The sequence below is a fragment of the Strigops habroptila genome, chromosome 1, assembly GCF_004027225.2.
Source record: "Strigops habroptila isolate Jane chromosome 1, bStrHab1.2.pri, whole genome shotgun sequence".
Lineage (NCBI taxonomy): Eukaryota > Metazoa > Chordata > Aves > Psittaciformes > Psittacidae > Strigops > Strigops habroptila.
This window is the reverse complement of record NC_044277.2, coordinates 110,933,694-111,222,051: the sequence shown is the minus strand read 5'-3', so window position 1 is coordinate 111,222,051 and position 288,358 is coordinate 110,933,694. Positions and strand designations below refer to the sequence as shown.

The 288,358-nt window shown below is 39.6% G+C and overlaps 4 protein-coding genes and 1 long non-coding RNA gene across 29 annotated transcripts; 4 read left to right on the top strand and 1 right to left on the bottom strand.

Annotated features, from left to right (window-relative positions):
* Positions 1 to 7,839: 7,839 nt before the first annotated feature.
* Positions 7,840 to 51,536, top strand: CREM (cAMP responsive element modulator). Of its 19 annotated transcripts, XM_030475920.1 has the most exons (10): positions 7,867 to 8,016; positions 12,908 to 13,020; positions 13,654 to 13,777; positions 21,431 to 21,577; positions 25,533 to 25,624; positions 25,746 to 25,888; positions 31,291 to 31,479; positions 39,912 to 40,068; positions 43,868 to 43,980; positions 44,191 to 51,536. In XM_030475920.1, the coding sequence occupies exons 2-10, from the start codon at positions 12,980 to 12,982 to the stop codon at positions 44,229 to 44,231; spliced, it is 1,047 nt and encodes a 348-aa protein (XP_030331780.1). In that variant the 5' UTR covers positions 7,867 to 8,016; positions 12,908 to 12,979; the 3' UTR covers positions 44,232 to 51,536. The 19 variants fall into 19 exon arrangements, with proteins under 19 accessions (XP_030331809.1, XP_030331891.1, XP_030331780.1 ...); XM_030475949.1 differs by lacking the exon at positions 12,908 to 13,020 and having other exon boundaries at positions 7,840 to 8,016; XM_030475958.1 differs by lacking the exon at positions 12,908 to 13,020 and having other exon boundaries at positions 13,658 to 13,777.
* Positions 51,537 to 69,394: 17,858 nt separating this feature from the next.
* Positions 69,395 to 194,631, top strand: CCNY (cyclin Y). 7 transcript variants are annotated; one of them, XM_030488549.1, is made up of 11 exons: positions 69,395 to 69,990; positions 144,781 to 144,855; positions 149,472 to 149,480; positions 150,621 to 150,655; positions 161,560 to 161,660; positions 165,188 to 165,223; positions 169,012 to 169,069; positions 169,166 to 169,285; positions 180,917 to 181,083; positions 185,570 to 185,732; positions 191,581 to 194,631. In XM_030488549.1, the coding sequence occupies exons 1-11, from the start codon at positions 69,837 to 69,839 to the stop codon at positions 191,695 to 191,697; spliced, it is 1,035 nt and encodes a 344-aa protein (XP_030344409.1). In that variant the 5' UTR covers positions 69,395 to 69,836; the 3' UTR covers positions 191,698 to 194,631. The 7 variants fall into 7 exon arrangements, with proteins under 7 accessions (XP_030344409.1, XP_030344416.1, XP_030344432.1 ...); XM_030488556.1 differs by lacking the exon at positions 149,472 to 149,480; XM_030488572.1 differs by lacking the exon at positions 185,570 to 185,732.
* A 13,317-nt stretch (positions 194,632 to 207,948) lies between these two features.
* GJD4 (gap junction protein delta 4) lies at positions 207,949 to 212,335 on the top strand. Its single transcript, XM_030506997.1, has 2 exons — positions 207,949 to 208,012; positions 211,149 to 212,335. Exons 1-2 carry the CDS (start codon positions 207,949 to 207,951, stop codon positions 212,333 to 212,335), a joined length of 1,251 nt encoding a protein of 416 aa, XP_030362857.1.
* Positions 212,336 to 228,559: 16,224 nt separating this feature from the next.
* On the bottom strand, positions 228,560 to 231,846 carry FZD8 (frizzled class receptor 8). The gene has a single exon (XM_030498332.2). The coding sequence runs from the start codon at positions 231,212 to 231,214 to the stop codon at positions 229,196 to 229,198; it is 2,019 nt and encodes a 672-aa protein (XP_030354192.1). The 5' UTR covers positions 231,215 to 231,846; the 3' UTR covers positions 228,560 to 229,195.
* Positions 231,847 to 239,400: 7,554 nt separating this feature from the next.
* LOC115613188 lies at positions 239,401 to 242,289 on the top strand. Its single transcript, XR_003993300.1, has 2 exons — positions 239,401 to 239,645; positions 242,190 to 242,289. It is a non-coding gene; the product is annotated as an uncharacterized LOC115613188 (long non-coding RNA).
* The last annotated feature ends 46,069 nt before the right edge of the window (positions 242,290 to 288,358 follow it).

The following is a 288,358-nucleotide window of genomic DNA, read 5'->3' as shown; positions in this document are numbered from 1 at the left end:
CGAAAATCACTAGTGTCATTTTTTCCTTCATTATGAAAAAGAGGCACCAACTTATTTTCATGTCCTTGTAGCTAGGTATAGTTAAATTACCTGTATATATGAGCAAACCTAGATAATTTTCTTTTCCTACATTTTTGCCCCCAAAAATCTTGCTAAAAAACCCTGTTCTGTAACATTATCGACAATTAAAATTGTGTATTTAGAACTTGTATTTGAAGATCAATGACTTGTAAAACTTTTACAATGCAGTACCTGAATCTAAATGATTCTACTTAGAGGACTTTTCAGATCTAAAACAGCTTTATATTTGAGGTGTCAAAATAGTAAAAGCTTTGGAGCTTTCCTTTGTTGCATTATAATGTTGGATATCCTTCCTGTTCAGTTACTGTATCAAGTGCAGAGAGTTCAGGTTGTTACGGGCTGGTGGAATTAGGTGTAATAATTTACTAACGAACAAGTAATCAGGCATTTAAAAGGTTTCAGCGTTCCTATTTATCACATTGCTAATCTAAGCAACCTTGGAAAAAGAATAAAAGAAGCTCTTCAATGAAGCTCTTACGTGATTTTTTGCTTGACTTGCTGAAAATGGAGGAGTCCTGGCTGGGTCATTACCTGGCTGGGTTTGGATTAATTCTTGGGGTTTTGCTTTCAGGGTTTTCATTTGAATATGAAACTACTCCTGAAACTTACTACAGTACATAAACTATTGGTTTTAGTTTTTCATGCTTTAGCTTATATGCATAAAATGCCAAAGATACTGTGTGTTACAAAAGTGTGGTAACAGAGTTGAGTACACAGAACTGTTAAAATATTATCTATTAATCATCTCTGTCTGCTGCATTAAGAAATGAAAGAGCCACGCGAGGGCACTGTATGCAGAGGAAGGAGAGTCAGTAAGTTCCATAGTAAGTTATTTTACCTCTACCTATTCATGACTAAGAAATACATTTGTTTACACTATCAGCAGTGAACCAAACAAAACACTACAACCAATATTATTCTAAACTCCTAAAACACTAGCAAATATTATTATAAACTCATCTCCTTCCCCTTTAATTCAGAAATTGTGTAATTGCCTTCAGAAAGTCATTCAACACTCTTTTTTAGCAGTATGACCACTTCTTATATAAGATTCATAAATCATGTGCACCATAGCAAAATTTTATTAAAAATCATATTAAAATAGTCCTCACAAGGAGATGCTGTAACACAATGGAAAAGTATTGCTCAACAGATGCTGTGAGAGGAAAACAGATGCTGTGAGAGGAAGAAGTCTGCTTCTGTTTGCTAGGCACAGTGGTTTGGATAAAATAGTCACTGCAATAAATCTTGAGTGGTTCTTCCATCGTACTGAAAATGTAAACCTCAGCATAGTGCTCTTTGACATCTGTGTGTGGGGTATGTATAAATACACACAGATGGAAGAAAAACATTTCTACTCGGTGATTGCACAGACATTAGCGGCAATGAATCTTAGACAATACAACTTAGCTTTGAGACAAGGTTGAATTTGCAGAGCTATTGTTTTTAGGCAAAGGAAAAAAAAAAAAAGGAAAAAGAGCAAGTAATATCCGCCTTCACTAAAGTATGATAAATAGGAAACATCTACTGCCCATTTCTAAAACATTTTCCAAATTAAAATGGACATCATTCCACTGAAAGTTCCCTCAGGTTTGTTATTTTGGTTTTTTATTTGAGAAATGATTTTATAAATATTTGTCTCTCAAATAGTTCAGTAAAACACATTTGTCATACTCACCGGAGACTGAAACCTCCTGTAAAGTGCAAAAGTGGTAGATAAATAGAATGAGAAAAAACAGTACATAAGTAAGCCATCTGGCAAAATAGCATCATCAAGGAGATGGATCGGTTGAGCTAGCATTTGATGGAAGAGATTTCCTCTTCAGGAAAAATATGTTGCTTTAGCCACTTAGCTGTATTATTGGTAGATTAAGAACTAACAGCTCTTGACATGAAAAAAATACAAAAAGCTCTGTCACAGACATTGTCAATAGCCTAATAATCTCCTGTTACACCGAATACAATTCCATTTAATTATTTTTCACTTGTATCTCTTCCTTCTCTTTATAGCTCCCAGACACCCCTACTTTGCGTCTAGTATGCTCCATTTCATAAAATGGCTTGGGTTGGAAAGGACCTTAAGATCATCCAGTTCCCACACCCCTGTCACGGGCAGGGACACCTTCCACTAGACCAGGTTGCTCAAAGCCCCATCCAACCTGGCCTTGAACGCTTCCAGGGAAATAAAACAGCTGTTTGGAAAGTGAGATCAGTTAATATTCATAACTACAAAATAAAGTTTTATACAAACCTTATACTTTTCACCAAAGAATTTCAAACATCTCTATAAACAGTAATAAACTGTAAGCAGCTAAGAATACTGTTAAGTACATATTAAGTTCATGTTACAAAAAAACCTGTTATACAGCAGAGGAAATGAGAAATTTCATGCAATAGATCTCAGTCGCCATTCTCTTTTCCTGCTGCAGCAGAAATACCATCATGAATATATCTTGAACTCAGCAGTCAATTCTTTAAACATTTCAGCCACTTCACACTGTTACCTAGTCAGAATATGATTTTTCCACTATAATAATTTCTCTCATCAAATAAGTGAGCAACAAATGAGTACACAGCAATTCAGAGAATGTCAAGTTATTTGCCAAACTATGGGTTTCCCCATGGTTTTCTTTGTTCTGGCTCCAGTGTGCAAGCGGACAACAGTGCTGGAGACCTGATATAGGAATGGTAGATGAGAAAACTGACACTGTTAATTGTGTCAATCTCTTTCTCATAAAGCTTTTCTTACAAATACCACACCAAATATCTAACTACACATTCACAAATCATTTTAGTTGTCTGTGGTGTTGTTCCAGTAGTGGCCACAGTTTAGCTACTAGTGCACTCTGGTTTACTTTGATATGTTTCAGTACATCAGTAAGTACCCCTCCTTTCAAACTACAGGACATACCAGATAGTAGCATATCACTTGGGATTCCTGTTTAGTATTTATAAAATTAGATTTCTGATTACAAAACCTAAAAAAATTAAATTAATTCCCCCTCCCAACAGACCATATGGAAAGTTGTATTTTAGACTGTACGTCTGTGCTTTGGGGTGAAACTGCTGTAGCATTACTGTAAGTTATTATCCAAAATCAAATCATTACAAACCAAAGAAAACCCAAATAATGATATTTTAAAAAATTGAACTACATTAGTATTTGGTATTCCCTTCAACAATAATAACCTTCAAGCCTTCGAAATAAAGATACCCTGCTATTTACATGACACGAGGCAGTGTCAAGCTAGCAGAGGTGCTGCAAAGCCTCACAGCTGTTAGGCCAGACTTCTTACTAAGCTGTACCTGGAACTCCTCAAAACTATTCCTTCCTGGGCCTCTCGCTTCCTCAACCCACAAAAGTCAAGATGGTACTTTAAGCACAACGCTCATTTACTCAGTATCGATTTTCAGAGGTTCCAGTGATGGGCAGTAGCAAAAACTAAGAGGATCAGTAATTTGCTCATACTCCTACAGTCACTCGGTCTTACTTCCATCTTAGTTTAGGAAATGAAACAACTAAATACTTATAATCCTACAGATGTGTGATCCTACAGATCCTACCTTTTTAAAAAACCTATATATATTTGGAAAAAAAAATCCAAAACTATTTACAAAGCTTTTACCTTTTACAATATAATTCAGTATTTACCTTTTTAAGGGTATTCCTATTTGTAAGACAACAGAAATGCATATTTTTCTGGCATTGCTAGCAGTTTATAAAAAAAAAAGGTAAAATAAATTATCATTCATATCTTTTAAATTCATTACAGAATGTTATAGTTTATCCTCACTACAGTGTGCTTCTTGCTTAGTCTGTTCTGTGTTTCAGACAGATCAGGATTCTGTTGCAGCATGAAGGTATCGGTTACTTCTGACTTTCATCACACTTACAAGATAAGTTATGAAAACCGTGGCTGTGTGTTGACTGCACTTTCCTGTGACTGCTCTAGAAGGTTCTGCACTTGCCCTTCTATTCTTTTAGAGGCAACGAAAAGATAAAGGTAGGGTTATTTAATGACCAGCTAAAGCTTGAGTGGTCCATAAAGAGATCTGTGGGGCAATTATTTTATTGTAATTCAGTCTCTTCTACGATCATATACTCAGTAATGAATTAATTTATAACATATAACAACAATTACAAACATTCAATCTTTAAGGAGACAAAGATGTGGACATCCAATACTAAATTGCTTAAGTGCAGAAAACCATAACACTCTTAGAAAAGCCCAACGCATTCATTAAGCATTATGTTAGACTACATTTACTGGAAATATTTTAGCTAAGCATTCAGTGGGAATTATTTCTGGCATAATAAACTACCTATAAGTTATCATTTTCTTCATATAAATAACATTTAGGGCATTACGGACATAATTTGGATAAAGGTTTTTCTTTAACCTAAGTTAGATTTCATCCTTCCTAAATGTTCAGGATGTGTAGGTGTGGAATGAATGAAGAGTTATATGTAACACACCAAATGGCTCTGGGATGAAAAAGAATCAGAACAAACATTTCAATGTCAGTCAAGATGGCAATGCTAGGATCATTGCTACAATACATAATCAAAGCAAAAATAGTAACTGCCAGCATTACTTCAAATAGAATGCCAGTCTATTTTTCTGTCAGTCTAACCTATATTACTTTCAAATGTCTCAAGTCTAATTGAAAAGAGATTAACGAACAATATAAGTAGCATATCCCTTTTTCTGTTTGCTTATGCCATGACAATTTATTTTTTTACAAGAAAACTACATAGGTGTTTCTTCAGATTACAACTGAAATGCACCAAGTTCTTTTAACCCTATTCCTTAAAAAAATCTATTTAAGATAGCTGTGAAGACCCAATGTGTAAATCAGTTGTTTGAAGATGCCATAGATGGCATTCATATTGAAGTAATATGCATAGGTGAAGTATTTATGTTCTCTGTGAAGAGCATCCTATTTCTTTTGGTGTTGGTGCCAACTGGCGTTGGTCCAACTCCCTGCTTATATATTACACCCCCCCCCCTCAGTTGAGGTATTACTTCTCTCAGTGTGATGGTGCACTGGATATGACCTCAGAATTGATCCAGGTTGAAAGAAACTTTCTTTCTTGATATATGGTATCTAAGCGGAATTACTTCCCTGGGCAGGGTTCTGGCCCAAGCAGTGGTGCCAATGCAACTGAGCATCTGGGAATGAGGTGCCAGAGGCAAATGGGGGCTGCATAAATTGGCATCGCTCTTTCAGTTTCACTTTTAACTTTTCTTTACAGAACTTCTGACTTTGCTCATCAAAGCAAAAAACCCCAAACCAATTAAAAAGTAACTGCTACTGAACCATTAGATACTGCCTTGAACTTGCAGGACATATCAACAGGTTGGACATTTCAGTTTAGAAAGAAAAGATGACCCTGGGTGGTCATTCTGATGGCAGCAAAGTGCCTGGATTTCAAGCCTCTGTTCAGAACTATCTTATGTAAATCATGGCAATCATAAAGAATCCTGACCTGTGCGGTCATCTTACAGATCGCGTTTGGTCTTAGTGTTTGAAATTAAATTGGTTCGTATCAGGGACTGATACCAATTTAATTAGAACCCATTTTAGGTAAAGTGATGCACTTTTATAGCAAAGTCATTTTGGCCTCAGCTAATAAATATAGAACCACAACTCTGCCACAGCCAGAATGCAACACTTCCGCTTCATTGCCTTCCTCTTCCAGCGCACCATCTTCACAAAGCTGTATTAAGAGCTGAAGCTGGTCAGTTGTCTTTATACCATCCAGCACTAAATCCCTTTGCAGTTCACTCACTCCTCTGACACACTTCATTAAATTATCAGAGAAAAGAGGAGTAAACAGTAATACATTCTTAGTTAAACATTTCAAAGCTGCTTATGATTTACTTTAAAACTAATAGAAAAGAACTACTTTTCCAAATCCACACTATAAGAGTTCAGTGGAAATTCTCAGCTTGTTTATAAACAATTCGCTCCAGGGGTTTCCATTATTTAACCTACTCATTCAAAATTTCATCCTGTTTGTAATCAGACTTCTACACTTACAACATTTTTGAGGTGCTACCAGTATCACAACCACTAGTTTTGGCTTTTTGAGCATACTAAGCAAAGACAGAATTTCTTCCAGAGGCTTCAGCAGTTATTCTCAGTAGTTTTGGACTTGCCTGCTCATTTGATTATCTTATTATCCAATATTTTCTAAGTGACCAGAGGTTTTGTAGAAAAGCACATCTTTCGATGAATGGGCATATTGTACCTCATGGGTTAGCTGTCAAACCAGAAGGTTATTAATCATGGAAGAGAAACTCCTATTTAAACCCCTGAAAAAACACATAAAGTGTATGCAACAAACAAAAGGAGGGAAGCAGAACTCAAAACAGGAAGGGGGTGTTGTTCAATATTTCAACAAAGGAAATGTAGGATGAAAACTGAAAACTTGTAAAAGTATAGGGACATGAAAAAATTTGTATTCTTTGCACTAGATTCAGATTTTGTGTTAAATAACTTCTGTGAGTCAAATCAACAAACTTGAATGCTTAAAGGCAAAAACCTTTACAAAATAAATATATCTATATTTATGAAGTCAGAGAGAAGAGTTATTTGGCTTTTTTTTTTTTTTTTTTTTTAAATACAGGAAATCAATACCCAGGTTCTCTTCATTCCACGGATAAGACCTGCACAGACATATTACCAATCCTGACACACACATCTTCCAATTCTTCAATCACAATGAGTCATGTGAAATTAACTTTGTTTTTTCATTCTTATTTAGCACACTATTGAATGGCATCTCACAGAAAAAGAAAAAAAAAAAGAAAAAATGGGTAAATAGGTAACTTCAGAATGTGAGTGGAACAATGTATAGACACACAATTTAAAATACACGGTTGTATAATTCCTTCTGACATTGCTTTGTAGAATTCTGAACAGCAGTAGAATATGTGATGTTAAAACACGGCTTTTAAGAGAGTCTAGGGCACAAGCATTCATGGCTTTTAGTATTATTAAAACTGAGAATATGGGCCTTACACTTCCTGGAACGAGAAACGCTCAAACATGTAGTACGAACCAAACGTGACTCATGACATTTGAACGTATCCGGCGGCAGCCAGTGGGGAAATAACGCGCGCAGTTCCCGTTGGTTATCCCTTGACAATTTCCGATTTATTTAGCCGAATAAACACAAAATACAGTGTCAATACGCAGCATTCGGAACGACTGCTGCATGGGACGTGCTTTCAGTAAACAGAAGTTATAAACGAGCTGTGGGCACTGGCTCCGCGGACGGCTGTCCCACCGCCCGGCTGCCGGCCGCTCCATCAGCCTTGTACCTCACGACTCCGGCAGCGCCAAGGGGCCACCAGCGGCCTGCGCGGCGCCTCCTTCCCCCGGGTCAGCTCGGGGAAAGCGCCAGCCTCACCTCGGATGGGCCCTACGGGGAGGCCGCCCGCCCCTATCGGGACAGAGAACGGCTGGCACCGCGCCTCTTATACCGCACACCTTGAGCGCGAACCCCGCCTGTGGAGCGGGGCCACCGAGGGCACACAGGCCGTCCCGAGCCGCTGCCGCCACACGGCTCTGCACAACCTGCGCAAGGTGCCCACCAGGCTGCGCCCCCCGCCAGCCCGCCCTCCCCCCACACCACAAGGCTCGTCCCGCCCCCCAGCCAATGAGAGGCGCTGCCAGCAGCCCCGCGGCGACGGTTGGCCAGCGCGCCGGCCGTTGGGCGCCCCGCAGCCAATCGCCAACGCCGCCTAAGCCCCGGCCCCTCCTCCTTCCGCGGCCGCTGGGACTGGGAGTCACCGCAGACGCCATTTCCTCAGCGCCCCCGCGGCGGCGCGGCTGCATCAGCGCTGACGTGAGACCGACGTGCGGCTCCGCCCGGCCCAATCCCCCCCACCCCCTGTGACGGGGGCACCACGTACAGGGCGGCGGGTGAGTGCGGGAGGGGGCGGGGACACGTGTGCGCGCAGCCCGACCCCCCGCGGGCCGGGAGTGGGGGAGCGCGGCGGGCAGCGGGCGGCCCCGGCAGCGCGGAGGGCAGTGCAGGGCAAGGGCGGGTAGGGGGGCGCTGTGCCGTGCCGCTCGGCTCAGCCCCTGCCGCCGGGAGCGCGCAGGACGGGGCGGAGGCGCGTCCCCGCCGGCGGCCGGGAGCGCGCCGCGTTCGGGGAGGGCCGCGCAGGGCCCGCCTGCTTCGCTCGCTCGGCTCGGCTCTGTGTGGCGGCCCCGAGACGTGAGGAGCTCGGGAAGGGGACGTGCGGAGCGCCCTGCTCCGTTACAGCCCGGGAGCCGGCAGGCTGCGGCTCCGGCCCTTCCTCCGGAGCGAGGCTTGGGAGGGAGAGCGGTTCGGTTCGCCTGTTGGTGGTCCGGCGAGGTTAGGGGAAGGGGCAGCGTGCTTTCCCGCTGTGGTCAGACGGCCCCGGGCTCACAGGTCCAGGGGCGCTGCCCCGGCGGAGGGGAGAGTACTGGCCGGTGCGGGATGAGCCATGGTGCCTGGGGGCGTTCTCTTAACTCATTAGGCCTCTTTACGTCCTTGGCCGTAGGGTTTCCCGAGCTGGGACAGGAAAACGGGTGGGAGAGGGTCACAGCGCGCTTCGTGAGACCTAGGTCCTGCTAAAGGTTTGAGGGTTTTCTCTAAATCCACCATTGTCATGTCAGCGTCTTCCTTGGTGGGGAGTGGAGCCGCATGTTAAAAAAGATTCCACAGGTACTGATGCTTCAATCATCCTCTTACCTATTTAGGGACTGGTTGGACTCTTCTAAACGAGGGCCATTCATCCTCTTCACAGCAGACTCAGCACTGCCTTGTCTGTATTGAGGCGGCAGATGCAGAGTGAGGTAGCATGCTTGTGCTTACAGTAATGGCAGGCTGGGGTTTAAATTTTTTTCGAGGGTTAAGATAGTTTAGGAAGAAAATGAGGAAACACGTTAGAGGAAACACACAAGAAACTTCATGTTCTGCTGCTACTGAAAACTTAACAGAAAGATTACACTCTAAACATTAGGTCTGTTGCGCTGTTCCTCATTTTAACCTGGCTGAATGCTGTGACCACCTTACCAGCCAGTGTGCTTCTCAAAGCAGTGTAGTAAAATGTAACAGACTTCGTACTTGAAAACACAATGCTCTTCTGAAAGTAGTGCGTTCTCAGAGTTTCCATGCTCACCCTTGGGTCATCAATCAATGCAAAATAGGTGTTTGTAAATCCACATCCTTGCTTTCTAGTAACTTCGCTGTGAATAAAAGCTTATAAAGAGACTTGGAGAAGGGGCTGAAATGTATTCCTTAGCCCCTTGCAATGTCCTTTGTAATAAGCCACCTTTGTAAACAGTCTCTGATGTATAAAGTGTTGTTGAAATAAAGAAGTTGTCTTTAAAATGTCTCTGGGTATTTAATTAGACAGTCACACATCTTTAGTTTTGCAAAATACTATACCAGTTTGCTTATGTAGTGCGATTTCACCAGTAGACATTACTTGCATTAAGATTCAGTGATGTAATTGTAAAACAAAGAGCAGTATTGGGGGGGGAGCAAAGGGATATTTTGTGTTCTTTATTGCACAAGAACATACCTTGATAAGGATGCTATTCTTCAGCTTTTATCTATGGACAGAAGTATAAAAGGTTTACACCTTTAACTGTAGGTCACTTTCCATTTTCTAGGTCACTTGGGCAATGTTTTTCTCTAGCTGATGCTGTCTGTCAGTATTGTCCTGTCAGGGGTGCTGCTGCTATCAGCTGAAGAAGCTTTCGATGTGCACTATATATATCTCTGTAATCGGTGTTTACCTGCTACTGACCTACTGTACCTTAGTCTTGGTGACTGTAGTAAACACGTGCTAATACGTATTGGAATGTTGCTAGCTGGTTAACAGTTAAACCTTCTGCCTGATCCTGAAGGTTTGTTACTTTTTAGGAAGAAGTAGGTGTCTTTGCATTAATTCTGGAAAGCCATTCCTTTCTCCCCCCTTTATGGAAGGGGAGAGACACAACTCATTAAATAAAAAATCCTGACTAATACTTAAAATTGCTGTGCAATCAAGGTGCAAAATGTAAGAAATGAATGTGTTAATACTGAATGTAAGACTAAAGCTTGTATATAATTAATCATACAGTGAAGAAAAACATGTATTTTTAAATAGGTTCTAACAGCATATACTTTATAACTGTTTGCTTGGTTTTCCTTTAAAATAAGAGGAACGTAACATAAAATTTAAAGCATGATGTGCTTTTATAAAATACTGTAAGTGATTGGCAAAATATTATTTTTTTTTTTTACTTTGAAACTTGAAAGCAATAAATGTTACAATTCAGTTGCAGTGTAGACTTTGAGTGTGATACATACAGAAACTGTTTATGTTGGTACTTCCTGAATTAGATCAATAACTGTTTCTTACCACAGTCCGTATTACTGATATTTTAGGAAAAAATCCCATAGTTATAATCTTGCTCTGTATTTTTCTGTATGCTTATTAGAAACAGTTTGATATATTTGTGGTAAAATTATGTATGAGATAATGCATGAAATGCAAAACCTGTACAACTTAGGTTACAGGAAGCTGGGAGTTTATGAGGGTGCAGTAAACATGGTGATAACCTGGACCGTGCAACTCAGGAGTTTCTTAGGATGCATATATGCATCTTGAGCTATGCACAGGCCCATGTGAGGTGACACGGCCTTGTGTGGCTGTACTGCTTCCAGCCCTGTGGGCTCAAATGACGGCGGCTGGCCTTCACCTCCAAAGGCAGTAATCCCCTATGTTATGTCTACTGAAGAGTTGTGCTACATTTCGCCTGTAGTCATCTTTCTCAGTTAACTTGTGTAACAAGATAACTGTTTTAAAGTTACTTATGCCCTTTGTTATTTTTGTTTTGGTTTTATAGCCTATAGTTAGGTCTTCATGTTTGGACAACATTTTCAGTCAAGTCTCTGTTTACAAGCATACTAGACTTACCACATTGTCAAAAAGATGTGTATTTTAGCTTGTCTGGAAAGAGTATTTTGCTGTGTTCTAGGGCAACAGTTGCATTTTCTGGCAGCAAAAAGAAAAAGCACTAAAAAAACAGTATACAGATTTTCAGAATTTACTCCACTTTGCTTAAGATTTAAAACAGGGAATTATTTAAGAGTGAGAAATAACAAAATTATAAATGGAAAATCTATTTAAATTCTTGAGTTTTTCATGTATGTCGTAAGTCCTAATTGTATTTGTTGTTTCACTGGCATGTATAACCCTTACTGTTGTTTTTCTAATTTAATATAGATGCTCTAAAAAATACAGTCCTTTCTCTGCACTGTATTTTTTAGCATACTAGGAATAACTTTTTATTTCTGTTGCACTGATGCTCTTTTCATAGCTATTTGATAAGTCAGTTATTGATCACAGCAGATGAAAAGACCTGGAGAGGAATATCCTGATAATCAATGTAGTAAAAATAAATATTTTTTAAAATAATGTTAGGCAATCAGTGAGGAATTAAGCTAAAATTTAGAAACTAAACCCTTTTTTTTTTTTTTTTTTGTAATTATTATTTTTAGAACATGAAGAGGGGCTCTTTCTAGGTAAAATTTTTATGCAATGCATTCAGTGGGAATAAAAGTACTTGTGGTGTTTTGTTTTTCCCTAGCAGTAGGTTATCTGTGACAGATGGTTAAGAAAATACTTCAGGGCCTGTATAAAGCGAATTAATTCTGACTGTGGTCTCATCTTTAGGAAGAGAGATTTTGCAATTAATATGTTGCCAATACCTATGCATTATTTAATCTTCCTTGGTGTGTGAGATGATGTGAAGCTTATGGAGGCATTTGTACATGAATGAGGTGGAGCTTTCATGTTTGAGACTCTGGGTGGTCCTAGCTTACTAAGAAGGAACATTTTTTTTCTACTTTTTTATTATTATTGTTGTATTGAATGCATATATAAAACTGGAATGATTTAATAAGATAAACATCTTGTTATGGAAAATTATGATGGAAAGCTTGGTGAAAACATCCTCCCCAGAGTTGTTCAACTTTGGTGAATTTCAGTAGATCTTTAATTAGATTGTATCTAAAGAAAAAGGTAATCAGTGGTAACTAGCAAGACAGGAATGTAGAAAGATTTTAGGTGTAAAATGTCTCCTGAATCTAATCTGAATTGGTACTGGCTTAGAGTATGTAACTTCTTTTGGCAGAAACACTAATGTTAACCCGTAAAATCCTGAATGTGTACAGCTTGGCTGCCACTCGCTGTAGTACTGTTAAGTCTGGTCAGTAGAATACATTGGAGGAATATACGCTTGAAATAAGCTTCCTGGCATCTTTTGGCTGGATTCCTTTTCGTATTTTCATGCCTTTATTCTATGCAAAAAGGGAGATGTAAAAATAGTTATTCTCCTCAAAGATTGTGGAATAGTCTGTAAAATAGTGCCGCAAAAGGGGTTGGGTTTACATTTAACTGGATTTAATGTAGTTAACTTTTAACATGTGAGGCTCGGAGTCAGGCACATACCAGACATCCTTCCCCATCCCTTCCATCTCTTGGTGTAAGACCTGAGCAGAAATTGCAGTAACTGTCAGCCAGTTAAAATAATTGAACTTTGAGTTCAGATGGGCTTGCCATCCCCGAGTTACAGTAACCAACAGAGAGGAAGCAAGATTTGTTGCCTCTTAAATCCCACAACTATATGATCTTCCTTTTGTGGTCTCGATTGCTTGTGTAAGTAGGTGTAGGTGGGAGCATGCTGCAGGGTTCTCTGCCTGACCCTGTCCTGTCTCTGTTCTGTTTGTAAGCTGACCTGTTGCTGTGGCAATGTTTGTGACATCACCTGTTCAATGTTGCACCTTCAGTGCAGGCTTTGGTAGGAGAGAGAGGGAGCAGAAGAGAACCAAGCTCTTGTTTTAAAACTCGCAACTTCCGTTATGACTAAAAATGCCAAGAAATACAGAAAAGCAACTGCCAGGTAATTGCATTTTTATATAGCAGATATATATGGAAGCTTTCTCTGTGGCATTTAAACTCATAGTTTAAATTGAGGGTCAAGGAGTTGCTTACTCTTCTATGCAATTTACCCTTCTAAAGCTGCAAAATGAGAAGAATCTTCGTCTGTCTTAAACTGTGAGTAGTTACAGGCAATTCAAGTGTAGATCCCAGCTGGGGTTTGGTATCTTGGAAGGTCTGAGAGGGCTGTAGAAGCACATGGCTGCTGGACAACTTGAGCCTTGCCCAGTGGGAGACGTGAGGCACAAGGGACCTGCTGTGAGCAGTGCTGTGGGCTGCTCCGGAGCACTGCATGGGAGCCCAGGCCTCTATGCTTGTCCCTCCCCTGAGAACCATTTCCAGTACTGCCTCTCCTTGCAGCTTTCCAAAGTTCTTGTTTTAGAGCTCCTGGCTATATGAATGAATATTTTAATACGGGGGAACAGGAAGAAAGGACTTCAGTTATTCTAGAGTTTTGAAAGAAATCTGTATTTTCTGTTAAGTTGTTAGTTGTCTGCTCCAAATATAAAGTGATCTGGAATTGCTTTTTTTTCCCTATGTGCCTGATATACCTCCCTGTACTGCATTATTTAGATGTGCATGTGCTTACTTTTAGACAGATGACCATGGAAATGGTTGAATCACGACAGGATGACAGTGCAGGGGATTGTATGCCAGAGAGAGATGCTGTTCGTCTTCAGAATCAGCCAGGCCGAAGTCAGACTTCTCAAGGGTCTGAGGTAAGTTGAAATGTAGAAAAATGAGAAGAATCAATAAAGTGATATTCAGAATAGCTATGATTTTTAAATGATTCGTTTATATGGAGTTCTCATGTTCTGTAAGTCTTGTTATTAAACAGGAAAAATACAGCAAAGGTATATGGAAAACTGTGCCTGTGATATTTAACAAAGAGCTAGTATAACATGAGGTCTGTTATGAAGCAGCACTTTTAGGAGACCAGGATTTTCAGAATGAATGGTAGGCACTTTTTTTTCTTTTTTGCTTTTCCAAGATGATTGTTATGGAGATGAGAATAGGGTCTTAAAGAGTTAAGGTGGCTACAAGATCAAACATAGTTAAAACATCTGTATATTGAAGAAGCGTTGTGTAACAAAAATGAAAAATGAATAAAAAATAACCATTGGTTCTTCCCTAGTGCTAATTTTTGTACAGAATGTGTTTCATTCTTTTGGAAGTATGTTTTTAATGTATGCTTGTCTTGTTTCATCCCCGTGCATCCAAATGACAGTGTCTGGAGTTCTGAAAATATACATGTTCTGTATGGTAGTCATACCTGGATTCTTCTTTGCTAGTTAATGGATGAAAGATGACATAGTAATAATCCTTAAACATTAAAAACATGTACTGAAAGGTTCAGTGCTTAAGAGAGATAGTATTCTTGCCAGTTCTAAGATTTATAACTTCAGGAAGCTGTATAGACCCCTTAGAAGGATCTTCAAAAACACTTCATGAAATAAAGGAACTGATTTAAAAGACATCTTACAGAATTTCCTCATCGTTGGAAGTTAGAAGTTACTCGGTAAGATTTGATGCGTGTATTGGTGTGTTAGATTCTTGATCTGCATTTTCAAGATGGAATGCAGCTGCTTTTTGTGGGTTCTTTCAGACACAAAGCAGACTGCAAAATATGAATACTTCTTTGTTAGCTTTGTAACCTGTGGCATTTGTTCTGGTTTTGATACGTGCAGCATTGGGAATACTGTGGGGTTTTTGGAGGGAGGGGAAGAGGGGTTGGTTGTTTTCCTTTAAGAATGGAGCATGAAACCAAGAAGTTTGTTAGGTTTGCTCTGTGGATGCCATCCTCTCATTTCTTGTTTGGTAGTTCAGTTCAAATTTTGTGCCCTAACTTCACAGAATGATTTATATGTAAAATCTATTGGCATGTGCAATAGTCTCTGAAGAAAATACCTGTGAATTCTGTCACTTGGGATTTTTCATGTTGATCTAGACACAAAGCTGTCACTAGTGCTGTAGGAGGGCTTCTGATGGGTCCCCAGGGAAAACATTTTTTATGTTTATCTGCATTTAATGCTTGAGTACCTGGGAGGCCACACTGCAGTAGGCCTCAAGCATTTCAGTTAAAACTAGTAATTGAAGTACTGATGGATTTCAGTCCATCAGCACTAAAATGAAACACATGCCCTTCAGTTTGAAGGCTCAGGATAACAGTCAGGAGTTTACATCTGGGAGTCCCTCTTTTCGGCCAGATGGCCTAGAGAGCCAGCACTGCTCTGCACTCATAGCTGGAGTCGGTGTCCCTCCCCTGGGCTATGCAGAAAACTGGCGTTGGTGGTTGGTGCCGTTGTGCCGCTCTAACCAACAGTGAAGCAGGGGGCCCCCAGGGGACAGGCCTGCCTCCTCAGCTGCACTGCCCCAGGCCCAGCTGGCCGCCCCCTCGCTGCAGCTCCCCGGGCCGGGGCCTGCAGGCCGCACCTCGGGGTCCCGGCCTCCCCTTAGTGCCTTGAGGCTGAACTGCCACAGCATTTCCTTTGGTAAAACGGGCAGAAAGCTTATTGCTGAAAGGCTTTGTTGTGACATTTCTTTCGTTTAAGATGAGAAGAACTTTCTTAGCTTATGTTCCTACCTGGCAAGCTCAGAAGGTGAGATGCTTTGTCATGGTGAGGGGTGGAGGCAGATGTCAGGAGGTTAAGCCCTGCTCAAGGCAGGGAGCTCGTGTGGGACATCTTCTGTCATGGGATGGGAAGATTAGGATGTTTGTGAGGAATTCGTGACTGTGCTGCTGGTCGAGCGTCTGTGTATTTTGACTGTTACAGAAGGGTGCAGGTAGTTCCTTGTCCCTCTTTGGCCTCTGGAGCAGTGCAGTTAAGAGAAAACAACCACTGAAAGTGACTGAAATGTACTTTGGACTAGCTTCCAATCATCTCCCTTACTAATTTCTTGCGGATGTGCAGAAATGTGAGAAAAGAATGACTGGGTTCTTACCTAAAGGTAAAATCATAGTCATAGAATAGTTTGGGCTGCAAGGGACCTTCAAAGATCATCTAGTCCAACCCCCTGCAGTGAGCAGGGACATCTTCAACTAGATCAGGTTGCTCAGAACCACATCCAGACTGGCCTTCAATGTCTCCAAGGATGGTGCATCCACCACCTCTGGGGAACCTGTGCCAGTGTTTCACCACCCTCATTGTAAAGAATTTTCCTCATGTCCAGCCTGAATCTCCCCTCTTTTAGTTTAAAACCATTACCCCTCATCCTGTTGCAACAGGCTCTGCTAAAAAGTCTCTCCCCATCTCTCTTACAGGCCCCTTTATAAGTACTGAAAGGCCACAATAAGGTCTCCCCTGAGCCTTCTCTTCTCTAGGCTGAACAACCCCAGCTCTCTCAGCCTTTCCTCGTAGGAGAGGTGTTCCATCCCTGGTCACTGAAACTAACAAACATCTCTGGGGTTTTCTTGTTTGGTTTTTTTTAACCAAACATTTGTTCAACCTTGGTTTTGTTAAGTCAGAAGCATTTTAAAGCATTTTAATACATTGTCTTTAAATACTGAATTTGTAGTTTTCTGTGTATTGTAAGAATCACAGAATAGTTGAGGTTGGCAGGGACCTCTTGAGATCGTTTGGTCCAATCCCCCTGTGCAAGCAGGGTCAGCCAGCGCAGGTTGCCCAGGACTGTGTCCAGTTGGGTTGTGAACATCTCCAAGGATGGAGTTTCTACAACCTCTCCAGGCACCTATGCCAGTGGTTGACTGTCCTCACAGTAAAAAAAAAAGAGGTGTGATTTTTATGTTCAGATGGAATTTTATGTGTTCTAATTTGTTACATTATTAGTAAAGGTAAAGGTAGCCCCCCCCCCCCCCCCAGCTGGTGTAATAGATGTTGCTAATGCATTTTTGGTGATGAAAGTAAAATTACTTCTTCTGCAAAAGCAAAAGTGAGTGAATTGGGAAGCATAAAAAATGAGACGCATCTTTCATCCATTGTGGCAAAATTGTCGTTTTTCTGTCTTGAAAGGGTTATTTTTAAAAATAAGTAGTGTGAAATAATTTATAGTTGAGTTTCTTGCATCACTCACTTTCAGCCAGTTGATGCATTGACATGGTATTGTTTTAAATATATTTTCAATGTCATTCAGCCACCGAAAGAATTGGGTAAGAAAATAATAATTTGTAAAAATTTTGGTGGTTGTCTTTAGAAGCTGTTGTACATGTACAGAAAACCTGTAGAGAAGCTTGATGCCTTTTTTCAGTGAAGAACAAAGGTGCAAGATGGAAAATTTCTCCACCTGTTTTGAAATGGGCTCCATGAGTTCTAGCTCACATGCACAAATGTGAGTCTTACATTAATACATATAGGGCTGTTCTTAAAAGGAAGTTAATTTGGATTGGAATATTCTGATAACACTGATGATAGCCAAACTTGTTTCTTGGAGCAGTTATATCTACGTTGGCATTCACAGAGAAATTAGATGTTCCTTTTGCAGCATTTCTAGAGGCCATGTTGCATTCTGTGTTGTCCTGTGCCCAGCTACACTAAATCTAACTGTAAAAATGTAAGATCAATGTACTTGACCTTTTTAAGATTTGACAAAAATACTTTCAGTTGTGTTTTTTTTCTTTTTCTGTAATCCTGCATCTTTGTTTGGTTCTTCTTTGAATTAGTTTTTGTGAACTTTGTCTTGTTGTCTGTCAGTAGAGCTGTCTGCTGCCTTGGTCTGAAATACCATCTGTTGACCTTTCCATGCTGGCCCTGGACTAGACATGGATAGAGGTTTACAATGTGAGAACTGCTGTCAGAGCGGAGGGAGTTTTCCGTAGCGTGGAGTGCATAGCCATTGCAGGTTGGGACTGCTCAGTTTTAGCACCTAAGGGGTATTATCCTTGTGGCCTCTTGGCATCAAACCTTGTGTTAAATCTTGCTCCCAACAGATTGAGCCCTGCAGAAGTTTGCCAGGCTGTTGTAATTACGTCTATAAAACCAGCCTGCCAAGTGCAAGTCCAGGATATTTAGCTAAGCTGATGTTAGAGGATTATAAACCTGCAGCCTTGTCACCATTTTATGATTACTCAAGGTTACGCTGTCACCAAATGGCTGAAATCAGCCTAACCTTGTCTTCCTTAAAACCATCTGCTGGTTTTTTGGCATTAACTTTGGAATTGACCAAAACTTCCCTGTCTTCAGCCTCTGCTCATAGAGGCTACTCAGTGCCTGAGTGCAGCGAGTGCTTTGCTCTTTCATTAGGTGAATCCAGGATGGGTTTGCCTTGTCTTTTCCTTTCCCACAAGTACTTTTCACTTCACTTCTGGAGTCCTTGTAGTGTTTAGATTCTACAGCAGGGACAGTAATCAGATGGAGCTCTGTGCTGTGTCCTTCATATCAGCAATGTTTAAGGTATGAGGAGTTGAGTGTGGATGCAACCTCTGTAGTACACTGTAGGGAGACATTATCTGACCTTGGGCCATGACAGTGCGTATATCCACAGTATGACTGTTCAGATGGACAGTGCATCTTGAAAGCAGATAATGATGAGTAACCTCTTTATGAAGGTTATGAACCTCAGCATGAAGATAGTTCATGATCTTCTTTTGCTGACAGAATGCATGGTTGATATTTGTTGAAGCTGTTAGACTTAACTGTTGCATACATAAGCGGAAAGAACCCAAAAGGACGTTACAAGATCTGGTCTCTTTGCCATTGCCAGGGACGTAACCCTTACACTGTTTAACCAGATGCTTAATATGTTACGCTTCCCCTTCCCCTTTGTGTTCCTGAGTTGCTTCTGTGGATTGTTTTCAGTCTTTGTGCCAGACAGCCCTTGAAGTAATGATGTTAAAGGTTGCATTGCTCATCACTGATGTCAGAAAGAAATTTTTTTGCCAAGTCTGTTTCATTTGTGTATGACAGCGTCAAAAGGTACTGGTATTTTAGTTAACACAGGAATATTCAATTTGAAAACAATGCAAAGGGAAATGTGAATCAAAATTGTTTTAATGATTTTTAACATTTATAAAAGATGCAGAATATGAAGTTGGAAATATTTTATTTCAGTCTTAGTCATAGAAAACAAACCTAATACAGAAGAGTTGCAGACATTTTAAAGAAAAGTGTGTAGGTTACACATTATGTAACCTTTGGATATTTGTGGAAACTCAGCAAAAACCAATTAAATAAAATTGAGCTGTTTAAAATAGATATAAATGTAAATGAACAACCAAATTGCTTTTGGTTTGATCCAGTTTTAAAATGCTACTGTCTTCTCTTCCCTCAGCCCTACTCCCCATTTAATCTCTTGTCTGAATTATTGGGAACAAAACCATTTCTTCTGTGATGTTGTAGACTTCAGTCTAAAAGAGTATTAGCTTAGTGTGGTTTTCTCTTTTTTCTTGTGTGTTTATACTGAATAAGGGGCTTTTAAATTAATGTAGTGTTTCTTAATCTTGAGTACTGGATTACTTCCTGATTATATGTGCCCGACCCATTGTGTACTGAAAAGAAACTCATAAACTGTTCACCTTGTACTTTTTTGTGCGTGTTGTACTTAAAAAGTTCCTTCTGATACACAGAGTATTGTATCAGATCTCAGCTCTCACAAAGATAACAATAAGTGGAAAGGTTTGATGAAATTGCCTTTGTAATGTTTTGAAAAGTTAGCACACTTTGTAAACATTTAGCCTGATCTGTCTTTCCTTGAAGCTTGGGTTTAGGATGATGTCAGCTTTGACACAAAATAGATCATATTCTTCAGATTCTGGAGACTTTCTAGATCTCAATCTCAAATACCTATTTCTGATAATAATATTAGTATTTGTTTTTTAGATTGGGAAGAAGCTTCGTATGTCCTATTTACATGTTGCCATTTAATGCCATTTAAAGCCATTTAAAGAATAATTGTTTCCATTTCAGGGTTAGAAGTGCCCTCAATTGTTCTATTTCCTGAAAAGTGGTTCAGTTTTCCATGACAATTGAACAATCACATAGTGAATGTTGACGCGATCCTGTCTCTGTTTCCTAGAAACATTGTTTCTTGAAGATAATTTGAGCCAACATCTGGTCTTTTTGATAGCAGTGCATCTTAATAGGAGTTAAAAACTTTCTCTAAAGAAAGGAATGTTTCCCAGACAAGCAATCATTCAGGAATAGAAGCTTCTTTAATATTTGGTGTTTAAAAATCCCTTCAGTGTGAACACGGAAAAATACAAAACTTTCTTTAACTTTTATAATATTCAGCATTCATCATGTTTTGCTTTTCATTGTCATCTCTTCTTACCTTTACTGTTCATACCAGATATCTTTTGTGTCTGAGAACAAAGCTAGGAAGGGAATAATACCAGAATTTTAGATACGAGTCTGGGTCTATTCCTGTACATGCGGAACACAGAAATAAGGTTTTTCATTGCAGTTTGTCTTGAAAAACACAATATCTGTTACTATCGTATGATTTATGTTCATCATTCTCTTCTGAGTTTAGAGGTGTTTCATCACACAGAACTTGACATCATAGTATTTTCCCTTTGCTTCAGGATTTGTTTCTGTTAATAGACTTAACAGGAACAGCATAAACGTTGAACTATTTCTTAGCCTGTAGATGTTTAACTATTTCTTAACCCATTAATCCTCGTTACCGATGGTTGAGAACCAAGGGCTGGGGAAAGCTGTGTGTGCTCTAATATGTCATCAGGAAAAGGGATCAGACTATTCCTAGGCAGAAGACTTTCTTCAGCTGTGCCAAGCTTAAAGAAGATTCAGCTGATCTTTAGCTTTTGTTGTCATATTGAAACATTGATACACTCCAACTCTGCTTTTCTTGATATCTAGATATATATAATTTATTAAGCTAAATCAATTTAGAAATCCATGTATTGCTTTATTTAACATTTATTTTATTTGCTATCTTAATAGTTCTCGTGTCTCTTGAGACATCTATCTAAAAAGCCTACCTTCTTGCCTAACAAAGCAAGCAAAACCAAAACAGTTCTGGCTTCTTTTTTTAAATTTATTTTTTTTCCTGACTAAGACATTCTGCCCTGTATGTTGTTGCAGTGACATACCAGTTCAGCAAATACTGATATAATTGTTACATTTCTTCCTAACCTTCATGCTAGCAACAGCAAATTCAGTGTGTGATAGCTTAGGGTTGTTTCTACTTAAAAAGAAAACATGAAGTCTCGGGGCAAAAAAGAAAAGAAGAAGGATTTGCGGTTTGGTAGGCAACAGATTTAAGCTTTCCATACCATTTAGAAAGATACCCATCAAACTTTTACTAATAAAACTAGTTTCTTTCTGTGTGTGATAACTACACACATCTAAGCTATTTTAGATACAGCATCAAAACAAGTTTGTTTAGTATCACTTCTAAGAGCATCTGCTGAAGTCTTAAGGCATGTTACTTAAACATGATGGTTGTAATTTTTGCAGGTTTCTGTAGCTGCATCAAGTGCTGGAAGAGGATCTCCAGCTCTAACTCTAGTGCAGTTGCCTTCTGGTCAAACTGTTCATGCCCAGGGTGTCATTCAAGCCACACAGCCCTCAGTCATTCAGTCACCACACATGCAAGCTGTTCAGGTTAGCTCTTTTATTGTTACATTTTCATGAATATTTGGTAACTGATAACTCTTCCCCCCAACTCCATTTCCAGTTTCTCTTCATTCCTACCAGTGCTGTAAGATTTACTCATAAGGTGCAGGAAACGGTGGGGGGAGGTGGCAAACTGCCAACCAGTAGCAGCTCTACAAGCACTGTGTAGTGATTCCTTAATGCTTCCTGTTTACCTGGTAAGAAATTGTGTCTTGGAACCCTGAACTTATGAAACAACAAATTTGTGTAATAATGTGGCCTTATATTAGGGTACCTTGCAGTTTTTCTGTCTGGTTTTTTTCCTTTAACTCTATGAGCATCATGTTTCTAATGAGACTATGAACTCATAAATTTGCAAGTATCTCATACTGTATTTTTGGAGACGATCTAGGTGCAATGGAAGTAAATGTATTGTAGTGAAGTGATTCCCTGTTGGTTTTAGCAGGCCCTTTTAGAGCATCTGGTGTTGCTTTTTGTGGGCATGGATACGTAAAGACCAAAAATAAGGGCAGCCTCAAAGTAAGCATTTATTTGGTAAATTTTCACATGTCTAAAGTTGCTGATGTTAGAAAACAGGGACCAGTGCAAAACGCTTAAGAGATTTTTGAGCTTTTAAATAGGAAAAAGACTAGAGAAAACTGACTTGCAGTCTTTCGAAAATGACTTGGCCTCCCATTGGTGTTTTTCTTGTAGCTTTGCTCTAGTTTTCTTAGAATCTGAAATGTCAACTGAATTGCTTTTTGCAAATAGAATTGGTATCTCTGGTAAGAAAGGCTATATATGCCTGTTATGTGTGAACTGTTTGACCTGCATTCATTGCAACATCTTAAGGAAAAGACATGCATTGTCAGTCGTCTGGAGAAGCCACCTTTAATGTTTTAGACTTACTAGCTTTCAAGTGCAATGAATTAAAAGGCATATGTAAGTGTGATTTATTTTAGAGATTAGAGAAAAAGAATAAAACCTTGGCAAGATACTCAATATTTTATTGTAAGCAGTAGGTGTAGATGGTGGGATTTGCAAGGTTTTGAATTTCTAGCTCACTATTGCAACAGGTGCAGTAGATGTCAAGAGACTTGGGTTTGGTCAAACTTGAAGTCAAAGCAGAGTATTCAAAATAAGTATTTTTTTTAAATGGAATTCTTTCTAACTGTGATTTACCAGAGCAAACTTCATCAGGTAAGCATATTGCAGTCATTCCCAGTTTCTGTCACTGCTTTTCTTCAAGTAAGTGTAGTCAGGATGCATATTGCTCCAAAGCTCAGAAGGAGGAATTTCTCTGGAAGCTCTTGCCAGCTGCTGTGTTGTCTTAGGGGAGTGAAAGTTGACTATTTGTTGTATTGAGTGAACTCTGGCTGTTTTCCCTTTCTGAAAGGAGTAGAGACAGGAAAGCTGTGCCTTGATTAATACTGGCTAGTTAGTTCCAGGGGTTTGCTCTGGTTCCATTTGAGCAGTTCCAGGGTTTTGCTCTGGTTCCATTTGAGCATGGTAATGTAAAATAAAGTGACTCTACAAGAAGGGCTTGAAGATGCTGTTACTACTACAGACTCTTACTACAGAGGTTGTTTAGCCCCTCTGTGGTCCTCTTAAGTACTTTATCCTGCCACCTGTCATTTCCTCCGGATCATTTGGCTTTAACTTGATATCTTATCTCTGCCAGAAAGTAGGGAACTTGAGAAATGATATCAGTTTACTTTACAAGAAAAAAAGTATGCTGAAAGTTGGTGTTAAAGCTTTGCATGACCTCTCCCTCAAACACCTGCAGCTGTAAACCGGAAAGTGTTCAACCTTTTTTGTTGTAATGCTGTTGGGTTTCGGATTAAGGAAAGGCATATCTATATCATGTTCCTTACTGTTTTGTTTATGTTGTTTTACTTGTTGGAAAGTTTGAAGTTGAGATTATTATTTGACTTTTCTACTTGCTCCCCTCTGTAGTGCATCAGGTATTGGCAGACTAAGTTAAGTTCGTTCAAAACACACAGTGGTGTGGTAACAGTGAGGTCTGAATGATGTCCAGGAAAAAATGACATTGTTTTCCACTGGTTAGCGTTGCAAATGTGGTTGCTTGCTATTAGAACAAACTGAAACATTAAATTTATTTGTTTTGATGAAAGTTAGAACTTTTGACATTTCTTGCACAAAATATCCTCTTCCACATTAAAATGCTTAAATTGCCTTTTGATTTCCTTACCTTCTTCCCAAAGTACGAGTGTTCCTGGCTTCTTTGGCCATCTTCACAAACTAAAGGTGGCTATAAGTAACCCTTAGTGGGATGGGAAGGTTTAAAGGCACTAGAGACTTTTTTTCTTGTTGTTTGTCCTGGAGCAATTAGATACATTTATTTATTATTATTTTTTTATCTCCCTCTCCCCTGGAAGAATGAGAGCTCTGTTTTGAGATAGGATGCCCAGGCTCTTGCCTATGTAATACTGTCTTAGTTTTGAAGTTTTGTGCCAGAGGCTTGAAGGTCAATCCACAGGCAGATTGCTGTAGGGCACTGGAGAGAGATTACTTTCAGAAGATCTCTTTGCTGGTCAGTATTGGTCCATCCTGCAAAAGGATGAATACAAAATTCCTGAAGCTCTCGTATCTCTGCCAGTCAGCTCTGAAGTCTGGTTTGGAGCTATACATCTGTAGACAGGCAGAAGTACATACCTCCCATTATTTCTGGATGGTCTTTTATTAGACAGGTTTAGAGTTTTAATGAAGTTTCCTACATACTACCCAGGAAAATGAGGCTACATTAAATATTTTTACACAGAACTGGAATGTAATAAAATTAACCAGTGAGGAGAATTTCATTCTGCAATAACCTGTAGTTTTTTCAAGGTGTAGTTTTACAGAGTCAAGTTGTTGTGACCCAAGCCTATAAATTTCCAGAACCTTCCAGACAGTCATTTTCTGTTGAGGTTAAGCAGGTGTTATTTCTAGCACCAAGCATCCAGGTCTGGCAGCTGCAGTAATTCTGGAGCTCTTCTTTGTCTTCCCTGTGCTGCCTGGAAGCCTCCAATGATTCCAGATCAAACACTTGAGCCTTCTAGTCACTTAACTCATGTTTGTTCAGTGTTAGCTTAACACAGTGCTTAGTCTGAAACTGCAGTCTGGTGTGTCTTTATGTGAAAAGGTCATTTTCCATACTAGCTTTTACTGCACTGTTTCAGTTTGGAAATCTTAAACACCAGTAGTTCTGAGTAGTAAAATCAAGAAAATAGGGTGTTTTCCTTGTACACTAGTCACTTTCAGTTCTTTGTAAGATAGTTGCTGGTAAAGAGTGTGATTCAGCTCGAGGCCATGATGTTGTCTCAGGTAGTTTTAAGAGAAAAAGAATTTGTGAAAATACTACTAATAAAGGTCTGAGAAAATGAGACATTGTGAACTTGTTAGAGGGTTCCTAAAACTTGTCAGAGGGTTCTAAAACTTGCAAAGTGTTACTAAGCAGTGTATTTGTATTTATGAATATGTGTTGGTAAGTGTAATAAATGTATAAATAAACCGATTTTCTAAATAGCTTTGGTGTGGCTGTGAAGAGGCTTTTGTATTTTATACTGTTCTTTAAGGTGCATCAGTGCAATGTTCAGTATTTTAAATGTTTAATTTCACTTTAAAAGCTAATTAAAATGTGTGCTATATTTAAAGAAATCTATCTTCAGTACTTTTTCTAGGTGTCATGTACCAAAAAGTAACCTGGATTATTTTGATTTTTTTTTTTTTCTTTCAAATAGAAGATGTCATCTAAATGACTGTGTGTTGCTAACATCATCATTTATGATTTGCTTTGGTAAAAGAAGTCCAAGATCACCCAGTTAGTGATTAAATAAATGCACAAGCTTCATGTATGCAAGCATGGAAGGAATTTTTCTAAATAATCTTTTACTCTGTTGCTATATCTTCTTTTTTTTTTTTTTTTATGAAGTTATGAATTTCAGAAACTTTGCTATTACAGGCAGCATCGATTGCAGATGAATCTGCAGAATCAGAAGGGATAACTGATTCTCAAAAACGTAGGGAAATACTTTCAAGAAGGCCTTCGTACCGGTAAGGACTTTTTATTTTGGTTTTTAAAGGCAGCTTATGTATTACAGCAAAACTGTCTGATAAAAGCCTTATTTTTCTCATGGAGATGGAATTTCAAATATATAAAATTATCTTTTTTTAGAAAAATTTTGAATGAACTCTCATCAGATGCTCCTGCAATACCGAAGATTGAAGAAGAAAAGTCAGATGATGAAGGGGTACCTTCTGGAATTCCTGCAATGGCCATGCCAGCCGGCCTGTATCATTCTAACACAGGGCAATACAGTATGTTTCCAAAGATACTATGTGATGTTGCAGAACATATGTAGGAACAACTTTGTTTCTAAGAGTTCCATAATGAAGTGCAAATGTTGGATTTTGGTGAAGAAAAATGGAGCTTCTGTATTTCTAAATAATTTCGATTTTTGTATTTTTTCTAACATGGGTATTATAAACTTCTAGTCTGTTCCTTGTAAAGTTTGTTGGTTGCTAGATTTTGTCCTTCTAGAACTCCTATGCATTAAAAATATGGAGATGAGGCTCAGGTGAAATGAAAAATGTTGACGCTTTTATGTGAATATTCAGTGTTATAAATCATTGTGGTTTCCAATGACTGTAATTTGCTTTGTATTAGTGCTATTCATTACATGAAATGACAATTAGTGAGTTAAACTATTTTTAAGTCTAAGGTTGGAGTATGAAATTATTTCTTAACTTTGAATTTTCTTTCTTAAAAGAACTATGTCTCTTCCTCTCCAGCTGTCAAGTATGAACACTTTAACTGCAGAATTAACCTAAACGATGATCTCCAACATTTAACACTTCGTCCAAATGCAAGTTGAAAGTTAGATTCACAGTTCTGTTGTATAGATTTGTTGGGGTTTTTTTGATTCTCATATTTATGTTCAAAATGTTGGATAACTCTCCCCACAGCTTCTTTGGGCTTCATCACGTATTATACAAGGGATAACTTGCTAATACCTCATTTTTTCAATTACGCATTGGACAAAGCTTCATTCCTGCAGGGTTTTTGTTGTTGGTTGCTTTTGGGTTGGTTGGTTGGTTTTTATTTTTTTTTTTTTTTTTGGTTTGGTTTGGTTGGTTTGTTGGGGTTTTTTTTCCTGAAACAAGAGAACAGAGGAAGAGTGTTAAAACATTGCAGTAGTATATAAAAGAGGCTAGAATGGCTCATCACCCCTATAATTCCTCAGTTATTTAATTCATGCAACTAAAGTAATTATCAACTCTAAGCAAGCAGAATTTCCCTATCTACTCCTTCAGCATAGAAAGCATTTTGCTTGGATTCCTAAGCTGCTTTTCTTACCTTTTCTGTAATGTATAGATCTAAATAGATGTCTGCTTCATGCTGTCCAGCATCTGAAGTGCTCTTTTCAGCATACTTGTGGTCATGCTAAATTACAGTTATCTGGTACAGAATGTAGCAGGTATTCTTGACCTAATTATTTTCTTCAAGTTTTGAATTATATTTTTGGTTTGGCCTAGGTTTAGTTAAAAATATATTTGCAGTTTCAAGGCTTAAAAAGAAATGCTGTAGTGTCTGTACTATGTTCTAGTGAGCCTTCAAACCTGAGGGATTTCTAAGAAATTAGAGTTTAGGGTTTTTAATTGTAGATTCCTCTAGGAAACAAGAGTTGTACTTATACTAGCAATGTCTTGCAGGAAGTGATTCTTAATTAAGGATGTTTTAATTTGAACATAACTATAAACATAGTGACAGGGAAGTGTATAAAAGAATAATAAAATGTATAGGTTTTGCTTTTTTCTTCAATCAAACATTAACTTCTGAAAAATCAAGTAACAGAGAACATGATCAACGTGTTTAAATTAACAGAGTCCACAAAAAACTAATTAAATGTCATTTATCTTAATTTAAACTTGGCTTTTGCATGAACCAAGCATAGATTCCTGGTTTATGCTGCTTTTCCTTGGAATAAGTTATAGACATAGCCTAAAACGTGCTGTATATTTAAGGTAATTTAACTTGTTAAATAGGTTCTCAGCTATCATGAGGCATCGCTTCAGGATGCAGCTTCCATAGACTCTCCTAATGCTGGCTCAAAACTTTTGAGAGCTCTGTCTTTATGGAAATGGGTTTTTTTACCCAATTTATTGGGTTTTTTTTTTTTTTGTTTTGTTTTGGGTTTTTTTTTGTTTGTTTTTTTGAGGTTAAAATCTCGCACATCTTTTCCTTCAGTGAAGCGTGTGTACTCTCTAATTCTGGTTAAGAAAAACTGTTTCCAAGTGGTAGCTAGGATGGTCATCCCCTTTTAGTGGAGGGGGTCTTAATTTGGAATTTACCGAAGAGACCTTGACTGTTCACTTCTGGTCCTTACATGTATAAGGCACAGATCTGCAGCATTTCTGAGCAGCTGTCCTGTAATCCTCAGGAACTGCTGTTAGCTAAAACTGGAAACACTGTGTGGGAATGCAGCATTGCCCGTGTTGATTTCAGTCTGGATATGATTCAAGTGGTCACTACATGCATCTGTGTTATCTTTATGTCTCCTGTCAATATCTCTTTACTTTTGCTTTTAATTATTGTATGAGTACTCCTCTCTTCTTGACCAGCATTAGTTGCACGGATTCTCTCGTACAGGCATCCAGCAGTTTATGCATTAAGCTTGTAAAGTGTCAATGGCAATGAAGAATTGGAGAATTGGTCTTGCAGTGTCACTACAGCCATCTGTCCTGTGCCCTGCTTTAACTCGTACCTTATGCTACTCTATTTGCTCATTCCTTATTTTCTCTACTGTTGTCTCTGTTTCTGCATAGGAAAGGCAGTTTAGTTGAAAGGATAATTGTGACTGTATGTTGGTGTTTGGATGTCTATTTTTGGAAGAAGTTGATAAGTAAATTTTTCTGAAAAACAAATACATTTTTCCTGTTAGCGGCAGCGATGGCTGTACTTTGCTTACTTTTTGCCAGCCAAAACAGTGTGTTGCCATGGTTTCCAGATATCTTTTTCCTCAGAGCTTCTTGGTTTTAGCTTATGGAAGCAGACAGACTGACAGGCATGACCATCTAGATAAAATGTGTCTCTGTTACCTTCATTAACATATGTGTTATCTTTCTTTTAGGGAAATGGGTAGTTTTGCATGAGGTGGTGTCTTGTGTATGAGCCTCGTAGCCTGATCTGACTAGAAACCTATTGTGTTTGCTGTAGTTCTGTCGTGTTGGTTATTGAATACTGTAAAAAAAAAAAGGTTTTGCCTCACCTATGGTGGTGGTCTAACCATGCAAAATATGTTGGAGCCTGCATGCAGCACTTCCTATATTGCATATTCCCTATTATGAGGGTAGGACTGGAGGTCCTTGCTGAACCCTTTTCCACTGTTGCAAATGAGGCTCTGTGCTTGCTCCACCATGAGAGGAATTCCCCATTTTCTCCAAAAAGAAGTTAATTTAGCTGCTGGGATGTGGCAATTTAGGTAGATTGCTATGCTCTCAAAATACTAGCTGAGCCTCTGATAGTTAATATTGTCTAATTTACTAATAAGAGTTTACTAATCAACTTAGTATCTCAAGTGCTCTTTGAAGTGTTATTATCTGATGTTTCACTTTCAAGATAACTTAGTATTGTTAAGACAGATCATTTGAAATTAACTATCTCCAAAACCCACATGGGTGTGTAATGAATCATGTATTCAGATAACCAAAGCTGAACCTTCAAGAATGTTATCCAATATTGCGAATCTGAAAGTGAAATCAGGAGCTGGCAATCCTGAATCTGTACTTACATATGACGTTTGTACTATCTCAGACCTCTTTAAGTACAATGACAATGACTGTAGTTCGAAAATACCTTTTTGGGGGAGAAAGGAGTTTGATACTTCTTGAGAATTGGGTTCTCATCTAAAAGTTCCAGGAATATTTTAATTAACATAAGAGACATGGATTTGACAGGTGGACGGCTTGGATAAGGAATTGGCTGGATGGTCGCACTCAAAGAGTTGCGGTCAACGGCTCGATGTCTGTGTGGAGACCAGTGATGAGTGGTGTTCCTCAGAGGTCTGTTCTGGGACCAGTATCAACATCTTTGTTGGGGACGTGTGTAGGGATTGAGTGCACCCTCAGCAGGTTTTCTGGTGACACCAAGCTATGTGGTGCGGTCGACATGCTGGAGGGAAGGGATGCCATACAGAGTTGCCTTCAGAGGTGGGCCTGTGCAAACCTCATGAAGTTCAGCAAGGCCAAATGCGAGGTCCTGCACCTGGGTCAGGGCAATCCCAAACATGGATAGAGGCTGGGTGATAAAAGGATTGAGAGCAGCCCTAAGGAGAAGGACTTCATGATACTAGTGGATAAAAAATTAAATATGAGCTGGCAATACATGCTTGAAGCCCAGACAAACCAGTTGCATCCTGGGCTGCATCAAAAGAAGTGTGACCGGCAGGTCTAGGGAGGTGATTCTCCCCTTCTACTCGGCTCTCAAGTGACCCCACCTGGAGTACTGCATTCAGCTCTGGGGCCCCCACTGTAAGACAGACATGAACCTGCATGATTGGGTCTGGAGGAGGGCCATGATTAGAGGCCTGGAACATCTCCCTTATGAGCCTTATGAGGCTGGGAGAGTTGATGTTTTTTAGCTTGAAGAAGAGAAGGCTTTGTGGAGACCGTATATCATTCTTCCAGTACTTAAAGGGAGCATACAAGAAAGATGGGGAGGGACTCTTTTAGCAGGGAGTGTAGTGATAGCATGAGGGATAATGGCTTTAAGCTGAAAGAGAGTAGATTTAGATTAGATATTAGGAAGAAATACTTTATTGTGAGGGTGGTGAGGCACTGGCACAGGTTGCCCAGAGAAGCTGTAGGTGCCCCATCCCTGGCAGTGTTCAAGGCCAGGTTGGATGGGGCTTTGAGCAACGTGGTCTAGTGGAAGGTGTCCCTGCCCATGGCAGAAGGGTTTAAACTAGATGATCTTAAGGTTCCTTCCAACCCAAACCATTCTATGATATTTCTGCTATTAACAAGGACAATGCCAATTTCAATTGTATATACAATTAATAACATCTGTAGGGAATTTGATTTTTGTCTTAAATAATTATGATGAGCAACAAAGTATGATTTTTTTTTTTTAATGGGGAAAGTGTAATTGTATCTTTCATATTGCTGATTATATGGGGGAAAAATCACAGACTTTGTTCTGTTTCTCTTTTTATATAAAAAAACTCTTTGCAGCTTGGAAAAACATTGTCGGGCTAGAGTTTCTCTCACACTAAGCAAAGGATTGTGAAGCTCTTTCTATGTCTAGATGCTCTTCCTTTGTTCTGGGTTTTGTTTTGTGGGTGTTGATAAACATAGTTGGGTTTTTTCTTTCTTCTTTTACTTTTTTAGTTTAGCGTTTGTATGCCTATAAGGTACTATTTTTATTTTTTCTTGTATTAAAACTGTTTTAGGAGAGTTAATATTTCTGAAAGCATAGAGGTAAAATGTGTGGAACACTGCTTTTTATCTGTTACACACATGGCATGTACTACATGACAGGCTTTATATTTGTGGAAATCAGTATTAACATTATGCAAGTTGTATTGTGCAATTGATCTTTAAGCAAGGTGAGGACCAGGTGTCCTGTCAGGCAGTGTTTATTTCAAAAAGGGAGATGTGCTTTTTGATGTGTGTTGTATCTCTTTCTATTGCCTAACTTTTCTTTTTCTTTTTGTCTTTAGTTACTATAACTCAAGGTGGTGCAATCCAGATTTCTAATCCAGCCTCTGATGGTGTCCATGGACTACAGACATTAGGAATGACAAATTCAGGAGCTCCTCAGCCAGGTGCTACCATTGTGCAATATGCAGGACAATCACCTCATAGCACACAGCAGTATTTTGTTCCTGGAAGCCAAGTTGTTGTTCAAGGTATGTTTCATTAGGCTACTGCATTTTAGTTTTTTCATACAAAACAATTTTTCTTAAAAGGCTTTTGATTTTGTGTTGGTATTATACCTGTGTAACAAAATGAAAGGCAGTCTTAGGAGGAGACTCAGTTTCTCTTTTCAGTAAAGCAGCTACTTCTTTTGATTAAAAAAGTTATGAGGAGGAAATAACAGTATAAAATAACTTTCTGCTTTGAGTTCTCATGTCCAGACTTGGAGAGATATGTTTAATTGCAGTAAAGGCACTGTTACAGATTGAAATGAGATGCTGAGAATGCATCTTTTTTGATACATGAAACTAATTTAGGGTTTGCTTTTTCAGCATTTAGTCAATCTGAAGTTCTGAAGTTCTTTGGATATGTTTAAGGCAGAATTTCCTTGCAATTTATGACTCTTGTAGTTACCAGAAAGGAGATCTTTTACTGAAGCCAGTTTTCTCACAGCAGAACACTTTGTAGGTACTATAACACGCACATGTGCAAAATGAACTGTGAATAGTGAATTCTAGAACCTTCCTGTTCCCAACCTTTTGGAAATGCTGAGAGAGATTGAGAACCAAACGTATCTTGGGTTCTTACCAATACCAGCACAAGTAGGGTTGGTGTTTGGGTTATGCTGAGGAAAACCTTTGAAAATGGGGAAGAGATTTCTGTACAGAGACACTAAATGGATGGCTTCCATGGAGGATACAGGGAATTTATTTTCCTTATTTTTTTTTTAAATTGGCACAGAGAAGTGGGAAGGGCTGTAGGAATGCTTTCTTAAGCCAGAACAGCTATCTGAAATAAACCGTGAAAAGAGCTAGGAAAACTTTAAATATGTTCATGGAGCTGATGAGAGTCATTGCCTAAATGTAGACACAGGTATCTGAGATAGTTGGTGAAATCCAGGTTGAGGTGCCATTTTTGCCCTAACATGGATATTTGAAATAAATTCTGTCTTAAAGTGTCTGTTTCTCTCCCTTTGCTGTAAAGGAAGTCCAGGATGTAAATAAAGCTAATAGCTTGTAAATATCTGAACTTGTTGAGGCAGTGCTAAATGATGATACAAATTAGAATTCTTCCATTGCCTCTGGTTAATTCTTCACTGAAATACACTGTCTTCCCAAAACTTTGCAGAAGCATTTCAAGGTCGTTCTAGGACTGTAATATGAAAAAAAGCCTTAGCCAAAATGTTAGCTTTCAACATGCAGAGAGTACTGTATATCTTCCTTAAATATTATTATGAATACATATTTAGCAAAGCCTTAAGATCCAAATTTGGCTGTCCCCCAAACAAATTTCCCACTTTAGTAGTTAATGTTTTCTGAGTACGAGTCTAACATGTTTTCTATATGTGCATAAACATCCCTTAAATCGGAGGACTTCTCTGTCTCTCCAGGTTGACTGTAGTGTTTTGTATATACTGCTTTGATTCTTCAGAGCTTCAGGGGTGGAGTGTGGGTGGGGCAGAATGAGCAGCTCCTCAGTTGTTTCCTAAAATCTCCCCAGTCTGTGAAGAAGCACAGAACTTAAGGATTTTATCCGGCAGCTCTTCAGTTCTTGAGAATTTCATTTATGAGACTCGCCTTCCTTTACAGGCTGCTGCAGGGTTGTCCTTAGGCAGGGCTGTCCTCTACCCTCTCTATTAAAGTCTCAGTGATGGGCTCAACTCCTTGATGGCATAGCCCATTAAGTGTGTTGCCTGTGATGAAAACTTCCAGAATGGATTCAGAGACAGTTACTGAATAGCTGCTATATCTTGCTTCTGGAAGCTTCTAGATGCTTTTAACTAAATTGATATGTTCTCTGTCCATGCTCAGAGAAGCTGACTTGCTGGAATTCTGTGTTCCTTTGGCCCAAGAGAAGTCCAGTGCTTTAGTGATGCTAATAGCTATTGACACAGAAGAAAAATGGTGTTTAACATATAAAGGGAAAAATATAAAGGGAATTGTAAGTAAGCATGAACTCGAGGATGTGAGAAGGTAAAAGGTTTCAACTTAGTATATACACTGTTGATACTAGAAAATCTTTTAAAAAATATTTTTAATTAAAAAAGTACGTAAAAAGAGTATGAAAGCACCTGAGGATGTTTATGGTAATACAGATCTCTTTATGATAATGTCGTCAACAAACCTGAGTTATTTAGGATGGGGTGAGACAATGGAATTAATTTGGTTTACAAGTCTCTAATATGTCCTTATCTTGCCCATGCTAGAAAGTCTGTAGTCTGTTTGTAGTTGACTGTTTACCCGATACTATGGTATTAGGGGATTATAATGGGAAAAGATTATAATAGGAAAGCAACATTCTGCTTGGTAATCTTCCCACTTATGTATATTGTTATAATGATTCTGGATATATAAATTTTAATTGCCATGGAAGTAAAACCCTAAACAAATAAAAACCAAACAACCAAAACAAACTGCTCCAAAAAACAAGCAACAACAACAAAAAAACCCAAACAAAACCAATGACAACAAAGCCACACAAACCCCCAAACGACCCCCTCCTCCCAGTATCCTAGGCAAAATGCCCGAATATCCTAGGGCAGAAAAGATCTGTTTCAGATAATGTATGTATTTATATTTTTTCTAAAATATTTATTGATGAATTTCATGTAATAATGTGTAATAATCACATAAACCCTGTGCTTGATATTTTTTTGTAACCTCTGATGGGGAAAAAGAATTAGTATAAAAAGCACTAAAGGTGTTGATCCACTGAGTGATACTCCATTTGCTCCAAGTTTACACTTGCAGGCAACATCAGAGGCAGTTCTGATGTCCTAACAGTTTCCTATTACAGTTTAAGGTATTTTTTTTTCCAGCTGAAGCAAAAGAGTTTAATTATTAGTGAGAATGTGCGTAAAAAAGTTGTATCAAAAATCATTCTGTTGGGATCTATGTGTGTTTTCATAATGTGGTCAGCGATATGCACAGTGGTATTTGTCATCTGAGGCTTATATTTCTTGTGTGCTTCAGTTCTGATCTTCTATTTATCTGATCCTGAAGTGGTCCTGTAGTCACAGGGCACTCCTTTTTTTGCGCTGATGCTTCCTTCCATTATTGCTGTCCTTGGCATAGGTTCACAGCTGATGAATTACCGCTCTGAATTTATTTCAGACAAAGGCCTTAGAAGTTTGCTATGCCCTACATACAGACCAGTGCCTGGACTGTTGGTCTGAAACTAATTTCATTTAAATTGGTGTAAATAAAGAGTAACTCTGTTAGAGCTGAGTTTTTGGGTTTGTATTTTTATTAATTAAAAAAACCCTAAGTCAACCAGATCTCCTGGACTTCATTCGAAAAGGAGGGAATGGGGGAGAGGTAGCCCTTACCCACAATTACTGTTACAGCATCTGGAATCACTAGCTTTAGGTTGACTGACTTTGTTGGAGCTTTTTTTCGATCTTTTCTGAAGCTTTTAACTTAAATGAGTGGGTTGTGGGTTCTCGCCCTCCCCCCAAAGTGAGGAGTTTTAGCCTTTCATTTAGCTATTGTTACATCTTATTAAGCTTTCCTGTCTTTCATGTCTCTCTGACAGAGGTCTCTGCCTTTTAGTAGAACTGCTTCAATCAAAACAATTGCATGTCTTTTTAAAATTTCCCTGTTTTCCATCTGATCATGACTTTAATTTCGATTAATTTGTGAATGCTAGAGCTGTGTTTTAACTTCTGTCAGTCAGTGCCGTGAATTTTCAGGTCTTGCTTTATAGGCAGCTTTGTGGTGAGTGCTTTCTCTAGCTTTATGAATAATTCAGGGACAAAGAACAAAGCTAGGCTTATAGAAATATGGAAGAAGGAAAAAAAAAAAAGCTTACTGGAAAGGGAGTTCTTTGGGCTGTAGTTTCAGTGAGCTGTTCCAGTGACAGAGCATATTAATGACAGCGGTAAGCAAGTGAGGTCACTGTGATGTCAGTGCTCTTGCTTGTAATCCTGCACATGCTTGCTAGTTTGGAACACTTCATGCTGAGCTCTGGTAGAGGAACGGGAGAATCGTGTGTGCAGACGCTCAGCATGGCTGTAACAGGAGATGAAACAGGTAAAAATTTTGTTAGTCTTTTCCATTATGTTTTTGGCTGTCTAAGCAGTGCTTAGTTGGTATTTGTGACATTTTCTTTTGAACCTGTTGCTGTAACTCTTTCATCTTTCAAACTGTACAAATAGCTTCTGATTATATCTAGTTAGTGCAGGATTTCAGGGCAATTTTAACAGTTTCGTTTGGGGGGGTGCATGAGTTCTTGCACAGATTGATTCAGACAACTAATCTTTACTATTTGATGCAGGATTTTGCTGAGAAATCCACCACTCTTAAATTAATCTTATTGTGGAGATGGTCATATATGTTACTATGTTTATAATTGGTTTTTATTTTGTAAAAATGACAGTGCTTTTTTGTTTAGCAATAAACTCTAAAGCCTGTTTCAGCTCTAAAATCTTAAGCAGAGCTGAGAGAGAAAAGGTGTGCAGTTTCAGTACTGTGAATAAACCCCGTGCTTTCATTATTAAAGAAAATGCTGAATGCAAAGGAATTTGAGAGTGGTAGATTTTGAGTATTGTAGCGCCTGCTTGTTTTCTCCTCCACTGTTAAAATGGTCTGTTCCTCAGCTAATTGAGTTCAAAAGGCTGACGTCATTAGATTTCCTGGAATCGTGTTGCAGTAGGGAACTGGAAAAGTTAAACTCCAAACAAGATACACATTGACGTCAGCTCCAAGTCACGCTGCGATTTAGTCAGTTCCTTTCTGCTTCGTCAATTGCCTCCGGCAGATCTGTAATGTTAACCGGTTCGCAGCCGGGACCTACGTGCTGCTGCGCATTGCTGCTACCTACTGTTTCATTAATCCAAGATAAGTATCTTCTCTAAATCGACGTTTTGGCTTTTTATGCTCAAAGGGGTGATGATTCATGCCTTGTTTAGCCAGTTTAGTGGTGAAGTTGAAAACCCTTTGATAATCTAATTCCATCATTATGACTTGCAGAAGAATAGACGCACTAATACATAGCATGCATCGGGCTTTTTTTCTCCTGGATAGTCACTGAAAGAACTCAAGTGCTGGGATGCTCTCTAGTGTTCAGTAAGTTACTTTTTTCAAGGACCTGCTGATACAAGGTAGTTGATCTTTAAAAAAATTTATTTTATTTTCTGTTGATTTCTCAGAGCTGTATTTACACACTCTTTCAAATGGGGTTTGGTTTTTTGTTTGTTTGTTCTTTTGTCTTCCTGTTAATAATTTCCTTTATGAAAGTCTCAACTCAAAGCTCCAGGTTTTCACCTACTTCTTACTCCCTTGCAATTTTAAGGAGGGGAAAAAAAATTAAAAATTACCTGGAGCAATGTGTTAGGGAATATGGCATCTCCAGGTTTGTTGCTTTGCTAACAGTCTCAGTCCCATGTGTGGTATATCAGGAATTACTTTACATCTCCATGGATCTTTGTTGGAAACAGCCACAGAGGTTTGTCAGTCTGGATCAGGGTGTGTGGGATTTTTGTCTCAAATGCTGAAGTGGAAGGTACCCTTCTCTGTAATATGCAGATACATTACTAGACATAAACCGTGATTTTATCTTTTTTTCTTCAAGGGTATCTTACACCACCACCACCACATCCCCTCATCTCCTGCATAAAGCCTGTTCCAACTTTCCCAATGACTTTTCTGGAGGAAACAGTATTTTATTGTAACTTTTGGAGTTATTATACAGAAAAATTTGCAGACTTTGAAATAATTGATTTGCAATAATGTCTGGGTTTACAAGGTCTATACACCAAAAAGGTTATTTATCTCTGTTACCACATTGTTAGATTCATAAATGAGTCAACTGTTAGGTAGGCACAGACACTACTGGAACCTGCTGAAACTATTCATGCAATATGTTGCTTAGTGGTGTTTGCTGATCCCAGCTGAGATAGGGACTCACTTTTGTTAAGTCTTGTTGCAGGTACATGATCACAGAGTCCTCTCAGGACCGAGTGCAACAGCAGCAGTAAGTCCTATTAGCTAATATCTGACTGTAAATCAAAGACAAAAAAGTAGTTGGACTTGCCAGGCTGAGGTGACCTGGGTTATGGGCCTTTCCCCATGACTTGATCTACAAAATGCTTCACCTGGATTTCTAATTCATTGTAGCTAGTGCAAACCAAGATAACATCTCTTTTTTTTTTACCTAGGGATGATAGAAAAAGTTAGTTCTTACCATAGAGTCTATAAAATGTATGTAATACGGCCAGCATAAAGGTGAGCCTGAAGGGTTTATAAAATTCCATAATAAAATTCCATAGTGCTAAGAGATGTGGAGAACTTAGAGAAAGGGTTAATTAATTTTCTTCTAGATGTACAAGGCCACCAAGCCCTGTGTTCAGAGTGGCTGCCTGTTTAGCGCTCACAGGGCTGTCCTGGGCTGATTTCTCTCTCCCTCCCCCATCCCCAGGGGATTATCTGTAACCCAGGCCAGTTCACTGGTCCAGTTCATCTTGTAATTCCACAAACACTTTTACCAGCAGGATGGAGAGAAGGGGGAGGTGTAAAGTGTTTAAGCTGATAATGATTTCAGGACATGGCTATGGAATTGTAGTCTAAACACAGCTTGATCCTATTTATTGTATTTAATTAGTGAAGCACCTGCATTAACTTAATAAGAATAATTGTAAATTTTTATTTGGTTTAGGTTTCTTCCCCTCCCTGTAGTTGACTGATGTCTCTTTACTGCTGTACCTGTCGGCCTCCCCAAGGTGTTTTTGTCTACATTTTTTTCCAAGTTGTCCTGGTTTTGACTGGGATAGAGTTAATTTTCTTCATAGCAGCTGATACAGTGCTGTGTTTTGGATTTAGGATGAGAATAATGTTGATAACACACTGATGTTTTATTTGTTGCTGAGCAGTGCTTACACTAAGTCAAGGACTTTTCAGCTTCTAATGCTGCTCTGCCAGTGAGGAGGCTGGGGGGGTGCACAAGAAGCTGGGAGAGGACACAGCTGGGACAGCTGACCCCAACTGGCCAAAGGAATGTTCCATATGGCATCATGCTCTGCATATAAAGTGGAGGGGAAAGCTGGCCAAGGGCTGCTGCTCAGGAACTGGCTGGATATCAGTCAATTGGTTGTGAGGAATTGTTATTCATTTCCCTCACTTGTTTGCCTTGTGTTTTATTTCTTTTTGTTATGTTCCTTTTCATTACAATTCTTTTTCTTATCATTATTCTTATTATTATATTTCAATTATTAGACTGTTTTCATCTCAACCTACGTTTTCTTACTTTTACCCTTCTGATTCTATCCCTCATCCCCTGAGAAGGAGGGGAAGTAAGCAGGCGGCTGTGTGGTGCTTAGTTGCAGGCTGGTATTAAACCATGACACCAGTTTGAATGTTGCTTTAAAGAATTAAAGTATAAATTAATTATAATGTAAAAGCCTCTGAAATTTAATGTATTATGTTCAGTTGCTTTAATGACAAAATTTGGAGTTTGGTGTGTGATAATATAAAATATTTCTGGAAAGGAATAGGTAAATACTTGCTTATAATTTGAAGAGAGATACTTTTTTTTTTTTTTCCCCCCTCCCTGTGTCAGACAAGACACAGTATTTGGGACTTTAACAGTATTTTAAAGTTGGGGTATATCACGTAGGAATGAAGTACCTCAGAAATACAGAAATGAGGGAGACTATCAGGAAGGTATTGGTTCCAAATAACATGTCGGATTTCAGGTCTGTATTTGGCTTGGGGAGGGCTCAAAAGTTGTAGTAGGCTCAGGAGCTGAATATGAACTTTTGCACTCTGGTTTACTGTGTAACTATACCCCTTCCTGTGAAACAGCCACTACGTTCTCTTGCCTGCTAATGCTTCAGCATCCCATTTGTGGTCCTTTTGCTTAAGGAACATACCCTTCTTCACTGTGAGCACTTCTCTGTTTGTTTTCATTCTGGCAACAGCAGCTCTCACTGGTTTTCCAAGGGTTGCCGAGCTGCTGCTCTAAAGGGAGGAAAGGCTGGTGCTGTTGCTATCAAAGGGAAAGAGGAGAAAGTTGACTTCTGAAGCCTCTGTTGGAGGACAGGGGGTAGCATATATATAAACTTCAGTGGCTGCAACAGCAGGACCATCTTTTTGCAGGATTGTGCAAACAGGAAATAAGTGTGGATGCTCTGTCAGTGTTTTTCAAACAGCTTTCCCTATGTTGTCTGAAAAGAGCCATGTGGAAGCTTTCACAGGCTTCAGTCTGGCTGGCTAGTGGGACCACGTGCTAGAGCAATTTAGATAACTTATTTTACAGCATGGAAATAAACGCTAGAAAGATAACAAATGTAGTTGTGACATGACAGGCCTATGAAATGTTTTATGTAGCAGGGATCCTGGATACTCCTCAAAAGAAATCTGTTATTCTCAGACTTTTGCATAGTTCTTTTTTTTTGCCGTAAATCTTAAAATATGATTCTTTTATACAGCTGCCACTGGAGACATGCCAGCTTACCAGATTCGAACTCCCACTACTACCTTACCTCAGGGAGTGGTAATGGCAGCCTCACCGGGGACTTTGCATAGCCCTCAGCAACTGGCAGAAGAGGCAACTCGCAAGAGAGAGCTGAGACTTATGAAAAATAGGTAAGACTATATCACAATTAATAGCCAGTGTTGCAAAAAAAAAAAACCCCAACCCCAAAACATTCGAATGAAGCTTTCTTCTTAAGGTCATGAGTACTGCCTGTGAGTGATGAAGGGAAGGCAAGAAACTTGTCAGTCATCCCACGTCCTTATAGCATTGTGTATTGGCTGTTAACTCTGGAAAACCAGAGTTGACCTTATCACCATGGATTTTTAGTTTGAAAATATTATGGAAATTCAGAAATCAGTATTAGTGTTGTCCCTTTCTGGTAATTTTTATGATGATCTGGAGGTGTACTTGGTGTTGAATTCCCCCCTGCCCCACCAACAGTAAAATGACCAGTGTGGGTTTGTTCATCTTGAAACATCCCAGCAAAGAATTGGTTAGGAAAATATCTGAGGATCTCATTAGCAGCTGTCCATTAATGATGCTGTGAAGAGGACTTATTCTAGGGTGGAATGATAATTATAGGCTTTCCTAAATAATTGGCTACTGGGATAAGTTACTGTGCAGTGCCCCTGTCATTTTGTGAGGCATATTGTGTGAGGTGGCTGTATTTTTTCTAATTAGTTGGCATGGCCTTGACTGTGTGCTGTAACTGCCAGTCTTTCTCTGTGCATTCTTCTTGCTGTTCTTGGGGGACTCTCCTTTTTTTAAATCCGTAGCTACTGCAATCAGTGGCAGTTAGACTAATGGAAGAAGTAGTCTGCTATGCAGATCTCTAATGCATTGAATAGCCACTTGCTTTATGATTAAATTAATGGTATTGCTTTGCTCTCATGCCTGTCCTTTATTTTAAATTACTCATGAAGATCGCTGCATTGTTGTGCTTCCTTTTGTTTCTCCTCTCTCCAGTTCTAATACTAGCATCTACGCTCTCTCTCGTATAACTTGCTGGAAAGTTACTCTCACAATTTGACACTTCATCATGTTCCAAGATCTTAAAGGAGTGAACTCCCAGTACTTCTAAAATTTATTCTGGAATTGAATGCCTGTTCAGTCACATGCTTCTGAAAATACTACCTAAAGCGGTTTAGCTTCAATATAAGAGAATGCTGAGCAGAGCTATGAGAATGGCTCCATGCTGCCATTCGCCAGCAGCAAAAAGTAAAACCCAGATGCATGTGGTTGAAATGTGCCCGGGTAGACAGCTCTAAAATGCTAGTAGATTGTATTTGTTTGGACTTAAATTTTGCTGTAGATGGTTACATTAAAGTAAAGAAATGACAACAGGTTGTAAGCTTGGCATGTAGCTTTTTGTCTGAAGAGAGTAGTGTTATGCTTGTATTTTCTGAAAGTAAATTCTTTCGTTTAATTTTAAGATTTTGATTGCAGAAGATAATACTGATAAGCACACAAAATGGAATGTGACTGGAAGAAGAAACGCTGTTTTCAGTCTTCATTGTTAGTACAATTCAAGTCAATACGTTATCATTTACTCACTGTTTTTCTTAGTTCCTCTGTGTATCAATTCCATCTTTGTATTTGTTGATGAATTTGTTTCAAGTTCTAGTTCCTTTGAATTGTATTTTAACTGTTATTGCTTATGGCTGTTACCTGCTGTTCTGTTTGTGCAATCCAACAGTTGGTGGTGGTGGTGTTTGTTGTTGTTGTTGTGGAACTGCAGGGATTGCAGGTAATTTCATTTATCCAGTCTTTGCCATATTGTGGCTGTTCCTGTAGTCATTTGCCTTGTATTGGTTCCAGGGAAGCTGCCAGAGAATGTCGCAGAAAGAAGAAAGAATATGTCAAATGTCTTGAAAATCGTGTGGCTGTGCTTGAAAACCAAAACAAGACTCTCATTGAGGAACTCAAGGCCCTCAAAGATCTTTATTGTCATAAAGCAGAATAACTGTCTTTCATTTGGACCTCGTTTATTATGAACTTAAATCAAGGCATGAGAGGAAGCAATTCTACAGATTGCCATATGAACTTGAGAAAGAGACACTTGAGGCCCTTGTGGAACCCAGTTTTGCTTAGTGTTTTCAGACTGATTTGGGAGATATTCCAAAATTTGGAGTTCTGTCATAGTCTCCATACTCTGCTGAGCTTTCTAATGGCATGCAAATGGCTTTTTTGTTTGCACTTTTTACTTCTGCTTTTTGCAGGGAAGCTGCTAAAGAATGTCGACGTCGGAAGAAAGAATACATAAAATGTCTGGAGAGTCGTGTTGCAGTGCTAGAAGTTCAGAACAAGAAACTTATAGAGGAGCTTGAAACCCTAAAAGACATTTGCTCTTCCAAAACAGATTAGTAAAAATATTTATTATACTGTGAACTGACTAAAATATGACCAGTTGCTTTATAAGACAATACATAGCCAACATGAATTATGGCTTTCTTTTTTGTGTCATTTATATTATATTCCAACTCCTAACATTCCTGAATGCTTTCCTGCTTTTTGTCAATTCATAGCTCTAATTTCAGGTTTTTCATGCTCCTCCCTTCCATCTCCCAAGGAGCCAAATGTTAAAGAAATGCAACAAAGTAAAAAAGCGCATACTTTTTAAGAGCTGTTTCTTTGCCATATATTTACATACTACTTTTTACATGTTAACTCAGTGTCCTGCACATAGAAAATATTTTACAATTATTTTAGATGATTTGTGAAGATAACGCATCCAGTGATACAAAGAAAATCAAACAACCCACGGTATCTCAGGAAAGAGTTTATAAAAGAATGTTATGATTACATATATGTACTAGCATACTAGTCTACAGATGATTTTATGGCATATTTTTATATTAGTTGCTTTGTGGAAAAAGTATTGTATTGCTGTCACTGAGTGCCATGGTTAAAGATAGTTTTTAATAGAACCATGTTGTTTAACCTGTGTAGTGTCTGATTTCCTTTAAACACCGGGTTATTGGAGATACTTTAAAACCCATGAGTATCTGGAAGAGGACAAAAGAAAAGAGTATACCTGATCTCGTGACATGATGTAAAGTATATTGTAAATACCTGAAAGAAGCTGACTGTTGTAGGGCTGCTATTTACTTAAATTTCTTTTAGTAGTAGGCTATTTGATTTGTTAGAGGTCTGTATATCAAAGTTCAATATTGAATCCTAAATACTTTATGTTCTAGATTCTGGCCAGTTGTAGACAGTTGCCTATAGCGAAGGCTGATGATATAGTTCTTTTTATGCTTTCTGCAAAATACTGAGAAGGAAGTAAAGATGACTTAAAGAGGGTGGCTTTCTAATAAACAGTAACTATCTGCTGATTCACAAGGTTCTGGAATAGCCTGTAGGTGAGAGCTGAAGATCTTTAAAATAAACCCTTGCTTAAACCAAATTACAGTTCTGGTGAATGAAGTACATGCCAACTTTCCATTGTGCTTTGAAAGAAAATAGTGCTTATGCAGAATTGCTTCTGGGTACTTCTTTAATTCAGGAATGATCTAATTGTTTGTTGGCCAGTACAGTCTATGAGCAGGGTATTTGGGAGCTTTGCTGGAACTTAGCAGCATCATTGCCTTACTTATGTGGTAGGAAGAAAGGCTTAGTTCCTACTTAATTGGCTTTTCGGGGGGGAAGTATGTGTGTATGGAGTGGGGGGAGGGATGGGATCATGCCATCACTGAAGTCACTGAGACTTCTTCACTTAATTTGAACTGAATTCACGTTTAACCCAATCTTTACTCTGACGCTGGTGGGGTCGGGGGGGTGTGTGTATATATATTTTTTTATCTTTTTTTTTTTTTTTAATTTTATTTAATCTGTTTGTTTGTTTTGCTTTCCCAAATTACTTGAAGTACTTGGAATAACTTTCTCAAATCTTTCTGAAAATCCCACTAGGTACCTACATGAGACCATTTGCAAGAAGAGGTGTTATCTCTCACTTCCCACAGCCCCATCAGTTGATTTAAAAGGAAACGGGCTGCCTTTTGGGCTCACAGGCTCTGCTGCAGGTCTGGAACAAAAGTAAAGTCAACTTTGAAATATCTGCATCACTGAAAATACATCTTAAGTGCTAAAGTCAGCAGAAGTCAAAGTTTCTGTTAGAAGTTGGACGAGTAGTCTGCACGTCCATGTTGCAGCCTCTAGACAGCAGCAAGTGTCCAGCAAATTGTTTGTTGTGGCTCTGTCACCAGGATCTGTTTTTTTTTTTTTTGTTACAGGTAGGCATTGCTCCAGACTCTCAAGGGATTTGGAAACTTAAGAGGAAGAAACTTGGGCATGTAGTAGATGTCTCCGCAGTAAAAGCTTTTCTTTATCTTCCCAATACTATCTGGTACTAACTGTAGTTGGCAATTTTATAGGAGAAGTCCTTGTCTATTCCACATCTGTGTAGTCAACAGTCATTCCTTTGCTAATACTTTTAAAGCATTTGATTAATGTTTATTTTTTATTTAAATAATTACTTGAGTGTGGGTGGTGCTTTGTTAATAATGGGAGCTAAATGCTCTTGGTGTGGGTTTGGTCATTCTGGAAAACTCCCATTTGATCTGTCTATCTACACCAGGGAAAAGTATCCTGCTTCAGAAAAGTCAACTGCACAGAACTTGGCTCATTTAGACTGAGACTAGGGAAAAAAGTAAAGTTTATGATGTATATAATTCTTTCATGCTTGGTAATTCAGTTTGGTATAGTATTAATTTGACAGAATTAGCAACACACATTTCTGTATATTAAAGTGAGAATGAGTTTGTTGATGAATAAGAACATTTAAGATTAAAGTCAGTAAATTAGAACCAAGATGTGTCTTGTGAAGGAAATAACTTATTTGAAAATGAGCAAAGGCAGGCCTGCACATATGCCAAGAATCTGTTGTCAAATTGCTACTGCAGAAATGACTACTTAAAACAATAAATCCAGTAGTGAATTGGTTTAACAGATGTACATTGAAAACTTTGTGAGAGAATTCCCTGAGAGTAAACAAAGATTTGAAGGAAAAGTCAGCGTACTAGTGGGGTTTGTCAGAGAAATAATACCAGAATACTTACGTGAGACGGGACTGCAGGAGCCTGGGTCTCTGTATATCGGTATATCAGAAGATTAAAGCAATAGATAGGACATATGCTAGGATACACAAATTAATTTAGATTATAAAGGAAAATAAATCATACTAAGTCTTCCTTCAGCTTAAGTTTCCTCTTTAAAGGGTCATGATAGCCCTCAAGTTTTAGATTGGTGTGGGACTCATTTTATTTGACATCAGTGTCATGTTTCTGAAGGTATGGCAGCACTGGAATCCAGAGTAGGTGCACATGTGCTGTGAATGAGAAGAGAACTTTTGAATTCCTGTCCACCAAGCTTGCATTTGTGCATGTAAGTCCTGTGCTTGCTAGTGCTCCTCTGTAAGGGCAGAAAAGGTGAAATTGTTACTTCTTCCTCTTCGTGAAAGAAACTGAAATTTGACTGGGGTCTGAATCTGTAACTGCTAAAGTTCTTGGGAGATGACTATGATGCATTTTTTGAGCTGTGCTGCCTAACAGTCTGGGCAAAACTGGTTATGTTTGTATAATGGCACCCACTTTCTGGATACCAGGCCAAGAAAAGGTCAGTTTATAATGACTGTATTGAACTTCTTAGGGTAAATCTTAATCAAAATCAGTTACTGTTCTTTTTACTGAGGATATATTTTGATGGGAGAAACTGCTTTGTGCACTTTATCGGTATCTTCGCTTTCTGACCAGTTTTGGTTTATCAAAAGGCCAAACAATCTTGTTGCAGAGAATTACCAAGTGGATCAGACACTGAGCTCAAAGTATTTTCTTCAGTGACAAGAACTGGAAAAGCTGTCCCTTTGACTTTATTCATGTCTCATTCTTTGTGATATAGGTATGATAGACCCATCCTTCTTCCTATAAGTATAATCATCTAAAATCGTACAGTGCAAGCATGCAAACTGTTATTTTTTGTGAAAGGGTTTGGCTATCAATCACATACCCAAGGAAACACAGTATCAGTGGCTGTTGTGGTTTATGTGTGTACTGTGACTTGCCCTCTGTCCTCATTTTGCTACTTCAGTTCCCAGTTGAACTAGGCTTTGGGTTCAGTATTCTTTCCAAAGAACTCAGCCACAAGATCAAAACACACCTTCTGCCTTGTTGCATGTATGTGGTGTTCTAATGCCTTTTCCCACATTTGGTGCTGTTTCTGCTCTCAGAGGTTGCTAAGAATCTGCAAATAGCAACTGAAGAGGTGTTCAGTCTTAATTATCTTACTCAATCACAGTCTCATTTGACAAGGCTGGGAAGCACCTACTTCTCTATTAAAAACATAGCTCTGAGCTCTGGATACCAATATAATTTCCAAAGGAATCTGATTCGAGTTCAGGTTTGTGAAGCAGAGTGCCTAGTGTGGTGTAGGAAAAAGGCCTTTTGAACATGGTATTAGTACAGAAACATTAAATGAATCCGAGTTTGTTTATTACGAAAGAATCTGAGCACTGCCCAAGCTTTGATTTATCAGAGCCAGGAATTTTGTTTTTTTAGTACCAGGAAAAAAAAGACTTAAATTCTTGTGATCTTCATTCCATAAGAAAACTGCATCCCTTCGGTACAAAACTCTTGCTGAAGCCATGCAGCTGTTTGCAGATTTCTTTGCAACAGATAGCTGGAGGGTCTGCTTTTACTTTACGGGAAGCTGTATCCAAGACTGCATGGATGTTATTTTGTTTTTCAAATAGAATTTCACATAGCTCAGGGGAAATGGTCTCTTGAAAAATGTCTTCAGCGTCCTAGAGTTGTGGGTGATGAGGAATGTAATAGTCAGCTTCCTCTTAAGGTACAGCTTTGAGTCATAGCTGTTTTCTTCCCCATCTAAATGGAGCAGGGAGCAGAGTTACAAAGAGAAATCTCTAGGTTATCTGGGCAGAGCTGTCTCTTGACTGTGTTAAACAGCCTCAGCTGTTGTGACCTGGAAAAAAGGGATTAAAATAAGTATATTTTGTGAGTAGGTGTGGGTTTGGGTTCTTTGGGGTTTTTTTTTTTTTCTGTTTGGTTTGATTGTTGGGTTTTTTTGGGGAGTGGGAGGTGTGATTGTCACTTCTCATGGATTTTTCTGTTTGCAAGAATAATTGTAGAATTTTCTGTCTGCACTGATACAGTCCTAAGGAATGCAAGCTCTGTTGTCTCTCACTTGGTTCTCCAGGGTTTTCCTTTCCTTATCAAACATAATTGCTTATCTGGTACCATTATCCCGTTGACATCAGTGTAATAGCTAAATCCAGTGTGATCTTTTTCTGAATGAAGTATCACTTCAAAGAAAACAAAGGGGTCTGCTCAGCTTCTGGTTTGGATTGACTCATTTTGCCCACTTTTCTTCTGCTTAAAATCCACTTGGTGTTCATGTATGTGGGGGTGTACATGACAGGAATGTATTGACTGCTGAGCTGTTCAGCAGCTGATAAAAGTAGCTGCATTTTGATTGTTAGCATTCCTGTATAAAGCATTGTCTTATGGGGAGGGAGTTTAATTTGGTTGGGGATTTTTTTTAAGGCACTATGAGGCTCTTCTGGATGAGCGATAAGAATAATTTTATTATTTCAGCAAAAATTATGTTAGTTCTAATATTTGCTTTATTTAAAAATTTGAGGAAAATGAGATAGTTTATTTCTAGGGCAATTTGATAGTATCTCATGTAGACTGGCAATGGCAGGTAGGAAAAAATCAGTTAATTCTTTTTCTGTCTCTAATAAATCTTATCCAGTTCATTTTCTCAGGTTTCTGGTTTTTTCCTACTTCAGAGATAGAGCTTTCTTCTTGCAACTTGCTTGGTAGACATAGTTATGAAGCAGAAGCTGTGTATATGCACAAAGTCTCAAAGAGAAAGAGGGTAGTATGGCAGTTGAATGCAGTGTGTAGACTAAGGAAAAAAAATAACTTCATTGTATTCTGTTTGACTTGAATGGAAAAAACAGCGAAGGAAGTGTCTTTGTTATGGTAACTGCTGAGGTTTTTCCTCTCCTTTAATAGCCATATCAGTGGAATCGGGTGTGATTAATACATCTCGTGAATGGAATTATAACTATAAAAATGTCACAAATCAGAAATCTGGTTACCTAGCCAAGCCATTGTTTTAGTTTTGTAGTTTCAAAAATACAATTTCCAAATGGCCTCGAATGAGGTTTTTAATGGTCTCATTTTCATGATTCCTACACACACTCTCTCCTCCTCCCTCCTCCCCCCTCCCCCCCACCCCCTCCCCCAAGTGGTTGTGCTCACACCAGGTAAAAGCTGCTGTGGAGTTGTTTAACAAAACCAGTTGGGACCATAGTGTCTGCTTCTTCCAAAGTAGTTCTCTAAAGATTTAATTTATTTATTTGTTTGTTTTCAGCAAGGTATTTATCATGTTTCCAGCTTTCATTCATTCTTACAGAAGCGAGAGAACTCCAAACACATTTTTACATTTTATGCATACTGAGGTGTTTGCTTGATGAAATCAGTTTTGGAGAACTAAATTCTCAAAGGTCCTGGTTGTATGAACTAAAAGCTTTCAGAAGTTTGTCAGCTGCCGTACAAACAAGAAAATGCTTAAATCCTTACACACCTGCCTCTTTACCATTGAAGTTGTCACTTGCTTTGTATTAATCTTGTTTCCTATGAAATGACAGGCACTCATCTGTGTCTGATTTCTTCTAGTATGTTTTGAACCTGATGGTCGATTTCAGTTAAAGTTGATAGATATGTCAAAGATCCCTCAAACTCATGAAAATTGGTAGTTACCAAAGAGGACATGGACTTACAGAATGAAAAGCTACATTGTAAGCTTTGTTAGGTATAAGAAAACCTACTTGGAATTCTCTTCTGTTAGATTTCAGAGAATTAATTCACTGATTGCAAGTGAATTGAGGTTTCCTTAGTTTTATTGCTGACAACTATTTGTTTTGGGCGGGGGCTCAACATAATTTCCATGGAATACACTGTATTTATTTAAAAGGATAATCTGTTTCTAGAGAAAGTGTATTGTATTAAAAAGCTTAAATACCTTGCAGACCTAAGCTGTTGGGTCTGAAGTTGGTTTCTGCCTATTCGCTAAGCCAACAGTAGTTAACTAAAGGACAGTGGAATGTACCCAGATAAAACACTTGCTGGATGCTGTCTCAGATTTGAACAGTTACTGACAATACTGCACACTTCAGCTAGGCAAATATGTTAAAAGTAGTCTGGCTTTGAAATACACTATTTACAATAAAAAATACTCACTGCCTTTACTGTTGCATTGTAATAGCTTTAAGTAGAGAATCTGGTGGTAGTTTACTCGGTTAAATTTGAAATGCTGGTAATTTCTGACCTTTTGGGTTAAATTCAAAGCAAAAAGATGTTTTTTCCAGCTGTTTTAGAGTGACACCTTGTGGAGTATAAGTGTCTACACTTTATTTCCAAACTGATTAAGCAGACGAGTGATATTACAGAAGCAAAGTATTTCTTGTATCCTATGATACAAGGGCAGGGTGATGGGAAGTGGGGTGTTCTGTGGCTATTGAGAACAAAACCTAATTTTTCCTGCTGCTCCTGTATCAATGTGTAGCTAGTAATAAGTGATTTATAATTTGATAGCCTTCTAACAGGAAAAAAAATCATATTGACAAATTTTCAATATCTTTTGAAATTTAGTGAAGGAAAATCAAATAATGCAATTTTAATTCAGGCATATGGAAATACCATTTTGGAAATAGAAAGCGGGGATACAAAGTGGGAATACAGAAACCAGGAAAAGATAAAGGCACAGTGGTGAAGGAAGTCCATTCTTCAGGCTGGATAGATTTCACTTTTCTAATTGCTCACTTTTGCATTACAACCATGAATATGTGTATTCCACCTCATAGTCTCATCTGCAAGCGGTTGGCTGTACGCACAGGTTATACACAGGACTGTGTAGTGTTCTGTCATAGCTCCTGTGAAGCCAGTACTGAGCACCTAAACTGATTTTTCTTTTCCTCATTCAAGAGAATTAGCCAAATACATGAGATGTGATCTCGAGATCTAGAACAATAAATGAATTTCCATATGGTAAGTTAATGGGCCTGTTCTATGAAAAATGAAAAGATATGTGGTTTCAGAATTAATATTATTGTGAGATTCATGTAAATATTTATATAATCTAATTAACAGTTAAATTAGTTACTAATACCATGCAATTTCCAGTCATAAATGTAATATTAACTTGGTCACAGTTTAAAGCTGTTTTTAAAGTTCATGTTGCAACTGAGACACTCCTGAGAGGGTCAGTATCCACTCGCATTGTAGCGCATGACTGCAAAGCTTATAAAGCAGATTTGCTGTCCCAGCTTTTCCAGTGCAGCTGGTTTGGCCCATGTTAGACCTGGTTGTATATCCCTTCCCCAGGCTGGTGCATTCCTGAGGTTAGAAATGTTATGTTCAAACAACATTTAACATCAGCTCTTGCTGTTCGAGTAGATCAGTTGGTTTCACAGACAAAGCCCTTCTGTTTCCAGTATGCCTCCCCTTCTCCCCACTTCCTGGAATAAAAGAAGTAAGTGCTACATTTCTTTAGCCAATATTTTAGCCCTGCAAATGCTGAAGTCTTCTGCTTGGTCTCCGGTATCTGCCATTAGCGCCCTGGGGATCTGAAATGGATTTTCCCACAGTTGAGCTCTTTTCTTTTACTAACAGCAGAGGTCTCACTGTCTGACTTGAAAACATAGGAGGGGAGAGGAGAAAGAACTCGGGCGAATACGCACCGCATTATCTGCAGGCTTCAGTTCAGAGCCAACTCATAGGTGCACTTATACCAGATATCCTTAATAAATGACTGACAACAGAACCTCTGCTCTCTACTGGACATTCGCCCAAAACTTGATATAAGGGAACTTAAACAAGTTATTCTTGTTTCTGCAAGCATCACTTTCTGTCAACTCCTTTTAGTTTGTTTTGTTTTGCCTTTTTTTTTTTTCCCTTCAAAGTCATCTCTGGGACTGATGGCTTTTGTAGCAGAGTTTGACCCAGCTGCCTAGGTAACAATGTTCAAGTTTGAATTTTTCTCTAGAAAGGTTGCCAGCTTCCACCTTTGGAAATGGAACTCGTTACTCTTCTTTGTTCATACTTCATGCTAAGGGAATGGCTACAGGGATTTCAAAGAGCTTTTTCAAGTGTACTAAGGTAAAATAAAGGCATATGCTCAAATGTGAAGGTAGGAGAAGCTTCCCCCCAGCAAAAAGGGCACCCCGGTAATAAAATCACCAAAGCTGTGCTCTAAAGCTTTGTAACAGACCTTAAATCTGGTCAAAGCTTTTCCTTGTGCACTGCTCTGCCCCCTGCAAAGGTTTTGAAAATACAAAATTTCAACTGTACAGCCAGTCTAAAGTGTCTGCAAGAATCACTTTACAGCAGGTTATGTGAAAAGTCTGATTCCAGAATGCTGAAACTCTAAGAAAATAAACCTAGTGCATACATGGCTTTATTATGCGCTGCAGAAAGATTAGATTTAGGAGAGAGGAAAACATGAGTAACAGTGTCAACATCAACTTAATTTTTGGTTAGGGTATAGGGCAATTTCATTTGTCTGAATTACTCCTGGAAAAATCTTTCATATACAGAAAAAAATAGACTAATTTATAAGGATTTATGCAGTTGCACAAGATAAACTGTGTGTAGATCAAACAGAAAATTAGAGTCTAAAATTAGTGTCCCTTATGAACAGGCACAATGGTCAAGTATGTAGGTCACATTTTAGAGATTAGTTATCTGGGATCTTGGATGGATGCCCAGTAAAGTGAAACACATTTAATGGAATTGCTGATATAAAAATAATCCTATTAAAATAAAACATTAACTTCACAGTAATATAGAAAAGTGGTGTAAGAACAGCAGCTCGGTTTTAAAATACATACTTGATAGGTTAATTTCCTTATCGAATGAAGAAAATCTCTTCATAAGTACAACGATTAAATACATTTTAAATGTGATTAAAGATTATATTCCTGATGAATTCATCTGCTTTGAATCTTCAGCAATGTAATGCAAAGTAAAAAGTATTAAAAAATACAGGGAATGCAGCTGGTACATGACCAGGTGATACTTGGTATGTGACATTTAGCCCAAATCAGCAGGTTTTGTTTGCTCATGTCAGTTAATAACTGTAGCAGAAAGCCTGGGCCTGGCAGCAGCTTTTCCATGAGAACCAACAGATGCTATGTTAAAGTTATTGTCACCTATTTTTAGTTTTTTTAAGTTATTTACCTAAGAAGAACCAACAACCAACCAACTAAACAACAAACACAAAAAAAAAACCACCCAACCAACCATGCCTTCCCCAACAACAGAAAAACCCAACCCCACTAGGTACCTGAGGAAAAATTAAAGACGTTTACTGAATAAATGGGATGGAAAAAATAGTAGTGCCTACTGTAGGCAGTAGGAATGGTACAAGGTCTGGTTCTCCTTCAGTGCTCATGAAGCAGACTGTGTCCAATGATGAGAGAAGCAGAGCTGCCTGAAGAACAGAGGGCTTCACATCTGAAACTTGATCTGTGGGCTGGCTTGTGCCTCATCACCGCAGAGGCTCTAGAGGGGATGAAACCTTAAAAAGCATCCCATGTTGATGGTACCCAGTAGAACTACAATGGGAAATAGTATTACCTTAAGAGCCAGACATTAGGTCATTCAGTAAATTGTTGCACATCTAGATATCTGGTTCTGGGTATGGTAACTGGATCTCTCAATCTGCATAGGCTCTGTACACAATACATGACTACTTACATCAAAATTTGGGAATGTTTATAGGAGTAGACATGGAGAGTCCAAGACTTCTTTCTCTGGACTCCTTGGCAAGTTTGTCAATTGCTTGAAGTAATATTTGTTTTATCTGACAATGGAAATCTAAAATCTAGGTGTTCCTCTGTAGTCTAATTCTTTATTTCAGTGGGATAGCAGCCAGTGTTTCCACAGTGCAGTCCACAGCTCTCTGAGGATGGAATTATTTGCCCTTGATGAAGTTCCCTTCCTTCCATTGAATATACAAGCAGCTCAGAGAAGAGCTAGGAAGAGAGGGCTGACTTTACAGTAGCTAAAGTTAGTCAAGATACACCCAACACCAAGATAATAAATTCGTGACGTTTCTCAAGAGAGATCAGCTTGCATCGTGAAGTAAAAAAGTGTGAGAGGAACAACTATGGTAAAGAAGTGGAGATTGTGTTGTTGGAACTATGGCGTACAGACGGCACACCGTGACTACTGTACTTAAAGACTCTTCCCAGGAGAGCTAAGGTTGAATGTTCTTGGGCAGAGGAGGAATTGAATGCAGGTCCTACACATCTGGGAGGATGGTCCTCATTCTGTGCCACAGAAGATGCACCATAAACATCCCAGGCATGGATTATGTCATTTAAAGAGTAGTAGTAGCTTTGCTGGCTTAATATGCCAAGTTTGATCTGAAAGCATGAGGTAGGTTTTGCAACTTTGAATCTAGTTGAAACCCCTAATGGTATTAAGGCTGTGCTCTGGATTCTGGTTAGGTTGAGCGTAAGCAGCCCTTTGGAGACTGAAATAATTGTAGCTGTTTACAGGGGCAAAACTGTAGTCCTGTCAGGAGCTCCTAATCTGAAAACCTGAGATATCCAAGTTCATTCATATCCAATTTTAGATCTGACCTTGTTGCAGCATGATCAGTCAAATATCTCATCATGTTCTCATTAATTTTTCTACCTTGGTGAATGTGAATATAAATACTTTCATAAGTCTGAAGTGCAAATGTATCTGTGACTATTAAATATGAGAAAATTGTTATTTTATTTCTCTTTAATCTTCTTTACCAGCTAGCATATTTTACCTCATTTGGCATAACCTATGGTTTAGTAAAAACGTAATTATTTGAGTAGTTCTTAGTCTTTTGAATGCGTTCCAGAAATACTTTATGAATATTTACAGAGTTGAACAGTTTTATAAGAACACAAACAGGGCTTAAACCAGTGTATAGCTCTGGCTCTTGGGAATGAGTCAAATGTTCATTTGGAATTGAAGATGCACAACCTCAGAAGATTCTAAAGTGTTGACAAGCTATTTCATTAAAATGTGTTGGATTTTGGACAATAATTCATTGTCAGCAATGGTATGTAAATGAGAATCCAGTGTTACCTATGAAACAGTTTCACAATAAAAACCCAAAAGTCTTCACAAGATATTTTTTGTTGTTAGGGAGGAAGGTTTAAAATTGAACATTGTACAAATTGTATATCACAATGAAGTTCCCCAACCCATATATCTAGTCTAACCTAGATAGCTATTTAGTTTATTTGGATTCCAGATGTCAACTTCAAAAGTTATGTTATTCAGGTGAACAACATAAATTAATAATCAGTGCAGATCTGAAAATGTGTGAAGTTATTTTTGTCTTCATTTGCAGTACCACTTGTCACTGATGCTGGCAGCTTTAGGACACGTGTGATTACTTCTCTGTGCAGATGGAAACCTATTTATTATCCTGTATTTAAGCGTATGCATTCAGTCTTCCTAGTACCTCACAAAAGAAATCTTGATTTAGAGTTATGGATCTTGCTTCTACAATTCTGCATCCCCGTGAACTGTTCTGTCCCATCTGGAATCCAGTGTTTGTCTTATGCTCTTGCAATTTCTATGTGTTATGCTCTGCACCTCATTGTTCTGTTTAATTGAATTGATTTGCATTAGTAGGTAGGATAGCAAAGGTTTTTAATTGATGATGCTCAATGCATATGGATGCAGAAATATAGATCAGCTTGAAATAAGACTGTTCCAGAAGTTTTCCCTAGAAGTGGGTGTCAACTGGGTGTCATTTTGGTTCATATAGTTAAATTATATACATAATAGGGTTCCAACATGAGCAGTAACCATAGGACTCCAGGATACTCAGTAAGATGAAGGTGGAAGTAACCATGGTATAAAGAGTTATAAAACTGAGCTCCTTAGTTGCCAAAGAAAGATGGTTCGTACATTCCTCCCTCAGAAAATCTCACAGGCACTGAGTTAGTCTCTATTGGCACACCATCAGCACCTCAATACTTCGGCAGTTTTTCCCTTTCTTATGTAGAGGAAATTGTTAGTGATGAAGGCAGCTGCCTCCTGCTATGGCTGGCTAAAAATACTCGGTTTGTGGTGGAATAATGTTTCATTCCTTTTCTTTTAACAAAACCCAAAGTCAAAACAAACAAATGAACAAACAAACAAAAACATATAAGAAGCCCCAAACTGAGCATACACTGCTAGTGAAGGCTTCTGACATGATAGCCCAGGAGTGTGAAACCCCGGAATGAACTTCCCTGTGACATCTTCCATTGGCCTCTTTTGACCTGAAGAGACCAGTGGATGTGATGAAGGTGCCATCTGGCTTATGGCTTTTCATAAAAATGAACTCTGGAAAGTATAAAATAAGGTGAAAAGGGTACCCTTGTGCTGGAAACCAGCTTGATACCGTGAATGCCATTTAACTCACATGCACAATGCCCACAATGCAGGAAGTGAAGGGGGGTGGTTACAATGCCTGCTCTGTTATGACAATTCCTATTTTCTCCTTGGATATAAGATGAAAGAATAGGGCTGTGCAATTAAGATGCATTTCAAAATAAGGGATTGAGCAGAACAGAGTATCTTGTGTGCCCTTCTCTGTGCTACATTTGTTAAATGCTGGGAATTGAAGCAAAAGCTTGGCATAAACATGTATTTGATAATGCTTAGTTAATGGCATATGGGCATCTCCCATTGTGATGTTTACTTCAGTGATTTCAGAATCTTAAATCTGTGAACCTGTAACCTAATTCCTGTTTTTGCTACATTCAACGAGTTCTTGGATGTATCACGAGTAAGCTCTATATGCTACACCACTAGTGAAATCCTGGTACCCGAGTTTGTTGCATAAGGTTCCTGTACCATGCTTGCAGACAGTAGTCTGGCAAAGAAAATTCTGTAAATCCCCTTGGAGTTTTTCTGAGTTCAGTGGCTAGTGAAGACAGCACATCCTTATGTGCAGAAGTTTGAGCTGAAAACAGTGTTAGTCCCACCAGTGGGTAGGCTGGGGGCGCACAAGGAGCTGGGAAGGGACACAGCTGGGACAACTGACCCCAACTGACTCAAGGAATATCCCATACCATATGCTGTCATGCTCAGCATATAAAGTGGTAAAGAAGGAGGAAGGTGGAGGGCCATTTGGAGTGATGGCACTTGTGTTCCCAAGTAACCAACCATTACATGTGGTGGAGCCCTGATGTCCTGGAGATGGCTGAACACCTGCCTGCCAATGGGAAGTGGTGAATGGATTCCTTGTTTTGCTTTGCTTGTGCAGGCAGCTTTTGCTTTACTTGTTAAACTGTTTTTATCTCGACCCATGTGTTTTCCCACTTTATCCTTCTGATTCTCTTCCCCCATCCTGACACAGTGGGGGTGAGTGAGTGGCTGGATGGTGCTTAGTTGCCAGCTGGGCTTAAACCACAACAGTCCTTTTTGGTATCCAATATGAGACTCAAAGAGTTCAAGATAATGACTGGTTTGGCTGGAATATGCTAGATTGAATTTATAGCTGTTACTGCTGTTTAGATACCAGTTCTCAGGCTCCTGTGCTTGCCATGGGGCTTGCTTGACTCACCGTATTAGAGTATAGTGCTCTTTAGGGGCTGCTTTTTGCTTTCGCTGCTTGCTGTAGTGCTGTACTGCTGATCATCTTACTCTGCTGTGCATGGGAACATTCTGATAACAGCAATGGTGATGTTCTTGGGCTGAGAGATGGCCGGGGCACCGCTGATGTTTCCGTGCTGCTATACTGGACAGACTGCAACTCCAGTGTGAACTTGAGGCAAAGGGACTGCGACCTGTGGATGAGTCTAAGTGGCAGCAGGACACCACAAAGTGTCTGTGGCCATGGATAAGGCCATACCAAAGCACGTATATCTCAAAGCATCTGTGTCTGTGGTTATGTCTCTGCTGCAGCAGGTGTACCTCTGAAGGGGTTGTGGCACAAGGATAAGACCACACTGGAGAACGTACACCTTGAAGTATCTGTGGCTGTGGATAGGTCCATTCTGCAGCAGCCCTGAAGCATCAGTGGCTATCCATGAGGTCATGCTGGAGCACCTGAAAGCATGTGGCCATAGATAAGTCCACAACAGAGCAGGTACACCCTAAGGAACTGCAGTGCGTGGGTAAGGCTGAGCTGGTCCAGGGGAAACGGGAGGAGTTCACTGCAACGTTAAACCCTATAACCTGGCCCAGCGAGACCAGGGGTGGAGGTTGCAATGGAAATAGCTTTAGATGGTGGTAACCCAGGATTTGAGTTGCATGTTATAGGAATTACTACAGCAGGAACCACATGAACCAGTGAAGACAAACCTTACAGAAGCAGTGGAAGTGCAGCGGTGACCTGACCTGAGCTGGTTTTGGTGCCCAGTAACTCCATGCAACACACAACCTCTCCTGTCCTAAATGACCATCACAACAGGTGGAGCCCCAAGTCATGGACTAAATGAACTCAATGGACATTTTACAGACATTTTACAGGGCTGATACATAGACTAAGGGAATGATACCTGTGTATTACATCAAAGGATGGGAAGGGGAACAGTTATTAATGAAGATGTATTGGATAGCATAGGTCCTGAGCATGATGTAAATGGTATGGAATAAGGGGTAGAGAATGTGCTGGTTTTGGTTGGGATAGAGTTAATTTTCTCCATAGGAGCTAGTATGGGGCTATGTTTAGGATTTGTCCTGAAAACAGTGTTAATAATACTGAGATGTTTTCGTTACTGCTGAACAGCAATTACACAGCATCAAGGCCTTTTCTGCCTCTCACAGCACCCCACCAGTGTGCAGGCTGGGGGTGCACAAGAAGCTGGAGGGGACACAGCTGGGACAGCTGACCCCACCTGACCCAAGGGATATTCCAGACATATTTTGTCATGGTCAGTATATAAAACTGGGGGGAGAACAAGAAAGGGGGGGGCATTCTCTTCTTTCAGGTGGAATTCAGGAAACTTGGAGACAACTATAAGGAAGCTAAGCTTTAATTCTTCCAGGCTTTTCTTGTTCTACAGGTGTACGAAAGTTATTCTTCTAGGACTCTCATGCCAATGGTTCTTATAAAAGTAATACTGCATGATCTCAAAGGTGTTAGTAAGAACTGAGAGAGCTTTGCCTTTGTAGGTCCTTCCTCAAAGGGTAAATCACCTCAAATTGATTGTAATTGGTTACTGTCTGATGTACTATGTTTTTGTTAGGTTTTGTGTAGGGAGCAGCCAAATAATATCCTTCTTAACTATCTCTATTGCATCACCTCCTTCAGCACTGAAGTAGATGGCTGGAATAGCATGGATAGCATGACATCACAACTTGAGAAGTAGAATCCCATAGCTTGCAACTTGTGCATGTCTAAGCAATAGTATGCTGGAGTGAGTGGGTGATTGTGCAGTAGCTGTTAGGATTTTCTTCCCGAGAAGTGGCATCAGAAAAGGTTAAGTTTCACTTGGTTACACAAGCCTCTCATTTCCAGCTGAACTTTTTTATCTTGTCGAAAATATGTAACACCTTCTCTGACAGAACATTATGATTCTAATTTTCCTTCCTTTCCAAAATGACACAAGCAGAGATCCAGCAGCTCTGCTTGTGAAATGAGATAATTCAGAATTATGATTTCCATCATGATAGATAGAGATAATAGGATTAATAATAAGCCAGAGCCTGTTTCAATATCCATATTGCATATTTCTGATTCTTAGTCTGTGCTCAGCAGTGCTGTCTGCTGTTCCATGTTCTTGAAGTGGAAGCAAATGATATAACCAATATAGAGAGAACAGCACAGTGGAAGATTTCCAATAAACTGCTGAAGCTACAGTTGTCTGGCAGTAGTCAAATTCACTTGATTAAAAATACGTTCTACTTTTATTTCAGCATCTTTTACTTAGAAAAAAAAGTTGAAATGTCCTGCAAAAGGAAGAGGCAGTGTAGAAGTAGTAATAAAGAGAGAGGATTGTTAAGAATATATGTACTCTCACAATTGATTCCCAAGTTTAGGCTGCTGTCTCAGTCACTTAAGTCCCTCTAGTGAGACCATGACCCAGAAAAACAGTCCTATCTTTCCCCAGTCACATGGTTCCACTGCTTACCTTCAGCTAGTAATAACATCAGCACAACTACATGGTAAGCTGGGCTAGAAACTGGCTGAAAACTTTTTTGGCTTATTTAGCTTCAATCAGAACAGGTTCCTGATGTAGCTTCCTACACAGTCACACAAATAATGACGTTGGCAGAGGGGAACTGACGTGATGATGCATACAGGAGATCAGGACAGCTGGATTTGGAACAGTGAACGCTTATGATTAGACTGAGTTTCAGGTAGCTTTTCAGGCTTTTGGGGGATATGAGTACAAAAGTTAAGAAACTGCAGCTGTTGGGACTCCCCCTATAACCGACCCTACCATTCAGTTTTTAGTGATGCATTATCCTACAGGGGCCCCTAGCATTTACTGCTCCAATGGCATCTGCAGATTTGTACAGTAAGCTTAAGCATGTATAGAAGCAGGATATTTGGGGGAGTGAGCATTTGCAGCGCGACACTTAACTCGGTGGTTGCGTTGCTGTTCCTTCCCTTGCAGTTGCTTCTGGGGAGTTTTGTTCTGCAGAGCTGGTTTTGGGTTTTTTCTCCACCACCACCCCCCCCCCCCCCGCCTATTTTTTTTAAACTCTTGTCACTGGGATTGTGCATGATTAAGGGGTTAGCTCAAACTCAGGGTCTGGGAGCCCTAACAGTCCAGATGAATGATAGTAAATGCAATTTGCATTACTTTCATGTGTAATTTTTTTCTCCTTTTCTTGGCTATGCTGTGGCCAGCAGCATGATTTATCCTGAACCTGAACACTGTCAACACATATTAGCTACCACCAGGACAGATATTTTAGCTATGCAGGCAGGCCCACACCAGCTGGGAGTTCTTAACGTATCTCAGCCGGAACAACTGGGAAAATTATGAAACCGGTTAACAGACTTGGAGAAAATGCTGTATCATCACTATGGATAAACTACCATATTTACACAGTGAAATGTATCATTAGCAATCTTACTGTGGACAAAGACAATGAAGGTTGAGGTTAGAGACTCCGTATAACTTGAATACATAAATAAAGTCCAAAGGCTGGATTTCACTGGCTTTAAAGCTTTAAGGGACAACTACAGACATCTAACCTGACTTGCCTAAGCATTCCAAAGAATGACTTTTGCTTTGTAATCTGGAACCAAATTTTGCAATTCATGTAATTCACCCAGTATTCAAAATCATTTTAATTCAGAGATTGCAGAAGCAAAAACAAAGTTGTGGGGTTTTTATTGTGGTTTTTTTGGTTTTGGGTTTTTTGGTTTTTATTTTTGTTTTTTGTTTCTTTTATTATGCTTTTGCTAATTATTTTAAAGACCTTTTACTGGTATTTAAATTTTTTTTTTATAATAAAAGTTGAAGAAAATGTGCATATGCCTATTGACAAATATTCTGTCCTGTATTATACAAGATACCTTTCTGGTTTTAAAAATTAATTTGAAGAGGCCAGTCTTCTCAGTTTGGAACCATGCATACCCAGGAGGGCTACAATTTATAGTCATATGTGGTAATGTGCTTTTATGTTGTTTCTTAGAACTTTATTGTCTAAATATGTGACAGTTCCAAGTTCCTGGAATGTAAAAATCTGGTGTCTAAATCCTTTCCAGTTAAGCAACTTTAACATAAAGGGACACTCATCACCAAATTAGTCAGTGTTTTTAAAGTGTCACCCTCATGAGCACAACAAAATTATGCTACAGTAAACCTGGTGATGCAGTGAATTTGGCCTAAGAAAATACCTGTTTTAATGCACAGATCTTTATTTCCTTTTTGTGGTTTAACCCCAGCTGGCAGCTGCTTGCTCACCACCCGTCCTCCCCTGTGGGATGGGAAGAACTGGAGAAATAGTAAAACCTGTAGGTTGAGATAAGAACAGTTTAAGAAGTGGGGAGAAAAAAAAAAAAAATAAAAATTAATATTGTAATGGAAAGGGACAACAAAAAGAGACAGAAAAATATAAAAACCCAATAAACACAAGTGATGCCCAATACAATTGCTCACCACCCACCAACTGATACCCAGCCCGACCCGAGCAGTGATCTGGGCCTTCCAGGTGACTCCCCCCAGTTTATATACTGGGCATGACGTGCTGTGGTATGGAATACCCCTTTGGCCAGTTTGGGTCAGGTGTCCTATCTCTGCTTCCTCCCGGCTTCCCCTCCTTCCTGGCAGAGCATGAGACTGAGAAAGTCCTTGGTCAGTGTAAACATTACTTAGCAACAACTAAACCATCGGTGTGTTATTAGCATTGTTCTCAGACTGAAGCCAAAACACAGCACTGCACCAGCTGCTAGGAAGAAAACTAACTCTATCCCAGCCAAAACCAGGACATTCTTGTAACATTCCCTACAGGATATTTCATGACTGACAGAGGTCTATCTAAAAGTTTGGTAACCATTAGCTGAAGAGTTCCAGCAGTGAAGGGCAACATTAACTAGTAAGAAAAAACTGCAAGCTAGATCCTATTTTGAGATAGAAATGTCTTCATTAATTATATTCTCTTTAATTTGACATATAATTTAAATTGACTAGATTCTTTCCAATGTTAGTCAGCAGTTTTCTACAGAAGTTGCTGTGCTGAGCTCGCTGTGTAACCACACATCACTAGATGCAATGGCAGATCACAAGGTCGCCTGGCTGGCCAGCTGGTAAAATTCGAGGCCTGCCACCAGGACTACAGAACAGTTAAAATATATAATAATTTCCTCATTGAGAGTTTAAAAACTATTCCCTGATTTTTATTTTTATTAAAAAGTAGCCTTAAATGGGCCTTTCTGCCTTTTGATTATCTAGAATAATCGCACAATAGTATTAATGTATTTTTATTACTTGTACTTCTTGGTTTTATTTTCATGTTTGCTAGGACACTGTGGTTTTTATTTTACCATATGGTCCTGTTTCTTTATCTGCTTTAGTTCTTGTGACTTTTAACTGTGTGAAATGGATTCACAGACATCCAGTGGGAAGTGTTTGTAGGTCAGTGACTAATTTTCCCAGGCTCATTTTGCAGACGCTGGTGATTTATACCAACTCTATTTATAGAGGAAAGATGACTTTTTTAACCTATGAACTTCCTATCCTCACGTTGGCATTTCTTCTATCATCAACTGATGTATCTGCTTGTTGAGTGATGATGACAGAGAAGTTAATAAGCTACACAAATGGCAAAATGCATTATAACATACAAGAATTTGTTTCACATTTAATGACAGGCACTGTCTGCATGGAACAATGTTAGTATGTGCCTCAGAAGTACCACAACAGCATAGTGTATCTACGATTGCAGAGTATTTTATTTATTTAGTCCCCTTTCCTGTAACAGCTTGCTGTTTTAAGGGTTTTAGTCTTAAAAATACCCTTTGATATAGAGATGATGATATTCCCATTTCACCGAAAGGTGTCTGAGAAACAGGGGTGAAGGGGTTTTCAGAAGTCTGGCACAGTCTGCGGTGGAGCAGAAAACTGAATCTGGGTTCCTGACTCTGTGCAAATCAGTGGGTGGTTGTTCTCAAAAATAAAGCAAGCAGCACCACTATTTCTGGGATTACTGAGTTTGAAACATAGTAAATGAATGAGCAGTAAGAGCTTAAGCCTTCCTGTCAGATCACTTACAGTGTGTCTCACTGAAGACTTGCTGATAGCAACTGAAGTAAAAAAAGGGAGCTTCACCAGGTTGAAGGAGAAAGCCTTCTTTTCCCTTTTTTCCCCAAAGTAATGGAAACTGATTCTAATGATTATGCCAGCTTTACCTGTATTTGAGGGGAGTTTTTTAGATGTTCATATGGGAGCCTGAATTTAATTCTGTGGGTATGCTTATGCCCTGGGTACTTTTTCCATTGAGAGGGAAAGGACTTTGGAAATCATCCAAAGAGGTTAATGTTTTTATTACTTCTGCAAGCCAGCCCTTCTGCTCAAAGGACACTGATACCGATGCCCATTGACAGTGGGCAGAATTCAAATAGAAAACTAAGAACAACTTTTGGCCCATTTAGGTGCATAGTTTTCAATCTTGCATTGTTTTTCAAAGGAAAGGGTACTGCCTAACACCATATAGGACCTGAGGAAGTGCAACAAAATCTTTAAGTATGCACTCAAAATTACACTGAATCACAATTACTTTTTGGTTCTTTACCTCTAAGATCCGTATTTCCATTTTCTGTATTTTCCAGGCATATATACAGGGGATTTGTCTTGAAAAGGGTGATTTTGGCCTCTCTGCAATTCTAAAGGAGTTCCTGCAGGTATTTACAATCATGGTACCTTGCTAAAAATCAACAAGGTTCATGCCTGGACACTTTTCTGTTGAAAACTTAAGACACTTCAAGAGCTTTAATTTTCATGCTGAGAATTTCCTCACTTTTTCATTTCACCTTTTGATTTGAAATTTAACTGAGAAAAGTCTATTTTTGCTCAAAATAGATGTTACTCCATAGCAGAACTTCACTCATTTTGAGAGTGCATTTCACAGGAACAGTTCTTGAGATGAATCTGTACAGTTCCCCATCTCTGAAACCTTTAACTTTTCTTCAAATCTGTTCTTCAAAGAAAGCCCTCTATTATTTTAGTTAGAAAGGCTGGTCTTTTAGGGACCTGTAGGCTAAAGTAATAAACTTCCCTGATGCTCTTCCTCATATGGATGGCTCAGCCTCAGCAAATGAATTTTGCTCAGACACATGCTTTTCTGGTGAGCTGTGTTTCTGAATACTTGAATCCCTTGCACATTAACCTGTATTAGCTCATATTACAGGACTTATGAGTTCATGCTGCACATATATGTTTCAAACTGTGAGCTGCCTTGAGTGATACTCAAAATTGCTAGGTATTGAGAGGTGGCTAAAAGTGTGTGTGGGGTTATTTTCTTGTGATGAATTTGCGAAAACACAGTTGAACATGACATCCCAAATTGCTGGTCCTGGTTCAGATCTCATTCTTAAGTGTAAATCAGGAGCAGCTTCATTGAAACTATAGAAGTTATATTTGCCTAGACTTGTATGAAATCAGAACAGATTAGCAGTTATCTCTTTACAGAATGGGGTCTTTCACAAGCAGAAACGACTAAAACACAGTAGGCTCTTATTCATATTCCATATAGACTCTCTAGCTAGCAAAGTGCTTTATGGCAGCACTATCTGTTCGTATGCATTATTTTGCTTTGTTTAGTTAGGCTTTGCTCTACAAGGGGTTTTATTGTTCAAGAGGGGTCTCTCCCACCCCTGCTTGTAGTCATCAAGCCATAGGATTGGGTAATTATTGCTCTTTATGTGCCAAGATCTCAGACCAAGAAAAGGCAGCCAATCCTGATATAGGAAGACACACACTGGCACAAAAAAACTAACTAGGGAGACAATAAAGAGAGAAAAACACAGAGAGAGACTGTATGGGATTGTGCTCTATCTGCTTACAACAGTAGCATCAGGGGCAATGTTGTTTTTTCCCAGTAGCTTTCCAATATAGTTACTCCATTCAGTGATGAATTAAGAGTATGTGAAACTGTGCCAAAGCTAATCCAATCAAATTCCACCCAGCTGGTTAAATCCAATTGCCTGTGCTTTCCTCCACAATGCAAGAGCATCTATGGGACAATTTGCTAAACTGACTCCTCTCCTCCCAGTTCTCATTGCAGATTTGTGCTGTATGGGTCATCTTCCCTCAAATCTATAATATCCAGTGGCTGCTTCTGAGGCCAGATCTTATCTTGTTCCATCCCTGAAGAAATAATAATTAAAAAAAAAGAACAGATTTTTATGTATGTTTTAATATTCCAGCATAGTTGTTCTTGAAGTGCGTCACCTAAAACAATGAACAATTTTTCCCTAGTTGAGGGGAAACTGCCTCTTTCTGCAGTGATTTCAAGCTGGTATAATATGGCAATAGTAACAGTTATAATACTATAATATACACTTATCTGGACTATGTATGTTTAGGGAAGTATTCTAACACCTGCTCTGGGATAGGATCCTCTAGTTGCCAGGCACTTTAGAGCAGGACCTTGACTTTGTGCTCTGAATGACTGCCTAGAATAGTATCTCTTCATCGGCTAGCACGAGATTGATATCCTAATTTATGCACTACAGTTAATTACGTGAACTGGGTAGCCCAAATTTCTTCCTTTATCTTCAGAAAAAATCTTGATTTACTGTTTCCATGTTTCTTTCTGATTCAAATAAGATATTTGATTTCTGAGAAGCAAGAGTGCCATTCACCAGAGGACTAACTTCACTGATACCATTTGAGTATTTTTTAAGCTGGGTAACACTAGGCAGTAACTGCCTTGTCTTACATACTTCCTGTTAAATCTTGATGCCTTTCCTTTGAAGAGTAGCTTCAGCTATCAATCAAGTACCATAGAAACCTCCAAATACCTCTGATGACAGTACGAGGGTTGGGACAGGCACAGAAAGGGCTTCAGGCTACTTGTGGCAAGGCTGAAAGGATGTTTTTTGGCCAGCACTGGATTTCTCCCTCCAAGAAAGAAGAGACTGCTTTAATCCTAGAAGAATCAGAACCTTAAGCAAAGATGAAATCTGCCACAGAAGCAGTCCATTCAACTCCATAAGGGGCAGGAATCTAAGACACGATCCAGGAATGCATTCTCTTGAGGAGCACAGTGAAAGGCTTTGCCACATGGGTTGGGTCAGGATGAAGTATGATGCATTCTGAACTTGCCGTGAGGAATAAAGTCTTTCACTGCTCCTGAATTCAGGCTTGTAACAATAAACATAAGTAATAACAAATATAATTACCAGGGGGATAATAATAAACATTCCTCAGGTGCGTTCATCACTGCAGTTTTAGTTGATTTGGAATATTACGGTCAAAAGAAATATAGCTATTACAATCAACATAGTGTAGGTCATGATTCAGTTGACCAGCCAGATCACTTCTGACATAGGAATGTTCATTTTAAGCTTTTGCTTAAATGCCATACGACGATTAGCTCCGTGATAAATTTGACAGTATGGCAATTTAGAGTGAATGCATGCCCAAGTCGCTAGTAGGACTCTTCCGAAACATTAGGTGGCGGTGTGGGGAAGGTAGTGTGTGACACACGTCTCAGCCTGAATTTGAAAGAAGAGCAAAATCAAAAGACCTGGTTGTCACCATTTATCTTAAGGATTAAAACCCCCCCCCAAAACCTACCAAAACAAACCCCTGTGCTTCCCATATCACTTGGTTTGCAAACAGAAAGTAGTTTTGGATTAAAGAAGATTTACCATTTTTATCTACTCCAAATAGATACAAATTTTATCTAAGCAAAACAGTGACCTGGTTTGAAACACATTCCGACAATGTTCCAGGAAGATTTCAAGTACAAAATTTAATGGGTCACATCATTAATATTTAATCTATGAACACTCATTGTCTTCTATATAGTGGAGATGCTTCACATTTAAAACTATCTTTGTGCAAGAATAAGTCTGTTCTAAACAGAGGTACCTCAGCACTGACCAATCTTGAAACCCTTGGCCTTAGTTTAAGGAACTCTGTGGTGTTCCTCAGCTGATGCATGAAGTTGCTCAGGAAGGCAAACTCATTAAAATACATGATCTTAGATTTCAAGAGCAGAATGGTCTGTAATCAAAGACATGCACGACATCTAAGCATGTCGGTAAGGTAGAGCAAACTGTTTTTGCTTTACTGGGCTAATACTTACCCAATAATACAATTACATTTGCATCATGCACTTGATACAGCTGAAATAATCATATTTGAAAACCAAATATACTTTCCTGACGTATGTTTCACCTATGTACTTTTCTCAGCTCTTAGATACCAGCAGGAGACCATTACCCTAGGGCAGTGTTCCTTTTCTTTGACTTTATGTTTAAATTTGTATTGTAGTACCTTTGTCATTCTAATGTACTTCAGCAAGGCTGAAAGGAGGAGGAATAAAGGTGTATGAAAAATTCAGAACAAAAGACTGCAAGTAAGAAAATAGGTAGCTACGTAGTGATTATATGGTCACAACTGGTGATCACAAGTTTTAAACACTTTATATTTAAAAACTCTTTAAATGTTTTAATTGAAAATGAAATTTGCTTTTAGAATTAGTTTTAAATATAGACTGAATTTTAAATAACTCCCTTTTAATACAGAAAACATCTCTTTTTAAGCTCTTTACTCTCTTCTTTACTTGGAGAAGCAGACTTTGGAATTAACCATCTCCATCATTTTGTTGTTGCCTGTTCTGTTTCAAAGCTTATGAAAATTGTAGAATAAGTATAAATTGTGAGGTTTACTAAGGATCTGCTACAATAGGTTTAGAGCTGTTAAAAATTTTCTAAATAATTGGGAGCTAAGATATATTTGCCATATGCCCCAAAACTATAATAGGATTGGTACAGCAGGGCAAGGCAACACATAAGGTTACCCAAGCATGTACTTAAAAGACAATGGCATTGGCACCATAGGAGCAGTCATGCTGGGGGAGGTACAGGTCAGAAAGGCCATAAATGGGTAAGTGTTCCTAATTCCTACGGTAAGGCAGGATTTAACAGGGCAGGTCACGGAGCCATGGCAGGCAAGCAAACAGGTAATTCTTCCAGAGAGGTCTCTGTAGATCTGTTGAGGTCCTCCTGTGAGATGTGATAAGCTAGGCGTGTCAGTACCATTTTATTATTCTATTGCATATATACTAAGATGATTTGATTCTTACAAAATTGTGTTTGAAACGTTCTGAGAGCTGCTTATGCCCATCTGAGATTTAATCAGCCCTGCTGACAAGAGCACAGTTGATGCCCAGAGCCAGTCTGAGCAGAAGAGTGGGCTGCGAGCAGGCTGTGCTCGAGGGGATGAGCCTGAGGTACCCTTCAGCAAGCAATGACCTCCATGGTGGGGGAAAGCACTAGTTAGCGTGACATCCTACAAGATAACATTGCTAAACCAGAGCACCAGCAAATACTTAATTTCCTTTGGTTTGGATGGAAACTACTGAAAACATTAATACATAAAAGATCCTAAATCTATTCTTACCTTGAGTTACTCAAACACAAAGGGACAATGTAACTCAAACTGCTGCCCATCTGTGCTTGGGTGGGGTCCGTATTGCAAAATTAGGTACAGAAGACAGAATCACAGACTGGTTTTGGTTGGAAGAGACCTTAAAGACCATCTAGTTCCAACCCCCTGCCACAGGCAGAGACTCCTTCCAGTGGACCAGGTTGCTCAAAGCCCCGTCCAACCTGGCCTTGAACACTGCCAGGGACAGGGCAGCCACAGCTTCTCTGGGCAACCTGTGCCAGTGCCTCACCACCCTCAAAATAGTTTAAAAAAACCCCAACATTCTTTTTATTTCTTGTGTCTTTGCACTCTGGCACTAGAGTACATTTGCATCAAATAAAGACACAAAGATATTTGAAAATTAAAAATTAATTTTTCTCTGCAATGTGTGATCTGAAAGAAATGTAGGATGAAAACTTGGAAGACTTTCATGTGATCATCTGACTTGAGCAGATCTTATGAAAACATCTGATATCATGAGATGTCTGGTCGAATAACAAGTAATGGTTCCCTGGACACGGGGCTGTAAGTCAAAGCATTTTTTATAGACACAGAAGCGTGGTTTTCTGTTATCAAGTTATCAGTGTAACCATTCAACTACCATGACTCAGACCTCCAGCAGTCATGAGATTTGCTTAGAGATTTTTAAAACGAAAAAAAACCCCAAAACCCTGATGAAAAAATGGCACAATCCCAATCTCTAGCACTACACCGATACTGACAAAGGGGTTTATTTTTGACTGGGAAAGCTCTGAACACAGGGAAAGCATGTACATAGGGGCATGTTACACACCCTCCCTCCTCTTGGGCCAGTTGTTTTTGACACCAGCAGCCTAGAACTTCACAAGTTCTCAAAGAATTCGTACATTCTGTAAAAGGCTCAGGAACACGGGTGAAAACTCCCCTCCGGCAGCGCCAGCGCAGGCTCTGCCGCCGCGGGCTGCTGTGGTGCCTGTCCGGGCTCTGGCCCTGTGCTCTTTGGGCCTGGATCGGGGGGAACCCCCCCTCAGCGCCCAGCGCGCCTGGCGGTTAGACGATGTCCACACAAGAGGTGTGTGTGTGCCATGACCGGGGACGCCCGGCGCAGCGGGGCTGGCTTCCCGCCGCCTGCAGCACGCCCGCAGCCCCTCAGCGCTGAGGCGGCCCAAGGGGCAGCGCGCTCGGGGCCCCGCTGAGGGCGGGCTCCACCAACACCGCCGCTCGGCCCCTCCGGCCAGCCGAGCCGGGCGCCGCCGTCCCCCGGGCGCAGCCCCGGCAACCCGCTCTCGCAGCCCGCCCGGCGGGAGGCGTTACCGCCCGCTTGAACCGGAACCGGTTAGCGGGGGCCGCCCGGGGCGGCTGCTGCTGCTGCCGCCGCTGTTGCTGTCTGCGGTTGCGGCGGAGGCTGCGGCGCTGCCGCCTGGGTGCGTGCGCGGAGCGGGCCCGGCGGCTGCGCGGGGCGGGGGAGGAGCGCGGCGGCCCCGCCGCCGGCGATGGGGCTGTGCTTCGGCGGGCCCTGCGCTGCCAGCCCGCGCAGGAGGGCTTAGCTGCCGCAGCCCACGCCGGCGGGCCGCGCTGCGGGGCTGCCTCCGCGGATGAACGGCCGCGGGGACTCGCCGGCCAGTGCAGCCGCAGGGCGCCGCAGCCGCCGCCTCTTCCCCCGCCGCTCCTCCTCGTCTCCGGCGCTGCCCATGGCTTCCCGCCGCCCCTGCTGACCGGCCGCCCCTCGCCTCCTCCCGAGCCGGGCCGGGCCGGGGCCGGGCAGAGAAGATGGGGAACACCACCTCTTGCTGCGTCTCCTCTAGCCCCAAGCTGCGCAGGAATGCCCACTCCCGCCTGGAGTCCTACCGCCCCGAGGCCGAGCTGAGCCGGGAGGACACGGGCTGCAACCTGCAGCACATCAGCGACCGAGAGAACATCGACGGTGAGGGCGGGCGGGCGGGCGGGCTGGGGACCTCCTGCTTCTCTTCCCCTTCTTTCCCTTCTCGCCGCGGTGGGGCCACTGCTCTATCCCGGGCGGCTCCCCCCGCGGGTGGGGCCGGACCGGTCGGTCCCGCCGCTGCCCCGGCACCGCGCCCCTCAGTGCCGCGGCGGCCCGGTCGTGGTCCCCATGCCCGCCCCTGCGGGGCTCCCGGGGGTGTCGGTACGTCTGCGCGGGATGCAGCCTCCGGAGCGGCTCCCTTCCCCAGGGAGAGCTGTGTGGGACCCTTCCTGCGAGGGCTGGGCAGCACACACGCCACCCCGCCGCATCCGCTGGCAAGGTGCAGTGTTTGGTCCCGGGTCTGCGCTGCCAAGACCCGTTTCCCTTCAGGGAGGCGTGAGGTGGCATTATAGGCTCTATGGGCACTCGTCCGCTCCGCGGAGGCCCGGCTGACCCAGAGGCAAACCGGAGGGTCCGCTCTTGGCTCTGCGCTGTTGGCAGGGCTGGGAGCGCATCCCGCCGACGCGCTCGGGGAACCGTACCGAGCCGGCGTCCCCTTTGGGTATGTCACCTGCCAGGCCTCTGCAGGGTGACGGTGTAAAGGACAAACCCAGCCACCAGTTAAAGTGGGAGAAATGTTACCCATGACAACCTTCTTTTCCAGTGACTTTGTCTTCCCCCGTTACTGTCGTGATGAGGCACTGCTCTATGAAATCACGAATACCTCCTCTCCCTCTCCTTCTCTGCAGTGATACACAGAAAAGCCGTATTCCCATTGCTTTAGTAGTGACTAAATGTGCTGCTGTTGTGGCTAGCCAGGATACAGCTTAATTTTAAAGATGTGGGTTAATGTATACATGTCATTTAGTTTTTTATTAGCTGAAGTATTTAGTCCTAAAACTTTGGGTTGGTAAAAGGTCAGCTGTCTCATGGATTAGTTTACATGAACTGCTTCTGGTAGAAAGCCGGAAAAAGGGACTTTGGTGCACTTCAATTTGCCTTCCACATTTTTTTCATAGCTTATTGGATTGTGATTTTATTACAGAGTTTTATATTAAGTCAGTTCTTGACACTGGCAAAGTTATGGAGCCCATAGAAACAGATAGGTTCCCTCCCTGGTTAAGATTATTTCTTTTAATGAGATACATTCGAGAAATATGAATGTTTTTAGCTGTCTTTGCTATGTGCAACTGAAAAATTGGAGTGTAACAGGATCAGTAAGTGGAAAAAAATACATAATGGTCTGGTCTGAGAAAGCCAGGGAGGTGAAAGAACCAATTGTTGATCTGTGAATGATGAATTCTTCTAAGACCAGTGTTGTCTCTCTCTGATGGTACGGATTTCTCCATCTATACCAACGCAGTCTGCAGTAAAGTTTCTGGTCAGAGACGTGGGGTTTGTGCTGTCTTCTTTTTTTTCTCTGTGTGGAAATAGTAAGTGCCTGTGTGCTTGTTGAAGCGTGCATATAATGCAGATAAGTTCCTGCATCTTAGCGTTTATTTGCAAAAAGAAATCTCAGTGGTTGTTTTTTTCATTTGTTGGATCACGGCACTGTGTGTTCTGTCTCTCTTCTCCTTTAAACTGCAGCTTAGAACACAGAAAATACCTTTGTGTTTTTATTTTTACATCTTGTTGGCATTGATCTGGGATAATTGTCAGTGTGATGTTGCATGTTTGAATAGGCAAGATGTCCTTAATTCTGAAAAAGAGCAAACGATTTTGGGTTTCTTTTCTGTGCCTCACTCTAATTTTGTCTCTCTTTATGGATAGAGTCTGAGAAATAATTTTTCACTGGGGAGACTGATGGATGATGTCTGTACACCTAAAACAACTGGACATACTTTGGCTAAACCAGCTGTTTGAAGTGTGCTTTGTTGCACATGGGAGTCATATTCTCTGAAGGTCTCTTGGTCAAAGATGATAGACTGATTACTGCATGTAATAAAGTGATCCTGTGTTTCTGATATTTTATTTCCTATTAGACTAGCTATTATGCTTTTGTTGTTAGATTGTTTGAAGTTGGATGGCATACAGATGTTTGCAGATGAGACACTGGGGTGGGAAAACCCCTTCCATCAGTAGAGAATTCTAATGATGTTTTTATCATTTTACAATTATGTTCTTCACAATGAGAGAACAATAGTCTGGTTATCTGTGTCATCAAGAGAAAATGCTGGATGTTGATTCCTTGTTGCCACAAGTCATAAAGTATTTCCCAAGAGTTTCTCAAAAAGTTTCTTGTTTTTATTTTTTAAATAAGTGATGACAAAGACTGATGCACTGAAATGAGACTTCTTTTGACACTTCAAATTTAGGTTTTTCACTGTTCTTCAAATGAGAGCCCTTCCACCCAGCCCGGTACGTGTGGCAGTGGCAATCAGGCTCTCAAAGGGCAAGTTCATGTCCCCAGCAAGCATATACCTTGTGAGTGGTACCTTTGGGGATGACTGTAACAAATCATGACATGCAGTGTCTGAGTTAAATCTGTTTCATGTGGAAGTTGTTTTCATGCTCGTATTCATGGAAATTAATGAAATGTTTAATTTTTTTTTTGGAGTGAGTAAAGCTGAATAAAACAAGAACATTAAGAACCTTTAAATCAGAAATTTAAATAAAATTTAAACCTTTAAATGTGGGCTGTTTCAGCTTTTACAAGAGATGTGTGGTTTGCACAGCTGCAGGCCCTGTTTCTGGCGCTATGAGAGGGAGAAGGGAATAGAGGGAGGGATGTCAACTTTTAAGGGTGACTTAACTGGAGGTTTTAGTACTAGTGAGACTGTCTGATGTTTGCCAGTCTTATATATTTCATAAGGAAGAACTCATCAAATTCGCTTTAAGATCATGCCTTTGAATTGTCTCCTGTAATTCAAACACAATACCAAATCCAGTAGTGCTTTTTTAAAGAACGGTTAGAGGAATTCTACTTCAGTAGGAGTGGATTTTTCCTCTCCATCACTGGTACCGTGTAAGAAAATCTCAATTTCCGTAATATTTCATGTGTGCTTATGAAGGGGTCTGCGAAGGAGATTTGATTGAGAGGAATTTATCAAATTACTCATTCTGGAGAATTATAATAGTGAATTTCTCTTTCTTCCTTTTCCCCCTCAAAAAATTCCAAGAAAGTAACAGACTTCCATAAATACATACAGATGTGCAAAACCTAAAAGATTTTTGCTTCTGGGTTTTGCTTTTTGGTTTTGGATTTTTTTTTTTTTTTTTTTTTTTTTTGAGAAGAGCAAGAGGATGATTGTAACAAACAGAGTTTGCCATCCGGTTTTGATGATCTGTTTCTAAGGGGGAGCTTCAACATTTTTCAGTGCTTCACATCCTGAACTTTAAGAAAATGATGGCATTGAATTCAGAACTTGAGGATTTCCAGCTCTATCTGATTGCAGTCAAGACATTTTTTTACCGTGGTGTTAATGACAACAATAAGTAAAAATAGTGGAAGTCTTGATGTATCGGATTCTGTATCATATTTGCATATAAACTTTTGTCTGTGCATGCCATGTAAGCATCGTGGTGTATGCACTGTTTAAATCCTGGCCAGCTGGACTGACCCTAGTCTAGGCTCCATTTAGACTTTACATCTGCAGGTCACACAGTCAGACCCACAAGTTGACAGTTTAACTTGTGAAAAAGCAGAGTGTGCTGATGTGTTCAAAAGGGATTTCTCTGTTTGAAACATGATTTCTGTAGTAAGCTTTTCAAGTATGGAGCTGTAGGGAGGGGGCAAAGGGAATGTCTTACCACAAACATGATGACATGAAGCAAAGCTGATGCCTTATAATTGGTCAAAAGGCTGTTCTTGAAACAGAGGCTAGATGGAGAGTTCCCAGGCTGTTTGAAGGAAAGAGTTCTTAATGTCACGTCCTCCCCCCCTCAAAAAATCAGATATTTTTTTTTTCCCCTCGTTGTAAACTCGTGCTAATGTCACAAGGTCATTTTTCATTGCTAGCTCAGATAATGCCATCCTGTGCAGCTGTACATCACTGATAAACCTCTTCAGCCCTTTTCACGGTGGGCCAATCATGTTAATTTTTTTTGCTGTGTAATGCACAGGCTCCTGAGAGTGGACTGCTGTTTAAAAAAGCCATTTCTTTGTTTATTTATATATTTTTTCCTCTACCTTTTTGAAACCGGCATATGGGGGTCTTTGAAATCAGTATTTGTTTATCTCTGTCTACTGGGTTTTATAAGAATTGTGAGATTTTAGCAAAATACAGGGAAGTTTTAAAATGTCTGCCCCCTATACCCAGTGAAATTTTGCTGAAAGAGAATACCGGTGTTTTCAAGAGCAAGGGCATGATGGGTTGCATGTTGTGAAGGATCTGACCTACATTCACAAAAGTCAAGCTATAAGCACTTCAGAAGCAAATTGAAGATCTAGTATGTTTCACACAGACATGCCTGCTGACACCTGAGTTGTAAAAGGATAACCCTTAAAAAAAAAAACAAACCTAAAAATGGTCTCTTTGGTTTACAGAAAAGTCTCTTTCAAAAAAATTTCTTGTTCTTTTAGCCAGAATTCCTGCACAGAAGTGATCCATATGCTTTTCAGTACTGTTGTTTGCATCACCTACCTAAGTGTGTCAGAGATCATGCATCAAGGTACCACTTGCAGTCTTGTGCATCAAAACATTAAAAATAGAGCCTGCAGTGGCCTACGTGTCTGAACTTACTCCTATACTGCATGTTGTTAGTGATGCATACCTCTCAGCTTGCTTTTTGCCTTCTGCTATCAGTTTCATCTGTTTATTCTGTGCTGTGCTCTGCTTCTCCCAAGAGACACCACCATGTTGTACAAAGCCTTCCCAGAACCTCACTTCCACATTGTTCACATCAAATCACTAAATTTACACCTTTTATGAAGTCAGTATTTCCATGTTTAGCTGTAGAAGCTTTTAGAGACACACATACTAAGGCTAATCATATTTGAACTTACTTCTGATGAATTTTATTAGTGTACTGCCATTTGATTAAGGTTTTCTTTGCAAGTGAGTTACACAAGATCAACAGTACTGGCTGGGTAAATTGGTACTTGAATCAGAATGACAAGACTTAGAATTATAGGTCTCTGAAAATGGAAGGGCTACTGGATTTTGAGGTAGCTTGTTTCTCTTTGGATTTTACATGTAATAAGAGTAACGTATTTAAAAGAAATGAAAACTTCTCAGCTGTGTGGTCATAGCTGTTTGACCTCATTTTCTGTGCTTACTGAAGGTTTTCCAGACTTCCACCATATGTTTACTTCATCTTAGGCCTCGTTCAAGGTCAGATAGTACAAAAAGCACCCACATGGTGTGACACCATTTTCTGAAACATGCGAGATGCTGTTTGCTGTGCATATCTAACAACTTACTGACACCGTGAATGCCTTTTTCTGGCTGCTCTCTCTCTAACATGCCATGAGCTTGGAAGGGGAATAATTGAGCAGTGCCTAGCGCTACCCAATGCCTGTTCTTGTCTTGCCAGCCAGCTGCAGATCAGGCGTAGTGTAAATATCTTCCTTGTGCAGCATCTTTGCAAGAATATGAAATACACTTTACAAACTGAAAACATACACAACATATAGCATTTCTTTGAGCCTTCTGTGTAGAATTGAATTGACATTACTTTTGCTTATTTTTCCTTTGAACTTGGATAACTAGAGCTTTTAAAAACTATTAATTTTCTGTGTGCGTTCTGACATATGGAGTGATATTTTTACTTCATCCTGCAGCATATTTAATGTATGTTGCATACATCTCTTAAATGTATGTGAAGAGCTAGTAAGTGTTAATAAACTTTTTAAATTTAGCAATTTGTTATTTAGATAGAATACTGCCAACAGTCTGCTAAGGTAGTACCTTCACTGGAGTAGTTGCCACTTCCTCCATATCTTCTGTGACAGTTTTGTCTCCTTACAATCCAACTTTAAAAACAAATATTCCAGAATTGCTGAAATGGAACTGTTGGGATTTTCATGTTTCCCAAGCTGAAACCTTTTTCAGATATTTGACCATAATTCAGAGGTGGGTTTAATGTGTAGACCCTATATGTCATCACAGCCCGTTCCTCCGACCAGTTCAGTTTGAGCATCAGCAGCTCTTCAGCTTCTTCTGTGAGGACTTGCTTAAATTTAGAGTGCTCATTAGCCTCAACTGGATGGAGAAAGGACTTAAAACCAGCAGCACTCTCCTGAAGACTAATCCTTACTAGTACAGACTGGTCAAGGAGTTGTAATAGGTGTTAATGGGAAATTGCTAGTGAAATCTGGTTGGAGTATTTACATGAAAACCTTCTTTTTCCCCTTTTGTTTTTGTTTGTTTCCGTTCTCATCACTCTTGTAACATTTTGGGCCTGCAAGCTGCAAAGGATTTATTAGACCCACTGTCATCCGGCTAAGTAAAGTTTGTCGGATCAGCAAGAATGTACGTTATCCACTAACTGATGTAACTTACTCCTCTCTTCATTTCTTTGCAAAATAATTCTCTTTCTCTGAAGTCAAACTAATGCTGAAGCCATTTTACTGAAAAACCTTTGCTAGCCACCGTAGGTGTAGCTTGCACTGCAAAAGTTATGCTCTTGTCTTACAGCTTATGATGCTTGAGCAAAATATATTGATAAAACCAATGTTTTTGTTGCTATTCGTGGCACTTTATTACGACCTTTGTTTGTGTAAAAATGTTGCAGAAAGCTGTAATGTCTGAATGCTAAGACATGTTTATGGAGTAGAGTTAATCCTAAGATTAAAAATGTATTGTCACCCACCTCACATAACGTCTCCTACACTCCCCTCCACTGAGGGGAAGAGTGCACTGGTATCTCTGTGATACTCTTCTCTCTTTGCAAGAAGAGTCAGCCTTCAATGACTCATTAGGGCAACAAAACTGGTGAAGAGTCTGGAGCACAAGTCTCATGAGAAGCGGCTGAGGGAACTGGGGGTGTTTAGTCTGGAGAAGAAAAGGCTGAGGGGGGGCCTTAGCACTCTCTACAACTACCTGAAAGGAAGATGGAGATGGCTGGTCTCTTTTCCCAAGTAACAAGTGATAGGACAAGAAGAAATGGCCTCAAGCCATGCCTGGGGAGGTTTAGATTGGATATTAGGAAAAATTTCTTCACTGAAAGGGTGGTCAGGCATTGGAACAGGCTGCTCAGGGCAGTGGTGGAATCACCGTCCCTGCAAATGTTAAAAAAACTTGTAGATGAGGCCCTTAGTGACATGGTTCAGTGGTGGTCTGGGCAGTCCTGGGGTAATGGTTGAACTTGGTGATCTTGAAGGTCTTTTCCAACCCAGTTGATTCTATGGTTCATAATTTTCTTTTAAAAAGACCCCACCCAACTTCAGTTAGAAAAAAATGTACCTCAGGCTTTGCTTGCTTGTTTCTTTGTGTGCGAAGTGATTCTTCTTTGCCTGTGGCTGAGATCCAGGAGATATCAGATGGGAAGTGAAAAAATTTACTTTCAGCAGTATTGAAACTAGTATGAGACTGTGTTGAAATTTTAAAAGCTTATTTTCTTTGCTGTATTGGTATTTCATTAAAAGTGGGAATTGATGTTATTCCTGAATCCAAAAGGTGGATTGTAAGGCGAAAAAACTGTTCCAGAAGATACAGAGGAAGTGGTAACTGTCATGATGAGGTGCATTGTTACTCAGTGAAGATGCAAGACTGGTAGTACAGGGATCGTTTCCTAGATTTGGAACAACTTTAGTAGACTTGGCATGCCTAAAATTGTTTCTGGTATGCAGTTTATCCCTGCACATTAGTATTCTGGTACCTTTTTGTTGCTGTTTGTTATTTATGAATGCTTATTTATTAGTGAATGCTTTCAGTGGATGAAGAAACTTATTACCGTCTTTGTTCCTGGAAAGAATTCATTGATTTAAGATATTGAAAGTAATACTGTAGGAGAAAGAAGGTATACTTGATCAGCAAGGATGTTTTGAAATACTATCCTTCACTTTCTCGCGAACTCTCTAAGGAGGTGATAATTCAGGAATTGTGAGTTTATGTGAGGTTATGTATGTGAAACGACTGGTTGTAGTTGCGCTTCTGTGCTTGTACTTGGTAGGGTTTTTTTAGTATTCATCAGTAGTTCTATTTTACACATAAATATGCTGTGGTTTCTTTATCCTCTGTTGTGACCTTCCTAGGGAAGGAGATTGCATTGGTTGAAGATCCAAAGTTTGGGAATTATAACTGTTCTCAACAAGGCAGGACATGCTTCCTTGCTTTGGCTAAAAGAAACTTTCAGGCTGCGGTCAGTGAGCTTTACAAGCAGTAATTACATCTCTCAAGTGCTTTGTGAGCTATGTTATTCTGTAAAACGATGCAAGTGATGTAAAGACCTTGAAAAAAGTCTTTCAACGCTTGAAATTAATTAGACCTCTTGATTCCTAGGCTGGTGTTCAGAGTTTTTGATCTCAGCTGTTCTTCTAGCTTGAACAAAAGTTGTCTGTATGTTATATCATATATACAGTTTACATTCAGTAAGCTGTAGTCTCTACTCATTTTGTGTGTTTTCCCCCTACTTTCTCCTCCTAAAAGAATGCTATTAAAATAACCAATGTTAAATATTAGTTAGAAAAAGTTATGATCAAGAACATGTAGACAATCCTAATAGGAATTTTTATCTCTAGGCAGATGGTTGGTTTGCTTGTAAAAGGATTAAAGTCTCCTGTGTGTCCGTTATGTAGTATCATAACTGTTATGAATCAAGATCTTTATAATCTGTTCTGGTACCCGTTTGTTTTATTTTCTTTTCATTTTGGAGGACTTCAAAGGACTCATTTTGGTTTTATTAATTAAGTTTATGAAACTATAACTGAAATCAGCAGAGATATAATTTGTAATGATGAGTCCAGTTATTGCAGAATGTTTGGCCTAACCATTCAGTGCATTATTCTGCTGTGTTTGTACTTAGGAAAACCACACAATTTGACATCTTATCAGAAAGAGTTTTATTTCTAGTTGATAACACAGTTTCAACTAGAGCTATAGCAAAGAGCTTAGATTTATTGGATCCCCAAATCCAGTAACGACTGTTGATGATGATCTTTAATTTGAAATTCTCTGCCCCATTCAAACCCCTATTAAAATAGGGAATGTAGTTAACCTCCTAACATAGTTCATATATATGGTTTGAAATTCTAGTGTTTTGACTATTAAATAGTAGTCAATTTTAGAGTCATTTGCATTTGGAGTTCCTAAAAAGGGATTCTGAAATGGAGATATGTGAGCTTTCTTCTGATTGGTATGTGTAGTAGATTTGAAGTTCAGATGTTAAAGTAAACATAAAGATAAAATCCACCTTCACAAGTGAATAACAAGATCTTTTACATGTGCCTCTACTATAAGCTGTATGTCAAACCCATCTGATGCTCTCTATGAATGCATAGTTCTTGGTGGCCTTTCATGCTTGAAGCTTTGTGTTGTGACTATCCCTACCTGGCAGAAATCCATGTGCATTTTATTCAGTCAGTCAGTGGAGGTGGAAAGGGTGTGAAGAGTTTGGAAATGCAGTTGTATTTTAAGCTTTGAAATCATGCTTCCTGCAGCTAAATGTCCTCCTTCCTTTTAGGATAATTCATTTGGGATGACAAGTGTCTAGTAAACTGCATTGACAATATACAGTTATCCTCTCTGTCAGACATAGAAAGAAATGGGAATTGAAGTTTTGCGGAGGTGTATGCATACTTTTTTGAGGGTTTAAGTGGAAGAAGGATTCCTGTAACTGAGATGGTCCTAGAGATCCAGTCTGTGATAAAAATAACATTCAGTAGGAGAGATTTAACTGGTTGCTTTGTGGAGGAAGCAAAGCAATACTGCCTTTGAGAGCTAAAGCAAACAACAACAACAAAAATTATTTAAAATTCCGTATATAAGCAGTGATGTAAATTCTATATCTAGGAACTTGTTTCCCCTTGGCAAAATGGATATTTAAGTGAAATGGACATTGCCAAGTTAAATTTAACTGGAAGTGAATGTTTTGTGAAAAATAAGCTCTTGATGTTAAGTCATATTTCTTTAAAAAATATTATAGTAAGGAGTTATTTTTATAACAAGTATTTGAATCACAGTTTATGCAATACAAACACTGAAGCTTTATGTTACTACCTGAGAACCTGAACTTAAAATGAACAGTGTGAACTCTTATATTTTCACACATCTGGTTGTGTGGTTTTGGTTATTTTATTTTTCCCTTTTTTTTTTCTCCTCTGCATGCTTTCATTTTTTAATATAAATTTGCAGTTCAACACCAATGAATTTATGTATGGTTGCGGATAGAAAAGGAGAAGAGAACTTAAGGGAGCCAATTCTTCTGTCTCTGATTTTGCGTGGGTTATCTCAAAATGGCTTCACATAGATATCGATGTATTTGTTACTCTAGGCGGAAAAAAGTGTACTAATACTGGTTTATACACAGTGACTACTGAAGTGAAGTGTGATACTTTCTGAGACTGTGACTTCTGTCAAGCACTCTGTGCTAAAGAGAGTTGCTCGCTGTGGGTAAGCCACTGTGTGATGGAACTGGCATGTGCAGAAGGGTCCTGTGCACGCTGCTGATGTCTTAATTTCCTTCAGTTCCTGGTGGCTGAGATAAGCTGAGGGCCTCATCTGTTACTGGGTGGCTGGATAACTGTTTGATGTAAACCCAGCATGGCATTTGTCCTTGGGATATTTGTGAGCTTCAGGAAGCTCCAGGACTGAAGGCCAGACCTCCTGGCTTTGTTGGAATACAGACTAGAGTTAGGCAGCAGACTCCTCTACCCGCCCCCCGATTTTTTTTTTCTTTTTAAATGTATGTATGCTTGAATGAAATCTTTGTACCTAAGTTTTTTTTATTTAGCAAATATTTTGGACAACAGAATTTTTGAAGTAAAATTTTTAAAATGTTGTGGTTTTTTTCTTTTTTTTTTTTTTTTGGTCATGTTGCTTGTATAATGTTAAAACTAGCTTTGAGCTGAAGATATATTCCTTTTCATCATTGCCCTCCTCCATCCCTGTAGCTTTACTTGGGCTGTCTGATCTTTCTCTCCTTTCCCTTTCCCCTTTTTTTGTACATCTCTGTCATGGGTGCCTTACTTGTCTCCTGGCTGCACTTCTCAGGCCAACCTTTTTCTACCCACATACAGAAACATACAGAAGTCCTGTCTCTGATTTCATCTTCTCTTATTTGACTCCTTCTGTTTTGCTGTAATTTTGGAGTGATGAGAAGTACACAATACATACAGAGTATTCTAGAGCAGAGTCTGTGTAATGATTCCAGGATGGCATCAAACTTTCAATGTTGATTTCAAAACCCTGATTTAGATTATATCATGTTTGCATTTCAACATTTGCTGCACGTTCCTAGTTTCCTACCTCTCCTGCATGTTTTACAGTTGAGCAAATAAAATAATCTTTGTTCTTTCAGATCTGTGTGATGGTTATCCACGTATTGGTAAGATTTCTATATTTTCCCACTATATCTTAGGACTTTTAAGTAGTATTGAATCATTGAATGTGTTTTTTTATCTGTATAATTTTCTTCATGATTTTTGGAAATGTGCGCTTTATGGTGAATTTATGCACTGAATTACAGATTGGGATTACAAATAAACGGTGGTGCATGAGTTATAATTCTTAAAATAGGTTCTGAGGCTGTGTAGGCTCTTTCTTTTTGAAGAGCATGGAATGCACATACACTGTTTTCTTCCAAATAAAAATCTGAAAAGAGATTTAGTTAATAGCAATATTAAGATTTGCAATTCATGGAAAAAAATTCTTGGTAATTACCATCTTTGTAGTTGATACTCTGCCCTGCTTCAATGTGTCCAGCTGTATGTAAATCTTCTCTAACGACCTATTTTTGCATTTCTTTCCTCATGTAAATGAGGAATCTCCTTGGTTTGTATCTGGGGATTCAAAGCTGAGTGATTTGGCATCGCCTAATTGAAAGGCAGGATCTGTTGCTGCAAAAGGTTTTTCCTTCTATTGTGAGGGAGTGGGAATGTGCGACTTCTGAGCTCAGAGGCAGTCAGTGGGACTGGTGATGGGCCTGTTCTGGCCAGCGTTACCTGGCAAGCCAAGTGGCACCTTGAGGCTTAGCAGAGCAAGAAGGGCTGCTGTCCTGTCACTGTTGGGTTGCTGGGGTCCAGCTGCACATGCAGCCCAGTCCTGTCCTGCTGGGGAATGGTGGGACCAAGGGGGAGTTTTCATCTCAGTGTCTGGTATTCTTCCTTCCCTTGGTTTGGTTGGTCTGTGGCTCTTGTCCATGTGAAGGTTTTAGTTTGTGTCTCTGTAGGTCAGAAATGCTCTCCAGCTGTGTTGTCTACTTCTTCTCTTTAAAAGTGCTTGGCAGAAATTTTCTGAAATAGTCACGAGTGCTTCCTGTGCTCTACTTGCTGGCCATGCCATCGTCTCCACACGCAGCTCCTTCAGTCTAATCATGCTATGCTAATCAAACCTGTAGGGAATGTCACATGTTAAGTCAGCAGACTGCTAAATGTTGCTGTAGCTGTATGACTTGATTTCTCTCATTTATGTGACAAAAATTAGTGGAGGCACCTAGATCTCAAGTGAATGTGCTGACTTGCTTGAGCCATTGTCAGTTCTTACATGGGGATTTTAATCCTGTTTTTCATCAAGGCAAAATAGTTTTGATTCAGATAACCTTCCAGTATCTGAAGGGGGCCTACAAGGATGCTGGAGAAGAACTCATCATCAGGGACTGTAGTGATAGGAGAAGGGGTAATAGGTTTAAATTTAAACAGGGAAAGTTCAGGTAGGAAGAAATTCTTTACAGTGAGGGTGGTGAAGCACGGGAGTGGGTTGCCCAAGGAAGTTGTGAGTGTTCCATCCCTGGCAGTGTTCAAGGCCAGGTTGGGCAGAGCCTTGGGAGACATGGTTTAGCGTGTGGTGTCCCTGCACATGGCAGTGAGGTTGGAACTAGATGGTCTTAAGGTCCTTTCCAACCCTAACTATTCTATGATTCTATTAAATAAGGGGTATGGTGGGTGGGGAAGAAGATAACTCTGGATGTAACAACTGCTTTGGCAGGAGTGCGGTACTGTATGATTCAGTACTGTGAAGCTTCAGTAAGTGCATGTAAACTGTATACTCAAGTCCATTGCTAGCTGTAAAGCACTTATATTTGCAGTGATGTTAAAGCATCTGAGCTTGTTGTAGTCTTGCCCTTAAGTCCTATGGTAAATTTGCTAAACAGGGCCTGTGTGAGAATAATGCTTGTTAAAATAATTCAGAACACGGAGCGTGCTCTTGCAAGATGCTTCACATTCAGTTGTGTATTCAAAGCACTTGTTGCGAAGGTATATTGCATCTGATTTGTAAATAGTCCTGTTGACTTCCTACTGCTTGCTTCAGTTCTCTTTCCTCAAGTAACTCGGGTACTTCTTTTCTTTATATCTGTTAGAAAATAATAGGGAAAGTATGTGCTGATAAAGCTTTGTTGTTGATGTCTTCTGGTAATACCTAGCTGTAATCTGGAAAATATTTGGCCCAGGAGCCTGTTTGCTTCTCTGGAAAGATCTCTGCAGCATTTTTCAATAGGGGTCTGACAATATTTACTTATTGGAGAGAAACCCATGACTTAGTTCAAGAAAGAAGTTCTGTGTCACTGCTAAATGGCATTACCTCTGTCTGTCTTACTGTCTGGGTGTGGTTTCTTTGTTCACCCACTATATTTTCATTGCATTCTTCTCTACTCTTTTGTCTTCTGTTTATCCGTTTTTGGCAGGGTTTATTTGTTTTGCAACAAGTAAGCTTTCTTACCCTAGCAGGCTGAAGTTATTATCTGGGACTGGGTCATGCTAGCATTTTTTGATCCCATAAATAAACTTGTGGTTAGTGTATTTTCTTAATGGAGCTTAAAACGGATGGGAGGAAAAAGTCACAGTTTCCTTATGATAATATATAGGTGTTAGCCCCAGGCGCGTGCCTATGTGTCTTAAATAGTTAATACATTGGTAGTTACCATTAATTATTTCCATTAGCTTCATTCCTTTGATTAAAAAGGATCATTATCATCTCCATGGTGGTACATTGACCTAGTAAACAAAGGAGAATCAGACATTACTTGCAAATGAAGGTTGTTGTGATGAACAACACTCTTTATATATTCATGCTTGTGCTTATTAATATTGTATATTAATAGTGGGTGACTTACTCTGTTTTCAAGCTTAGACATCAGCAAAGAAATGTTCTCAGCTCTCTGTTTACCAGAATGATGGAATTAAACAAAAAGGATTGATGAGATTCAGAAAAGAGAAAGCTGAAAGCAACTTGGATATTAAATAATCTTGCAAATACTGTGCCTGATTCTTGGGAACAGAATTTATTTTTAAGTTAATATATGTCCTCTACTGCTTACTGGAAAATCTTTTATTTTCCCCTTATAAAAGATTTTTATTTTTTAAAGACAGTATCTTGATGCCTCAAGCTAGCATTAAAACTAACAGCAGGCATCTTTCAAGCAAAGCAATCTCCATGTCACCAAATAATATTTGTGAGAATTAAAAGCCCTTGAAACACATCAGAAGACATATGGTGAATGGGTAGGGAAATACTGTTTTATTCATTGATACGACAGACTGAAGTAGTAATTTCAGTGTTCCAAATTGCTTACTTAAATACCCTTTTCTCAGCTCTAAAACTCACATAGGTTTAAATACTAATCTGTTGTAAATAAGCTTAACTGGAATCAGTGGAACTACATTTAAGAAAATGTAGCTATTTATTTTCCAAGGTGATGTATCGAGGCAGCTCTTGAAGTCACATCCAACTTTTGGGAGTTCCTTTAGGCTCAGTCAGTTTTCTGAGGACTGTAAGAAAAGAAATAGAGAGGTTCTCTGCCTGTTTAGACCAAGTAGAAAGTTAATCTAATTCTTGTAGTAAAATTGCTTCTTTGAAAATAAAATAATGCTGTAAGGTTTATGGAATAGATTGGTTTTAGTTGTGTGTGGGGGTTGTTGATTGCTTTTTTTTTTGGTTGTTTTTTTCTTTTTTTGGTGTGTGTATATAAATATTTGTATATGTATATATAAGAAGACCCTGCAACTAAAACCTTTCTGTAAAGAAAATCAGGGGTTCTGTCTGAATGTAGAAGCCATTCCACATAGGTTTCTGCCAGGAATGTGTAAACCAAATAGAGCTGGTAACAGCCAAAGACTCATTTTGCTAATTTCTTTACTTGTTTGTATACTGTACAATAGGTCTTTTTGACTTTGATTGATTGTTCTCAGGAAAAAAAAAAGGGTGAAAAATAACCTTCCTGTTTGCAATCAGAAACTGGGTATCCTTCTGGCTTTTGATACTTAGTTCATGGCTGACATACATAGGAGTGTTTCACTACTCTTGGCTGAAAACTCTTTTCTCCTGTGCTTACTGTTAAGGTGTGAAGGACATATACTGAGAAGTGCCTTGTGGATCTGCAAGGTGAACAGCATGCGGTATGCTTCTTAAGGTAGTTGGTTGGCACATACGCAAGACAAGATCAACAACTTTGGGCTCCTGTTGAAAATGAACTTAGCATTAAATGATACATTTGGCTTGCTGCTTGCTTTCTGAGTGAAATTCAGGAGTGCTTCTGCCTACAGCTTAATGTATACTTGCTTTGATAGTAGTTACAATCTTGAGCTGTGGGAATCCTTTCTGACATTTTCAGCACCCTGTGGGTTTTAGCAAATGACAGATTTTTTTTTTTTTTTTCCCCGTCTCAAATATTTTTCTCTGTGAAACTGTATTTAAAAGGTAGCCGACCAACTGCTTTTCTCCCTCCTCCCTCCTTCCTTCAGACTAAGGGTCTACTATTGCCTGCGTTATTTTCTGATGAGTGTTTGCTATGTATGTAGTATGCTAAGATACTCGCTATATGACTGACTTTCAGAAAGGCGAACCACTTGATTACTCAGTAACGTTAAAAAACAAAAGCAAAATAGGCCTTTACATAATTTTGCCTCCTTCCAAAAAGTGCTTTACATACTTATCTTCAAGTGTTGTATTGGCATGTAGCAGAGAATTTGAGAAATCCCACAGTTGGTCAAGCCAGTGTCTCTGACAGTAGTGGCTGCTCAGAGAATGTGCATAGAAACATCTGCATTGGGCTGTATCAGATGAGCCTTAGAGAACTGAATACCTGTAAGTGTACAAAAGGCAGAGTCAAGAAACAGAACTCTTTGGATGTGACCTTACTTTTAAAGGAAAGATACTACTAGCCTTAAAAGAATAAATAAATTTGCATTCCTTGTTTGTAAAGGAATTCCTCTGCGTTAGATTTGGATTGCATCTCGTACAGGAAAGTAAGTTTGTCTGGATTTTTTTAGAGTATGCTCCTGTATTTCCCAGGCAGGAGGGCACATGCCAGAGTCCTACAGAAGTATGGTGGTATGTGAGCAGCAGATATCCTTAGGTATTTGATACTTTAATTTTGCTGGGCCTAGACTACACTGAAGGTCTATGAGCACACCGTGACAAATTTTCAGGCAACTAGAATGTTGAAAATACTTCTTTTTTTTTTCTTTTTTTTCTTTATAAAACCACGTAATTTTGAAAAACAGTTGCCACAGACCAATACGTTTTACAAGGACATGCAAATCAAGTTAGATTTTCAATGTGAAATACAGCTTTAGTGTTTAGCAGTACAATGGCATGCCCTTACAGACTGACATTTGCTTTTGGCTTTAAAGGGAAGAGCAAGGGGTTGACTTTCTCAGGGTCGTTTACAAAAATGGCGTAGGCTTTCCAAACCGAAGTTACTAGTTTACTTCAGTTCTGGCCTCCTAATTTCTGAAGGAGCTGTAGTCAGCCTTAAGGTGTCTGTAGTTCTCAACTTTTAGTTCGAGTAGTGCGCTGGGGGTGATTTGGGTATTACATGGGCTATAAATACTGTTTGGTGGGAATGCAGTGAAGCCGTCAGCTGTGCTTCATAGTCTGGGTTTTCCTTGCCTAATAGCACTGTGCAAAGGGGAAAAGGAACTGGAAACATGAAACTTCTGTTAACAGTTAAATTTTTGCTGCTCTGAGTGTTGGAAAGTGTTGTTAGCACACTGAAAAAAAATTAGATTTATATCAGGAAATATATTACTACTGGATAAGAGGAAGCTTTTTCTTCTAGGAAAGGTGTCTTCCAGAATATACTGCACTTGATTATGTAGGCAGATTTAGTAATTGCAAAAATTGCGTACTTGAGAAGTAAAATTCAGAGGTTAAACCAAAGTTGAGGGCTAGCTACATGGTGAAAGTTGATGTGCATATCAAATCACATATATTGGGGGGAGGGGGAAATTTGTAATATTCCCCTCTGCTCTCCCCATTCTGTACTGTACTTATTCGCAAGATAGATGCTGAAGGAGGAATCAATATTGCAATTTGAGACCACAGTCAAGTGCTCGAGCATTACTGTTTTGGTTCCCTTACATTTTCAGTGAATAAAAGAACCTTTTAAAAGATTACATTTCGCAAAAGATTAGTGTTCAGAATACTTAGTTTCTGATAGTCAACAGGTGACATTCTAGAAAATAATTTTAATGTACTTTATCTAAAGCTTATCCAGAACACTGATTAAGAAAACACTTTTACTTTCACCTTTTACTTCAGCAATTTTGGGCTAGTTGAAAAAAGGAAAGATTTAATTTTTGTAAGTGTCTGTTTGCCTATCTTGATTTGAAGTCTGATGAGAAATGTGGCAGATAAAACCTACAAAATGTTACACTGTCAATATTTTTGAAACTGTCCCTTATGCAGGTCAAATTCTGAGATTTGAAATCTTGGCCATTTTTAATATAACTTCTCTCATTGTTTTAGAGCCATCCGCAGTCATTTCTGAAATTGCAATAAAGTCTCCATGTTGTCTGATGCTACTTTGCAAACATTGGATATGAAAGTAAATAGACAGAAGGTGATATTATTCTGCCATCTCTCTGTTATTGCCCGCTGTTACCTACTTCTAGCCACTCTCTGCGTTTTTACTGATCTTTCATATGCTCATCTCTGTTTCCTGAAAGTAAAAGTTTTATACGCATGTAATAAACAGCCCTTTGGCGTTCTGCAGTTTCTTGTATCTGAAGATAAAAGAAAACCAGCTGATAAATATCTCCAGTGCAAGTGTACGGTGTTTTATGGAATATTATATGCAAAATGTGCATTTTAGCAGAGTATCCCCTGCCTGGTGGTGGTGTCTCAGTTGCATTCTGTGCCTTACATTCATTAGATGTGTTCAGCAGCAGTAGCTGTGTCAGGGACAAGGTTCAGCAAACAGATGTCATGTTTCTGCTCAGAGGTGGTTGTATTTAATTGGTGGATGAACAGTCAGAGTCCACTATCAGCATTAATCCTGCTATTGTTTTTAAACTGGATTTTGTGCAGTGATGGGCACTGAAACTACAGCTAGGCGATGGAAAGACAGCAGAGGCTTTGAAAGCCTTTGCTTTGGCATTTACCATCACAGTTTTTTCTTGTGTTTTAACTTTGTCTTTAGGGAGTGGAAAAATATGTTTCTAATTAAGGAAAAATAATTGCAAGTGGGTGTTAATATCGTTAATTCTAGTTCATGTTTATCCTTTCAGCTGTATCTGCTAACCAAGATATATAAGCATTTTCTCTGTGAGGGTGCTCTTCTGTCATGTTGAAAAGATTAAGTTAGCTGTAAGAATATTAGTAAGCAATTCCTGGCTTATTTGTATTGCCATTGAAATATTCTTTGTCATTCATTACTGATTTTCATGCTTAAGAGAAAATTGTTATTCACAAACATTGCTTATTTTCTGATTTAGTTGGACTTCCTCACCTCCTGCTGATTGATGCGTAGAAATTCCTATAGACTAGTGAAGGATTGTCTGCTTTCTAGATGACTGTTGTTGTTTTTCCCTTGTTCTGGTTTTGCAATGAATATATTTTCAGAAGCTTCTTGTTACAATTTAAATCCTACCAATTTAATTCCAATGTTTTCCATTTCAAGTGATCCTTGCTAGTCCTCTCGGCTGTTTATTTTCTTCTCTTTTCTCTGTTGCTATGTGAAAAATGTCCTTTGCATGGCATAAATTTACAGTTGGCTGATAGGCTCATAGGTATGTCATAATATGCTCGTTCTTAATTTTTTAAAGTTTGAATAATCCTTTTAGCAACAATGGCAATTCCCACATACCTATTTGCGTATATATATACTAAAGGCAGGGAGAATGGTTTGGGACTTCTGATTGCTTATACACTGCCAGATATTGGGAACTGTAGGATACGTGCAAAACACAGCGAAGTGGGTACAGAAGCCAAAAATACTGTTGTTGAAATTCTAAGCAAATACAGCGTCTCTGTCCCTCCCTCTCTTCCCCTCCCTCTCTATGTATTACTCATTGCTTATTAAATGTTTGCTGTAGAAACCTAACATGGATCATCATTTACAAAAGATGCATCAACTTGTAGTGTAAGTGTGCTAGAAAGAGATGAACAATGATGTTTAAATGTCATATCAAGAAACTTACCAGAACTAAAAAATATATATTTTTAATTTTGATTAAAGACTTGATGTCTAATCATGCAAGTTAACTTTATAATTGTGTATCAGCTATTTTCATGATCATAATTTTCGTGTGATTAGTTATCCGAAATGAAAACTTTTGAAAATAGTTAATTATATTACCAGCTTTGAATGGGGACTTCTGACACAGTTAGAAAAGGCCAGGTACATGTGCCATTTGTAACAAGTGCTAAATCAAAGTAATGGGAGTCTCCTTTTTTCAAATAGAGTTTTCTCATTTTCCTCTGTTGTGTTTCTTAGTTCATGAAGTAGACATCCACAAACAGAGGAATCAGAATCTCCCTGTCAGGAGTGACACTCAGTATAGCATCAAGAGCTGTACAAGTCTGTATTATTCTCAGAAGTCAGAGAGGACCTGCTGTCTTAAGAGGCATGCTTATTGTTCAGTTTAAGTAACTTGCTGGGATGGCACTGTGAAATTAAGATACAGGAACTGAATCTTTAAAACCTCTGTTTTAGCATTTAAGTTTGTGAAAGATTTGACTGGGCTATTTTCCTGTCCCCTCTGAAGAAAGCAAATGATTCAGTAGTGTAACTGAATGGCCTTTTTTTCCCAGAGAATTTCAGATACATTATTTTTAGGGAAATGCTAAATCACATATGTATGCCTTAGCATTTAGGTGTTTACAGCATTAGTTTTGTATTGATTAACAAAATTGCTGGAAAGTATTTTTTCTCTTTTTTTCTTTAAGGCTACTCTAGCCTTCTGCTTGATGCTGTAATGCACCATTGTTCATTTCCTAGAAAAACTGAAGGCAGAACAGAATTGCAAGTGTGCTTCAGGGTTAACCCTGGTGTCTGTGGGCACATTGATCTCTTGAAAGGAGTATCTTTGTGTGTTTTGTCTAGCTCTAATCTTTGCTTCTGTGATGGAGAAACCCTGAGTATAACAGATTGTTTTCCCTCACTTAAGTAATTTATTTACAGACTTTTAAACATTTTAAATTCTTGGAAGTCTCAAATTCTGATGCTGATTCCAGATAAACTGGTGACACCTGTGCTCATTTATCTCAACACTGTAATCCCTTTTAAGGGCTTGAATTTTCCTTTTTTATCTGCAGGCTCATGTCACAGTGTCTCCTTTCAAAGCCACTCATGTGTGCACTGAAGTTGATTGCTGATATCATCTGAAGCCGGCAGGCAGGAGCCTGATGAGTTTTATGTCTCTGCCATAATGTGCCTGTAGTAGGCAAAATTTCTGGTATAATAGTTTTATCTTTTTATTTTTAAAGTAAGTATTGTATCGGTCATTTATTTTATGTGGAACCAATACAAGGAACTAATAAGTAACCAATATGAAAGTGAAATTTTAAAATAATGTTTCTGTGCAGTTGGTACAAAGCTCCCATGTAAATATTTTCCAAAAAAATGAAAAAGAAGAAATGTATGAAAGACTTTGAACTTTATAATATTTGTGAAATGACTGTGCTGTTTTATCAAGCAGTGTTACTGTGGGGCATAAAATGTACAGCATGTATTGGTTTTGCTCTGGGAGAGTGCTTATAGATTCAGGTTGTGTATTTTTTCCCAGAGCTTTACGAGGCAAATGAGATGATGGGCTTGGAGTCTGCTCCATGGAGAATTCCCTGCCCCTGGTGGGATAGAAATACTGCATATTTGCATCCTCTGTGTGTGTGTTGGTCCTGCTCGTTGGAGGTAAAACGGTCTTTCAGTCCCCGGAAGTATTAGCGGTCTGAGCTGGCCTTAAGATCTTGGCAAAATGGAAAGGGGACTCTGGCATGCTCTAAGAGAGAAACTGGATTGTGTTTCCTTACTTTGTAGTTGAAGGCTCCTTTACATTTGTCTGTGAAGTCACTGTGGTGGTGTTGTGGGAAAGGAATTATTTTACCTTTTTCTTGCCACTATGAATGTTGAATGACTGCTGCTGCTTTTTGGGGAATCAGCTGGGGGTGGACTTTAAGTGGAGACACTGTGAAGGTCCACCTTTAGTGTTCCCCGTATCTGAATCTTTATCAGAAGGGAACTATATAAGTTCTAAAGTTCATGTGAAACAAGAACAAATCCTAAACCAGTTATGCCTTTTCAGAAAGGTGAATGGATAACTAGTAGAGGCTGTATTTTATGTTGTAAAGCAACACGCTTGTCTAACAGAGGGTGAATAAATCATTTCTGACAGCTATATAGCTTTCAGATAGAGAGGAATTGCAATAACCTGCTTAGGGGCAAAAGTAGATAACAGCCATTAAAATATATGGCAGATACGATAACCAAAGTGGTTTTGGTGTTCTGTTCCCTCCCCCACAGGGTTGCTTTATTGTTTTATTTTGGACATTGTAAAAACAAACTGAGGGATCCCAAAACCTTAGTATGTAACAGCCCTTTGAATGAGCAGTAGCGTGTGCCTTAAGAGATCTGTTTTGCATTTTGTCTTTTATGTTTGTTTTCTGTGTGTTAGAGAGGAATATTTTCAGAGGCCTTTTATAGACCTATATAACACCTGTAATTTTTTCTGCAGTGATGTTAGGAAAAAGCAGCAAACTTGAATTTGGAGTTCCTGTAATCTCCAGTCTGACTTGTGGAGTTAGCTTCTTTAATGCCAGAACTTGTTTAATTCTGGGATACTTCAGGAATAGGACCCCATTAACCTTTCAGTTTCAACATCAGTGAAATTTTTAATGGTTTGATTGATCATGCATCCGTTGTGGCATGTTGCACGCAGAGGGGGCTGAAAGCTGCCATCAGAGGCTTGACTACGAGAAGGAGGTGTTTTGAAGTAATCCTTGTTATAGCTGAGACTGCTGTAAAATAGACCTGAGCGTAGCTGGCACTAAATGGAAATGTTGGAGCCCTGTAACAATTGGTTTTACAGCTCTGCAAGTGAGCATGAGCAACTACTGAAGAAGAGGTAAGAAAACTGGAAATCGCAAACTTCGTGCACAAGTGTATGTCTTACCTGATAGTAATGAATTTACTGTTGCTTTTACTTAACTTTCCTAAAACTTATCTTCTGATTTCAGGGGTTTAACTCATTTCTGTATCTTGGTCACTTGTGGATATCAGAGGTGTATAACTTGCACCTGTCAAGTTACATCTGGCCCGATGGGACAGGTTATGTTAAGACTTGGTTTTCCTTTGGCTGCCCTCTTTTCTGAGGACTTTGCAAAGTCCCTGCCAGATTTTGATTTTGACCTGTTTGAATACGTAGTGGTTAAGGCCACATGGGTTGTGTGTGCTGTTGAGTTCCTCAGGGTGTTCCTATATATAGGAACATTGTGCTGCACTTGTGTAGAGTAATAGGAAATACTGCATGTGTCCTCAGTGATTTGAAACTGAGACTTTGTTACATATCTGATGCTTAAAATCAAATTACATAGTTCTAACGTATTTACTCACTGAGTTGTACTGTAAATTAAGAGCAGTTAATATTTTCTGAACTGATTTGGTTGACGAGAGTTCTATCTCCCTTTTTTCCTTTGATATAAAGGAGGAAGTAACTGAAGTAAAAAACTTTCCCTGATTCTTTTGCTGTTGCATTGAAATGTAATCAATGCAGTGGAAATACCTTTAAATTCTGATTCTGAATCACATATTTGTTGTCGTATGTTACTGTATTTTCCCCCAGTCATTCTGTCTTCTGGAAACAGAAGCGCTATATAATTGGACTTCAGGGGTCATCCAGCAGAGAACTCTGCATAGCTTATTCTTTATATATCTTACATGTTTATGTCACTGGGGAAGAATAATTTAGAATTATATTCTGGTTGCAGAAATGCTTATCTACTTTACGTAAAATAGTTTACCATTTTACCAGGTGACTTTGAACAGGCTTCCTCCTCCTTTTCCCTATCCTCAAATAACCCCTCTTCTAAATACGGTGCATTTTAACCTCATTTTTATTATCAAGGTTTGTAAGAAATAATATTCATTTCAATGCTACAGTGACAGTACTGATACATTTTTACTTACTGCTCATGTTTCCCTTGACTGAGCACTTTGTGACAGGAAAGAAAACCTTCATGTTTGTGCCTGGCTGATCAAGCATGCTTAACCAAAGTGGACCCGTAGTCTGAGCAAGCCATATTCTCCTGTTTTTTAGGGATGTGCTCAGTGCTGATGCAAATCTTGGAGGCTGCTGTTATGAGCTAACTTCTGGTAACGTCATAAAGATATATTGGATGCCCAGCGGTATGTTACATACACTTGGAAGGTTGTAAATATATTGTGCTTTCATGGGGGAAAGTGTCTTGTAAGTGGGAAGATGTTTGCCAGAAGGAAGTTGCCTGGAGAGCTCCCCTGCTCCAGCAAGTTTTTTCAGATGTCTGACCTTTTTTGCCTGCAAATGGTCACCCTTCCCACTGTTTGCTCTTCCCTGTGTTAAAGTTTTTCTTTTGGGTTGAAATAAAGCCAAGTGTTGATTTGGCTCTGGCTGTCTTTTTATTACAAGATTTTTTTGAGTTTGTCCTCTCCTGGTTTTTGTATACAATTTTAGGTGGTGTGTCGTTGTAGGAAAAAGAGAAAAAACATTTCTTGCTTGGATTCCTGCATCTGAAACACTCATCCCTCCTTGGCCTTCTCTTTTATGTCCTTTGGTTCTCTGGTTAAACACACTGTTGACAATGGATGAAGAACTTTTTCATTCTTTATCAGGATAGCTTGACAAAATAGAGGAACTGAACTGCTAAAGCGGTCTTTGGGATGATTTTGATTCAAGCATGGTCCCATTGAATGCAGATGTTCTCCTGTGGGCTAACTACTTTTTATTTCTTCTGGATAAACCACAAGGTATGTGGTAAACTGGACTATTCTCTTGGTCTCTTACTTAGGGAAATATACTGTGAATATTTTACTGCCTAAAAAGTAGCTTGCAAATTAAGAGATGTGTTGGCTCCCCAAACCCTTCCTGTTCCCTGAGAACAGCCTAAAATGGGAAGTATTGTGTATGGTTGTGTTTAAATACTGTCTAGAAAATAATGATTTGTATAAATCCCTGCAAATGTGAACGTCTCCTGCCCCATCTCAACTGGGAGAAATGAACAAACTTGAAGTCTTGTTTGTTGTGCTGTCGGAGATTGAATGAAAACTATTAAGAGCAAGTCAAAGCCTAGTAACTATAGTCACAGAGATGATGACAAGTATTCGTAGCTTGTTGCAATAATTTTACTTTTGACAGGAGTTTTGGTATTTACTCTTAATTTCTGCTGCTTTCCTGTAAACTGAAATGGCATCAATTATGACGTTAGATAATAAACATCCTGGAGGCAATGAGGTGGTTGTTCTCTATTCCTTAAACCAAAGCAGACGGAAACCTCTGTGGCCATAGCTGTGCTGTAAAGTTGTTGGTGCTTTGTTTTTCCTACCACCAGTCTTGTTCAGAGCAACACAATTTGATCTCATGTGTCCTACCAGGAAGTCAGCTGCTCCAGATTAAATGAAATGAGTTTTAGCAGTGTGTGGAGGGACTTGGGCTGAGACCACCATGATCACTCTATTTAAGACATCAAAGTAGATTCAAAGCAGTGAAATATCTTTCAACTCACATGGCTCCCACCATATAGATCAGTAACAGTGGGCTTTTTTTGGTTGTTGAGTTAATCCAGAGGAGCTAGTTCCAATTATTTTTCTCTTTCAAATGTCTGACCGCTGTGCTTCTCTACTCAAGTTTGCAAAGTTTGCAAGTTTGCAAACTCTTGTGTTGTAGGCTGTGCTTCATGCTTGAAGGTGCTTTTCTAACATTTACTTCTGTACACTTAGAATTTTGGGGTTAGTAATTCAATGTTACATAAGGTGGGTAGATGCTCTTAGCAAATACGATGAATACAGGGTGTTAGTGTCCTACAGAAAAATAGAAAACCTCTTGTATGTTTTAAAATCTGCCATGAGTGACATAAATGTAATGAATGGTTTAATTTTTTTATTTCATTTTTTTTTGTAGCAAGTCTTCCATCTCCTCCTGTTCTCATTCCTCCTTCTCCACAAGCGTTTGTTGTTGTTAGATCCTGTATTTGTTTTTAGTGTTGCTTCCACTTGTGTGTGAGAGAAGCCAGTTTGGAATCTTGTCATATAAATTGAGATTCATGCTTTCAAGGCCTGGTGCTTGAAATTAATCTTCTATTTGAAAGAAGCCCAGTTATTAACAGTGTGCTGAGTGTACGTTATTTCTGTGGAAGCTGTATATGACAAGCAAGTTATCCCTCTTTGATTTAGGATACTAATCTTAAGAAAGTATTCAACTTTGAAGCAGCTTGTTATCTTTATATTTTAATGATACTGAATGGCAAACATACTTTTGTTCTCGTTTTTAAAATGCGTAAATACTATAAAGGCTATGCTTTTAAGTCATTTAAAACTCTCTTTATGATGAGACCTTTAATCATTTCCTTTACTTTTACCTAGATTTGATAATGAGTCTCTGGGTTGTTTGGTGCAGTCTTCTTAAATGTTAACGTGCAGCAGGAGTAATATATGTAAACTTTTACAAATAATAATTTGTAGGCTAAGTCAGGGAAGCATAGATCTGCTTCTGCTGAATGGGACCAGGATGTCACCTTTTGTTCTTAGTCTGCTGTTTCTTTGTGTCAGGTGGCTGGTAATGTCTTTCGTAAGTGGTCTGCCCTCAAGATTGCAACATAAATAACTCCATTAAGACAAAAGGAGGAATAGAATTACAGCATCTTCCGTCTATTCACAGTAACATAATTTGGCTGTTACAGTTCTTTCTTAATGTACAGTCAGCTAGGAAAATCTCCTAATGCCCTCTGCAGCCTGGGAATTTTATTGCCTGTCCTTTCTCATGATAGATTAATGGAAATGGGCTTTCCAAGAGCTGTGAAACAGATGTCAAAAATGCAGCAAAGAACGGTGACAAGCTCTGCCTTCTGTGTTTCTTGTTATCGTTGGATCTTAGCACAGTTTCAAATCAGGATGAAGGAAACCATGTCAATATAACAATTTCTTTTGCTTGTGGTGGATGTTTATTGTAAGTGTTGCCTTCAGAATATTTTTGGTATGTTCAGAAATACATCTGTTAGAACAGCAGGAGAAAGCGAGAGTGGGTGCATAGCTGCAGTGTGCTGAGAAGTCTCTTGCCTTACAATCACATGGTAGTGTATAAGAAAGCAAAATGTTGCTTGCAGTTCTCCAGCCTTCCTTTCTCCTTGACTCTGGAAATGAAAAATGTTTTGGGATTTTTTAAAAAGAAATTAGTTCTAAATTAACTTACTTTAAATGTTTGTTAAAAGATGTTATATACAAAAACCTGAAGGTAAAGCTCAGCTCTTAAGGGATTCGTTAGTGTGGGAGTTGGCAGTTTGGAAAACTTACTCAAAGTTAGAAAAGTACATGGCAAGTTTGTCTCACCGTTAGAGGATACTTTTTCTTTACAGCCTCTTCAGTCTAGTCTGTTCTTTACATGTTATTCTGAAGTTAATGTTTTTAGGGCTTGGGGAAGGGGAAAATAAATGTCACTATACAAAGACTGTGAAAAAGCCCCAACCTTACAAAGTATTCATAAAGTGTGTTGGATTGTGAATAGCTTAAATTTGTACAGTACCCTGATTTGTGTAACATTCGAACATGTGTTGCAGTTACGGACTAGATCATTGAAAGGTATTTTTAGCCTTAGAATCAATATTCAGTGGCTTGTTTCTCTTAATACTATTAGAATGGGTAAGTTGTTACACTGAAGTGTATCTAAATAGAGATTCCCTCTAGTTGCTCAGTCATTTTATTATGTTCCAGCTAAAAGCAGCTCCATTATAATTTCATTTCTTGCTACGACTCTGCTCTCATTTACATTTTTTTTCTTTATTTTTAATTAAGATGCAAGATTTTCTGAGCCTATGCAGTTTGAGTGGAATTTTTCCCATCTGTATCTGTCTGAGCAGACACAGGCCTTAAAGTAGTGTTATGTTTGATGGAGAATAGATTGATGTTAATTTACCCAGAAGAAAAAAAGTGCTGCAGAATTTACCACCCATGCTGTCTTTCTATAGCCTTTAACTGAAACATAACCATGCGACTATAGGTTTGCAGAGATTTTCAGAGAACCTGCAGATAAACATTGGGTTATTAAGCAGGTTGTTATTTGTGTCATGGAAGTCAGTGGCTGTAGTCCTATATTTGCGCTAAGGGATGTGCCCTCTTTCTCCAAATATAATAAAACATCAATTTGAGTTTATAGCATAAATGATTTTTTATATCCATTACTTGATTTTTTTTTTCCTTTCCAAAATTAGTTTCTAAATTCCTGTCTTAATAACCAAGGTTTTGAACCCTTGTGGCACAGTGAAACGTGTCAGCAGCAAGTACATGGGAAGGAACCTCCTGAAAGTGTCTACTGACTGTCTTGCTGTTGTGTTTCCAAAATCTTGAAGCCTGGCTATAAGACCCACCCCTGTTTGGTCTTTCCTGTCAGATATTTGACATAGAGATGACTCGCTGCAAATCATTTAACGATTCACTGTTGCTATGCAGATAGCTCAGGTATTTTGAAGTGCATTTTCTTCAGGCATCCCATACCATGTGGCAGGCTCAGATATGGCAGTATAGGAAACCCCTCCATCAGCTGAGAGGTCAGAAATACCTATGTTGTCCCCAGGTATACTTCTCCAAGTTTCCATTATTTGATAGAGAAATATTTTGTGGAAACACTGCATTCAGGTGAGTTCAGAGCAAGAATCTTGCTCATATAAAGTGATTTATTCTTTTATTATGCACATCCAAGCATGTTTCCTTATATAGTCTCTTTTTCCTTTGTTGTAGCAAACCAAAACTGAAGAAAGTGTTTACGCTTAAAATGTATTTAGAGACATTCAGCTTTAATTTGAACACTTAGAAGAATCACTGCATCAATAAATACGTTGTTAAAGGTTAATTACTCTCACAGTTAAATATAAGTTTTATCTTAATGTATTTATCGCTACTTCCAGCTATTAGGTTTTACTATGGTTTTAATAATACATTATATTACATCTACTATGTACTTACGTGCCCCTGCAATTTCTACTTTTTTTTTTTTTTTCCTTAAGAATTTAGTGCTCATTAAAATACTGCTGTCAGTGGTTCTTGGGCGCTGTGCTTTCTCACATACCAGCTCTGACTGGTAAGTGTAATCATTACCAGAGTGATAAATTATATTTTTATTTCCTAGGCTTTTATTCCATTAAGTAATCAGTCATCGGTTTGAAACACAATCAGTAGCCTTCCCCATCCAGCCCATTTTTTCCACTGCTGTTTTTCCTTACTCTTCCAGAAGGATCTGGCTGTATTCTGCTCTTTCTCTCCTGTTTGTGTGTTGCTCTGAGGATAATAGAGGGGCAGTTGTTTGTCCTGTAGCCCTTGGGACATAACTTAGTCACAGTAATGCTTGTCTGTACTGTAGATTGAGCCTGGACTTCATGTTGGTGCATTATAGAATCATAGAATAGTTTGGGTTGAAGGGACCTTCAAAGCTCATCTAGTCCAACTCCAGACAATAAGCAGGGACATCTTCAACTAGATCAGATTGCCCAGAACCACATCCAACCTAGCCTTCAGTGTCTCCAGGAATGGTGCATCCACCACCTCTCTGGAGAACCTGTACCAGTGTTTCACCACCCTCATTGTAAAGAATCTTTTCCTCACATCCAGCCTGAATCTCCCCTCTTTTAGTTTAAAACCATTACCCCTCATCCTGTCACAACAGGCTCTGCTAAGAAGTCTCTCCCCATCTTTCTTGCAGGCCCCTTTGTAAGTACTGAAAGGCCGCAATAAGGTCTCCCCTGAGCCTTCTCTTCTCTAGGCTGAACAACCCCAGCTCTCTCAGCCTTTCCTCATAGGAGAGGTGTTCCATCCCTCTGATCATTTTTGTGGCCCTCCTCTGGACCCTTTCCAACATGTCCGTATCTTTCCTGTACTGACTCTAGAGCATGCCTACTAGGTATGCCATAAACCAACAAAACCTGTGAGAGCCTTGATGGCAAGAAACCAGTCCAATTTATTACTTTGTAATTCTCAAAGGAAGCTGTAGATGGGTTTCTAGAGGACTGCTTGTAAATGGCTTCGGAGGGATTGCAGAGACACCCTGGAAGTCGTGCGTCTGGCACGGGTGTGAGCAGGCAGTGGGAGGGTGCAGATGGTGTGCTGCTGGCACGGCTGCCACCCGCACAGCTGGAAGGGCTGGTGCTGTGAGGGTTTCTGCTGATGTTGGACTCCTGTCATGCAAAGAACTCTTGCCTGCTGGGAAAAATGCCTGATCACGGGTGTTACGGGCATGCATGTCTCTCTCCATATCTGGTGAGCCTTCAGCAGCAGGGTTCTGGGCAACCATACCTGGGGTGCAGTCAGGGAGAAAAGAGCTGCGCCTCTCTGTGCCTTGGGGAGCTGTTGGCTCAGTTCAAGCAGTAAACACCGACAATTCGAATGACTTGGTAAGGCAAGCTGCCAGAGACAAGACAGGGTCAGTCATACCTCTCAAGAATGCCTCAAGCCGTCCACAGTCTTTCCCCGTTACCCTGACTGCAGCTGAAACAGAGCATTGAGGCGTGGATGGATGCTGCACGGCACGTTTCATCTGCGATTTTGAGTATGCCAGTGCTCCATAGTCCTGAGACGGGAATACAGAGGCAGTGGGCTCTTCCTCTGCTGCTAGGTATTCACACAGTTGGGAAGAAATCCAGACGTTTGGATCTGTTCTCTGGCAAATTGCCCAGCAGGGAAGTTTGGTGTTTTAACAGTGTTTCTGCCTTGTTCTGGAGGGAGGTTGTATTTTTAACTGCACTTCTGATCAGGTGGGAATTATTGCACCATTAAATGCAGCAATGTTGAGATTACACAGCTTTTTAAAAAAGGAATAAAAAAATTGAAGACATATGCAATGCTAATTTGACCTTATTTTTTATTTTTCTTGGGCCTGGGTTTTTTTCCTTGTTATTGGTTTGAGATGCTTTCATTTTATTTTCTTTTCTAATGAACTGTGGTATATGAAGAGTATGTAGCACAGACAAGCGCAAAGCTTCTTGCTTTTCCTAACCCTATACCAGTTTATATTAAGCTTTGATAGAGCTTTGGGATTAATTAGTTTTCTTCAGGAGAAAATTAGTTATGCTTATTACACCAGGTTTGAGTTTTGCACTGAGGTTTCATTTTAATAAGGTGACTGAGGTGTAGGAGGAAAAGATCTCTGACGTCTGTCCCTGCTATGTTTTCTGTAAATATACTTTTTACAGGGCTGAGCTATAGATCAAGGCAATATGCAAGCTGGATCTGCTATATCAGCTATATCTTTTTCATGTAAAAAAGAATTTAAATAAAAGCTATGTTTTTCTTGAAAGTTAAGGCATACTTCTGCATTCTGAACATGCTTTTATTTTTCTGTTTAATATTTTTTTTGAATGTCTTGGTTGTGTATTTTTGAAGAGCATGATACATAAATACTTTGCTGTTCTGAGATTCTGTGATCTCTCTAATATAATGCAAATTTGTGACCCATGATGATGCTGTTTTTAAGATGTACGTTAACTGCAAATGGTGGTTTGTAATTGTGGTTTCCATTACTTTCCCTGTAAAAGTCACCTGAATTGGGGTCCTTTCTTACAGTTTCTTAGGGTCACTGCTTGTTGCACTGCAGATGAGAAGGGCGAGGAACACTGTCCCGCCCATGCTGAGAACTTCTGTCCTGCTTTGTTGAGCATGCCTGAGACTAAGGAAGTACCTAATTTATGAAAAATACTTGACTCTTCTTCTGAAGATGTTAGACCCTGATACATCATGTAGCAGCAGTTGCTTTTCTGGTAAAAAGATAGATAAAACGGGCAGTGGTTCCTGAGAAGGACAAAAGCTGTCATAAATTCCATTTAGTTCTGAACAAAGGCTTCTAAGTATCCTTGGAAATCAAGAAAAAAAGAATCCCCCATTGCTTACCATATGGCATTGTTTTAGATCTTGCTGGGAGGTCCTGACTGTTTTATGTCAATGATTGCATAAGCCCTCATTTCAGAAGCTTGCTCACATTAATAGTTGACTAAGGGAAGGATGGACCTTTGTCTTCTTTAGGATGTATAGACTTCAGATTTTAGCTTCAATGGGATTCACAGCAAGAATTCAAAATAGCTTTCCTTCTCAGCTTTGTTGCTGGAAGCAGGGGGATTCTTCATCTGAGTAAGCAATAATCAAGTTCTTTCCCTCCTCCCCGTCCTTCTCCCTAATAAACTGTGGATGGGCTTGAGAGAAAAAGTCAGGGTCTGAGATTTCAGAGGGGTTTTTTGGTTTGTTTTGGTTTTTTTTAGTCAGATGACTTACATGGAGAATACTTGTCATCAGGAATGGCTAACAACCTCTGGTGGTTGAAGCTTATCTAAAAGGATGAGTGATCAAAATTAGGTTTTGTAGAATTATTACCTGCTAATTGTCTACTTTGCATGGGTTTAGATGCAAAGTGATATATATGATAGACTAATATTGGCTTGTTTACAAGAACTTCTAATAAAGGTGGTTTTGGTGGTGTTTTTAAAGTCCCTTCCAACCCAAACCATTCTATGATTAAATAGTGTTAAGAGTTGCCCTCAATATTTCTTTGGGGCTCAGTGTAGGAGAAAATGGACTCCTGCAAATTACTAGATACCTGTATGCCTTTAATGGCACAGGAGACATTGCAGGATGTGATTTCGAAGTCTGAGAAGACAGTATACCAATTACTGTTTTCCTTTTTTGCTTTTACGTTGACTGGTCCTGTGAAATGCAGACAAGGTGATTGGGGGTGTGGGGTCATGTGTCTGTGTGTGCGTGTGATTTGTTCTTAGATGACTTTCAGTATCTTTTTTGTTCAGGAAAGGAGTCTTTGCTTTCGTAACACAGATGCACGTCAAAGCAGCATTTTCAATAGAAGTGAACTTACTTTATTCTTGGTTCACTGCATTTTATTTTTTTCTTTGTTGGCTTATTTTTTTTTAATAAAATATTTAGCAGTGTAGATACATAATACATTTTTACTTTGCAAGGTTGATAAATCCGACACTCGCTGTTGTTGAATAATTCGCTTTCTCAATATGTGTAACATTTTTACTAGTTTATACAGTTTATTTGGTAGAAATACTTGCACAATAAGGTACTTTCTAACATGATTAAACTTGCAAAAAATAAATCCAGTGGCATATTAGATGCACTCTTTATTATATAGAGAAAATAATTCTTACAGTTCTTCCTCTATCTCATCTGCTTTTATTATTGTAATCTATCAACTTCTGTAATGCAGTTTCATGATTAAAATTGTTACAGAATTACACCCTATGTCAGTAGTGATCTCTTCACCTCAGTCACTGCCAGCTACTGCAAGCCTTTTCTCAGGTGACAGATACTAGCCATTGCAGGAGCACCAATAATGAAACAGTTTAAAAATTTGAGTGGGTGTTCCAAGGGCTTCTGAAGTTGCATGACTGGAATTTTGGAGCCCAATGCTAAATCTATGCTTCTGTTTATGTCTAGTAACAAATTATATTGTAATCCTTATTGGTCACCATCTCAGACCTAGGTTTATTGCAGAAGCTTCTGTAGGTGGAGGCTTGATGTTGAAAATTAATTGGGCTTGTTCACTATAAAATGAGACCAAGTAAACAGCATATTACTTGCTTATGTCTTGGGACTAAAATCCATTATTTACTTCCCTAGCAAGCTTCATGCTTCCTGCTTCTTCAGGCTTGGATTATTTGAGCTCCTAGTATGTACAGCATTAATGTGTCTGCTTTTGTATTTATGTCTCAAGAAGCTACTTGCCGACACCAAAATATTGGCTTGTGGTCTAATTGATTTCTTTTAGTAGAGGTTCCACTTACCATGTTGTGTTTCCTAATGCTTTGGGGTTTATGCTGTTTATAGTTAGTGACCAAAGAGAATGACAGAGATTACAGTTAGTGCAAGTCTTTCTGATGTAATAATACACACCAGTGGTGTTATATGAATCCTGTCTTGGTGCCCTGTGTGCTCTGTAAAAGTCATAGCTTTTTATAGCAGCTTTGTGTTGGACCTTGACATCTGCTAATCAAGTCTCAATCTGTGAATAGTGCCATCGTATTTGTCTTAGGCCTCCGAGAATAATAAGTCACCTGAGAGCTCCTGGTGTGGAGATTTTATCTATTTTAGCTGGATTACAGAAATCTTGAGTAAGTTTTCATCCTAAGGAAGCTGGTTTTGTTTTCAAATACCGAATTGTGGAGAAAAATCAACCTGAGGCAACAAAATATGCCAGCAACCCATCTCATGGGATCATCTCAGCAGGACGTTTCTTCAAAACATTCAACATTCTTTAAATTTCCGTATGCCTTTAATAGGATCTTTAAACAGTCTTTAAAAATGATGAGGTTTTGTGGCTTCTTGTCCTTCAGAATAAAGTGCAAGTAAGTATATAAGCATTATATTTATTTTTGTAGACAAACCTTAGTTCTGTATTCTACAATCTGCTTATTTACCCCTTCTGTAAGGGTTATTCGGGTAACTAATCTTCCTTTCCTTCTCCATCCTCCAAAATTGATCTAATGCTGGGTGAAATGGACTGTGTAACGGGCTGCCTATGCATCTTGGGACATTACTTAAACTCACTTTTTTAATTTGGTAGTTACTATTATTACAATTTTGAAGGAAAATGTAGAATTGGAGGATTGGAAACATATACTTACTTGGTTATGGAATCTACTACTCTAAAGAAAATTGTCTTAATGGCAAGATAATTATATTAAATCCTTGATATTTAGAAATAATAATTTATAGTGGAAACAGCCAGAATAATTATTCCCCATCTTTTTTTCTGTTGCACTTTTTTTTTGACAGTTCAAAGTCGTTAATTTGTTCGTATTTATATTCTAATTAAATGTTTCTAATTATTTCGTCATCAGTTTCTTTCTGACTAAATCACTTTGTGAAGTATTGCTTTCCCCCAAATAAGTGTGATTTTTACCTGCCATCCATAAATAGATATTTTATCCAGTAATTATGGGCTTGAGTAGATTGGTTCCATTGGCTTTTGTGTGTATTCGTGGCAGGTCAGCAATGGTGTTGCTGGTTAGCCTCAGCACACTGCCGAGGGACAAAGTGGACCTGGTGGGGTCCTGAACTTGTCTGAACTTGGTTTGGTGCTTGGGTTTTTTTTTTTTGGTCTCCAGGTCACCTCTGGAGATAGGTGTGGCTGTTGTGGGTTTCCAGCAACTATTTCCTATAAATACCTGAAAATGTTGTGTGCAACCAGTGCCCTTTTTATAGCTGGTCTTCATTCTTTAGCCATGACAAAAACATGCTTATCCGTTTTGGCTTTTTTTGGTTATTTGTCTCCATATATTCGGAGCCTCCTTGAAAAATTAAGTGGTGTTGATAGAATTGGATAGTCTATGCCTTGGAGGTTATGGGTTTGGGGTGATTTCCATGTTTCTCTTCAGCCTGGTTTCCTTGTGGAAGAAGTGTGCTTTTGTCTAGGGAGATGTCCTCCTGCAGAGGCTGTGCTTGGGCACTGCTTCAGAGAAAAGCTACACAATTCGATAACCAACTGTGCTGATAGAATGAGACAAAACACTCGGGTTTCCTCTTGGTGCCAGTTATTACTTGAAAATTTTTCAACTGAAACAAGCCTCACCTAAAACCCAAACCACCCGCAAGTGGTTTTGCCATGGTTGTTCTGAAGTCTTGGAGTGAATTTATCTCCTCTTCCACCAGCAGATAACCACAGACGGACACATTCCTGCAGGGCAGCACAAAGCCTCTGAAACATCAGTCTCCTGTTGCCTTTCTGTGCTCACAGCTCCCAGCAGTTTCAGAAGGGGTGTCAGTGATCTGACACCCTCCCTCTCCCAACTTCTCTTCCATTATGCCTGTATGTAGGGACGGTTCTTTCTGTCTCACATTCTCCTTTCTTTTTTTCACTGGTGCTCCCTACTCTGTGGAATGAGGCTCTGCAGAGCTGGCTGGGGAGAACCATGAGGGTGTTGGTTCTCTGCAGCTCATTGCCACAAATACTTTTTGAAATGTTTGCTTTCTGCTGCATTATGGGTTTGCTTCCCTTGGGCATTTTTCCGTTATTAGAATGTTAATGGGAAACAGTACCTGTCCTCTCCTGGTGAAGTTGGTATATCTGGAAGCTATACATGTCTTTCCTTCTTCAGGTTTTAATAATAAAAGGTTTAAACACTCTTATACTGTGCTGCTCCACAGAATTTTCTGTGCTGCCTTTCTCTGTTTTTCCTTAGATTTCCCTTTGCTACCATTTGCTCCTTCGTTTTGGTAATGCAGCTCCATTTTAGTCAGAAAGTGATGTCTCCTACCAGTAGTACCAGATGTTTTTATCTACTTTTTTTTTTCTGCTTGAGAAACACATCTTTAATTTTGCATGAAGATTATTCCAAAATAAACACCACATTTCTGCTGAATTCTGATGAATTTGTTTGATTTCTCACTATTAGTAGTAATTCTATTTGCATAAGATGTGAAATGGCAAATTGTAGTGTTGTTTTTGTATTTTGTTATATTCTATAATTTCAGTTGTGCAAGGCTCAGTATTTTACTTTAAGAAACCTATCAAGAAAATGTTGCTTATTTCATGTCATCTTATTATGTTCAGAGATGCTTTTCTTGTTATTCAGAGTCTTAAGTAGTCCTTTGAGTGTACCTTGTTGTGCCTGTTTGCTTTATGCAAGCTGTAGTGTCCTATTGACTGGGCCGTGATTCTTGCTAGGTGGGAGAGACCTATAGAGGTTCAGTGATACTTAAGACGAAATATATACATATTTTAAAAAATGCTTCTGCTCATAAAAGGAAAATGATAGAACTAAACCAAGAGGAATTGCTGGTGGGGTAATGTATCTTTTTCCTCAGTTGGCCTCATTGAAGCAAGGGCTTGTCCTGGGAGTTTGTGCCTGCTGTATGAAGTGCATGTTAGATATACGTTAGGTCTGGTTTGCTTTTTGCCTTCTATTTGGTCAGTATAGCTTGAACCAAAGTAAATGCATCTTGCTGAAGTAGTGCAGAGAGACAAACCGCGTCTGTTTAATAATTTTAAATTTGTGGTCTCCATCTTTGCATCTGGTATGGACTGTTTCCTTCCTATCTTTTAAAATCAGTATCTGATTTGTGTGTATTCCACTTTCAGCTGAAAAACTTTCCTTTTGACATCATGAAACAACTGAGCTAATTAAATTTGTTTTCTCTCAACTTTAGAGGCACTCTTAGCTCATTAGAGATACTTCTCAGTGGTTTAACATAGTGGCTCGTTTGCTCTTTTACTCTGTTTTAAGCAGCCAGCATACAGTGTGTGCATTTGGAATAGCATTGGTTCTTGACTTCGTAGAAGAGCATATTTTGTGGTTCAATAGTTAGTGTCCAAAAAATAACAAATTTGCCATTTCAAGTAGAAGTGAAGCTTGGTATAAGGACTAAGTTAAAAGAGTAGATTAAATGGCTTGTTTGTTTGTTTGTTTAATGCAGCAATGGAAATGATTAAAAAAAACCAAAACCAAACCTTCAAAAAGGACTTGTCTGAGCTTAAGTACACTCAAGGCTTGAGTGTCCAAAGATGAGCTCTCTGAAGCAGTAAATTTGTCCCCCCGTCCATGGTTTTCACTACTTGGTGAACGCTGAGAGCAGGCAGCCTGGCTTTTGTAAGGAAAACTGAGATTAAAACAATTAGTGACATGTGCAAAGTGGTAACAGAAGATGGATAGAATTAAGTCAAAGCACTACAAAACAAAAATAGTAATAGAAACTCTTTTTACTATGATCTGCAAAATGCCTGCGCTCAAGGCTTCTGTTTTTCTGGTTCAGGATTGTGTTTATTGTAATTAACTTCTTGAAGTGTTTTTTGAGGTGAACTTTTTAGATCTGTTTATGGGACACAGCTGCCATTAAAGTGTTTTGTCAGCCATAGCAGAGAGGTAACATTATTCAGTCTTAGTATGTTGAAGTGCTGCTCTGGAACATAAGAAGTTGAATCAAAATTGCTGAAAAATGTATTTGATGCTCCAAAATAGTATTCTGTGTCAGGTGGAAATCCTTGTAGAACTAGGTAATGTTTTGATCAATGTATTAAATGGGCATTGTTCAAAGCATACTATAACATTAACCTAGCTTATTACAGTAGTGGATACTAGCTTACAGCATTGCATTTTTATTTTCTTAAAATCACAGAATGGTTTGGGTTGGAAGGGACCTCTGGAGATCATCTAGTCCAACCCCCCTGCCAAGGCAGAGCCACCTAGGCCAGGTTACGCTTGGAGTAGGCTACTGCTTTTATCCTATTTGCTCTCCTATTCTGACCTCCATCTGCCCTTAGAGGGGTCTTCCTTGCTTTTTTCCCCCTCCACTCACAGCTGCGCTAGTTCCAGAAGTGGATATGCATCCCTGCGTGCCCATCTGCAGTGTGCAGGTGGTGGAGGGGTGTTGGTGGGGAGTCCTTACTTGTTCTTCATGGTTTGTGTACAGGCTGTGTTAGTAATCCAGTTGGCAGACTGAGCCGAGTACCAGTTTCTGATTCATAGCGCATATATATATATATATGCTGTATGGGCATATTTTTCCTTTTCTAAACAAAAGTTGGGTTTGACTTCACCATGTGGGCACCAGGGTGTCCTCCTGTGGTTGGCAGTAGGAGGTGTTGGTGCCCATTGCTGCTTGGGGACCAGCCCCAGCACCTGAGTAGCACAGCTGTGTCTGCAGTGACATTAGTCTTCTGCTGAGCTTCCTTGCTGTTGGAGGGAGTATTTATTGCAGGCCAAGTCTTTGTGTGTATTGCCTCCTACGTAAATGAAAATGCAATTTGAAATTTCATTAAATCATTTTGCTGGATTATAACTCCCTCCAGAAGTAGAGAGTAGGAGTGGCTTATGGGAAGGTCTCCTGCACGCAGTGCTGTTGAAAAGAACAGTTAAAACTACATGGCTAGGCACAGGGAAAGGGACTGGGACATTTCCTTTCCCTTGTTTGGCCATGACAACCTGTTAATGTATTTAATTTGTCTGTCAACAAGCTGTTATACAGTGACATTTCTAGGTTCCTTTATTTCCTGAGTGATATGTGTTCTGGAAAAACTTGGGTCTGGGTCCAGGTTTATGGTGCCTTAAACTTCTGTGGGATATTTTATTCCAAGGTTTCCAACCAGTGTTTTCTTTCTGCAGTTTTCCCCTACTGATGCTGTCCAGGTGAGGTCCAGTAGTGAAAACTGTATGGGAAGGCATCACGTGTGCTGACATGTGTGCCTGTCTGGGGCAGTTATGTAAAATCCCTAAATGAGCAGGCATGACTTCTGACGTAGCCTTTTGCAGCCCAGGAGGAAGAATGAAGAATAAAGGCTGATCTTAGGCTTGTGGATGTACATTACATCTTGTCAGCCTATTGCAATGGCCATAAATGAGCCTCTAGCAGATAGAAAAAAAAGCAGAGGGACTCTGGAGCTGTCAGCTCTTTGTCAGTCTCAGGGTCACTTAGGGCTTGCTCTGAGTTTTTCCCACTGGCCCATGATGGATTCCACGTCAGAAATACCTGCAGGGCAGCACTGTCACTCACTCACCACCTCTGTATATGACCTCTGGTAAGAGGGGTGGCAGTTCAGAGTAGCCATTCTGTGATGTGAATGTTCTGTCTGTCCAGAACTGGCCTGAGATGGAGAGCTAATTTCATGGCTACTTCTTCCTTTTGGTAGGGATATGTTGTAGTTCCCTGTGCCACTCCATTTTAACCCTTCGGTTCAGTAAACAGGCTCCTTTTCAGTGTATATGGCATAGCAGTGGTCCTTCTAGTGTTAATGCTCTAATTTCATTGAACCTGCTGACCAGCCTCAACAGAGCTAATAATTGGGATTGAATGTGAATGAAAGCCAGATCTTTATTTCCCTAATAAATGGGTAAGAAAATAAAATTGAGAAACAAAACAAACAAACCAACCACACCACCACAACCACCATCACCTCCACCCTCTCCCCTCCCCCCCCCCCAAAAAAAACGAAAAGCACTTTAATTTTTAGAAGAAAATCTGTAAAGGTATGGTTTATTTTGTGGTTTTTGCTTGTTTGTTTTCTTTATCCAGCTTTGCCCTATTTTGTGCAAAAATGCAGTTGACATTTATGTGCTTGTACATATTGTTTTAAAACTTATTACTTCGAAACCAGTGGCAGGTAGCTCTCCAGCTTTTATGCCTGTGTTGTGCACCATAATGCAAAACTTCCCCATTCCGTGGGCAGCAACAAGAGAGATTCATAGGATAAAAGTGGCTTAGAACAGCTCTTACAGGCCTGAAGCTTACCTCTTTTTATATGGTGTTGAACGTTGTTTTAGCTGCCCTTCTATATACAGAAGACAATCATTATATTGCATTGAGTTCAAAATTTATATAACTGTCTCTTAAAAATAAGTTGTGGAAAATATCCTTGCAAGAGAGCATCAGGCCTGAATTAATCCCACTTAATGAGGTTGCACAGGTGCCTCTGTCATCCCTAGCGTTATTAATTTTAAATGCACATCTGTCTTGTTCAGAGAATTTTTCTCCCTTTATAAAGGTAAGCAAACATTTCAGTCTGTAGAACCTTTGCTGTTTTTATCAGTATCAAAGAATTATGTAGCATCTATATATATCTCTTAAAAATTTAACTACTAATTTAATAACAAATGTTGCCTTATGAAGATGTGTACCTTTTCTAATAAAGATATTGTGACCCAATTTTAGTCATTTAGAGCAGTGTCAGTGTAGTCTTAAAGAGAAAATAAAATTTGAAGTCTCTATTTAGGTGCTGCAGTGGTTATTTCATCAGGGATAGGAGGGTCTGTCCCCAGAAGAGCTTTAAATCTCACTACGGTGTTTCTTCTTCTGTCTTTATAGTCATGCTTAATGAGCTTCTGTAAATACATTTTTTTCACTAGCAAACCCATGTACAGAGTAGTTGTGAATTCATAGGCGGCACGTGTGATGCTTATTTCCCTTGTGCTCAGCATGGATGATGCACGTGTTAGCATGCAGAGGAGATGGCAAAAGACTCATCCCCAAGACTTGTGTTTCTTAATTTGTTTTTATGATTGAAGGTTTTGGCATTATAATATACAGCTGAAATATTCTGCCCAAGCATAAGTTTTAATTCTGCATATGTTTTGTGGTGCAGAACAGGAGAAAGTTTCTGGAGCTTTGTAATAAACATCTGCCCAGAATTACGACAGGCGTAGTGTTACTGGCCCTACAATTACTTTAGAATCCTTGTAGGTGTAACCCTCGGTACTGTTTTCTTTCCCAAAGCAATTAGTTGTTGAGTACATGCATTTTCAAATGTGCCCCTGATGAGTTCACAAGCTGTCTGCTGTGTGCGTGTGATTCTCTCTTGTTTGTACCAGTCATTTGTGCACAAAGCAGAGGAGAAATCAGTAACATAATATGGGACTTGCAAGATTTTTCTACGCCTGCATTTATGTGGCAATTTTTTTTTTTTCCACCGTCTGTTCAGAGTGTTCCAGCATTGAAAAAGAAAGTCTTTGGAGACTTAAATAGAACAAAGCCTTTTTGTCTGGAGATCCTTCAGTGATGGATGCCTTAGAAATGTTGGATAGGTATTCTGCAAAAGTACCTGTCGCTCAGAAAACCACTTAGTTCTGCATTCAGTGGTGTATAAACACCCTTAATTTAGCCTGATGTTTAGGCTTGCATCTTGAATATAGAATACCAGGAAAATACTATTGCTTCGGCTTAGTGCTAAGAAAACCAGGAGGGTTCTGATAAGATGACAAAATAGCAGTGAGTTGCAAACCTGACAAAGTTTTAGACAGGAAAAAGATTTAGTACTTTGCTCTTTGCCATCATTCGTAACTTGAGTGATGTCTGTGAAGGGAGAACCTACATCTGCCTACTCTTTTATTTATTTGTTCTGTCTTTTGGCTGCCTCTTTTTTCACTTTCGCCTGAAATTTTTAATACTAGTGTCTGAGATAAAAGTGGGAAGTGTATCTGATGGTGTATAGAGGCTTTCATCAATAGACTCAGATATGTTAGGAGGGAAAAAGCGCCTGGAATGTTTCCTGAACCATTTGTGTGAAGTTTCTACCAAGACAGGAGACCCATCATAAAATTTATATTATCGGGTTATAGTCATTCTGGTGCCTGGCTCCATTTGTGTGAGATCTATGAATTATATAAATTATATATGCATAATATACGCATTATTAAATCAGATATACGTGTCTCTTTCTTTCTCATATATATTTTGATTTTTTGAATGTACTCATGCACTTTTGTTTGAGTTAAGGCACAGAACATGTGAAAGAGATACGTGTGTTTGGTGGGTGCATTCTCCTAAATTGTCAGGTATCCATGGTAAGAGTGCAGGCAGTGTGGGAACACTGGGAGCTTGCTAGAGAAATCGGAGACGGGGAGGAGGCAAGGATCAGTCAGATCTGCTGGGAAGAAAAGCGAAGATGTTGCCAGCTGTCTAGGAGGAATTAAACCGTTTGAAGGGCAGTGAGCGTGGGGAGATCAGAGAAGCTGCAGACCATGTCTGAGAGAGAACAATATGCTTAGGTTGAGAGCAAATCCCATTTCCAGCACCACACTATTTCAGTTTTAAACACATTTTTAAAAATCTCCTTGTCATCTTTTTGCTGTTCTCCAAACACACTAGAAAAATGTAGTGGTTTAATCGCATGTCAATGGGAGGAAAGGGGGAAAGGGAGGTTTGTGTTGGTTTGGATTTTTTGAGGTAATTCTTCTCCAAATGAAGTTAGTTTCTGTTTTGTATCTCCGTGTTGAAATGTTCACAGAATAACACATAAGCATTAGATTCATCTCTGTCAGCTGTGCCTGGAGGCTGAGGTGATTAGCCCATAATTTAGGCTTTATTTAGCAAGATGGGTTGAGAGTGAGCCTAGCAAAGGAATTTTGTTCTTTTTTTGGGAAAACTAGTGATATGTAAGTGCAATTTAGTATTATAGTGTGTTTTCTGTTCTCATGCAGGTTTTTACTGTTCTCATGCAAACCCCTTTAATTCTTCTTTTTTCTAGGCCACAGCCCTCCTTTGACCTGCTTTATGCTTTAGCACACTTCCCCTACATAGCAATCTTCTATTTTAGCAACTGCATTTCTTATTTTGAAAACATAAATTTAGTGTGGCCTTTCCTTGTGAAAGAATTGATAAAGCTTTCCTTGTGCCACCCAGCTTTGGCGTCTATCTGACTCTCCAAAGTTACAAATGCTCCTGTCATTTTCTGAGTCAGTCATGGTGTTCTGGGTCATCTCTTTCATACTATGACTGTTCCTGCTGTTCTTCTCGATGTTGAATCCCTTGAGTGAGCCCTGCCAGTTTATTTCAGACTCTGATTTTGGTGCTGGAATAATGGAGATCCAGGTAGCTCAGGTGTTGCAGAGTGGGCCGCCACTGAGGCAGCCATTTGTTCAGTGCTACATGTATTTCTGGATAGATAGAAGTTCATAAAGAAAACATAGGAAGTTAAGTGAACCTAGTAAAGAAATAACTAATGAGTGCTTGTCGTGGTTTGAGCCCAGCCGGTAACTCAGAACCACACAGCCGCTCGCTCACTCCCCCCCCCACTTCTTCCTCCCCCCGCTCCCGGAGGGATGGGGAGGAGAATGGGAAGAATGCAACTCCCACGGGTTGAGATAAGAGCAGTCCCGCAACTAAGGTATAACACAAAACCACTACTGCTACCACCAATGATAATAACGATTAGTGAAATAACAAGGGGAGAGGATACAATTGCTCACCACCCGCCGACCGATACCCAGCCCGACCCGAGCAGTGATCTGGGCCTTCCGGGTAACTCCCCCCGGTTTATATACTGGGCATGACGTGCTGTGGTATGGAATACCCCTTTGGCTAGTTTGGGTCAGGTGTCCTGTCTCTGCTTCCGCCCGGCTTCCCCTCCTCCCTGGCAAAGCATGAGACTGAGAAAGTCCTTGGTTGGAATAAACATTACTTAGCAACAACTGAAAACATCGGTGTTATCAGCGTTGTTCCCAGGCTGAAAGTTAAAAAACACAGCACTGCACCAGCTACTAAGCAGGAGAAAAATGACTGCTATAGCTGAACCCAGGACAGTATCCACCCCTTATTCCATACCATTCACGTCATGCTCAGATCCCACATCTCTCAGCACACCATCACTCCTGTCCCATATATACACATATATATACACCCACACCCACACACAGAGAAAGATATCGTTCCCTAGTCCATGGACCAATCCCTGTAAAATTGCTGAACTCATCCAGTCCATGATGTCAGGTTCCATCTCTTGTAATAGTCTTTCAGGGCAGGAGGGACGGTACATGGTGTTGGGTTGTTGCCTGCTGATGATACCGCCAAACTCATCTGGTCACTGCTGAGCTCATCTGGTTTCCTCAAAATTCATTCTTTGTTGAGGTGATGATCGGAGGGAAGTCAGGGTCAATGGCTGGTGACCTGAAGATATCTAGCTGGTGGGCTATAAAAGTGTTATAGAGCAGGCAACAGCGTACAATTGAGTTCATTGGCTGTTTTCCCCCAAAATCAAATCCCCTTGAGGTACACATCGGACTTCCCCATCTTCCCGCATTACCCACCAAGTATATCCAGGTCCCTGAGCAAAAGCAACCCCACGAGTGGGTTTGCCTTTACCTGAAGCAGGAATAACCCAGACTGTCTTCCCCAACAAATTCTTTATGTGCACCACAGGAACTTTATCCCCCTCTACAGTACGTAAAAGTTCTGATTGGGCTGGGCCAGCCCTGTTGGCAGATCCCCTACTGTTGACCAACCAGGTGGCTTTTGGTAAATGTGTATCCCAGTGTTTGAAAGTCCCACCACCCATTGCTCTCAGTGTAGTTTTTAACAGCCCATTGTACCGTTCGATTTTCCCAGAGGCTGGTGCATGGTAGGGGATGTGGTATACCCACTCAATGCCATGCTCTTTGGCCCAAGTGTCTATGAGGTTGTTCCGGAAATGAGTCCCATTGTCTGACTCAATTCTCTCTGGGGTGCCGTGTCGCCACAAGACTTGTTTCTCAAGGCCCAGGATAGTGTTCCGGGCAGTGGCATGGGACACAGCATATGTTTCCAGCCAGCCGGTGGTTGCTTCCACCATGGTAAGCACATAGCGCTTGCCCTGGCGGGTTGGTGGGAGTGTGATATAGTCAATCTGCCAGGCCTCCCCATATTTGTACTTCAGCCATCGTCCTCCATACCAGAGAGGCTTTAACCGCTTGGCTTGCTTAATTGCAGCACATGTTTCACATTCGTGAATAACCTGGGCAATAGTGTCCATCGTTAAGTCCACCCCTCGATCACGAGCCCATCTATATGTTGCATCTCTGCCTTGATGGCCTGAGGTGTCATGGGCCCACCGGGCTAAAAATAATTCACCCTTATGTTGCCAATCCAAGTCCATCTGAGCCACTTTAATCTTAGCAGCTTTATCCACTTGCTGGTTATTCTGGTGTTCCTCAGTGGCCCGACTCTTGGGTACATGAGCATCTACGTGGCGTACCTTCACCACCAGGTTCTGCACCCGAGCAGCGATATCTTGCCACAATGCAGCAGCCCAGATGGGAGCGGGGGGTGAAAGAGAATGCTTTCTTCGTAAGTTTACCCCCCGAGGAGAAAAAAAAAGATATGCAATTGCTAAAATATTTCATTATATACCTCCCAATGTATAGTGGTGATGGCCACGCTGGAAGCACAAACCAGACCAGTTTCATGATCAATGAGTCTATTGTATTACAAGTCATTACCATGAAGTACAGTGAAACAAGAACCTTAGCCCAGGCCCCCCAGCCGATAAACGCTAAAACAGCAAATAGTGGCTGTAAGTAAGGTACAACATGCTGAAACTCTGAGATCAAGCGCAACACGTCTGAGAGCCAAATAATCACCATTGTGACGAGTAGTAACAATGAATGCTTATCACAAATATGATTAAACACACTCTGGTCAGATCTGTCGTTATCTCAACCTTTCGTGCCCCACGTTGGGCGCCAAAAAGAACTGTCGTGGTTTGAGCCCAGCCGGTAACTCAGAACCACACAGCCGCTCGCTCACTCCCCCCCCCACTTCTTCCTCCCCCCGCTCCCGGAGGGATGGGGAGGAGAATGGGAAGAATGCAACTCCCACGGGTTGAGATAAGAGCAGTCCCGCAACTAAGGTATAACACAAAACCACTACTGCTACCACCAATGATAATAACGATTAGTGAAATAACAAGGGGAGAGGATACAATTGCTCACCACCCGCCGACCGATACCCAGCCCGACCCGAGCAGTGATCTGGGCCTTCCGGGTAACTCCCCCCGGTTTATATACTGGGCATGACGTGCTGTGGTATGGAATACCCCTTTGGCTAGTTTGGGTCAGGTGTCCTGTCTCTGCTTCCGCCCGGCTTCCCCTCCTCCCTGGCAAAGCATGAGACTGAGAAAGTCCTTGGTTGGAATAAACATTACTTAGCAACAACTAAAAACATCAGTGTTATCAGCGTTGTTCCCAGGCTGAAAGTTAAAAAACACAGCACTGCACCAGCTACTAAGCAGGAGAAAAATGACTGCTATAGCTGAACCCAGGACAGTGCTCAATGTTGATAGTAGAGGAGTAGAGAGAAGTGAAGTTGTCACCAGTTTCTCTTCTGCTAAGGAAGAAGAAAGAGTGAAAATGTAGTAAACATAAAAACAAAGCCCTGGAGCAAGATAAATAAATACAAAAAAGGGAAAAGATAAATAATGTAACTTTGAAAAAAAGTATATCTGGAGGGGAAAAAATTGAACTCTGTAACTACAGGACAGGAAACCTAAACTCAGGAAAAGAGATGTATGAATAGATAGTGGTGTATGTTTCTGTAACATGGGAGTTTGTTGTGGAAGAAAATACAACATCTGGAAAGTGAAAGAAAGTTAGCACTAGGAACAGGTTAATGGGAGTAGACACATGATAGTGTGAATTCATGGTTGATGATAGAAAAATAATTTATGTTGGTTAGCAGCTGTAAGGCCACCAAAACAGAGGAAACCCAGATGCCATTAGTTAAGTCTTCCCGTCTTTGCTTCTCATTGCATCTGCTGATTTTGTTAAGACAGATCACCTTTATGTCCTTGTTCCTACAGGATATGAGAATAAGCATGTAGTTGCTGTTCAGAATGAACGTTTGTATTAAATAGCCTAATGCAATTTACCTCAATTTTTTTTTAATTCAATCTGAACAAAATTTAGCTTTCATCATAAAATTATTAGTGCCAAGGGACATATTTTAAAGATTGTGAGGACCACTTAGGATCATTTTAATCAGGGATGGATAAGTTCCATTAAAGAATTGAGCTAATCTTCCTGCCAAGACAGAGCACAGCATGCTATATACAGATGTATGTATGGTGTTTCATGAGCAGCAAGTCTTACGAAGTCTCTTTTCTTTTTTTCCCTTTTTTTTTTCTTTCATTTTCTTAATAGGTGCATATTATTTGTACCCTGTGCTGCTGTGCCCCATCTTCCTGCCATTTTCCTATCTCTGCCTGCCACTGCCCTTCGGAGTGAACCATCACTCCCTATTGCCTTTTAATGAGGTCTTTTAATATACTGCTTTTCCTGCACGTGCCTGCCAGCTTTCCCAAAATGTGCAGGCAGTGTGTACTTTTGAGATATTTAGCCTTTTACCAAAATCTGTTGAAGCTGGTTGTGGGTTCAAAAAATACTACAGGAGAGGGCTGCATGTTAGCACAGTTGCATACGCCCGATTTCCTTGGGAAGTTAGCTAAAAATAGTATGATGCTTTAATATTTATCTACAAGCCAAGAAGCTGACCTCATCTATTGTCTGTGAGCCCTGTTTGCAGACAACAAAAATAAGCAAGTATGGCATTTCTGTATGTGTCAGTTTAGAAAAGAGAGAGCTAAAATTTCCTAACCTAGACAGTAAGATTCTCAGTACTTTTGTACTTTGCTTTTTACCCAAATATATCCTGTATTTTCTCCCCCGTTCCCTTTCTTCTTTTTCCTGCTCTTTACCAATGTAATAATAGTGTTTTGTGATTTGAAGTGTGATTCCACCTTGGAATCTGCAGAAATATAGCACCTGTTTTCTCAGAAGAACCACTTAGTTGTTTATTTGGTCCCTCTTGTGATGTCAATCTTACGTATTCTAGCTGCTGTTAATAATACTTAACTGTAAGCATAGGGCACATCAGTTTTAGCCCCATTACAGGTAACAGATTTCCAGTTGATTAGAAATATTTGCCATAAGAACTGGAAGACATGCAGAAAGCCTTGTGTGTTGCTGTTCAATCTGGCACTCACCACAAAGATGCAAAACAGAATAGTGATGATCTTGGTAGGCTTACAGATGTTTTATATGGTATAATGTTAGCAGCATAGCAGGCTCTGCTGCGCTCTGAGCGGATGGAATGCTAACATAGTCATAAGGTCCCTGGAGATGAGGTTCAGCAATCTTGCACCTGCAGAAAATATTCTATGTAGGTAAGCAAAATTTTCAGTAGACCAGCACTCACAGGGAAATGACTGCTGCTTGATATTTAATGAAGAACTGGGGATTAATGACACCAGCAGCTTAGCTACTTTATTTACTTGGTAAACACACAGTAGTGTAAGAGGGCACACATTAAAGGGTATGAAAACGCAGCATTGAAAACTGTTCTGACAGCTTCATGGTTTTTATTCTTTGTTGCACACCAAATGACATTGGGCGAACATTTTCCTATCTCAGTTGATGCTAAGACTTGATTTACATAGTGTTTATTCAGAATAAGGATGTTTGTAGCTACTTACTAGCATAGTATGCTTTATCATTTGCAGACAAGTAGTTCACAGACGTTTTAAAGGACTGTGTCATTTATTGCATGCCTGGGAAGCTGACAGCTAAATAGCTTTTGTTGTGATGTTCTCCCCCTGAATTCTAGAGCTGGAACCATTCATTCTCTTGAACATGTTATTGCACCTGACAATAAAAAAAAATATTTATCTCTTAAATCTTGACTTCTGGAGACAATAAATAGATAATCCAGAATTAAATCAAGTTTAGAAACTTCTTTCAGGGTTGCACTGAAGGTTAAAGAAAGATCTCAAATTTGCTGTAACTGTTAGAAAAGTTATTTAAATTATTTGTTAGTAGTATAGGCTCAATTTTTTCCATAATGCAGAGGGGAATTAGTTGTTTATTTTCATTCTGGACTAAGAGTTTTTTATTTCAGGTGCATACTTTAGTAGATGAGTTGCTCAGCTGGAAAACCAAAAGAGAAGAACCTGCTTTTAAAATCGTATAGTGGTCAGCTATGAAGCACAGTTCCTGTTCCTCTAAATTTTTTGGTATAAAGCAAATACAGTATAACATTTCTTGAACATGTTATGAAGCAGATGGGCAGTGGGCATTCTCTGTATGAATTGTGTTATAAATGGTGCATTCAAAAAATATTAAGATCCAAAAATTGAACACTTGAAAAATAGGAAATGTCAGGAATTAAAGCTTCCTCTCAAACTTAATTAATCTTGCTATTTCCCCCTTACTATGCTAATTCCAGAACCACAGACTCTTTCCTACCTTATTCAGTAGCATAGGTCACATAATGAACAGCTTTTCTGCATCTTTCACTGTGGGCCCGGGTCTTCTGCTATTCAAATCTTGTTCCAAGGTAAATAGTGCTTGTGAACACAAGTGGTTTTCCTAGTCTTCAGGAGCTTTGTTAGGTTTATCCTCAACACTGCAGATGGTGGTTTGATATACAGAGTAATTTTGGAAAGGCCTGCTAATTTAGTGCTCATTTTTAAGTGCTGAGGAACTCATTTTTCCAGGTACTAAGAGTTATGTAGTGGTTCATGTAGTTACCAAAACTGCTAAATTGCTGTTTGAAGGTTGCAACTCTAGAGTATTCTGGCAACTTTTTAATCAGGCCTTAGGAGGAGTTGGACATGCAGAATATGAGGAACTTGCAGCCAGGGGTTCGCCTCTAAGTTTGGGTTTTGCCTAGCAGCAAACAGGCACTGTCTGGAGGCAGAGGAACTGTTTTTTTCTGCCATCATGAGAGACTGGTTTCTCTTTTTGTAGTCTTTTTACACCTTTTTTTGTGTGATGAGAGGAAAAGGTCCTTCTAATAACTGTTATCTTCATTCGGTGCTGCAGATTTGTTCCTACAGGTGGTGTATTTTGTGCATTGTGTCTAGTGCGCCTGTAATCACTTGGGGAGAGGGAAGTTTGCACTTGGGATGAGTAAAAACTGTCAAAATGAAGGAGGCCTGATTAAAGATGCACATGGACCAAACTGCTTCGGTTGACATTCCCAAAGTCTGAGAACTGTGCTGAAAGCTTTCTGGTCACTTAAAGTTTTCCAAAGTTTTGAGTAGTAGGTCAGAGTCTGCATGTTGAAAACATAAGCTGACCAGCTGAGAGGGTTGGAGAGGCTATTGGTCTAGGCAAATACACATTTTTCAGAATACAGTATATTAAAAAAAAACATACGTAAACCAATACGTTGTGTATTGATTTCAGTTGTGAGGCTTTACCTTCACTTGAATGAGTGGTGAAAGTTTCCTTAGTCCAACAAATGGGGGCTACCAGGATATCTCAGGATATTTAGGGTAATCATTTAGAATATAAGTATAATGATTCAGGATATTTCAGGATAATAGAAATTAACTGGGAGCTCATGCTGTGTAGTTTACACCTTTCACTTGTAGTGTTATATGCCAATTATTTCTAATCCTATTACTGTACATTTTCTTGGCTCCCTTCGGAGAAAGGAGCCTGTTGTACTTTGTGCCCTGATTTACAGACGCACAGGTGAACCTTTTGAGGACAGCCTCAGAGAGGTAGTTCATTAAATCCCCCTTGTCTGTGGCGTGGGAGTTACGCCTGAATTCTTGAGAATCGCGTAAGTTGAGTTGTGCATTACCATCTGTACTCCAAATGCCTTTCTTGATCTGTGTCATAACTGGCTACAGGTAAACTGACCATTCATTCTGTAGTCACAGAATGAAAGAATTTGGCTCTTTTGGACCTTCCTCTGTCCAGTTTCGAGACTGCTTCTCTTAATATTTCACGTGAAGAAAATAGTAATTTCAGTAAGGGAATACAGGAAAGTATGATAGGAAGTAGGTAAAAAAATTCTGAAGGGAAAGCAGAATGGAAAGGAGCATTTATGATGTTTGGTTATCCCTCTACTGCAGAACCTGGTTTTAGTAACAAAAGCATTCATATGAAAGTTACACTCAGTAGTATAATATTCATTCTTGATAGCCTCTGTATTGCGGAACAGAAATCTTGACTGGGGTGGTGTGGACCTCTGAATGATAACCTTTCAGACTTCAGTAGCATATCATTGGCGCCCTGACTGGCATATTTGAGATCAAAATCTGCTGTATCATGTCATACCATCAGTCTGCCAGCTTGGGCACCTTTCTTCCACAGCATCCGCTTAGTACTTCAGGGTTCAAAGTGAGATGAATAAATGGTCTTCTCGCTAGAATATCTGATAAGTCAAGGGGAACACTCTCCTGAATTTATGTCCTGTAGCGTGATGCTTATGTTTCCAGCATAGCATTCATAACTGTAAATGTTATTAGCCTTCAGAGTATTCCATCTGTCTGAGCTGTGCTGCATTTATTTAGTTTAAATAGAAAATATATCTGTGCAGTGATTATGTCATGCATTAGGAGGATAAATTGTGTTTGAAATTTTGTTACAGTAGCAGATATTAAATGTGATTGTGAAATTATCCTTATGGGCTATGTAAAATTACAAGCTAACTTTTTTTTTGACCAGTGAAATTGATATTGGTAGTAGCAAACTAATACTTAGAGTGAACACAGAATATATATGGAGAAATCTCTGAAAATACTGGAGGTGTTTCAGCTTCTCTGTAAACTGGTGGGGAAAAAAATAAAGAATAAAATGCATAATTTCCCTTAGTCTATCAACTATATCTCTCGTTTTAGAACAGAACATTGTATTGTATTACACTTTTTTGGACGAATGTATGTGGTTTGGCTGAGTCTGATGTGTTCTACCAGTAGCGTTTATTTACTTTATTGTACAAAACCCCCCAGACAGTTTGCCCTACTTCATGCAAAGCATCATAAGATATAAAAAATATTCTTAATATTCATTACTAGTTTATGTTGCCTTAAAATATTTTAGCAATACTGAGCAAAGAAAAATTTTGTGTTGTTATTAAAAATACGTTGTAAGACAAGCTGTTAAATCTTAACTCTCTTAACGGAGATAAAAATTACAGAGAGAATAGTGACATATTGTGTACCTGTGTAATCTACAAAGTTGTTTGAGCCTGTTTATTTAAGGAGTATTTTCCTGGTGTGGCATGAAGGAGAAAGTGTTGCTGTGTGCCTTACAGTTGCAAGTAGAAGGGTAGCAGCTAGAAGAAACAAAGAACCAAGCTACTTTTAAAGCAGCCAAACCAGCTGACTGACTTTTTATTAATTATTCATGAAGAATACATTCATGTGAAGTCCTTCATTGTCTGAAATGTCAGACTTCCTGCTATTTCAAAATGAAATATAATAAACCTTTCGGTGAAAAGCTTCTATTTATACACCTTCAAGCTCCAGAAAGAATGATTGTGGTAAATAAGACCCAGTATCTTTCTGAATGCCTGATTTGTTATTTTTCTGAAATCTGCTTTGTAATTATTTTCACCGTTAGACTTCTAGTTTTCTGATCTTCCAACTAATCAACCAAATCTGTATAAATCTGGAACGACTGTGCTGAGATTGTTATTTAGTATAAAATTTTTCTCTGGTGGCTAAAGGGTTTTGGGTTTTTTTCTTCTTTATTTTTCTTAAAAACAAGCAATCCCGCTACAAGAAAGTGAAATAGCCTTGTGGTTTTTTGTGTTACGTAAAAAATATTATATCCCTTCCAATGGTAATTTCTAGGGTTTTTTTTTCCTCTCATTTTTGTCATACCTTATTTCTTTATTAGCATATTCAACATCTGTACTTCTTTTAATATTGAAAATAGTTAGATTAATTCATCTTTCTTATATTTGTCTATCACCATATCGTATCAAAAAAGGTCAGGGAAGAAAGTAAATAAGGAAGAGGGGGAATGTTGATGCACCTCCAGTCACTTTCCTCAGTGACTGACTGTCCTAATTGCTAAGTTACCTGTAAATTCTACTGTCTTGGTCCTCTGATATTTTTTTCTGTGGTGCCGCATTTGCTGTTTTCAACTGTCTGAAATGGGGGGCTGAGATTTGGTAAATGTTGGTTTATTTGCATTTGCATTCCAGATTCCAAGGTTGCATTTTCTTAGAAGCAGAGCTGCAGGGTGCAAGATTTTCTCAACCTTCATGAAAAAAAGAGAACGTTTTAATTTCATGGCACTGAGAAGACGTATGGCAATCTTTATATGTAGTGAGACCTGTACTGAGAGTCATTGGCAGAACTGAGAGGATGATGCAGGAGTAGTGCAGTGCTCTGTCCGCTGGGGAATCGTCTTTGCATTGCTGTTCAACCTAGTAGAGAGTGGACCAAGAGCAAAGCTTTTCATTACACCAGGAGAACAAGCAATTTGCATTTTCATTTCATTTCATTTGCATTTTCAGTCACTGCAGCCTACTGCCAGCTATCAGGATTATGCTAAAAATCAATTATTAGAGAAATGCTTGATGAGAAGTACAAATGAATGTCTTTTATTTCTTTTTTTCCTCCTTTTCCTTCACATCCTCCAGTCAGTCCCTGCTCCTTGTTGATTTTGTTCTTCCTGCTGTTTCTGTATGTTGCAGGCTCTTGTTGTCATAATTTTCCTCTTGAGCTGTCTTTGCATGCTCCTTGTGAAAAATAAAGCAGAATGGAGAAAGCCCTCTCCATGCTTGCTTGCTTGTTATTTTGTTTATTTTTAATGTAATATACTGTTGTTCCTCAGAGCTAATAGACTTGTGGGAATTCAAGCAAGATGAAAAAGAGAACAACCTAACAGACGACTATCATTTTTAGTTGAAAAATCTTCCTGAACGAACTCCAAGATCTAATGATAGTTCTGTTAAAACCAAATAAACAAGGATTATTGGACATCTTTCACCAACACCTGATGGTTCTAAAACATCTTGTCAAGGAAAAAAAATTAAAACAGAGCAAGGTATCAAAGCTAGAAAGTGAGAGAGCCATATATTCCTATCCACTTTCACTAATGATTGGTGACATCTCGCTATGAAATAATAAGGCCACAACATGTGTTTTTGTGATTTAAAAATAGAACTATTTGCCAGTCTGCTGACATAGTCATTCATGCTATTGATCATTGTCGTTTAAAAACAATAGCCTGTTCTCTAGCCAGCATTGTAGTATGGCAGAGTGATAGTAGAATGCCAGTTCATCTGATGCAAATTAAAATTAATAGGGAATTTACCTGTATAGCGCTACTTGTAATGCACGATAAATTTCAAAGGTGCAGTAGAAGTGATGTTCTAAATCTTTACTTTATATTTTCAGCTATTTATTAATAGAAACTTGATTTTGGAGAAGTTTTGTATCAATATGTCTTTTCCAGTAGCAACTGTAGATAGTGGTGTAAACGGTTGAATATGCTTTCCTGTGGTAGTTCTGAAGAGGAGTGTTGTGGTCATTGCAGCTATGTAGCAATAAACTTCTTCAAAGCTCGAACAAAGTCTAGAAAGAAGTAATAAAAAATTGGATGCTATTTTGAGTAAGGCTGTATATTAATCCTTATTCAAATAAGGAAATTGGAAACTTGGGTTTAGATTCATGTTTACATATTCAGTTTTCTCAATGAGAATAGCTTGAATATGGTAATAGTTTTTCTTGGCCAGAGAAGAAAGATCTACAGGTTAGATAAGCAACTCTATAGTTTAATCTTTAATTGATTACAGAGATTATTCTTTATAGTTGTTAAAAGATGCTAAATGATCTTTTTTTATTTACAAGAAAATAAGGTTCCCCAAATATATGTGTCACTAACAATATGCAGACTGCTTCAGAATGATAAGCTGTCTGATATGTAGCAAGGATGACTACTAGTGACATTTCATGCTGTCTTCCAAGGTACCAGCAGGGATAGTTGTGCTTGATAAATATAAAATATATATACTTGAAACATTGTGCTAACACACAACTCACTTTTAAATGTGGTATATGTCAGGTTCTATTTTCAAGGGATTTAGGATTTAAAAGAAATGTATAAAACCAGTTAAAAATATCTTACTGGATAAAGTAACCCATATACTAAGAATGGCAAGAAAGGGGAAGTATTCATGTATTTCTTAAACTAACTTCTTAAGGAGGAAGATAGAGCAGCTATTGTGGTGTTTCTAGAGCCTTTCTCCATATGAATTTCAGAACTAATAGTTTTATCTCTGCTGGTTTTATCTATAGAGTAAGTTAGCTTTCCTGTTTCAAATCAAATTTGACTTCTTTACTCAGTTATGTTAATGAAAATAGCTTCTGCACTTACAGAAGAAGCCATTAGTTGACACAAACCGGTTTAATGTTTGGCCAGCAGCTTGTATTAATTGAACGTTTTTAAAGCATTGGTTGAAAATGTAAGGGAAAACTTAAGCAAGCACCCTGAGGCCTTAGCCTAGGACAGACAAAAACTCTCAAGTTATTTAATGGTTAGTTTTTAAAAAAGGGAAAATTTTAATTTAAATACCTTCCTTTGACCCTTACTTCCCTTCCATTCAGCTTGCATAGATTTCTACCCAAGTTTTGACTGTGAACAGCAATGCAGGATTTTACTGTGGAACATACCTTTGCCAGTCAGAGGACACCGAAGGATAATATTATTCCCAGACTCTTGGAAATGGAAGTATGAAATTTGTTCTCACCAAGAACTAGTCCATGGATTTAGAGCTGTATTAACAGCTGTGTTTCTAGAGTTCTGTCTAGCACTGGACAGGAGCAGGTTTTGTTTGGCTTAGACTTTTTTCCTTTCTGTTACTCTCCCTTCTGTTCTCATTTGCACCTCACACTGAATTTGTAGTAGGATCATCTGCTGTTGTTGGGCACCCTCTGACCATCTTGAAAATGTGTTTTCTACCAACTTACAACTGTTTACTGGTTTATTTTTCTCAGGTTTTTCCCCTATACAGTTATGTCTGAAGTTGAGGCATGGGGACTTGCAAAGTGCACATATTACACTTTTTAATACAGAGAATGGAATCTTCTGGCCAAGATTTTCTGGTCTGTTGTGGTCTAGACAGTATTTAGAGAGGCATTCTCCAAATGTTTTATTAGCTAGTAAGATGCGATCAGAAAAAACATTCAAAGCTGGGCAGCTTTGAGTGCGTACTAGAAAACATGCTTGGATGGAATGGGACATGTGAAAGGGGGGAGAATGGTAGAATAAGTGTTTGGAAGAAGCAGCAGGGTAGCAAGTGATGGATGATCACAGGCTGCTACTAATTAGACAAACTTAGTTGTAATTGGACATGGGGTAATTACCATATTGGTTGCAGAAGGGGATACTTTTGAAGACTTGGATAAGATCATCCTTTTTCAATTTTTTGTTTGCTTTACTGAAGACCAAGTAATAATGAAGTCCTGTTTGAAGGGTAACTTATCCAAAATATGTCACAATGTTCAATTTTACACGACCGAAAGCAGAAGAGTTGTTTTTTCAGCAGTATGATAATATTTCTACTTCCTAAAATAATGTGTGTATACAAATGTCTTAATTAAAAGACTAATAATCTCCTCAAGAGAACAGAGCAGACCCTTAACTAGCAGCTGTGGGGACACCAAACTGCACCAGGAGTGTTGAGAATGAAAGTATTTGCAGAGATGTTGGAGTGAACTAGGAAGAGGGTATTCCATAGCAAGAAATTTCTTCAAGCTCTGCTTTTGGCCTGAGTAGAAACCAAACAATAATGGCATTTTAGGCTCCTCTTTTAATTTAGATTTAATCAAGGGCATTTACCAATGAACTGTATGAACCTTCGTCTGCCTACAGATAATGAGGGCTTCAGGTAACTGACTGTGGTAGAATTCAGTTCTCCCTGCCAGAGGCCTGTCATTTAGTTCATCATTACTGTTGAGTTCTTTATGAATAGAAGACAATCGAAGCTTGGAGTTGCCAGTGTTGAAATGAGAAAGTCAGAAATGAAGTAAATAGGAAATGGGTCTAGATTTTGTGAGTACAGTGAAGACTAATGCTGCCTGGATTACTGCTAAGTGTCATTTACGTGAAACGACAGTATTAGCTGTCTTAAGGCTTCTGCACTTCATTTGTTGATGTGTTCATTTGTAATTTTTTAAACGTCCTTAGAGAGTTTTGTTTGACAGAAAAGCATACGTCTTAAGGAAAATTAATATGCAATCAATCATCTGTCTGTAAATTGTGAAATTTATAGTGCTACAGAGGTTATACATAGCTGGCAGAAACTTGCATTCACATCCTTTTTTCATTCCAGGAAATACGAAGTTGGCTTTAAAAATGCTGTTGGTGGTGTTGATTCTTTTTTCCTTGGAGAAATCCAATAAGAAAAATTCATCTTAGTAAAAGAAAGGGAGGTAAATAAAGATACTTTGCAAGCTCGTGTTCTGTGCTAATAATGCCTTTATTTTTTCTATTGCTTATTGCTTTCTGTGGTGGATTGAAGGGAACAATTTTCCACTTGATTATATATGCGTTACTGTATGACAGTTGGAGACGTCCTAATTTATTACAGAATGGATATGAAATTTTTCTAGTGATGAGAAGTGGGAGGGAGAGCATAGAGAAAGATTTTCTTATGACAGTTAAAAATAATGAGAAAAAATTGCTTGGGGAAAAAAACCCCCAAGATTTCAGCAGAACTTTCTGACACCAATTTACTTGAACACTCCTCAGTCTGCTCTCAGTCTCAGGGTCTCGGCAGTGCTAGGACATCTGCTGTGCTTCCTGTGTCTCAGGAGGCCATGGTATTGTTTCTTTCTTGGCACATCAGAAAGATTTCCTGGTTCTAGGCTTATTGTTACCCTGTCACAAAATGGAGCTTTACATCTCGACTGCCAAGACTCTCAGATCTGTGCTAACTTTCAGGGTAGTTGCGGCTTAAACACTAGAGTGTCCCAAATGTCCGCCCATATTGGCTTTCTGGGGCATCCACTGCATGTGTAGGTGTGTGTTATGTGTGACCCTATGAAGAATTTTAGGACATCAATGCTAGTTACTTAGTAGTGTAAAATACTCACAGATTAGGTAAAAGCATATGCCCTCTGCTCTGTTTCCTCTTCTGGAACAGTTTGGACTGAAGAGCAAGATCCAGAATTCTTTTGCAAGAGCACCCATGTTCATCTCTTCTCCCTGCCAAATGTGCCCAAAGCCTGCCTGTGTCAGCTCTGTCCTCTTGCCTCCTTTGGTATCTTCCAGTCCCCAAACTCATTTTCTTAGCTGAAAAAGTAGCTTTTTCAGCCACTCTCATTAGTCTTTCAAATACTTGGTTTAAGTACAGATGTCTTAATTTGGTGAGTACCTGCTAGGGTCCTCTTCAGGAAGGATAGACTAAGGCACTCCAAGGTATGGCAGCTTTCTTAGTAGCAGGTTCTTAAAATCTGAAAGTTTTCATAAGCTCTGTGTAAACTCTTCTCCTGAATCACACATGGCTATTGATTTGAAATTCATTTGTGTTGCTTTAGTGCAGACAGTCTTTGACAGACTGCTGTATGAGCCTTGAGGTGCTACGTGGCATAGTTAAAGCAACAAATAATCATCCTTCCAAAAGGTTTAAAAGTGTGAGTGAGTCAATACACTAAGGTTAAGAATCCAGGAGAATGATTCATGCAATTCCACAATAAGTTTGTGGCGGTCAAATGCTTATCCTGAATCTCAGGAGTCCCAGCCTTTTGCCTCAACTGTAATGCCAACCTTCTCCTTATCGTGCTTAAGAGAAGACAACGCCAGAAATACCAGTAGCTCATGGCGCACGGGTGCCAGGGAATGCAACATATGTACCGAAAGCTAAGGCATGAGGCCCGTGGCAAACCTTTGAGATGGGTATCTCAAAAATTGTTTCTGTTTCTTCAGTCATCCTGGTATTTTGAAGAAAAGGAGTACTGTGAATTTGCAGAATATATTTCCATATTTGGTTGATATAAAAAATTGATATAAAAGTTGATATATAAAATAATTTAGGGCATCTCTTGTCAGCATTGGTAAAAAGTGACTAAGATCTTAAAAAGGCTCCAGGAATAGATTAGCTGTTTTCCACTTACTTATATGGGAGCAAATTAATGTCCATTTGTGGAAGTTTCATCTGCATTTCTCAAAGAAGAAATGTAAGATAAACCCATCAGAATTAAAAACACTCATAAACTGATTTTCAGTGTACAGATATAATTGTATTGAGGACAAATAATTTACTGCTTTTGAGGTCAGACAGATTGGAGACATCATCAAGTTTTAAAGGTAGAAAAAGAGAAAACAAAAATGATGCTAATGATTTTTCAAAGGCTGATACCTTTCAGCTATCTTCACCTTGCTAGTACTTGTGCTGTAAAAATATATCTAGTTAAACCTTGTCTGCCTTCTGTACCTTTTTCCAGTTCTGTAAGGCTTCAAATAGAATAATTGGAACTTTCCTTAACATTGCAAAGTGAATTTTAAAACTTGTCTGTGGTATTTTTGAAAATCTTAGCCTATTTCTGGTAATGAAGACAGAGTGACTTCATTGATACCTGGAAGACTTCAGCTGCCTTAAGACCAAGGCACATTGAAAAGTGATAGATAAAAGGAGTGGGAAGTAACACTGCTGTCGCTGGAACTGCTGATGTGTTACGTGCCTGAGTGTTTATTGAGAAAAGGCTAGGGTTCAGCTGGTCCACAGGTTCTCAGAAAAAGCTGCCAACAGCAGTGACGTCAATGTCAATTCTGGTGGCTGTATTTTACAGTGACTGATCTGCTGGTATTTGGACTGAAACCACTGAAGTTATCTGGTAGTACAAATGGGTGTAAATTCGTTAATTTCTTTGGAGCTTTTCTCATTTACAACAGGACAAAGCCCAAGTTATTGAACAGATGTCCTGTCTGCTTTTATGTATTTATTTATTTATTTATTTTATTAAATTTACCTTCTTGCCTGTGTGACTTTTGGGTTTTTGGTAATGATTTTTATGACATAAGAGTGGAGGAACTCAGTTGAGATTTCAGCTACATGGATGTGTACTTTGGAAAAACATGTTACTGAGCTTTTGAACGTGTAAGAAGTGTCAGGTTTTCAGGCAAGCCTCCAAATCCCTCCCACATATCTGCAGATTATATAATCAAATCCTCTGTGTGTTCCATATCGCTAGGACAAAGTACAAACAGCAAAGTGAAATTAATTCTTCCCCTTATATAAAAGGAGGCTACGAGCTGCCAAATTCTGCAGCATTATTACAGCAGAAGTATCAGGGAGTTTGTGCAGGGGGTGGTGAGGATGAAGTGCAGATTGGCTTCAAACTGAATACTAGCAGTAGGTGAAACTGGTCAGTCAAGTGATTTTTTTCTGCACAACTGGGATGTGAATGAGGTTCAGGCGAAGAAACTCTTCCCTTTATGCAGGTCATCAGAGGCCAGTTGGGTCTTCAAATCATGAAACAATATTGTACCTTCACACATTTGTGAAGATCTATAAGGCAATGAGGGAACATTTAAACATCAGTGTTTAAGAGGATTTTTTTCTTTATTTGTTTTGTTATGTTCCATTTGTGATTCATCTGTCTAGCTGGCAATGGTCATGATTTATAAAGTGTGTGTCGGAATGAAAACGCTACAGTTGAACATTTCTCTGCATCCAAAACCTGTTAATTTTTAGAAATGTGAACTTGTGGTATCTTGAAAAATACTGACAAAAAATAATTCCACCAAAGTCTCGGGGTGTATAAAAAGCAGTGGCAGTTTTGATCTACATTTACTGAAGTGTTGTAAGTTTCTCTGGCTCTCCCTGAGCAGTGGTGTGCTTCAAGTGTGGCAGGCAGCCTGGTGTAGGCACTTTGGTGGAGTCAGGATCCAGTCCCTTCTTACAGCCAGAGCTTTTTCAAAACCTGGAGTTGTTGTATAAATGTGTTACCAGCTGTGTGTTGAATAACGTGTTTAATAAGCATCAGTCAGAAGTGTTCACCAAAAACTATTAGATGTTAACTCATGAGCCATTTCTTTGCCATCCCACGGTCTGGTTGTCTCCCCTGCCTGTTTCTGAGTATGCTTTAGCATTTTAGATATTTAGATATAGTCGTTGCTGCAGCTTTTCTTTTCCCTGTTCATGATACAGTATTGCCTGTCATTTTCTTCCCATTTCTGCTTTTATGTTTATCTTCTTTGGTTTATTTCATACTCTTTTTCTGTTTCTTATGCTGTTCCACATACCTGAAGCAGATGCCCACTGCAAAATGTGGGGACTGTAGTAAGCAAAGCAACCCAGATGAAAGCTAAACTCCCTCTTGTGATCCTTTCACAGATAGCAAAGGTCTACAAAATCTGTATTTAATTCATTTCCAGAGAGGCATGTGGAAGGCAACAACTCAAAACACCAAGCCCAAAACCTAAAGGCTCTGTTCCTCTCTACCCAAAAATACTGTAAATTTTTCCTGCAGAACTGGCAACTCTAGTTATTGTTTTACAAATCAGAAAGGTATGGGGTTTAATGTATGGCTTTAGTCTAGCTATATACCAGTACGAAAAAGAAGGTTAATGACCAATTCTTCCTAGACTGGTCCAGATCCTTAAGCAATTTGCAGTGGACCGACATGTATATAGTGTTAGATAGGACTTGACCGTTATTTCAACTAGAAAAACTGCAACATGGCAATCCCCTGACCTGAAAGTTAACTGGTGTGGTAGCATGGCCAGTAGGAGATGAATAATTGGGCCCTTACTGAAAATTTGGTTTGGACTTGTTTCACTTCTGACTCATCTGTACTTTGGTTTCTGTGGTCAATGCACAAGGCATGCAGTACCTTCCTTTCCTACTGCTTGCCAGAACATCATGTACCACAAAGACAGATGCATGTCTGGTCAGTGCTCTCTGAGGATGAAAGTCCATATGCTGCAATAAATCTGATGCTAGAAAGTTGACAAAACTAGAGCAGGGGAGAAGAGTTAGTTAATGTTAAACTACTAGGCAATGACAGCTTTTCTCCTTGCTTAGAAAGCATGCTTTGGGTTTAGTTAATTCAGATATTGCAGTAGGCCTCAAAGACAAAGGATTTATTTAGTTTAATTTAAACTGTTTATTTCGCTAGTTTATCAGATCACAATGTAACAGGATTTTAATGTGAGTAGTGTTGGTTATACCAGAGTTCTGCTGAGCCATCTCTCCTGTCTCCTGCAGGAGCTGATGCCGGAATATGAAACAGAGAAACATAACAATATTTCTTCAGAATACGTAGTTGCCCTACAGTTGCACCCTGGGAACTTCCTGAGCTGTTATTATGTACTTTGCAATTCTTAATGAATTTGTCTTCTGGGAACCTGTCTAATCTCTTTTGAACTCTTTGAAACTGTAGCTACTTCAGTGTTGGGTAAAAAGTAGTTCCACGGTGTTAATGTTGCTGAAGGGCCACCTCCTTTTGTGTGGTTTGAATCTGTCTGTACTAGTTGCATTTGTTCCCAGTTTCTACAACATATTTCCTGAGTAGGAATATTTGAAGATCATAATTTTGAAGATGAATTTAGAATTTTTTTCCTAGGTGCCCCAGTTTTTTGCATTTATCTACATCTGTCATTTTGTTGACCAGAAGCTAAGACATTCTTCATAGCTGATGCTAGTTTGCTATGTTATGTCCTGTCATCTGCAGACTTTGCCATCTTATTAAATTGACTTTATGGTTTTGAATGTGTTGAAAACCAATAGAGAACAGTTGTTGAAAAGTCATAATTTCATCCTGTGCTTCATTACCCATATTTTAAGCAGTTTGTGTCTGGCCTTTCTGACCACTGAATGTCCACTTAGTTTCAGAAGCAGGTGAAAGGCTTGTTAAAGCCTTTTGGAAGGCCAAGTAGGTTGTATCTTCCAGGTCCCTCTTATGCAAATGTTTATTATTCCTTTAAGGAACTTTAGGCTGAGAGAGTTGGAGATCTTCATCCTGGAGAAAAGAAGGCTCTGGGAAGACCTTGCAGCAGACTTCCCATACCTGAAGGTGGCCTACAAGAAATCTGGAGAGGGAGTTTTTAGAAGGGCATGTAGTGATAGGACAAGGGGGATGGCTTTAAACTGGAAGAGGAGAGATTAAGATCAGGCATAAGGAAGAAGTTCTTCCGTGTGAGGGTGGTGAGGCACTGGCACAGGTTGCCCAGAGAAGTTGTGGATGCCCCATCCCTGGCAGTGTTCAAGGCCAGGTTGGATGGGGCTTTGAGCAACCTGGTCTAACGGAAGGTGTCCCTGCCCATGATGGGGAGTTGGAACCAGATGATCTTAAGGTCCTTTCCAACCCAAACCATTCTACGATTTATGATTCTATGATTCAGAAAGTCTGAGAGACATAATGTCCCATTACAGATAGCCTGCTCAACTTTCCCCCTGTGTATGTATTTACTTTAAATATCACTATTGTTAAAAATAGGTTGTTCGTAAGAGTAGGACCTTCAGGTGGATATCACATGTTCATTCTATGTGATGATTCCTGAATGTATGAAATTGTTTGGTTTTGGGTGGGGTTTTTTTTCTGCTTTGAAAGGGCAGTCAGGTTTTGATTGGGTGTCTGCTTCTATACCTATTAGCACTTGTCAGTAAAACCTCTGCTGTGATGTCAACTGCCTGTTGTGTTTTAATGAAAAAACCTCTGGTGAGATTTGAAGTGAGGAGATGCGGTCCTGAGTGAAATGACTCACTGTATTTAATTCTTTTTATTAGCAGATTTGACCTAGGCCTTCAGATTGGAAAATTTCACGTCTGCTTAGCAATTGCTTAAACATTTAATCTATGGTGTGACTAAATGCGTTGCTGACAAGAGTACAAATTGCTTGTGATGTGGTTATTCTTCCCTGTCAGTAGATTCCCTCAGTAGATTGTCTTGAAGGAGACTGGATGAAATCATCCTGATTAGTATGCTGCATTAGATATTATCTTTTCTGGTTTAATATATTGCTTTTTCTGATTCTCTTTTGTCATAGCAATTCTGAAAACAGTATTGTGTTATTTAACACAAAAAAAAAGCTCAAAGAATTGAACGTGGTGAGTTAAATTAGCATTTTCCTGCCAGGCAATGATAGGAAGTGTTTGTCCAAAAATGTTACGTTACACATGGTCTGACATTTGCATGTATATTTACAGTAGCCTTGGAACATGGAACAACTCCCATAATCTGGAAACAAGATACTGCTGCTTAATAAATAAGCAGCACATAGTGTCAGCGTGACCCCTATGTGCTCTTCTTTTTCTGACTGTGTAGATTGAGGCTTGGAGTCTGATCTGGAGAGCTGTGCAAAATGGCACTATAATCTTTATAATGCCTTGACTTTATTCCTTTGCCTCAGTTCCTCATCTGTAATGGAATTACCAGCACCCCCTTTAACTTTTTTGTCTGTACTGTGCATTATTTAACCTTGCATGCCTTTGGACCTTCCCTCTTCTTACCAGTAGCACAAGGTATCCTTGTTCTGGGTTTGATCTGATGAAGTTTCATCTGCCTGGATTTACAATGGCTGCCTTACTTGTGGCTGATCAGGTCAGCCTCAAGACTTGAGTATTATATGCAGTGGCTGTGGACACATGATTGGGAAAACAAATAGGAAGTTGTTTTTATCCCTTTTTTTAGCTCGTATTAAGAGCTAGAGGGTTGGAAGATACTGGATCTGAAACTAATTACTGCTCTGGGACTGAATGTTACTTGTCCTGGGTGCTGAGCCAATGTAATTTTGGGAATAAGTCCATGTTTGGGATGAGTTTGTGTATGATTTTGATTTAAAAGTAAATTTAAGACTTTTTTGTGGCTGTTTAGAGCTATTCACATATTCAGATTAATACAGTAAATCACAATGAAGATGGATGGCAGTATTTTAAATCATTATAAATTCACAGCAAATAACAAGATGATACCAACATACTGCTTTTTATCACTCTGGAAATGCTACCTCCTATAGTGATAATTTTGCAACATACTCAAATGTTACAAGGTGTTTCTTCAAGATCAGCACTTAATGAGTCTGAGCTGACTCTGAGAACAAGTGTCGATTAACGAACTCAATCAGAGACTGAGAATAAATGTCAGTTAAAGATCTGCAATTGTTTTCTTCAAAGTTTAACGTATCCTTTTTCCCCTTATTGCTCCTTTTTCTTTGCTTGGTGTATAGGACATGTGAGTGTGAATTAAGGGGTTGTTGAGGACAGACAAAAGACTTGCAAGATCATGGTGTTTTAGAAGCTATGCTGTCTGGAGTCTGGGCAAGAATTACATGGCTCCATCCGAAGTGGGTATTTGTTGAGCTAGCTATTGAATGTGTTATGCCATACGACTTTAAGGAGACAGCCTCCTGGGCCTGGGGACAGCTCTACAACTCAGTAGTGGAAGTGCTCAGTGGCTCAGATATGTGTATGTACATGCACATGCACTTTAGCTGTATGTGTTTGTGGGCTTTTGCATACATTCACAAATGTGAGAGTGCAGTGATGAGAGAGGTTTTTAATTTAATGTCAGTTGCTTTTCAATTTTAGGTGGCAAACTGCATTTAGTACTGATTTAACACTGTGTCTTGGTAGCATGGTAATTTGGTTGCCATGTGAATACAAATCTGCAGGGGAAAAATTGAAAGCCTGTTATTGTAGTTTACCAAGTATCCTGTGGTGTTCCTCAGAAAAGATTGCAAATTACATTTTTATATATTAAAAAAGCCCTTGAAGTCACAGATGTAGCCTTACAAGTGTTCTATAATACACTTGCACTAAATTTTCTGAGAAAGCAGGATAAGGTTTTTTTCTGTTCGTATTTCGTGGATTACCTACCTACTTTAGGTCACATGGCTCTCTGAGGAAGCAAAAGGAAAAAGAAGAGATCCTGGAAAAATGCCATTTTCACTGGCATTTGTTAAAGTCATTTCTGTAAGGGAATGAGGAAGGGTAAGCCTGTCCTGCTCTACTGTGCTGATATAAGGGCTCCTCAGAACTTCAGTCACTATTATGAAATTACTTTTTTCTAGATGAGGAATTGAGCTACAGCTCAAGCTCTTGTGCTCTGCTTTGCCAGAACGTAACACATCCTTAAGGTCATTCCAGTTCTTACTGATCCACATGGCAATAATGCCTGTGTTTTGAGGAATGGTGAAATGCATACACCTTGGTGCAAAGCTGCAGATAATGCTTCCATTGAAGATTCAAATTTATAATGTCAACTCAGCTGTGAAATGATGATGATTATGCTGCTGACTTGGTTTTGATCTGTAATTTCAAGTAAAATTGGTTAACTTTGCTGTAGGTTAACCCAACACTTCTGCTGACTAGTGTGTGTTTGACTTGGTGACAAATAATTCCCTGCCAGCTGCTAACCTCTGGGTTAAATTTGTGACGTGTGCCTGGGATCACAGCAAGCGTCACTTGGGGCATTGATGGCTTGATGCCTCTGTGGTGGAGAGTATAGTAGTACTGTTTGAATGTTTTGAAGTGACAAGTAAAATAATGCGGTATGGCAACAGCTGGTGTCATTTGTTTAGGTCTGTAATGGTACTGTGTTTATATATCTGTAAAAGATGTTACATGCATCATGTTAAATGATTATCATAATGAGTTGTAAGTGAATCAGTGTATTTTTTCTGATACTTTTGTGGGAAGAAAAATAAGATTTAGTTTTTAATAATTTTATTTTAAACTCTTTTACAGCTCTTTATATTCTATTGTATCTACCTTTTGATCTAATAGGGCAGAGTAAATTAATTTGAAAGTGGTGTATATGTGAAGTAAGAATGCATTAGGGAAAAAGCATTTGTGGTGCTCAGTGTCACTGGGGCATTAGAGAAATGCAGAATTTCGTTTTGAGGTTAATAGGACAGTGGCTTTGTTCCTTTTGTTGCTACACATTTCTTAAGTGGGGCACATTAACAAAATCAGGCAGTAGTTACAGAGTGTTCGGAAAACCCACTGGAAACAGGTGATGAAGCAGTCCAGGGGGTGACACTCTGCTGCCTTATGTAGAAATGCACTTGCAATGGAGAGGTGTTTCTGAAGGGATGCATGCTGATACGATCACAGCTAGTGTCACTGAATGGAGGAAGGCTATTAGGAGAGAAAGTGCAACTGGGAAACTTGAGTACTGTGTGCTCAAGTGCCAAAGAGTGGTGTTTAGTAACAAAATGGAAAGGTCAGCGGTGAGAAAATGAGCAGTGATGGGGAATGCACAGCAAAGTGCAGAAGTGCAAAGCAAGATACACTCTTTTTTTGAGTGTGCACTGTAGTTCCTCTCTTCATCTTGCATTTCTTGAGGGCAGCCACATCACATATGGTTACTGAAAAAAACGTTTTGTGGGAATAATGTTTTCATATTATTGTTTTTATTACTTACAATACTCAGAGCAGACCATGCTTCTGAAAAAATGATGGCAAGCCTTACCCCATCTTTGTACTCCAACAGCAGAGCTGAAACATCATGTGTATTTCCTTGCCTTGACTTCAGCTTTGTTTCCCTGACACTGTTCATCCAGACGAGCCTCCCCTCTGAGGGAGGCTGCAGTGTCTGCTTGGTCTTGCTGCCTGAATCTGCTGGGCTGAAACCTGCTTCCTACTTCATGCCAAGGAGTCAGAAATGATGTGGTGGTGTGGGTGGATATGTGATTGCATTTTTTGTTTTCTTATCATCTATTGTCTTAGGTATCACTAAAACTTTTAAACTTCATTTTGGTTGCAGTTAAAGCAAAAACTAATATATGCAGTACTGGAATATCTGAAAGACACTTGTGAGATGTACTTGAGATGGAAAAGATTTATTAATTGGTATCTTTTCTAAACATAAGGAGACGTTAAAGAGGCTTACATGTCACGTAATGTCAAATGATTTAATTTGCTCTGGAGATGTGTCTAGTTAGTTGGGAAAGACTCTTGTGAAAGGGAATACGAATCCTGAAAAATGATACAGAACTAAAAATCCTGGATACAAACCTTGTTCAGCCTTGTTCTGTGAAAAGTTATATATGTGATTTTCCTTCTAGAAGAGAAAATAAATACAGCTGTGTCCATGAGAACTGCTCTGCGTTGTAACTTGGCTGACTGGTCAGGAATAACTGTACAGAAACAAGCATTATTTGCCACAGAGGGCTCCTTTTATTGATGAACTATCTGTCTCCCTCAAAGACCATGATCAGAGCAGAGCCTGGAACAGAGTCACCATGTAATTGGAGCTTGCTGAGAAATGTCATGCCCGTCGTTTGCTTGGAATGGTACGCAGAGAATACTGTAGCTCCAGGATAGCAAAGATCACATCCAAGTTTTTCCAGTGACCTAGCCAAACCTGAAGGAGTTTACCCTTCCAGCCAATTGCCTCTTGAAAGTCTTCCAATTTCCAACTTTCGTTTCTTTTCATAATCACTGTTAAAGTTTACTGGAACATTATCATAAACATTTGTTCTTACAAGAATACAGCAGGCACTGACACTGAGAGACATTTTCGTTTGGGGTAGGTTAGCTGCTGCTTGCACTAGACATGAAGTACTGTAAAAAGGCACAGATCCATCTTGTGGTCTGACACTGATAAATCTTCATGTTGTGATTGTGTGATGTTTGAATGGCATAATCTGAAGCTTCTGGTAGTGGATCTCACATCTTGGAAGCTTTAGTGTAAAAGCAGATGCAGTTATTGTTATTACCCAGTGGAATCATCCTATACAATTCAGTCTTTATTTTGACTTGAAAGCTATAAAAACTTCTGAACAGAAAGCATCCCAGTGCTTTATTTATTCATCCCAGTGAATTATTTTAGTCCCAGTGCTTGGCACATCCCATGTTTTAGAGACGTTAATGTACAGAAGTCTCAAATGGAAACTTTAGTACTAGATTTAGTGCTATGATTTTCCAAATTTAAGATTGTATCGTGGCTCCTTTGCATAAATTATGGTCATTTAAAATAAAGTCTAAGAAAATGGATAATAATTGTGAGAGGTTGCTTTCTTCAGTCTTCTTTCTTTGCTCTCTGTTCTTTTTTTAGTCTTTGTTTTTTTTCTTCATTTGGCTAGAGACATATGAGGGGGATTCTCCTAGCTGAGGTGTCCATTTAACTCTTACCAGCTCCTGAGGGAATTACAATAACATAATAGTGTTTAAGGGAAAATTTTTGTTACTGTACATTGAAATGACTAATTGCTGTTAACAGAGGGGAGCAACCCACCAGAGTAAAAGACAAGCAGAAAGGCGTAAGGCGTAATGAGACTTTTGAAATTTATTTCATCATTTTCTTCTAGGTTCAATGTTGGGGAAGCTTACCTCCTGGCCTGTGCCTGGAGAATACTGTTTCTGTTTCTCTTCCCACAGATGGCATCACCTCCTTCGTGTGGCTGGTACACTGGGAGCTGGAGCAATAACTTCAGTCTGTCAGCAGGAGAAATAACATTTCAGGTCCTGCTGGTACCGTGGAGGTGGCCTAGGCAAAGGAGGCACAGCTGTGCTATTCTGCAGCCGCATCAGGGCACAGTCAAAGCCCTGCTCTTGCCATCTCCCTGAAAGCCGTTCCCTTCCCTTTGGTCGCCTGTGCTTCCCTTTCCCTCTGCTTTCCTGGGGATTGTTTTCTCTTACCTTTCAACATGCTTCCTGGAAGGCTGTAAGGCTTAAACACTGCTTGTTGCTTGAGTTCTTTTAATTCCTTGATAAGCACCTTTGCGGTGTTTTTGTTGTCTTACACCCACCAGGCCATACCAGGCAGTTGCTCTGTAGTGTCAGGCTGTGGGTGAAGAAAAGATGACAAAGCAGTCAAGTGATTTGTGTAGTGCCTGATCAGCTGCAGTTTCCCCTGTGGCATGCCCCGAACAAGTCTGTTCTTTTCTTATCTGAATTCCCTTTAAATAACTAGAAAAGCATGTGATTCCTCATTAAACTAATCACAGAATTGTAGAACACCAGGTTGGAAGGGACCTCAAGGATCATCTGGTCCAACCTTTCTAGGCAAAGCATGACCTAGACTAGATGTCCCAGCACCCTCTCCAGCCGAATCTTAAGTGTCAAACATTGGGGAATCCACCACTTCCCCGAAATTATTCCAATGGCTGATTGTTCTCAGTATAAACAATTTTCTTCTTGTGTCCAATCGGAATCTCCCCAGGAGTAACTTTTACCTGTTGCCCCTTGTCTTTTCCATGTGACTCCTTGTAAAAAGGGAGTCTCCATCTTCTTTGTAGCCACCCTTTAAATAATGAAACATAAGTGACGCTATCTCTTTCCTTAATGATAGTGGTGGTTACGCAGTGGCAGTGATAGATAGCCTGTGGTCCCAGGGGTGAAGGGAAGGAAGGAAAGTAATTCCACCGGGTTATTTCAGAACTGTCTAAAGTGTTTTACTCAGCTCAGACTTTAGTCCCTTATTGAATCAGCATCAGAGCTTTGGCAGTGCAAACTTACCTGACTTTCATTGTTCAAAAGGAAGGAAATAACATCTTATTTTTCTGATAGAATAAGCACATTTTCAGACCTGCTCCCTGTGCTGCAGCCCACGTGCGCTGTTAGAAAAGCAGCGACTGTGTTGGTTTTTCCTGTTTGTGTCACAGCAGAAGCTTTGATGCGTGTTTCTCAGAAGTTAGTTGCTACAGCACCCATCCTTCATCCTCTCATGGTGTCTGTTTCTATTGCAATAAACTTGTGAGTTGAAGAAACAATTATTTTTTTCTGTTAAAATTTTGCCATGAAAGATCTAGACTCATCCTTTCTGGTTTTATTCTGCATAATGTATTCCAACCACAAGTCTGAAAATACAGCTCTTTCTGAAGAATTGCAGCAGAGTTTGGTGCAGTTTTAGAAAGTTTACAGATGTGCCACTGGGATTTGCTGAGGTTTTTTGCTTAATAATTTAAATATTGCTATTTCTGAAGATTTTATAGAACTTAGGCTAGAGCCCGCTGGGATCATCTGGTCTGACCTGCGTATGAATCATAAGCCAGTAACTTGCATGTAGTTATTATTAAATTGAGCCTAAATACTCATACTGGACTAAAGCCTAAAGATGTTTGGCTGAAGCAGTCTTCTAGAAGGGGAAGACATCAAAATAAGTTGAGTGCATGTTTCTTGGGTGTGGAGCTTCAGTGCCTAATTATCCTCCCCCTTTTTTTTCCCCCCAAGGTCATAATTAAGATGTTTCTGCTTTCATTTTCCACTGGTTTTGTTATGTCGTGTGCTAGATTAGAGAGAGCTTTTAGTACTTACTCTTCCCCTGTGAAGGAACAAGTGAACTGCTGACACCTCCTAGTTTTCCCTTTTCATAGCTAAACAGTTTGAACTCAGACTCTCATTTGAAGGCATTTTCTGCAGTCCTCCAGTCATTCTTGTAGTTCTCTTCTACACTCATCTGAACTTTGTTCTTATCCTATTAAAAAATCCAAACTGAAGCTGTATTCAGTGTTTTTGGTTTCAGTAATGCTTTTTAAGATACTGTTTTGGGATTTAAAATCTTGCCTGAGTTTTGCCCCAGATCTGAAACTGAATTGTTTTACTGTTCACTTCTTTTTATGTCTCTATTTGAATGTAGCTGCTGTGGCTTTAGGAACTAAGTTTCTCATGGTGAATCTCATTGTGGTCTTCTGGTGGTTGTCTTAAACTTCTTAAGCTTCAGCACAGTTATGTACCAAATTAAGTTATATGCAAAATCTACTTCTGACTTTGCTTTGGCTAACCAAAATTTAGGTTTGATTTAAATATTTATCTATATAGATACATGCATGTGTGTGTATGTATGTATTTATAGACACACACCTTTGGTTTGTAATCCTGAGAAAGCAAAACCTCTGAAATTTTCAAGGGGGATCACAGTGTTTAGGTGTTTAAGGGATGGGAGTTACATTTTGCAAAGTTAACAGTCCTTCAGCAATGAAAAAAGAAAATGTCATCTTTGAACTATGAAAATATGTAGGAAAACATTCCACATTTGTGTAACTGAAAGGAACATTTGCAGTGAAAGATTTTTGATTTGGACTGTCTGTGAGACAGTGACTTTTTCTTAAAAGCTGATTTTGGAGTGCAGGGTAGCTGTTGGAAGAAGTAGCCACTTTAGACCTTTCCTTTGTAACACTATGATGAGTCATAGAGCAGACTGCTAGCAATGGAGAAAATTTTTGTGCAGATTTCAGTAATTGTAATTCTGGGTCTCATTTTCCTCTCTCTTGAATAGTAGATGTTGCTTTTGTGAGTTTAAATCTCTTTTTCTCTTTGAATATTCCATTCCCAGATTGGTAAAACTTTCATATTATGGCTGGTTTTCACGATACTTCTAAAATGCTAGAAGGAACTACTGGTAACACTAAAGCAGTATGAATATATTATTTTCTTTAGGATGGAGGTTACCTTTTGATGGATAATGCCCTTTGGTAATGAGTTAATAGTTTCAGGTATTTGTGATCTCTTAGTTCTGTAACATGGTTTCTAGAGACAGATTTGTAGAATTTGTTGCCATATTCAAAAAGGCATTTGTCTTCAACTTGTACAATAAATTAAGACATCTGAGATCAACCAGAGACAGAAACCTTAATTGCATGTTGTGTAATTTCATCTGTTCTAATGCTTCTGTATGCCAGCAGTGGTGGCCTGGAGTGATATGGTCCCACAGGTGGCCTGTGGGATGCTTGGATTTGCCTAATTATTTTAGCTGGAGGAGCTGGGAGTGGTTGAGTTGCAGGTAGACACCGACCAGTCAGTGCTTCCTTCTGCCTGCAAGCCCATGAGACCTATGCTGTTCCTCAAAGGGAGGCGGGGAGCCAGCCTCTCTCAGCAGCACTTTTCTTCTACTGGCCACCTTGTGCTGGGTAACCTGCCCTAGTGGGCTTTGCCGCTCCCTATAACCTCTGATTTGCGTGCAGGCAATTTGAGAAAGACAGATGGTTCTGTTTGATGGCTGCTGTTGCTGGGGAGGATGTGAGAAGGGATGTGAAGAGGACACGTGGTGCTTTTTGGGGTTCAGCAAGGGGAAGGAGCCATGGTCACTCCTGTCAGTGGGTAGCTGCCTCTCCCAGGATGGTTCGAAATCCCTGGTCTGGCCTCTGCAGCTGCCGAGATTGGATTTTGCTGGCCTTCTTTCAGCTCCTGTCAGAAGAATAACAGCTTATGCAAGAGACAGCGCTTTTTGGTAGTTCTTGCTGGTTTTTTTTCCACAAGGACTTTAAGTCCTCTGTTGGTTTACTGCTTTTGCATAATAGCCTTTTATAACACAGGAATCTTAAATAGTTACAACTTGACTGCAAGATAGGGAAATTGCTTTTCTTTTCAGCCTTGCAAGCAGACTGTAAGCCTGTACCAGGTTGTTATTACTCCCTGAGCAGACAGTTTTCTAGGCCTGAAGGAAAGGAATGATGCTCTGTTTTAGGGGTGGTGTTTTGTAAGTTGAGTTCAGTTTCGTGTTGCTGGTCCTGTTTTGATGACTGAATTTGCATTGCTGTACTTCAAAAGATTTGTAGAAAAATCTGTAGTGGTTTAGAAAAGAAAAAAAAAGGCATTTTTTGTTTATGGTAATGTATTGTGCTGTTGGATAAAAGATAAAGAGGATGATAAAAGACAACGTATTTTGCCATTTAAAAATGCTGATTACTCTGTACTTAATGAATTGCATCTTGAATTCAGCTTAATGGAAAAATTATCTTGAAATGGAAAATGATGTTTACCAGCACTATCCATCTCAAGGGATTTTTTTTTTTTTTTTTTTTCTTCCCTATAACTAAATAAGATGCAGAAAGTGTCAGGAGAACATTCTTTCTTATTCACAGAATAAGAACTAGTCAGAACTAGTAGTAAAATGACATTCCTAGAATCTTCTCCAAACTTGGCTGCAAACTGTGGTTTCTGGGAGGATCAAAATTACTTTTCCTTGAAATTCCTAGATTTGTTTTCCTTTGTGGCTTTGATAAGAGTAATAATAAGCTCCCTTTCCAACTGAGAAACTGCTCTTTTGTGTTTCTGGTTTGTTCTTTGTAAGAAAGATCTTGTTTATTCTGGAAGTTACATCCAGGTAGTAGCAGCATGTGAGGCTGCTCATCTCATGGGCTGCAGAATGCAGGCAGATGAAAAGGAAACCAAGAAAGCATAAAGGGGAAAAACACAAATAGAAAGTGTGTTTGTAGAGAGGTATTTGATCAGGAGAAAAAAGCAGAGAAGTGGAAGACCTCATAAATCGGTAAATAAAAGGGAAAAGGAGAAGAGAGTATGGTGATGGATGGTGAAGGAACAGGGAAAGCTGTAGACAGAAGAACTTGGCCCCTGGGCAAAAAGACTTACTTTTGTTTTCATAAGACCTGAGGCTTAATTTACAGTTTTGCTGAGCTTTTACAGAGATACGAAAGGGAAGTGAGAGAAATGTAGAAAGACTGGGATAATCACAGAAGATAAACATATTGGTGCTCATATGTAGTCTCACATAAATGCCTGCATCAAATGCAAGAGAATTTATATCTAGAGATCAAGAGAATGTAAGAGAACTAAGGTTGAGCTGGCCACACTAGGAGAGCAAGAAAATGCTAAAATGATGTGCTGTTTTTAGTAGTAGGCTTTCAAGTGGATGCAGGCATAGAAGTTTTGACAAATTGGTAGTGGCGTGGAATTTAGGGACAAGTAGATTCAGTGATTTTAACCTCAATAGGGAAAATATTCATAGCAGTTTGTATAAAGTGTGATAGATTTGAATCTTTAACCTGGTAAATGTTTCTTAGAACTGGTTTGGTTTGTTGGTTTTGGGGTTTTTTGGGGTTTTTGTGAAGTTGTCACAGCAAGGAGTATGTTCATCTGTGAACTATCAGGAAAGTTCCAAATTTTTGTAATCTTGACCATTTAAAACACTCTGGCCTAGACTTTTTTTTTACATGCAGCTGCAATAACTACTTATTTTAATCACATCTAATCTTAGAAACCCATATATCTACAGTGGGTTGCATATTTGTTTTGTAATACTTAATTCTCCTATAATTACATATAACAAGCTGTGTTCCTGTGCTTAGCAATGGCTTTGGGGCATGGTGGGAAGAAACTGACAGTAAATGGATAATTCCTGACTTCTTGTGTACAAATTTCTCAAGCTGCTTTATCTGTTTTAATCCAAAAGCAGCCCTTAGAACTGAAGTCTAATCCCAAAGCTGTGTTGATGCAAATGATTTGCATGCCAAAAAGAACCACGTGTGTGACGAAGGATAAAAAAGTGGGCCTTAAGATGGATTTTGTTTTACAACAGCTGCCTAAGTATGTAAACTTGGTCTTATTAAAAAGAATGAGAAAATCTGTGTATGCCATTAGAAATCATAAATGGTTTTGTGTTTTTCTTTCTTTCTTTCTTTCCAGATTTGAACATGGAATTCAATCCATCAGATCATCCACGAGCCAGTACGATATTTCTCAGTAAATCACAAACAGATGGTAGGTTACTGAATTTATTACAATATTTGCTGTTGCAGTTATATCTAACCCCTTTGTTTGAATGCATGTGATTGATTGTCTTTTAATATATAATTCCCCTCCCCAAAAAGGAGGCTTTTAGAGGCATCATGTTAAGAGTGTAAAGAAGTCACACCTTCAGTTATTTATTTTGTCAGACCAGTAGTAGAAGGTGCAGGTTTGAGTCCTGTTGTGTGCAGAAATTGTAAGTTCCTAGTAGTTATTGTATCAGAACTACAAATATGGATAAAGCTTAATATAACTATATTTTTAAGATGTTTTCCCTGAATCCAGATTTTTCTGTGTAACTGTTGTGTTTTTTAAAACTCTGAACATTAGGACAAGCTTCTGGGAAATGTGTGGAAAGTATTTTCTGGAGAAAATGCCAGTTTACATTAACTAAGAAGACAGTCCAGAGTTTCCTCTGATATAGCTGATACTGTAAATGAGCTCAGTATTAGATTTTAATAACAGAACAACTCCCATTCCACCTAAACTTTCTCTCTTCTTCTTTCGTTATGGATTTGATACAATCATATATCTGCCTGGAGATTTTTCTTTCACTTTTAGACAAAATGATCTCTCTGGAGTTCTATCTTCTAAGCAAGCCTCTTGATAGTAGAATAGAAGCCATTTATTCTGGTTTTTTCATTCCCTGTTGGACATGTATGAATTGTTTTAGAAGTAGATGAATAATCAATACAAAACACATTATTTTCTACCATGACTTTCAAAGCAGTTCCTACATTGTAATTCTGATTGTTCAGTATGAATTCTTTGTCCTTCTTTTGCTGCCTATAAATGCCGTTTTGATTTACATAGTAAATTGCAGTGTCAAATTTGATTTATAAAGAATGTAATTTTCACTTACTGTATTTTTTTGGTAATTTTTGCTCATGACTAGAACACAGAGGATATACATTTAAGTCCTAATTGAAGAGTTGATTATGTTGGTACCTCTGTTGCCCTTCAGATTGTACTTCTGAATTCAGCCCTGGTTCTGTCAGTGCCATATTGTGTGGTTTTGTATATTATTCTAACCATTCTAATATGGTTTGGTAGTCTGTAAATTAATGATAATTTTTCCATAGTACACTGTATTATGAATATTGATGTCTAGATAGTGTTTTGAGACTCTATAATCCCATATGGATGCTATCTGTTTCTTGTTACAGCTTGTTAAAAAGGACAAAAAAAATCCCCAATTTTGACCAGACTTGATGATTATTCTTACTTGTAGTAATAATAATGGTTAATTTATTACAGTATGGAGTTAACCATAAGCATTTTTTTAAATGACAGTTTACAGCCATGCAAGAGTTTGTCTGTGAAGCTTTGTTCTAGCTTAAGAACAAAGAACAACTTATTTTTGAACAAGAACAGTGAAATTAGGGAAACAATATAGAAACTTTATCAACAGGAGTGTTAAGATCTGTTCAGCTATCCTTGATCATAGTGGAAAAAATCCAAAGGCTATTTTGCTTGTACAAAAGAAAAAAGATTCTGCTGACATTTATCTACTGATATATTGCCAAAGAAAAATCCCATTCTGCTGAGACAACTCAAAGTGGTAAGCATTTTGCTTGGCTGTTCTTTGGGCCCCTTGTGGAACCAGGTGAGCTGTAGGAGTTATCACATTATTCACAGAGGTTGCCTGGCACCAAACTGTAATAACATGCTTGTTAAGGGGAAAATATAAGGGTTGTTTAAGGTGTGTAGGGTTGTATTCTGACAGCCAGCTGGAGTCTAAGAGCCCCCCACAACTTCTTAAGACAATGTAGAAGGGAAGAGGTGAGCTGCCAATGTTGAGAACACCTAATAGGCATGTAACTACCACTCTCCATCTTGTATAGCACTGGCCTGGCAAACCTTCCTGTTGACTATGAGTGAAAATATTTCTATAGATAAGACTGGCAGACATTTGAAGTACAGATAATGGATAGTTGAGGGGCTTCAAGACTCAAAAGTTTTATCCAGGATCTGGCTGTGACTCTTGGGTATCTATCTCATGTTTTTACAGTGGAAAACGGCCAAGTCCATTGCTACATGCTAGAGTGACTTGGCAACATTACATTCAGGCAGTTCCACGTATGGCTTTCTAGTAGCCCTGTACTCTTTCAGCCTCTCTGGTAATGTAGTGTCCTGGCATAGGAGCTGTGCTGGAGCTGCTTGTGATCAACATGTGAGTCAAAAGCAACAAGCAGACTACCCCAAATATGAGACGGGACATGGCATCTCTGGATATTACATGGTCTGAATTTCCCATTGTTCTGTGAAGCTTGGGTGCCATGCTAAGCATTTTAATCTGTCCTGTCTGTTTTGTAGTCTGCATCCTTAATTACTTGAGAGTTGAGTGAATCTGTAGAAAACTTGAAGAGACAATAAATACTAATTTTACTGCTAACTGAAGTAGTTTTTCTAAATGTTTCCAGCTTTTTGTGGGAATTTTCTAGGTGCTGAATCTTCATGAGTTATTCTATGGGTTTAGGGAGCTAGTAAATATCACCTTTTATGTCTTTAACTTCTATGAGTGCTTTATGCAAGTTTTCCCTTGTTTGCTGACTTTGGCCTGTAAATGGGATGGTCTTGGGTACTGAAAAGCTGTGCACTATTTATATAGTGTGTGGTTGTGGTTAAGCCAGGGTTTCCAAACCTTAGCACTCCAATAATGTAACATCCTGTCCTTTTAATAGCAAGAAGGCAACGGTTGCTACTTCAGGGTTCTGGTAATGGTCTTTCCTGAAAGTGAGTTACAGCCGTCCACCTCTCCTAACTTCCATTAGGCTTTACACATTCAATTTACTGGCTAAATTTTTCAGTATTGGTGCAACAATGGGCTTCAGGCAAGGAGAATTTTGAAACTGTATTTATATATGGGTAGAGGTGAATTAAGCTGCATTTACTCTTTCATGTTGACTGGGACCAGTCTCCTGTCTTGGATAAAACAAAAAAGTGTTTTAAAACTCCCAAAATGCAAGACATTTTGATTGATGTAATTCTCAAGGATTTTGTCTTTGATCCTGATATGGGTAGCATTAAGATGGTGTATAGAAATTGCACAGAGTTTCTATTACAGCTCGATGAAAAACACATACATACATAAATACACACACACGTACATATATGTGTATATGTGTGTGTATTTTCTCACTCCCTTTTATTTCAGGATAATACATTTTCCTACTACTGCAAAAGTTCACTAGTAACAGTTGAAAGTGCCTGCAGAACAGGAACAGGTCATTGACCTTAAAATGGGGAAAACTAAGACAATTTGGCTGCATCTTGGTCTCCACTTGAAGCATTTCAAAACTTCCAAGTTTTAAAATGTTAGTAAGAAAGTAGAAGTTTAATTGTTTAAACTGACTCTAAATCTGTTCAGCTTCATTTTGTCAAAACCCTGTGCTTGAAAGCCAAAAGCTTGGAGTTGCAGTTAGGAGTTTATATTACAAAATGATGGTTAGTTATAACACTACGGTCCTGTCTGCTGAAGACCTCACTGCGCTGTGTGAGCTGTGCAAAGCATTTTTAAACTGACTGAAGCCAAGTGATGGAATTACCCCTTTACAGTCATTTTAGCTTGGCAAAAGTGGCCTTTTGCCTTGTGCAATAATTGTCTTTCCCTTGTTTAAAGACAGTTATTAAAGGGAGGGTTGGGGTCACAAAAGAGAGTGATTGTGACAAAATGGGTTTCTGCTATGTCCAATTCCCCATCGGCATATGTTCTGGAAAGAGTTGAGCCTTACACTATGGCAGAGTGGGCCAGAAGTGCAAAACCACAGCTGCCACCTTTTAGTGCCTTACCTGAGAATCCAGGCTAACTGAATTTCTGTTATATGGGGAAAATAAGGGAAAGGAGGTCAGTGTGTTGCTTGGAATAATATGCAGCACAAGCAATGCTTGAGTGGGGAGAAGTGAGGGGTGTGTATAAATACATTACTATAGGCATCTGGAGATTGGAAATAGCAAATGGGTATGAGCTATGAGTGATATTCTTGCTTTTGTAAATACATGATTCTACTTTCATGGGGAATTGAATAATGTATACAAAGGAAAATACAGAAAAGAAAAACTAAGATAGGGAAAAAAGGTGATTAAAATGGAATTCGGAGTGTATGTGTAACCTGTCTTTATAGGATTTTGTCCATAAGAACTTTGTATGTGGTATAATTGTGATTAAAATACTGTTAAATACTTAACTGTGTTCAAAATTTCACAGTTAATAGGTGCTAATTTTCAGTTAATGTACTCTTATTAGGTTTACGCACAGCTTATCAGAATTGTTTGCTGCCTGTATATTGCAACATGCAATGCTAGACAAATACTTTGGCTATTCTTAGAAATTAATATCTACCATCGTTTTGGTGTATCCCTTTCAATTACTTCTGACCCTTTCTGGTGATAAATGCAGTGAGGGGAACTAAAGCGTAGTTTTAGCAGGACTTAAAACAGTTTAACTATTTACTAGACAATCAGAATTTTCCTGCTGTTCCTGTTTAATTCTGTTTCTTATATAATGTCCGTAATTGTGGATCTGAGCATGTACTAAGTGACATGGCTAACATCTGTCATGTGTGATTCTCCTTTCTGCTCCCTGGGAGGAAAATTATGTAAGGATTTTTAAAAGTTTTTTCATATTTTCTTTTTGTTTTATGTCTGCATTAAACACAATTATTTCACAGTATTCACACATACAGCCTTGTTTATGTGAGATTGCTTGCTTATAGTAAATCACAAATAACGGCTTCTCATCCAACAGGGAATGGACAGGCTATCCCACCATTATGAACACTCTTATTTTGCTAAGTGCATTGGGTTGCATAGCTTTCAAATCATGATGCACCAAAGTGCATTTAGTCACCTACAGCATGAAACCATTTTAATCCTGCAGTTTGATTTGTGTTAGTTGCCTCCAGACTTGTATCTTAAATGCTGTGGTATTTTCACTGGAACAGAGCTCCACAGGCTCTTTATGGGGTGAGTTAATGGGAAAATGCTTTAAAAAAATTAAATAGTATATTTAATCAGCTGTAATAAGCATTTGCCTGACAATTAAGACTTTATACATCTATCTCCCTTTTGTTGCTGTTTGCTTTCTGAATATTTTGGCTAATTGTGGCTTTGACTTGCAACCCTTGCTTGTGGTGACTGGTTCATACTCACCAAAGTAATATATTTTCATGGTTATGTCTGACATCAGTAATAGTTTCAGGCTTGCACCTGATCATTATAGGAGGCAGTGGTGTAATGCATATGGTTTCAAGGCTCCTCTATGGGAGTTAGTGCACAGTAAGCTATGATGAGAATTTGCTAACTCCATGGTGTAGCTGTTTAGGTGCTTTCATGCCTGCAAGGTAGTGTAGGCCACTTTGCAGCAAAGTACCTTACACGAAGGCACTGGTGTCTCAGGAGTACATACACAGAGAACTGGTGAAGGATGCCTAATCCATTGCTAACTTGGGACTGTAGCTTACTGCATATTAACTTTCCCATGCAGACCAATGCCTGGTGAAGTACCCAAATGGATGAGAATTTTAATTCATCACCACACTAGTGAGCGTTAATGCCTTTATGCGTACAAATACGTGTTCCTTCTGTGTTTGATATATAAATATACTTGGTTAGTGCAAAAGCAGTTGTAATGTTGCACATAGAGAGCCTCCTGTTCTTTTTATTATAAATGGTATATAAGAAACTTAATCGGGAAAAATAGTCATGTAATATTTCTATCATATTTTGTGTTTTTGCAGTGAGAGAAAAACGCAAGAGTCTCTATATAAACCACGTAAGTGAAAATGCCTTGCTATGCAGCTTTCTCCTTGTTGTCTATATTATACAGTAAATAAGAGTTATCACACGTGATTTCCATATTGGTGAGAGGGTGCTGATGCTTCAAATGTCTGTTCTGCATCAGGATCCAGAACCATAGGTCTCGGCAATTGAGTTAGTGGAATGAATGTCTTGATTTGAAGACAGTATCATGCTCACAACCAGTGTACATAGGTAACTGGTACCTGGGATAAAGAGCTGCACACATTAGTGTAATTTTTAAAATTATTACAAAAACTCTCAAAACTTTAAATTACATTTGTGTGCAAGTTTGGTTTGGCAGAGAGCTCCAACATTTCATATTTACACAGAAGTTCTGAAGTGCCTGACCAGTGTTGATGCAATGAAAATGTGGATTGACATGTGGTACATGCTGAGTATGAAGATGGGGTTTGTTATGCTTGTGTACCCCAGGCATTTTTCAGTTCAGTTCTCTTCTGCTTGAATCCAATTTGTGGTGAAGCTGAGAGCAGCTCCCCTGTAGCCTGCTTTGGACCAAGCTCTTTGCCCCAGTTAGTATTGTTCGTACAATTGAAGCACCTGGAACCAATGCAGTGCTCAGTATGTTAAACCTTGTGCTGAAATATCTGGAGTTACGCCTCAGTAAAATTGAGAAGGGAAAGAGCCAGTTGTCTCCCAGTGGAATTTGCCTTTAGGGTGAAATGGGGAGTTCTCAAACTCTTCTTTATCTGTAAATATAGGCCATCACTTCATGAATCATTTTTGACCCACTGTAACTGCTGAAACAGATGTGGTTTATAGGCTCTGCATCCCTTTGTGCTGGGCAAATGTTTGTGCAGCTCCAGGTAAACTGGATTGGGGCACCAATGCAGGTAGAATTAGCATGGCTGAAAGCTAAAATGGATCTGCTCATAAATGTGATTCCGCCCTCAGAAAGGGAGAGAGGATGAGAAGGCAGGACTGCTTCATTTGTTGGCAGAACTAGTTTGTGCTGAGTGTTGCTGAAATTACTGCCTGGTTTCAAAAGCAAGCTGAGATTTTCAGTTTCCCAAGAGTTAAGATTTTGAGAAGTCATGAGATACTGTGAGGCTTATAAAAGCCTTAAAGTTTGCACCACAAGTTTAGCAGATATTCTCAGTGCTTCTCACCTCCTGTTCCCCTGTAAAACACTTCCATTGTTTACAGTGCCTGTGAGGGTGGCGTGCAGTGCAACTGTATTGCTATAAAATTACTTGTAAAGCTGTTGCACTGGGTTCCTGTAAATTTAATAATGTGTGCTCAGGAACTTCCAGCATGCTTTGTAGCCTCAGACTTGAAAGGTTCCGTGCAAAAAAATAAATATTTAGACACTGCAAAGCAAGGTAATAACTGAGTTTCTGTCACAGTCTGCCTTGTGTCATGGATGAAATTCTCACAGGTCCTGAATCGTTTCATGTCATATGGAAGATGTGTTCTACATTAGGCAGACTGCGAGTAGATTCCTCTGGTGGATTGAACAAAGATGACTATTACAAATGCTGCTGGAAGCACACTATTGCAATCCTTGGTATAAAATATTTTTAGGCAATGCTGAGCTTGTGCAGAAAAGGAAAGGGTGATCATATCACTGAAATGTTGTGGTGTTGGGAGCTCAATGTAGCAGCTTACCCAGTTGATACCCTAAGCACTAAAGCTCTTCCTAATTTCCTTTTTTTTTTTTTTTCTTCCCCCCAGGTATCATTCAAAGCATTGGCTAAGGTTGCACCAATGTAAACTTCCCTCATTAGTCTGGTTTACTGCTATCTTAGTCTGACTTCTTTCTACTTACAGAGCACTTCTTAATTATAAAGCTAAAAATAGCCTTTGTGAAGCCGAAGTCCTTGCCATGGCTTTCTCTGTGTGTGTCCTTAACTTAAGTCAGTTAAGTTTTTTTAGGTATATTTTCAAATGTGGTCTGTGATACTTAAGTTGTTACTTCAGCACACCTGTGAGTATTCATTCAGCACCTCCAAAATATTCAGGCTGCTAAAGCTCACGCACAGACTGGTGATCATTTTTGAAGTGGTTGCTGTGGCCTTTAACTGGCAACTGTGTTTAGGTTTGTATGCTGCAGGGAACCATTGTAATTTTCCTAGACAGCCTCATTTGAGGAAATAGGTTTAAAAATTGTGTGTGGCAAACGATGGGGAGTATTTACCTAAGTGAATTTATTATATACCCTATTAGTTGATCGGTTCTTTTCCACCATTTTCCAGCATGTGCCAAGTGCATTTCTAACAGGAGCTATTGCTACTCATCCCTTTCCCTGTTAATGTGAAATGCTTGGTCTCCATTCTGCTCTAGAGAAAACAAGCCAGAGGACGTAAATTTTGGAGCGTTGTTTTGTCTTCTTTTTACAAGAACTCCTCAGCATAATGCAGCACTCTTCTCTTTTTATGGTTTTTCCATAACATCATCTCTTTTTTTAAATTTTATAAGTCCTATATACTTGTTCTCCTTTTGTGATAAATAATCAAGATAAGCAACAAAACATTTTTATCCTTTTGTGCAGTATCTTGGTTATTTTGCAGGCAGAGTTGAACATTTCCCAGGCGATCGGGGAGGCTGGCTAGCAAGAGAAGTATCAAGAAAAGTTGTGGGTTTTCTTTTTTTAACCACTTGCCTATTTCTTGTGTAGCAACAGATGAGAATAGTAATTTATACAAGTACAGTTTTGAAATGTTACCTATGAAAACGATTATTTATTATCAACTCTTCCTCATTTACTAGTCGACTTTCTCAATATGATCATGCCATTGTTCTTTTCCTTTCTTGCTTGCTTTTGTTTGTAGAATATTTTAATTGGATGACTAGTTTCCTTTGATCCCCAAATACAAATCTCAGGTTCCTGCTTTGATTTATTGTGTGTTGTCAAGGGCTGGCAGTTGCTCTGTTTCAGATTCACCTTGTCAGTAGGTGTGGTGGAAGAAGCCAGCAGCTATTCTTTTTTGGGCATGGGGAAGGCAAGGAGAAAGGAAAATGGGGGGTGACAGGGTGCTGTGGAGAAGACATCATCTCTCAGTCTTCCCACAGAGTCCAGGGAGACAGACGTCACGTTGAGGATGATGCTGGATCCTTTGCATCCTTGTAGGTGCTGGCAGTTACCTACCTACCGTGTACTCAGTGTGTTTGCTTTCTTTCAGGCTATTTCAATTTCTAAACAGTTGCAGCAGACTCTCCTTCCCCTTCCCATTGAACTGGCAGTTGCTGGTTTTTTGTTACGGTTTTAGTGCTGCTTCAGTGCGCACTTGTCTCTTGTTTTAATCTGCTTAGTCAAGCTGCTCATGGGGATAAAGATGCAGACTGAGATAGAGGCGTTTCCTTTTTCAGAAAGGAGAGATTGCATCAGTATCTCTGCCTGTACAAGGAAAGCAAACAGGAAGACATGTTTTATGTTTTTTGAGGGGGTGGGTGAAGAAGGAGTGAATGTTTTATTATTGTTTGCAGTAGCTACTTCTTTGTACTGGGTGATTTATTTTTTTACAGGGGAAAGGAGCAGAGTGGAGGTGGAAAAGGTGTTTTCTCCATCAAGTTTTTCTAGAAATTTTCCCTTTCAGAAAGTACTTTCCTCCCTTCTTGACAAGATGTGCTCTTAAAGTTGAATCTCCGTTTATGAGCAGTAATATACTGTAAAAATAAGGGATAATTTTTGGACATTGGAATATTTCTGAGGGAAGATAGAGTGGGAAGGATAAAAGGGAAGAAAGATAAAAGGAAGTAATATCTCTCTTCAGCATATTTTTACCTTTTTTAATTCTGGAGACACTTCATCAGCCTTGTAGCAACAAGGCTTGCTTCCTTTCAGGATCATCTTTAGCGATCTGGACATGACTTCCACTGTCTGCCACCCAGCAACTGGATGTTCAGATCCCATCAGACTGATGTTGTTTTTATAATTCCAAGTACAAAACCTAACAAACATATGTGTGAAGACCAATATTTTTTTAGACATCCTGGGGAAAAATTCCTGGGCATCATTCATATCCGAACCCCAGTCCCCATAAGTGACACTGTAGTGATTCACATCAGGGGAGGCTTCTTCCCAGCAGCAGTCCAACTGCTGGTGACTAGGGGAGAACAGAGGGGTAGTTTGCTGTACATGCTGTGGCAGAAGCAATTTCTGTGAGCCTTTTTGCATGCTTGATGTATGGTATTTGCTTCTGTGTAGCCCCCAAATTTTCTTGTCAGATTGCATAAAGAGGCTGTCCTGCTTCCCTATTGTAAAACTACTAGGCATGGACTGGTAATCAGACACTTTCAGCTAGTGATTATAAGAGTAAATAAGATAGATACATGCTGAAATGGGGACATAATCTGAAAATCAGTTTAATCTGTGAAAAATGCAAAGCAAAACATAAAATGCAAGATGTTTTTAAGTGGACTGCCTGAGGCTGGCTGTTGTAAAGGCTTATAATTGCTGTCCAAATTCCTTAAGATATTTTAATTAGCATTCCTTCCTCAAAGAGAAGAACAAGATAAACTGGAAGATAGATTAGAGGCTTCTCAGGTGCTCTTGAAGCTTTCCTAGAGATTGCTTAATGTGGTCTTTGCTCCCCTCCATAGCAAGATCACAAAAAAGCAGGTCTAGAGGGGGTCTTTGTAGGCCATCTGGCCCTATACTGATGCCATTCCTAACAGATGCTGTTTAGGATGCTTTTTCAGGCTTCCAGTAAGTTAGAATGAGCAAGTTTTCTTTAATGGCTTACCTAAATTTACAGATTGAGATTACTTTTTTATTCCTAATATCTTTCAGCCCCTTGCTTCTTTTCCTGGCCTCTAGGGTGGTAAATTGTACCTCTTTTATCAGCATCAAGGCAATAAGTTATATGAAGTGACAAACTTTTGTAGGGGGAGGAACAAAAGATAACTTTTGAGGTAGAATGAGAGCACACAGGAGATTTCTTTTACAAGGTTGCTGTACAATACTTGCTGTGCTGGGAGCCTAGTAAGGTCCCTCTGGTCAAATTGCACAACAGTAGCAATTATGTGCTATGTAAATAAAAGCCTTTGAGCTGCTTTTAGTGTTCAAAGAACTATTTAATCTTTCAGGTTTGTAAAGCAGGGTGCTTTATCAGTGGCTAAGTAGGGCCTGTGTGTACTGCAGAAGAGTTTACCAATGGTTGCCTGAGACCCCGATAGCTTGGTGGTATGCGGACATAGTTGTCTAGAGTTGATATCAGTAATGACAAGTTTTGAGAGCAAAAAACTTGCAAGTACAGATCTAGTTTAAGGCATCAGTTTTGGACAATATCAGACATTGGTGAAACTAATCAACTGGTTGAATCAGCTAATCAAGGTTGAATCATGTTGTAGACTAATGAGATACAGTGGGTATTATTTAAGAGTGGTTGGACTGGATCTCTTTTTTTTTTATTATTGTAGATGTTGGCAGAGAAAGGTAAGCAGTTTCCACTAGCTTTGGTTCAGGTGAATATGTCCATATCTAGCCACTAAATGTAGACAATTATACAGTAGTATCAAATTATGCAAGATGGAAATAAATGCAGATCTTTGCAGAGCCATGCAGAGAATTGCGTTTCATGGCTTGCTTGATTTTGGAAGCACTTCGGTGACCTGTAAAGTCATGTTTCTTCTGTGAAAAACGTCAGAATTAAATCATGTGCTGAAACAATAGAAGATCCATCCCCAAGATAGGAAACTCCCTTTCCCAAGTCAGAAGCAGTCCTGGTATTTTTTACCTGTTTTTTGGCTTCATGTGTACTTTTACATGCCAGTTTTGCCTATTAGGATTTTGGCCAGTCTTTAACTGCCTGGAAGCTAATGGGCACGTCTCCGCAGATGGGTGCAAGCAGGCCTCAATTTTTCCATGGGGCGAAATACTATTTAATAGTACCTCTTAAAATCATGCAATAACTTACACCTGGTTTGATGGAAAAAGAGACAGTACTGTCATTATTTAGGACAGAAGCTGCAAATTATCTTTTGATGGACAAGTGCAGAAGAACTCTGAAAAAGGCTGAAGCTCCTCTGCCAAACTGGAAGCTGACTGGCTGAAGGCCAGCTCTGGTACAAAAGCTGTATAGCTTCATTAGGAAAGTGTTGTGCCCAACGAACACATCCTGCTGAGCCTCAGGGCACAGTGCCATACTAGTGTTGCTAAGGAGCTTCCAAGGCAGAGCTGGCTGGTCCCATTCTAGTCGGTTCTGAGTATGGTTTTTGGTCAGTATGCGCTCACTCATCTGTTAGATGTTTCTACCCCAAACCACTCTGGAATGACTATTTTAACAAAAGAAACAGTAACACTTCCCCTTTTCCTCACAAATTTAGTTTTAATTTCTGAGTGATGCTAAAACGAAGGCTGAGAGAATCTCATCCTTTTGTGCATTCTCATTGCCAATTAGGAATTTGTTGTGATTCCTTTCATATCATAGCAGGTACACAGAAGCAGTTCTGCAGAGCTTGCATGATTTTGATGGCAAACTAAGCCATTCTACTTTTGAAAAGGATGTATTTTGTGTAAACTTCAAGTAAAGCCTATTGTTCAAGCATCTTAAAAAAACCATGATTTGGAAAGTTGAAAAATTTTGGAATGAAGCTGGGAGAAAAATAAAGCACTGATGTTTCCTTAGCACTCATTGTGCAAGAGGGGAAAACTGCTGGTTTTAAGAGCTAGAAACACTTGGCGTTAACACAAGTACACTGAATCTTGATCTCTTAGAGTTTGTTCTCTAACACGTGTAAAAGCTTAGCAAGTTATTGAGCAATTTTTTCCATTATACATCTTTTCCTATAAAGAAAGAAATTTCACAAAACAGCTATTATGTATTCATTGTAACCTATAATGTCAGCATTTCTTAATGTATGTCTTTGGTTGAAATGAGGAAAACAACTGCTTCTGGAGTAAAGAGCTACAAATCCTCCCTTGAAAAGAAATCACAGAATGATAGAAAATTGGTCCAGAATTCATCTCAAGAGGTCAGTCAGTTTGGTTTCTTGCCCGAGAGCAGAATCCTGCATCTAAGCTATTCCTAGCATATGTTTGGTTTACCTTTTCTTTACAATGTTCAGTGATGGAAAATCTATCACTACCCAAGTCACTCAAGCTATGTCTGCTATTAGAAAAAGGGGATGGCTGGATTGGTTTGTTGGGTTTTTTTTGCCATCACTTCCTCTCTCACTTTCATGTCCAATCTTAATTTTCCCTTGTTCACTGTAAGCCTGCTCTTTCTTATCCCATCCACATTGGTCGTGGAGAGCAATATTCTCTTCTATGCAACTCCCTTCAACATGACTTAAGGTCATTGCTGTTACTTTGTTCTTGGAGAAGACCACTCCAGTTTTTCAGTTTTTTGTCTTAAATCAGGTTTTTGAAACCTCTGATGAATCTTGCTGCTCTGTCCTCCTGATTCTCTGAAATTAATTCATCTTTCTTGAAATACAGTGGTCACAACTGGGCATAAAATTTCAGCTGAGCAGAGTGGAAGGGTGCTCTACTCTGTTGTATACATGGTAACTCTAAATCCTGTATGATATGTTCTGTGTTCCTTTCCTTCCCACCCCCCCAGCCCCCTTAAAAGAATCCTCTGCAAATTAATGTCAACTGCAAATTAAGTAAAAAATACTTTGATTCTGTTCTCAAAGTTATTGCTCAATGTTTTACACTGAGTATACCAGACCTCTTGTGGAATGTCTCTTCAGCCTTCCAATTTGAAAGTAATCCCTGGATATTCAGAGTACAGTTTTCCAAGTAGTTTTTACCTGTCACATTTTCCTTTTGCCCTTCGGGAATTTTATGCCAGATGAAGTCATAAGTCTTGCTGAAGTTGAGAAGTGTGACATCTACTGAATCTCAGCTTGGGTACAAACATATTACTACTGCAAGTTAAAGTACACACAGAAAGTGAATCCCACTTCATATCAATGAGGTGCTTTTAATTTTAAGTATTTATTAACAGCAGAGATTGAGAGATTGTCAGGGCTTCACGCGTGTGCTATCCTCAGTCGTGTTTGCATATGAAGATTTACAAAAGGAGTTATACCAGTCCTTTCTTCCCCCATGTCAGCCTTAATGGTGGGACAGAACCTGAGAAGGATCCCATTAATATTGGAAGGTTTGGGTAATTTCTTCAAAGGCTCTATATTCTTTCTCAGCTCTTCTGACTTTTCTCTTAGACCCTCTCTGACGTGTATAAATGGGAGATTTTTGTGGTCAGCCTGGATGAATTTGAAGTGTGAAGGCATTAAGCTCCTGTACGATTTTGAGTGTGGACTTATCTCATTGAAATGGACACAGAAGGGGGTTTCTCTGTAGGACAGTGCTGAATACTGAGACGATGCTCAGAAACCAATTTGGTCCTTTGCAAGGATGGAGAAGGTTCCTGCGCAGCATTTTGTGGAGGTTCAGAAAGGCCTATTTGGCTGAACTGTGAGACTTAGATGTCTTCCAGCTCAGTCAAGCTAGACTATGGAGCTGAGGGTATTTTCCAGTAATTTGGAAAAGGCAGAAACTCTGTTACCTGGCATACCATATGGCTGCACTTGGACGTTAGAGTAGATGCTAGCAATGTCAATCTACCGATAGGTTAGTTGTTCACATGGCACAAATGTGTATATATATCCAAGATAGTAGGTTTACACTTGGCACCGTTCTTCAGACTGGGAGAGGTACCCCTTCCTGCCAAGTTGTTATGAGCAGAAAGTGAGGCATGAGACACCACGTATTTTTCTGAAGTGTGAAAAGTTCTCAGCCTAACAAAGTGTGATGTGGGCTGAAAACTGTGGAGAGTTCTGTGATACGGCAGTGTCAGAAATAAGGTGTGTGGCTCCAATTATTGACATGTATCAAATGTTATGCTGTTTATCTAAGATTTAAATCTGACAGTGGTGTTGCTACAGAGTTGTTTTCTGTTTTTTACTCATGTTTGCCTTGAACAAATCCAGTCCGTTTATCTTATATTTTATCTAAACCTTTAAACTATGTTTATACTGAAAATGTAGAACTAAAACTTTCCATATGCCTTTTCTTAATGTTTTTTTTTCTTTTTTTAATGTCTGTACATCTCCCTTTTTTTCAACCACTAAACAGTCTCATTTTCAGCTGGTTTTAAGTTGCTTTGCCTTTATAATGCCTGTGGAAGGTACTTAAAAGACTAATCCAGAAATTCAAACTCAACTGTGGTAGAATAAAAGCTATAAATCACCAGTCCCCTAGTACTTTTCTCTGTATACATCAATCCTAGATAGTACATTTTATGGCATTAATGCTTCCAGTGCTTCTAAATATTCTGTTTGTTGCCTTGGTTAAACATATAATAGCTTGGTAGGTTGATGGATTGTGAGCTTCCAAAGTATTATGAAGTACCTTTCTCAGTAAACTTTCCACTTCCAAGAAAAGCAGTTCAGTCTATGATTCCATCGGTCAAGTGAGGGACCTTGATAGAATCTGTTGGTGAGCTTTCACATAATTCGAACATGGTGTTTCTGCAATTCTGATAGTTTCAGAAAATGATTTTTTTTTTTTTTTTAATTTTTTCTTTTCAATTGGCAGAGGACTTTGCATGCTCTTTCACTCATAGCTGGGAAAAATAGAAAGATGACTCAGATGCATGTAGGTTTTACCAGGAGTCTATCTGTTCTCTGTCTAATGAATGCTGCTAAGGAGTCTACTGCCTATGGAAATTGAAGCATTAGTGAGATGATCGGAGTGCTGGCACTTTTAATAATATCTGTTCTGCAAATTAGACAAGGGAAATGTACTGAGGTAGGAGTCACAGGACTGTAGCCTAGAGACTCAGTTGCTCTGAGCTGGTAAATGCCTGTGGATTCCACCGATGGTATTGACATTGGGCTCCACTGAAACGGTGGAAACAACATTCATTGTAAGGCACATAAAATTTCCATGTCAATGTGCCAACGTGCCAACTGAATTTTAAACCTATTCTGTTGTAAGTTAAACATGTAATTTGATGTAATTTGACTGGTCTTAACTTTCCTGACAAAGGCTCTTGTTCAAGCTATTCACTAGCGTAGGTAAAATAAGCAAGGATAAAATCAAAGAGCATTAAGGATTGTGACAGCTATTAGCTCATATGAAGAAACTGTTCTCTTTAGACTGGTGGATTGTTGGCTGCTCTAAACAGCTGAAGGAGAAGCCCTCTCAACAAAAAATCTTCAGAAATAAGTAGTGTTGTCAAATGTCATTTTGTGGCTGAGCTTTTCAATGTTTTCCTGTGGTAGTTGCAGAAATAAATAGACTTGAAATCTTTTGAAAACTTTTTCTATTAAGAAATGTTTCTTTTTTATTTGCATATCCACTTTCTCTTGCATACTTTGATGAATTTTCTTCCTGTCTAATAACAAACTATTCTTGATGAATTATTTTTTCTGAGTTTTCCCTTTTAAACTTTAGATGTTTTAGTAGTCTTACAGTAAAGGTCTCTTGCCCCTACTTCATTCTTTGGGATTTATTTGGGTTTGGGGTTTTTTTAATTCTCTTTTCTCCAAGCATGGTTTTGTATCTATTTCTAAATCAGTCTTCATTATTAACATGATTTCTTTTTCACTTTTCCACTTACTCTTTTGGAATGAGGACAGAAACATAGGTCTTGTTCAGCTTTGCTTTCCAAATATATGTATGCATTTGAGTAATTCTGCACAAAAATTTTTGCATGGTTTTGGGGAAGAAGGGATGGAGGGGAGATTGGGACTGGAAAGCACTAGTCAAGGCGCAGACAGGGATTGTTGTGACTTTTGCACTGGTAATTATTTCTGAACTTTCTGAACTGCTTCAAAACATGATCATATTACTGTGTGCGTCATTGTGAGAGACAGAGGAGTCTGTTTTTCTGAATTCTTACATGTCCTCAGAAAAATGCTTTGGTATTACATAATTGCCATTGTTCTTTTGCATGTTTTTCATAGCATCCTCCTGGGCAGTTGAGAAGGAAGTACAGCTCCTGCTCCACTATTTTCCTGGATGACAGCACAGTCAGTCAACCAAACCTCAAGTATACCATCAAATGGTGGGTTTTATAACTTTATTTTTTGTTTTGCTAGAGCCTGCATTATATATATGTATTTATGTATACATATTTCTGAACCATTACTAAGGAAGCTTCAAAGGTGTTTGTTTTTGAAGCAGTAAATTTTTGTAATTTGATCATGCTCCAGAGGCAGTGAATAGGATGAGCAAAGGCTATTACTCTTATTTTAGCGCTGTGCAGAGTCAAACTCCCAATACTGCATATCTCAACAGAAAGCAACAATTAAGATTCTCAGATTCCAGCAGCTGATATCCTTGTGCTTCATCATTCAACAGGGTACTTGCTTTGGATGAGTCCTCAAAACTTACTTGGGTACTTGCTTATTTGAAATTTTGGAATTATCTGAATTATAAGACCTATTTTCTGTTCATGAGAAAATACTTAGGAACATTTGCTAAGCTTTCCTTCCCGTTTTCTATTGGAAATGGAAATTAATTGCCTCCAGGTTAATTTCCTTATTTGAGTACAAGGACACTGGCAGTTTATTACACAGCAGTGGGGAGCTTTGTGTGTGGTGCACACATGGGCTTACCCTTGGGTGAAGTCTCAAATAATCATTTCAGGTTTCACTGGTGCCTTTCTACATTTGGAGAGAAATGAAATTGGTATTTATAGAGTATTGTTCTTCACACTTTGTACAGTAAGGGGAAAAGTGAGAGAACAAATGCTCCGGCATTTTGTGCTGTTTGCTTATTACGATTGCTGATACACTCTCTTGAGCTGTTCGTAGAATGATTACCTTGGTGTACTCAAATGCAAAAATTTATTAAGATAAAATCTGTGCTACGGAGATATTTACATGAGAGACAAATATATTCAGAATAACACGTCCAGAGGAGTTTATAGTGTTTGGTGGTCACTAAAATATGTTCTTAATTTTTGTGTTTAAGGAAAACAGAGAGGAATGGAGGAGGGCTTTGCAGTCAGACTGACACCTAATTCCTCATCAGCTATTTCTGCCTGAATAATAGTCTTGCTTTTCCTCAAGTTTCTTTAATTAGTAACTTAATAATTCAGATGAACACTGAAAAAAGGATAAAAAGGATTTTCTTTTTTTTCCTGTTTTTTTTTTTTCCTTCTGGTGTCTCATACTTTACTGCTCTAAAATACTTTGCATGCAGATTTTTTTTAAGTGCAGCCTTTTGAGTTTCAGGCCCCTTTTTGCATCAGAACCGAAACTGCTTGTGGAAAGAAGAGATGGGTTCAGTTGGCCGCAGCAGCCCAGAAGCATTTTCAGCAGGCTGCAGTAGCCAGCAGCAGCCTTGTTGAAGAGGAGACAGATAAAAGCTGGGGATTGGGGAGCAAGGTGGTGATGTTTGAGAGAGACTTGGGGTGTGTGGCAGGAGAGAGAGCCATAGAGAGGAGAGGGACCATGTCAGGCTGGAAGAGCCGTCACTGGGTCTAGGTGGGAGGAGTTGTGCTGGGCTGGGGCCAGGCTGCCGGCATGGGAAGGGTTGGGAGCTGCAAGGGGTCAGAGGGTTTGAAAAGGGTTATGTGGGGTGAGAAACTGGACTTTGGCACATAAGGCCTCTGGTTGAGGAGTCTTTTCTCTCCTGTCTGGCTGCACATTTAACAGATCTAAGGGTAGAGAGACTGCAGGATTGTTGCTTTTGTAAAACTTCATTTCGTGCCCTCACTCTGGCAGCCTCTGCTGATAAATGGCTATTGTGTGTAGGTAAATCTATGAGGGATGTATTTTGGCTGTCTTATTTATTTCTTCTGGGTCATATTACTCACTGGTGCGTTTAAAATATTAGTGCATCTACTTGGAGATCTGCAGCATCGGTAGGGTGGCTGGGGTAGGGTGATGGAAAGTTCCCTAAGCTTCTTTCCTACACACCAAGAGCTGGCTGAACCAGCATGTGAAGAGCAGAATGAAACTTGGGTCTGAGTTGATCTGTTACAGCTCCAAAAGACTTCCAGGTTCTGATATGGATTTGTAAATAGTAAATATTTTCTAAACATAATTTGACATCTTGTTACAAAAGCAACCATATGGGCACCAAGCAGAGAGCTCTGTACATAGATTCCTGCATCTGCTTTCATGAAATGAATTGGAGCTGCAAGTGTGTTCCTTAGGGCATAATTATTTAAAATTAAATTTTAGGACTAATTCATTTTGTGAATAGCTTTCAGTCAAATTAAATTCATTCATAAATGTGGGGTTTTTGTTCAGTGAGGACTGTGCCCTTCAAATGTCTACAGTACACAGTATCTCTTCATTCCTTAAATATGTATCTATAGGAAAAAATCAAATTTTAAAACCACTTACGAGCTAAAAACTTCTAATGCAGTCAGGTAAAAGCTGTAATGCTCATACAGAGTTAGAAAAATGTTTTTACTTTCAACTAAGAAGAAATATTTTCCACGGCATGCCTGTTCAAATAAAGCAAAACCACATAAACCTGAAATAAGTTAAAATTCTACTGATGGGGTAGCTCCAACATATTATTTTCCTAATATGCAGTATAGTAGTTTTCATGCAAAAATTCTGGAATAAAATTACAGAGCAATCAGTTGACTCTTTCAAAAGGCTTTTTGTAGAAAAGGGATGAATTTTGCATCAGTATAAGACATAAGCATCTTCAAATTGTCAACAAATAGAAACTCCCTCCTTCATCCTCTTCAGCTTTGACTGGGTTTTATGCTGCTGGAACAAGTAGGGAGGGTGCTGGTTCTGCTTTATCCTTCAGTAAAGCTCTGTCATGAGCAGAGCATGTTTCCTTGTATAACACTGAAGTTGAGTTGGAAACTGGAGAATAACCATGAGAAGCCATGTCTTAGTTTTCTTTGGTCTCAAATGTGAAAGAGATCAGTTAGTTGTATATGTAATTAAAATCTTAGAGAGCTGTGAATGTAAGGACACTTTTTGTCTTTGCACAGAATATAAACAGAGGTTCTTTGATGAGTTGTTGAGAACATGGAAAATGCATAATGCAATAAAAGTTATTCAGGGAGTCGCCTTTCCTGAGTTGAAATAAGCAACTTAATGCCATAAAACTGTAGAAGCCTGGTATTTCAGTCTGGTATGTGAGTAACTACATAGAAAGACAGCCAAAAGTTAATGGATTTAAACATAAAATCATAAGCCAGAGGTGATTAAAACATTTCATGTTAGCCTGGAAGCACTAGCAAACAATAACAGAGAATGTTCAATGTCTGTGATGCTTTATCTTCAACTTTGGAAGTCAGTAGTAGTCTTATCATTGACTTTAGTGGAGAAGGACATAAAATGGAAGGTATGTGCAACTTGGTATATGGAATGTGAGTATTTATGTAAGGTACTTGATTACTAGTGAAAAAGAGGCACTTGGAGGGTGCTGAACAGGTATTATAAAATTGTCTATTTACAGCAATTTTCCTCATATCCAACACCGAACTGAATAAAATAGGCTGTTGAGCATATTTTTGTCATGCATTGTGCTAGGCTTTAAACTTACATGTTAATATGACAAGTAATATAATTTGACAATCATGAGATATTAACTCTGTATTTTTTTTTACAGTGTAGCTCTTGCAATATATTACCACATCAAAAACAGGTATGTGAATAATGAAATCTTGTAATGAAGATATCTTTAATCACATTAACTGATCAAACCCTAAAAATCCATGCTGTGTTTCTTTCAAAATGTTTTTGAGTAGTAGTTTCTTTATTACCCATGCTAGAAATAAGAAACATATTATTTTGTATTTTTAATACATGTTATTTTGCTTAGAAAAAATAAAAATTAGAGGATAATGTACCGTTAAATCTGGAAGTACAGTTCATCACTGAAAAACTTTGATCAGTGTTTGGTTTTATGTGTACTAGGTGCTTGCATGGTTGCATATGTTGTGATTATATATAGACAAATCTGAATAGTGTCTTTCAGATTGATTTTTTTTTTTTTTTTTACTACACCTTTGTAAAGTTAACCATGTAAATCATTGATCACTTAATGGTTTTTGAAATGAAAAATAGTAATTATACAGGAAGAGTGACATTGTGAATAGATGTAATTCAAGATGCCTGAGAAACAGAGCAGGTCCTGGCTTATCTCTTCTGGTGTAGTATGTTTTAGATCTCTGCTCAGTTAAGTTGATTGAAATGGAATAGAAAATAGGTTCTCTAAAAAGTAACTTGGTACATAAATTAGCTTTCTTCATGTTGAATTGCACTTTTGTATCTTAACTTCCCTGTCCTCGTGATATGTTACAGTATCATAAGATATTTCCTGGCATTTCTAAGGAGAGATTGTATAAATACTTCAAGCGACTTTTGTGTCTATGGCTTTTCAATGTGTCTTTGCAGAGAACTTGGCTTAGATCTTGATCTAACAAGCCACTTACACGTTATTTCTTCTGGACCGTAAGAAGTCAGACTAGAACAAAAGGAATTACTCATAAGTTTAAAGTTAAGCTGGTACGTCATTCGGGACCATGTTTCAGGTCACTGGCACCCATCACACTTGAAACAAGGCTGACATCTGAAGAGAAACCTTTAGAAGTGCACGGGGGCAGAAAGGCTCAGGGCTTGATCTCTGCTAAAAGCACTTGGAAGACTTTCCAAGATGTCAGTGGGCCTTGGACTGAAACATGGCAATATGGAAAGCAGAAATTGGAGTAAAATCTTTATGCAAACTTTTAATCTCATTTCCCAGGAAATGAAGCATCGTGATCATGCTTGGATTACTTGTTTATCCATCTGTGGTTCCCTCTTTCCCCCTTCCTCCATCATCCCTTGGTTAGTTTGGCTAACTAGTAAATTTTTACTATGCTTGACTAAATGAGAGATGTCAAAGATAATCAGACTCTAAAGTTATGTGGAAGTAAGTTATTCTTAAGTGCTCTATTAAGTTTCATGCCAACTGTGTAAAAGGCTTAAGAGAAAGGAGCACATTAGGGACTAAAAAGAGCGAGGAACTTCAATAAGAGCACAAAGTTGAGCAGGAGGAATCCAGAGCCAAAGTACACCAGACTTGCTTTGTGCCTGTTGCCATGGAGCTGATTTCTGTCTGCAGTAAAATATGCCCACTCGTATTCTTACAGAACTTGATGCAAATATGACTTACAGAGTCTCAAGACAGTGTCTTGAAGACACGTACATTCTGAATGTTATCTTCTTGGGAAACTTGCTATCTGTCCTTCTGCTTTTAGGGTGGACAGGTGATTTATTCAGGCAGGGCTGGTTGCTGCCCAGGGTGGGGAGGTGTGTTGTAAACACGCCCTCTGCCGCGCTTGGGACAGATGGTCTCGGCAGCAATGCTGGAGCAAGCTCGTGTACATCAATTAATGACTCTGAAATGAAAGATGGGAAATGACTATTCTGTCTTCAGTTGTCTCTGATTTAGGAATGGAGGGACAACGTGATGACAGCATTCAGTTGTACTTGCTGCTGAAACAGCAATAGCAAAACATATGTTCTGTTTCCTGCCATTATAGGCAAAAAGGAAGTTGTTGATGTATGTGGTAGATTTTGGTTCGTTATTGGGGGGTGGGGAGTAAGAAACCACTGTAACTCTCATGAAGACTCAAGTTTGATTTTGACAGAAAACAAGTCAAGCACTTGCTTTGCCAAAGAATTGTTTTCAGGCAGCATTTAGTTGTTCCTTTTCTCCTGCACAGTAGGCTCAAAACTAAATTACTTCCTAATATTCCAAACTCTCACCAGTCCCATTGTTTTTGAGAAACTATACATGAAATAGAATATTTCTTCAAATGTTTCCCACTTTTCATTTGATTGTACATTGTAGTTATTATTCCTTCTTTACCCAGTGTCTCCTATCATCGTTACATTGACTGGCTTTCTCCAGCTTTTGTTGTGCTTAGCTATTCAACATGTGCTAAAGGCTGCACTTACTTACCTTGTTTTCTGAGGAATGCAAGTATTGGTGAATTTGCTAAAGAAATAAACAAAAGAAACTCCAACAAACTAACCATGAAAAATGCTTAGAATCAATTAGTAGATGGTTCATTTTTTAAAGATAACAATGTAAGCTTGTTCTAATGATTTTTTTTTTCGTGTAATAGTTTCTTTGAAGGGTGATCAAATGTGCCTTCATAGCATGTAGCAGCTATAGCATGAAGAAATAAAATAGGAAATTCTTTCTTTCTTTCTCCTCACTGTGAAGAGCCACAGTTTATTTAGCACAGCAGTGAGACTACTTCTGTATTAAGATACTAGCCTTTCTATGTAGGGGAAAAGAGTCTGCCTTAAATTCCTTGCTGATTGGGAGTTTTGTAGTAATTATCTCAATCTGTTTGTTTTAGTTTAGGTAATGTGTAAAAAAACCCAAAGTGCTTATTTCCTGAATTAGCACATGTGACTGAATTAGCAGGCATCATAGCAGAATAAATGTCATCTTCAGATGTTGAAGTTTAAACGTTAACTGCCAATAAATGTGTTCTGTAGACATGAATCCACTGTAAAACTCGTGTTCGCATGCTCTGAGACACATGTGCTATTGAGTAAAAACAGAAGACATATTCAGTGATTTCTCTCTTAAGAACTCTATGACCAGAGTACCAGGATGCTATAAAGAAAGATAGGATTGTGTTAAGGAGGTCACATGGATGCATCTGTCCAGAGAGTGTTCAGTTCTAACTGGTACTGACTGTTATACCGCTCACTTCTGTGACTGTTAGTGTTCCTGCCAAGATTACACACAGCAAGATCTTACATTGCGTACTGGATGTTAAGGCTTGTGAAGTTGCGTTAACTTGCATGTTGATTTTGAGCAACAGGGATCTGAGAGAGAAATAGCAGATAAAACCGATGAACAGGAGTACTACTTTGTCTGAGTTTTTTTTTTTTTGTATGTGCTCCTTTTTGTTTTCAGAAATCATTAGTAGGATAGGAGGATAGGGTTTTCCAAGTAAATAAAAAGTGAAATATGTATATATTATCTAAAGAATAACTGTAAAAATAGTGTTACATATTTGTAAATATTCAGAACATTGACAATAAGGGAGGAGGGGGAATCAAGAGATTGCAAGGTTAACATGAAGAAGTGAAGAAAATGATAGTAAGCTGGGCTGATTTTATGATAAGCTTATAGTAGTACTCCTTAGTACTGTGAACAAGCCTTACAGTAGAAAGTACAAAAGCTATGTGTCTTGGGCATTGAAAATTGAAAATTTTAGCAACTTTATAATACAGATTTCATGTTACGTGTGAATTTTGTGGGAAAACAGGTCCAACTTCTATTTGAAAATCATATTTCTGCAGTGTTTCTAAGCACCTCACAGCATTGGGAGTATTGGAGTTTTAACAGTGTATTTGTGTCTATGAGAGCTGCGTGCTGTCGTGTTCAGATAATGACACTACTTTGGTTTTAATGCTTTTTAGGGATACAGACGGAAGAATGCTCTTAGATATTTTTGATGAAAACCTTCATCCCCTTTCGGTAAGTTCATCTGCCTCTTCTTCCCTTTCATGTGAGTTGTCTTTCTGTCTGCTTCGTTTTGTTTCAGTCACCTATTTGGAAGTATTTCTTCCTTAGAAATCCGAAGTGCCACCAGACTATGACAAACATGACCCGGAGCAGAAACAGATTTACCGCTTTGTTCGGACGTTGTTTAGTGCTGCTCAACTGACTGCTGAATGTGCCATTGTCACCCTGGTGAGTGTCTGAGAGATGACATCAGCCATCTGACAGACCCAGCTTTGTCCTCCGAACTTGAGTTTGTATGATTTAATAAATCTAGGTGCTACCAGGGAATTTTTTCTCACCATGGAAACCAAGGAAATTTCTTGATGGGAAGAGATGCTACAGTTCATTTTCTTAAGGAGAGTAAGTGATGGAAAAAGAGGTTGTGACATGCAACACAAAAGCTGGGGTTAAGTCTTGCCTTCACAGAGTGATAATGTTACAGGCCACCAAGGTGACTAATAGAAAATGCAGGTGGCTTAAGTGATTTGGACAGGAGGGAATGTTTAAAGCTGAAAGGCTTCCACTTTTGGGGGGTTTGCTGTGTAGCTCCCAGCAGAGACTTGGGAACAGCTGTAGGTAATTTGATAGCACTGATAAGACTTGACGGGCACATGAAGGATTCGGTGAATGACTGGGACACATTGGTGGTGGCTTTTTCACTTGCACTGTACTTGTCTTTCAGAACCATGTCATAGGATTGAACAATTGTACTCAAGGCTGGAGTTCAGCTACTTAAAAATAGCACGACACAAAAGAAGGTCCAGATTTTCAGCTGGCATGGATCAGCATAGCACTGTAGATTAAAGGAGCTAAAGTGATCCCACCAGCTGAGAATTACTTATTTTTCCTGCAATTTTTATCCTGCCAATTCCGACAAGCCTCTTCAGCTTTCAGGCACAATTTTGGCCATGTTCTAGACTCAAGGGTTTTAAAAGAATAAAAGGTTTTTTACCACCACAACATGTGGTTTCATAACAGCTTTGTTATGCACTTTAGGTGGAAGAAGGGGAAATTGGAGAAGGTGGATTTTGAAGCCCAGACCTACTCATTTCCTCTGTTAATCTCTCTTCCTTGGCTTCTAAGATCAGTTGGCAGGCTTTTCTCCTTCAGACAGTCAAAATGAATTGTACTAGCCAGTACAGGACAGGAATATGAGAGAAATAGGGCAAGAAACACCCTGCAGTACTCCACCCTTGCATTTTCAGGTATTACTTTACCTAGCTGCTTGACCCAGCCATTACTTGTTTTCCCAAATGACATTTTGTCTGTCTCTTTTACATAATTGCACTAAGTACTTGTCCTTCTCCCTTTTCTTCCTAAGTGTTTTCTGCTGTAGGCATGATATGCTATGTGAATCAGTATGTACTTCTGTAATTTAATTAATCCGCTGTCAAAAACAGTGGAACCTTGTTGTGATTATCTCTCATTTGATCTTTGGTTATTTGATCAATGAGGGCACTGTTTAGTAGAAAGGAAGAAGGCTTTTTTAATAACTATATCTTCCTGTTACTGCAATGCATGGAACGTTTTTCCACACAAATCTTGTTAACCTAGTCATATATTTTAGTATCTTTCACTTGTAACAACTTCCTTGCCTCTTCTGGTTCTCATGTGGTTTTTCTGCAAGTAACTCTTTTGCTGTGATCTGCAATGAAGTATAAATGTTTTTAACTCATTTGTTATCCTGCAGTCAGTTTCCATAGTTATTAATGCTTGAAAACTTAGGTGGCTCTGGTTTTTTACCCAGCACAATGATAATAGATAAACTGTTTCATACCCTAGTTCTCAAAGCAGTCATACAGATATTTGTGGGTAAATTTTGTGCAGGTGATCAGTGTTACTGTTCTGCTATTCTTGCCCACGTTTTCAGAATAACAGCACCTTCCTGACCTCTCTTTCCAGAAGGCTTCAGAGTTTTTGGATAGTTCTACAAGCATGAAGTTCTGCTGCTGCTATTCTCAGTTTCCTCTCTGCTTCTAAATCTGATTTCTTTATTTGTTCGTCTCATCAGGAGGGGCCCCAGAGACAGACTGTGTTGTTTCTGAAATGTTCAAAGGTGGAAATTAATCTGTTAAAAAGCAATCAACCCTTGCTCCTCCCCACACTCCTGAAATCTTAATAGTGTTGATATCGCTATTTATGAACCTTCCAAGTGCTTTCAATTTTGACACCTTGTCTGGAGAAGAAGAGAGCAGCATTCCCTGCTAGAGTTTATGTTTCGCCATAGGCTGGCTGCCCATCAGAGAGCAATCTGATAGTCCTGTCTGCCAATTACTCTTCCAGGAAGGATTGCCAGAAGGCAGGAGGGGTATCTGTGGAGATCACAGTACGTTTTGAACAAGATGCTGCAACTATAATCTTTATTTCACTCACTCTAATTATTTTTAAACAGTCCTAACCACCCCTTTACTGCCCAAATTTTTAGTTGAATGCACTTGCTCTTTGTCTTCTTACATGCCATTAGCCAGTTCGAAGTAGCAGTTACAGTTGGTTCTGTAGCAGTCCGTATGTTCAGCGCAGGAGCTGGGTAAATGTGAAACTCCACACTGTTAGATAAGCTAGTCTCCAGCAAAAAGCCGGCATTGTGTTGCTTCAAGCACTTAATTAAAATATTTCAATTAAAGCCTCCACTATTACAGCAAAACCAATTCATAATTAAACAAAAAATTTAATTTTCATACAGCCTCCAGAGCTGCCAAGAGATTTCCCATACTGATAGGTGAAAAATTAAAATCTTAAGTTGAAACAATTAAAAACTAATTCTCATTATTTATTTATGAAATAATACCATAAGAATAAAATTGGTTGTAAGAATTGTGTTGCCGATTTAAAGTCTTGCAAATTATGTTTTCTGTCTCAGTGAACAGCAGAACTATACTTTGTGACCTGACTTTGTGAGAAAAATAACACGTATGTGCTTCTCCTGCAACCCAGAGTATTCCCACCCTTACTAAAACTGAGAAAGCCTGTCTCATCTAAACTGTCTCCTCAAGTGCAGAGGTGGCAAGTTGTACGTCTGTTAACCTACTAATTGAATAGCAAATAAAAATGTGAACAGGATCGTTACCTTTACCAACAGGAAAACAATACAGTGTTTGCATGTCCTGAGAATTAAACTTTTATGCTTTGTTCTTTTGTCCTGTAAAACAATCCTATTGACTCAACCTGAAGAGGAGAATGGTGCAAGTTTTCTGCTTTGCCTTGGCATGACTTACTGAGCCTTTTGCAAATATGCCAAATCTAAGGCTCTTAATATACTTCCATGTACATAGTAGTTTCAGAGAGGATACATTTTGCATTTGCAAGTATGCAAATAGACAGTTATGCAAGATCTGTATGCTATAGACTGATCAGATATGGTGATATGTAACTACATACAGTACATGAGCTGAATTATTTCTGTGAAGTTCAGAGGAGCATGCTTTTGAAATATGTTAGAAAGTTCATACTGTGACCGAGAGGATTTGATAGTGAGAAATGTGAAGTACGTAAGAATGAAAACCAGGGATTTAATTAATCCAGCCAGAAGTTCCTGAGTTCTTCTTGTACTCTTCAGTTACATTTTAAGCAACTGGGTAATGAGAGAATATCATTGAACTGTGTTGTGAAAGTTATAGTATTCGAGAATTTTTTCTGTATGTTTGAAAGAAAGGAGAAAGCTTTCAATTGCTTTCCTTTCACTGGGATATTTTTGCTTTTAAATGCTGATAAAATACCTTTCTTTTTTTTCCCATGTTTCAATTGAAGTATCAAAAACCTGATACTTGTTTATAAGAAAACAAAAACATAGAAGAAAGTGACCAGGGCCCAGAGAGGCACTTGATTTGCAGCAGAGGTCCTTTTCAGCTGGGCAGTGTAACTGCCAATCCTTATGCAGCTAATGGAAGATGCGGGTTCCTCCAAAGACCTCTGAGTACAATGCAAAGCACTGTTTGTTGCCTGCTTTGACACTGCCACACCCCATCCAGTGACCATAAGGGGTCATGAGTGTGGTTGGATGAGCAAGGCAAAGCACTGAAGTTGGGCTCCGCCTCATGTAAGAAATCCATTAGATGAATTGTGTGTATCCAACATTGTTGGTGTCCACCTTTGTCCTGGGCTTTAAGCGTTCTGTGGGAGGTGGCCGCCACTTTGCCACATCTGAAGGTCTCCCAAGCACAGAGAGGTGGTTTCTCCACCTGTGCTGTGGATCCTGAATCCCTTGACAGCTGGCCATGTGTCAGGATATGCTCTGAAGAAGGCTAAGAGGAACAGGGAATTCGTACCTCTGCTGCAGGCACTGAGGGGAGCAGAAGACTCAGATTCTTCCCTGGTTTTAGGGCTGTTCTCGTCTTTTGACTGCAGTCTAACGTACAACACCCAAATAGCCCTTGACTAGATTATCAGTTATGTCCTGGGTTTCAGCTGTAACAGTAATTCTTCTCCTTCTTAGTAGCTGGTGCAGTGCTTATACCTCTCTTTAGTCAGGTATTGCTTTAGGCCTGCTGGGATATACACTTCATAAAAAGAGAATATTCATGCTGGGAGTTGGAAGGGAATTTTTTTGAAATCCCTTAGAGAAGAGGACATTCTGCCAAAGAATGGGTGTCTGCTTCCCAATGCATCTCTAAGGGCTTCTGCGTGGGCAAGGAATGAATACCGATCCCAGTTTTAGACTGGAAACTTGATGTTGCCTTATAGTTTGAGTGCGTTTTGTATGTATTACAGATATTTGTCTTAAAATAAGTAAACTAGGGGACAAACCTGGGATGTGTGACTTTTCTCTAGGTTTCATTACTACTTCCTATAAATATCTACATATAAATGGTACTTTGCCATTGTTCACATTTCCAGACTTCTGTGACCACGTTTGTTACTTTCTTTCAACATTTGGTCTCAAAAATAAAAATGGGATGAATTTCTGAGGATGATGATTATGTGATGTCCTTTTCCACCAAATGGATGACATGAGACCTTTTGTGGAACATTTTAAATGCCCAGCTGGGCAACTGCAAAGCACAGTTATTTCTGGAGAGTTGTGGTAAGGAACTGGCTGATTCCTTAGAACAGAGCATATGGCAATTTAGCAATTGGATTAGAGCTATAATTTGGCTATATGAGACCCAATACCAATTATATTTCTTTTTTTTTTTCATTCAGTTATCTTTTAGTTTCAAGGCATTGTGACATACTGAAGTTTTTTCATTAAAGAGGGAGGACTGTGTATTTCTTTGTGATGTGTAGGAATGGAAGCTGTCTTCGTTAGTTGTTCTGTGCTCCTGCAACTTATAATGTGGGTTAGCTAGTGAGTTCATATGGAGTTTAAATGGGAGAAAGAATGAGGTTTTTGCAAATACATGTTCATTTGTAGATTCTCAATTATGGTAATTAAAATACCAAAAACATTGTCTTCTTTCTGTTAATGTATATTGAGTGCGAAAAAATTAAAGCCACTAGAGTTTTATTGGTAAAATAGAGATTGAATTTCACATAAAGCAATATAGAAACAGCGTGAGAAAAGATAATGCTTTGCTCTTGGTGCTGTCTCGAAGTTCAGAATTATTCTAGTAATATCGGTGACATTCCTTGGTGATTGCCCGTTTCTTTAGTGTGCTGCGACACTCATTCAGACTCCTTGGAGGCAATGCACAACTTCTGACCTCTTTGTGTTGCACCACAGGAAGCTCTAGTACTGCAAGTAGATATAATCACAGAATAATTTTGGTTGGAAGGGACCTCTGGAGTTCACATCTGGTGTGACCTGGCCTGGCCTGGCCTCTTGTTGGCATGGCCAACTGGGTCAGGCTGATCAGGGCCTGACCAGTTGAGTTCTGAATTTTTCTGAGGATGGAAATTTCATAACCTCCATAGAAAACCTGCTCTGTTGCTTCAGGGAAGCCTAAAAAAAGAATTACAGAATTTGGGGTGTTTAGACTGCAACTCCAGTGTGATAAGACGTATCAGTGGGGTGCTGGAGGTTAATGTTGAACAGCATCAAAATGGAGAAACAAAACTTCTGTAAGAACCCCATAGTAAGATTTTAATAAAATTTGAGTGTTCTTTTGGTTTATGAAATGTAGAAATTAAATTATTTGACACTTTAGTATTCGGTATATATCCTCCTGAAGAGGGGGGGAGACATAAACCTCCTCCAGTATTTTAACTTTTCTTTCTACTTGAAAGTATTATATAATATACAAAGTGTGCTATAATGTCCTCTGAGATGGAAAAAAAAGAGATGCTGTTTTGCACTAATTGAAACTGAACTCTTCAGTGCTATCTTTAGTTTTCAGTTTCTTCAAACAGATTTATGTTCTGTTGATTGGGATGTTGTGTAACCAACTCTCTACTATCCAGGATCATGGAGAGCAGGACATCGTCGATAACTGGAACAACATTGGATGCTGTGGTTACTATCAGACACTCAGCCAGTCCAGGATGGATTCACCCAACTGCAAATAATCACCGCGGGGATTAGTTCTGGCTCAGCAGTAGCCCTGCTGGAGCCTGGATGCTGTTGCTGATCCTATTAGTTTGCGCCATCTTACAGTTCTGTGTCTGGATAAAAAAAGCGTCCCAGGACTAGTGGTGACAACGAATGGTTGAATGCTCCTTTCTCTAACAAGAAAGAAGCATTTTCTCGTCCAAGTCCTGGGAATTAAGATCAGAAGCATCCAAACTAGGTCAGCATGGAATCATTTTGGGTGTTGCAGATTTATGAGCTCAAGATATGTTCTGAAATAATTCAGTTCTGTACCTCTGCTGGGCCTGAAATGGCTTTGGAAGCTATTTAACTACATTCCTGTGGTGCTACATCTAAGCTGATGAACCTCTCCAGAGTTCATTGAACTCGAAGCCAATTTGGGATTATCTATACCCATGGAGTGGTAATTTTATTAATAAAATTAAATTCTTTTTAATTCAGATAAATTAATTCTTAACAAAGGCAAATCACCCAACTGGTTTCACTTGTGATTAAATAATAATTTGCTGATATTCCAAGTGTAAAGGTCAGTAATTGCAAAATCTTAGTGCGAGTCTGTGGGAAAAGATGGAAAATCATACTCCAATATTGCTCTTCTAAAATCTTAACTCTGTGCACTGTATCTTCTGACGTGTGCTTGAGTTATTAAAATTTCTCCAGTGGAGGTGCAAGTGTTGTACATCAAAGCTTGTTAGACTGACAGTCATGTAAAACCATGTGGTTCAATTCCCAGCAGAGTAGACTAATAATGAAGGTATCAGTCTCTGAGGTATTGAGTTTGTAAGTAAAAAATCTATTGATGGACCAATGTCCACTGATATTTTCCAGATCAGAATTGCATTTTCATTTCAGCTAGGAAATGAATTACGTTACAAATGAGTTTTGAAGACTGTGGTGGTGGTGGTGTTAACACCGAGTCATACTTGTTCTTTGCAAGCTGGGAAAAATCCAGAATATGTTCTTTGACTGAAGCTGCTGAGAGTTTCTGCTGATGTCATATCAGCAACTTTAATCTTCTATTTAAATAGTCTTGTTACTATTCTGTAAAAAAAAATCTATAAACATACAATCATAGAACTAAGTCAGTAATGATAGGTGTGATGAAGATGGCTCTTGAAAGCTACTAAAGCTTTTGAGGAGAACTAGGTATTGAATTAAGGCAGAATAAATCTGCTGCCATTTTGGAATTCAGCTTTTGAATGTGTAATAGAGAAGTGCTCAGAAGTTTTGCCACAGAAGCTTACTTTCAGAAGCAGCACTGCAAAAGATGAATTAAATTGAAGTAAGATTGATATAACAGCTTCAATTAGTTTTAAACTTTAGTTCCATTATTAAGCATGGATGCAGCTGTTAAAACTGGGTAGAGGCAATTTGTGGCATTTATTTTGACTTACATCTCCTAGATTCTGAAAGTTTATTGGTTCTGGTTCTATAAAGGAATACCTGCCTAAATAATCCAGAGGAGATGAGGTTTTCAGACTTTTGGGTTTTTTTTTTAAAAGATAAGTGTTTCTCACATTGTTTCTTCTGCATTTTTTCATCGTTTGACATGTAAGTAAATTTCTTCCAGTATTCTGGCATATGAGTTGCATTATTCTTTACAGTGAGTTTACAAAATTCAGCTTATAAAATTATGCAACTTTACAGCAGCTAGTCCTTAAGAAAATGTAGAAAGTGTTTTGCTGTGAAAATTAAGCCAGTGGAATTCATTACAACACATGAATATACTGAACTGCATAGTAGACGCAGAGAATCCGAAGTGTGTATGATACAAACCCCATATTTAAGAAATTGACCCCTGTGTGTAAGACACTATTTACTGTATAGACTTAATTGCATAGAAATGGAATTTACCATTACAGGGTCAACTTTTTCAGTGATACATTTTTTTAACTTATTTTTATAATGAGGTGGAGTATGCCTGCCTGCCTGTGGGAAGACTTGCTTGCTTTTGCCAGCAAAAGCAGGTGGTGTTCTCCCACCAGCCACGGGTTTGTTTGGGATGAGTAGCGTAGTGACTAACCACCCCACCAGCCTTCCTCTTCAAATGGGCTGAGAGCCACCTGGCCCTTCTCCAAGAGTCTGTACTGATTCAGCACATCTTTGCAGCAGCCAGAAGCATCCCCCTTCAGTGGCGTAGGCTGTCGAGTGCATGCAAGGCTCGCTCTCTCCTTTTTACTCCGATGTTCCATCAATGTCAAATTCCCGATGCTTTGGCTGTTACCGTGGCCTTGGCCTAGTATATTGAAATGCTCTGAAATTAAACCAGTGGTCGAGAGCTCCATTTGTGAGGAATAATGAACTTTCTCACATATGTATAGGAGACAGAGCTCACTTAACTGATGTTGCAAGGATGCTCTACATCAATACAGTGGGAGCTCACGTATGCACCAGCCTTTCTTCTGCCTAAATTTCACTATCTGCAGAGTCTCTTGGTTGTCTCCAAACTAGAGCTAGAGAGACCTAGAACAAAGACTGCATGTGTAACTGAGTGAGCTGGATTGAAAATTGAAGAACTACAGTAATGTGACAGCATAGGTGTAAATTTGGGAGACAAATCCTAGGTTACAGTGGATTCCCACATTAGCTGAGGATCTCAATAAACTTTTACTAATGTTTGCCGCAAAAAGAAGTCTTGCTCTTTTTCTGTCTTCTCTTACTTGAACACATACACTTAAATCTCAGGACTGAGTCAGGAAAGCCACAGAAAATGAAAAAACCAAAATGCTCTCTTCTAAGGCATTTTAAAGAAAGGAGCCAAAAGTCACACTAAGCATCTTTCTCCTGGAGAGGTATTTATCATCTTTGGTTTTATCGTAAGATGATACAGAGCCTCACTCCAGCAAGTAGGATGTCTGGAGTTAAGCCCAAGTTACCACCAGGGACTCAAGAGCAATTATTTGTATCCCTCAACATGCTATTGGAAGATGCTCAAATACGGTAACGCAGGTGGTGTAAGAATACTGTCTTATCAAGTTCCTATTTAATTTTTAAAGCTGATTTCTCAAGTATCTGCTGGTGGGAAGGTACTAGCAAGTTTATGCTCCCTTTTTTCTTAGGTGTAAGTTCATCTGCTCAATGTCTTATTTCATCTGCCATCCAGAGGGACCTTGACAGCTTGAGCGGTGGGCCCACGCAAACCTCATGAAGTTCAACAAGGCCAAGTGCAAGGTCCCGCATGTGGGTTGAGGCAATCCCAAGCACAAACACAGGCTGGACAGAGGATGGGTTGAGAGCAGCCCTGAGGAAAAGGACTTGAGGGGAAGGACTTGAGGGTGTTGGTGAATGAAAAGCTCAGCATGACCCAGCAATGCGTGCTTGCAGCTCAGAAAGCCAACTGTATCCTGGGCTGCATCAAAAGGAGTGTGACCAGCAGGTCAAGGGAGGTGATAGTCTCCCTCTACTCCACTCTTGTGAGACGCCCCCTGCAGTACTGAGTTTAGCTCTGGGGCACCCAACGTAAGAGGGATGTGGACCTATTGGAGTGAGTCCAGAGGAGAACACGAAGATGATCAGAGGGCTGGAGTACCTCTCCTCTGGAGACAGGCTGAGAGAGTTGGGCTTGTTCAGCCTAGAGAAGGCTCAGGGGAGACCTTAGAGCAGCTTCCAGTACCTAAAGAGGCCTATAAGAAATCTGGAGAGGGACTTTTTACAAGGGCATGTAGTGACAGGACAAGGGGGAATGGCTTTAAACTGACAGAGGGGAGATTTAGATTAGATACTAGGAAGAAATTCTTCACTATGAGGGTGGTAACAAGACAGGACAACTGGAACAGGTTGCCCAGAGAAATTGTGGATGCCTCATCTCTGGAAATGTATTATTTTCTAATAATGCTAGACCTTTCCAGAAGTACAAATCACTGAAGGTCATGTATGTACGAGTGTGCACCCTTACAGAAAATCACTTGTATGAGTGTGCATCCTTATAGAAAATCATAAGTAAGCTGTTCTGGGTTTTAAATTTTTCCCCCTATATCCTCCCTTTTCCCTTCCCCTACACTCCTTACAAGCATTTATCTTACATTAAATTTTGATATGTTAGCTATTTGTTGGGTATTATTTGATTAGGTGCTAATAAATATTAACTTAGGCAAACTGCAGGAGATTTATTATCTGTCTTCTCAGCTAAATATATGTATAATATATATAATATAAATACATACATAATATAAACTGATGAAATGTTGTGGATTGCAGAATTATTCTGTTTTGTTCATCTCACATGTAAATATCCATGATTGTTTTAATTGCTCTGTCCCTAACAGGGGATAGAGTAGGGGGTTATACAGATCACCCGCATCCAGTATTTCTTAGAATGCTTCTTGTTTATTAATCTGTTGTTATTATTAATGTAATTAAGCTCCTGTTATCAATAGCAAGTAACTGTTGACACAGCATGTGTGATCCCTTGTATATTCACCCATAGTACTCTGGCTGGAGCATCAGTTGGTGGGGGGCAACCTAGCTCTGTGCTTGGAAACGGAGGGTCACACTGCACCCTCCCACACCTCTCCAGCAGCTTTTTCTGGGTGTTCAGAAAGTCCCTCCAAGGTCCGTGTTTCATCAGATGTGTGTGTATGATCCTGTAGTTTTTGTAAATAACACAGACCTCTTGGATGAGGTGTGTGTTATATGAGCTCAGGTTGCTGCTAGCCTGCGTTGGTGGCCTAGGGCAGATTGGGCCAGACTGTGGTGTCCTGAGCTTTTCAGTTCTTGTAGGTCCAACAGGATTACTGTTATTCATCTCCAGAGGTTATTGGTCTAGAGGAAACTGTTATGAATCGCCTTATTAACACATACTTTTCCTCTCTGTTCAGCTTGCTGTTTCTGTGGTAACTGTTCCTCCATCCATCCTATAGGTGCCTACAGAACCTTCAGACAGGCTTACCAGAGGAGCCCGGCATGACATGATGCTGTATCTCGTAAACAATTGTCTGTAGATTATAGTTGTTTATATGATAGCTAGTAACTATTATTGGTAACATACCCTTGCCTCCCTCATTAGTAATTAGCATTTTATTTGTTTACATTATTATTTTAATAATTTATTTAAGCTATCATTTGAATTAATTCCAATGTGTGACTTTATTACCAATAATTACAGATAGAAAAATAACAGTTTTGGTTTTGGTAAGATGATCAGAAGGCAAAGGCCAACTAAAATACATATTTATCACATCCAGTCTCGAGCTTGGCATAAACATATGTATTTAAACCTACAGCTTTTATAACAGCATCTTCTTGAGAGCAGATTACTGTTTTAAAATTGCTGGAATGGGTTTATGAGAATGGCTTTCTTTTTCATTTCTACTTAATAGCAAAATAGGTTAAGTCTCAATTTTAATCTGTTTCCACAGGTATACCTTGAAAGACTTTTAACTTATGCAGAGATAGATATTTGTCCAGCAAACTGGAAGCGAATTGTCCTGGGTGCAATTCTACTGGCATCCAAAGTTTGGGATGACCAGGCAGTGTGGAACGTGGATTACTGCCAGATCCTGAAAGATATCACGGTCGAAGACATGTGAGTGCAGTATGTTTATCTTTGTCAATGAATGCCAAGATCTGTGTCTGTGAGGGGGTCGGGAATTCCTCTCATAAATTATATGAAGTTTGTATATTTGCGTTTTATCTAAACATGGTGGATGCTGATAGATGGCATGAGGTCTGCTTGACAGTTGCTTACATAGGAGACATAAATAATTTTTGCTTTCTGGTTGAAGTGTGTTCTACCACTGGATGTTCATGCATGGTGGTGAAAAAAGACCTGCAGAATATTTAAATGTATGACTTGACAAAAAACCCAAACACATCCAATGAGCCTGCATGTGATCCTAATGATCATACCCTGTTGTGATCCTAATGACCATTAGATGATCACCCTCTTATTTACTGCCATTATTCAAAATTAGTGCTTTCAGGGTTTGGGGGTTTTTTTTCCCACACTGAATGCTGCTAAGTTCATTTCCAAGATCTTAAAAATGTGGTATTTTAATTTGCAAAGATAAATCTCTAGTTTTTCCATCTCTTTTATCTGATGGCATTCTTAAGAAGTGCACATTGTAACAGCATAGAGAGTTATGATGTCTGGCTGGATACTCCCAAGTCACATAAAGAGTATATTCCAACAGTAAGAAAAAGAACTGTAATAAGAATAAACATAATTAATGCTTACAAATACTAAAATGAATGCTCATTTCACTAAATATTCTAGTGCTTTTTGGTTTTTTTTGTCGGTTGTTCAGCAGGTATTGCATATATTGGCTGAAGAGCATGGGGTTTGTATCATCTATACATTCAGGGCTGAGTCACGTACCACGCATGCTTTTTGAGGTGCCCTTACCTGAGCTGGTGTGCGTGCAAGAGCAGTACTGCAAGGGATGCGGTTTGGAATTGGTGCTGGGATGGTGCTGAGGGTCCAGGTACCTTGGCAGGCCACTGTGGCTTGTGCACTCGGAGAGTAACGTTTTCAGTCCACTGGTACACCCCTTTTTTTTTTATGAGCACCACCACCACCATTATTTAAAAGCTGTTTTAGTACAGTATCTGTGTGTTTCAGAGCTCTTCTAAGCAAAGCTAAGTATCTGTAATGAGAAGTACGCAAACTTGTCCCCACTTCAAGTCACTGAAGTCAGTATCACAGCCACTGAAGAGAGTTTGTGGTGGATAACCACTCTGGGAGGAGGGAAGAGGGAAGGAGGGAAGTAGATGAGAAATAATGTTTGTACAGACAGAATGTTCTTTGAATCTCAGTTTGCAATCTCAAAGCAGTGAAAGGCCAAGCATTTTTGCTAAAGCAGCCCTCATTTTGTTTCTTAATAGTTCACTGTTTGTCAGATTTATAGCTGGTCAAAAATGATCTGTAAGGGAAAGGTTGAATGTTAGGAGTCAGCTGATAGCTTTAAATTAAGTATGCTCATACACTGCTAGATAAGACTTATAAATTGGGAGTAGCTGTCATTGTTCAAGTATTAGAAAAGTTATCTCTAAATCTTGTATTAACAAGCAATTTGCGATAAGGTGGTTCTTTTGCCGGAGTCAAAGTGAAAAACAAAGCTTGCATTACTCTCATTTCAAAATAGAAGTGGGAAATACCATACAATGTCATTTCAATATCTGTTTTAAAATATGTAAGCTGCTTTAAGGATGGTTGATGCTACTTCTATTCTGACGTAACACCGACAGAATAGATTTCCAAAATAAAAGGGGGGGTAGAGATGACAAGAAGCTAAAATCAGGCCCTTCGCATTTCTTGCATGCTGTATTATTCCATGCAGAACAATTTGACAATTCTTCCTTGACTGCTTTGAGTGTTTCCTGAATGATTTTGCTAAGCTACTTTTCCCTTGATCCTTTTCTCATGCTTTTGGGTATTCAGTGGCAGTAAGGGCCTCTCTCCATTCACTGCTCCTCCAAGGCAAATCTGGGAGCTTTTAAAGTATTTCTGAAGCTGGGAGCTGAGTTGGAGTGTTGAACAGCTTGAAGCAGACTGACAGGTTTGGCTGTGCCGTATGACGTTATTAATCAGGAATGGTTATAAATATGAGTTTTGAAATTGCTGATTCTCAGAGCTTTTTTTGAATGCAGGTGATGAGGCATACTGTCATGGTGTGAAAGGAAACAAAAAAAAGAGGTTATTGTTTTTGACAAACACAGTGATGGTGCTACTGTTAGAAGTTGCACTTGAGCTGTGTAACACAGAGGGCTAACATCGGCCCTCTTTCTGAACTCCACATTCCCTAAGCCAAACTGTGATGAGCCCCTGGCCTCAAAGATTTTATCTTCTTAACCTTTTCTTAAAAGATTGTAGGCTTCTCACAAACTGCAAAACCAGAAGCCTTTGAGGAGCCTGTGCTCTCTGTGTGGTACTTGGTGGTATGTATGGCTCATGGGCTTTGTGTTTGGGGCTCCTTGTGAATTCTCCAGCAGGGATTTTGGTGGTTGTTGACCTGATGTTTATATTCCTGCTGCCAGTTTTTACAATTTTTTTTTTCCTTAACTCGTACCCCTAGTGTGGATTGGGTTTTTCCTTTATAATTTTTCAGGTAGGTGGGACAGTATAGTGCTACAATTTTGAAGTGTCTAGTTCTATGTAAGACAGGGGCTTTCATTTTTTGTATTAATAAGGCAGAAAAACTCTAGGTCAGAATCTTCAACCTCTGTGAATGGTTCAGCGTAAGTGCATGTTGCAAAACATCATGCATTCCTTCAGTGTTTTCTGAGTCACCAGCAGTACATTGAACTGTGCCTAAAAGCTAACAGAAGACTTGGGAGAACTGAAGTGCAGTATCTGTAGTCATGTATGTAGTATTACCTTAAATTTCTGTGTGAATTTCAGGAGGGGTCAGAGGAAAGCATGTGCTAAAGCAGTCTAATGAGAAGTATGGGGGAAGAAGGATATGGTGGTTAGTGAAGTTATATTACTTCGAAGAAGAAATACCTGTATTTTTTTGTTCTTTCTCAGCTGTAGTTAGTCTCCTGATCTGACCTTCAAATCTGGGAGGTAGGGTATAGTAAAAATCAGAAGCTATGTGTTTTTCTTAAAGATTTGGGGATGCTCTTCAAAAGAGGTACAGCCAATATCTTTCTCTGTTAAAATAGGTTTTATGTTATCCATTAACATAGACCTTTAGGTTTAGCTTGCAGAAAGTAAAATCTTGACAGTATAAAAGGACATTTAAAGATGATCTTCTGCATTTATTGATAGACATCTTAAAATGTAATTTTTTTCATTTGGATTTTTTAAAAGCTAGAATCTTCAACAGAGTGATTTCATGCCAGAGAGGTCCATATCCAGCTTTGAGTTAGTCTTTTAATGTTAATTAATGTTGATCATTATGTAAACAGAATTTTGGCAGAGAGAGTGTGAAGGTGAGGAAGGACAATGATTATTTTCTAAGTGATGTAAGAGTAAAGAGTGAGAATAAGAAAAATAATTCAGTGCTGAAAAACTTTACTTTTTTTCTCAATCCCCAGATCCTTCCTCTTCTATTGTCATCTGCCTGCACACTTACACTGCAGTCAAAATGTATCTTAAATGCAGTATTGTAGTCAGTCAATACCTGCTGGTGACACAGCTGTGCAGTCCCTATACTCTTCAGCAGACATGGACCACTTTTACCAGCCATTGATTTTTTTAGTTCTCCTATCTTGAAATCACTGTTTTGAACATATCATATGTCCCTGCATAAGTATAATGTAGGATATCTAGTTACCATGCAATTTATGAACATTTCCAGTGCTTAATTTTGTTGATTCGCTTATTTCTTAACATACTTCCTCATATAGTGGTGTATTTGGTATTGGTATACCAAAGTTTTCATGGGGTGAAAGCTCAAATAGTACCTCTGTTCCTATCAAGTATTTTGACAAACACATTTGTTTTAGGTACTGAAAAATAAATGATCACCCCTGTGAGTTTTGGTTGCGTGGCCTAGGGAAAAATTGCTTTATTCTGTTCATGAAGATAAGACAGTATGCTGAAAACTTCAGGTTTCCCATGACTAGTTCTAAATGATTGATGATGAAAGGCTGAAGAAAGTAAATAAGTTCTCCAGTAATTTAGGTGTTAGAGTACTTTGCGGCATTTATGAGAGATGTCTGACAAATCTAGGGCACGTCTGCATTTCGTGTTTGCATAGCTGTGTGGTGTGTGTGCAGATCCACCTAGTGGAGGTACAGCAGGAACGACAAGGATTTTTTTCCTGCTAACTTTTCTTTCCCAGATTGTATTAGCTAAACTGATAAAGGTGCCCTTCCACTAGCAAAAGTTTGTGTCTGGATTTGATTGGCACTGCAGTAGCAGCTGCAAGGTGCAGCATCTGTCATATTCCTCACTGATGGATGTATGCCACTAGAACTTGGTAGGCTAGGTCAAACCTTAGGCTACGGTTATTGTGTCTGGCAAGAATAAGAAATTAACTTGGTTTATACCATTTGCAATTTAAAGTAAATTACATTCAGAATGCACAGACTGAAGTATGTTTTCACATTTTATCTTCTTTCAACAGGAATGAGCTGGAACGCCAGTTTCTTGAGCTGTTGCAGTTCAATATTAATGTTCCCTCCAGTGTTTATGCCAAGTATTATTTTGATTTGCGTTCCCTGGCAGAAGCAAATAACCTGAGTTTTCCTTTGGAGCCCCTCAGCAGAGACAGGGCGTATAAACTTGAGGTAAAACACTTTCTTTTTAGATTGCTCACAGATGAACATATAGGGGGATTTGGAATTTTTGTGTTGTATTTCCCTTCTCCCATTTCTTCCCAAATATTCCCATGAGATATTAGAATATCATGTGTCCCTATTTTTACATCTGTTTTGTTAATGTTTTGGGTATTCACAGACATGGGGACAGCTTTTTGGCCTGATTTGCTTCATACCTTGTCTTGCTTTCCATTTATTTTTCACTTCCAGTTGTCTGAATAGGCCTTGTGAAAGTATCCACAAGTTTTACAATGACTGTATTCACAGTCTGGTTTTGTGTGTTCATTTGGTTTCTGAAAACTGATTATCCACCTTAAAGGACAGAATATTAACAAGCATTGCTGAAAATAACTATTCCATGTGCTTGATATCTGCTAATGCTCCACTTCAGATGGATCCAAGTCTGTTGCCTTGGTGTTTTTCTATTACGTAGTGTTTTTCTCGGTAGTGGGAAAACAGAAATGAGCACGTCTTTAGTGGATAAATCGTGAATGCTTATGAGACCTGGATATACCATGTGCAGAAAGCACGATGTCAGATGGTGTCGACTGTGAAGTGCAGGGCACTAGGTATTTCCACAGACAGGAGAGGAGTTTAAAATCACGGGCCAATTGTGAGCACTTTGCAAGGCTGGAATCTATTTTTCCTGAGCTTTCTGATAATGAAGTTTTTCAAATAAGTGCATTATTGCATGAATGTGTCTATATTTTACTACTGAATTTGAAATTTGTTGTTAGATGCTAACTGCTTTTAATATTGTATGTTTTTATGTAACAGCTTTTGCACTGGAGATGGTTTGCCTGTGGGTTAGAGTGAGGTTTGCATGTTCTGAAACTCCGAGTGCTCCTGTAAAGCAGGCAGGCAGTACTCTACACATTTCTGTGGGGGGAAATGGTGTGTGGGAAGATTAATTGACTTGTTTGTGACTGTAATGGGAACAGAAAGTGGTGGAGAAAGAATTGAAGCAGATTTCACCAAAGTTGTATTTTTCATTCTTTCTAAATATTCTAAATTTCACAGATAGCTGCAATTAAGGATGTAACTTAATTCTGTGTATGGAGTGTGATGTAAATTTGCATCAGATTTTGTTTCTATTGAAGAGAATTTTTAAAAAAAAGAAAATTCATTTGGATTGTAATACTAAATGAGAAGAGTTGGTTTAGTAAGTTTTAGAGGTCTTGATAACAAGTGCCATTACATATATTAAAATTGAGTTAATTACTTTTGAAGACACTTAGTGCACAGTTTCCCAACACTCACTCTGTGTCACACGCTGTGTGTAATAGCAGGTTTCAAATGAAGATAAGAACGGTAGCTCCTAAAACCTTTGAAGAAAAAAAAAGAGAAATTACTGTAAATACCCAGAGAATACTGGTGGTTCTTCTGTACTAACTGAACATATGTAAAAAGAAAGGAATATTTTTCAATAAATCCATATTATTACAATTTTTTCCATGCTAGGGATGCCTCGTGCTGCCAACAGAAGTTGGCTGTAAGTAACCCTGCTAGCCAAAGAGGATGTCCTCTTCAGGGAAGAGGGAGAGTATCTGCTGTGAAATCAACTCCATCTACCACCTCCTTGCCTCCGTTCTGCGGCCAGAAGGAAGGGAACTGCCTTTTTCCCTAGCAATATTTGGTTGTCAGTAGTGTTGCCCTTGAAACTAGTTGACAGCGTAATTCATAGTCTCGTTCCCTGAGTGCAGTTAGGCATTTAGCTTGCCAAGAGTTATCAAAATGCGTTTGCTGCTCTTCTCTAGGTCTCTCGTGTGCTGTTCAGCCCAAGAGTTCTCTGTTTTTAAAACAGTTGCCTGGATTGTTGAGTGGAGTAGATGTAGTACCACACAGGCTGTGATATTTTTGATACTGAGAGAAAAGCTGCAGTCCTTGGTGAAGGACAACAGGCTCATAGCGAATGTATGTATGCAGTGTCTGGTAAACTGAAAGGACCTTGCTCAGTCCTAAGATGTAAAATAACATATTTACTGACACTGGAGATCACAGAAGATTTTGCATAGAGAAATGGTTATATTATAACACATCCTTGCTACTTTTGCATTTTTCAACCTATATTTTATGTATCTAAAGCAGGAATGTTAGACCTGGCATGGCAGAATCTGCATTGCTATTTCTGCAGATATCATAACCTTGACATACCTGTGATGAAAAAAAAAATAATCCCAGGAATCATAGAATCATAGACCAAGGACAAGGCTGTAAATACCATTCCTCATCAAATGGAAATGCTGGACAAAATCCATCAGCTTAGAGGTGTTATAAGAGGTTATAGTTCTTGTTAAAAATGACACCACTTACTGGAGCATCTGCAGTAGATGTTTTTCCTTATTCAGTGTTCCCACAATTAACACTTAATCAGCAGCCTTGTCTTTTAAATAACTAAAAGAAAGTATTTTTTTTTCATTTTCACCAGCCTGTGGCCTAAAAGTGTCCTGACTTTGTTATACCAGTCCAGCTAGTAGTCAGAAACCATTTTCATGACCCTTCCTTTTTTTTTTTACCCCATTGTGTGAAATCATGCCAATTAAAAATGGAAAATAACATTTCATTAGATCATCCAGTCTGTCCACCTGCCAATGCTGTTTGTTCCAACCAGCATACGTAGTAGCATGTTTCCTCCTTCCTTTTAATTATGTCAAATACCAAGGCTTCCTTTGCTTCTCCCGAGAACTGTTTTCTAATATGGGAGATTTTTCTGCCATGAAGTTGTTGGATATCCAACCTTAATCCACTATTTTGTAAATTCCTACTCTTGCACCATGAGAATAACTCATGGGTTATTCTCCCATGTGCTGAACTAAACATGATTCAGATTCTGCTCTTTGTGGTAAGTCTACAAAACGTGCCTACCCTATTTCTGCTTGTGATCGTTAGTACTGCGCCTGTTTCAAAGCTGGATTTTGTAAGAGCATTTGTTAGTGCACTCCCAATTTAACTATGTTGTCTGAGCTTTTTATTGTTAGGATAGTGAGAGTGAGCACATAGTTCAAACTTTGAACTACATGCTGTATTTTCTTGACCCTAAAGAGGTACAGTCCCATAGATCAAACAGACAAAAAAGAGGAGAAAAATATGTAAGTTACAAGGTAGAAAAGTGCCTCCATATTCCTACTGTTGCAGTGATTGATTGCGAGCCTGCCTGTTTTGTATGTTCAGAACCCTCTTAGCCAAGAAGTGAAGGGAGGGAGAGCAAAACTACTCTGCTCTTTTGTCAGGAGTAACCTGATTGGTCTTCTTTTCATTCTCCATAAATAAAGGAGAACCTACATCATCACAACTTCCAGTTGTTCTAGTGATCTTTTTATTTATTTTTTTCCCCCATTTACCTTATATATAACCCTTCCCAACTTACTGCTGTCTGTCCCTGCTAAGTTCTTTCTGGTTTATCCTTTTTTGGGGGGTGTTGCATTCGCAGTTGTGTGCCTTTGTGCATTCCCAGCAGTGAAGCCATAGCAGCCCTGCTGCTTTCGCACCCTGCACAAATGTGTGCATGCAGCCAAAATTCGTACTACAACTGCTATTGCCTTTCTCCCTTCTCAAATACTTGTCTAGAGTCATATAACTCAGCAGAGGAACTGACTTTTAGTTCTGTGTGCACATATATAATGGAAGAATATATATGTATTCATTTTTCTAGCTGATTACAGATATTACAGTCAAGTGCAGTAAATTTTCACGTGATTGAGTAGTGTTGCTGGTTTTAAGAATGTTTTGATTTCATATGAGAAATGGTCCCTTGCAAAAATTGGTTTATTTTTCTAGCAATAAAAGCAACAGAAATATCAGACGACAGAAAGGTGTTTATAAGCTATTTGGATTTATTTTAATTGAAAAACAATAATAAATATTTACAATTTTCTGCTTTTGTCTTGTTTCCCCATATGTTATGCTGAAGTTGCCTAAGTAACTTGCCAAATAGGCTCCAAATGTCAATTTTGTAAATTATTTGAAGATGAAGAGGCATCTTTAGATACCGGATACATCAGTCAGTGTGTTTCTTATCCATATGATTAATCACCAGAGCCTAGAGATGCCAAATACTAAGTGCCACTTCCAAGCAAAATTTCATTTTGTCTGAGCAAGTGCCAGAATAGAAATTTTCCTGTGAAACAGACAATTTTGAAGTCATTACCTTCTCTGGCTGTTCGGTGCCTAAGGTAATAGCCTGATTTGGCAGCTGAAAGAAGCTGAGCTCCAACTCAGTACACTTACTTGCCAAGCCATGCCTTGGCATATTATTTCATGATTAAACACTTTTTGTCTATTGGATTTTAAATGCGACTGAATTGCATGATCATTCTTAGTCCATTGAGTCCCTGGTTAAGTTAATAAAATGTTATTAAGCAGTTTTAAGTGAGTTAAGTTATGGTTTACATAGCAACGGGAATATTTGTGTTATTTTATTCTGTTGTGCTCTTCATGTGCACTAAAAAAAGAAAACTGTTGAAGAATGGCCTTAACAAAAGGAAATTCAGTTTCCAACTAAAAAGTAGCAACTGGTTTCTTGGTGGTGGTGGTAGGTTTTGTATTGGTTTGGTTTTGTTGTTTTTTTAATATAACGATTTTTTGTGGCTTGCTTGACAAAAGCATGAGGTAAATTTGCTCTCAGATGTATGTGTTGTGTGCTTCTGTCAAACCTGCCTCTGGTCTATGCAGGACTACTAAAATTAAATTTGCTGCTGCAACTTGCTGCAGTATAGAAGGAAATCTCAAGAAAGTAAATGATGATCAGTGGAGTCAGGCTGTTTATTTGTATTGCCTTGTTTTACAATCAAACACTTGTACTGGCTTTGTTTGTACGGTGCTTTTTATTAAACACCTCATCTTAAAACACAATTTAAAAGCATTCCTGAGTAAATAAAAGTACTGGTTTAGTTCATCTTATTTTTTTAATTTGACCTTGAGTACTCCTTGCAATGAGCTTTTTCTGCAGTTCTGTGTGTTTGATGCCAGAGTTAACATCCCTACTGATGCCAACCGTAGCCTGTCCCAACCTTTATGAACTCTAATAGACCTGCTATTTGAAGGCACAGTATATTTGTGCATATGAGGTCTAGAATAAATATTTTTTTAAACTCAGCTAAAAACGGTAGAAGAAACACAAAATGTTAACTCCACTGTAGTATAATAGGAGTCGATATTTGAATAATTTTTGTATCTCTAAAAGGTTTTTAAAATTTCTGTGTATTTTTAATGGAAATTAAATTACTCTGAATATGAGTTACACTTCCCACTGGCACCTTATAAGATAGCCTGATCACATAGAAGTCACCCCTTCTGAAGCACAAGGAAACGTCAGCTCTGTAAGCAAAGTAGGGCAAGTATTCTGCCAGACCATTTATGAGTAGAAAAAAATATAATTACTACAAGACCTTTTAGGAAATAAAAAAGTTACGAGCCATCCTCTCTATGCCTTCTCTAATATGCTTACATTGTTTTGTTAAGTTTTCCACTACTTTTTCCCCAATGAAGTGCTACGTATGAGTTTCCATATCACAGTGGGTAAGCTTTGTCAGGTCCCTTGATAAGACCTGTGATGGTTAACCTGTGAAGAACAGGCTTGGAATATGCTCACTGAGTCCTTCAGAAGCAGCTGTGGTGGGCAATGCAATGTCAGTGTGTTTCTTTCTTTTAAGGTTAATGAAACAAGAAAGAGGATTTGGGTAGAAGCTCTTCATGTGTTTAGCTTAATGAAATGACTTTTTGTAATTCTACCTGTATGTAGAAATCTGTGTTTAGTTTTATTTTACCTGCAGAGCTGTGGTCAAAGCAATTGAGGTATTTTCATTCTTTTGTCTTACAGGCCATTTCCCGCTTGTGTGAAGATAAATACAAGGACTTCAGGAAAGCCGCAAAGAAACGGTCAGTCAGTGCTGACAATCTGACTGTGGTTAGATGGTCCCCTGCTATTATCTCCTAACAGAGGAGACTGGAATATTCCTATGGACGTACTGTTTCATCCATCCATTTTTTTTCGGGGTGGGCTGGGGGTGGGGGGCTAAAGAAAAAAGACTTTTGATTTTTTTATTTTTAAATCTGTCAAGCTGCCTTTACAGTGCCTCCCCATTGTGTAGCACACGAATAAATACCTAGTGGAAGGAGAATGGAGAAATCCGTGTTCGGGAGAGAAGATGGGCAACACTTTTTTTCTCACTCTCACTAACAGCTTTACCCTTTTTATGAGGAAACAGCAAATCAGGTGCTTGGAAGAAGAAACAAAAAAATGAAGTAGAGGCAGAAATATATTTAAGAACTGTGCCATTTTCTAGTAAGCTGTACTCATGAAGAGAAATGGCAGCATGAAAACAAACCATGTAGTCAGATGACTGTGCTCTAGAGGAATGAAGTTGGGAGAGTTCCATCATAAAGGTTTCTCTTAATATCTTTTTTTAATTTTTTGTTGGGTTTCTTTTTTTTTTATTTTGCATTCCTCATTGCTGCTTCCCAGGATAAATTCTTCCCCTTGCACAGCAAGAAATACAAAGTCTGTATTTACAGTAGCACAAGCCCCTGAATAAATAGCGTTGGGTTTTTTCACTGCACTTTTCTCTGTAAGCTGTCTTATTAGCATTATTCTTCATAATTATTATGCATATGTTATATTTCTTGTATGCCTTTTATTGTATTTCAAAAGAGAGAACTTGACCATAGTGCTGAACCAAAAGTGTGTACAGGGATCAGAAGATCTTCGTAATTTCATGATGTGTTTTATTTATAGTATACTTGGGTGCGTGTGCCTTCCTGAGTTCTTGGAATCATTTATTTTTCCTTAATATAAAGATACAGTTATTAAAGTATTCAGATGATGATGATAAGACTTGGGCCAAATCTCTGAAGTTTGCAACAGATCTTGTGATCCTTTTTGCAGATTTTCATAGCATTAGAAGTTAGCAGAATTCATTCTGAGGGAGATTATTTTGGTTTTGTATGGCCTGACTAGTTCATTCCTTCACCTCCAGGTCCATTGTTGCAAGCAATATTCTCGATTTTTATATGTTTACTTTAAATCAAAGTGAGTCTGTTTGTATAAAATAAAAAATAATAAAAAAAATAATTCCAGTGAGAAGGCCTGTAGAAGAGCAGGATGGAAATCTTAACAAGATAGTTGTCACAAATAGATTTGATTTTGAAGCTAAAACACAGACCCTCATGTTCTTCATCCTAGGTGCTTATAGAAATTAACAGTAACCGAACTGTGAACATAATTTTCAACTCTGAGTATTACGCTCTTCTGTTGTTGTTACTAGTTCCCTTTTACTGTGGCTGTTGCCGCCTTGGAATTTGTAAGAAACTTTTATAGAAAATAAGTTGTCAGTATAAGCATATTTGCTTTATCATTTCCCAGGGTGATTTCTCCCCCCCCACCCTCCCCTTTCTTTTTCTTTTGCACAGTTTAGACAAATAGAGCTCAAAACTCTCAGTTCCTTGAAATCCTTTCTTTGTGACTATCAATCACTGAAATGAATGGCAACAGATGTCCCTGATTTATGCACTACTGTGGTAAACCATAAAGATTCCATATTTGTTTTATTAAGCCCTATGGGCTTGTAGCAAACCTAGGGGCCCAGAGCTGCACACTTGACTTCCAGTGCAATGCTAATCAGATGCCTTCAGGCAGAGGGGCACTGACAGGATTGAAGTAGTAATACCAAACAGTTTTCTGTTAACTTTCTAATGTGATTTGTGTAGTTTGAGACATGAAGGTTTTGTCCATAAATTCTCCTGACATCCTTTGGGCCTTTAAAATAATCTCATTCTCATCACTTCTTGTTGTGCCAATGCATCAGAACTGTGAGTATCCAAGTCCATTTTTCCCTTGAACGTGGAATGTAAGGAAAGTGTTTATAACAATACAAATGCAAATTACAGCATTTGAAACCTCTTTACAGATAGTATCTAAAGGAACATTTTCAGAGCATTTGAAACTCATCCTTTATAAGCATAAATTTAGGCTTTAAAATATGTAAAATATTTTGATTTATCAACACTTTGCTAAACTATTTTCCATTTAACTTGATATCAGGAATATTGGTTTTATCCATTTCTGGGTGATGGAGATATGAACTTTGGATTATGTAAAGATCTCAATGCATCAACTATAATTTTTGTGAAGTTTATTAAACTACTTTAAAGATTGTATAGTCTATTTATTGTATGTATGTACATACAGTCTGATACTTTAAAAAGTGGATTCCGTAAAACCTGGCTCAGTCTTGTTTAGACTATTGAATATCGTTTTAGCCTTGTGCACTGGATTCTACCTCTGTATAGGAGAATTTTCCATATTCTTAATTAGTACTGATTCTGTGATTAACTTGGTTATGTTTCTTGCACTAAGAATTAAAAAAAAAAAAAAAATCTGCTGTAAGTGTGGATTTTTTTCTTTAGTTTAAGTTTTGCCAGATGAATCCTCTACATTTCAATGGATGTTTCTTTCCCTCGTGGTTATAGAATAATTCTTTGCTTTTTTTTCTGGTTTGTTCCGAGGTTGCCAAAAAATACAGTACCTGTCAGTAAATCTTAAGGAGTGTCTTTTGTTTGCAAGGTATTCTATACCATGTAATTAAAAACGAATTATTATTTAGGATTATGTTGTGTTCAGTGTAGTTTTTTAAACGTTACTTATGGAAAATGCCATTGCAAGGCTAGAGAGTCATCTCTAGAAGATGAGAAGGGAGGAGAACCGAATAGCGTTTTAATTAACAGCACAAATACATTGTGATTTTCATTTCAGAACTTGAAATTCTATTTGCTGTAAATGTTTTCTGGATTAAGATTTTTGTTACTGCTTTGGTCACCAGCTCAGAAACGAAAAGGTGTAGGAGATGATGTAATAAACCTGTCCCTTCAAGCATTATTGTCTTAATGAATTATTTTTATATGCTGAACCATTGGATCATCTGTTTTGTCACTTATGCACTGATAATTGGATAAATATTTGAAAAAGGCATCTTGTAAGGGTTTTTGTCCATGCATCCCTCTGCAGCCCAAGGATGTTTTCCTAATTCCTCTTTCCATCTGGAGACTTGTTTATATTTTGGGTTCTGTTTATTTTTTTGTCAGTGATATATACCATTCTGACAGACACTGTTCTTTGGGACTGAGAATGCTGAGTTGTGAGATAAAGTGCAAAAAGAAGAAAGAAGACAAATCATCTTTTCCACCTTCCACAAACACCATCAGTCTTTCAAATGATATGATTTCTATTGCTTGGAAAATACAAAATCCTGTCCCATAGCAGGGTAGCAGTATCCTTTTCAAGAATTGTGTTTTTTCTTTATTGATCTTCTTTTTGAGAGGGGGCGAGAGAGATCAGCATATATGGCTTAGTTTCCCTTAGCTTTGTTTATCATGTAAACGAAAAACATGGTGAAAGAGCTGTTTACATTTATAGAGTCTTAGTTCAGACTTTGTTTTTTACACCTCTCTCTACTTTCGAGCTTTCCTAATGCCAGAAACCTTAGATATAACCTAATGATTAGAAGTAGCAAAAACCTCATCAGAAAAGGGTGATGGTGTATTGGTGGCAGATGACAAAGTGACATCTGGTAGTGTTGGCTATATATAAAATTAGAAGTATGTGGGAGGGGATAGAGGAACTGAAAGAGCAGAACCAGAAAAAATCCCAAAGCCTTAACAGCTGAAGCAACAAATTGTTCACAGTCATCCTTTGTTGATAATGAACGTTGCATTTTCCAGTGGCATGTTTAAACCACTAACTGGAGTGCTGCACATCCACTCCAGACTCATATTGCTCTCTGCTCCTATGTGGTCTTCGTAAGGGATAAGGAAAAGCTCAGCCTAGCTTTTGGCACTTTCCTCACTTCTGTTTTGAACACATTCCTGTAATAAGGATTTTATTTCTTTTTACCTGAATTGACAGTAGTTGAAAACATCTGCCTACCTCTGCAGCAGGGTCCCACTTAGTGAATGTAGGAGGTTCTGAGAAAAGAATCAAATATAAAGACAAACATTCCTGCATGAATGCGACCTAGATGTATACGGAAATGTTGGTGTCTGTGCCCAAATTGCAGTAAGTGCTGTTCTGCTGTTTGTATTTTCTCTTCAACTGAACTGCATCTGGAGGAAACCACAGAACTGATGAGACTTTCAGTTGCATAAACTAAAGGTAATGACAGAAGATATGTAGCGGCCACTGCTAGGAGAAAATTCTTTAAAAAAGGAAATGAAATAGAGCAGGTGAGAATCCAAAAAATTGGCTGCTGAATCCCAGAACCATGGCATGAAAATGACTGAATACGTTAGCCAAGAAAGCCAATGCTTGAGTTTACTTCTGTTGCCTGGGCTGGGTCATCGGACTCTTCCCATCAGAAGAAGACGCAAAAGGATGGCAGATGGAAGACAGGTGACAGCAGTACAAATAGAGTGTATTTCCTGTGTTCCTTCTAGAATGGTTGGTCTGATGTGATTTGATGTGAAAAAAAGAAAGAGTTTTTCTTTCATGCCCTTTACACCATGTATAATGTGTTTCAGCATTATTGGTGGAGACTTTCACCTCATAGCTAGATATAATACTCTTTGGTGGATACACTAAGCAAGCTTCTTGGCGTGGTGATAGGTGACAGTATACCTACATTATTCATACGAGTTGTCCAGAATCATCTCTGTAAAGAGTTTGTAATGCTCACTCAAGGCACTGGACAGTATCTTTCATGAATATGTCAATGGTCTCTACAGATTGAGAGCAGCAAGTAACAAAAAGTGAAAAATTCTATCTGTGAGGTACAATTTCACAATGTACTTATGTAATTTACCTACTCAATGTACATACAGAATATAGTTTCAGAATTTCATTTTTCCATGCATCTCTGACACTTCGACTGGCGTGCTGTGGTAAAACTGCAGTAAAACTGCAGTAAAACTTTGAACCAAGAAAATCTTTGGAACTAGCACTGCTGCTCACTTTGAATGCACTGGCAGTGAAGCACATCCTCAAAAGGCAGATGAAGACTTACTCATGTGACGTGAGGACTTTGCTAACTAGGCTTTAGAGTAAGCCACCTTCACGTAAGAGATCCTGCAGCACGCTTAAGTCTAGCGCTAGTTCTTCTGTTACCTGTATGTTGTCTTGCTTCACTGCCTCAGGGTTTTCATGCCCTTTTATTTTAGACATTAGTACAAATTATTCTCCATGGAAACAGTATCTCAGGAGCTGGCAGCTTTGATGCACTTGCTGCCTTGGATTTAAGCAATACAGATCATCCCATGACCGCATACTTCTCTTCCACATATTTCAGGCAAGCTAAGCGTTCTTCTGTGGAAAAAAGTGAGGCCAAAAAGATGGGGATTGGTGTGCTAGAAGGGTTATAAGGCATGATTAGGTGTGCATAGTTTTAAAATAAGCCAGGAAATAAAGACCAGAAAATGTATTTGTATCTTCTGTGGTATTAATACCAAAAGGCTTTGATGATACTTTGAGTAGTGTGAGGATGTTAAATTTCTTGGGCAAGGAGTTTGACGGATAATTGTCTCCCTTCAGCAGGACAGGATATGCAGATTGTATTGTCATAAATGCTACGAGGAGGAAGACCAGATTGTACTAAGGAAAATGGCACAAAAGCAACACGTAAAATATACACACTAAATAATTTTAATATCATGCATTAGAACTGCAGAACTATCTTCATGTTGACACACAATCTAGCAGTGTTTGGAAAGTATTGGTGGTCGCCTTATTTGCATAATTATATCCTGTTCCTTTTGTGGCCTTAAAAGGTCATCCTCTGTATGCAGAAGCTTAGCTGACCAACTACTAGAATATAACCAATAATATTTGGAAGTAGACTTAAAAAAATAAGAAATGTAGAAGTGTTCCTGTTAAGAACAAAAGCTGCTGGGGGTAATTTGGCAGTGCTGTTGGGCTTCATCAGTATGAACATTGTGTAAACAGAGAGGTAAAAACAGTCTCCTGTTTGTGAGACCTCCCTGTACATATAAATGACACTTTTGAAGTCAGGGTGGGAGGGTGAGGAGAATTGCAGACACTCCCACACACACCCCAGCCTCAAGTCCATTGTTGTAGTTAGAGTAATTCTGCATTGGTCCTAGCAGAGTTGTGAACAGAGATGGAAAATGATCTTCCACCTTCTTTATGTAGCTTTGCACAATGATTTAAAAATCCAAATCACCACCAGCATTTGTAACATTAAATACTTAACTGCTGCCAACAAGTGTGCACCTTACATTTTACCATAGGAACATGTCCAGAGTTTGAATGTGTACTTTAATAGTCCTTTAGAGGGCACCAATTCTATATCTGTCCTCTAGGAAACTAGAGGAATGATTCTTGTAACATAGGAAAATAGTTGGGTATATCTTGATGGTTTTGCATACAGGCAGGTAAAGCGATCTTCCAGATCTGCTGGGATTTAAGGCTTTGGGTCAAAGATTTTTTTTCAGCTGAACAGAAATAAATGCTACAAAGCATTAAGCGGCAGTATTGACTTAATCTAGAGAAATTATAGCCATGTCACCCTGACACTAACTCCAGTGAACAAAGGATTCTTCTGGGCTGATTCTTCTGTGTTCCCATTTAATAATTAATCTACTTCTGAATCTCAGTACAAACATCTTCAGTGTTTCTGATCTGTAAGAAATCTAGACCATGAAATCATTGCTTTTCTGTGGTAGCCTGCCACTACCGTACATCAGAAAGGCTTTTTTTCGTTCTGCTCTGTTTGTTCTGTTCTGCTGACATGTGGCAGAACAAAGTTGTTCTGCTCCTTAAAGCATGCAGATAGCTAAACCGTGCTAGGTCTGTGTGCTTAGGTACCTGATTGCCAGCTGTGACGTTTTCTCTTCTAACTTTTCTAAAAGAATTTTCTGTTAGAAAAAGAAACCAGGGCAAGAAATCAGTTGTGAATTTTCTCTGAAATACACAGGTTGCAAATCAGCATCTAATTTTTCCATTTCATTTTTTTAAATAATCTCAGACTTCAGCTGAATTTTCCTTGACGATTTCAGTATGTGAGTGCACATGTGAGCATTTTCTTTTCATTAACTGCATTAGATAAGGAATTTATGTTCCTTATCTGATTGCTAATAGAAAATAATTATTTTAAATGTCATTTGAACCTGTTGTTTCCCTCCCTGAGGAATGCATTTGTCTGGATTCTTGGACTTTTACAAGTAGGTAAATCTAGTGATACAAGATTGCAGGTTTTGGCACTGTCCCCTTCATATTGTAACATGAACAATGAACTGTTTACAAATTGTGGTATAAACTGAAAGCTTCAGAGGGCTGGGGAGAATGGGGAACAGAAGAAAACTGCAACTTTGATTTCTTCAGCAGACTAATACTTGTCCCTCTCAGTTTTTCTTCTTCATAATGTGTCCTTAAAAACAGTTTCAGCATCTGGAGCACATCCAAAGAAGGGCAACGAAGCTGAAAGGTCTAGGAAAAAGACTTACAAAGAGCAGGTGAGGGAACTGGGGTTGTTTAGCCTGGAGAAAAGGAGGCCCAAGGGAGACCTTAGCACTCTCTATAACTGTCTGAAGGGAGGATGGGGTAAGGTGGGTGTCAGTCTCTTCTCCCAACTAACAAGCAATAGGACAAGGGGAAATTGCCTCGAGTTGAGCCAGGGGAGGTTTAGACTGGATATTAGGAAAAATATCTTCAAGCATTGGAACAGGCTGCCCAGGGAAGTTATTGAGTCACCATCCCTGGAGGAATTTAAAAGATGGAGATGTGGTGCTTAGGGACGTGGTTGAGTTGTGAACTTGGCAGTGCTGGGTTAACAGTTGGACTTGCTGATCTTAAGGGTCTTTTCCAACCTAAATGATTCTAGGATTCTGTGATTCTATTTTCTGAATGTCCTGTATTCTCCTGAATGCAGAATTGCTCAGGATTTGAACAGAAAATGCCAACCCCATCAATCCTTTTTAAGACTTGAGGTGCACTCCCAGGGATGTCAGGCTGAAATGCAATAAAAAGTAGAAATATAAGGAAGCAGGGGAAGAGGACCGCTTGGGGCAGTGGAAAGTGCCCGCAGGCTGAGCTCTAGTGCCCAGGCCGAGGAAGCAAGCAAGGAAATCGAGCTTCCCTCGGCAGCCATGCCACAAAATCCTCACCCTTGTCCTTACAGCTGAAATCCTGAGCTGCCTCTCAGCTCCCCCTCCTAGGCACTGAAAACATCTAACTCAGCAGACTGATCTGCACTGGTTTGTATTGTCAGCTTACGTACACAGTGTGTTTAAGCCAAATTGTGTCTGTATAATTAGACAGCCCCTGTGCATTTCTAACCTAACATGTATTTGCAGCTGTTTCTCTCTGCATCGGTCTGCAGAGATCCTCTTTAAAAAGAGGACAAACCCAGTCTCCTCTGGTGCCGTACCTGTCACTGCAGCTGTGCTCGGCTCTCAGGACCCTGCATGCAGGCCAGAGCTCCTGGCGTTTTTAAGCAGACCTAATCTGGTCTCCTCCCTTCTACAGCAGCTGGTATTTGCATTAGCAGCAATGCTGCTCTTAGCATTAGATTACATAGATCATTGGTAACATGGAATTTGGAGGCTACAACAGGAATTATGAAATCTTCCTTTCTCATTTCGGAGCAGAGCAGGATTGTTAGTCAGTGGGTTTTCTTTGGTTTATTCATCTGCATATACCACAGCAATGTTTGTAGTAGGTTTTGTGCACTAAATTAGTGAAAGTCTAGGGAAGACAGAAGTCTTGTTGAGTACAATTAGGTAACAACCACCTGCGCTAAGAACAGAGAGAGAGCTGAACTGAAACATCAAGCTCACATCAGGCCCTGTTAGATACTCACAGTTACTTCAACACCCTTAGAGGAGTTGAAACCTCTAAACCTGGGGGATGAAACATATAATTGCTGAAGGTAGGAAGAGGGGCACATCACTTGAAGTGAAAATTACTGTTGCCTACCTCTGAGCATCGCAATCTGGGACAGAAATTCCTGCAGATCAGAAATAGGCGTCTAGGGGATTATGCCACTAAATGGAGCGTTAGTCAATACGTAAGTAACCATAACATTAAACTTCAAGTCCTCCTGACTGTCTTCAGGGTGGAGAAATAACAGTATTACTGTGGGGGAATGCAGTTTAAACATGCCCTGAAGGACTCTTGCTGATTTTCTAATATATAAGATGTTATATCCTTCTGTATCTTTTTTTTTGCAGATAAATGAATTTGATCCTTGAAGGAAAGATTGATTGTCTAGATACACATAAAAATGACATAACTTCATTTGTCATGTACATAAGAGAATACAATTCTATTCGGGAATGCAGATATTTGATAATTTATAGGATTGGTTTCCCAGAAATGAAAACATCATGGGCAAATTGAGTCAGTTGAAGTACCTTTAAATGCCTGTTCTTTGAGATGTTTCCCAAGGCTTTTTGGATGCCCTAAATATCTTTTTCCCATGAAGGGAAATGGAGACAGCAAAAAGAGAAAATGGCAAAATATAACAAATTCAGGGCAAAAAAATAGTGAAACTGAAATAGTACCAGCAGTTAGGAGGCACAATGCGGTTCACAAGGGAATATATCCATAAATATCTGTGGCCAGTTAAAAGAACTAATACAATTTTTAAATGTATCGGGAACATGGTAATTGGTAGCAATTTTGTAGATTACATTGAAATAGCAAATTATCTGTCATAATGCAGAAGAGGCAGAAAGATTGAGTTAATTGTCATGTTTTGTCTTGCTGTAGCAACGAAATTTCGTATCTGTTATCGGTACTAAAAGAATTTTCAGTGGAAGCTACTTGAAATTCTGGAGTGGATAAAATCACTTTACTCAGGTAAACTGAAAGGTTTTGCTGCTGCAAAAATTACTTTTTACAAAGCCATATTAAACTTCAATAAACAGACTATTAGCAGGTCACAGATTAAAGTCAAAACAAATTCATAAATTCATAAAATCAAGATGAGGATAACTCACGTATTGTCCTTTAAATGATATCCTATGGCTAGATGTACATATGTAAGTTGTACATCCTGATATTAATGCAAGAAATCTACAATTTTTTCTCCTAGTAAATTGTGAGTAGCAACTATGAGGAGTATTAGATTTTTCCTTCATTGTTCTTTAAACACAGCTGAAGATCAGTCTCTCATTGTGAAACAGTATGATAAAAGTACATGTTCTTTTTAGACAGAAATACTCCTCCAGATAAGGATTTTATTGTGCACGGGGTACAGCTTTTTGGGGGGATTTAAAGTCATATTTTCAAGACGTAGATGAGTTTTAAAAGAATGTACCTTTTAACTTCTGCATAGAAATGAATATAACTTGAAAACAACATTTCATTACATTTGGGAAGAAATCCACAGTCCATGCTGCCTGCAGTGATTCCTGAGGTTTAAACTGTATGTGAAGTAGAGGAAACTTCCCCCATTTCTCCTTTTGGCTCCCCTCTTTCATTTCTGTGTTGGTTTAGCCTTTTCCCCATGGATCCCAGTGCTTGGTTTGAATGACCACATAGTTACAATTTGTGTGTCCATAGTGAAAGAAAAAGCAGTGTCAGTGTTTAATAACAGACACAACAGCATAGGCTTCATTTCTTAAAATGATCAGCTACGAAATACAAGAAGGTGTAAAGAACTCTTATTTTAATTCCACAGCGGCTGTCTGTATGTTAAATTTGAGGTGACAGATTTATTTACTGATACGCAGAACCAGCACAATAACCCCTTTTGTTGTGCATGTTGAAAACAGGAATCTATTTGCTCTCCACAAACCCAGCAATGTTCATACTGAAAAGTGATAGTGTATAAGTATTAAATTTAAGGCATAGTCAGCCAAAGATATTCTTGCCATCCCTGTTTATTATAAAATCTATATTTCCCAATTACTTAAGGCATTTTTCTTGTTTAAACTATTTTCATTATATCAGCACACCATGTTTCTGCCTGCCTAAAGGTTTGGACCTGCTTAAGCAAAGAACACGGCCTCTTGTTAGTGTCAGTTGTGGGGACTAACGACACATGAACTCACCAGCATCATCATAAAATACAGACCCCAGGACTTTCCGAACATTCAGATTTGCATTCGCACTGTGCAAAAAGGTAAGGAAGTGTAAAACTCAGTGTCAAATCATAAGTGCAAAATCTTAAAAATGGCTGGAACTTCTGGTATACTAGATATGAGTTACAGCAGAGCAAATTTGAGTGATAATGTCATGCTACCTATTTCAGTGGGAGTTCAGCAGATATTAGTAATGTGCTTTTGAAAATCCCATGGACTCACTTTGTACTTTTACTAGTTAGTAAAATTAAATAGTTTTGAAGAAATTGGCCCTGAGCTCCTGAATGAGAATATACTTCCCATTACTTAATTTCCCTTCAGATCAGTCTTGAAATGTTTAAAGTTCTTGGCTGAATATCTTTGATGTTGCTGAAACCAAAGTCTGAAACCAAAATCTGAAGGAGAGCTGCTTTTTCCATTTGTTGTCCTCTTAGATGTGGGTTCCCTTTAGAAAGATGACCTTTCAAACATTTATAGTGAGGGAATCTGTTTGAGGCAAAGGAAGAGAATAGTCTAAATCCTTAAGAGCATGCATTAGAACAGAGGCTTTTTTTAGATTTACAAAATTAGCAGAGGAAGAGGGAGAAAAGAAGACATATGCAAGGCACTATAGGCACCAGGCTTAACTATCCGAGATCACTGAGCTAGTGTGGAAGTTATCAAGTTCAAATCCAATCAATATGAGCAGTTAAAAATGAGCCGAACTTTGCTGTTCTGGATGTCCTTCTGGACTGCTTCACACATGGATGCATAGACATTTATAATATACATATATATACACATATTTGAGCATGTGTGGATGTATCTCCTTCCTGGGAGTAGAAGATGATAGACTGAAAGGGAAGGGGGAGAGGAATATGTTCTTTAAAGTTTCCTAAAAGATCTTTAGAGCTATGCCACTTCTGAGGACCGATGGGTTTGAGGCTGGGGAGCAGGAACACATTGTTTACGCTCCTCGTTGAATAGTTCATGACAGAGAACATTCACTATTCCCCTGCCTCTGTGTGTGTAAGCTCCACAGCCTTAATTCGGAAGTTGTGATTTTCTTGCTTCTGCGTGTCTGTATAGCTATGGTAGCTCTTCTGGGGAGAGGCTGCTTTTGAACATATTCTGCCTGCAGTGATATCCGAGCAGCAGAGGGACAGAGGTCCCAGGGAATGCAAAGTGTGCAGCACTGCATGTGCCTGCGTAAAGCAAAGGCTTTCCACGCTATGCTGGCTCCTTCGCTATGTGTATGCTATACTAGGCTTTTACACACACTTTGTGGGATTACTTTGAAGATTGTCTGACATGTTTATGTGCATGCATATACACTATGTATGTCTTTAAAAGAACATTTATTCTGGGCAGCTTTTCCTGTTAGTTTTTTGCTATTGTCCTTCATGGCTAGCTTGCTTTCCTTCTGCTGTATTTCACAAATATTAAAAATAAGGCTATCAAGATTAATTGGGTTTTAATATTTACTGTCCCTTCTGAATAGAATTTTTTTCCCATGGATGTACAGATCACCTTCTGAAGAGCTAGATTTACTGCAATTGGTCACTAATACACCATTTTTGCTAAACAGAAAAATTCTAAATAGATTTTAAATTTAGACTTTAAAATATTAGATACACATCTGTGTTTTTCTTTCTTAAATAATAATTTGCCAAAGAAACTGGACCGAAATGCCAGATCTCCTCCTATACTGGGGAAGCCGCTATGTTACTTAGCGTTACTTAAATTGGCAGAGGGAGGTTGCTTTATTGTCAGGTGCTATGTAGGGTGCAATCTCCTGTAGAAACTCCTCTTCACTGCACTGACATGTCATTAGTGTAAGTGGTGGCTGGGTAAGACAGACGTGGTTGGGATTTCATATACCAGAGGAATGCCTCTAGTTTTGGCTGGCAGGGGGTGGGGGACTGGGGGCCATGGCATGTGATGGAGGCTGTGGCACCCTTCAGGTGACTGGTTTGATCCTGGATTGGGAAGCCCTGAAGTGGCTTCCAGCTACCTGTATGTTACCTCTGGATGTCATTCTGATCCAAGGTCTAGGTGAGGTGTCTTAGCTTTGTGCCAAGTGACCGAGGTCTTAGCCTAGGGACGTGACACAGGTCCACAGAGAGATGCAGTTCCCATAGTTCAGAAAGTTTCAGTGAGTCACTCACACAGTGACAGAGTCACATCTGTGAATTTCTGCAGGATCAAGCCCTGGACCTGTGGTGAGGGGTTAGATATGTGGACAGCAGTTGCGAATTTTAAAATAGATTCAATTAGAACTTCTTATGTTTCATTGTTGGTCTCTGAAACTTTTCCAGTAGCTTTTAGGACCCCTCCTAAAATCATATGTGGTGAGATACCACCGGGTTTCAAAGTTCAGCTTTACCCAAAACCATGTCAGTGTTTTCTACCTGCCTCTCTCATTTAACTAGAATTGACTGCAATTCATTTGACAACTTCATAGCCTGGGAATAGTTGTCTGTGAGATTTTAGTATTGGAACACGTGTGGAGGGATGGGGCCGTGTATGTCACATGCCTGTCTTCTGATGTGGAAGATGATGCCATACCAACTGGTGGCCCTGCAGAGCTGGAGTCGCTCTGTTAATATATCCATGTCTGTAATACTGCTCTCCCATTCTACTTACAATCTGTACAGGCAAACAGGGAGTGCAGGGAACAGCTAAAGAAAAACAATAATCAAGGGAATTGTATGCTGAGTGTCTTCACATACAATATTGACTGTCTTCAGATGGGAACCCTGGCCTGAAAGATAGTGCTGAATCAGGGGATGAAGAAACTATAGTCTATGCTTTTGCAGAGACCAAACACTTTATAACGACCACCTCAGCCCACAGCCCAAAGTTGGACTCATGGTAGAGACTTGCAGAGCAGAGCAGGCCCATGGCCCGTGTTTTTGTCCTTCTACAGACATGTCAGTGCTTCAACAGCAATTTTTGTCACTGCAGTGCCGCTGAGGGCCATGCCGTGACATTGGTTATGTTTGTGTTCCCTGCCTTTCTTTTACCAAACTGCTCCAGGTCACAGCAAAGGGAGATCTTGAGATGCAATAAATCAGTGTTGGCTCTGAGGTGCCATGGATTGCTAGACAGAGTGGGTCCCATCCCAGTTTGAACTTGGGAAGAGGACATACCACAGGAAGAAATGCTGGATTGAAGTAAGATACAAGCTGCTTGGAAAAGCTGAAATAAAATGAAATAAAACAAAATAAAACAAAATGAAATAAAATGAAATAAAATAATAAAATAAAATAAATAAAATAATAAAATAAAACCACCTCAACAACCCTGAAGTTGTCTGTAAAAGCTAAAATACAATTTAGGCTTTCCTATGTAATTCTAGCCCTAAGTTAGGTGCACGGTGAGTCTGGAGAGTAACGGTGCTTCCTTTCTTTTAGAAGAAAATGGGCCATCCTAACTCTGCACCTCCATGCTGTGGGATTAGATGTTGTTGCCTGGTAGAGTTCTGCAGGCAGCAGTTCGGAGGCTTAAGTCCCTAACTGCTGTCCTTCTTTCACAAATGGTAGAGGTCTCACAGCAACAACCAGCAAGGATATTGTAACTGGCAATATTGACAGGGACAATTTATAGCCTATTGTGTGGATGCAGCTGCTGAGCATTCATGTCCTGCCACCATCTTGGCATTCCTGACTCTATTTTTGACAAAGGACATTTAACAAGGAATACCTTCATATCTTAGCATAACTTCTATCTTGCCCGTTTGCATTTTTTCTCTGTTCCCTTTCTCCAGCTTTCCCTCCTTTCCATACTTCTCCTCACACACGCACACCTCAGGAAAAGTAAAAAAGTGTGCATTTGGGGCAATGAAGCTAAAACCATTATCATACACAAGGAATAAAACTCTGTAGCAGAAAAAATGGTTGTTGACATGTCAGGTCATCTCAACATCATTTTTAGATTCATTTTTCAGCTGTTTTTCTAGTTACTGGTGCTATTTCCTGACAGTAAGTGGACAGCACAAACTAAAAAGGGCAAAGTAACATCCCATAAGTAGTCGAACAGTGGGTGGAAAATGGTAGTAGATTATTTTCCCCAGGGGAATTGGGTAGGGTCAGGGTGAGGAAAGAAAAGCTGAGATTCTCATTTCCATCCATGCTTTTTTCCTGGGGTACAGCACAGTCACATGATGTGAAGGACACGCTGTGCAATTGCACCTATCAGTCCAGAAATGTTCACCCCATGGGTGTCCTGCTCTGAGGAGATGGCTTGCTCCATCATTGAGGCAGAGGCTTGCTGGGGTTTCAGGAAGCTGGGCAAACGGCCTTAAGATTTTCTGGGTGATGCCCAGAGTACCAAACAGTTTAGGCAGAAAGAACTGATATAAATTAAAAGTAAGTGACTTGTGGCATCTTGGAAAACAGCCCTATTCTTGGTTCTTTTTTTTATTTTCCAAAGCTTCCCCTCTTTTCCATCATGCCTGCTGGGAGGCTTGGCCCGCTGGCTAGCTCAGCACACAGGAGAATATCTGGTGTGGCTGTGATTGACAGGGCCATGGTGTCCTGTCAGGGAGGCTGTGTTTTAGAAACAAAACTGCTTTGGGAAATTGGAAAAACACGGCTTCCAGTGAACTAAGCTGAAAGTGCCTTTCAAACATACGGATGCTCATCCTTTTCTATTCCTTTTCCTTCTATTATCTATCTACAGTTCTCATGGGGAGGCAGAGAGGTCTCTTCTCCTGGTCCATGCTTCTCTTCCTTCTCTCTCCTCTCCCTGTCTTTCACCCCTGAAGTATCTCAGCAATGTCAGGAGGCTGGTATGCCCCGGAGGGTAAGAATAGCCTACAATGGCAGAGATAACTCCTGTTGTTGTTTGTCTGCTTGCAGTTGTCTGGAAAGAGGATCCATACAAGAGGTAGGAGCAATTGGACCTGAGAAGCTAGGACTTTTGCAAGACAAACTGTTAAAGCCTTAAGAAGATTTGTTCCAGCATCCAAAACTAACAGTCCTGTTCAACTCATCAAAATAATCCTTCATCAATACGTCCTTGTGTCCAGGTTTCTCATTTCCGTTCTTTACCCTTAAAATTCCTTTTTTTATTTTCCTTTTTATTTTCTTTCTTCCCTGTTTAGGTCTCATCTCCTTTGGAAATGCCAAAATTGTTAGAACATCAGAAGCTGGAAGTATTGTGAGCCTGTTCAAACATGGAGCACTGGGACTCGCTGGGATTTTTGATTGTCACACTCAACTATAATGTGACTATTGTGGGTAAGTACTTTAAACAAGCCTCTTCTTTCTTTTGCTGCTCTGTATCCTAGAGCCACCCAAGTGTCCTACTGATAATTTCTAGCTATGCCTCCATGATCCTTACAATAAGAAGCTGTTATTTAGATAAATGGTTTGAGTGGTTAATGTATTTATTTTCTTGTTAGACAGATTCCTACTCCTTCTCTCATAGATTTTTTCTGAAGTTCAGGTACAGTATTCTGGCAAGGTTTTAAAATTTGGCTTTTCTTGGTGTCTGAGCTTCCAGTCAGCTCTAATGGCTGCTGTAGGGGTCATGGTAAAAACACACAGAAGTAATGCTTTATTTATACCACATAAAGTGAATGGTGGAATGTATACAATAGCTTTAGCAATGAATGAAAAAGTTTAAAGAAGGGCCAAAAAAAAACCCTCTCTTTTACAGAAAGAAGTTTGTGGTTTATTACAGTGGTGGCTAATTACCATTGCTTTTCAGTCTTTATAAATCGTGTGAAGAAAGTTCACATGATTTAAAAGAAATACAGTTGTGTTTTCCTCAGCTAACAGCGACCTGAGTGCTTCTCTTTTTTTATCTGTATTTAAATAAGCCACTGTGCTTTTTCATGGGCTACTTTGAGCAAAGTGTAGCCAGAGAAAGACTTTCAAGGGCCTTTCAAAGACCCCTTGCCCCCAGTCGTGGACAGCTGCTGTAGTTTGTGCTGTGCATTGCAGGGAGTATCCAACTAAGGCGCAGGGGAGGAGGGTGAAGGGGCTTGTTCTAGTATGTTTAATCAAGATTGAGTCATTAGGGAAGGTGATATGTGGAGGGGTTATCTCTAAAATGTATGTCATACTAAACTACTTCCTAAGGAGCCATTGATTTTTCTTAAGCAGCACTCTCTATTGTACCTGTTCTAATTAAAAATTGATAGTGAAATAGCAGGTAGTATTTTGAGCTTAATTAACTAATGTGCTTCAAACACTTTGAGGTCCTTGCAGGGAAAAAATGTTACCTAAGGATGAAGCATTGCTTACTAAAGATGACTGATTCTGTACAGCTGGTGTTTTCTATTGATGCACACTATGTTGGAAAGATAGTAACAGTACAGCCTGTCACCAAAATGCAGAAAGCTGAAAGCACGGCAAAACCACCACTAAATTTCAGGTGATTAAAGATAAAAAGGAAAGGCCTCAATTTATTTATGGTTAAAAAATGTATTATTTTGCTGGGAGCAGCAATTTTTTCTGATGATCTCTCATGTGGCTTCTATATCCTTAACCTTATTGCAGCTAAAGTTTTTCCACTTCAGGGTGCAGTTTTACTGTTCTAGCGCATAATCAGCCTACTTGCCACAAACGGGTTTATATGGGGCATTCAAACTCCATGTTCAGTACAATAGTAGATATCATACAATGTTGAGGAAATATTGGAGTATTTTCATATTCACACCCACTACAGGGTAATAGATTTACAGAAAGTAGAAAAGAATATTATTCAAGACAATACCTGTAAATAATCATATATTTTATAGGAAAAAATGCATTGGGATCTGGATTTTTTGAAAGCTTTTAGAATGTGTATTGGTGCTGTTTCACAAGACTGCCTTTAAAACCTTGTCATGTGAGACGTGCAATCACTATTAATGACTTGAGATTTTCAGTGCATTTCTCAGCCATTAACTCCATATAATGTGCTTCTTTCAAGTCACTGGCTCTTGCTGTTTGTCTGTCTGTGGTTACAACTATTTTTTTAACCATTCCTTTAAAGCGCAGAATTAATCCTATCACTCTTTTCTGTTTGCTTGGTTTTTGTTCATAAGTGTTTGGGTTTTTTCCACTTACCTTGGCACATTTTAAAAATATGTGAAATTAAAGCAGAGGATTATTAAATTAAAATACTTTTCAAAACTATATAGGGAGCTTGTGACAGGACTCAAAAGGAAATTTGAGAAATCCAAGTGCTAAACTTAACTTCAGATGTTGATTTTTTCCATGTGTTTGTACAGAGTATATTTTTAATCTTTTGACAATGTAACAGTATATCTTTAGGCCTTCCTGTCTTGTCCAAGAAAAAGATTTTTTTCTTTTATTTTCTTCTTTTTTTTTTGATAAATAACTTTATGTCACTAATACAGCAGTGTGTGTAACTACAAAAAAAACCCTTTTAGTAAAAACCTACTCCATCCAAAGTCCTCCAAGAAACTGTCATGAACAATATAGTCTCATTCAAAAGATAGGATATGTAGGGTACCAATGTCTGATTTTCAGTGTTATTGTAATAGAATAAGGCCTGATCTTTCCAACTAAGGTGGATGAGATCAAGCCCTACCTAATGCATCATACAAAAGAATTCAGGGAAAGATGAAGCAAGCAATGTATGAAAATACGAAGCTTGTAAAGCTTCACTTAGTATTGGTATCAAGACACAAGGCAGCTTTTGGGCTGAATGGAGAGAGCAGCTGCGCACCAAGGTTGGAAGACATGATCAAGATGGGGCAACCAAAGAAACAGCAGAGAGAAATGATTGGGTAACGTGCACACAAAAATGTACATTTGTAGAACATCTTTCATATGTTTGCTAATAGCACTTGTTAACTAGCTTACTAGTAAATACCAGTCTAGATGCAACAGAGGTATTTTGTTGGCTGTAGCAAACTTCACATACAATTTCATGGCCAAGACCAAGAACAAATACTATGTCATGGAACAACCTTGTATACCTAGAAGTTCCATACTGTGTTAGATAATCTATATTATCAAAATAGGACAAAATTCAGGTGCGGAGGTATGAACCCAACAGCAAGGAAGATCTGTAAGTGAAATGGGATTATTAACTCAGTTGTGAACTCTTTTTATTAGACTTGGACATATTCAGAGTGTTTTCATTAGGCTGAGGTTTCCACTGGCATGGCTTATTGTACATCAAACTCCTACACTGTTGAGCCTAGATGAAGGTTGTGGAATGTGTCAGCTAACACATTTTCAAATGACTTTGAGTCCCAGTCCAAACAAAACTAAAGAGGATCTATTAAGAGGGGAGCCTGATCACAGAGGCTAGTTCTTCAAACGTTTTGTGTATAGAGAGAGCATCACTATATTACCTGCCTTCCCTTCCTTCTCAGTGCTCTGACTCTTTTTCTTACCTTTTCTTCCCTTCTAGGAAAGATCTGGCTAATGTTAGTAATTCTGCTGCGAATGGCAGTGGTAGTGTTAGCGGGCTATTCACTCTACCAAGATGAGCAGGAGCGCTTCATCTGCAACACCCTGCAACCAGGATGCTCCAATGTCTGCTATGATTTGTTCTCTCCTGTATCTCACTTTAGATTCTGGCTCATTCAGACTGTGTCTATCCTGCTACCTTATGCTGCATTCAGCGTTTACGTTCTGCACAAAGTAGCTAGGTACATTGTAAGAATGCACTGTTTGGCACATGGATGCGAGGGGAACAAGGGTTTATCAAGCCCCAAAGACCTGAAGGAGCCCTGTAGAGGTGCTGTTGTCAATAGATTAGATTGTGTTGCAGACAACCTAAGTGTCCTTAATTTTTCTGGGGCATATGCTGTTCATCTTCTTTTTAGGACACTACTTGAGGCTGCCTTTGCAGCTGTGCAATACTTCCTCTTTGGATTTTTTGTTCCTGAGCGGTTTTCCTGCTACCATTCACCTTGCACAAGCACAGTTGACTGTTATATCTCTCGGCCCACTGAGAAATCCATCATGATGATTTTCATCTGGGGAGTCAGCAGCCTAACCTTTCTGCTTAGCCTTGCCGATCTTTTCTGTGCGCTCCACAGAATGACAGCAAGAAACCAAAAGAACAAGCTGCTGGCAAACCTCCGCAAAGAGAATGAGTGCATTTTAAACCTGCCCCCAGTACAGCATGGTAGCTCTTCTCCACCTCAAAATCAAGACCGTCCAGTATCAAATAGCAGCCAAACCAGTGATGGCTCCTGCTCACTTCTCTCTGAAGAGGAAGAAGAGGCTGTTCTTCATCCTGAAGTGGTCTCTCAGCAAACTGCTAGCACTAACCTTAACAGCAACAGCCATAAGCCTTGTATATCAGGAGATCTTGCTATTAAGCAAGATAGCACTGAAGAACCCTTGTGTACTAGTGACCACCAAGGAACTACATGTGGGCAAGTGAGACCCAGGCTTCAGCAAGACTTCATTAAAGATACTGCCCTGACTTTGAGACCTCAGATCAAGTCTCACCTTGGAGTTTCTTCCTCTGTAGTTCAGAGCAAACTTTTAGGATACTACCCTTCAGCTGAGCTAAAAACCCCTGATGCACAATCAAATTATAGCAGTACTAGTTGCTTGAGGTCAAAAAAGTCGGAATGGGTGTAGAGCCCTAAGTGACCACTGCCCTGTGACCCGGGCAGGACAAGTCATTGCATCACTGAGGAGGTTTCAGGTGGTTTCAGCTGGATCCCTTGGCTGTGGTTATGCTGCAGATATACCCTACTATGGTGTGTTCCTCCAGCGATGAGGAAGCAAAAACCTTGGATCAGATTTTGAAGGAGGATACTGCATTAAGGGAACTGTTCTTCAAAAAATGTAGCACATTTTTGTTTTTTCTGAGTGTAAGAGACTTTAAAAAGCTCTTGCCTGTCGCTGATGTGACTGACCTGGTTTTCCAGCAGTACGTGTGAACACTTGTTTACCTTAACCTAATTTCATTGCAAAAGATTGAGCTGAGGAAAGATATGACTTTTAAACACAGTTGTATGTTGTCTACTCTCAGAAGGTTAATTTATCTCCTCATACTAAATTCTCAAAGCCCACTCTAAGAAAGGATATTCAAGCAAGAAGAGCAGACAGTGAATAAAATAAAAACACATGTTCTGTAGCAGAGTGTTAAAGTGTTAAAAAACCCCTGGATCTTACTTATGGAAGGCTATACCTATCCTAGTCAGCAATGCCATGCCAGTACCTTTCTCTGCCCCTGATGTTAGCTGGCACAGTTTGACAACATCTGAGTTGTTCAACCCTAATAGCCTCCCAAACAAGGTGGCTTCACCCAGATTACCTGTCGGGAATGGTCCTGTGCTTGAGAATTGCTCAGGAGACAGCTAGGTGGTGTGAGCCAGAAGGGTGTCAGAGAGTGCTCCAGCAGCTTGGCAGTGCAGGGGCCTGAGCACCACTGCCCGTGTCCTGGCGCTACCGACTGTGCACTGGCATAGATGTACTACTGACACACCTACAAGGTTTTACGTGTCTCAATCTGAAATAGTCGTACTGGGATCTTGATTTCAGTAGGAGGAATGAGTCACCTGACCTCGTTTAGGCATCTCTGAAGGTAAGGTGAGTCACTTTCTACATATACCTATTTCTCCCACAACACAATTATGTCAGACCTGGGCTTAGGGAAAATGGTTTCTACCCTGAAAGGACGATACAGTGGCAATGTCTGTATCAAAGTGCTCACCCTCTTTGTCTGACAGACTTCTTATGCTAATTATTTGAAAATGTTATTGGGTGAATCACAGAAGATTTTATTACTGTCATTCTTTGTGCTTTCCTTCAGTGTTAATTCTGTTGCATTTACATAAGCGTGGTCCAGCGCAGCAGTGCGTGAGCTGAATTTTCTTCTAGCTACAAGTCAATGGGGGTTGAAGGCTGCATATACCTGCAGATCATCAGTGAGAGTGGATGTGGAGGAGCATGTGCTCAGAGAAAGGTACTGGTGGTAGCATCTTGTAAAACAGATTATTCAGATGGTGGCAAGATCTAATATTTGTAGATACTGCTTGGATCTGGAGTAGCTACAACACTGTTTAGGCCCAGGCACAGATCTAGTATCGCCCTTAGCCTGCCATGTAACTAGTTTCTGTAATGACTTAGTGGCTGGCTCCTCTGTGCACAACATAAAGGGACAACAGCTTCTGCATTCTTCCTTTTCTCTCCTGTGGATGCAGAAGTCTTAAGAACAGTTTGGCTTGTGACATCTGGGCACCATTTCTCACATATGAAAGGTAAAGACTTAAGGTAAACACCTAACTACCCCTCATCTTCTGCATCCCCTCTGCCAGCAAAGTACTTTGGGATCCTGAGGTCCCAAAGCCATAGAGGTTTTTAATTAATACTTTCTAAGTAAAGTTTTCCTCTCTATTAGTTGTGTTTGCTTCTTTTATCATGCGTGCTTGTTGTACGATTTGTCATTTCCAGGGTAGGAGCAACATTAATTATTAAACTTATCATAGGCAGAAAAACATTAAATATTTAAACTCTTCATCCTCCAAAGCCTCTTTAACAGGATCTGTGCTGATTATACATACCATGACAGAACATTGCAACAATGAGATCTTTTATGATTCATTGCATCTTCTCAGCTGTGAGAAGGAATGTAGGGAACAAATGTGGATTCAGTCTATTGCGTACATCCCTCAGCGTGAGATATAAATAGGGTAGGATAAATAATAAATGCGTTGTGGCTGGACACAGTTTGCTTTTTTGTGTCTCCAGTTAGACATCTTTTGAGGACTGAGAAGTCTCATTTCAAATAAGAAAGATCCTGTTTGTGTTTGAAATGGGAAGATGGAAAGTGAAATTAGTGAACTTCTTCCTTATTCTGTTTGCAGTTCCTTCTTGTGAGACTGTAGCCTTTGGTTTGTGCCACTCAGCTGCAGACCTGGCTGCTTTTAGGACATGTGGACCCTTTGACTCATATTTCAGTCAGTGTAATAAGCACTTAATGTGTTTACAAAAACTGCATATTTAAAAAGCAGGATTTATATGGGCTTTTCACTGGGGACTGAATAGAAGCTTCTGGCATCAACAACCTGCTCCTAAGAAAATGTCTCTGAGTCTCTTCTAACAACTCTTTCCAAATCACATTTATTAATTACAAAGACATGGTTTTACAAACTGGGTGGATGTACCAGCAACGGAACACCAAGGGAAGATGTGCTTGAGCTATTCTGAGCTTCCACAGCTCAAGCAAATTAAGTGATCATTGGTAGAGGGATCCTCAGTGGAGAGGAGAAAATGGGAAAGAAGATCTGTTTGAAAGAACATTCAATAGCACTGAATGTTAAGGTCCTGTGGAGATGTCTAGATGTCCTAGAAAGAGTGAGTAAAATAAATAATAGATGTGGAGGAAGAAAGCAACAAGATTTTCTGCTGTTGAAGCAAAGATTTAGTCTTTTAAATTTGTGTGTTGGTTCCAGAAGTCCTTCCAGAACATATTTCATAACAGAAAAATGTTACAAAATCTGCTGTTACCTTTGCCAGTGCATTTTAAATCTTTTCTTCACCTGTGTACTTCAGAAAAGTGTTTCAGAATATGGGTGGAAAACACAATACTCCTAATACTGCCCTCAGGGAGCTTTGTCTTGGGTTCAGACAAGGCTGCCATAGCTGCAGCACAGGTATCACTTGCACCTTGAGGTGGGTTCATGGAACAATATGTAAGACACATATATTGCTCATCCACTCTTGTGTGCTACTGAACATGAGACTATACAGAAAGGAATTGAGCTCCCTGAAAATAGATTTGGAACTGATCAGGAAATCTGTGATAAAATAGTTGTCACATGGGAAATAAAATTTTTATTGGAAAATTATAAAATGCCTAAAATAATGTTGTTTTAATAGTATCTTCTACTGCATCATGGCACTCCTCTTGTTAAACAAGTATCTAGTAGGCTGCTGGAGACCTGGAATTTCCATGTTTTCCATGCAACAAAATCAAGTAGCACTGGGAGTTTCTGCAGCATCAGCATGATTTACAGAAAAAAAAAAACCCAACACTTTTTCCTACGCCTAAAAAAGACAGACTTTTAAAAACTTATTTTTATGAACAAAATTTTTCAATTTCTTTTGTTTTAAAAAGAAAAAGCAAAAACAAAAAAACCCAAAAAACAAAAACAAAAGCAAAAAAACCCAAAAACTTAAAAAACAAAAACAAAAAACCCAAACCAAAACCAAAGTAGAAGCCAAACCCCAAGTTTCAATCAGTTATAATCACTTTATCCTCTTGCCTCACACTCCTTGTTGAGTCACTTGATTTGCTCCCATCACCATAATGGAAACCCATGACTCCCTTCTCTTGTGAAATGCACTGTAGACAGGTGTCTAGGGAATGCATAATTTCCCATTAGCAGCAGTTGTTCTCCATGTATCCCTCAGTTCAGACCAGAATAAGTATTAAATCTGAAGTTAACAATGCAGAGAGATCCTCAGTATATTCTTTCGTGTTATTAAAATTATCTGCCCTTATGTGATACATCATTATTGCAGAGATTATCTTTCTAGAAGGGAACATTAAAGAGAATATTAATTGCATATTATTTTAATGTCATGATTACAATGGAGAACGAATCATTTATTACCGCTTGTAGTATTTTAGGATAGTAAAGAAATGCATACCCAAAAATAGGAAAGTAGAGTAGTTGAAAAGGCTGTTCTTTAACTTCTGTCTTTTGCACTGCTTTTAATAGCCTGATGTTCAACTGATAGGGAAGTAATTTTACAATGTAATGCTCTTACATTGTAGCTGAGTTGCCAAAATGTTCTGCAAATTAGATGGTCTCTGTTCAAAGTCATAGCATGAACTCTTGGCCTGTGATGCACAGCTATGCCAGCTCTGAAAAATAAGTTCACCAAGGAAGAAATCTGATTGGAAAGTATGAACTGCTGGAAAGAATCTCTGCAATTAAATTTAACCAGCACCCATGTAGCTAAATTACAGTCACAATCTACTTCACTAGCTTTTGCCTTCTCCCACTCTCCCTTCTGTTTTCATTCATTTGGGTTTGACAGGCAGGATGTCCAAACCATCTCCACAACCATAATTTATGGGAGTACACATACAGCGCTAAATCCAAACACTTTTTACGATCCTCTGCCATTCACAACATGGAAATGCCAGGAGGTGGAGGAGGTCTATAATTCAGGTTCTGCAGCTAATACTTCAGGTTGAGTAGCTGATTAGCTTTGAAAAGCTTTCACTGATGAACAATTTACAGAGTGAAGATGATGGCAGATTCTGAGCTTTTCTTTAGAAACTGAAGTTTATATACAGTGGTCTCCAGAAAGATGGAGTATTTGGGGTCAGCAATCAGAAGTAAGTCCTTTCACTTCTGGCTTTCCTACTAGAAGCTGGGGACCAGCTTAGTTTAAATATCGTCCCACACTGCTTCTGACACCAAATTCCATACAAGTTTTGCCTTGGAGTGTATGCATAGACATTACAAAAGCAGTTCAGCTAGGGCACCAAAATACAGCTTCAAAGACTTTCAGTCCCTACAGAGCTGCCCACTGCACCCCTGCAGGCAGGCTGAAGGCCCTGCCAATACAGACTGGGAACCTTAAACATGCAGTATTTCTGTTGATTCATGAGAGGTTAGCAGATCAGTTGAAAGGAATCCTCTGATATAGGGTTACATTGAGAAACTGTTGCAAAGCTAAGGCCACCTTGCAGAGCAACCCTTTGTTAGATATGTAATACAACTGCAGGCACGCCTCTGTAACTGCAAAGTTAACTATAGATAAATTTATTTGCACTGGAGAAACAGCAGGATCTTCCTTGAAACCAGACTATATAAAGAATATCATAAGGGTATGGGTGCCTCAGCCAGCACCTGACAGAAAGCCTCACCTAGCATCTCAGTGTGGACTGAGCTCCTTTGGTTGAGTCTTCCCTGCAATTTAGCACACCACCATGCAATGTGCATGTAAGCGTGTGCAGGAATCAGTTTGTAAAGAGAAAGTGCTAGTGAGTGTCATCTACTTCCAGTTTTGCCAATCTCTGTATTCTGTCTGTCTCAATACCTGGTGGTCTCACGGTACAGGAGGCTGTGGTTTTCCAGAACATTGGCTGCACCCCACATGGGGTTGCCCCAGCTGTCACTACGCATCTCAAATGCAGCAAGGTACAGCCTCCACCCGACACCCTGGAATACCACTTCCACCATTTCCAGGACCAAAGTGTGTGTCCCAACTCATGGTAAGTCCATTTTCCAGAAGGGATTTCAGCTCCTTGCTTTGGTGTGGCCTTGCCAGTAGGTCTTACACTGACAATGTTTTCTGCCCATTCAGTGCTCTCCATTTAATAGAGCTCAGCTGGGTATTTGGGGGAAGGTGGTTCACATTTGTACTTCGGTACGTGGCAATTTGAAGTGACTGCCACCAGGAGGGGTGGCACTGATAATGAAATGCAGTGTGTGGGTCACAGAAAACTGAGGAAAAGCTGCTTTGCTTGCAGCCATAGGCCTTCTGCAAATCTGGAATGACATATTAGCTTAGTTGACCAGGCTTATATGTGAGAGAAAAACCTTTGCAGAAGCTGCTTTAGGAGGTTGATACAAACTCCGACATACATAGAATCATAGACTCACAGAATCAACCAGGTTGGAAAAGACCTTTAAGGTCATCAAGTCTAACCCTTACCCAGGACTCCCAAGGCCACCACTAAACCATGTCACTAAAGTCCTCATCTACACATTTTTTGAATACTTCCAGGGGCAGTGATCCTTGACATAGGCCAAGAGGCTTTACTGGCAGAAAACCTTCCCAGAGAGAGGCCTGCAAACATGAGTGTGTTTTTGCAAGCTCTTTTTTACGGATTTTCCCATTAGAACAAGTTTGCGTTACTGTTAGGTCTGTGTCAGCTGTGCAAGCGCTTAGGCAGGCAGCTGTCAATCTTGCTTTGGAGACTGATCCTAAAGAACAGAGGGAACTTTGTCCTTCTCTTGAAGATTTATATATTACTTAGGTCCAAGCACATGGCAGTGTTAGGCTGAAGAGGTCTACAGCTGGGAAGACTTTTTGTTACTTTGTCTATTTTCCTTTAAAAAAATAATAACTGTGGCTTGCTGTCAGGTGCCAAGTTCCCTTAAACCCTAGTGCACACCAGGAGACAGAACCCCATCTGTCAAACGCCCACTGATGGCCATGAGGAATGGAGAACTTGTGGGTGTTTTTCAGAAAGCGAGTGTTTCCTTTTGGCTGACAGTCCTGAGTGAATAAGGACGGGAAGCTTTGCAGCCCACAGATCTGGTGGGCATCCAAGTCTGGTCCCTGGCCCAGGCTGCACCCTGTTGCCTTGCTTCTCCCCTCTGCCACAAGATGTTGGTGAGCTGGGGCTGGGCTCAAGCAGGACTTTGAGAGAGGGTAGGGGGCTGCATCCACACTAAGTTCCAGGGCTAGGACAGTTTCAGACAATGTCTGAAAATGCCAGACTCATGTATAGGTCCTCCATTCCTCATAGTTCTTTGCTCTTTATCAGTACTTAGCAAGATTAGTTAATACAGCTTGTGAATGTGTCAGGGAACATTAGGTTGAATCGTGTTACTATTTTATTTGAACATATTTGCTGCTCTCTAGAGGAGCTGATGGAACTTGCATGGTTTAAGGACACATGGTCATGCAGTTTAAGTGGTCCTAGAAGAAATCTAATTAAGAAAACTGAAGAAATGAAGCAAACCAAAGTAAAAAATAGCCTCCCTAAAATTTTGCCAGGAAAGGAAGCAGCAGCAAAACAAATTTTAAAGAATAGAGAAGTTAATATACTGCAATGAAGTAGAAGAAAGCACATAGATATCATTACAGATGAGGGGACTGCCTAAAGCGGTAATACTAAAAATAATACCTTTTCAATAAATTATGGTTGTACTGAATAAGTTATGATTATACTAATCAAAGGCCTTGCCAGGAATAACCCCTCCTAAATCCCTAGCAGACAATGTGCAGAGTGCTTTTAAGGGGGTCAAAGAGGCCAGATTAGTGGCTAAGAAACAACCTTTTTATTGAACAATCAAAATGATAAATTGTACCAGCTTTACAAAGACATGATAGACCCCAGCAAAGAAAATACTGAAATCTTGCATCAGAAATGTGACTGATGATAAATAGAATCACCAGACTCTCTCGGCAGGGTTCAGCTCAAGATTAAGTCACCTACATTTTGCCACATAGCTTTGAGGTAATTGTCCAAACTCCCACTACTCTCTGACAAGATCTGGTCAAATCCAGATCTGGGCTCCAACCAGTTGCCCACAAAAGGTATCTCATGTTATTAGAGCTACCAGAGATATTCACCTGCGACTTTCAGACATGACAGAAAATTACAGGAGACCCAAGCTCTTTTGGAGAGGCAGGTAGCAGCTGGATAGGAGTTTCCAGGACCACCTGGAATGTATGTCTGGGCAATTGAATTAAGGCCCACAAATTTACTTTAGAGGGAATGGACTCATCTGTCAGGACGCAGACTAACTACGTCACTAACACTCTATTGACTACAACAGGAATTTATGTAATAGCTTACCTTAAAAAAAATACCTTAACCACATTCAGATACCTACCTGTATTTAGATGTCTTAGTCTTGAGCTGAACCCCAGCCTTCACCTAAATATGGCACTTGCGGGGGGGGGGGGGGGGGGGGGGGGGGGAGAAGGGGAGAAGAAATTAAAGTATGAAAATATCAATAAATATTTAAGCAATTATCACAGCTGGAGAAGTACTACTGTACAGGATGTCACCTTTCACCAAATGTGATACTGGTTTTGCTTAACAAAAGAGACAGAGAAAGCAAAGTCAGGAGAACAGTAATTGCTATTGACCTGGAATATCATAGAGTGTCAAACATTATCATGGTAGAGTTATTTAGAAAAAGAGCAGGAAAACCAAACACTGGTCATACCTTTCACAGATTTCAGAAAGACACCTTGCCAGTCACCATTGCGACACTCTGAAATCTTCTAAAATGCCAAAAGGTAAAACTGACACTAAAGTCTAACTTTCACAAGTACAGTCAATATCGCCACACAGCTGTAGTCTGAGCTCTTTGAATTCTCATGTGTATTGTTGCTAACAACTTAATTGAGAGAAGCACATAAAAAGCAGCACTGTAGTTCCACAGGAATATGCTAGGAGATGTAAATGCAGAGCTGGACCAATGCTTCAATAGAAACAAAAAGACTGTCCAGCATTGACAGAGATATATGATCTCTTATTATGAGAAAACACAGCACATCAGAATCAGCAACCTCAGCCATTGCTTCAAAAGACAATATATTTAGAGGTAGAAACTTTGCATCTTAGGAGACATTAAATAATCGTTTGTTCTGCCCAGTGTTTGTGACAATTGACTGGAAATGAAAAAAGCAATTCTCTTACTTTTCTCAAAGACAGAATACAATATTACTTAATGTAAAATAACATATCCCTCTTCTTCCAAGAGACTGTCATTATCTATGTAATACCTTATATTCACAATCTTCCATAGTTTAGTTGGTATGAAACCAGCAGAGGGTCTATGAAAGTTTCTGTATGAATATTATTCACATTTAACTTCCACAGATTTTTTCACTGATGGCTTTTGGACCTTACAAAAAATTCTACTCTGAATACTTCTACCCAGGATAATTCTCCACTACCTTCTTTTAAGACATACAGAAATATATATAATTTTTATTCTCATCTATTCTATTTTCCCAGAAGGAATTATGTTTGAAAGCACTGTGTAAATTCACGAGTTAAACCCTAATTCAGAAAAGCACTCTTGTTCAAGAAAACATTTATGCATACGCTTACTTTAAGCATCTTGTAAAATCTCATTGAAATCAATAGGACTTTGGCATGCACTTAAATAGTCCTTACCACCCGACATGCTTATGATCCATTTCTATTCAAGGAAGCAATCAAGCACAAGTTTCTGAATCAGGATCTAAAGGTATTCTGTGAAAACCATTTCTATTCCAAGCTCTACTAATAAATTAGGGTTTTTGTGATTTTGCTTTTTTTTTTTCCATTAAGAATGTATAACGTGAATGTGCTTTGCTTCATTTTAAGCTTGCAAAGGCCCATTTTATATACTGCTTGTTAAATCAGATTCTAATGATTCTTTCCCTCATGCAAATCTTTCCTCTCATTCATGGATTGTATTTAAATTCTGCTCAGCTTGCATTCATGATGCCTTGTCAGTGATTTGCATTGCTCTGATGCGTTTGCCCTGGTTGCACCCCTCACTCACTTTGGCTTGAGAACATAGAAGCCATAAATAACTCTTTAGCTGCTAAAAACAACACACACAATTCTTGTACACTAATGAGCTGGAGGATGGCAGCAGTGAACTCCTTGTGGGTCTCTGCAGTTTCCCGATCTCACTGTTCCTAATGCCCTGCTCCATATCCTGTAAAACTGTGACTTTCCACATTGTTATAGGCAAAATATCACTTCACTGGAGTTTTGTGAAAAAGTAACCCCAGCTTTAAAAGAAAAAAACACAGTGGTAAATATGTTTTCTGCACAGCAGGTTTGGGGAAGGAAAGCAGCACAGCTCCTTGCCGAGTGGCTGCTCTGGGCTCTATGCGGTGCTGGGAGGCCGTAGCTCCAGATGGCAGCAATGTACAGAATGTACAGAACACGCGCCACCCCAAAGCCGCACGTTCTCTAGCTGGATGGGAAGTGTTTCCCCCTCCCTTCCCAAAAAGTCAGATTTAGTTTTATTCCCGCCCTACGTTTGGACAGAAATCTAAAGCAAGATATTTGTTTCATAAGCCAGATTGCCTCATCTTCTGATTTACATTGGAAGTGACCATTTAAATTGCAACCACTGAGAAGTGATGAGGGTATCATGTCTAACAGGCATTTTGAATCAAGCCAGTTCATACCATGAAAATTATTCTTTCTAATTTCAGAAGATGTGAAAATGGGGCATTCTAGTCATAGGTTTATTTTCTGCCAAATATTCAAGGAGAAAAAATAATTGAGACTAATGTTTCTTTAAATAATGCTAAGTATAATTTAGCAACAACAAATGTTTGGCGGAAAGAACAGTTAGATAATGCATTTAAAACATACATGAAAGCATTTAACAAGTCACATCAGGCAAAAATTATTGGAAAAGAACCGGATTTTTTTCTGCAACATATTAAAAATATCAGATAGTATCCAAGACAGATAGTCCAGCTTTCTCCTTTGCACTATATTGGGTATGAAAAGTGGTGTGCCCATGTCTTTCTGACTATATTTGTATTTTCTTGGGAAGCTGTGTTTTAAAAAAGGACACCCTAGCTCTGTGGTTTTCTCTAATTGCAGTGACAGTCACCCCTGCCCAGCGGATGACATTGGTACGTATGTGCCAATGGGGCCGGGCCATGGGGTGTGCTGACCCCAGCACACTGAGATGGGACCCTATGGGCATCACCCATGCCATGGCCTCGCCATGCACAAGGGAGAGAGGGGATGCTGAGAAAAGGGCTGCAAGCATTGGCTTGCAGAGAGGGGGGCAGTGGGCCCTCCGTCTGCTGAGGTGTCTTGCCCGATCCAACTACAAAACTCTTGTAAACCCTCTTTTCCGTACCTTAGAGAATGGGAAGAGTGAGTAATTCTTTCTCCAGTCTTTTAAAAGCTGATTTAGCTTCAGATTATCAGCACCCATAGCCCAGGTATGGTTTGGTAAGCCTAACATGACAGCCCCACTCCAATCTGTCTCTTTTCACATAATTCCCTTTTCACCTAACTCCCTCAAATATCTTTGTGTCTTCCTGGTGAAACGGAGCACATCGCTCACCCAGGCCTCAGGTAAGTGCTAGAATGTTTCATTAGCTGTAAAGGCAGTGGTGGGATTAGCATCCAACAGTGCCAGCTTTACTGAAACCTGGTGATAGACCTGGTGCTGTGCCTAGGAAACTGTGTGCACTCTGGGCATGTGGGACTGTGGCCTTTTGGGGGGGGGGCTGGTGAGGGGGAATTGGTGGGGAGGGCGTTGGTGTGAAAAAGTGCTTGTAAAATAGAGCGTTATTGAAAACACAGAATGGAGTTGGGAAATCCAGGCTCTTCCCCTAGACCTGCACTTAAGTTTTGTTAGCCTCGGTATTACTACTGCAATTTTTGTCTCCCAAGAAGAAATTTGACTTTTAATTCATAAGTGAATGATGTAAAGTGTTTTGAGATCATAGATAAGAGACAGACTTACAGGAGTAAAAATGTATTACCTCAGCCTTCAAAAAGCTTGGTTCATCATTTGACCTTAGGTACTAGTTTCTGAAGTGATTTGACTATCCTTAGTCACCTCAGATTATGGCTCCACATTTTAATACCAGACACTAGTTATTTCCATACCAGAATAGCATTTATCATGTGTGATCCCTTCTGCTGAACTAGTGAAATTAACATACCTGATTACAGTAATGATGGGCATTTATAAAAGCTTAAATAAATAGAGCTGTCTGAACATCTCTGATCTTTTAAAGGCTGCTCATCATGACCACATGCAGGGAGTCTGCCCTGTTTAGTACTTCTTCCCTGGACCATCACCTGTAAATCACTTCCTTTATTCTTCTTAGGCTCATCCTGTTGCTTTCAGGGAGACCTTTGTTGCTGAGCCTCTTTAATTCTAGAAAGAGGTGTGTTCTTTTCTATACCATCCAGTGTTGGTATGCAGGGCAAAAAGAGAGGAAACATGGCCAGGATGGGCAATGGAGACAGTTTGTTCTTCACTTGCTTCGCTGTTGGGACAGAACCTGGCCTGGCCACAGCAGGTGGGAGTGGAAGAAGTGTCTGCCTCAAGACACACAGGCTGTGTGGCTCTGAAACAGGGTGCAGGAGCAGGGCATGCTGCAGGCAGGTTTTAACAGGCACTTCAGAAACTGGCTATGATTCTACAAGCTGGTTGGACTGGCTCACACTGAGCTTTCCTCCAGCATGATCCTGACTGCAGGTGAACTTTTACTCCAAGAGCATCTTTTGTCATTTTTCAGCATTCATTATCACCAGTTCACTTTTCCCCTGTATATAGGTGGCCTGTCTATCCCATTTAAAATTCCATGTCTTTATTGGTTAAGAAGGTTAACTAACTGGGCAGGCTAGGTTTGGCTTTTGTACTGCATGTAGTGCTTGTGAAAGAAGTTGAGCACAGGCACTGGGATCAAACACTAGCTGTACTCGTGTTGAAGTTTTTATATTTCAAAGTAGAGCTGGGATTCTTCCAAGGACCCTGGTATTTCTTTCTCAGCTACTGATTCCTTTTTCAATCTGGACATCCTGCTTTGGCTCCCAGTACTGGTTTCCTCTTGTGAACAACTGTTGTAGATTTTTCCTACAAGCCTTCAGATGTCTAGCAAGGTGTCTGCCCAAGTGAATCTGGAAAGAGCCTGGCCTCTGAAGCTGGGGTGAAGAACAATGCGGGCAGAGCATGTAGAGGTGACCCTGCCTCCACCTCTCCTACCTGGTCTGGGACACCTTTTAAGACTAGTCAAGCACATTTGAAGAATTCTTTGATGGGTGAGCACCTCAATACTTTGATTTTAAGATACTGTGTAAGAAAGAAGGAAAAAAGACTCCTTGTGTATCTTAGCCTTCACAGTCTTCTCAGAAAGCCTGGTCACATTCATATTATTTCAATATATAGTAATTTCCCAATTCCTCCCTGTCTGAAGTTCCTTCCCTTCCATGATTGATTATCAAAGCTCCAGGGAAGCTTTCTCTGCACAGAGAAAACTTTGGAGCAGGTTGCAGGACAGTGCCAGGTAGGTCCCAGGGGCTCAACAGCAGAGCCCAGGGGAGATGTGGTGCCCCTCCTGAAGCTCCTGCGCTGCTCTGCCTCTTTTTAAAAGGCTCTCTGGTAGCTGGGCCAGCTCCTTTGGAGGCTGCAGGATTATTCAGTCATTACAACAGGAGGAGAATAATCCATAGGATTTCCTTTTGAAAAGCAGGAACATGTAAAGCAGGGAGGGGTCATGGAAAGAAAAGAAACGCTCTAAAGGTATGTTGCTTACTAGAGAAGAAAAAACATCTTGAACCATGTATCTCTGCTAGCTTAGTCACTCTCCTGAACAGCACTGTTAAGCCTTTCTGTGAGCTGCTGGAGGCTCCCAGTTGCTGTCTAGCCAGCTCTCCAAACGTTGCTATACAGGCTGTGCTCTGGAGCCACCTCAGTGATACTAAAGCTTGCCCTCAGCTCCCCAGAGCCAGTGTGGCTGCTGGGTGCATGGCTGCTGTCAATCAGTGAGCCCATGCCAGCAGGGACAACGGGAGCACTCCTGCTCTGCAGGCAAGTGCTTGGGCCACAGGTCTGCTGGGACTAGTTTTAGTAGCTGTCTAGCAGATTCAGAGAGAAGGCAGTTTGTCATCAGACCTTGAACGTCAACGTATAACTCCTACCACCTTACTGACATTTTTTGGATCTTCATAGCAAATTTATCTTTAAAGTCTGATAAAGGGTATCATGATAATTTGAAGGCCTGTGTAGCTGTAGGGTTTTATTTCTTGTATACCTGAATGCCTTGCTGTTGGGTTTTCTGATTTTTTTTCCCCCTAGACACAAACTTTATGTAGATTCACAAAACTCTGCACTTACAAATTAACCTCGCTAGCACCCTTTCTCCAGGTTTGTTTCTAGTGATTCCGATTTTATCTCATTTTCATTTGTGTAATCTTTGCATTATTACTCCATTACTTCCAAAGCAGACATTTTATTGACCTAACTAGCTCTGAGACCTCTTTCCTGCCTACGTCCACCTGCAGCACCTCTCAGCTCCTTCCATGGCAGGTTAAGGAACACAGGGCTACTTCCTGTCTTTTACTAGAAATGGTTTTATCTCAGCACTAGCAATCTGTACCAGCAGTCTGCGAGAGACTCACTTATCTTAACAAATTCTCACAGAAGAGTTGTGACTGTACCTCTCCTGTTCCTTGCTAGAACCCACTGGAGGGGAAGTAACACAGATTTTTATCTGAAGAAGTGATTGTGCTTCCAGACGTGGGGCTTCCCCTCTACCTTAGCCCCATCAGCAGCAGGGAGAATTGCCAGCTTGATTTAAATGTTTCAACGACTGTTACAAAATGTTTCAAGCAATACAGGAAAACACTAAGGCCTTTTCAACTTACAGGAATGTCAATATTCTATTCTTTATCCACTGGCATATAAATAGGCACCATGCATAAATCCCAGTGGAACATCCTTTGCATTTGAGAAATTAAAATTAGTTTTCCCTCCAACGACTTAGAGATTGGCATTTTAAATTCCTCCTTTTCAAGATCTTGGTAACTTTGTAGAAGTGGAGGAGTCTATTAAGTTACAACATCTTTGAAAGGGACACCAATAATCAATCAGCACTCAATGGAATGAGGTTTTTCCCACAAATCATGGCTGATATCTGTGTCATTAGTAGGGTAGCTGCCCATCTCTTACCATGATTGACAGGTTAATAAGGGACCTGGGGCTATCTTTTCACTGCTAGCACACAACCTTACCAATTGCTTTTAAATGATTGCTAATTTGACAGAATATAAGAAGACATAAAAATATCTGGAATAATGTCTAATGCAGCTTCTACTCCTGGTATTCTGAGCAATCCCATTTTAGAAAACAGATTAGAATGTAGTTAATAGATCTTAAAAAAAATTTTAGGCACTTAGTTTTTAAAGAAAATCTTGTAGTTGTTCTTTGGTTCAATTAGGAGCAAAAGAGAAGGGAGTTTTGTAATGCAATTGTCCTGTAAAGGAAAATGTTTTAAATTGGGGAGATTATGTGAGCAGACCACCTGTAGGGCATTCATAGCTCTTTTCTATAATGCTCCAAGCCATGCCTTGCTGCCTGCAGTCTGGCTAACAATGCGCGGAAAAGCTGTTTAAAAGGCTGTTCTCCCTTTTCCCTCTGGTGTTCACTAACTGTTACAAGTCTTCCTCTTAAAATAAAAAAAAAAAAAAAGCAAAAAAAAAAGTCCCATGTCCCTTTAATTGAAGAACTTTAAGGCTCCATGGTGGCCAATTGGTCTGCAACAAGAGGAACCAGGCAGCAGGGAAAGAAACTTCAGACTATACATCACGTTTGGTGAAGAGAAAAGATCAAAGTTTTCCCAAACTCAAAAGAAACCAAGTTCCCTACAGATTAACCCTATTCATTTAGCTCCTCTTAAAGGAATGATGTTCTGAGCCACTGGGCAGACAGGTAAAAAGTTCAACAATTGCCAAAGCATTCTTCTGTTAATTCAACAGCCTTCTGCTCAAATAAATTAGCTTAGTCCTGACAGAAGAACAATACCTTTTCTCTTGAAAAAGGACCATATTTGATATACAAAAGTTAAGATGTTAGTTTAATCTGTTAAGAGATTGATCTAACAAATCTCAACTCGCTGTTCCACCGTCATACATGATCTATGAATTTTAGACATTAACCTTTTACACTTCAGTATGCATCCTGAGAAAGGCAGGTGCTTACAGAAGTGTAGACAACAGATAGGAGAGGCGTGTATGCACATTCCTAAAATAACACCCGTTTTAAAAGGATACTTAACATGCCATGTGAGATGACTCTTTTGTAAAGGCTCAATTTAAAGATGCTGTTATCTTAAAAAAAAAAAAAACCAAAAAAAAAAACAAAACAACAAAAACCAAACCAGAGAACTATGGTAAGGCACCTCCCCATTTTGGCAAACACTTTTTCAGAGCAACTTGTTGAATGACTTGTTTTCCTTGTGTCTGTGTATCTCACTGCTCTAACAGAGGCAGCCATCTATTACACAGTAATGACTGGAGCATGAATGTAGTTTGTAGTTTGTAGAACCACCTAAAGACAGAGCAGCTGAATAACCAGGGCAGGCATAAGGGGAAAGCTTGAAAAAGTCATTTATCAAAAGTCATTTTATTGACAAAATAGAATACTCATATTTGCTCTTACAGGGGTAGCCTCTAAACTTTTTTACAAAAAAATTTACAGACTGTATAGCTTTGGATATATACATATCTTACACATCTGTACAAGGTAACAAATAATTATATAAATACATCCTTTAATGTAGGAAACCCGTATTTAGCTGGGGTGTATAATTAAGACATGTTTTGATTCAGTCTGTATTGTAAGGCATTTGCCTGGTCATCAACATCCCAAAACCTGCATTCCCAGCAGACTCCCACGTCAGGATGGGATGGAGGGAGACTCTCCCTCCCATGAGCTGCTGTTAGTCCAGAGTGAATCAGAAGCCGCTGTGCATTGCCCTCTGCAAGACACGGGTGAGACTTTACCCTCCTCTGCCAGCAAAATAATAAGCTGGCTCCTTGAAGTACATGCTCCCTGCATATGAATGGAATGGAAGGAGGAGGGGGCTGGAGCCCGGGGCCTCTGCCAGCTGCATTGTTCTATACAAGCTGTGGCTAATAAGGACCATTAGGGGTTCATTAATGGCACCAAACAGTGAGGGGGCATTTCAGGCAGGCCAGTGTCCCTGATTCCCTAACCTTTGGCCTCTTTCCCCTTCTCTTCACACTTGAGACAGGGGCATCTGCTTGGGGTAGGAGACAGAGCTGGCAGTGCCCGATCTCCACGTCAGGCCGGTGCTGACATCGCTGTAGAGGGAGCCACCACCTCCAGCCCCAAGTCCTCCTGCTGCAGCAATTGCCGCCTGCCCGCCTGCTCCTGCCCCTGTGCCCCCAGCCACGGCAGCACCTTTGCTGGCCCAGCAGCAGCGGGTGCAGAGGGCCCTCCAGGACTCGAGGGTCTTGCCAGACCAGACCCAGACACCGGAGGTGATGCCCACCACCAGGCACATGAAGTACTTGAGCATGAAGACAGCATAGTCTGGACGGCGGGCCTGATCAGGCTGCTGGTCGCGCAGGCAGGGGCAGTTGTGCGTGGCCTCCCAGCGGGGCCGGTTGTGCTGCTCATAGAAGAGGCAGGCGACCACGCTGGCAGCTGGCACTGTGTAGAGAACGGTGAAGAGCCCCAGGCGTATCATCAGCTTCTCCAGCTTGTGGGTCTTGGTGGGGCCACCCTGCTGCTTGATGACACTGCGGATGCGGAAAAGCGAGACGAAGCCGGCCAGCAGGAACATGGAGCCGATGGCCAAGTAGATGAGCAGCGGTGCCAGCACGAAGCCCCGTAAGTTCTCCAGGCTCTGGTTGCCCACGTAGCAGATGCCAGCCACGGGGTCCCCGTCCACAGAGCTGAGCGCCAGCACGGCGATGGACTTGACGCTGGGCAGCAGCCAGGCGGCCAGGTGGAAATACTGCGCGTAGCCGGCAATGGCCTCGTTGCCCCACTTCATCCCCGCGGCGAGGAACCAGGTGAGGGAGAGGATGACCCACCAGATGGAGCTGGCCATGCCGAAGAAGTACACGAGCAGGAAGACCACGGTGCACAGCGCCGGGCCGGTGCTCTCGTACCGCACGTGCTCGGCCACCGCCAGCTCCGGCTGCAGCTCGGCCGCACCGCCCGCCGCGCCGCGCCCCCCCGCCGCCGCCGCCCCCGCCGCGCCACCGCCGGCCCCCGCCGCCCCAGCCCCCGCGCCGCCCGCCGCCGCGCCGCCGCTGCACGCCACCTTCTCGTGCCCGGCCACCAGGCGCACCAGGTAGCCGAGGGAGACGAAGAGGTAGCAGGCGGCCAGGAAGATGATGGGGCGCTCGGGGTACTTGAAGCGCTCCATGTCGATGAGGAAGGTGGAGACGGTGGCGAAGGTGGAAAGGAAGCAGAGCACGGACCAGAGCCCGATCCAGAAGGCGGTAAAGGCGCGCTCGTCGGGGCTGAAGTAGGGGTTGTGGCAGGGCAGGGCACAGTTGGCGATCTGCCCCGTTTTGACGCGGTTGTACAGCGGGTGCCGCTCGCTGGACACCGACACCATAGGCGCCCGGCACTGGCAGCCCGGCTCACAGGGCGGTGGCGGCCGCGGCTTGCGCGGGGCCTCGGCCGGCGGCGCGCCGGCGGCGGGCGGCGCCTTGGCGGGGCCGCCGGGCTTGGCGCCGCGGAGCGGGGGCTTGGCGGGCGGCGGGGCGGCCGTGGTGAGGTCCGTGCGGTTGTAGTCCATACAGAGCGTGTCCGGGCTGCCCTGCTCGGGAAGGCGGTCACAGCGCATCCTGTCGGGCCAGGCGAAGCCGTACTGGCGCATGAGCGGGGCGCAGCCGGCCTTGGCTCGCTCGCAGACGCTGCGGCAGGGCGGCAGCGGCTTCTTGTAGTCCTCCAGGCAGATGGGGGTGTACATGCTGCAGAGGAAGAAGCGCAGGTCGCTGGAGCACTGGATCTCCACCAGCGGCCAGAACTGGTGCACCTCCAGCCCGGCTTCGTCCTGCGTGTCGTGGTTGAACTGGTTGGGCATGTAGGTGTAGTTGTAGCCGATGCCCTTGCAGAGAGGCACGGTGATCTCCTGGCACGACAGCTCCTTGGCCGAGGAGGAGGAGGAGGACGACGACGCAGCGGCGGCGGCCGAGGCGGCGGCGGAGCCGGCGCGCTGGAGCAGGGACAGGGCGGCGAGCAGCGAGGTGATTGCCAACAGGTAACTCCACTCCATGCTCGGCGGCGGGCTGCGGCCCCGGCTCCTCTCCCGTCCCGCTCAGCAGCCACGAGGAGTGCGGTGCCACAGCACCCCCCCGCCCCGGCTACCCCTCCGGGGGGCGGAGGGAAGCCCCCTCCGTGCCGGCCGCAGGTGAGAGGTCTCCGTCGCCTGGGAGAGAGGCGGCTCTGCGAGCACCTGGTGAGGTGAGTCCACTCAGAGGAGGCCCCTCAGCCGCCGTCGCATCACTCCTCGCTGGCTCCGCAGGGGGGGGTCGCCGCTGCTCCAGCGCCTGCCGGGCACGGAGCGGCGGCGGCAGAGAAGTTTCGCGGTCAGTTCTTGCTTGGCGCGGTCAAGATGGCTGAGGCGTCCCAGGGACCAGGCGGTGCGCTCCGCGGCGCCGGGCTCCCACCGACCCGAGCGGGCGGGCAGCGGCGGGGCCGGTGCTGAGGCGGCCGGAGCGGCTCCTCCTGCCGTCTGCGTAGCGTCCGGCTCTGCAGACGACCGCCAGCCGGCCGGTCCTCACTCTCACTCTCCGTCTACCTCCTCCTCCGCCGATGGGGTGAAGCCGGTCACCCCTGGCCGCGATCACGCCACCTGATCCGCGGGACGAGCGCGGCAGCGGCTCCGCGTAACTTGTGTCTCTCCGGCCCCGGCAGCGCCACTCCGGCCGCCGCGCTCTCATGAATATTTATAGCGAGCGCCGCCGGGCCCCGCCTCCCTGCCTCGGCCGCCTATCAGTCGGGCCCGGGCGGGCGGCGGGGGGGGTGGCCCCAGCCCTCCTTAAGGTGGAGCTGGCACCCCAAGTGCGGCGCGGTGGGCGCTCCGCGGGGCCCCCGGCTGCGTGGTCCAATGCGGTGGGGTTTAACTGCGTTGCCCGCACTACCGTCCGTACGTTTCAAGGAACAGCTCTGCACGCTGAAACGTTCCCCGCGGGGTGCGGCCGGCCTCCTGCAGGGCGCTTCCTGCCCCTTGCAAGGCTTCGCGGTCAAGTGAGGTTCACTTTAGGAGCAGCAGTTCAGCAGCTGCCCGGAGTCTCCTTGGAAGCGGTTTTATAATCAAGTCCTGCTCACCCGCAGGACTTCAGACACCCCCCTCCCCGGTCCGAGCGTTGCGGTGGGTGTCCCGCTGCTACACGTGCTGCTGGAGGAGGCGGGAGCGCGGCGAAGCTGGGCCCGGTGGCACCGAGCGGCGGGTTGGCCAGCACCGGCCTCGCCTCCCCGGGCTTACCGCGGCTCCGGAGTCAGCCGCGGCACAGCTGGCGGTGCGCCCGTGCACAACGTGTAGTGTGAAATGCGGTGTTGGTGTTCGGGTACGGGGGTACCGGCTCAGGCTCAACGGCAGAGAGGAGGCAGAGAGCTGGTACAACTGGGGCCCCTGCAGCGCAGGCAGCTGCGAGTAAACGCGCGCTTTGCGCGCAAGGCGGCTCAGCCCGCTGGTACCCACACACATCCCCAGGCGCGCTGCCGTGCAGCCGCAGCACCGCTGTGCGCACACCGGGAAGCGGCCGGGCTCAAGTTCCCGTGGGACCGCAGGGAGCAGCGCCGGCCCCGGCAGGTGAACGCTCCCCGCGGGGCCGGCACGCAGCTCCCGCCGCAGCGGTGTGCCCGAGCTGGTGCCACTCCAGCCTAGGGGGGGACCGAGGTCCGGCTCGGCGGCCTGCAGCGGGCGCACCCCTGGGCAGTGACCCGCGGCCCAGCCGGCGTTGCGGTGCCGGCGCTGCGGCCGGGCCGCGGCTCCCGAGCCCTCGCGTCAGCCCGGCGCCGGAGGCGGCGACTCTATGAGGAGACGCGTGCAGCCGCCGGGGGCTGCGCAACCCACCGGGACCGGCTTCTGAGGGAGCAGCCGATCCGCGCCCTGCTGAGGCGCAGCACCGTGCCTCCGCCCGCCTGCGGGGGTCCGCCGCTCCCCGGGGGCCGCCCGGAGAGGACCCGTTGCTTTCCCCCGTCCGCTCCCGGGAAGGCAAAGGGGGGTGGTTTCGGCGGCCCTTCAGACCACCTTAAGGGAGCGGCGGCGGGCGGCGGGCGCGGGCTTGGAGCGCGGCGGGGCCGTCTCGGGGGGTTGTCGTCCTCCCAGGACGGGGCGTTTGTTTGTTAATTGACGCGCTGTTGCGCTTCGCGCTTGTGTGGAGCTCACGCTGGGGCTGTAATGACTGTAATCTCGGGAACATGCCGCTCGGGGAGCCGGCGGGGTGGCGGCGCGGCGGGGCTCGACTTTCGGCAGCGTGAAATGTTGTGATTCGCCGGGTTTAAACCGGGAGAAGCGGAGTCGGGGCGGGGGGCGGCGGAGCGGGCGCCGGGGGGGAGTTAAACGCATCAAGCAGAACAAAAAAAGCAATCTCAAGTTTGTTGGCTGTGCTAACAGGATCCCCTCCGCTCCTGTCGCCGTTTAAACGAGCACACGGATTGCCCCGATAGGAGGAAATGGCCAATAATGGGGCGATAAACGCCTCTGCCGACCCCCCGCGCCCACCCGGGGGAGGGGGGTCTGGCGTTCAGGAGTGACTGAGAAGGGCTCGAGGGACGCGGTCGTGCCTGTCCGGGCTCCACGGTCCGGGCGGTGGGGTCAGCCCCACCGTTACGCACACGAAGCGTTACTTCTGGTCAAAAGCAGAACTTTTCTCAAAGTAACAGAATGTTATTTTAGTGCTAGTTTGTTTAATACTCTACTGAAAAGCGTTAGGAGGTCCAACAATGCCCGGTGAAGAAAAGGGAATGAAAAATTTGCTATCTGGCTGAGATCCCCGTGACTGACAGAGGTTTGAAAAGTCTCTTTCCAGTCCTAGATGTGATGCTCCATTTTAAGAAGTGACTGTTAAGCTGGTGCCTGCTTTAAGAGAACCTTATTTAAAAAGTGTCTACAGAATGTAAAAACGAGTGAGTGTAGTCAGGAGAGCTGGGTGAGTCCGTAAATTACTGCTCTGTCAGGATTCCTGTTGCCTGTTACAAAGTACCTTTTTACTCTGAACTTAAGCTCTACACTACAGAGACAGCAGATGTGAGGTGATGGCTTCCAAAAGCAACACAGATGCTGTAAAATTTCCATTGCAATATTTCAGCAAGGAAACTCAGGAGACATGCTGAATGCTACAGTTTAGAATTACACTATAACTCTCCTAGAAATAAGAGAATACCAAGTTTCTCAACAGTACACTTGGCTTCATTTTTACTGTCGTTTATATGCTCTTGTTTTCTTGCAGCGTGAAAAGAGATGCAGCACAAAGATACTGTGTGTCTTGAAGCTGTTCAGTAATGACAAAATTGGTATTATGGAACTTTATGGCAATTTAGTAATGAGTGCATATCCAAATTCTCTAGTAAGACCATGATAATTTTTGAATTTGTCTTTCAGGTATATAAAACAGCACAGCTGTGGGGAGGCTGCTTTACTTTATGTGATTGAAAAGCAGCCTGGATAGCTCAAGACTGTGGAATCACAGCCCATTGTGTGTTCCTCATGTACTGAGACTTCCCTGAAGTCAGTAGAAATTCTGAGATGAAGGAATCAAGGGTCAAGTCTTTAAAATAGTTTGTGTGTTTATTCCAGAAAATACAGCAGCTGCTTTTTCTGAAAGGCTGAGCTTTGCTATAGCAATACAGATTACTTTACAGCACTTTTTGCAGGCATTTCAAAACAGATGTCCAGTCATCAAACCATGCAGAAATAGAAAGCCAACAGAATGTTCCAGATACTACAACCTTTTGCAAACCTATAGATTTGACAAGTAGGTAACACTTCTACATGTCTTTATTTTATTGCCACAGACATTCAGGCCTCTTTATTCAAACACTAGGTTTGCCACTGGCTCCTCTAACATAAGCTTATTTTGTGTGTGTGTCGGGGACTTTGCATTCGGGATTATATAGATCACACCAAACCAGGTAATAGCAACAGGGCTTTTTAGTTCAGGATTAGTAAGTTGGCTCTTGATTTTTTTTTTTTTCTTTTTACATGAAAATAAAAATACTGTGGGAAAATCTGGGATTTAAAATGGTATTTACTTAAAAATACAGATGTTTAGCTTATAAGATTGAAAAATGTCTTTTAATTCCTAATGTTCTCCAGTAAATTTTAGTGGAGCATGGTCCGCATTGGATGGGTCAATGGATGGTGCTTTTATTAAAATGTGTGAAAAGAAGAACTCAGTCCATGAAAATTGTTCAAATAATCTTGATAGAACGAGGCCTTCACTGAAGGCAGTAATTTCATGGGTGAAACCCAGAAGGGGCTGTTGAGGCTGATCTCCTCCCTGTTGCAGGCCACAGAGCTTTATCCAGAGACTGACTATACAAATACTCGTTAGCTGCAAGACACAGGGGATTTTGCATGGCCAGTGCATTGAACAACACCATGAAACTAGAAACTGTGGAACTTTTTGAGGACAAGGGTAGATGGGAGCAGGAAGAAAAAGTATTTTTACAGGCGTAAAAGTTAGTAGCGTAAGGTGGAGTTGTGGCATCTTGCAATGTTCAGCTTTTCCCAAAAAAGTACCAATTAAGAGAAATTGTTTTTTCCAATCCATCCTTTTTTTTTGCATGCCACATGTAGTCCAGAACTGAGCAACATGATGGGAGCCTAAGTATGGGAATGAACACGTTGATTTGTACTTCTGCAAGTCTGCAAAGCAGAAACTGTGACTAAAAATCCAGCACTGTGAAACCTGCAGAGAAATAGGGATGGGAGAGTACAGTGTGCATATATATCTTATATTTTGATAGATGTTTTTCCTTTCACACACACACAAAAAAGGCATTGACACATCTTCTGAGGTAGTCTATATTTTGTTGTGATTCATGAGAACTTCTTGTAGACAAGAACAACGTTCTGCTTACATCTTTGCAGGAATGTCAGCTCTGATCGTGGATGGGCACAGTACCATGATGCTACTGTTGGTCAGTGAGATGTGCGAGAGCCTTTAGGCAAAAAGAAACAGGCTGAATACAATCTGCTGCAGTAGTTACTTCTGGAGTGCAATGAGCAAGTGGCAGAAAAGAAGGAGTAACTGCTGGAAGAGTACTTTGCTGTCCTTTTACCATAAAGGAGAACGATAAGTGATTTATCAGTGCTATGTTCTGAGGATTGCCCAAACAGTGAAGCTGCAGGTTGTGGCCCTGAATGTGACTGGAATATTTTCTGCTGAACGTAAGAGCAGACAAGATGAGACTTCTTCCTGAGGCTGTTTTGGATGTGTAGGCTTTGCTAGAGAAGCAGCACAAGCAGCAGAATGACCGTAAGAAGTCAGTGGGAACAGCAGTTGAATGTGAGGGCAACATAAGATCACTGTATATTGAAAGGCTTACCTATATTCTCCCATACTAGGCAGTTGATGATGGGACTGCAATGTATTGGCTCACTCAGTGTAGTTGTATTAATTTCTCATTAGTGAAGCAATGCAGGAAGAAGGAATGCAAGAAGATACGGTTTATAAAGATTATGAAAGAAAATAAGTATTCTTGAGGGCAATCTTTTTCATCTTCCTTAATACTTTCCCTTCTTCCTCCCCCTCCCCCCCCATTATTTAGCAAGCTTTATTTATAATCTACTTGTGATATAGTTTGTAATACCTCATGGTGTGATGTTTCATACATGATAAAGCATGAAGATGAATTGTCCTGAGTTAAACAGTCTGTTGATTCATTGTCTTGGTATTTGGAGAATAATGCAACTATCATGCAGTTGCTAACCATGTTAAGTACGTTTGGACACAGTGAGTAGTGTTGTCTTCCTCTGATTGCCCAGGTAACCATTAATTTACATTCTGACAACTGCTAGAACATTAGTATGTAAATGCACTTTGGAATCTAGGGAAGTTTATCTGGATCCAGGCTGGCAAGGTGAGGTTTTGTGCACCATTCTCTCCTGGAAGTCAAAGCTTGTCCAGACTTCAAGCACACCAGTGACTTCTGCAGTCATATTTGTGATTCTCTGTCCATGCTTCATCAAAATGTCGTCAATGTTCCTATATTCTCAAATGGCACATGCACCATCATTACTCCTGGCAAGAGACCTAGCCCAGCCTGTGCACGGCTCCCTACTAGCTGGTACAGCCTTGTGCAAGTGGACATGAAAGAAGTAGATACGAAAGGCTTTGAGCTGTGGATGCCCCATTCACAGTAGGCTTGTCTGGGCTATCTGAGTTGATGCAGAGACAAGATTAGGCAGTGTAGTCCACTTTGACTTACTAACTTTGGTTTAAACTATATGCAGACATTAGCTTGCGTGTATGCCCTCTCACACTCTGTAAATTATCCGAGAAATTACTAAGGTGATGCACTTGTGAGTAAGAAGTGAACTGAAGACAAAATGTCACTTTGTGTTGAAAGGCATGGATAAGGATAAACCCCAGATATGAGAAAGAGGAACTTTGTAGAACTGATTTGAAGAGGAACGTGTGTCATTAAATCCTTGAACAATATTATTTAGGGAATAATGTTTTGCATATGTGTTTGAAGTGAATGTTTTTTAAGATTTCACTGCTTCAAATCCCAACTTTGGATGGAGGATGCACAGTAGTAGTTTTAAAAATATTGAATGATAAAAATCATACTGAGAAATTCTTACTGAAATTGCCCTGGAGTTAAGATGAAAATAACAAACATATATCTTTCATCACTCATTTTGAATATTTATTCTTTGTATTTCACTTACTCTAAACAAATTTTTTATCTTTAGGGCGAGATCCTGACTAATCCTTCACTGTGCTAATTTTTCTGGGACAACACATAAGTGGCTCGTGATTCCAAATATGAATAAGAACAGCAGGCTTGGGCTTGTGCTAATTTTGATGAATAAATTGACCTCAAGAATGACAAGTCGTGTTAGCACTTTTTACTTTATAACATTAGACAGTCAAAGATGTTAACTCTGTGCCGGGAATCAGCATTAGGCAGTGCTTGGAACTGCTTACAGGGAACTCTCAGGTGCCTGGTCTCAACAGAAAGTGACTCTTAAAAACCTTTCTCTGGTTTTGTTTTAGTAAAAGAATGGTGTGATTGAAAAGCAAAGTGTTGAGGAGAATTTCACTCACAGCAAAATGTCCTTCCTTTCATTTTACCCACTGAGTTTCTAATAAGGATATTCCTTTGCCAGTTCCTTGGATTTTTCTTGGTTCTTAGTTAGTGCTAATGATGCAGTAACAGTCCTCTGTGTGTGTGGTGGGGGGAAAGAAAATAGTATCCCACTGGTATGAGATTTTTTTGTAGCTGTCTTTTGTGGGCTTACAACAGTGTTACAAAAGATGGACTCTCAATTGATTTCTTGTCTTTTATTTCTTTTATTTATAAATTTATTTTGCCTTTGGGGGGTGTGTGTGTGGCAACCGATTGTCAGGAAACAGCCACAAGGGAAGAGATGGATATTAGAAATTTAGTTCTAACATTGTCCCTGATAGTATTAGTTGGTTGCTTCTCTGACTTGATCTGTCCAGGGCCTGTTTCTGGATGAGAGGCTTTAAATTCTTCCTGTGGATTGTGAGGTTCCAAGAAAAGGGATGATAACAGCCAAAATGAGATAGCTGTTACTCTCACTTTTTGTTGCATTAGCCTTATGAAATTTATTACTTCTGGTTAACTCACTGAATTAGAAAGTCTTGAAAGGGAATAATAAATAGAACATCACATTTTCTTGCCACTTTGCTTATTTTTCTATACAACTCTTTTTTTTTTAATTACAGATTTCTTACCTAGTAAGTGTAGACATTGTTTGAATCCAGCAAAGCTGTGGCTGCCCCATCCGTGGCAGTGTTCAAGGCCAGGTTGGGTGGGGCTTTGAGCAACCTAGTCTAGTGGAAGATGTCCCTGCCCATGGCAGAGGTGTTGGAACTAGATGATCTTTAAGGTTTCTTCCAACCCAAACTATTCTGTGAGTCTAATCTTATCCTCATTCTTTGCTTTTGTATGTTAGGCTGGTTGGTGTTTTATAACTTAGTGCTCATACGCTAAGTTAACCCATTTAACAAGTCCTTGTTTTTTATTTGTTTTAGCTCCTTGGCTTTTGAACAGTCCTCCTAACAGGACTGCTATGGAAAACTTGAAACTTTTTACTGCTGTTTAAAGTTTTTTATTTGTGTATGGATGGATCTAGATGCTAGGTTTGAATCTCCAGGTTAACAAGTAAGACCTTGCTTGACCCATGACATTTCCTGCCTGAATTTTTGATAAAAAGTACTAAGCTTTTTTCATTTTTGTCTTAAATTTCCAGGAAAAGCTACATGCTTTAGCAGAATTCAGGATACTGGATGGCTTTGTCTGAAACCTGAAACTTCTTTATTTGAAAAGTGTTACTGTAATATTCCTCCAACATTATAATCTAGACGCCTGCTGGTCCTATTCTGCAAGGCTGAAGCTGCCTACCACCTTTGACACTGTGCCATGATCTTTCCTCTTTGAAGGGAGTGCTGGAAGTGGGAAATCCCTCAAAATAATCTATTATCGGAGTTGTCACTTAAATGGTAAGTCTAGCCGACAGAGAAGATCTGCCACATAAAGCAGGTAAGCCACAGATTTAGTGAGATGCTACTCTGGCATTTCTTAATAACATTTTTTGTTTTCAATCAAAATATTTTGGTTTGTAAGTTTGGCTTTTTGGTAAGAAAAGTATGTTTGCAGAAGCACATACTTAGACATGCCAAGAAAAAAAAAATCCAACCAAAAAGTGTTTAACTGAAAGTCTCATTTCCCATCAAAAATAGATGCAGTGGAAAATTTTCAAGCAGCCCTATATTTAACCTCCTTGGATCAAAATTCAATTTTTGGACTGAGAGAGGCTCACAGAGGTTTCTTGCTGCTTTTGTTAGGGTGTCTGTTTTTTCACTCATGACATCTGCCTGCTTTTCCAGCTATATTCAACCTTGTTATAATTCTTGCTATTGCAGCATTTTACTGTGCTCAGAATGCTAGTTCCCACTGGACACAACTTGCTGGGATATGTGCAAACTCAAAGTTTCTTTCAAGGGGTGCATCAATCTTGCTTTTTTTATTTTGGCTGGGTTTTAATAAGCAAAAGTGAGTAGCTCTATCCACTAAACACTGAATATGCACAAAACATAGCATCGCTGCGATACAGTTCTTTTTCCAAGGTAGCCTTGCTTTTGGGGATGGTGTGGATGCAAACAGTATACGTGAATTTAAAGGGTAATGGGCTAAGTGCTTGAAAGAGAAGACCCATTGGGCAGTCTAAACAGATAAATCACATCACTCTGAGGAATTCCTGAGTCAAGTATAGTGGAAGACTGAGGAGTTATTCTGGGAAAATACTGCATTTGATTTCTTTGCTCATGCTCTCTTCTTTTGACTCTGACTTGTGGCTGCTTTTGGAAACAGGATACTGAGCTAAGCAGACCTTTGATCTGAATTGGCACAGCCATCCTTGGGTAAGAAGTGCACTGATAAATGAGAAGGTATGGGCTTTGGCAATCTAGAATTCAGCAATTCATTTCTGATAAATGAAACTCCTTCCTCCGAGAAAAGTGTAAGCCAGTCACAAAAGATACAAGCATGGGGGTAGAGAATTGCATCTGACAGAGTTGTGATTTTGGAATCTCAAGTTTTCTGTTGGTTTGGTTTTATTGGGTTTTGTTGTTGTTGTGGGTTTTGTTTGGTTGTTTTGTGTTGTTTTGTTGAGGTGTTGTTGGGGGTTTTTTTTTTCGTGGGTTTTTTTGGTTGGTTGGTTGTTTTTTTGTGGGTTTTGTTATTTTTGTTTTCTTTTTTTCTTTTGCAGCTTCCATTTCTCTTTAGTTTTTTCCTGTAGCAATAAGAATTTGCTACAAATGTGTCTTAACTACAACTGTGAGCCTTTTTGGGTATTCTTCCAAAGTGTGGGGGTAGAACATTAGTGTAAGAGTCCTGCAGTGTTCACTGGCCTTTGTATTAAGGCAAGAAGAGAAAACGAAGTGAATATTGAAATTCGGGGAGGAAAATTGTTAATATGACCTACATTAGTTTTAGTATGTGTTATGTTCTGTCATTAGTTCAGTGTTAGAATGCAGTTTGTAGCCAGAATCTATCAGCAACTGGCAGCATGTGGTGTTTCTTAAGCAAAAGTTGATTGTTATTCTTTATTACTTGTTTGCATCTTAGCACTCTTACAGAAATATCTTTCCAGACATTTTTAACTTTGTTTTCATGGCAATTTAATATTGCTTGATGACTGCTAAGCAGTACTATGCTTTTTTAGCCTTCACAGGCATTAATGATCAACTCTGTAAATGAGCGTATGCTTAGTTTTTAAGACAGCAGCTCATTTTTTTCTATATTTTTGATAAAATCTTCAGAAGTGTTATGATTACCTCAGAGTAGATATGTCTAGTTATATTCCTGTGTACTTAAGTTTACATGGTAGTTATATTGACCAAAATAGATGGGATCTCTTTTATTTCTTTTCCTGACAGGATATACATTTTTAATTCGCATTTCTGTCGGCAGAATTGGATTATAGTACATTCTCAGTAGATGAACAGTAATTTGCCTTTTCTCTGTTATTATTTTTGAATTATTTTAAATAAATATTTGCAAGAAAAGATAATAGCCAGACAATGTTTGAAAGGAAGAAATAGTTTGAGTATTGTTGAGAAAGAGATTCATCATTCTAGTACCAAAATTGTGGCAGGAAAGAGGACAGAGAAGGGAAAGCGTAACAGTGAGCTCCTATGGTACCACTTTCCAGCTGTTCATGTATGGAATACAAATACTTTTTGAAGCATACACTTTTTGAAGTGCTACACAGTCAATTAGCTTAACCTCAAGTAATCATTGTGGAAGGAAGAAATTTTAGTACATTAGAATTCATGAGTTGGAAAAAGTAGCAAAAAAATTATGTCCATGTTTTCCTAAAGATGCAGTGAAATAATGTAAAGTCTTTTAAAAAGAACTTAGAAATTTTCTGAAGTGAGATTGTAATCCTGTCTCTAAAATGTATCAAGAATAGCAAGAGTAGTACAACCTCTCTCTCACATTATCAGTACACCTTAACTGAAATCTTAATGATCTTTTCACAGGAAGTGAGAAGCAAGTTGAGTTTCTAAATCTGTCCACTCCAGAAACTGTAGGAATTGTGGGAAGTAATTGTGTATGACATAAACATGTGTTCACAAGTAACTGGACTGAGACTATAAAATTTCTTTTATTTAAGTAGTAGGTAGTAACTACTTAAACTTCAAGGAAAAGAGAAGATTACATCTGTAAAACCTTTCATGCAAAATAGTCTATTCTCATGTCAGTGATCCCAGTTACTTTAAAGTGTCTGCTTGCTTGGGAAAAGTTTTGTCAAATCAGGTCTTTAAATAGGAGAGGGGATGAGGAAGCAATAAACAAAATCCTACTTGCATTGGGAGTTAACTTTTGGGAGTGTGGGGCAGTGAATGCACGAGTATCACCATCTTTTCAATGTTCAGTACTATCAAAATAATAGTTTTTCTTACAGGTATCCCTTTATTGACAGAAAACTTGTGAAAGAGTCAGTTAAGGAAAATGCTATGGAAAAATACATACAATAAATCTCATGCCAAAACCCAGAAAGTTAAGTGATTATCTTCTACAGGTTTAGGAATTGATGAAGCTAAACTGAAAAAGTGTTTGTGTGCTTGAAAAGCCTAATTGTCATTGTGTGTATTAGTCTGTTTTCTGTTTTATGTAGCCATTTGTGCCATCTCACTGGTGTTTTTGAAACAGTATTTTTACAAGGATCACTAATTGGGACTAGTACATAAGAAATAGTTGGTTTATGGGTAGTAAATCTGAATATCATAATTTGCCCTTTAAAATAAGCTGTTTCATTCAATATGTAAACCAAAATAACTTCAATATGCTTGGTTTTGTAATTAACAAATGTAGAGTTGATCAAAACGATCTTCACTGGTACGATACATGAAGATTAGCTTAGGCTGTGTTACAGAATAGTATGATAATAATGATTTCCTTAAGAGAGTACAAAAGCATTACCCAAGTTTCAGCTGATGTTTATTGACACACAGCATCAGTTGGGAGCCCCATCAAACTTCCTATTCTTTTCTGTTTACCACCTCCTGCTTTTATTTACAGTCAGCATATCTGTTAATTAGCCTCTGGTAGAGCCAGTTCTAAAAAGATCTCTTGTCTTCCTGGTGATGGCCCCATGAGGTGACCATGTACACACAGTCTGTGAGTGAATTAATCTTTAACTCATTAATTTCAGTGCTTGATTCTGAAATGTTTAACTAGTGGCTTGGTTTCCTACTCAGCAATTTGTATTTGGAGAATTGTGGGCCTTGACTCCTATTGACTTCAGTGTCATGAACGCATACTGGTGAGCTCTCAGCATCTTGTGGTTACCTCACTGGAAGTCATATTTTCTTATAGTTTTTTGGTTTGTTTTGATTGGACCAGAATGCTGATAGCTCACTGGTGACTTCCAGGTAAATGCTCTGTATCTGAGGTTATTTACTTAGTTTTTATCGCACTTTTGCAAAAGAAAATTACTCCTCGAATGCTGAATGCAACATTTTGCAAAAAATCCCATGTAACAGTGCAATGCCTGTATCTCACAATGGGGTACTCTCTAGGGAACCATACTATGTTATAGGGTCTCACCAACCTCAGTTAGACCTTGTGATGGTAGGAAGCTGTTCGTAGCTACAGACTGAATTCTAGAGTTGGTGGTTGCAGTGTACTTCTCTCACAGCATGGCTCCTTTATTAGAAAAGAAAAAACTTGCAGTTATATTTGCAGGAAAAATTCAGAAGCATGATTCAGAGATCTCCTGTCCAAGTCCACAAGGTATGCTAGAAATACTCTGAGAGGTGTGAGCTGATCTGTGCATCTCACTGGGGTGTTAGAAATCTTGTTTCAGTGTTAATGGTTGTGTTTGTTTCATCTGAAACCTAAGAAAAGAAAGACTGGGCCACTTATCTACACAGTCAACTGTTGGTGATGTCTTACAGTGATAACTAAGTTCCTCACTTTGCCAATTTATTTCTTCTCCATCCTCCAGTTGAGGACTAGCCAAGCTCTAAAAACCTAAGGATAGGTTACAGGTGCCCTTGAAATCCTGCCCCAGAGCAAGTGCAAGTATGGAAAGCCATAAAGTGCACACTGTGGTAGTGTGAGCATTTTCATAATTTAATGAGAGCTTTACTGATAAAAATTCACTACTTTGGTTAAAAAAAAAAGCCCCAAAACCCCCAAAAACCCAATAATAATAATGAAAAAAAAAAACCCCAAAACCAACCCCCAGAATCCCAAACCATCAAACCAATAGTATAATCCCTGGAATACATTGGAATACCTCCAACTTTTATACTGGAAGTAGTATAATGTTCTCTCTTCATTGTGGAAGTATTTGTGCTGATTTAAAACATTTTGTGTTGGCACAATTGCATCCCAATGCCTCCTTTTTTGTGGGTAGGCAGACCCAGGTGAAGTAACTTACTGTTAAAGGAATTGGAAACCCTAATTCCTTTAAATGAAATTCCTAACACATCCAGGTGTCCAGGATGCTGTGAAAAGAGACATAAAAATTAAAAAAGATAAGATGAATATTTGCTGCTGATGACTCATGGCTTTGGAGTGTTAGTGGTGATTGATACAGTGGTGTGGCAAAAAATCAATGAAAAGGTATCAGTGGAAATTTCTGCCGTCTTCAGTTGTAAGAAGCCAGTGCTGACTGATCTGTTGATGTTTCATGGGAAAAGTCGACACCGAGGGCAAAAGCTGGGTGATATTTCTTCAAAACATGTTAACTGCTTCTATGTATTTTGTGGTTGAAGGACAGAAAGGTAAGAGGATCTGGAAATGTTTTCTAGAATCCAGTGGCCCTTCATGAGTATTTTACAGGTACTGTTTAAGCCATCTTTGTCAAGGAGAAGCTCCATTACTATTACTGTGCTGTCATTTTTCAAATCTCATCAAGGCAGCACCAGGATTTTTTTACTCAGATTTTCTTTGACATACAGCCTCAATAAATATGGAAATTACAACTTAAATCTCACTTTTTTGTTTTCCATGCAAAGCAGCGCAGTGTCCAAATTCATTGAATTTCAACTTTTATTTTTTCTTAATGTTGAAAGACAGATATGCAAATTTTACTAACAATATGCGTGGTTAAATTTAGCTGTAAATTCCAATCAGGGATTTCTGCTTTGTTTATTGTCCAAGTCAATATGGCTGTGGAGAAAACCTCCCGCTGTGCAGGAATACATAGTCAGCTACTTGGAAAAGTGGAAAGCTTAATTATGATAGTTTATTCTGAAAAAAGGTAAAGCAAGCACTGTTTTTTGGGATAGTTCTGATATTTTGTTTTTTAATGTGACTTCAGCTAACAGAAACACAAGGTATGTGGTTTGTTTTGACACTAACTGTTGTCAGACAAACCACTTGATTTTTCTTTAACCTGGTCATCTGTGTAACTGATGGGGTCTGAAAGACAGTAGAGGTCATGTACAAATCATGTACAAATGATGCATTTCTTAAACTTGCAATGTATATAATGACGTAAATGAAATAGAATCCAAGTGTGAAAAAAAAAATTTGTAACACATGTATTGCTGAGAACATCTTCATTAAAATATAGTTTACCCTATGAAGATATTAGTATCAGGTTGCCTGAAAGATCTAATTTTCCTTTGTTGCTTTCTCTTAAGTTATGTTGATTTTTATGTGTGGTAACAGTGAAGTATCATTATACAGAGGTTCTGAGTGGAAGGTGTTATAAATGATATACAAACCTATTCTCGTGTTTATAACAGAAAGCTCTCTAAGATTTTAACTGCTGGAGGGGTTCCCATTTCCTCAGTTTTTGTAAGTCAGTTACATGGAATACGTTTTAGTCCAGCTAGCTATATATAGTACTGCATACAAGAAAGGAGTTTCTCCTGCCTACCTAGAGTATATGTAATACTGTATTCCCCACTGTGATTTGATGTGTATTTCTCCTTTTTAAGCCTGTTCAACTGTAATATGAAGGATGTTTTTATGATAATTCTACAATAGATGATAGTAATTAGATTTACTCTGAGCCAATGAATTTTTAAAAAATTGTGTTATGGCTAATATGTGGATCGTATGGCTCTTATCAGATGTGTAGGCATACTTTCTTTTTTAATTTGGGTTTCTGTAGGACTGGTCCATGACCTGAGTTTGTAGGTTCTATGGTACTACAAATGGTACATGATAATTGTGTATGAAGAAAGGCTGGCAGTTTTACAGATGAAATTTCTGAACCTCTAGGTAGGTTCAGAGTAAGCAATTGCCTGTAACTTCCCTTCCCCATACTCTGTGTTTCTGCAACTGCTCTTCTCATGCTTTTACTGAGTCTCATTAAATGGTCCTATGTGTAGGACAGTCAATGTATTTATGGTAGAGTGGGAGGTTCGTTCTTAGTCACTGGTGCATCAGGGGTTTCTTGGAAATATTTTATAGTTGGCTAAGACAGTGCCTAAGGCACCAGAGGCATGTACACTGATGCCTTATGGTAATGATTCTTGAGCTTGAATCCACTGAGATATGGAGGTGCCTAATTTCCTGTAGAACTGGAGGTGCCTAAGTTCCTAGGTTGGATTTAGGAACCTAAATACCTTGGAATTCTCCATGAATAAAGCTTAGTTGCAGTATAGCCCCTTAATTCTCCATACATCCCTGCATTCTTCCATGCATGTTCCTCATTGGCTATTTACTGTTAATTGGCAATTTGATTCCTTAATTATGCTTCTGTTTTGGCATATGTTTCTTCCTAGTCTGATCCTGTATTTCTTTGGACCATCTGTTCCTTTTCAGCTCTTTTCCTCTCTACACTTTGAGTACCTAATAAATGCACTAGCACACTTAGTTTCCAGTGGCCAGCTTCCCTCTCACATTGCCATGTATGAAACATTAGACATTTGGTATTAACAGAGCTAGCTACCTTGTAATGATGTTATAAAAGGAATCATTAAGGCTCAAAATTGACAGGGATTTGACTATTTTGCCCACTCAATCTGTTTTTTGGCCAGTGTATGCCCAATATGCAAGTTGCATACTAGCCGAATTCTACTTTGACAAAGAGGATAAGGCTAGGACTATGTGCTGCAGCAGTTAAATAATGCAAAACTTTATGTCAGTCTAATGCTTTTGTCACTGAAATGACTCCGCTGGTTGCTTTTATGAAACTAGTGATAGTAAATCAGGGCATAAATCAATCTTTCCTCTAGCTGTGTACGATCTGACTTCTCCATTCTTTAGTTCACTACACAGGTTATCTGTATCTGAAGTGCACAGTGAAAGCAGAATGCTTTCTTCCTGTGATAGGCTTTTAACTTCCACAGTATAATTTTCCTTAATATGTGGCAGAAGTGGAAAGGAATGAAAGCAGACATAAGCAAGGACTCTAGTGTTAAAGAATGCTCTGCAGAATCTACCATTTTTCAATTGCGATGCGTCTTCTTCCATGTGATGATGAACCAAGTTTTCCTCAGGACCACAGTGGGATCCCTTGCTCTGTGTCCTGGTAGATTAAAGTGACTGGAAGAAAGCAGATAACCTATAGATGTTGGCTTCTGATGCTGCCCACATGATGAGCTAGACAAGTGTAGGCAGCTGCTGAAAGGGCGATAGTGAGGGAAAGAGAAAGCTTCTAGGCCCAGGAGGAGTAGGGAAAAGGTGAGTTAGTAGAGATGTGGGGGTCCTGGTTCTTTTAATACAGTTGGTATTGTACCACACTCCCTTTTTGAAAGGTGAGTAAAGTTATACCAGGGGAAGGAGGATGCAGACAGTGGTTCCCAGCCACTGAGTGGGATAAGCATTGTCTTTTCTGTGTACCTTACGGACTCCAACAGAGAAAGCCTAAAAGCACAGGATGCTGAGGGTACACAGGTCACCAACCGCATAGGAAAGAGGAAATTGTCCTGTTGAGGGCTGGTATCCACGGTGATAGGATTTTTGGATGCAGCTAAATGGATAGAAGAAAGAGTGTTGGAAGGGCATTGAGTAAGGTGAGAATGAAAGGGGGCATGTGCTCTGGGTTGCTGTTGCCTCATTGCAATATTGTTTCCCTTCAGTGTTGTTTGCAAAGAATAAGGCTGATTTATGAGAGTAATTTGGTTTCTAGACTAATACAAGTGTTTTTCTCAGCTGGTGGTAAGTGAATAGTTTTCATACAATCCCAGTTTCACTGCACTTCTGGCTATGAGTAATCTTAGTGGATTATAAAAAATGCTAAAATAATAATAATAATAATAAAAAAGGTTTAGGAGTAGGGTACAGTTTGCAATAGCAATTTGAATGCTTTTGATATCACAGACTGCTTTTTTGCTTGTGAAACTTGTTTTTTTTCTGTATATTCAATAAAGGAATATTAATTAATTAATTAAAGAAATTAATGTGATTGACTGTTTCTTGTAGCTCAGAGATTCATGCTGCTTGGCTAATTGACAGCCATGAGTGTTGCATGTGTAAGTAGTTAGAAACACTTTGTTTTATTCATGCTGATTTTTATCACAGGGCATCATCGCTTGTACTGAGGAACACCCCAGGTAGACCATAGCCTCACTTGCACTCCTCCTCAGTGAGGAGCGCTTTCAAAGGGCCTTATCAATTGCCACATCAGTGCAAGGCCTAAACATGCTCCATAAATAATCACATAGGATCAGAGAGCGACTGAACTGGAGATGATGAGAATACAGTAAACTAGGTTAGGAACAGGTACAGTGTTGGTGATTCTTGAGGGTCACTCTGCAGTTCTGCCTGGGGCAGCATGGCTTCTTCCAATCTTTTAATTCAGCTGTGGGCATGTTGCTTAATGCCATGTGCTAGGTCTGTGTATTTAATCATGAACCTTTTATTTAAAAGCTATCTAGCTGTTCTCAAACCAGTATTGTTAACTTTCTACCTAATGATGCTGATTAAAATCAAAGATGTTTGTACTTGGTCATCTTGTTTCATGATCAGATGCATTGGGGAGCTCGTTGGGGAGAATCTCTTCCTAGAATTGTCTAGATCTTTCTGAATGCCAAATGCAACCAACTGAAATGTCCAGACATTAATATACTTAAAATTATTTTTAGTCTAATGTAAAGATCACAGCATATTTTTACATGGAAGTGTTGGTGCCTCACATGCACTGAATTTTTTGTGGCTTGCATGTAGTACAAGTAAATGTTTTTAGATTGAATGCAGAATATAAGTGGCTTGTTGACTGATACGATATTTTCATCTACTCTATATGTGTTAATACAGTACCATATTACTACTGTATTAATCAGTGCTTGTGAGAGATTATGGTGGTAGAAAACATGACCATGGGATTTGACCTCCTTGGAAGCAGGTCAGGGGCTTTTCCTGGCTATGAAAGGCTACATATGCAGCTCATGAGTAGTGCAGAACTCCTTTCCTGTCCTAACTGAAATACTGACACCTGGTTTGCACTTAAAAGTGTTATCAAGGAGGCCTGTCAGGGAGGGATATGAATTTTTTGCTGACATAGTTATGCCAGAAAAACCCCTAGTGCAGCAGCTGTGTAAGAAGTTTTTCTACCTGTACATTTTACTTCTCTTGACGGATAGGTGTAAATTGCTTGGGAAGAGGAGTCTTGTTAGTATAATTTTTATATTACCCTTTCTAGTGTAAATCAGCTGTAGGCCTCATCCTATAGGGACTCATATGCAAGTTTAGCACTGCACTGTGTATCATAGTCTATGCTTATGTACCTCTGAAGAATGACCTCTAGAGCAACTCTGAAGAACAATATGTGATCTCTGTCTCCTGTTCATCTTCTGTCTATTGGGTTGTCTTAGCTCTGCAAGTTGCATGAATAATGCCTGGCAATGCATGAATTTTCACGTTTAGCACCTGTCCTGTTGGTCGTTCTAGTCTTGAAGATAGTTTTGGGGCTACACTTAAGGGACAGTATAGGCTGTCTCCTATGTTAAAGTTAACTTAAACAATGTTTAAGGAAGAAAGGAGGCTGGATGCAGACAGAACAATGGAAAGGAAGGAAGGAAACTCACTAGCAGTGAAGCTTATGATGTGCAACACAAAAACTAAAGGATGAGAATTACAAAAGTGGAAGCTTCCTCAAGTGAATGAAATCCAGAAAAAATAAGCACGTGGAAGCACTTGCTGGATCAGGATTGTCCTTTGCTGCCCTACGCACAGCACCATAAGTCACAAGTAGTTCTAAAGAAATTGGTAGTAGGACAGGAGAGTAGAAATGGTGTGAGTGAACTCAGGTCGTGACTTGAAACCTTCCTGTGTTTCTTAAGGTGCAGTTCCTGTATGCCTCTGGTTATCTTTCATTTAGATGTTCTACCTTACTTGGAATTGATGACCTAAGGAGTGGGTTCTTAGTGTTTGTCTGCAGGAAGGACTCCCTTTTTTCTTATGCAGAAAGAAGACCCTAACCAGAAATTACAGCTAGCCTCAGCATATGCATATTCTATTTGTTCAAGTTATTTCATAACATCCAAAATGAAGGCTGGACCAGATACTATAATACATTATTTGCTCTAGCAGATAATAGTTTCACATCATAATTCACATAATAATTTCACATCATACTTTGCAGGAATTTGGACTTGTTCTGTTTTGGGGCTTGAAACAGGAATAGCTTGAACAAGCTAGGTGATGTTTTATTTGAGACAAAGGTTTCCTTTTTCCTCAAAGGTTTTTTCAGGAGATGAGGAAAGCCCATTTCTGATAATACTGCCAGAGCCAAAGCTGCGTATGTAAGTTCTGTGGTCCTGCACTGTGGCTGATTAATCAGCCAAGGTTGATAGAAATCTGTATTTTCACTTCAAGTCCTAGAGACTATGGAAATGCATGAATTTGTAGGTTTGCAGTCTCCCTGACAGATGAATCTAGTCTTGAGGATTGCAAATTCAATCCCTGCTGTTAACAGTCCAGCCACAGGGGCCAGTTAACAAAAGATCCCTGAGTTAATGATTGCTGTTCTATGACAGGGATATTGGACTTATTATACACTGAACACAAAGGTCTCTGATCCATATTCGTGCCTTGTTTCCTGCTTGGGATTCAGCACCACATGGTGGTAACTGTCTGCTTCATGCAGGAAAGCGTTCTGCTGTGATATCAGTGAGCAATAGTATCAGAAGAACATCCATGAATTTAAACTATTATCTCAGTTAGGTGCAATTATTGAGAATCCCTGTAGAGTCATACAAAAAATGTTGTTTCTGTCCAAAGATGTTGATTCTGGAATGTAGCAGTGCCAGTCTGTGACATCTTTAGTTTGGGGTCTCAGTGGTTGCTATAAATTGTACCCTGGAAAATGGTTACTGGGAGTATAAAGTATAGTGCTGCATTTCAAGCTCTGTTTTAAGTACCAGTGGCTTTGTCAAACTATACAAGTAATTCAAATCAAATTTATGTGGTGAAAATAGGTTGAAGATGAACCAATGGAAGAAGACGACTTCATAACAAAGAATATTGACTTTGCATATTAACTTCATTAGCTTAATGCTGTCTCTTGTGTATTGGAAAATTGTTCAAGTGAGAATAATAGCTTTTGAACTACTTACAGGCTAATAGGTAGTGATTGTAGTCACTAAGACTTTGAATAGCTGTGGCTGTTGATTACACAGTTTAAACGTGAGTGCAGTTTTCAATATGGCTGATTTTCAAAAAACTCATTTTCTGTCCTTCCTTTTGACTTTCATGGCTAATGACACTGACTTCTAATGCATATTAAATTCCAGGAGTGGGAAATTAAATTCCTCTTCCTCCGTATCATAGTAGAGACATGAGGGCAGAAGGATGCCATATGCTTATTTTAAACAGGTCAGGATCGAAGCTATATTAGTCAAATAGAAGATTGCATTAGGGGCAATTCCCATAGAGTAGGACATGCTCTGTTTAAACAGCTGATTGGTTCTAGATGTTTGTAGTATTCACAGTACTAATTTTTCATGCACTCTATCCCTTCTGTTTTTTTCCCCTCATATCTGAACTGCCTATGTGTCTCTTTGCATCCACCGTGATTTCTCAGTGAATGCTGGTTCCCAAGTTCTTTCTCTATTCTCTCTTTCCTTTCCTTTCCCTTTTTTTTTTTTTTTTTATCTCTCCAGGGCCTAATTATGAAACAGCTTCAAATAAATACAATTTTTAAACAAAAAACATTCTGCTTCCTGTGAACAATGAGCTGAATTTTTCTCTTTATTCTTGGGGAGTTCTTATTCAGTTGGAGTGCTTTGCAGTTGGCTAGGCCTGAGATTTCTGGGAGCTGTAATTGTGTCTCATTAATTCTTACAGTAATGTAGGGTAACTATAAGGAGCATGCAATTAGTGGTCTGGTCAATGAATAGAGCAGTTAATCAGCAGACAAAGGATGGGGCTCAGGACCTATTAAGCTGAAAGGAAGTGTTACTATTGTCACAGGCAGTAGGAATGCATGCAGACATGCCTTCAAGTTGAACTGTTTAAGGGAACTGTGTATGTCTTTTTGCTAAACCAGTTTTCCTACCTATTCCACTACTTGAGAGAGATTCATTTAAGGTTGCCTGTTAGAAGTCAGAGACCATAGTGGAGGTTTCGACAGACTGAACAAACTGCTTAGTGTATTCACTCACCGTAGCAGAGGCAGCCCCAGGGTTTATCAAAAATAAGAAGTGGCTAAAGAGATGTAAGGCATCCTTAGCTGTTCCTCCTCCTCAGGAAAACGGTCAGTTGAATGGAGGAGACCGATAAAGTTTAAATCAGCCATTGTGTAGATTGTCACTCAGTCATACTCTGCATGTTTGTCTTCGTAATGAACCTTGTTTGTGCTGAATGGCTGTGCTTTCACTGTATGTAAATGTATGCAAATACTCATAACAGTTAAAAAATGGTAGTAGCTCTTATGGTAGCAAATAACTTTCTCTACTTTTATGCAGGCCTATCTTTTACAATATCTAGGGTTTAAAAAGCAAAAATTACTCCAACACTAGACAGTGCTTTGGGTTTTTTGTTAGCTCCAGATCAGAACTTCCAGTTGTTTCTGCCTTTGAGAAAATATGAACCTCATGAATCCTGTGAAATGTTATGACATAGGATGATCATAAAGAAAAAAGCTTTATCAATAAAACGCTGCCCTTGAGTAACTCTTTTTTCTAGTAGGCATTGCTTGAAATAGAAAGCAGTTTCTTCTCTTAACTAAAACAGACGCTTGGCATAAAAAAGCAGTAATTAAAATAACTTTTTTTGGGAAAAAAGGGAATTGAACTTTAATAATTAACTTATATCCAGAGCCTAGTGTTTTTCTCAAAACTGAAAGTAATTTTTTTGCTGTCTTCTTTGTATTAACAGGTCTGGAGCTTTATCTTTTCTCATGGTATTCACATCAGCAGCAAGTAACATTAGAAGAATAAAGTCTCTCAGGCTTTATATTAAGGATTCAATTATTCTATATAATTAGCCCTGATTTGTTAAATATTTGAAACATTTTCTACTCTTAGGTATGGAACAGAATACTGGAGTGATCAGAACCATAAATGACTTGTACCTTTACTCAGAAGATGCTAAAATGCTTCTTATCAAATAATAAGGAAGATTAAGCCTAAGTCTCTCTTTCTCTCTCTCCCCCTTTTTCTGTTTGGATTTTATTCCCACAAGAAATATCAGTTTTGTCCACGATATTGCTATTCCCTGGAAATACAAAGAGGCAATGGATTATGGTATAAATTAAGTAGATTTAATGAAATTTATGAGTTGTAACTTGTGCCTTGAATACAAAATACTTGAGTGAAGCATAAGGTATTTATTTTGCTGATGCCATCATTATCACCCGTCTGTTTTTTTCATTTTTCTCTGTCTGTTTTTGAAACACTTAGGGGCTGTGGAGTCTTGGGAATAAGTTTTTGTATGCCATACATAGCAAATCTTTCCAAGGTCACATTTTGCTTTACTGTGTCTTCTTTTGAGGAAGCAGGGTAGGCTTACTCTGCAAAAAGAGAAAATGGTACTACTTCTACACTCACAAATTGGCTCTTACCTCATATATATGCTACTTTTCCATGTAATTAGAAAATGATTTCTCATCTAGTGTCAGACAGCATCAAAAAAGTTGCTCCTCAGTATCTCTGATAAGTATTATAGGTTTAACAGAACTTACCTTCCCTCCTCCCCCCTGCCCCCTCAGTAAAGTTGTTCCTGTTGAAACCAGTTCAGCTGTGGGGGATTATTGATCTGGAAGGGGTCTTAAATAATTCTAAAGTTACTGAAATATTAGTTGGAGGAGCAGCAGATTAATTGTGGTCTTCCATAAGAGCACAATGTTGTGACTGGAATAGGTGTTATGATAGAAATTATATACATGCCTTAAAATACATAAAGATTAATTATAGGTCTTTAATCCTCTCTTAAATTATCAGAATATATACCTCTCTCTCTTTACATAAATATACATATATTTTTATTTAGCAATAAGAACTAGCATTACTCTGGTGGACAGTGTAGGGCAAGGTAGATTAAACAAATGTTGATGTTTTGAGAACTTCTCTTTCTCTCTATCATAGTATAGTGTCAGTCTTACCTGGTGTACCTGGCATACCTGGCCTGTTGCACACATCTCAACTTTGCAAGAATCCCAGAGCAGAAAAAATTTGTAGCTGATAACTAAAAATGTAATATCAATGTATTTTAAAGTGCATTAACTTTAAATAAATCCTTCTGCATGTGTCCTGTTTCTTTTGGTACAAGATGACATTGACTGTCATAGCATAAACACATGGACATTGCTCTCTAATTTAAACTAGTTGTCTATGCTTCATCTGTTGTCAGAAAAGAGAGAAAGTATTGCGCTCTGGCCAATTGTCTCATCTGTTTTAAACTTTGTTCAAGAGTATTTTTATTCTTTAACTGTCAGGTCTGATGTTGTCGAAGTTGCTGCTTAAGTTGATACTGTCAACAAATCACCCTCCCATTATGAAAGAGATCCTGGATAATTAATTAAGAAAACACTATTTTTTAAAAGATGGCTGAAATGAAGCGAAGTGAATACCTCCATAGTGAAAATCATTCCATTATAATTACTTAATGTGTTATTTATACAGCATTTCTATCCTGAAAACTCACCTCAGGGATCAGGCTGTGGTGCGCACAGCCAGTAAGAAATTTTCTCAATCAGTTGAGGAATAAATATGTAGACTGTACAGTACTGCTGAGAGAAATAGATTTGGACGAGAAAACGATTTACATCCAAAACTGTGGCTGTAAGAGTGCCTCCTTAACTGCAGTCTAGCCCTGGAAACACCTAAGCTTGGCAAGCAACTTTACCATTCCATGGAGGCAAACAGCCTTGTTCCTCTGCTTCTTAAGCTTGGCTGGGATCCAGGAAGCAGATGTTCTGGGATCAGAATTACCTGGGAGAGCTGATCTGGTAAATGTTCCCAGAGTACACAATATCCGTGGACAGCTTCATCTCCTCATAAAATGCAGTGGCAGCTGCGACCGCTGGGAGAAAGGTGGTGCAGCTCCCTTTTATATACCATTACAGTGGCTAGAGTCATGCAAGAAATGCCCGAGTGGGCTTGCATCCATGCTGTATATTGCCTTGCAGACTACCCTAGCTCCTAGAGTAGACGCTAGTCTGAGCTAGCAAAAGAAAATAGTTCTAGTCCTTTAATGACTTTGCATATGAAATGGTTTGTCTGGAATTTGAACCAGAATCAATTCAGTGACCCAGAAGAGAATATGGAGTATTGGTGTGTGGCATGCTCTGTGTAATTTGTCACAGCAAACAAGCTGCTGTATAGGCTACTTGCTGCAACTGTTGTATAACATTTTCTATATACAGTTTCTTTAGCAAACCTGCCTGACTGTAACAAGAGCATGAATTAAAATGGCTAGGAGCAATAAAACGTCATCTTTCTGGTGGCCATGCTGAAAGAAAATTTCTTGTGACTGTTGCTTCTCATTTGCAGTAGTCTGTACTAAAGTAGGAAATAAAACCCTTCCTGACCCTTTTTTTCATCTGTGTTTGAACTGTGATGATTTGGGGCATCTGTGTACAGCTTGGTTGACATTGTGACATTGTTATTATATTGCAAACTATCTCTGCGTATCTGCTTTTGCTCCCAAACACCTGCCGAAGGGATAATGGACACTGTACTTAGTGAATATGTTTTGACTTGCATATGAGAAGAACTGGTGGTATTTGTTTTCTTCCAAAGACCTAGAAAATGCAGTGCAGAAAATGTCCACATTGGCAATAGCATAATGACAGCTATTACTCCACAGACAGAGAGGAAAGAAACATTTTAATTTTTTTTTTTTACAGAACGAAATATTTAACTGAAGGACCAGAGGAGAGTAGGGGAAGCAGTCTGACTACATTGGTGCTCCATGTCCTGAAGACAAGTCCTGAAATGTGTGAGGAGGATTTTGGACAGGAAGTTTGGACCTTCCAGGGGCGAGGTCCATAGCAATCAGAATTTTCCCAGAGTTAACACGCCTCAGTTTGAAACCCCTCACTGTCATCTGCTCTGCGTACATCAACTTCAAGTTTCATGTGATCCCGGAGTTGCACATAACTTTCTTCCTATCCACATTTATGTCTTCGTATCACAAAGTAAGAACAGTCATACTGGATCAGACTAAACATCTGTCTAGCCGGGTATCCTGTTTCTGACAGCAGTCTGAGGGAGCGTATAAGAAAATGTCAAGCATGTAATGATCCTTTCTTGGTGTACTCTCCTACCTTCTACTGAATCATGGCTTTGGGACTTCCTGAACCAGAGATAGTACTAACATTTTTCATCCCTCCTCTCAGTTCCATTAGCTGTGTAAGCCTTTGAGACTTCCTTTCTATTTATTTTGCTTAAAACCATTTTATTATTTTCTTAAATGCAGTACTTTATGAAAGTGCTCTTTCTTATGCTGAATTGTAAAGCCCATACATCTTTTTCCCTGTTTAAATTCCTCTTTGGAATTCTCTTCTTTCTTGACATCTTCCAGGATAAGTTAGTTGCTAATTTATTTCTATTTACTCTGTTAGTTAGCCACTTGCTAATGTGAGGGGAAGGGTGTGGGGGTCCCTAGGGAAGCTGCTAGCTGTACAGGCTCCAGCAGGATGGCTCCATTTTAGCTGCTATGCTAGAGAATAAGGAGGAGTTAAGGTGCTCAGTCCAAGACAAAATAATTGAAAGCTGACAATTCCAGGAGCCTCTCAACTCCAGAAACCTAGTGTTTCTGTGCAAGACAAACTTGTTGTGCAACCCAGGTCCCAGTATGACAGGAAGCAAGCCGGTTGCCACTTACGCTGGCTTTGAATGATGTGGATAATCAAACAGTAAAATCATTTATTCAGCTCTTGGTACCCAGCCAGTTGTGGCTGGTTCTTTTCTAAATCAAACCTTGTCTGAAAAGGATAAATGGTGCTCCACTGCACACTGCCTCCCTCCCCCTTTATTGCAGCAGGAAGTAAATGCCTCTGTGGAAGAACTGTGGTGTGAGCAAACACAATATTGAGCCAGGAAATGTTTATCCAGGAGCATGTGAAAACCTGAAGGAAAATGTAGATCTAAAAAAAAAATCCCATATCCAACAACTACTTCCCCCTCCCCACCAACTATAAAGGAGTTTAATATTATTTGGTATTTTAGTGCACTTGGATGTTCATAAAATAAATTTTAGTAGTACTATAATTCTGACTTCTGTAAGTTTTTTCCAACTTCCGTATTTGCTGCTTCTCTTGGAGAATTTAATAGGCTAGCACTGGTATTGGGAGGAAAAGCGGATCCATATCCTTAGTAGCTATAGATGTAGAAGTCTCTAGGCTTCTACATTTGAAAAAATTGCCTTTCCTAAACAGTTATAATTGTAACAATTTTGACTACTGAAATTCTTATTAGATGGGAAGGAATAAGAGAGGAGGTAATTTCTGAAAACTTCATACATAGGGAAGAAGCCAGGAACATTACTAAGTCATTCTTTGTCACATAGTTGCCATATCCAGCTCTGACAAAGAGTTTGTATTTTTTTTTATTGCTGTTTTTATATGCTGATAGGTTTAAGTGAAGTTATTAAGCCACTGGAACACAAGATGCAGTCTATGTGTCAGCTAATCCTGTACTAACCCCTACTTTCTAGTCTCTGTGGGAGCACTCTCTTGCTTCAGTGTCTTGTCAACTACTTTGAATGCTCTTAACCCTGCTCATATTTTGTGGTATAGGCCAGGCCAAAAATATGTCCTCGTAATTAAGTCCAGGCAAATTAGAAGATATTAAGACCTATGTTGAAAGGGTTTGCCTCCTAGGCAAATTCATATTTTGCTCAAATATTTCACTGTGAAAGCAATATCTTGTTCCTCCCCTGTGTCATCACAAAACCAGGCTGAAATCACCTACTTTTCCATCTTCCCCTTAACTTCCAGCTCTTGGTAATTTTTGATGCCATGCAGCTTTCTTTATGCACCTCTGTTTTTCAGATCAATTCCCTTCCTCCATCACTTTCCCCTCAAATCACCCTCCTATGCTCGTTTCCACATGGCCTCCCTGTTGCCAGCCATCTCTCAAAATCAGTCAAATGTTGCTGTTCTTGTAGTTGACTGACAGATTAAAAGAATCTGGTGAGCAACGTGGCTATAATAAATGGAAAAAGCTCTTTCTGTCATAAAGTAATGCCCTGCTTTTGCATTCTGCTGCTAAACTCCTGCTTGTTGAGACCAATTTTCAACAAATTTATCATAGGTTAATTTTATACTTTCTGGATCTGAACTGCTTTCGGGTACAATAGGTTTGAGGCCAATTGTTAGAACTCTAGCAGCAATGATAATTTTTCTATTACCTTTTTGGGTTTTCAGTTGTAAAGAGTGATACACTGGTTAAAAAGTATGTTCTAAATTTCAGGGGTGGGTTTTTTTGCTCATGCCAAGGAAACCTTCCTATGCTTTGGAACAGATAACCTGGTAATAAGCTAGGGTTTGGAGGTGAGAAATTTTCATAACTAAAAAATTCGGTTTATTATCCTTATGGACTGGACTAAATCAACAAAGCAGCTGCTCTGCTGGTGGAGGGGTCTGAGCATTAGGCATAATTTTATGGGTTACTATTTTTGAGAAATAAACTGAAACACATTCTTACTCTTATATTAATGTCTCTGACTTAAAAACCTTCAACAACCTACTACACTCAGATGCAGTACAGTACTCCTCCTTTCATCCACTTGTTTTCATTTTGATTTATTTTGAATGGAGGTGGATATTGAGCTAGAGGACACAAATATAGATGATGCATATATGCCAGAACCTCAGGATTATAGACTAAAATTAAAATAAAAATTGTAAGTGCATGCAGCTGTGGTTACGTGCCATTGGCATGTCTTCTCTGCTGGGCTGCCATTAACCTTTAAAAATTTTCTTTGTAATAATGGTAAAAGTGGTATTGGCCTACAAATATTTCATCTTTCCCTGTATTTCTGGTTAGTTAAACTTGTACTGTGCTTCTCATCCTCCTCTTACTACTACGATTATTTCTATTATTATTAATTATAGTCAAGTTGTGTTTAAGACATGCTAACTATTACAAGAACACACTGAAGAGATGGCTCTTGCTTTGGAGAACTTGCCCTCTGTCACGAGCAGCAAACCAAGATAAAAGATGGAAACTGCAGTGAAATTCCGTGTTCAGTAGTACAATATGGAAGCTGAGAATACCATTAGCATTATTGTTACTGAGTTTTTTGAAGGCCTCAACTGAAAGGAGAGAATGAAGGTAGACTTGAAGAATAATGAAGTTGCCATATAGTTATTTATCGGGGTTGCTTGCCTCTGAGGGAGAATATTGCAGAAAGCACCGACACAGTTACTTAAAACCAGAAACATGTAGGCATGGGAGGTATCATGGGTGAATTAAGGGCTTAAGTCAGTCTCTTGATACACAAAATAGATATCCTTGTCTGAGGAATGGGCTACAGATGCAAGTAAAGATGAAATATGCATATCTTGCATTTTATGTAGTAGAGAAGGCTCTATGACAAGTAATATCCAGATTAAAGTGAAGGGAAGGCACAGGTCCAGTGAGTCATGGCTGAACTTGTCTCTAGGGCTAGGTTCAGTGCTCCTGGGCATTGCCTTTTGGTGCTGATGGTCTGAAGAGGTGGGGTTGTGTCTTGCAGCCATCCAGATTCTGAATCCACTCCTCCACTCCTGCTTTATCTTCATCAGGTGGAGTGGCTGTTGAAATACAACTTTGTGTGGGTGCAAATCATCATCTGATTCACTATGAAACTGTATTTCCTGCCTTTCAGCAGCTCTATCTGAGCTACTTTATCCCATCCCTGCTGTATTGCCAAGACTGCACTATTTGTACCCGGCCACCTGGTAATGATCCCACTTCTGGGACAATAGGATTAGCTGTTGCTTTGTACAGTGTAGTGTTGTCGATGCTGCTAAAGTTGTGGTTGAAGTCCATGCTCTGGAAATATATGCCAATGTTCATGTGCCCATTAATGGATGGTGCTGATACACTAAATTGTTAAGTTATTGATGTTCTGCTGTGCCAAACAAATTGAGGAGGCCTTGAGTAACTATAAGGAAGATGGGCAGTGGGTACTAGACTCCAGAGCACCTTTTAATGGAAGTAGAAGCAGGCTGTTGGCAAGGTGTCATACAGGAATGGCTGAAACTTACCTAGCAGGTTCTAAGCAAAATTTAAGAGATTGTTTTTTGTTTTTGTTTTTGTTTTGTTTTTTTTGTTTGTTTTTTGGGTTTTTTTGTTTTGTTTTGTTTTTTGTTTTTTGTTTTTTTTTTTAAAGTCAATTACCTGCCTGCGTGTTGAGCATTCAGTGCAACATCTCCACTTGTCCCTTTTCCATATTCTTTGTGCTGTAACTCCTTCACTCACCATGTTTCCTACCTTTCAAACCAAGACTTTGAACCTGCGTGCCTCCTCTTCCTCACCTTTCTGCATGAAACTTCCTCTGCCCCTGACATGCATTGCAAGGGCTTGGTGCCAGGCGTCCTGTGTGTTGAGTTAGAATGGTAAAAATGAAAGACTGGGTAATTCAGCCACTTTGCTGTCCTTTTCACTTCAGTTATAAATTTTAAATCCTATTTATTCACTGAAATGATATCTCTGTTGTACTGACTGTGTAGTTTACCATTGATCTTATTTGCTATATTTTTAAAACCCAGTGCCTGCTGTCTTTTCTGTTGTTTTATAGATGTGTAAAGGGCTCTGAAAGCAGTTACATAGTGGAATTTAGCAGTGCACAGTATATTTTATTAGGATTAAGAGCTTGTAAATTAATATAGTAGTTCTAAGAGCTTCAGAATATACCTGCCTAAACAAATAGCAATAGTAACTCGATATGATATTTGTATGTTTGCTTTTAGTTTGCAGAATGTCTCTGAGAGACAAGCTTCCTGCTAGCCAATTTATTTTTTAGGTAACAGGGACTGTCTAGAAGTACATTCAGAAGGAAAACACAGTAATTAATTTGTCACTGAAACCTGAGGGGTCCTCTTCCTCATATAGGTGATAATGAAGGTTTTGCATGTAATTAGCAGGAATAATTAGCACGTTTCTGGTAACAAATAGACTGAGTGGTTCTCTGCAAATAAATTAATTGTCGTGCTAACACAGGCAATTGTCTCTTTATTGTCTGACAATGCCCCTTGTTTGCACGAAAGCCTATTGCAGACCTTAGCAGCTTTACACAAATAGGAAAGAGAATCTATAAAATTGTACCTCATCCATCTGCTTCTGGGAAACTTCAAGACCACCAAGGGACTTGTTTGTCAAAACTTGTTAAACAATTTGTAATCTTGAACGTGTGTTTCACTATATTAACAAATGAATTGTTCAAACCAACTTAGTGGGTAAGCTAGAAATCCCACACTAATCAATCAAATGCTGACTCTGGGCATCTAGGAAAAGAAATGTCCTTGAAAAGTAGTACAGCAGTAAATTCATAGCAAGGCTGAATAAATCCCAGAATTCCACATATAATCACACAACCAAGAGGAACTGTTTTTATGTATTAGATGTTCCTCGTAATGCACATACACACTGTGATGTGTGTGCCCTTTGTATGACTTCTGTAAAAATCTGAGGTTTCACAGGTCTGCTACCATGTATCCTCTGAACAGCCTTAGTTTAGACAAGGCTTAGTCAGCCCACATTCTGTCTTCATTTACAATTTTTGGAAGATCTAAAAAGCTACTATTGAGCTTTCTACTTCAGCTGTTTTGTTTCATCCCTTTTCTTTTCTTCCCCCCTTCCCCGCCCCCCACTACTCCCCTTACCCCCACCCCCCCCCCCCGTATTTCCTCTGCTTAGACACAACTGTCATCTTGGCAATAAGCTTACATTAGCTTCTGGGTCTTCATAAACAAGAAAGCTGTTGGTTGTGGTGAAGTCTGCAGATAGATAGGTTTCATCTCTCCCATGTATCTGTGGCGAGGAGGGGAGAGGAAAGGGAGAAAATGTAGTCTGAAGATGGAATACTACAGGTACAGGGTTACTATTTTGTAAATTTAGTTTGTGGGAAATATTGGCTCTTCTACTTCTTGTTACAGTAATAATTCTCCAGTCTTCCTCTGGAACAGAAACAATGAGAATATAACTGATGGGTGTCTCTTTTTCCTTGAGGGTGGGGTTGGTGTATTTTTCCAAAATACAATTTGTAATTTCATTTCCAAATTAGTATTTATATTGATGTATGTTTTGATTTATTATTTAACTATTTCCCCACTTTTCTCTAGTAGCCATGGCACTGTGCAGTGCTTTTATGAATTCATGTTAGAATATAATAATGGTAGAAAAATTAAAGTAAATCTCAGAACGTAATGCCAGCAATTTTTAGGAGGAATTTCTAAAACCGCATTTTTTAGTAAGGAATGTTGTTTAATAGAGATGGGGGGTTTTTTTGGGGGTGGGGAGGGGAGAGGAGAAAAGGCAGCCATTTCCTAAAGTGATGTTTTCTGGAATGAAGTGCTTCTGTGATTTTAGCTACTGGACCTACACAACCCTTTTTCCTGCATTGTTGGAGATATGCTACTCACTGTACCAGTTAGGTGTTCTTGTAATTGACTAATAATGTATATGGGAATATGAAACCCAACAACAAAAAGCCCACAGCCAGACAACACTTTTGCAAGTGTCTGTACAATTGTGAAATTAAAGCTTGTCCATACTTGTAGCTAGTTGACTTCAGTCCCTTTACCCTAGTGTGGTGCATGTCAGCCAACTGACTTCTGTGAATCATGTCAAGTGGTACACAGCTTTGGAAGTGTTGAGATGTTGTTTAAGTGAAACTGTGTGAGTATAGAGGTATTCTCTACTAAAAGCACATTTTGTGCAGCTATCCAGTCTTCCCAGGGATATCCTGCAAAAATGGGTTGGGCTTCTACTGTTCGCTGGTATGACCACCTAATGTCCAGTGGTCATCATAACAAGATAACTTCTGTGTATAAATGATGGTGTGGAGAGGAATGTAAGCCCTGGATGCTGTGCAATCAAGCCTTTTATTTTTTGCTTGAAGTTGAGCAACTATGAAGTTGCTCAGTCCTGAACTAAGATTTGGACTTTATTATCCAAAAAGGAGAAAACTTGTTAACAATGTTAATATTAGTTAACAGTTTATAGGGAACGAGAGAGACAAATGGTTAACGAACATGGGCTTAGCCAGCATCAAGTAGGGAAGAGGGATTCTGAATGGGCTGCTTCAATACTCAGGTCAGCTATAGGCCCTCTGAATTGTTTGGAAGGTGTGTGGCTTCCATGAGATGTGAAGGTTTCTGTCATTCAACTTTGTATCTTCTATCTGGTGGATTTTTAAGTGACCACTGTTTTGCTTGTTGGGTCTAGTGTAAATTTTCTATCCCATTTTAATTCTTTCTAAACATGCAAGTACACAGCTGGTACTTAAACTCGTGTGGTGTCTCTTTACCAGTGTGCTTGTTGATGTCTGACTCTCTTTAGCTACTCTCAAAAAAACCTAGGTGACCAAGATGGTGACACTGCGTGAGTTAAATAATAGAAGGTTTGAAGGAAAATCACTCTTATTTTAGCAGCAGAGGCAGAAAAGCAGTCAAATTTTTCTGTCTCATAGTTCATTAGCGCCCTCAGCTTTGAGCCAACATGGGGCACTATGAGGTAATTTGTCCAAATCATACCATACAAGACTTTTCAAAGAAGAAAGGTATTATATACTTTAAAAATTTTGGTCGTTTTTGGTTACTGCAACGTTCTGTTTATCTTGTACTATGCTGATTGTTGACAGCTAGAAAAAACAATTTAAGCCAAAGGATTGTTTGTATCATGAGGAGGTGGCAGTAGCAGTTCTGGTACAGCCTGGCAGGATAGCTGACACAGTCTATGATCCATTCTGCACTCCCTTTACACAGTCTACGATCCATTCTGCACTCCCTTTACTGCAGGCTCCTCAACTGTACTGAGTGCCAGTGTATAACCTGTCCTGAGTACCTGCAGCCCCATCCTTGCTGCAGTCCTTAGTGCAGCTGTGTTAGTGTGTGGGATGTACATTAACTCCTCACATGGGGTTGGTAAGCCCAGCTGTGCAAGAGAGATCTATTCAGTTATGTGACAAGATATATATATATTTCTATGGGGATCTCACCATGGGGTGCATGGTTATACATTAGCTGTATGCTTGGTTCCAAAGAGAGGCCAAAGGCCGTGGTAGATGGCCTTGATGTGTGTTGCAGCCACAGGGTTGGGCATCATGAGACAATGGGTTAAGTGACTGCATGATTTGTGCTAGGACAAATGTTGACAGAAGAAAGATAAAATCTAAGATTAATATTGTTCTCATTAAAATGTTTCCTTTGGTGCTAATTCTGCCTACTGAGATATGCTATTCATATTTGAACTGCTGCTGTACACAGAATTTGGTAGGATGAACTGAGTGTAATTCCTCAGCCTTTAAATACAGCACATATTTTTTAAAAAAAGAAAAAATAAGATTTTTTATTTCTGTTGCTTTAGAGACTCCTATATGTGATGACAGCACTATGGTGGTGAAATAGGTGTGTTCTCCCTTTACTCGTTGTGTTCTATCTGTAACAGCAAGCTGAATTCATGTTCTTTGTATTTTGCTTCATGAAACCACTCGCAAAACTGTTATTCAATACAAATTAAAGTATTGGTAGCTGATCCTGCATCTCAGTGCTTTATCTACATTTCACAAAACTGAAATAAATCAGGGTGTGATAGGCAGATCTTAGCAAATTTCTGCAGTGACTTCACAACAATAGGGTAACACGAGAACTTCTTGGAATCACACACGGCATGGCCATACACAATAGTGGATAATGCAGACACAAGAATTTGTACTGTTTGCTCCAATCATGTTCTGCAAAGTTCTCTGATACAGTCCAAATCCAGTATAGAGGGGGACAGCTTTAGCAAACAGGTAGTTTAACTTTTCATGCTGGTTTTCTTTGAAGGCTCAGTGGTACTGATAACTTTCAAAAGCCTTCTGGAATTTGCTTTTAGTCATTGCTGGTAGCCTGACTTTCCATGGTAGGATTAACTGAGGACACTTACAAGAGCTGGAAAAGGTTTTCTTTGGCTGTTGTTTAGATTTTTTTTCCTCTTGATTTAGTTTTAATCTAATCTCTTCTGGGCACCAAGCAGAGCTGAAAAGTGAGTGACTTTTTATCTAAATTGAAGTGATAGCAATTGATCAGGTTTTCATCATCTGTCTTTGCTGTCATTGGAGCTTCCTCTGTGATCTGCAGTTGACTGAGAGAAATGAAAACTTAATTGAATTCTTTAGCTCACTGGATGTTTGTTTATGGATAGGTATGTTGAAGTATGGTGATGTAGGGCAGAGTTCTGTTTCTTGCCATGAATATAAAAGCTTTATTGATTTCACTGAGAGCTTGAATATATTTGACTTCTGTGAAGAAGCAGTATGAAACTTAGTTTTGTACCAGGAGTTAGGAGTTGCTCATGATGACTGAAAATGAAACAGAGAACTGGGTCATCCTGGTAAGGTTTCAGGTATTGCTTATCTCCCACCTTTTAATTTTGGTACTGAGTCAAGGACCAAAAAGGTTTTTAATGAATGCATTTTGCAAAAACATGCTGGTCCCACTACCTCTGTGGAATTTGATAAATACTTTGTAGAGTCTTCAAGAAATGTTCCAACATTTTGCTTTTACTTCTGCTTCAGTTTTGCTCATATATAATCGACATTGATACAGACATCTTATTATACAGGTTTTGCACCATTAGAACAACAGCATCACTGTTCATTAAGTGGATGAGCAACAGAGAGACATTCAGCCTTGTCAAATGAAAATTAACTTCCTAAATGTTTGTGAGTAATTCAAGGGCAGCAGAAAATATTAGCTTAGAGCAGCAGCCTTTTTTTGTTTGGATCTTTACCCATTGCTCCTTCCTAATGATGCTCACTAAAGTTTACCAACAAAACACTTTGAAACATTTATTCACTCACAGTCTACAGATTACAAATAGCAGCTGAGCTTTCATTGGGTGTTTTCAATATTACAGAGGGGTAGAACTAGTTTTTATGAGCACTAGAGTTTAAATGTTCTAAATACAAATCAAATGTTTCCAGCGGTCAAATAAACAACTGTTACTAAATCTATGGGTAAAACTGGAATATATTTCATAGTAGGAAGGCAGGTTCTAGGGGGCATTAGCTTCTTCTGCCCCTTGAGGGTGTTATTAGTTCAAATCACTCATCAGTTGTACCCTGTTGTTTAATCTGAATGAGTACATGTAATATGAACGTTGCTGTGGATAGCGTTGCCCCTTTCTAGTCTGAAAAGTGTTTATTGCTTTGATAGTAGAAAAATAAATCATATGCACTGAGCTAATAAAATGTTACAGGTGCTGTCACTGCATATTGAAATCCAAAGATATGTAAATGTATTGAATTTGCATGACAAGGTTTTGGTAGTGGGAAGAGCTACAGGGGTGGCTTCTGTGGGAAGCTACTAGAAGCTTCCCCTGTGTCTGACAGAACCAATGCCAGCTGGCTCTGAGACAGACCCACTGCTGGCCAAGGCCGAGCCCACCAGTGATGGTGGTAGCACCTCTGGAATAACATAGTTAAGAAGGGGGAAAAAAGAACTGTAGTGGGAGAGAGGAGTGAGACTGTGAGGAGAACAGCCCTGCAGACACCCAGGTTACTGCAGAAGGAGGGCAGGAGGTGCTCAGGCGCCAGAGCAGAGATTCCCCTGCAGCCCATGGTGCAGACCATGGTGAGGCAGGCTGTGCCCCTGCAGCACATGGAGGTTCATAGTGGAGCAGATATCCACTGGGAAGGACCCTGCAGGGGACCAGGGGGATTCCTGAAGGAGGCTATGACCCTATGGGAAACCTGCACTGGAGCAGGATCCTGGCAGGACCTATGTCCCTGTGGAGATAGGAGCCCATGCTGAAGCAGAAGAAGAGTGCGAGGAGGAGGAGTGGCAGATGGACTGACCACAACCCCTGTTTGGAGAGAAACTTAATGAGGATCAAGAAGGGCAAGTGTAGGGTACTGCACCTGGGGAGGAAGAACCCCAAGTACCAGCACAGGCTGGGGGCTGACCTGCTAGAGAGCAGTTCAGCTGAGAAGGGCCTGGCAGTATTGGTGGATGGTAAGTTGACTATGAGCTGGCAGTGTGCCCTTGCAGCCAGGAGGGCCAATAGTATCCTGGGGTGCATAGGGAGGAGTGTGGCCAGCAGGTCAAGGGAGGTGATCCTCCCCCTCTACTGACCCTGGTGAGGCCACATCTGGAGTGCTGTGTCCAGTGCTGGGCTCCTCAGTACAAGAAAGACAAGCTGCTGGTGGAGGGGGTCCAGAGGAGGCCACAAAGGTGATTAGGGGTTTGGACCATCTCTCAGGAGGAGAGATTGCAGGAGCTGGGCCTGTTTAGTCTAGAGAGGAGAAAACTGAGAGGGGATCTCATTAATGCATGTAACTATCTCAAAGGAGGGTGCCAGGAGGACGGTGTCAGACTCTTTTCAGTGGTGCCCAGCAACAGGACAAGGAGCAATGGCCATAAACTAAAACACAAGAGGTTCTACCTCAACATGAGAAAGAACTTCTTTATGTTGAGGGTGGCAGAGCACTGGAACAGGCTGCCCAGGACGGTCGTGGAGCCTCCCTCTCTGGAAACATTAAAAGCCTTCCTGGACCTGTTCCTGTGTAACCTGCTCTAGGTGGCCTTGCCTTGGCAGAGAGGTTGGACCAGATGATCTCCAGAGGTCCCTTCCAACCCTAATGATTCTATGATTCCTCATACCCCTGCACCACTGGGGAGAAGGTGGACAATTTGGGAGTGCAATTGAGCCCGGCAAGACTTTTCCCAAGTCCAGTCTGTTTTGCCTGTGATGGTAACTGGTGAGTGATCTCTCCCTGTCCTTATCTGGACCCATGAGCTTATTGTTCTATTTTCTCTCTCCTGTCCAGCTAAGGAGAGGAGTGATAGAGCGGCTTTGGTGGGCACTTGGCATTCAGCCAGGGTCAACCCACCACAGTAATGAAATAGACCTGATTATGTCCATGAGCATTCCAAGGGATATCTGTGGACTCCTGTAATCAATTATCTCTACTGCTCAATAAGAAAACAACAACAATGAATAGCCTTAAACTTCAGCAGGAGGGAGAAACTGCTTATTTCAAGAATAATCAGAGAGCTTTTCACTCTGGTGGTGAGACATATGAATAGATAAATTTGTCCCTTGCACTTTCGAATCCATTGTCAGGTTGAGGGTTCAACCACTGAATCTGCTTTTTGTATGGACAAGCTATGAAGGGAGGACTGGAGCAGGAAAGAGCAAGCGATAGCTTGTGTTCAGAAATAAAGGTGTAGTGGAAGAACACAGTGACTTTACAGCAAATATCTTCCATGTGTTCAAAATATTAAGTACCAACCTAAGGTAGCCTAGCTTTTCCATGACTGATAAGAATCAGTTTCAGTTATGAGAAAAATGGATCCCAAATTTAAATTTTATTTTTGTGACTCCTTAAAATAGAGGATAAGATATTTGCCAAGTTTCAAACTCTACAAAGTCAACTCAGCCCTCTTATGAGCAATTATGCAATAGCAGAGGCTGCCAAGGGCTGTTTTGTAACCAGTATCACTGGAATATGCAAGACTCAACAAGATGCTTATCTATCAGGAGAGGTGTAGGATTAGTGAAATTATGCTGCAGGAGGCTTGGGTTTAGATAGCATTTGAAATACTACAGGCTGAAATTTTTCCTAACCCAGATGATTCTAGGAACACATTGTAAGAGCTGTTACATAGTGGGATCAGCATTAAAAAGAAAAGGTATATATTTTTTTAAATATTTTTTATATTTTTGTAAATTTTTATTCTTTCTTGCAAAAGTTCATTTGTTGCCAGCATTAATACATTTTGCATTAAATGTCGGATGTTAAAAGGAAAAAAGAGCAGAAAAATTACACATGTACAGAGTTTAATTATGATTAATCTTTAGTAATGATCATTGGCTGTTTTCAGGTAACAGAAACTCTTCATAACCATTTCTCTATGAGAAGAATAGGTGATCTGGAATTGGCTACTTGAGGTCTTTTTGCACCAAAACAGATTAATGCAGTATCGCATAAGTGATTCTCTGGCATTTACTGAGAAACACAGTGTTTTCAAAAACTTCTGTCCCTGAGACAGAGCCTTTAGTTTGGAAGTTTCATCCTGTATAGGACTGCACAGCCATGGTTAGCATTCTTATGGGTCTGGTTGTAGCTTCTGGGCAATGGATGTGTGAGGGCCATTGTCCTTTACTGAGAACGCTGGCTTCAGTGAGGCAGTGTGTTATATTAACCCTATATAGAATGGGTCCAAGGAGCTTTTAATTTCTGGGGAGGTAAGATAAACTTCCCAACCTGATCTATTTGTGAAACTGTGCGTCTTACAAACATTCTAGAATCATAGAATAATTTAGGTTAGAAGGGAGCTTTGGCATTCATCTAGTCCAAACCGCTGCACAAAGCAGGGTGAACATCTCAGTCAGACCTTGTGGTGAAGAATGAAAGAACACCAGAACAGTTCATAGCCAGTATTGCACAGGAAATATATGACCAATCCAAAATTCCCAGTGAGTCCTAGAAAGGTGAAACGGCTTTTGTGGATGCTGACTTGATGGACACTCCTCAAACATACTGAACACCACTCATCCACTTTGCACTTACATACACCACTAACACCGATTTTTACCACTTCTTCCTGGAAATCCAGTATTCCTCTGTTCACAATGCTATCATATCTTTGCTATTCCAATTTATTTTATTTTTTTGTATTGTTTTCTTGGCTTTATTTTCTATTTTTATTTTCTCCTTATAATTTTTAAGGAAAAAAATAATGTGTAGTTTAAATATCGCTGAAGCAATGATTTCTGCCCTGCTTTCAATTTCATTGTAGTGTGGTCTCCAAAATTCCATGATTTTTCAGATCCAGTTAAACTTCTGGTTTGTATATGATATCTCAAATAGGGCAGGTATGTGTAAGGAGAATGAAGGTACATGTGAAAGAAAGGTCTTGTAGATAAAGAACAGAGGAAAGAACCTAAGACACAGGCAGGCAGGAGGAAACCCAAAGAGTTTAAAGAGAGTAAAGAAACAAAAGACAAAGGCAGTGCCCTGAAGTTGACTGCAGTTTTACACATAAATGTGCTGGATAGTGAGTTGTGGTGGCTGAGTGACCTCATGAAACTTCTGTTCCTACTGTAGGTGAAGTTGAGGCAGTGATTTCTTTTGATTCCATACCTGAATCTAACAGAATTTGCGAACTGAAAACCTAATCAAACAAAATGCTCTAACTTGGCATGAAGAATGAGTGATAGTCATCTGGGGACTGCAGTTCCTATGCTAGCTCTAGAACACCATAGTGTAAGGTAGCAGTGAACTGTATCTTCCAAGGAAATCTGTTGTCTTTTTGTATGAAATCCCTTTTTTGTCTGTGAGGATACACCTCCAGGTGATATCCTTCAAAGATAACCCTCCCTCTCCAAGCTTCCCACCTCCCCAGTATTTATGGATATGGCTTTCAGCAGCAGCTCCAGTGCAATTAAAAAACCCAGTCATACTTATAACTGAATGACCTTCTGTATATTTTTATCTTTGAGGCTCAAGGAGAGAGCATTACAAAACCTGAGAGACTCATCTAAATTATCTATTAACCTTCTGGAAACAACCCAGAAGGCAATGGCCGTTTATTTCTGTAGACAAAGGGAATCATAGAATCATAATCTCAAGTTGGAAGGAACTCATAAGGATCATTAGGTGCAGCTCCCTGCTTTTTGCAGGACTACCTAAAACTGACCCATATGACTAAAAGCGTGAGCCAGAAACATGTTAGGAAAGTGAACTTTGCTGGAGTGTAATTTATATTTACAGGAACCATTTGTTAAGTAATTTCAGACAGGCCCATTTGCATCTGTTGCATCTGTCTGTGGTTAATTTACAGAGAGTAAGTTCTTAACTTAGTCAAGTAAATTCATCAGGGTAAATTTACCCACCCCAACTGCACTTGTTCCAGTTTTCTTTCATGTGGAAAAGCTTTCCTGTTGCATTTAACCTCACCACTTACTCATGTGACATTTTCCTTCTTTATTTAGAAAGATCCAACAATGGTAGACACTTCTGGTGAAACCGTGACACATTGAAAGTAGTGGGGAAACTCCCATGGATTTCCATGAGGATTTCTCCCTTACAGAAGAACCTTTATGAGAAAAGCAAAATACATTTAAATTTGTGCTTTGTGTTAGAGAGTGGATATAAAAACTGTGACCATACCTAATTAGATTGCATTCTCCGTTACACTGTTTTCCTGTTATTTGACCTGTACTTAATTAAGGAATTACCATTTCTGGGTGCATCATTCTAAATGTGGAACTTAAAATTCCAATATCACCTTGAGCTTATATTATAATCAAAATGTAAGTATTTCTCCTCATTTCAACCAGTTCCTAACCTCTGATGCTGATGACAATAGATGGATTTAATATTCTAATTCTTTTCTGTAAATTGTTCATCAAAATATTAAGAACAGCTATCTGATATAAATCCCATGCAAAACAATTCTTGCCATATTATGGTGAATGGACACTTTAAATTCTGATCTTTTGCTTTCTGTCTATAAACCAATTACTTAGTCTTATAATGTTCCTTATCCAGTCTCAAAATTTTCCTTAGGGCATCTTATATTTAAGATTGTGTGCACTAATCCATCAAGTGAAAAATTGTCAAAGGCTTTCTGAGAATCTAGATATCTGTTGCTGGAATAGTTTCTGTCAATGGCTATTTCCCCTAGAACCTCGAAATTAATAAGATGTTTAGATGTAATTTGGTTCATAAATCCAATATGATCAGTTTTATACATCTTTATGGAATTAATACATCTTTTATACTTTTAACACTTCAGCTACTGGCTTTTTTTAGCTGTTTCCAGTGGTGCTGAGGCCAAGTTAAAGCCACTGGATTTGAAGAGTTCACCGATTTGAATCTCAGTGGGTTCTGGAGAACATAATTTTTTACACTATTTAGTTTTAGAGCACAGGTATATAACAGGTTCTGTGCAGCAGTGGGCTTGGTAACATGTTAGCTTAGACCAAAATGAAATTAAACACAATGAACACAATTTTTGTTGTTTGTTACCTATATGCACTTTTTATCCTTATCATGGTATATTGTCGCAGAGTCTATTAATGTGTATTTTAACACATATAAAAATCTATGTGACCTACACAGATACAAATGAGGAAAAATGTCACTAAAAAGCAGTAAGAATAGCTTAGAGTTGGGGAGCAAGTGAAATCAGATCCAAGAAAGTATACCAGGATACTTCGAAAGGGCCTTAGCAGCTGAGAAAACGAGTACCAGATACAGTAGATACAGATGACAAATTAGAAAGGTAGCCAAAAGTAAGGGTAGCTGTTATTGTTGTGTTTGTATGGATGCTTTTTCTTTCTTAAAACATTTAGATGGATAGGTAGGGTTTTGTTTTGTTTTCTTTTTTTCATTTTTTTTTGGAGTAAGTTTTCTATGTTATCCAGCCATTCAACAGCCTCAAGAGTCAAGACATCTGCCTTGGAGATGTAGTCATGTTTTGACGAGCCTTAAAGCATCATGATTTTTGACATAATGTTGAAATGAAATCTTTGATGCTCGACAGCTGCTGGCTGCATGGAATGCTCTTTTCTTTTTTCTTCTTTTTCTCCTTTCAGTGTGATGTTTATTGCATATAATAGGAATGTGCGTCATTTTGCAGAACAGTTTTAATTCCTTTTATCCAAAAAGCTTTCTGTGAAAGTGATAAATTCATAGGAGTCAACATCCTTTTGGTGAAGAATGCTGGCAATTTTAACAGCTGTATATGTATGTTTGTAAAAGCGCAGGCTAGGGATAAAAGGCTATGTGAAGTTTTGCACATGGTAGCAGAAAGATGCCATCAGATGTAATGCTGGAGCTGACATTATCATCCTGGCATCCCTGACCAGTGCTCACTGTACATTAGAGAGGAGCTGCAGTTGAGAGGCTGTCAAGCTTCACAGAAACAAAAGCAAATGTCCCACAGAAGCAGTTGCAAATGCTGTTTATTACAGTACTACTAATGTAAGCTGTAAAGCCAGATGGTATGGCTCACAGGGCTCATGGATATGATTGAGCAATGCAGGAGTAGTCCCATTGTCACAGAATTACTGTGGCCATGGAGACTTGAGGGAAGAAGTATGATCATGTACCACTGGAGTGGACAACTCATGTTGGCAGTAGTGGCTGGCATTCCTAATCTGTAAAGTGATCACAGATCCAGTTATGACTGATAGTTTACACTGAAGCTATGACAGCCCTTAGGGCAATTTCTCTACAGCATTTTAGTTTGTGTTAAGTAAAGGTGGCATCTGCCCAGCTGCTTTTAACCAGTGATAATCACTTTTCACTCGAGATAAACAGAAAGAACAGTCACCTCTGCCTTTATGTGGCCATGGTAGAAACAATAAGAAGTCAACGTCCAAGACTGTGGAAAAGCTGAACACAAACTAAAACCTAATGGGATAAGAAATTTCAGAGAGAATGCTTGCCATTTCAGCTGATTTCCAGCTGTCCGTGGACGAGGGACATCAGTGAATAGAAAGTTAAATGGATAAATAGAAGTAGAAATGGCAACAGGGAGCTTGGAGATGTTTGCAGAGCTTAAATGTACAGTAATTGTTGGAAGGGCAGACTTTCAAAATAATTATGTTCACCTTTGGTATTTTTTTTTTCCTTTTATTCAATAAAACAGGACTTTGTATACTTTTTTCTCTCCTCCTAGAAGCAAGTGAGCACGGCCCCAACTACTGGCAAACTCTAAGACAAATAGGAAATAAACTTTCCTTAATCTAATCAAACCTCCGTACCTATGACAGATTTTTGAACATGCTCAGGTCTCATCACTACTTTTGGGGTCACTCCTGTGAGGTGCTGAACACCCTGCCTCTGAGCCAGCAGCATGATAGATGATGTGAGAGCTTTTAAGTGTGCATATAGCCCCATGGCTTCATGACTTTAAGCTTTACATGCTTAAATTAAACATGTGCTGAAGTGCTTCGCTGCTGCAGAGCCAGGATGCCTGATGCCTTGTAGGACTGAGTCCTTGAAACCTAATTAATACATTTCAGTGCCAAATGGGGACAAAGTTCTTTTGAAAGTCTGTGAGTTAGGTGTCTAAATGTTGAATGCTGAGTTTTCCTGAAAATCTAGCCTTCAAACACCAATCCTGGTAATTTTTACTGTTAATCAGTTTAGCAGAAACATGCAGTCAGTGGTTTTAGTTCAATCTTACATATTGTTTACACATCCTAAGGTGGGGGATTTAATATGAACTAAATAACACGTGGGCCACTGTAGCTGTTTATTTTGTGGCTTTAGACACACAAACGTAGGTCAGTTCCAAACTATATAAGATCTGGTGTTTAATTAAATTTAAACACCACAGGTTTCTGAAAATTAAATTGCCTTTGATTTTTAAAATTAGTCTTTTCAGAATGTCTCAAAATCAATTTGCAGTAGTAGTCATTGTGATACAGATTGCATCATGCTTGTTTTCATGCATGTAGGGCTTCAGATCTGGTGCTAAACCAATATTAGCCTTTGCTGTACTTGAATTTAGGAAGCACTATACTGCTAACTGCTGTTTTATGGATGTGGCTAAGGTTGTATTTATTTATACAAGGTTTACTGGTTGTGTTATGCTTACAAATTTCCATAATTAAGACTGTGAATTCCATAATTACTCCTGCAAATGAGAACCATTTTGTCAGAGCTTATTTCGATTGTTGAATTGAGGAAATTTTAGTATTATGCAGAAAAATCATGATTACAAGCGAGTAGTTTAAACAATTATTGATTTTTCTAGATAAAAAAATATTTCCCCATGGTTCCCCAAAGTTGATGAACTTTATTCATCAGTAATCTATGATTCATGGTTTGTGACAATCTTATATTCACAGAGGTTGACTCAGTGGCATAGGAATTTCTGTAAAGCATCCGAAGCGGTTCAGGCTTGCTATTTTGCCGCCAAGAAGTACTGTTTTTGGTATTTTTTAGAAAGTTTTCCTCTGTTAATGGTGAATCAAATATGAAAAAAAAAAAGTGATGTCTTGAATAAATCCTCAACATGGCAGACAGTGTAGTTCAAGATGTTACTACATGTCAGGCTGAAGAGATCAGGACAAATTCAAAGTTTGCGTTCCATGGAAAGAACAAAAGCCACTCCATAGTAATATTTTATTTGAAAAAGGGAAAACACTTAAAAATGAGAAAGCTTTTTGAACATAAATTTAAAAGAGCAGCCAACAGGGTAAAATGATTGAAGACCCTACATTAGAGGCTCAGAGTGTAAGCGTAACACCTATAAAGAAAAATTCTTAGAAAGAATCTTTTCCTAAAACCAGCTTGGCCAGCAGTACAGCAACAGGATACTACTCAGAAATGCAAATGACAGGTCAGCAAGATGAGATGAATTGTGTTCCAGGATTCACAGTGCCATCGCAGAAGTTCTAGAACTCAAATACAGAATTGTTAAAATATTAGCTACAGTGTGGAGTTTATGTTCTAATCAACCTCATTATTGAAGGAATGGATAATGTTAAAATGTGTTGCCTTCTCATGGAGTAATAACTAGTTGAAGATTAAAATCAGAGGGTATTAAAAATTATGGGTTTTCATAAAGGGGTGGTCAGTGTGCTCTCCCATTGAGTCTACAGTACAACCTGGACTAATGAACATATTTATAAATAATTTAATAAAAGTTTATGATGAACTGCTAAACATAAAGGAGTGGGTGGATATAACTTTTGAGTCAGGCTATTCCTAAACTGCAAGTTGATAGAACTGGAAGGGTGCCTTGGAAGAAATTTTTGGTTTGTTTCTATAGTCTTTCCTTAAGTATCCTGTGCCATCCACCTTCTGGTATGGGGTAGACTTTTAGTCTGAACTTGTTTTAGATTTTTATGAGTCTAGTGTGCTCTTGATTTGTGCCTATTTTCTTGATTTGTAAGACTGCTGAAATGAGGGAAAAAAAATCTGTTTCAGTCTGGAGTCTGTGGAGGCTGTGTAGAAGATTTGTTGCTTTTACTAATTAATTAACAGAACTTTTTGTCTGGTAGTTGGAACCCTTCCAATTCAGTGTTCCACTATCTCCTCTGTTACTCAGAGCTCACCAGCTTTGCAGTATTTCAGGCTGATATCTTTAAAATACACTTTTTAGGAAGCTCTCTTCATAGGCCTGAAACAACCAGATAGTTTTTTTTCACACATCTAGTATTTCCAAGAATTGATCCTGATTTCTTCCTGACTGAGAGAGACAAATAGGCCTTATATCTTTAAACATTTCCTATCTTCTTATACTTATATATTTCCCTGAAAAAATCATGATAAAAATGGTAATTAAAATCTTGCCTTATGATTCAGTCCAGCAAAACATATATATCTCAAACACTACAGACATATGCGCTATTGTTTCTCTATTTAAGAGCTGGCCATGTAAATTTAATTTAGAAGCTCTGAGGCCCTGCAGTGTTGCTGAATAAACTTCTAGCAGTAATAATAAGTTCGATACATGAGTGCCAGTGCTAACTTAATTCCACTTCAGGATACCAAGAATCACAGACACCTTCCTCCCAGTTAATTGCTTTGTTTAATTTGTTTGCTCAAGTAACACAATACTTTGGATTATAATAGAGACCAAAAGGTCTCAAGCCGTTCATTCCCTAAAGCAAGCCAAGAAATGCAGAAGAGGCCCAAACATGTTGAATATCCATCAAGAAGAGCAGCTATTTTTTGCCATTTTTTGATAACAATTTGCTGACATGAAAATTGACTATTATGTAGTGCTTTTGAAATCCTCCTGTACTGTGAATTGTTTAGTTTGCATGAGGGAAATAATATCTAATGGTAGCAGACTGCTTATTTTGGACAATGTAAAATGACCTGCTCTAAGCATCTTAAATGAAATGCGGGATGAATAATCATGAGATTGGTTACAAATCTGAATTATTTGCCACTGTGCCTGCTACTTGGTAGCTAGCAGCCAGGGCAGACATGGTGTTCATTGATGAATGGTTTTGTGGTGCGTATGTGTGCATCCTCTGAATATTAGCAAATTAAACATTCAAGGCAGGAAGTCATCATCCTTTGGCAGTAATTTTACTGGGTAAACTCTGATAAGCCTATCTCCTCTGAACAGTATTGCCGAATCTCGAGGTACTGGAAATGTTGAAATGTAACCTGTCTAATATTAAAGGCTTCTATTTAGCCTAAAGACAACAGGTGCTAGGCTTTTGCCTTTCTGCTTCCATCTGACCAGGTCAAAACTTTTCATATATATGAGCCCTATGATTTTTTTCTTTGTAAACTGAAGAATCTATAACTTCATAAAAATAACATAACTTAAAGTTTCACTACCTCTGAGGTATCCTTCAATATCAGTTATCTGATCCTTAGTCAGGAGATTCTCCACAAAAGAAACTTTTAATTAAGCAAAACATAGTTGCCTCAGATTACCAGAATCTTGGGAAGATGCATCATGAAACTGCAAGTTGCAAAACTTATTTTTCCTTGCTGACTGTATTTCTTTGCTATACTTTGATACCTGCTTTCAAGATTTCTGCTGTAGCTGGAGTAAACAGTGGATTTGATGTAAAAGATAACTCCCTGTTAGCTCCAAAGGGAAGCCATAATGGCACAGATAATCCTCTTGGTAAGCAACAATTTCCTGAGATGATGATTTGTGTGAAGTTTGTGTAGTGTGTGTATTTAGCCAACAGGACTGAACATTTACAGCTTAAAGAGGGTATATGCATTTTGCTTACAGGTGCTGTTTGTTTTTCCTTTCTGTTCTTTTGGAAAAATGCACTAAAATCTCCCTTTTTCCCAAGTTCGATACACTGAACATATTCATACCGAATTTCTATCAATATGAATGCCTAAAGAATTCTTTGAAAATATCTCATTCACTTTGGCCTTGAAGGTTTCTCTGGAATTCATCAAGTGCACTGACTATCTGCATTGCCCAGTCTCTTGCAAAAATTTAGCTTACTGTCATCTCTTCAATTCAGCAACCTAGAATGATGCAGCATAACTTTGGGAAACAGCAGCATTAAATTAGAGATGCAAGCTGCAGACTGTAATATTAAAAATGTGTTCTCCTACTGTGGCCTAATTTGCCTTTTTCTTTTTATGCTGATAATGTATCTGAACCCACACTGTGAGCAGTGTGTAATAAGTCTTTAGGCTTTTGGCATCTGTTATGGACAAACTGTGGATTCTTTGCAGCTTCAAACAGCAAATGAAATGAGAAGATCGATGGAATTCATGTCTAGATGTGTGACACGGAAATGTGCCTAAACAAATGTAATTTTGCAGCAGGAGCACTTAAATTGTGTTAAGGCTAAAAAAACCAGCTCTTGCTTATCACATGAATTAATTAATGGCAAAACATTTCTTTCTCCTGTTATTCAAAGTAAAAAGCTGGGGATTTGAATCCTGTAATTCAGCATATAAAGCTGCTGTCAGAACCTCTGGCTCAGGAAGCCCTAAAACCATAGGGTGTTGGAAGTGTAACCAGGGGAAAGATCACTGGGTGCTTGCCTTGCTCTGATAATTTTCCTTAGGCATCTGCTACTGGCCACTGTCAGAGCCAGGATATCCAACTAGATAGACCTCTGGTCTGGCCCGGCATGGCCACTCTTATGTAAGAACACATGTGATCATGTGTAGTTTTGACCTCCAGCCCCTTCCAGGGCTGGACCATGACTAAGGATGAATGAAATTATGACTGGTGTTAGTTTTAAAACACTCTTATTCAGGATTGGAGTAATTTCAAGGAATTTTGTACTGTCCAAAAATATGAAAATCCACTGGATATACAGTCCTACTCAGAAGAAGTAAATTATGTATGTTCACATATTCTAAAAGGATTTGGAGTAACAAAGATATCATTACCTTGTGATTCAGCAACATGAGATACCTTGATGGATGTTAACCCTCTACACCCTTCCAGCATAGCCTGATATGTGTGTGCCTCGGTTTTACAGGTGTAATGGGGAAACGCATTTTCTCATTCTCCTTGTCTGTTTTGTTTTGTTTTTAATTAGTACATTCTTTGTCACAATGTAGCATTATCTCCTAGAATTTATAGTTGAAGCACCTAATAATACAAGGATTCTCAAGTTTATCTGTGGTCTTTAGATGCTGCTGCATTGCACACATGACCAATATTTTAAGCTGAGGTGCTAGGAGGCAGGTTTTCTGAGAGGTTATGCAGTCTGCTTGAGATGCACCTTCTCTTTTCGGATCATAGGCATTTATGTAAGGCTGTAAAAGTGTAAGTTAGAGTTTTGCTAGCAATGGAATAAATAATTCATTCTTTTGTTTAAATAATACACCCTCTTTCCTGAATCTCTGCTGTCAGGAAAAGTAGGCTTGGCCCTGGCTTATTGTCTCATGGTGAGCATACAAGAAAAGAGTCCTGAATTTGACACTGTCTGTCAAGTTGCCTTCCTCAGGCTCTCAGTTAGGGAAAACAGCCCTGGAAGGGGGCAAGTGAATTCAGATTTTATGCCAAGGGATCATGGTCAAGTGCTACTTTAACCACAGTTATTCACGTTGCAGTGAGCAAAATGTAGAAAAAAATTGGTGAATACCATTGTACTTGTTGAGCCAGTAACTAAGTTGTTTCCAGTCTCTCAGTTTTCCAGACTGGATAGTGTTCAGACAGAAGCAAGATGCGTTGGGCAGCTGAAGTCAAATAGGGGAACTTTTCACTGTTAGTGTGTACATTTATTGGTAATGACCCTGCAGTTATTTAAAACAATGTTACAACAGTGTAACTCCTCATGCAGATGACCGAGCTGTCCTTTGATAAGTGCCTGATAAATACCAGCTGTAATTAAAAACATGAAGAATAGTATGGTACAGTTTATTTGCTGTGGGAAGAGCTTCTTATCCCATGCAGTTCGGTATTGCTGGGCTGACCAAGTTAGGTGCAGTTGTCCTTCAAATGCCCTCTGGATAGCCTGATCTAAAGGTGGCCAGTGGACAGGAAGCTAAATCTATTCTGCAGCAGAGAGACCAAAAAGAGGAGAGAATGTTGCAGTGGAAGCAGGAAGTCTGAGAAAGTCCTAATTTAATTTCCATGAATGTTTGTTCTAAAGATACAGCAAGTTCCAATATGAAAAAGCTATTAAAATAATTCCGTTTCTCCCCTTTTTCTGGAATTTTGCTGATTACAACTCCTTCTATAACAGTTTGTTTTTTGCCTTTTTCTTTTTTTCCTTTGAGTGCTATTATTCTGTGCAGTTGTATGAGCCTGTATTTAAAACTAATGCAAAGGGGAAAAGAAAATCCTGCACTCTCAGAAGCACATATTTAGAGGGCCACAGTTTCTGTTGAAATGAAGTTGTTAATGGAATTAGAATCTCAGTGAAATACTGTGAAAGGCTTCTCTTTATTACACCCCCAAGATTTATGAAGGAAATGCTCCAGACTCCTACAATTCTTCTGAATAGTGGAGAATATATACTTTAGTGTGCCAGATGAGATGTATTTGTTATATATGCCAGAATAAAGCAAATGAAGTTTTAGTGTAGATTTCAGCTGAGCTGGCCTTCTGGAGAAGTTTGCTGTCTTTCTTATATTTTTAAAACCCTGTATTATTGATCATATGCTTGAGAGCAAGAGATTGAACTAATTAAGTCTGAATTAGTTTTACCTGGATCCTCAACAGACTTTAAGTGTAATCATTGCCCAGAGCTAATGAGGGACATGAATTTACTCAATTGTTTGTACTTCTCCCTTCTGTTGTTCATTTCAGAAGCTTGTACTTTAGGCTGATATGATTTAGAAAAGGTATGAAATGTGATAAATGTTTATCTTTTCTGGTTTTTTAAGTGAATTAAAACTCCGACAAAATATGAGGCTAAAACCTGTCAGGTACTGTCAGGTTGTTAGAGGCCGTGCAGGTGTTAGTGTGGTAATAATCTGGCTGGACATCAGTTAAAAGCGACGTTCTCTATGGAATTTGGGTAAACTGACTGACCAACATATAGGAAAATAAACTATTTTATTGCAGTTATTTCAGCGTAGATTCCTATGTAGGGATTCTGTTATGGAATAACATTTTTTAGTTTATGAACCGATGTGACTTTGCAATGCAGTCTTGTGTTTTTTTCAGAATACTGTGTTTGCACAGGGAGGTATTCTGGAACAGAGATGACAAAATACGATGGTCTGAATCTTCACATGGTCAAAATGCTGAGGTTAAAGTGATTAGTTCATCCCTGTTTTGCTTTTATACTGAGATTCCCTATATAAGTGTAAACACTGATGGAGTGTCAGTGACAGGGCCAAATGTCCATTAGGATGTGGAAGAGAATGATTCCTCACTGCCTGTAGCTGGGACTATAGTTTTGGGAAAGTTTTTTTTTGTGTTTCTTTTTTTTTAATAAAAAGAGAGAATAAACATAAGGAATCTAAGTGTTTAGAAATTTGGTCCTGAGCATAGATCATTATTTTGTGTTTCTGAGTTTTTCTGAAAATGAAGAGCACATCAATCTTAAGCATTTTCATTTTCATATGTGGCCATTAAAATTAGATTCCTAATTTAGGTATTGTATTGCTGGTTGAAATTGACATTTTTCCATTGTTCAGGATAAAGTGTGTTGAAGCCTCCTCTTTTTGTTCTAACTTGGAGCAAAAGCTGGTGTTTTCCATGGGATGAGAATGCTGAGAAATTTCATTTTTAAAATGTTGAATTGTTGTAACCTGGTACTTAAGTGATTTTGATTTGTTAGTATTGAAGCATGCTACATATCGATATTTTGGGGCAAAAGCATAAAATAAATGAAAAGATGAAGTAGAAATAAAATGCAAATTAAAAAAATGCAACAGAAATTGTTCCTTAGAACATCATATCTAAAACTTTGTTAAAATTGATAAAATCTTTGGTCTTTGTTAAAATTTCTTTTTCCAGAAAAAGAAGTACCTGATCAAATTTTGTTTGATCTCAGATGTTCTTAGATCAGTATGGTAGATATTTCAGACATGAAGTGAACAGGTTGTTGCCTGCTATTAGGTGCCCCATTTTGAAAACTGGGCCTTCATTAATATCAGTGAGTTTTAAAGGGGGAAACAATACATAGCCATCATTAGTCATCATTATCTGATGATCCATCTAGCCTGAAGATCAAGCATTTGCTTTAAAAAGAAGTCATTTCTTCACATAAAGGAACACCAGCTGCAAACTGTATCAATTCCAGGTGTAATGTATTTGAATAAAAAATTTAAAGTCCAAATTGCCTGTACAGTTGTGCAAGTACATAGGTGAATATTTGTATACAGTGTAAAGAATAGATATTGTCATATCTTTGCAGTGGGGTTGTGGGATGGAGGTGGTGAGTTCTAGTTCATCCAATCCTGAGGAAATGTCTGTGGATGTGAAAAAAGAACTCAGCCCACCAAATACAGGATTTAAATCTTGCTGTTGCAATACACTACCTCTTCTGTTCCTGAGATCTGATATCTGAAGCCAGAGGGCTGATACATTTGGGGTTAGAAGAAGAAAAAAAAGGCTTTAGTGGGTTTACACATGATATTTTAAAAACAAGGAGAACAACTGTATGAGCAGTAGTAAATTGTGAAGAGGCTGTGGAGGAAGAGATCAAGACTGGAGGGAAGGGGAAGGAAGAAAGAAAGAAAGCTTCAGAGACTAGATAAGCCCATAATTCTCAGGGCACACTTGATCCAAACCTCAGAAGACATTGTGCTTAATATATATAAAACTAGATTTTGACCTGTGCTGGAAATTCTTTTAGCAGAAATACTGTAATGAATTGGCAAAAACCATATACATTTTCTGTTAAGCCTTTTGTCTTTATGCCAATGTAAGCAAGAGAAATGCTTTTACCATAAGCCTTTCGCTTTCCTATAACCCATGATCTTTGTTTCACTTTTAACACACTTAAGCAGTGGGCTGAGATCTTTTTCTTGGCTTTTTTTTTTTTTTTTTTTTTAATACAGTTTTAGGAGTTTTTCTTGTAATGAGGTGGGGGGGGGCGGAATATCCCACTGGCCAATTACTTTCTGCACATCTTTAGGTCTCTCACATTCAATAGTCACAGCATATCAATGGGCAGCACTGAACATTAAAATGCATGAAGTTGAATTAGACTCTTCAGCCCCCAAAATGGTCCCATAGGCAGAAAGCTCCTTGAAAGAAATGTCATTTAGAATGCAACTAGCAAAGAATATGTATTTTAGGCTGAAAGCATGGAGGCATTTAAACTTTTAATCATAAATGAACAAGGATCAAAACCAGTGGTGGAATGAAGCCAAGAATTTATCAGTTTTTCAAAACGCCGTTTACAAGAGGCATTTTTTATTTTTCTTTGGTTACACATCCATAGATATTTTGCAGGCTGCATACTGAATCATGACAGATCTTTGGTGTATGAGGTGGTGGGTTTTGTTTCCTTGAGTTTTTCATTTGCTGCTGTTTAATCTGAAGTTGGTCCTTATTCCCATTTTAATTGTCTGCTATGAATTTAGAGGTTTTATGTTGATATACTTGGCATACTTCCATTTTATCCTTCCTTGCCATGCTGGAAATGGGCTCCAGATCAGACACTGCAAAGGACATGCATTTACAATCATTCTTTTGAAAATGGGCCTATCCCCAGAAGCACACATCTGCTTCTTGGTGCTGCATCACGACTCAGAGTGGTTGTCATAGGTGCAATCTTTCAGTGTCTAATAATAGTGGATGAACTAGTACAGTGAGAAACTCTCTAGCTTTAGATGTTTTCAGGGTATTTGGGAAGGCCAAGGGATTGAAAACTTTGATTCTGGAGCATGCAGAATCTTTGCCTGATTGCCTCCATCCAACATCAGGAGCATTTGAGTATTGCAGAAGAAAAAGGGCTTTCTCTCTTCTTTTGTTTCAGACCTTTCTGGTTAATTGAAGTATATGCCTTCTTTGTGTATTGACTAACATGATTTTTCTTCACAAATCAAGTACAGCACATCTGGAAACACCTGCCAGACATGCTGCAATGTGTTTTTCTTGCAGTGAATCAATGATGAGTTGCTTCACTTCAGAAGACTGTTCTTCCATCATTGAAGATGGATTTCTTGATTTTGGTTGATCCCAGTAGCACAGAGGAATACCCTGCTTCGTGGCACGGAGCTGGTGTTTTCCACAATGGTTTTACAGGTGTGTGGCTGTTTTAGCATAATATATTCCAGTCCGTGCATTTTGTTACTCTGGGGGAGTAGTGACATAGCATGACCTTTTCTATTTTGTGTTTTTAACATCATGGCAGCAATTATATTGTCTCTAATGCAAAAGGTCTTTCCAAATTTTCATAGAGAAGCCTGATCTTCAGACTCTGTGTCATATATTAGGAACAGAAAATACTCTAATGGACGGGATGAAAATGCATGCAATTTATGTGCTGGCTTCACATTTACAATGTGATTGTGAATAATCACCAACATTCAGAAATAAGTCAATAAACTATTTTCCTACCACTTTAGTATACCTCACCAGCATGACCTGATTCTATTAATGTACATACTCCTGAATCCCATTGCACTTTTCTGCCTGAAAAGTGGCCCTCAAAGAGACAGAAAATATATCTGTAAAGTCTCCCAATTCCTGCCATGTGACCACATGAAAGTGAAGCAGAATTTGGCTTGTTGTGAGAATTTTCCTAGTAATACTATAGAGCACATTTAAAGGAATCCAAAATTTTCTACTTGAGTAAATTTTGTTTTGCTGATGAAATCTGTGGTGCTTAAAGTGGAAACCCTCTTTGGTAACTGAACAAAGCCATCAGGTATGTTATCTGACTTGACAGTCTGGTGTTTGATTAATCAAACTGTTAATTTGATTTTAAATGACTGATGCTCTTTTAGTATGTCTGACTTAAGTGCCTGTTTATAATTACGGTACTGAATCAAAGGCTCTTCCCAACCATTGTACAGATTAGTTTGGAACGACGTGTTTTGATTTTAGTAGTCGTAAAAAACCTAGCATTGGTGTTTACTTTAAAGCACAAATATGTTCAAAGAAACACATAGTTAAAGTGATAAAGCAGTGCCCTCACACTTTTTATCTAAAAAAGGAATGCAAGGGTGCAATTTTTAATAAGTTATATAAACAGCACACTTTGTCTTCTAAAGAGATAACCAGTTTGGGGGCATTCATTGCAGTTTGATTGGTGGGCATTTAGCTTTGTGTAAGGAACATATATCAAGCAAAACTTTGGTAAAACTGCTGAAGGTAGAGGATTTAATCTTGCATGCAGCTGTTTGTGTTTTGTAATTCGCTGTGAATTTGTAAATTCCTGTGAACTTGGAAACTAAGTAGTGGTATCCTGTAGCATATAATAACTCTCTGTGATGTGGTGTATTTTCAAGTGGATTGTAGTAAATGTTCAGATATTAGGATGTCTGATCTAATGGAAGGTGTCCCTGCCCATGGCAGAGAGTTTAGAACTAGGTGATCTTTATGGTCCCTTCCAACCCAAAACATTCTATGATTCTATGATACCTGAATGTTTAAATATAAATGAAGGTCGTACAACATGGGTAAGGTCCTAATCCTATAAAGACAGACAGATACATGCTTCATTGAAGTCATCCTTGTAGTCCCGTTTGGCCTGATAGTTATAAGAACTTTTAAATGCAAATCAGATATTTCCACAGGTTTCATGTTGTGATTTCAAGGTGTGTATCTATAACTGCAGGAGAGTGTCTATATTTGGAAAACAAACCCCAAAACACTAATTTCTGCAAAAAGACTCTTTTGAAATAGTTTAAATTATGGGTAATCACTAGTGTGGTAAATTCAATGTCTAGTAAATGTACAAACCACTTTAAAAGTACCGGTCTTGGTATAGCAAAGAAAAAAATGACTGGAGGCATTATTTCTGCCTTTTTTTAAGCTCTACATGTCTCAGATAATAGATTATCATCCCTAGTTTTCCTCGTGAGCAGCTTGAATATTGCGATACTGCAACTATATAGCAGATAATACGATCCCTTAACAATGACATTATTTTTAACAAGTGTGGTTTTGGGCATTGTAATTAAGTGGATGTTTAAAAAAATATTCTAAATTTAAAGGAAGTTTTCCATGCCTCCTTTATTTTTTTCCCAGCTATATACATTTTTAAGAGGCTTGATCTTCAGAGGAAAGATACTCATCGCTTTCTGGAAATGAATCTCCAGAAAGGCAATTCAGGCATTTTAACAGCCAAAATCATTAGTCATTCTTGAAAATCTTGGCTGAAAGACACTAGACAACACAATCTCTATTTCAGTAGGGTTTTCTGTTTCTTCTTTTCACATCTCAATTTCATAAATTTTTCAGTCACTGCAGCCTTTCCAGAGTACTCATACATGAATTTTGACAGTAAAACCAAGGTAAACCACCTTCTTGATTCTTCCCTTTAGTTTTTCATATATCATATAAAGCAGTATGAAAGCATGAGAAATCCTTGTTTTTTCCTTAGCAAGGCATCTTTTTTTGGGGGTTAAAAAAAGAGTCTCTCAAGGAAAAGAGCATGAAGAAATATAGTTTTGCCTCTACCCTACTCCTACACAGCTGAATATTCTCATTTAGAATAACCCTTGCTTTACTGGCATGTCACTAGCCTGGATTTTTTTTTTTAAACCTGGTTTATTGAAAGAATACTGTGTCCCTCGTCTCTGGTAAAGTGTATTCTGAGAAGTAGTTATACAAATACATGGATCTGATAATAAACATCCTGTTTCATTCTCCCCGTGTCAAATTCACAAGCAGGCCATTTACAGAGCAGAGTACGTTTGTGAGAGTTGTGTGTCCTGGATGTCCTCAGGACATCAGGGTGGACTGATTCCTGGATTGTGGATGCAGAGTTACTCTGGGCTGGTTTACTTTTTCCACCTTGGTTCGAAATCATTGCAGATTTGCAGTGAGGAGCCATGTCATTGTTAATTTTATTCCACTTTAGGCTGCTGAAGATCCTTCCTGGGGACTGCAGATTGCACCGATTTAGAAATGGAATGAATTTCAAGTTCAAGCTAGCTAGCTAGAAGTGTCTACCAGGAACATTGAGCACAGTCTAAGGCAGTGGCAATGATTATGACTCTATGAAGCCACTGCACCAATGAGAATGTTTTTCATAGGTTGCCAGAAGCCTGCAGGGCCAAGTGAAAGGCAGGATCATCTGTCCTACGTGTTTCTTGGGTTTGTGAGTAGAAACGTTTTTTGAGAGTGAAGAGAAAAAAGGAAAACTCTTTTACTGAAAGGACCCTAGGGGCTGGGGCCAGAATTAATTTCAACTAATTGTAATACCCAGCTGAGATTAGGAGCCCTGTTCTATAGCCCATGAGAAGAGGCAATTTTAGAGTGGCAACACTGAATTATCCTTTAAAGCTGTCTCTCAGCATTGACTTATATAGGCAACCTTTGTTGATGGGGCTTCTAATTAGGCACCCCAGAGAAATTCCTGTGGTTAGTGAAATGAATTTGGATCTCAGTGAAATAAAACTTCCTCAATTTTTTCTTCTGTACATAGCAAAAAAAAAAAAAATTATATAGAAGAACACAGGAGCATTTAAATTTAACAGAAATGTGTATTTTTAATCTGAAGAGTTGATCACTAAAACTTACTTTAACAAGCATCTTGCCTTGCTTGGCTAAGGAGATGAGTCAAAGCATAGAATTATTTTTTTTTCCCCTTAGCTGATTTTCATT

Coding starts and splice junctions, on each gene's coding strand:
- FZD8 (XM_030498332.2), bottom strand. CDS start 231,214: ATGGAGTGGAGTTACCTGTTGGCAATCACCTCGCTGCTCGCCGCCCTG.
- CREM (XM_030475920.1), top strand. CDS start 12,980: ATGACTAAAAATGCCAAGAAATACAGAAAAGCAACTGCCAG. Junction 13,021..13,653: donor TACAGAAAAGCAACTGCCAG/GTAATTGCATTT, acceptor GCTTACTTTTAG/ACAGATGACCATGGAAATGG. Junction 40,069..43,867: donor CTGAGACTTATGAAAAATAG/GTAAGACTATAT, acceptor AAATCCCACTAG/GTACCTACATGAGACCATTT.
- CCNY (XM_030488549.1), top strand. CDS start 69,837: ATGGGGAACACCACCTCTTGCTGCGTCTCCTCTAGCCCCAAGCTGCGC. Junction 150,656..161,559: donor AGAGTCTCTATATAAACCAC/GTAAGTGAAAAT, acceptor TGTTTTTCATAG/CATCCTCCTGGGCAGTTGAG. Junction 185,733..191,580: donor ACAGGGCGTATAAACTTGAG/GTAAAACACTTT, acceptor TTTGTCTTACAG/GCCATTTCCCGCTTGTGTGA.
- GJD4 (XM_030506997.1), top strand. CDS start 207,949: ATGGAGCACTGGGACTCGCTGGGATTTTTGATTGTCACACTCAACTAT. Junction 208,013..211,148: donor CTATAATGTGACTATTGTGG/GTAAGTACTTTA, acceptor CTTCCCTTCTAG/GAAAGATCTGGCTAATGTTA.